Source organism: Puma concolor, chromosome B2 (genome assembly GCF_028749965.1).
Source record: "Puma concolor isolate L17-30 chromosome B2, mPumCon1.1.hap2, whole genome shotgun sequence".
In the NCBI taxonomy this organism is placed as follows: domain Eukaryota; kingdom Metazoa; phylum Chordata; class Mammalia; order Carnivora; family Felidae; genus Puma; species Puma concolor.
The window spans coordinates 145,966,407-146,219,264 of record NC_141671.1 but is presented as its reverse complement, the minus strand read 5'-3'; the positions used below and the strand labels follow the sequence as shown (position 1 = coordinate 146,219,264).

General features: G+C 49.4%; 3 protein-coding genes across 4 annotated transcripts; all 3 read right to left on the bottom strand.

Annotated features, from left to right (window-relative positions):
* Positions 1–30,132: 30,132 nt before the first annotated feature.
* Positions 30,133–60,345, bottom strand: SLC22A1 (solute carrier family 22 member 1). Of its 2 annotated transcripts, XM_086708268.1 has the most exons (11): positions 59,770–60,338; positions 54,810–54,913; positions 52,867–53,021; positions 50,338–50,506; positions 48,968–49,082; positions 48,629–48,735; positions 45,202–45,416; positions 42,226–42,334; positions 34,456–34,568; positions 33,035–33,134; positions 30,133–30,695 (listed from the first exon to the last, which is right to left on the bottom strand). In XM_086708268.1, the coding sequence occupies exons 1-11, from the start codon at positions 60,178–60,180 to the stop codon at positions 30,629–30,631; spliced, it is 1,665 nt and encodes a 554-aa protein (XP_086564394.1). In that variant the 5' UTR covers positions 60,181–60,338; the 3' UTR covers positions 30,133–30,628. The 2 variants fall into 2 exon arrangements, with proteins under 2 accessions (XP_086564394.1, XP_086564395.1); XM_086708269.1 differs by lacking the exons at positions 42,226–42,334; positions 45,202–45,416 and having other exon boundaries at positions 59,770–60,345.
* Positions 60,346–68,133: 7,788 nt separating this feature from the next.
* On the bottom strand, positions 68,134–172,385 carry IGF2R (insulin like growth factor 2 receptor). The gene is made up of 48 exons (XM_086708267.1): positions 172,024–172,385; positions 151,459–151,598; positions 141,141–141,262; positions 139,369–139,467; positions 134,991–135,123; positions 131,685–131,814; positions 129,900–130,005; positions 127,164–127,326; positions 126,815–126,989; positions 125,879–125,982; positions 120,254–120,418; positions 117,441–117,581; positions 116,056–116,196; positions 114,565–114,702; positions 113,286–113,433; positions 112,596–112,773; positions 111,587–111,702; positions 110,933–111,101; positions 109,528–109,707; positions 106,698–106,799; positions 105,297–105,398; positions 103,023–103,218; positions 101,534–101,704; positions 100,849–100,992; positions 100,590–100,765; positions 100,219–100,306; positions 99,525–99,740; positions 98,545–98,675; positions 98,196–98,293; positions 95,395–95,531; positions 94,382–94,572; positions 92,769–92,895; positions 91,117–91,236; positions 90,539–90,795; positions 89,963–90,181; positions 87,804–87,953; positions 85,292–85,453; positions 83,885–84,092; positions 83,398–83,544; positions 82,181–82,415; positions 81,305–81,441; positions 78,180–78,294; positions 77,073–77,219; positions 76,234–76,421; positions 74,412–74,598; positions 71,809–71,961; positions 70,662–70,731; positions 68,134–69,986 (listed from the first exon to the last, which is right to left on the bottom strand). Exons 1-48 carry the CDS (start codon positions 172,167–172,169, stop codon positions 69,570–69,572), a joined length of 7,485 nt encoding a protein of 2,494 aa, XP_086564393.1. The 5' UTR covers positions 172,170–172,385; the 3' UTR covers positions 68,134–69,569.
* Positions 172,386–228,105: 55,720 nt separating this feature from the next.
* On the bottom strand, positions 228,106–250,292 carry MAS1 (MAS1 proto-oncogene, G protein-coupled receptor). Its single transcript, XM_086708266.1, has 2 exons — positions 249,974–250,292; positions 228,106–234,212 (listed from the first exon to the last, which is right to left on the bottom strand). Exon 2 carries the CDS (start codon positions 234,173–234,175, stop codon positions 233,198–233,200), a length of 978 nt encoding a protein of 325 aa, XP_086564392.1. The 5' UTR covers positions 234,176–234,212; positions 249,974–250,292; the 3' UTR covers positions 228,106–233,197.
* Between the last annotated feature and the right edge of the window lie 2,566 nt (positions 250,293–252,858).

The following is a 252,858-nucleotide window of genomic DNA, read 5'->3' as shown; positions in this document are numbered from 1 at the left end:
TCATCTCTGTCCTCAATCCAACACACAATTTTTCTCTTCAAACTCTGTGTTATCACATTTTTATTCAATAAATAGTTAACATCTGCCTAATTTGGGCTGTGTAACTATTACTAACAGCTGAGCCACATAGGGTGCTATGATCACTCTTCCACTCTTTTCACAGCATTTTGTTCCTGTTGAGCCTTGGTTTTTGTTGCTGTTTTCTATATATTCACCATTAATTTCCTCCCCCCCCCCAACTCCTTGATAAAACTATAAATATCTCAGTGCTTTCAAACACAGCTCCTTTTTCCAGAGAGCCTTCCCACCTGGAGCCTGGAGTTCTCCTGGTCCAGTGAGCCTGGCTGCCATTGAGCCCTACTGCACAGCTGTTGCCCTGAGCTCTCCTGTCCCCACCTCCTGAGTATGTCCAGTGCCTCTGTTTTGTGTACCTCTGTCTGCTAGATCCGAAGTCTTCCTCATCCTTGGTTTTCTCCCTCGTTTTGAAGAAGCACATCTCCCAGTATTGTCCTGAGAAAGAGCACACACGTGTCCTTCTAAATTCTCCTCTGTCACATCAGGAGTTGACACTAACACATGACATGTTCCTGGCCCTGTGCCACCTGGCTTCTTATAAGCCTCTCCCAATGGGTAGCATTGGCCAGATAGGAAGATAAGAGCAAGAGAGAAGCCATTTTCCCCTGTACCATGAAGGAATCTTGGGCAGCTGCAGTAAGAGCTGCTGGCGACCTCAACCAAAGGAATGAGGCTCCTGGTCACTTCTCAATGGCACAGGTGCAGTTTTAACAGCAACAGCAGCAGCAGCAGCAGCAGCAGCAGCAGCAGCAGAAGTGCCTCACTGACTTCCAGCAAGAACAGGATCTCAGGCCCCAGCCAGAAGCAATCACTGTTTGCTGGTCTTACGTCAACACCCTTTTCTCTCTCTAGCATACCTTTCTCCCGTTTGTTCAACAATTTTGTAAACGAGTGCCTGTATTAAATTCCTTCTCTTTGAAATACCTGCAGCGGTTTCTGTTTTGCTGATTAAACACAAATTAATATTCTACTTGGGACCATGAGTAGACCACACCCAGGACATAGATGCCCAGATAGGAAAATCTGCAATTTGTTAAATGATATGTTTGGGATTAAATGCATTGGTGGCACTGTTGTCAGAAAAAAGTGGGATACTGATAGTATCTACTTATGACAGTTGCAAAACAGTTCCTTAAACTTAAGCTGCAACTACCTGAAATGAAGTACCTATTTAAAACAAGACTTTGGGGGGTCAAGGGACTGTTGAATTTGATCACTGCAGTGGAAGCTATAACCACAGAGTTTCTGGAGTAGAGTTGATTGATTCTGACTCCACTGGAGAAATTACAAAAAGAAAATAAGAACCTTAGGCTTTCAAATATCAAGTTGAGGCATTGTCAGAGAAATTGGGAGCTCCTTATAATGGCCCTAAAAGACATTCTTGAGTTTTGTAGAGGCAAGGCTGATACCACGGACAAGCAAACTCAAAATTTGAGCCTGTGGGTTAAGAGTTACATCCTAGATTGAATTCACAGCCTAGCCATGCCTCTTAAATATAAATTACAGGATGGGTGGGAAAGAGTTGACTCCTGAGAAATAAGATGGAAACTATAACCACTTATAGTTATAGATTCAAATGAATCTGAATATCTGTAACCCCCAAAACCTCTGAACCTTCTTGGCCAAAAGAAGCATCCCCTTTCTCCCTTTTTGGAAAACAAAAACAAAAACAACATACTTTCCCTTGCTTGAAGACTTTTCACGACCTCATCTTACCTTAAAAGGGGATGATAGGACTCCTAAGGCAACACCCCCTACTTCCTCATGTTGTACCCAGATAAGCCTAGAGTATATTACAGTATGTCTCAAGGGAAAAGTAAGAAATTTGTCTGGGAACGAGCTTACACATGAAAAGAATTTCAAGATTTTGTAACATATCAGCAGAAATCTAGGGATTAATTTAGGAATGAATTGTAGTGATGCTAGGCCCAAGAAGATGAAACAGTGTTGGATCAGGTCCAATTTGTGGAGACGGGTGCTCTAATCCAAAATTCCAGATATAATGTGCCAGCTGAAAAACTTGGTATTCTTTCCAGTAGTTTGCAGACCAGAAACATTAGAGAAGATATAAAGGAGTTTTTCCATAATTTGAAATAAGGAGGGCTACTTAGGCAAGAATAAAATCTAAGAGACATAAAATGAAAGATTAATCAATGTGACTATGCAAAACAAGGCTAAACTAGTTGAGGCTAGCTGTGTAATACACATACACACACATGCACATGCACATGTGTACACACACACACACACACACACACACACCAAAAAAATTTCACTACATGAGTGACAGATCCAGGGAAATATTTGCAATGTATATAAAATTTCCAAAGGGCTAATACCGAAAAGAAATAAAAAGCTACTAAAAATTGATAAGAGGGGGACCTGAGTGGCTTAGTCAGTTAAACGTCTGAGTCTTGATCTCAACTCAGGTCTTGATCTCAGGGTTGTGAGTTCAAGCCCCACGTTGGGCTCCACACTGGATGTGAAGCCTACTTTTTAAAAGTCCAATATGGAAAAGACAGTAAAAGAGAAAAAATAATGGTCTAAGAATACAAATAGTTATTCACAGAAGTAACATTAAAATGGTTAATTATGGCACAAAAGCAGACACTCAGATCAACAGAACAGAATAGAGAACCCAGAAATGGACAAACGTATGGCCAACGAATCTTTGACAAAGCAGGAAAGAATATCCAATGGAATAAAGACAGTCTCTTCAGAAAATGGTGCTGGGAAAACTGGACAGCGACATGCAGAAGAATGAACCTGAACCACTTCCTTACACCATACACAAAAATAGACTCAAAATGGACGAAAGACCTAGATGTAAGACAGGAAGCCATCAAAATCCTCGAGGAGAAATCAGGCAAAAACCTCTTTGATCTTGGCCGCAGCAACTTCTTATTCAACATGTCTCGAGGCAAAGGAAACAAAAATAAAAGTGAACTATTGGGACCTCATCAAAATAAAAATCTTCTGCACAGAGAAGGAAACAATCAGCAAAACTAAAAGGCAACTGATGGAATGGGAGAAGATATTTGCAAACGACATATCAGATAAAGGGGTAGTATCCAAAATGTATAAAGAACTTATCAAACTCAACATCCAAAAAAAAATAATCCAGTGAAGAAGTGGGCAAAAACCATGAATAGACACTTCTCCAAAGAAGACATCCAGATCGCCAACTGACACATGAAAAAATGCTCTATATCACTCATCATCAGGGAAATACAAATCGAAACCACAATAAGATACCACCTCATACCTGTCAGAATGGTAACATTAACAACTCAGGCAACAACAGATGTTGGCGAGGATGCGGAGAAAGAGGATCTCTTTTGCATTGTTGGTGGGAATGCAAATGGGTGCAGCCACTCTGGAAAACAGTATGGAGGTTCCTCAAAAACTAAAAATAGAACTACCCTATGACCCAGCAATTGCACTACTAGGTATTTATCCACGGGATACAGGTGCGCTGTTTCAAAGGGGCACATGCACGCCAATGTTTATAGCAGAACTATCAACAATAGCCAAAGTATGGAAAGAGCCCAAATGTCCATCGATGGATGAATGGATAAAGAAGATGTGGTATACACACACACACACACACACACACACACACACACACACAATGGAGTATTACTCAGCAATCAAAAAGAATGAAATCTTGCCATTTGCAACTACATGGATGGAGCTAGAGGATATTATGCTAAGTGAAATTAGTCAGAGAAAGACAAATGTCATATGACTTCACTCATATGAGGACTTTAAGACACAGAACAGATGAACACAAGGGAAGGGAAGCAAAAATAATATAAAAACAGGGAGGGTGACAAAACATAAGAGACTCAAATATGGAGGACAAACAGAGGGTTACTGGAGGGGTTGTGGGAGCAGCACGGGCTATTGGGTAAATTATTGTTGCACTATATGCTAACTAACTTGGATATAAATTTAAAAATATATAAATAAATATTAAAAATAAAAATAACTAAATAAAATGGTTAAATCATGAAGAGGAAATGTGCAACCTCATTGTTTTGTTTTGTTTTGCTGAGAGAGAGAGTGAGCAGAGGAGGAACAGAGAGAGTGGGAGAGAGAATATCTCAAGCGGGCTCCGCACTGTCAGAGCAGAGCCTGATGTGGGGCTTGAACTCATGAATCATGAGATCATGACCTGAGCTGAAATGAAGAGTTGGATGCTTATCCAGCTGAGCCACCCAGGCGCCCCAGCCTCATTGTTAATCAGGGAAATACAAGTAACAATAAAATATTATGCACTCTGAGAAATCAATAAAATTAATAAAAATTAATAAAGTTGATATCCAGTGTGGATGTGGGTGTGAAGAAACATACATTGTTGGCAGGAGTATTGATTGGTATATTCTGTAGGAAGGCAATTTGGAAGTGTCCATAAATATCAGAAATGTGTCACAGTTTCACCCCTAGCTGTCTTTGAGACACACAAATGTAAACACAGAAGCATCTCAGAGAGACTTGTTTCATCATTTCTCAATGCTGGTGAAAACTGGAAATAACCAGTCTTTAAATATGAGGAATGCTTACATAAACTACGGTATATCTACTCATCAGTTAAAAAGGAGTGACAAAAATTTATAGCTGCTCCATAGGAAGATGCCCACAACAAAGGACAAAGGTGAGTTTTGGAATAATAATGTAGGAATAATGGGATGTACACCTGACTAAGGATCTAGGAGGAGGAAGTCTGGGACTGGGCAGTGCACAAGGAGATTCTAGATTTTTCAGTAATTCTTGCATTTTTATGTTTTCCTATGCATGTGCATGGCATATATTCATGCTATTTTTTAAAATAAATGATTAACTCTGGCAAACGGTTTGGCACTTTCTTAAAAAGTTAAGTATATGGGGCGCCTGGGTGGCGCAGTCGGTTGGGCGTCCGACTTCAGCCAGGTCACCATCTCGCGGTCCATGAGTTCGAGCCCCGCGTCAGGCTCTGGGCTGATGGCTCGGAGCCTGGAGCCCGTTTCCGATGCTGTGTCTCCCTCTCTCTCTCTGCCCCTCCCCCGTTCATGCTCTGTCTCTCTCTGTCCCAAAAATAAATAAACGTTGAAAAAAAAAAAAGTTAAGTGTGCAATTAGCATATGACTCAGCATTGTACTCCTGGCATTTATCCCAGAGGGAGGAAAATATATGTCCATGCAAAATCTTACACACGATTGTTCATGGCAGCTTTAGATGTAACAGCCAAAAATCTGGAAGTAACCAAAATGTTCCTCAAGGAGTGAATGGTTAAATAAGCAGTGGTATATCCACGCCAAGGAATACTACTCAGCAAGAAAAAGGAACAAATTAATGCTACACGACTTGAATGGATCTCAAGGGTATCATGCAGAGTTATAAAAGTCAAATCTCACAAGGCCGTTCATGAAAGGAAAAATATCTGTACAGGTGGAAGATAGACTAGTGGTTGATTACAGTAGTGGTTACATAAATCTACATGTTGTAAAATGTCGGAGAACTATACTCACATATCGTACCAATGCCATGGTTTTAATATCATACTATAATTATGTAAAATGTAACAATGGGGAGAAACTAGTGAAGGGGACCCAGGGCTTTTCTGTACTACGTTTTGTGACTCTATAGCTATTTCAACATAAAGTTTTAAAAATAAATCTTTAAAATCACAGTATTTTTTTATCTTATAATTTGCAATTTATTTATTTTTTTATTTTTACATATTTATTTTTTGGTTTCAGGAGTAGAATTTAATGATTCACCACTCACCTATAATACCCAGTGCTCATCACAGCAGGTGCCCTCCTTAATCCCCATCACTCATTTAGCCCACCCCCACCCTCCTCCCTCCATCAGCCCTCAGTTTGTTCTCAATAGTTAAGATTCTTTTATGGTGTGCCTCCCTCTCTGTTTTAACCTTATTTGATTTTTTCTTCCCTTCCCCTATGTTCATCTGGTTTGTATCTTAAATTCCACATATGAGTGAAATCCTATGGTAGTTGTCTTTCTCTGACTGCCTTATTTCGCTTAACACAATACCTTCCAGCTCCATCCATGTCTTTGCAAATGGCAAGATTTAATTCTTTTTGATGGCTGAGTAATATTCCTGTGTGTGTGTGTGTGTGTGTGTGTGTGTGTGTGTGTGTGCCACATCTTCTTTATCCATTCATCAGTCCATGAACATTTAGGCTCTTTCCATAATTTGGCTATTATTGATAGTGCTGCTATAAACATTGGGGTGTGTGTGCTCCCTTGAATCAGTATTTTTGTATCCTTTGGATAAAAACCTAGCAGTGCAATTGCTGGGTCATAAGGTAGCTCTATGTTTAACGTTTTGAGTTTTCCTGTTTTCCAGAGTGGCTGTACTAGTTTGACTTCCCACCAACAGTGTAAGATGGTTCCCCTTTCTCCACATCCTCACCAACATCTGTTGTTTCCTCAGTTGTTAATTTTAGCCGCTCTGACAGGAGGCAAGGAAAACAAAAGCAAACATGAACTATTGGGACCTCATCAAGATAAAAAGCTTCTGCACAGTGAAGGAAACAACCAACAAAACTAAAGGGCAACCAATGAAGTGGGAGAAGATATTTGCAAATGACATTTCAGATAAAGGCTTAGTATCCAAAATCTATAAAGAACTTATCAAAGTCAACACCCCAAAAATAAATAATCCAGTGAAGAAATGGGCAGAAGACATGAACATACATACCTCCAAAAAAATTACAATATTAAAAAAAATGAAATGCCATGGGAGCTCAGAAGAGGCCGTTTCTTTAAAGCAATGTTTCTTAAAGTTATTAATCAAGGTGCTTTTGAAATCTGAAGAAAATCATGACTCCTCTGTCCAGAAAAACACATACCCCAGATCTGCATACACTTCTCCAGGTTTACTGATCTCTCATTCAGTTAAAAACTCTTGTGATAGACACAAGGCTCAGCAAACTATGGCCCATAGGCCAAATCCAACCTGCTGCCTGGTTTTTAAGCAGAGTTTTATTGACACAAAAGCACGTCCACCCATTTCTATACTGTCTATGACTGCTTCATAACCACTGCAGCAGAGTGAATAGTCGCTATATTCTCTGGCCCGTGAATCTTAACACATTTACTACCTGGCCCTTTATGCAGAAAGTTTGCCAACCTCTGGGTACAATTCCACCTCTGGGAGCCGGAAAGAACACTGAAATAAAAAATTAATAATAAGAGCACAGAGAAGGCAAGACTATTAACACTCCAAACTTTGCACGTCTTTTTCTGTGTGCCTGGAATTAAACACCATTTTCTGTAGGCAGGTAAGCATTCAGATAGTCAGATAAAAAGGCGGCAATTAAAAAAGAAGAACAGGGGTGCCTGGGTGGCTCAGTCAGTTAAGCGTCCGACTTGGGCTCAGGTCATGATGCCCCATGGGTTCGAGCCCCATGTCGGGCTCTGTGCTGACAGCTCACACCCTGGAGCTTGCTTCGGGTTCTGTGACTCCCTCTCTCTCTCTCTCTCTCTGCCCTCCCCCCACTCTGTTTCTCTCTCTCTCAAAAATAAATAAACATTAAAATTTTGTTTTACAAAAGGAAAGAACAGCTAACATTTATGGAGCTCCTTTGTGTGTGGGCTGTGCTCAGCGCTCTTGGGGATGAGGCCTCTTGCGTGGATTCCTCCCAGGACCCTGAAGTGGGCAGGGCTGCCCCCCCCAGGATCAGTGACCTCAGGGTGTGTTGACAGCGAGGTGACCCCAGCAGGCCCCCATACTCAAGAAAAGAAATGGGGCGTCCATGCAGGCTGAGAGGCTTGTGAATGGAGGTCTGGCAGACCACTCTATCCATATTGTTTAAGACATGCTTAGTAGAATCTCCATCACTTAATATCCCATTTATTTAAAAAAAATTAACCTAAAACAAAAAGAATGCACTTATATCTTTTCATGAAGAGTGAAGATCTTTTCTTTAAACAGACGTCTCCTGATAGGACTTCTCCATGCTCTTTGTTGCACAGACCACATTTGTAATGCATTGTTTATAATTTGCAATTCTGATTTCTTTAAAGTTGAGCCTGTACTCAAAACACTTGGAAACAATCTGAATCCAAAGTCCCAGGTTCTTACCATACTCTTTCTTTTATATTTGACTCACCCACATTTAGACGTTTTTGGTGACTCATTTTTATCGAATATCAAGAAGACATTGGTTTACTTTAATCATATTATAATAAAAACATAATTCATTTCTTATACCCCTATTTCATCAGGTTACATAATGTCATCAAGTTAGGTCATTGCAACACCAAGTTCAATGAGAAAAAAGAGATGTAGAGAGGAACGTAACTGACTCTTGGTCAGCTTGTAACTCAACTGGTAGATGCAGACGGGTGAACATTCTAGAATGTGCCACCTGGCCAGAGCTGAGGGTTCGTCAGCTGGTTGTACAGAGGGAAACGTGTCAGTCAGGGTTCTGCAGAGAAACAGAACTAATAGGATGTGTGTATGCAGGATAAACCAAAGAGATCATGTATTTTATATACGTACATAAAAGGAAATATGGGCTCACAGCATTATGGAGTCTGAGAAGTCCCACATCTGCTGTCTGCAAACAAGAGGCCCAGAAAAGCCAGTGTCATTCATTCAGTCCAAGTCTGCAGGCCCGAGAACCAGGGGAGCTGAGGATGTCACTCCCAGTGCAAGGATGGCAGGAATGGAATGGACCTCCCTTCCTCCACTTTTTGTTCCATTCGGGGCCTTGACAGATTGGGGAGGGGGCAGTCTACCGAGTTCACTGCTCCACATGCTAATGTCACCCACAAACACCCTCGAGGACACACTCAGAAATCACGTTGAATCTGGACCGCCCAGGGCCCAATCAGTGCGACACAAAATTAACCATCATCATGGAGGGGAGGTCCTGTGAGCTGGTTCAGTAGAGGCTGGTTTCAAGCTTCTCCTAAGCCCAATGCTGACATTTCAAACAAAACATAGAATTTTCTTTATTTTTCTCATGCAAGCCTCCATGAGTAGGACAACATGTATAATAACCAGCCCGAGCAAACGTCAAGAATAAAACTCTTTTCCCTTTTCCTTGTTTGGTCAATCTTAGCATACCATCTATGATTAACAGGGACTCTGAAAATGTGAGCCTCAGTGACCCCCATTAAGTCCTGGAATCAAAAGTGACTTGGCAAAGACTTCTTCCTGGCAACTGCTCTACTCTGTGTCATCAGACAAATGAGTCTTGGGCTCAAGTTCACATTCAGACGTCGCTAGCAACAATTCCTTCAAGGCAGGAAGATGTGGAACAGGGCATCAACATAGGATGTGAGTGTGAGATGTGGTTGTGTGACACCCACGTGCCCTCACTCCGTGTCCGCCCTGCCTGGCCTAGAATATAACAAATCCTACACCACGAACGCTTCTCCTCAAGTGTGGAGCACACGGGATGAGGCTTCTGTCAGGACGAGTCCTGGCAAAACTGAGGTCCCACCTTCCAGGTCCTCTGGTGCCCTCGCCTCTCCTTCTCCCCTCGCCCAGCCCCACTGCCTCATCCAGGGTCCCTTGAAGCCAGACAGTCTCCCCTCCAGCCCCTCATCTGAAGAAACAGGCTCTATGACCCAGAATCTTAGGACTCTGGCACTGAATCATGTGTGAGGGCAGAGGACCTTGGTCCTGGAAACCAGTCCGGCTACACTCTGGTCACTACTGGTCTCCATCCCTGTCCCTGGGCCTTCAATCCCGTAAGTGCTTGTGTTCCCAGAGGCTCCAAAAGAGCACGGCTCCCACCACCAGGCACCAGCTAGGGCTCCCACGTCAGCGGCTCTAGCCCAGAGCTCTCTTCCAGCTCCAGACATCGCCACTTACCCATCCAGAGGGTTTCTTGTAGATAGCGAGTCTCCCTGAGATTTTACTGCCAGTACTGAAATGGTATTATCTTTAGATCTTGAAAAGAAGAATTCTGGAAAAGCCCATATTTGTATCTTGCATGTACATTTCCTAAGCCCTCTCTCACCCCCGGGACTACTTGGGGAATGTCACCACGTATCTACCCAAAAAGAAGATGTTCAGCGACTATTTCCATGTCAGGCAGAACTACTAAGGTCAGGCCACCAGGAAGAGGAAAGCCCAGTCCCTGAGCCCCTGGAGCTCACGACCTAGCGGGGGCCACAGATGGGTCACAACAAGCCACCATGAAGTGCTGTCACTAGGCCTGGGCTGTGTGTGCAAAGACTCCCAGACCACTAACCACAGAGCCAAGCGGGGGGACCTGCTCCACTCAGTCAGTGCTGGCTCTGGAGTAAATAATGCCAGCATCTCGCTAGGCATCGGGACAAGGTGAACAAGACGGATGTGGGTTTTGTTGTCAGGGGGCGACAGAGGAGGCAAGGGCAGCCCAGTGTGGAAAGTGAGCCTGGGAACAAACAGGAAGGAAGCAGCTGGCCTCGCAGTCACTACTTCCTGCTCACTAGGTGGGGACAAGTTTCCCTGACGCTTAGCCACAGTTCTAGCTAATTGTAGAATCCGTTGTAGTTAATTAATGGCCTGGCTCCCCGGATTTGCCAGACAGAGGACGGAGGGTGTTCTCTGCGGAGATAGTAGCAGGTTTGGAAGGTACTGTGTGGTTGAGGTAGTGCACATACAGGAGGAGAAAGTCCGGAAGAGCAGGAGGGTGTACAGACCCTTGACCTTGTCGGAGGAGGGCTGGGAAGAGAGGGACAGGCAGCAGGAGGTCAGGCGCAGCCCAGGGCTGAGCCTCAAAGGGCATGAGAAGGGGGTGGCTGACAGGGGGTTCAGGGAGGGAACCAACAAAGAGGTTGATGCAGCGTGGGGCCAGAGGTTAAGCGAGGAATCTGAGTGAGTATAGCAAGAAAAACTGTCCCGTAACAGTCTAACAGAAAACAAGCAAACTGGAAGCTCATTAAATCCTCAGCAGTGACATTTCACACAGGGACAAACACCCGGGGACAGCTCTGTCAGTCCCGAGACCACCGGTGACTTCGAGCACGATACAGTAAGTTTTGTACACAAAATAACCCAAATTCATACAAACAGCTTTGAGTACATTCGGAGTACTTTCAGAAGGGGAAAAAAAAAAAAAGATTTCAGAAATGGTTTCACCCAAAATGGTTAAGAGAAATAGATGGTTAATATTATATTTTGTAATATTTATTTTCAAGAGAAGCTTGAAACCTGGGTGGCTCCATCGGTTAAGCGTCTGACTTCGGCTCAGGTCATGATCTCACAGTTCACAGTTCACAGATCATGATCTCACGGTTCACAGGTCTGAGCCCCTCATCAGGTTCCGTGCTGACAGCTCGGAGCCTGGAGCCTGCTTCTGATTCTGTTGTCTCCCCCTCTCTCTCTGCCCCTCCCCCCCTCGTGCTGTGTCTCTGTCTCTCTCTCTCAAAAAGGCAGAGCACGAGCGGGGGAGGGGCAGAGAGAGAAAGAGAGGGACAGAGGATCTGAAGCAGGCTCTGTGCTGACAGCAGAGAGCCCAACACGGGGCTCGAACTCATGAACCGTTGAGATCATGACCTGAACTGAAATCAACAGTCGGACGCTTACCTGACTGAGCCACCCGGGTGCCCCTGTGATGACTGTATTTTATAAAATATATTTGTTAGGCGATATGTGATGCACACGAGAGCACAGATGCATTGTGTGAGTTGTCTCTGAGCCTTCCTTCCTTAATTATTCCCTGGTCCACCTCTATCCCACCAAAAGTAACAACTCTTCCAGGTTTGTTTTGTGTGTGAGATGATTTTTCTTGTTTTCAAATTGAAGTATAAGTGACAAACAATATCCAATTCGTTTCAGGAGCACATCACAATGTTTCAATATTTTTATACATTATCAAATAAGTTTGTGTACTACACAAAGTTATTTCAGTATTACGGACTGTGTTTCCTATGCTGTACATTATAGCCCATGACATTTATTTTATATCCGGACGTTTGTACCTTTTAATCTCCTTCACCAATTCTGCCCTCCGGCAGCCCTTCCCCACTCTGGTAACCAACATTTTGCTTTCTGTGTCTGTGAGTCTGTTTCTATTTTGTTTCGTTCGTTTGTTTTGGTTTTCAGATTCCACATTGAAGTGTAATCATTTGTCTTTCTGATTGATTTCACTTCCCATAATGCCCCCCAAGTCCACTCATGTGGTCACAAATGGCAGGGTTTCCTTGTTTTTTTGTGTGTGTGGCTGAGTAATATTCCAGTGTGTGTGTGTGTGTGTGTGTGTGTGTGTGTGTGTGTGTACCACAGCTTCTGTGTCCACTCATCCAGCAATAGATACAGGGAACACAGTGGTGCACATATCTCTTTGAATCGGTGTTTTCATTTTCTTCAAGTAAATATCCACAAGTGGAATCACTGGATGGTATGGTAGGTCTAGTTTTAATTGTGAAAGGAAACCTCCACATTATTTTGCACAGTGGCTGCACCAGTTTACGCCCCCACCAACAGTGCATGAAGGTTCCCTTTTGTCCACAACTATTCTGGATTTTGTCTATCTCATTTCCTGGCTTTTACGTTTAACACACACACACACACACACACACACACACACACACACACACAGAGTCACGTATGTCTGTGCGCACCTCTACCTTGTTTTCATTTCTGTTTTATATTTATAGTTTCTGTTCTTAGGTTTATCTCCATTTTTCTCACTTGGGTTTGTTCTGTGATTCCCTTTCTAATTCTCTATTCCAAATGGCTCAAAGCCAAAGTCTTCCCCGTGTATCAAGTATTTGTGCTCAGAAAAATAGAACACACAAAAGAATACGATTTCATTTGTAGTTCAGTGTCTCTATCATTTACAAAGTTTATCTTTCCATCACAATTCATCACTTGGAGTCTTAACCCCCTAAAGCACTATTTCTCAGGTTACACGCTTTATGGCGTTTCATAATTGCACTTATACATAATTGTGAGTCTTTCTTGACCATGTTTGATCCAGTAACTGTGTGTGGCAAGTAGTTACCATTCCATGTGTTAAAGAAAAAATGTACTTTTCTAACCAGGATAAAATATGATTTAATTACCAATCCAGCCAGGTAGTAGCCAAGGAAAGATGTTGCAAGTTCCTGTTCTAAAAAACAAATAAACAGTGGTAACTTAGTGTTTATCTGGAAAAAAGAAACACATGGGTATATTTGAGGTTTCTTTGGTTATTGAAGATTCAAGCTCTTTTGATGTGCTAGGAAACAATGTTAACTAATTTGACCCAATACTCTTTAAAAATTCAAAAGCAATCAGATTAAATGGACGATTTGTTTTTTTATTCTTTCACACTGGATGATGACAGTAAAAAATCTGGTAATAATTACTTGAAGATGTGACTTAGAATAATATCTTATTTCTCTGACACCCTTCGAAAACCCAAACGTTCTAGTATTTAGAATGGAAAGGAAGTATGGGGCACATATGTTGCAATCTCAGCAGCCAGTGAGATTAAACAAGAGGGTAAGAATGCTTCTCCCCAACCTCAGACACTGTTAAAAAAAAAAAGCAAGTGTTAGCCAACGAAGTTTTAAAGGGCCAGCTTTGATGAACGAAACTAATAAATATTGTGACAGCTGACTGTGGGGGTGAAAGCCCCACGAAGATAAACATCCCTTAACTATTCGATGTCTTGCAGGGTTCCCTGTGGGTGGAGACTTAGCTGTCATCCAGATGGGATCTCTGGTACAGCAGCTGCAAGAGGGAAGTAAAAGAAATGCACTGGGAGAAACATCAGTGCTGCCTAACTCTGGGGAACAGAGACTTCGTGGCCCCCCTCTAGAGATCAGTCTAAATGAACACAACCTACCTTAGGCTATCATGCAGTCCAAGGTTTGAGCCTTCACTCTCCTTGGAGAAGGATATCGTAACAAAACATCTGGAAGGACATCAGTGGTCATTTGCTATTTATTTAGCTCCTGGGAAGCCTAGAAGAAACACAGCAGGGCCTGCTAAGGATGTGTAGTTGGGGATTCTGGTAATACCAAGAGTGGCTCATTGGGATTTGCTGTGAATAATTTAAGAGCTTCTGGGTTGGGGCCTGCTATTTTCGATGTTGTCTGTAGGAATTTTTGAAGAGCATCTGCCAATCACAATGCACGAGAAAAAAAAAATTAAAATCTACAGGCTAAAAGCAGTAATAGACGTTGTATGGACATTCACAGTGGTGTTTATTCGGCCAGCACTTATTAAGTGTCTACTGTGTGCATGCTCTACACTGGGCATGGAGATTCCACATGGAATGGGAGATGTTACTCTTAGGTCATGGGTTCTTGTAGGAGAAGAGACAACATTAAACAGGGAGTTACGGTTCCAGGTTGACATGGTGACTGAACACACTCATCCAGCTCAGTGACTTGTAGAGAGAATGTGCTTGGCCAACGGCAGCCCAGAAGGAGGAGCAAGCGTCACAGGGAGGCCTGATCCAGTCTGGGAACCAAGAGGGGCTTCCGTGGTGATCTGAGGGTGACCGAGAAATGCCCTGATGGGAGTCAAAGGTGTGGGAGGCAACCTAACTCCATCCCTCACTTGGGACTGTTTTGCCATATGTGGGGAAAAGTCGCTGAGTGCGGTGTATTTCCCAAACACATTTTTGTTTTAAATTGTGGTAAGACACACAAAACGCCTACCGTCTTCGCCATTTGTAAATTCAAACTCATCGAGTACGTTCCCAGTGCTGTGTCACCACCACGGCCCTCCGTCTCCAGAACACTTTACATCTTCCCAAACTCAAACTCGGTACCCACCAAACTCTAACTCCCTGTTTTCCTCCCCCTCCCCCCCCCCCCCGTCATCCCCGGCGCCCACTCTTCGACTTTCCATCTCTGTGAAGTTGACCACCCTAGCACCTCGTGTAAGTGGAATCAAAGCGTATTTGTCTTTTTGTGCCTGGTTTATTTTACTTAGCATAATGTCCTCAGGTTCATCCATATTGTAGCAGGCGTCAGAATGTCTTTGCTTTTTAAGGCTGAATAATATTCCGTGGCATGTCTATACCACATTTTGTTCATCCATTCATCCATCAATGGACACTTGAGTCGCCCCACTTTGGGCTAGTGTAAACAATGCTGCTCTGGACGTGAGGGTGCAAGTGTCTCTTCGAGACACTGCTTTCAGCTCTTTGGGGTGTATACCCAGAAGCTCATTGCTAGATCTTACAGTAATTCTATGTTTGGGGTGCCTGGGTGGCTCAGTCAGTTAAGCATCGACTTCAGCTCAGCTCATGATCTCACCGCTTGTGGGTTCGAGCCCCGCGTTGGGCTCTGTGTTGATAGCTCGGACCCCAGAGCCTGCTTCAGATTCTGTCTCCCTCTCTCTCTACCCCTCCCCCGCTGGCGCTCTGTCTCTCTCTCCCTCTCTTAAAAATAAATAAACGCTAGGGGCGCCTGGGTGGCTCAGTAGGTTAAACGTCTGACTTCAGCTCAGGTCATGATCTCGCGGTTCGTGGGTTTGAGCCCCCATCGGGGCTTCAGATCCTGTGTTTCCCCTCCTCTCTGCTCCTCCCCTGCTCATGCTCTGCCTCTCCCCATCTCTCAAAAATAAAATAAAGCATCAAAAACAATAATTCTATGTTTAATCTTTTGAGGACCCACATATTTTTTTTTCCACAGTGGCTGTGCTATTTGACATTCCCACCAACGGTCCACGAGATTTCTGCTTTCTTAGATGGGCGCGTTTTCATGTGTGTGACTGAGGCGATAGCCTCTTTATTTGATAGCTCACCTACCTCATAATCACTTTGTGTCATCAAGAAACATACTCCAGAAAAGGCAGAGGCTTTTGCTTAAAATTTGTTTTCAATAAATCATATTTTTCTTTGGTTTTCTGTTCATACTCATAGAAGCCACAAACATGCTCATTATTTTATTTTATAGTATTTGTCTATATGTGTTTTGCAACGATCTTTGGGCAAAAACCATTTTGACTCTAAGCACCATGATGTTGGCTGACTCTTGTCTGGGAGGCTGCTCCCACCTTGGGAAACGTGCCCCATGTCCCCCTGTCCCTGTTCCCCGTGTCCCCATGTCCCCGTGTCCCCATGTCCTTGTGTCCCTGTGTCCCCATGCCCCTGTGTCCTTGTGTCCCCATGTCCCTGTGTCCCCACATCCCCGTGTCCCTGTGTCCCATGCCCCTGTGTCCCCATGTCCCCACATCCCCGTGTCCCTGTGTCCCCATGTCCTTGTGTCCCTGTGTCCCCATGCCCCCGTGTCCTCATGTCCTTGTGTCCCTGTGTCCCCATGTCCCTGTGTCCCCACATCCCTGTGTCCCTGTGTCCCCATGCCCATGTCCCCATGTCCCCACGTCCCCGTGTCCCCACATCCCCATGTCTCCATGTCCTCATGTCCCCATGTCCCCATGTCCTTGTGTCCCTGTGTCCCCATGCCCGTGTCCTTGTGTCCCCATGTCCCTGTGTCCCCATGTCCCCACATCCCCACGTCCCCATGTCTCCGTGTCCCCGTGTCCCCATGTCCTTGTGTCCCTGTGTCCTTGTGTACCTGTGTCCCCACATCCCCGTATCGCTGTGTCCCCATGCCCCCGTGTCCCCATGTCCCCTAGCTGCTCCTCATACTCAGGGCTTAATGAGAGACAGTCCTAATGCTCCATCCAGCCCCACGGGCCCTCTGTTTAGGGCCCTAATCAACATGGGGTGGCATAAAATGCACAAAAATGTATTCTCGCAGCTGACAACACAGGTCATTTTTTTCTTTTAGCCATAGCGGGTTGGGAGGCCAGGAACACGTCCGTGCCGGGTCTTCCGGGGAAATCAGCCACCGCTGCTTTCAGGGGACTCCTCCAAGAGCAAGCCCGGCCGCCTCTAATTTCCCTAAGCAGGAAATGACTGCTCAAGGTCAGACCCTGACACATCATTATCCCAACTCAAACACATTTTCAAATAAAGGTGTTCTCTGCTCTAGGGACAGGAGGATGCTGTTCAATGTGAAGAGCCGCAGGGATTAGTAATTAACTTAATGAAACTCTTACTGAAACTTCTTAATGAAACTTGGAGGGAAACTCTTAAGAGATTCCCCCTCCCTTCCTTAAAATTTGGCTCTGGCAGCGATTCTTCCTAAAGCATCCCGGAGAAGGAGGGATTAATAAAGGCCAAGTGTCCCTAATGAAGTGAAGGCCCATTAAGCCAATTAAACGGGTTCTTCAACGGAACGAAGTAGCTAAATCACTGTGCAGTGGTGAACGAGAGAGTAGGCGAAGAGGTAAGAGAGGGCCAGAGAGGGGGGCCCGGGCGGCTCAGTCTGTTGAGGGTCTACCTCTTGACTTCCACTCAGGTCACGACGTCACGGTTCGGGGGTTCGAGTCCTGCACGGGCCCTGTGCTGATGGCACAAAGCCTGCTTCGAATTCTCTCTCCCTGCCCAACCCCCACTCTCTCCCTCTCTCCCAAAATAAATAAATAAAAACTTTTAAAAATTATACGTATAGGGGCGCCTGGGTGGCGCAGTCGGTTAAGCGTCCGACTTCAGCCAGGTCACGATCTCGCGGTCCGTGAGTTCGAGCCCCGCATCGGGCTCTGGGCTGATGGCTCAGAGCCTGGAGCCTGTTTCCGATTCTGTGTCTACCTCTCTCTCTGCCCCTCCCCCGTTCATGCTCTGTCTCTGTCCCAAAAATAAATAAACGTTGGAAAAAAAATTTTTTTTTTAATTATACGTATAAAAAAAGTGCCAGAGGGATGCCAGGAAGGCCTGAGAGAGACGAACCGTCTTTAATGCTGTTACCTTGTGTCTGCAGGTGCGGTCAGCTTCTGAGGTGGCAGAGAGAAGGGGTTAAGAGCAGGCACAGCGAGGAGATTCGAGTTTTTTCTGTAACTGGCACCTTTTAAGACTTCTGCTATATACTTCAAATGGTCCTTCGGAATGTGTTACAAATTAATTCCACAACCCACTGCTAGAGTGTCGTTTTCTGTGTCCTTGTCACACCCAGACCCCCCTCACAGCCCCCCCCCACACACACACACGTGTTCTGCCCACACGCACAGCTTCGCAAAACCAGTCAGCACAAGATAGCATCTCATGGCTGTTTTATCGGCATTTCTGTGAGGAGAGCGGTTGAACGTGCTTCTTGTTTGCTGGCAATTTTCTTTTTATTATCAAAGGACTGCTTTTGTCTTTTGCCCACTTCCCTTTTGGGATGTTCCGCTTTCCCTTATTCATGGGTAAGAGCCTTTGATGCATTGAGAATATTAACCGTTTGACTGACACGTAATCCTCAAATTGTTTTCCTGTGGGTCATTGGCCTTTTAGTTTTTTATCGGGTCTTTCTCCCATAGAGAATTTTTTTTGTTTAAACCTAAACGAACAAATCTGTATGTGTTCCCTTTACGGTTTCTTAACTGCTATTGTGTTCGGAAGGTCCAAATGCTGACCTATTTATTATCAGCTTCTCGTAGGTCAAACGGTTCTATTTTCCACATTGAAATAATTCAACCAGAAGGTACTTGATGTAAACTGGGTTCTCCCGCCTCCATGAGCGCTCACAGCTGTCTCCAGGCGCCAGGGGTAAGTTGCCATGATTAGATTACAAGATCTTGGGTCTTCATGGTCTGTCTGGGCCGATGGGTGAAATGGTGCTTCTTCAGCGGCTCCGCTCCTCCCCGGCCTCACTCCCTCCTCCAGTGCTGCGACTTTCCGGTTCTGTTCCCAGACACCGCGCTCTGCACTGCCCTGTGGACTTGGACGCAGCCTGAAGCCTGGGGTGACGCAAGAGGAAGTCGAGTATCATCCGCTGCACCCTTTCCTATGCACGGTGCGCCCACTGCGTCTACGTTCCGTGTCTTGCGGCTTTTTGCTCAGCACATCCACGTTGCCCTCTCCTCCGTGTTCTCGCACAATTCCTCAAGCTCCTCCTCTGGCTCACTAATGCGATTTCCTGTCAATTCCAGCCTGTTCTTTGACGCCCCTGTTGCTTCTCCAGATGTGTTCTTCCTCTAAGTAATATATCCACTAATGGGGCACCTGGGTGGTTCAGTCAGTCAACCAACCGACTCTTGATTTCGGCTCAGGTCATGATCTCACGTGTTCATGGGATCGAGCCCCGCATCAGGCTCTGTGCTGACAGCTCAGAGCCTTCTTGGGATTCTCTCTCTCTCTCTCTGCCACTCCCCCACCTGCACGTGTGCTTGCTCTCTCTCAAAATAAATAAAATAAACTTTAAAATAAATAAATAAATAAATGACAATATTACAAGTAACATATCCATTAACAAATGTTTTCCCTTTCCATGACCTCATCATCTTCTACAAACTTGGAGAGAACATGAATTGGAGATTTTCCTTATGTTTTCTCCTTTTTGGTGGTGGGGGGCAAGCTCTTCTAAAAGGAAATATTTGCCAGGATATCTCAAGTTTGTCAGTTTGTCCTGAATTCCCGAATCTTCTTAATGTTTGGCTCTGCTTTCTCTGCTCATTCCTTTTTCTCAGGTGAAATCTACATTCGCTCCCCACCCCCCACCAGAATTGGTAGATGAGATACTTTCCTGGAACGTGTTTCTTGATGAATCATGAGGCTTCTGTACAAGGCCTAGGGCCTATAACACGGAAGGGTAATTATCACAGTCACCCATGAACACACACACACATGCACACACACACACACACACAGAATGTGTGGGTCACACTTCAAAGCTTTTGGATTCGGACAAGCGGGTATTAGCATAGTTTAGACTCGCTGCAGTTTTCTTTTGCCATCTAGTTTGAGACTTGCTGCAGACTGGATTTGTACCCCCATCTCTGGCCAGATTTCTCTTTGATTCTTTTGCTTATAATGGGATGTCCTGGCATCGAGAGTCCGAGGTTGGGTAAAGGATTCCACCCACTCACTTTTCCTGATTACACACAATGCCCAAACAATATCTCAGTACTACTCACGACTATTGCTCCCAGCCTTCTGTGTGGGGATTGGAAAACCACAAGACTCTGAGCAGGCATGGACCCTGAGCGGTTGTTCTCATCAGAGGCAGACAAATGGGAAACTGTGCCTGGGGTTGAAATTTGGGACTTCAAGGGCCATTCTCCTCCCACAATTGAAAGTTAAGAAGGTAGAAATTGAAGTTGGATAAAGAGGGGCGCCTGGGTGGTGCAGTCGGTTAAGCGTCCGACTTCAGCCAGGTCACGATCTCGCGGTCCGGGAGTTCGAGCCCTGCGTCAGACTCTGGGCTGATGGCTCAGAGCCTGGAGCCTGTTTCCAATTCTGTGTCTCCCTCTCTCTCTGCCCCTCCCCTGTTCATGCTCTGTCTCTCTCTGTCCCAAAAATAAATAAACGTTGAAAAAAAAAATTAAAAAAAAAAAAAAAAGTTGGATAAAGAAATTCACTCGTAGCATCCCTGCGGTTTAACGTCCATAAATCTTACTGATCAAGAACACAGCCTTAAAGTAAGACACACACCTCTCCCTAAATGGTTTGATGTTGTAACCAAAAGCCAGAAAGACCTCTAAGAAAAGAGCATCCCAGAAAAGAATTTCCATATGTTATTAATTCTTCCTCAATAGGAAAAGGGGAGTATACACTCATTCAGGAACCATGTATAAATGTATTTGTATTCTCTATTTGAGAAGAAAGGAAATATTAGTACACAATTACTTAAACTAAATTAGCCCTGAGGGTAGGATCCATTCAAGTCTTTTTGTATCCCATCATCCTGTGTGAATGTATTTCCTACTGAAATTACTTCAATCGTCTGTTTGGTTTTCGCCTGTCTCCCCCAACTAGAATGTTAGCTCTGTAAGAGCAAGAGATCTTGCCTATCTTCCTCTCTCTAACTGAGTCCCCAGTACCTAAGCCTGTGCTGGCACGTCATAGATGGTCAATTAATACTCGCTAAATGAGTTGATGGTGGGGAGCTGGGTTAATGGATCTATCGGTGGGTGGAGGCAGAGTATTCCTCGATTTTGGCTTCTACCCAAGGATAAAATAAAAGTACAGGAGGTGGGAGGGAGAGGTGTCTGGTTGTGTAACCCAACAATGATGATGAATCCTGTAATAATTCGACAACAATATCCGGACAAGAGTATTTTTACTGTCTCCATCAGGATGCCACCATCCATTAGTCATTAATGCATTCACTGTATTGCCTTGGTGTTGATTTTTTGTCATTATCAAGTACGGCATTTTCCTGTAATTTGCCATCAATTAGGGTCTCTGCATCTTTCTGTCCAGTGGCTCCCACAGAGGCACTGGCAGAAAATATGCTACTTTAACTAAATTAACCAGGATTCTTGCATCAAATATTCAAAATACCCACCCTTTTCCCATGAATAGGAGTGGTCCGATATTGCACAACTGTTCTTTAGAACAAAGCCAGCATAGAGCAAGATTGCAAGGGCCCTTTGTATGTTTCATATGAGTCTTTGGGGTGGGATAGTCTCATTTTTCCTGGAAATCTATTTTCCTTGTCTCAAGAGAGCAAGCAGCCTTTGGTATGGGCCCTGGAAGACCAGCGGCTAGACACTGTGGGCTATGTCTCCAACTCCGAACAGCAACAATCATGTTAGGAGCAGCTGGTCCATAGGAACCGCACTGAACACGGAAGAATATTCTGGAAGTTCCCAACTGCAAATAACGGTGGATCGTAAGTTTTATCTCCCAAATCCCAGACAATATTTCTCTGTGTCCTTAGTTCGGTTCGTGGGTATTTCACCTTATTTTGCCCTTTCCCCCACCAGCAACCAACGGTTAGAGGGTTTTTATCTTTTCACTAGGCTTCTGGCTCACTGTAATCAGTAGATGATCATCACTTGATTCCCTCAAATTAGAAAAAAAGGGCCCGTGGAGCCCTTTAGAATAGAAAAAAGAATATAGTGTTAAGTGCATACATCTGACTGTGACCTTCTAATTCAATAATCAAGGCAAGTGTTTTGCCTTCTTTTTTTTTTTTTTTCAACATTTATTTATTTTTGGGACAGAGAGAGACAGAGCATGAACGGGGGAGGGGCAGAGAGAGAGGGAGACACAGAATCGGAAACAGGCTCCAGGCTCTGAGCCATCAGCCCAGAGCCCGACGCGGGGCTCGAACTCACGGACTGCGAGATCGTGACCTGGCTGAAGTCGGACTCTTAACCGACTGCGCCACCCAGGCGCCCCAAGTGTTTTGCCTTCTTAGTGGCGTGCCATGTGGTCCCTTCATGGAGGGCTTCTCTCTTCTCCATGGAGGTCTCTCTGGGCCTTGGCCCCTTCGCTGTCTGACCATCACCCATCCTCACCCCCCAGAGCCTGTCCGAAACAGCAGGAGGAAGGGGGGAGCACCTGCGCTTGCACAAAATCCCTCCATTTTTGATGGTTCTGGCCTGGGTTCATCGTGCCATTTGAAGGTTTGCATATAATTACTGTGGAGCATGGAATAGATAAGGTAGGAAGGAACTCTCCTAATTTCTGATTCTTCAGTTTAAATTAAGAAAGTGTATCATTTTGAAATATCATTCTGAAAAACGTTTCAAGGCAATAAACAGTTCTGTGATGATTTCTGCCCAGGGCACGATGTGGCGGCATGGCGGGCAGCCGGGCCCAGAGCCACAGCTCCTCGCCAGTGTGGGTCACGGTGGGGGCAGCACCCCATGGGCCCCACGGCCCCCCTGCCTGCCCTCCACGCCACACAAGTCGTCGTCCCCCGCGTGCACCAAGCAGGTCAATGTTTCCTATCCCTAACCTTCTAGTCTTCAGCCTGGCACCTAAAAGATGTGACCTTGCTTTCCAGGTCCCGTAATTCTGCACGACCAACATATTTTAACGTAAAATGATCAAACCATGGACATTAGATACTTTAAGCATGTTTCATCTCTTGTCTCCATCTGCCTCTTTTCTAGGACTGTTAACCTTGGTGTTCATCTAACCTCGAGCAGGGAACTCCCATTAGTTGTTTCCAGCAATTAACAGAGGGTCTTGTAAACTCTATTAGAAACTCACGTGTGCTTTTTCTTGGCACAATTCCTATTATTTGTTTCATTCGATTATTATTATGGACTTCTGACTCTTCATAGGCTCAAACTGTTCCATTCAACCATAATTACTGTTCGCACGATGTTAAAATTGTCCCTGTTTGGCCATTGTGAATCCTCTGTGTTTAGTCGTGTTTTCTTTTTAAAGTTTATTTATTTATTTGGGGGGGCGGGGGGAGAAAGAGAATCCCAAGTAGGCTCTGCACTGTCAGCTGGGAGCCCGACACGAGGCTCAAACCCACGAGCTGTGAGATCATGACCTGAGCTGAAGTCGAGAACCAGACGCTTAAACTGATGGGGCCACCCAGGCGCTCCCAGCCATCTGTCTTTTTAACACTTACCTTAGCCATTCTGAGGGCCTTTCGCCAAAAAAAATGTCCTTTCTTTTTTTGAATTTTGAATTTTTCTTGTTCCTAAGCCTCGCATGGCAACCCTTGGCAGAATCCGGATTTTGAAAGCTAAATTTAATGAAATTAACTTATTTAAGCAAATTACAAGGGAGGGACTAAAATCTGGACTTCTGCAGCAGGACGACACGGCTCCACGGGCCCTTGCAGCAGGCAGAGCGGTACCAGAGGGAGCCTCAGCCACGGAGCGAAATTACGAGCAGTTTCGAGACACTTGACTGAAAATATGAATTGGAAGTGACACGAAAATCAGACCACAAAAGCCTTACTTTCCACAGGTCGACTACCAACCGTTTAAAGAAGACTGATCCACGTTGTCTTAACGATATTAATGGCTGGGATACCAGAGCAGATGGAAACCAACCAACCTGGAGCTTTGAGCCGGACGGTAAGTCACAGAGGGTGTCTGTGAGCACCGGCGTTCGGAATCAGAAGAAGTGACGTCAGCGCCGGGGAAGGAAGTCACGGCGCTGGGAGACGGGGAGACACAGAGCTGACTGATATCTGGACCAGGCAGAGGTAACCTTTTCATCATGACTGGACGGTGCCCGAGGCATAGGCGCAAGCTGACAGGCTTTCTCAAAACTAGGGTAACGGGGTGACCGAGCATGGTCCTCTAAATAGTCCCGACCCTCCCTCCGGGCCTCACGACTAGAAACACAACTAGAGTCTGACGTGAAGGGTGGGGGACAGGACCGTGCCTTACTAACTTCTCTTCCCAGCTGCCCTCTGGCTCTTCAAAGACCCCGTCATGACCCTCCTGCGCCCAGCAAAGACTCCATCTGATGTCACCAGCCAGGGTCTGTGTGAGAGCGAGCCACCCACACAACGCAGTAAATTTCTTTGGGGCCGCGTGGCTCTTGTGATCCCTTTTGTTTTCAGGTGTGGGGAGCACACACAGTGAAGGACTTTGTCGGTGCCTTGAGAGGATGTTCTAGACCCCACCCAACCGCACCCACCATTGCCACAGGTGAGCTGTGCCAGCTGCAGGACACCTGTCCATCTTCCACGTCCTCACTTCTTTCTTGGCGACTGAAGGACACGGCGGCTCAGGCGTGGGAACCTGACCTGTGAGGGCTCACCTGACCAAACGGGCGCCTTATTCCCACATCCTCCTTCTAACTCCCGTTGTCTCCCCATCTTCATCTAGAAAGAAGCTTCGAGCTTTACATAAATCGGGGCAGCCAACTGGCTCTTTGTTTCCTTGTCCCCTTCCCACCTCTGCCTTCCCGAAAGGTCCTAGTGGGGCGCATTAGCTAAACAAAAGGCCATCCGCTCCCTGGAATCAATTATGTCACTCCCCAGGGGGACAGCAGCGTTGGAGACACAGACCATTCCCCTCCACTCAAGCTTCCGAAGGGGCGGAAGGTAAGAACGCTTTCTCTTGCATTTGAGGGTTAAGTACAGTCCCTAGTGGAGAGGGGAGTTCTTGAATTAAAATGGAGCACAATTTTTAACTCCTATGCTTGGCAAATGTACCTATTGAGAGATTTCAAATGCAGTCATGCACGTTTGGGATGATTTTGTATGTAAGTAGTGTCTAATGTGAAATGTTATATATATGTGTAGTGCGTGTGTGTGTGTGTGTGTGTGTGTGTAGAGAAAGAGAATGAAATAAATTCATAAGACAAGTAGGATTTGGTTTGGCGAGTAGAATATACGTCTTCTACACAAAATGCTTGGAGGCACAGCAGTGGGTCCTGCACGGTCTCGACACTGTGACAAACACGAGACAGAAGGCCCCAAGGTGGTGTTTGGTCCTTGAATAACGTGTGTGGCTCAGCTCATTACCATGAAGTCATTAACGAAAAGTCAGATCCGTGTTCCCAGAAATGGACGAAATGTTAACTCAATAAAGCGAGTTGCCGACCGAAGGGGATGGCCTGTCCCCATGAGTTCCCGGGGGCCGCAAAATGTAAATGTGTGAGACGCTGGGCCTTGTTTTTCTGTGACTGAGTCTTCCCCAGCCCCCACTCGGGCAGACAGTGGAAAACTCCATCTTGCCAAGTCGAGGGAGACTTGAGCCCTTCCGGTTTCTCTCAGAGAATTCAGGTAAAGCGGGGGATTTAAGCTTTCCCCTTGCCCAGTCTCCCTAGAGGGCGGCACATTGGGCTCCGGAGGCCTCCTTCGTGTCGTGACGCGGAGGGGGCCGGTCACCGGTCAGCCTGTGTCCCTGCTGGCGTTCCCAGGGTCTCTGTCCCCTCGCGGGGCCGGCTGACGGTGCACACCCAGCCCCGCGACACGATGGCCGTACGTGAGTCCCATTTCACCAAATGGGAAGCCGTCGGGGGCTCCTCACACGGCCGCACGAGGAGTCTCTGCGGCTGCCGCCTCGTCGGCCACCGACGCCCAGCCCTCCACGCCACGGTGGTGTGGACAGTGCCCTATGGGTGTTGTGGCCCCTGGGGCACTGGGGCAGGGCCCTCCTCCCAGACCCTCAGATCTTTGTGTTGAAGGGTCGGGCCGCCCGCCAGCTATAGCACGGACAGCTGGTTGTCCTCCAATATCCAGTCCCATCGCTGCCTCAGTGATGGAACCCCAGTGTTATGTGAGGGCCACAGCCCCCCGTGTCCCGTTCTCTCTCGATGTGCTGGCCAGTGGGACACAGAGCTGCGTGCCACGTCCAGAAAGTGCCCCTAAAGGAAGACCGTCCTTCTCATCTGTGCCCTGTCTCCCGTGGTGCGGGCGCGTGCGGTGGGGACGGATGCGACCAGGGGGTCCCGGCCGCAGAGGGAAGTCCTGCCCAGCACAGCCGTGGGGGGGCACCTGGGCCCCGCCCTGTGCCACCCCCCCAGCTCTGGGGCAGGGTGCCCTTGAAATTCTTGAAGATGAGACAAAAAGAAACTTTTGTCTTATCCGAGCCCCTGATATTTGGGAGACTCTGGTAACTCACAGGCCAACTTCGCCCAGACTTCACCCCCTCGGGAGCCAGGGCAGAGGAGGGCGGTCGGGGCCCAGGACGTGTTCTCAAAGACTGGCACCTGAGTCCTCGGCTTTTCTCGTGGTCCCTGCCCGGCCCAGGGCACGTGTGTCTCTCCCGTCGGCGGGTGGAAGACGGCCTTTCTCCTGTCCTGAATCTCCGCCCTCGCCAGTGGGCCGCCCGGTGCCAAGCGTCGTCCTCTTTCTGGCTTTACTGTGACCGCTCAGCGTGGGACAACAGCTGCTGTTCGTGTGGCGGCCAGAGTTGGGGTTCGGAAGGAGAGCGGGGGGACGTGCACGTTCTCGGTGCTCCAGAACCCAGCCTGCCCCATATTCACCGCGGCCCCGGGTTCAGAGGAAGGACGGAGACGCGCCCCCGGGGGCAAGACCCGGTGGGGGGTGACCAGCTGACACTCCCTCTACGGGATTCCGTCATGCGGTGGGTTTTGACGTGATTTTCATTTTGTGTGTTTCTTGGTGGTTTTATTTTAATTTTTTTTTTTAAATTTTTTTTTCAACGTTTATTTATTTTTGGGACAGAGAGCATGAACGGGGGAGGGGCAGAGAGAAAGGGAGACACAGAATCGGAAACAGGCTCCAGGCTCTGAGCCATCAGCCCAGAGCCTGACGCGGGGCTCGAACTCACGGACCGCGAGATCGTGACCTGGCTGAAGCCAGACGCTTAACCGACTGCGCCACCCAGGCGCCCCATCTTGGTGGTTTTAAATTTCAAACATCAAGAGGCCGGAGTCAGGAAGGTACAGTCTGAGAACCACGGAGAACCCACTCCCCAGCTGCAGAGAGGTGCCCAATGTTGCCGTTCTAAGGACAGTGCCCCTCTCGGGGTGGCCCCAGAGCAGCGCCTGAGAACTTCCAGCTCAGACCAACCAGGAGAGGCCTCAGTCTTCCCCACAGAAGAATGGCTTTACTGTTTCTGGGTTTTCTGTAAATAATGAATGAGCCTACTATTGCCTGGACCTCAGGAGGAAGTACAGCATCTGGTTAAAAATGTGGATTTGGGAGGGGCGCCTGGGTGGCTCAGTCGGTTAAGCGGTTAAGCGTCCGACTTCGGCTCGGGTCATGATGTCACAGTTCGTGGGTTCGAGCCCCGCGTCCGGCTCTGTGCTGACAGCTCGGGGCCTGGAGCCTGCCTCGGATTCTGTGTCTCCCTCTCTCTCTGCCCCTCCCCTGCTTGCACTCTCTCTCTCAAAAATAAATAAACATTAAAAAAAAGTTTTTTTAAATGTGGATTTGGGGGAGAGACCTGAGGTCCTCCGCTTACTACCTACTGACCTTGGACATGCTGGTTAACCTCTCTTTGTCTCCATTTCCCCTTCTCTGCACTTAGGGAATATTACCCAGTGTCATGGAGGTGCTGTGAGGGTTTCATGAGATAACATAAAATGCTTGGGATGGGAGGCGCCCGGGTGGCTCAGTCGTTTAAGCATCTGACTATTGATCTTGGCTCAGCTCATAATCTCATGGTTTGTGTGTTCAAGACCCGCACCGCGCTCTGTGCTGACAGCATGGAGCCTGTTTGGGATTCTCTCTCTCTCTGCCCCTCCCCTACTCATGCACTTCTCTCTCTCTCTCTCTCTCTCTCCAAATAAATAAAAATTTTTAAAATGCTTGGGATGGGGGGCGCCTGGGTGGCGCAGTCGGTTAAGCGTCCGACTTCAGCCAGGTCACGATCTCGCGGTCCGTGAGTTCGAGCCCCGCGTCGGGCTCTGGGCTGATGGCTCGGAGCCTGGAGCCTGTTTCCGACTCTGTGCCTCCCTCTCTCTCTGCCCCTCCCTCGTTCATGCTCTGTCTCTCTCTGTCCCAAAAATAAATAAATAAATAAATAAATAAATAAATAAATAAATAAATTAAAAACAAAACGTTGAAAAAAATAAAATGCTTGGGATGGTACCTGGTACAGAGCAAGTTCTGGATAAATCTGAACTATAGTTTTTAATAGTCTTGTTGTTTCTCCGAACTCCCAAGCAACCAGATTTTCATAGTTCTTTCACCCCCAAATCAGATTTGCCCAAGAAAGCAGCAGGTGCTGCAGGGAGAGATTTGGGATTAGTCCGACCCAACAGCTCCAAAAACCAACCGTGACACGCATGCAGTTTAAATGTGCACATCCTTCTCACAAGTGGGGGAAAAAGGTAACACACTTCACTCGGACAGGAACCCAGAACAAGGTTAATGCCACCCACAAGGCTGAAGAAGTCAGTGAGCGAGCGGGGACTGCGAAGATGTGCCACGGCCCTGGGAACGGGATCTTAAGACCACTGCCCAGAGCACATTCAGGACTTCCCTCTGTCCTTCCATTCAACCCATAGGCCTGTGGCAGGGGACAAATGGATAATCAGAAAAGCCAGGAATGGAAGTCTCTAAGACCAAGAAACTCATTCGTAAGAGACCACGCCTCTCAGAATAGTCCCCCCTCTTCTTCATTTTTTATGTTTAGAATGGAAGCTCGTAACCTCTCCTGCGATCTGGTCCAGAAGATCTAAATACAAGGCCCAGTTCCTTGCTTCGGCAGCACGAGCCACTTACCATCTCTGAATTTAGCTTTCTCGAAGCTTTGAAATGGAGATGATAATATCGGCTTTAAGATGTCGCCGTGACTGAGGGAGTTCCTATCTACGAATGTGTCTCGAAATGGCCTTTGAAAAGTGTCTTTGTTTAGTAAGCCTAATAGGTCTCTGACTTGCTCCAGTGACATCTTGAAACATCAGTCATTCAACCTTTAGCTGCACAGAGGAGGCAGAGGTAGGACAGACAATAGGACACGTTGCCCTTCACAAGCAGATGCAGGGAGTGAGCTGGTGGAGTGGAGATGGTTGACACGCACGTGCACTACAGATGTGGGGACCACGTGGCATGGAGGCTGGTGTGACATTCCTGGGTGATCTGCAGCTTTCTGTATCCCCAGAACCCACCTAGAGGTGGGTGCCAGGAGGTCACAGATGCTCGGATGGTTAAGGAGCCATAAAACCAATAGATGGAGATGTGGGAACTACTTCCGGGTCAGAGCAGAGTCCAGGCTCTTCCCGTGACTTCATGCTGCCTCTCTAAGAACGCACCGTGTTCTAGGCACAAGGCTGACAGGGAGTGCTTCCTGCCCTGCTGTCACCACCCCCTACCCCCCGTGTGAAGTGGGTTCCAGGCCCTGAACTGTCAGCACAGAGCCCGACACGGGGCTCAAACCCATGAACCATGAGGTCAAGACTTGAGCCAAAGTCAGATGCTCAACTGGCTGAGCCACCCAGGCACCTACCCCCAACTTTTAAATTCTTTAAAATAGAATTTGGCAGACGAGAACATTCTTTTGTTTGCTTGTTCCAAGTTGCCAATATCCATTCTCAAAGGAAGATCAAAGACTGCTCAGGCCCAAACCCATGGCCTCACGTCCCTGAGACCATCACTTAGCCGAGCAGGCCAGAAGTGCTGACAACATAGCCCCATGCCTTTCCCCAGGCCTCCGATTCACATTAGAAATATTTTTTCCCCAAGGTGCTCCAAAGCAAGGGTATTACGTTGTCTTTGGTTTCTTTCACAGGGAAAGAAATTTTAAAACAAAGGTTTTTGTGTATTCTAGGAACGAAATCACCTCTTCCACCAGAACTTAAACCAGTTACTACATAACTGGTGGTAAACTGAACTCTTTGATATATTTACTACAATAGTTTATAGTTGGCATAGGAGTCTACCTTCTAGAATCACCAACAAGAATGAAAACCAAGAGTGAAACTCAATACAACATTCCTCAAGCAAAGGTGGCAGAAACCGCTTCCTAAAAAAGTTACAGTACTTCTGGCCTGCGGATGAGGATCATGTTTTATTCTGTGAGTCGTATGTAAACGTGATTCGGGTATGGTCTGCCGGGAGAGTCGCCATGTTTGAAAAACAAGTGCCCTTCAAGAAAGCTACACCTTGAAATATTTTTGCCGAGATAAATACTCCCAATACAAAGACATTTTCTTTTGGAGGGAATGAAACAACACAGATTCTAGGAAACCAGTTACAGAGGCCTCTTTTATAGCCATATTTAAACTCGACTGGATCTTCGAAATACTTTAGATAATTAAGTAACTGGTAACCACCAACAGCTCCTGCTAGGAAAGTAGATAACAGAGGCCAGGGCTTTGGGAGATTTTTTTAAAAGAAAGAAAATAAAGTAAAACGAGGCACATTTGGTATTTGTTCAGAATATTGGTTTAGGGGCAGGTAAGTGAGGAAGAGCACAGAAAAGTAAGGGTTTCTAAGCGTTTCTTCAGGTGCAAACCCCATCTTCGATCTCAGCGAAGCATCTCTCTCACGTGCCTGCACGTTCTGTTGTTTGGATCTGAAGGTAAATCGTGTTTTCTTTGGGCTTTGCTATCCTGTAGCCACCAAAAACAAAAATGAGCGTTAAAATAAACAATGTTTTGACCAAGAAACTATTGCAAAAGAGAGAAGAGAAAAGAAACTATTGCAAAATTGTCCACAGGAATACGTCTCAAAACAAAAGGAGAAAAGGAGGGTAGCAAGGAACACAAAAAGGACCAGCAAAGGGATATCTCAAGAGATGACCCGGTGCTTATCAATGAATTGTAATGACATAGTTTAAAATCTGATAATCAGGGGGGCCTGGGTGGCTCAGTCGGTTAAGTGTTCGACTTCGGCTCAGGTCATGATCTCATAGTTTCGTGAGTTCGAGCCCTGCATCGGGCTCTGTGCTGACAGCTCAGAGCCTGGAGCCTGCTTCAGGTTCTATGTCTCCCTCTCTCTCTGCTCCTCCCCGGCTCATGCTCTGTCTCTGTCTCCTTCAAAAATAAATGAAAACATTAAAAAAAAAATTTTTTTTTAATCTGATAATCAATATTAGCTACCTATTTGGGACCCAAAAAGGCATATTGTCATCAACTAGAAAATGCATTTACAGGGGCGCCTGGGTGGCGCAGTCGGTTGAGCGTCCGACTTCAGCCAGGTCACGATCTTGCAGTCTGTGAGTTCGAGCCCCGCGTCAGGCTCTGGGCTGATGGCTCAGAGCCTGGAGCCTGTTTCCGATTCTGTGTCTCCCTCTCTCTCTGCCCCTCCCCCGTTCATGCTCTGTCTCTCTCTGTCCCAAAAATAAATAAACGTTGAAAAAAAAAAATAAAAATAAAAAATAAAAGAAAATGCATTTACAGTTAAAATAGAGTGTCCCAGGGCACCTGGCTGGTGCAGTCGGTTAAATGTCCGATCTTTAATTTCAGCTCAGGTCATGATCTCACGGTCATGAGACTGAACCCAAATCGGGCTCTAAGCTGACCACAAGGAATGTGCTTGGGATTCTCTCTCTCCTTCTTTTTCTGCACCTACCCCCCACCACTTGTGTTCTCTCTCAATCTCTCTCAAAATAAATACGCTTTAAAAAAAAATAGTTTTGTCCCTTATCAGTACGGAGACATCCAGAATTTGTCAAAGTGAGGTTTATGAAGCACTTATGAGCTTCATTGGCAGAGCTTATTAACAGCACAGATCCCTGGGTCCCACCCTTCATTTACTAAATCAACAAACCTAGAAGGCTCGGGAATCTGCATTTCAGTAAGCTTCTTCTTTTGTGATCCTTCTGCATATTAAGTTTTGAGAATCACTGAGGAGTTTACACAATATGCAAGAAGAATGGAGAAAATCTAAGGTTTATCGAACACCTACTATGTGTAAGGCACATGATCAGTCACTGTCCCCCCACCTTATCTCATTGAATGTTCCCAGCAATCCTCCAAGGTGAGTATTAGTGTGGCTATTTGTCAGGCAAGGAGGTAAACTTCCTGTAAGGTTCAACGACATCCCCAAAGTCATGTGGCCGAGTAGATGACTGGATTTGAGCCCAGATCTCTTTGACTCCCTAGATCATTCTCTCTATGTCACAGGGACTCATGCTCTTTCCTATGGAATCCATAGAGCGAGCCTGGAGGGGGACCCGAGAGGCTACCTCCTCAAGCATTGCTTATTCCTTTCCTTTTTTATTGCTGTAAGAGAAGAATCTGAGACTCCATTAAAGTCCTCGTCCCTGTCACAAGAATGAAAGTTTTAAGTCCCTCTTCCTTTGTAAAGAAAGTCATTAAAGAGTCGGAATCAACGGGGGCGCCTTGGTGGCTCAGCTGAGTGTCCAACTCTTGATTTTGGCTCAGGTCATGATCTCACAGTTTCTTGAGTTCAAGCCCCGCATCAGGCTCTGTGCTCACAGCACAGAGCCTGCTTGAGATTCTCCCTCTCTCTCTGCCCCTCCCCTGCTCTCACTCTATCTCTCAAAATAAATAAATAAACATAAAAAAAAATTTTTTTTAAAATAATCAGAACCAACAATTGCTAAAAGGACAGAAGACTGATTTAAAAATAGCTCCCAACTCAGGGCAGTTAGCTCCTGGTGAGCTAGGAACTCGGCCCTTGTTCTGTCAGCATCTCAGACACATGTTCTCAGTCCCACAGTTTAGAACAGCTAAAGGCCAACCAAAACCACATATTCGTGCTCTCCAATCTTTCCTCACCCAAAGCCAGTGGCTATTTGTGTCGTGTTTCTCTCTACAGCAGCTCTGGTTTAAATAAATAAATAAATAAATAAATAAATAAATAAATAAAAAGTTGCACAGATATCTGTGAAGCTCTCCTAAACCACTAAGATAGAGGAAATGGAGATACCAGGGGGCAGGTGTCACTCACGTGAACCCCGAGTCCCCAAGCACCACAGGCTCACCTCCCAAGGTTCTCTGCATCCTCGATGGTCTCTGGCAAAGTGACCCCTTTGGTCTCAGGAAGAAGCAGCGTCACCCCCCCGGCAACCAGGCCCAATATCGCTTCAAATGAAACAGAGTTCACACGGAGCCGTTAGAGCACAGCCAACACCATGTAGGGATGCCGACCGCTAGCTAAAGGGATGGCTAGATAATGCACCTGTGAGACACACTGGGTGTTTAGAAGTCAGGAACATCTAGGAAACAAAAGTTAAAGCAATAGGATCACTGGGGAAATGTCAGAGTGAGAAAGGGGAATAGTGGGGTGCCTGGGTGGCTCAGTCCGTTAAGTGTCTGACTCTTGGTTTTGGCTCAGGTCATGATCTCACGGTCCACGAGTTCCAGCCCTGAGTTGGACTCTGCACTGACAGCATGGACCCTACTTGAAATTCCCTCTCTGCCTCTCTCTCTACCCCTCCCACCCTCTCAAAATAAATAAACATTTAAGAAAATGGGAATAGTGCCTTCATTTTACTTCTACATAAGAATAACTTGGACAGTAACTGATGTTTAAGTGTTAGCAGATTGATTATATATAATGTATATTCTATATATTATAGTTATATATAAAACTATACACATTAGATAATTGCATTATAATGTATTGTTTTATATAGAATATATATAATAATTACCATATATAAGCTATAATATATACTATAGTTACCATATATTAATATTATATTACTACATATTTGATATGAAGCATAGATAATATATTTGTGGGCAGCGTGGGCCTCTCTCGTTTCTCCTTCCCCATCCCTCCTCCCCTCTCCTAATTTCTCCCTTCCTCTGTCCCCCGCCCTCTCCCTCGTGCTATGCCTGGGCCCCGGCACAGCACCTCTCTGCACGTAGATGGCCGTTCTGCCTTCCACCAAGTGGGTTAGCAGGGTCTCGGAGGTCCCGAGGTCTCAGTTTGGGGAGAGATATTAGAGTCCCCTCCTCCTTCTCTAATCCAACTTCATCACTATCACAGCTGATACTAAACTTCGATTCTCATTTGTCTCTATTTCCGCTGTTAAGCAGCAGAGTGATAATTCAGCATCTTTAAGCCTCCAGCAATTACATGTTAAATGCACAAAAATTAGGAGTCAAATTCGTAAGAAAGGAGGAGGCTATGTCAACAGAGGCCCCTCAAATTCTGTCCTATAAGACAATTATTGGACTCCGGAGCCATAGAATGTAAACCTCTGGCCTGCCTTCCAGGAATGGCCTCCTATCTTCCCATGCAGCAAGACAGAGCGAGCCAGGAGACAGCGACAGGGAAGGCGCCATTCTTGTCATCTGTAAACTCACTGGAGGACATCATCCGCTCATCAAATAGTTGTTGAGTAATCGTGCTGGGCTGGGAAGAAGGAATAATAAACATCCCAGGAAGTCTTACCAAACAAAATGAGGGGCGAGCCTCGCCAAACCTCCATCAGCCTGAAGACCAGGAAGGGGGTGATGATCCCGCCCAGATCACACAGGGAGGAGCACACCATCACTCCAAGGTTCCTGACAAAATAGAGAACAAAAAAGATGCTACTTTCCAAAGGTTAACCTTATCCTAGAGCAAGCACAGGGAGGGGAGAGAGGCTGGCAGAGAGTTAATCACCAATGGCCAATGATTTTCAGTCAATCATGCTACATAACAGAGCCTCCATGGAAACCCTGACCTGTGGGGTGCAGAGCTTCCAGGTTGGTGAACATATCCATGCAATGGTGGCCCACCCCAACTCCATGGGGACAAAAGCTCCCGTGCTTGGGACCCTTCCAGGCCTCACCCTAGGTACCTCTTCATGTGGCTGTTCATTTATATCCTTTATTATGTCCTTTATCATCAACCGGTAACTGCAAATAAGTGTTTCTCTGAGTTCCATGAGATAGAGCAAATTATTGAACTTGAGGAAGGGGATATGGGAGTCCTGATTTAGACCCAGTGAGTCAGAAGTCCAGGTGACAACCTGGGGCTCGTGCCTGGCATCTGAGGTGGGGCCAGTCTTGTGGCACTGAGCCCTCACCCCATGGGATCTGCACTAACTCCATGAGGTTACCATCAGAATGGAACAGGATACCCAGGGGGTATCTGGAAAGTTGGAGAACTGGTTGGTGCAAGCTGAGCTCTTCCATTCTTCCTTCCTTCCTTCCTTCCTTCCTTCCTTCCTTCCTTCCTTCCTTCCTTCCTTCCCTCCCTCCCTCCCTCTCTCTCTCTTTTCTTTTCTTTTTTCTTTTCTTTCTTCTTTCCATGAAGACATAGGGAAGGGCAGAAAGAAGGTATTAAGGATGGGAGGATGAAGAAGCCTAGAAGAGAATCAGAGAAATGATCCTACCTGAAAGGATTCTCTTCATCCCTGGTGATAGTCTTTGCTCTGACATCTACTTTGTCTTACATGAATACGACCACTTTTGACTAGAGTTTGTATGGAATATCTTTTTCCATCCTTTTACTCTTTTTTTTTTTTAATTTTTTTTTTCAACGTTTATTTATTTTTGGGACAGAGAGAGACAGAGCATGAACGGGGGAGGGGCAGAGAGAGAGGGAGACACAGAATCGGAAACAGGCTCCAGGCTCCGAGCCATCAGCCCAGAGCCCGACGTGGGGCTCGAACTCACAGACTGCGAGATCGTGACCTGGCTGAAGTCGGACGCTTAACCGACTGCACCACCCAGGCGCCCCTACTCTTTTTTTTTAAGTTTATGTATTTGTTTTGAGAGAGAGACCGCGTGCGAGCGGCAGAAAGAGAGAGAGGGACAGAGAATCGAAACAGGCACCGTGCTGACGGCAGCCAGCCCAGTGCAGGGCTCAAACCCATAAACCATGAGATCATGACCTGACCCCAAGTCAGATGCTGAACCGACTGAGCCACCCAGGCGCCCCATCATCAGTCTACTCTTAAACTATCTCTGCCCCTATATTTAAAGTGAGTTTCTTGTAGCCAGTATACAGTTGGGTATCACTTTTTTGTCCAATCTGATGATCTTTGACTTTTAATTGGGGTGTTTAGAACATTCATACTTCTTTTGACTGTTGATAAATCTTGCTTGTTCAGTGCTGGGTATTTTTGTATTCCTATAAATAGTCTTGAACTTTGTTTTAAAAACATGGTTAAGCTAGGAACAATAAACTGGGAAACGTTTTATCCTCTAGGATATGACCTTTAAGCTTCTTCGGTGATACCTATTTGCATCTTGGTTGGTTATATCATCTCTCAGTGTTTGCCACTATACCTTTAAACATATTTATGATTTATTTGATCAGTTTTCAACAGGATATTTCTTCTTAGCTGTAAAAAGTATATTGAGGGAATTATATGTAAAAATTATCTATCCATGTTTTATGGAAAGATTCTAATAGCAAGAGTAGATGTTGAATTTATTAAATGCCTTTCACTGCCAATGGAAATAATACAGAACAGTTTTAATTTGTCAGCTTTAATTTATTAGCTCTATAAAACTCTTTCAATTTATTAGCATGATTTATACTATTAGATTTTCTAATACTGGATTTTGTGTTCCTGAGTAGCTCATCTTAGACATGATATATTATTACTTTAATGTCTCCACCATTCTGTTTAATAATATACGGTTTAGGGCTTTAATCAAAATTCTACAAATAATATTTACCTATAGTTTCCTTGTTTTCTTTATCTTTGTTGTTCTTTGATACCAGTATTATGCTGGCTTTATTAAAATTTTTAAAAAATCTTTCTCCTTTTTCTATCGTCTAGAAGAGTTTGAGTATCGTTGGAGTTTTCTATTAATTACATGTTTTGTAAAATCTCCCTGTGAGACCATTGTGGATTTCCTCTTTATCATTGTTTAGGGACTTCCTTATCTCATTAAATACATTTTTGGCATACATTCAATTTTGTCTGATAAGATTATGGCTCTTGCTATATTTTTGTCTGCATTTACTGATATGTTTTCATGCATTCTTTTCCTTTCAACCTTTCCAAGAAGTTGCGCTTCAACTATGAGCATATTGTTCAGTTTTGCTTTGTAATCAACTCAAGGGGTCTCTTTTTTTAAATAGAGGACTTGAGTCTCTTTGTGTTTATTTAAATGTCACAAACGCTTGGTCTTGATTCCGTCATTAGCTTTTATGTCATGGTTTTTACAACTTCTAGTGTCTTATTTTCAATACGTGTTAGTTATCAGTATTTTTTTCTGATAATTTGGAAGGTTTGTATTTTTTTAAGTTTATGTGTTTTTTAGTAATCTCTGCACTCAGTGTGGGACTTGAACTCACGGCCCCCAGATCAAGAATCCCATACTCTTCCCACTGAGCTAGCCAGGTGCCCTGGAAGGTTTGTATTTTTATTCCAAATGTTACCTTTATCATTTTATTTAATACATGTAATACTGTATTTCTTTAGACAGTATTCATTCACTTCCTATTATAAACAATTATAAAATTCGTATATTTCCACTTCCTCCTCAAACCATCCCTGCCTGCACTGACTTTAGTTAATAGTATCATTGTTTTCGTGTTTCTCCTCACATCTTAAAATATACCTAAAACACTATGCAATTTATCAGCTTTTAATAATACATTTTTCCCCCAGCTGGAGAAAGTACACAAAGGAAATCAGCTTATCACACCACGTCTGACATTCCCTCTCCTTTCCTGTCCCTGTCTCCGTTAGTTCTAGCGTTTCTTTATTGTCAGATTTCTGACATTTTCTGCTGTTTGTACTCAAAACCACATACCCTTTAATCCCCCATTTAATGATTATCAATCTGATATCAAGTAGATACTCCCCCTAGATCTGTGACTCAAACCTTCAGCCCAGGAACTTAATAGAATATTCCTTATTGCTTCCTTCTGAGTCTGTTTTTCCTGTGACACCGTGTGCCACTTCAAATCATAGAGTCAACCATTCTTTTATTTCTAGAGGTTTCCTTGAAGGTTTTTTTTTTTTTAATTTCTTGGAGGTTTTTTTTGTTTGTTTCACTCTTTCTGTTATCTTTTCTGGGATGTGTGTACGTGCACGTGTGCGTGTGCATGCGTGTGTGTGTGTGATCTCCAAGACTTTTAAACTCTTTGCTTATTTCCGTTTTATTTTGCAATTCTCAGATCTACCTTGCCTTTCCCTCACTGTCTCGGTTCTCCTTTGCACCGCTTTCAAACAGGTTTCCATTTCTATCATCTGGTCCATATTCTGACCCAAGACCTTTTATCTTGGCCTTAGGCTTTCGTTTGATAGAGATGACTGAGGCAGAGTTTGCATTTGGTTGTGGTATTTTGGGTCACCGTTTTCATCTGCTTTGTGACACTATTTTGCTAGTGAGTGTTCTTCATTTGTCCTCTGCCCTTTGTTCCCTTTCTCCTTTTCTCTCATGGTCTATTTGTGTAACTGGGTGGATTGCTTTTTTATCACCCTTCTTTGCTACTGGGATCTCTTCCTGTATCAGCCATGTCGAAGAATTTGTGGAGAGGAGCCAGGCCACGTGCCGGGTCAGGACAGATTCTCTTTTTGACCCGGGTCGAATGCGATCAGGTGCTTAACGTCTCTCACTCCCAATCGGCAGGGGTCGACAGGACAGAATTGCTCACCGTGTTGGGTCTTTCTCCTCCACCCCGCCTCGCGCACACCGCCATCTCCAAGGTCCCTGAATGTTCTCTCGTGGTCTCGCTCTCCCTGCACCACCTTCAGCCTCACAAGGTCGGGGGGATGGAGCTTATGGGTCCAGCCCCTGAAGCCATCTGTTACTGCAAACAAGGGACTGTGGGTTGTACCCTCCCCGGTATGCTTCCTGCTTTGGAAAACTGTTGGCCTTGTCCAAGGGTCACTGTCACCATGTGCATCCCTGGAATCTTCCAGACCCTCTGAAACCTCACTGCACTCAGCAGCCCTTCTTCTCACGCTTGTCTTTCAGGGTCATCCTAGGTTTGTTTATGTTTATTTATTTTTGAGAGAGAAAGAGAGAGAGCATGAGCAGGGGAAGGGGCAGAGAGAGGGGGAGACACAGAACCTGAAGCAGGCCTGACTCGGGGCTCGAACTCACGAACCGCGAGATCGTGACCTGAGCCGAAGTTGGACGCTCAACCAGCTGAGCCACCCCGGCGCCCCCAGGGTCATCCTAGTTTTAAAGTTGGCATTTGCAGCTTTGTTTATTCTCATTTTTCGAATAGCTTCAGTGCCACTTCCAAGAGAAGAAAGGAAAGACGCCGTTATTTTAAGCGGTTACGTTTTAGAGAAGTAAAAAAAATGTAATAAGCACACAGAAGCTAGAAGCAGTAGGGACAGGGAGCTAAGTTCCTGATGGGAGAGTCACATGGTGTGGTGTTTTCTGCACTCGGCCATTCTACGGGCCCTGGGGGACCGCTCAGGACAGCTCTATTATAGGTACAGAGAAGTACGATATGTCACTCCCGTTTTCAGGCAGCCCATGCCGTAGTGGGGACACAAAAAGGAGAGACGATTTCCAACACAAGGCAGAGCCCACTGAAGCCAAAAGAATGTTCTTGACAATATGTGCTGCAGTCAGAAGGTGGCTGTTCATTTCTAAAGCCTCCTGTGAGTAAGAAGCAGGGTCAAGATGGCTTCAATAGTAATTTCTAAATTTGGAGCTCTTGTACAGTAATAAAGTAACTGGAATAACCCGTTTTTAAAAAAAAAAAACAGTTTCGGGGCGCCTGGGTGGCTCAGTTGGTTGAGCGGCCGACTTCGGCTCAGGTCATGATCTCACAGTCCATGAGTTCGAGCCCCGCGTCGGGCTCTGTGCTGACAGCTCAGAGCCTGGAGCCTGTTTCAAATTCTGTGTCTCCCTCTCTCTGACCCTCCCCTGTTCATGCTCTGTCTCTCTCTGTCTCAAAAATAAATAAACATTAAAAAAAATTAAAAAAAAAACAGTTTCGATTGGATTCTATCCATTGAAAATATCAGAACTTTCATGACTCTTATTCTTGTGTGTGTATGGATCACATTTAAAGTTTTTTTTAATAAAGTTTATTTATTTATTTTGAGAGAGTGTGTGTGTGTGTGTGAGCAGGGGAAGGACAGAGAGAGAGGGGCGAGAGAGGATCCCAAGCAGGCTCCGCGCTCTCTGCTCAGAGCCAACGTGGGGCTTGAAATCACAAACCGTGAGATCACGACCTGAGCCGAAACCAAGATTCAGATAGATGCTTAACCGACTGAGCCACCCGGGCGCCCCTAAAGTTATTTCTGAACTTCTGGCTTCCATTTCTAGTTATTGAGAATCCTTATCAACAGGCTCTCTGCACAAATGGCTCCTTGAGATGGGTTGCTTGGCTTTCTTCCCCGTAGGAGCAGGGACTCAGGCCCTTTGACAGTTAACATTTTCAGCCAGTCCCCTGGGTCCGGTGGCCATGACAATGGAATTGTTTGGCCCGGCTATTTTAGACTCCGGGCTCAGGACTGCCAAATGTGGAAGATTTTCTCTTTAATGTGCCTTCATCCCTTTGTACTCAGTCCAAGCAACCTTTTATAGATGAGAGTATGAGACAGAGCCTTTTAGTGAAGGGCAGGTGGGGAAGAGGACAGTAAATCAGGGCCACTGTTGCACCTTCCGGCTGACTGACGGGCTCAGATTGCTGTGCAGCTGAGCGATCGGGGAGCTGGAATATTTCTTAGAAACTACTGGCATGATGGCATGAGGAATAGCACACGAGAAAGAGTTACACAGACCGAAGAGACAGTTTGAGAAAATAGACCAAATTCTAACGAGGGTCCGAATTCAACCTCGAAGTAGAGTGGTTAGTTTCTTTTACCCTAAAAATAATCTTCATTTAAAACTAAGCCTCCTAAAACACAGATGGCAGTAAGTCCATACAAAGATGCTCAACATTTTTAGTAATTAGGAAAATGTAATTTAAAGTCACAATAATACCACTACTTCTCAGAATGACTTCGAAAAATAAAAAAAAAAAAAAGAAAGAAAGAATAAAGAAAAAACAAGTCACAATACCAAGTGCTGATGAGGATGTGGAACGATAGGATGTCTCACGTGGTTGGCGGAACACAAAATGGCGCAGCTCTTTGGCAAACGTTCTGACCGTTTCTTATAAATTTAAACACACACTTACCATATGAGCCATTCCTAAGTTTGTGGCCATGAGATACGACAACATGTATCCACTCCAAGACCCTTACCTGAATGTTTATGAGCAGCTACACTGTACTCACTCCAACCTGGAGACAGTCAATGCCAATACACTGGGAAATGGATAAACAAATCGTGGCACATCATTCACACGCCGGGAAAGCACTCAGCGCGCACTCAGAAGGGGCAGAGCACGGACGCAGGCGGGCAACTACGTGATGTCCCCCGTCCTGCTAAGTGAAAGGAGACAAACACCGAGTCTGCCTGCCTTGTGACTTCATTTACATGACATTCTGGAAAAGGTAGAACCAAAGGGACAGAAATCAGATGAGTGGTTGCCAGGTGCTGGAGGTGGGGAAGGGACACGAGGAAGCATTTGGAGATGATGGAGACGTCTCCATACTGATCGTCGCGGCAGGGAAATGAACACACATATAATGAAAATTCAGCAAACTGTGCGCGTTAGAGTGAACTCTGGTCTGAACCTGACTTGGAACGATAAGTCCTCCAGGCCTGTTGCTACGTTTACGGACAAGCATTGTGTCATCACGGGAAAGGCACGGGCTTCTGGTGGCATCAGGGCAGACGCCCTGCCACTTTCCAGCTGTGTGCCTCTTGAGAGTTCTGTGTCCCTCTCTGAACCTCAACTTCCTCATCTGTAAAATGGAAATAATGACATTGGGGGCGAAATGGCACAGCTCTAGAAATGCTTCCTGTGTCACTGGGCCAGTCGGAACTCTGTCTACGCAACGTGTGTCTACAGGCACGGATGGAGCTACGGGAGTTCGCGCCACTAGCCGTGGGCTGGGCTGAAACTCAGTCTCCCACTCTCTCCCGTCTCTGTGCAGATGCCTTTTCTCTCATGCCTGCCCTCTGCACGGTCTCCTCCAACCTTTCCATCTCACATTCTCTCCTACAATCGGGTGTCGACGCGCTCTTTGATGCCCAACCCCTGCCTCAATGTCCAAACGGACCTTGGGGGAGCCTTGAGGAATCATCTTAGAAGTGCCGGTCCTCGTTGAGCCTGGCTGGTGCACAACTATTTCAGGGGCTACCCGACCTCCGCCCCACCCCCACCCCACCCCACCCCGCTTTGTGCGCCCACCTGACGAACGTGGGATACAGCTCGGCGTTCACCAGGCACACGGTTTGGAACACGATGGTGATTCCCATTCGGCCGATGCAAGCTACTGTGATGTTTAGCCAGTGCAGATCTGGACAGGAAACACAGAGGTGGGGATCTCACGTGAGGACTGTGGTCACAGAGTTCCCTCCCTCGAGGAGTCAGGTTAAGAAGCTTGGCCTTTAGAGCTGGAAGGGCCTGAAGGACTGTCTTGTCTAACTCTTTCCTTCTGGGATAAGACCTGAGAGGTCTCAGAACTGGACAGTGACACATGAAGGGGGGCTCCTCTGTGCAGGGGAAAGAACATGCATTTGGAGTCTCAGCTCTGCCTCCTGTCAGCCACGTGACTTCCTTCTTTGTCTCTTGGTTTCCGGAAACACAGTAGGTCCACGAAAAATGCAGCCCTTTAGGTACTATCCTGGAGCCGACAGACCAGATTTCTAATCTTCCATCGAGGGTTCGTTTCCAAACACATTTTTAAAACCAAAACCCTTCTCCAGATAGTACCAAATGTGAGCATTAGGGAAGCAAACCTTGTCTCCGCTTAGCCGACTGCTGTGGGCTCTTGATTACACGACGGTCCAGGACTGATCCAAGAATTGGGCACCTTCACCTGCTCCACCTGGATCGTCCCAAACACTGACACACACAAGTGGCTCCTGTGACATGCCAGGTCACTTGGAAAGCCTCTTGGCTCACAGCCACTATGCCATCTCAACCCCTGGCCCCAGATATTGGCTGCTCACGGAAGCCTGCTCTGTTTCACTCCACCAGCGTGAGGCTCCCAGGAGAGAGGACACGGTGGCCTTAGGAACGAGCTGGCCACAAGGTCCAGCCCAGTCTCCCAGCCTCTGGCAGCTCCCCACCTTGTGCTAATCAAGGACGCGCCCCACCTTCCTAAAGAGAAAAGGTGAAGTTTACTCCGTACATAGAGGGAGGGCCTTGCACACAAACTCTGGGGTCTTTAATCTGTTGAGCTGTTCAACTGCCCCGGCTCCCCTTGGCACTGTGGGGCCATCCCTGCCCAAAGCCCCCAGTGCCTCTCTTCCACACTGGGGTACAGTCCAAGGCCACCTCCTGCTAACTGGGCCTCTGTCCATCGCTCCTGCCCCTGCTCTCCTGATTCTGGGTGCAAGGATTCCAGCTGTTCCTTGAATGCTCAGCTCTGCCCTCCGCGGGGAGACTCCCACTCCTGTCCCCCGCCTGGGAAGCACATTCCCTAGACGGCAACACGGCTCGCTCCCCTCATTCAGGTCTCCCGAGGCCACCCCTGACCACCACACCAAGGACTAAGCCCGCCACGCTTTGCTTTCTCTTTTTCCCTCTAGCATGCAAATTCTGCAAAGCAAGAACTTTCTCTGCTTTGCTCGCTAGATCCCAGGACCTAGATGCACACTGGCCACAGAGAAGGTACTCGAAATACTTCCTGGACGAGAGAGTGAGTGTTTACCATCTAATGTGACAAGGACTAAATCGAGGCCAAGTGGAGAGGGTGGGGCTGTGAGGGGGCCTGGGAGGATGGGACCAGAGAACATGATGCCTGGGCTCTGCCTGCCTGATAATTGAACAGTCTCAGACCTCAAGCTCCCTCTCTGTACCCAGTGCTGTTACTTAAACAACAACAACAACAACAACAACAACAACAACAAAACTTCTCATTTATCTTTCCAGGATCCTAGAAACAAGAAAATGCAGAAGAAGGAGGGTAAAATCTATTTCAGATGGCCTCTGCCCCTTTCCCTGTCTTCTTTGTCCTCTTGCCATGCAAGGAGGGGGGAGAAAACTGAGCTGCCTTTTTCCACCTCTTTTTATTTATTTTTTGTATTTATTATTTTTTATTTTCAGCCTGATCTATATCCAGCCTGTTCCTTGAGAAGACAGAGTTCAGGAAACGCTTCCCACAATACCCTCCATAAAAGCTTACCAAAACAACTCATTTAACCAACAAGGCCAGAGCGCAAGCAATGGAACCAGAGAGAATAGCAAGTCTGGTTTAACAATCTTCCCAAAGGAACAAAGAGGAAAGGCAATTTGTGCATTGGAAATTAAAACTGACGAAAATGATTCTGTTTTGGATTATCCTGGATTGTAAGAATTAAGGACGAAAGCACCCACCCACCGAAATGGCTGGTGTGAAAAAGACTAGCCACACCCCGTGTTGGTGATGATGTGTCACAATTAGACACGCGGGCCTCATCGGGGGGAGTGTAAATTGGTCCAAGCATTTTGGAAACCTGTTTGCATCTACTTAGAGGTGCGTATATGCCGCCCCGACCCAGAAAACGCACTCACAGATCTGTACCCAAGGGAAATCGGTGCCCGCACCATGACAAGACGATGTGCTAGAATGTTCACTGCAGCTTAGATCCCAAGAGGCAGATGCCGGAAACCACACAGGGGTCGGTCAGCAGTGGGACAGGTAAGTGGCATGGGATTCATACGGTGGAATGCTGCACAACGATGAAAAAGCACATAAACTACGCTCCGGTGTGACGGCATGGACAAATCTCACAGATGGAATGAGTGAACGAAGCAAGACAAATACACAGGGCACATCTCGTATGTTCCTTTCATGTGAAGTTCAAGAACCGTTGGAATTAATACTCAGGGACAGAGGTCAGAGCAGCGGTGATCTGAACGGGGGGGCTGAGTATGGATTGTCAGGGACCATGGGGGAACCTCCTAAGGTGCTGGAAGTGTGCCACGTAATCTGGGTCATGTACCCAGATACATACCTATGGACAAACTCATCAGCTTTTACACTTACAATTTGCTCATTGAGTGTACGTTATACCTCAATTTAAAAAACAAAAACAAAAAACGAAAAAAAACCCTTGTAGATGAAGGTGACACCCATCTTTGTCTTTGTTCTTATCCCAGGGGCTCATCGAGCAGCGAAAACACTGTTCCCACAGTTGGATAATTCAGTTCCCTAGAAGATGATGACGGACAGCTCACCGTGTGAGATAAAAACCATGGCGAAGCAGGCTGCCCCCGCCACCAGGTTTGACAGGGCCATCGGGCGGATGAGGCCGCAGCGGTCAATGGTGACGAGGATGATGAAGGCCGCCGGGAATTCAACCAGAGCCGAGTACAAGAAATCCAGGTAGAGGTTCGCACCCGTGGCGCCCACGTGCATGATGAGGCCCTGGTAGAGCACAGAGCTGGTGAACCTGGGCACGGAGGGGAGGCGGAGTGTAAGGCAGAGCGTCTGTGGGACAGTAGGGAGGGAGGATTCTGGCAGCGAAGACAAAGGTCCCTACGAGCTGGAGAGGAGCGTGGGTCCCTTGATTTAGAATGTCTGAGAGCAATCCGAGAAGAGGGGATAATCGTCAGGAAGGACGTCCCAGAGGGGCCCTTGGGGAGCAGCTCCTCTCAGATTTACGTGAGACGATGACTTCCAGGACATAAGCACGTGTCCCAGAGACCCTGACTGTTTCCTGCGACCTAGCGGCCTGGCCCCGCGCGGAGCCCTGCACGGGCCTTACTTCGTCTAATCCTCCGGCAGCTACAAGGAGGCGGGTGGGAGAAGGTGGGTGAGAAGGTTCAGTAATCAGGCCTGCTGTATGAGCCGTGTGACCCGAAGTAACTTAGCTAAGCCCTCTGTGCCTCAATTCCCTCATCAGCAAATGGAATAAGGTCTTCCGGGAACACTCAGGCAAGTCCCATCCCGCCCAAACATGGAGACTCGGGCAAAGCGACCTCTCCCTTGTTCCACCCTGACGAGGGGACAGCCGTCCTGACCACGGACGTACAGGCGTAGAGGCCAGCCTTCGTTTAGGGAGACTGGGTGTACTTCAGTGCCACCCACAGGTAAGGTTTGCCCTCAGCAGGACGGTGACCAAAGGGGCAGGGATGAGATACCTCTCTCCACAGCCCTCTCTGCACCCCTTCCCTGCCCCACAGGAAGTACCTGGTGGGCTTCCTGGCACCGGAAGAGCACTCGGCAAAGATGAGCAGTAATTGGCATCGGCGTCTCCCCAAGGTCAAGTACGCAGAGAGAGCAGGGCAGATACTGGCCAAGTCTCTCCAGCTGCACAGTGGCGTTGTCCCCCTGTCTTCCACCCTGTAGCCCACCCCACGACCCATCCATGCGTCATCCAGGGGAGAATAGCAGTGTCACAGAACAAGGCACCTAGACCGATGGGGACCAGCTAAGTGGCTCAGAGAGACTTCAGAGAGTTCCACGTGTCCTTTTAGGTGACATTGTATGATTTCAGAGGCTGGACACATTTTATGACACTGTGAGAAGAGACCTCGGTTGACGATAAACTGCTCTTATCCCAGCATCTGGATTGCCCATCAGCTCCAAAACCGAGATCACGACTGATGTGTCCCATTAACATACCCCCTCGTTTTCTAAAGCTGCACGCAGAGAACCACTGGGACGTTCTTATTTCCAGCCCTGCCTCACTCCTGATTGGAGAAAAGGGTGAAGGCAACGTGAAGGAAGGCGCTCGCCCGTAGCTTGGTGAGTCCAGATAAGCCCAGGGGCCCCCTCCGTGCCAGCTAGCCAGTTAAACGGGAACAGTCACATATTACTGACAAAGATGTTAAGAGAAAGGAACGGAGAGCCTGGACTTTCCGGTCCCCAAACGGTTCACAAATGTGCAGGGCTGCCATCTTTTGGCAGAACCCATGAACTGCATGTGCGTGTTAGAATGGCACGTCCTGGTACTGAGGGGGTCCCGCGTCTACATCGGACACCGTTCTAAGCTGTTCACACATGTCATCTCGTGAATCTGCCAACGCACCTGTGAGGTGAGTCCTATCCTGGCCCCACGTGCTGATGAGGAGCCTGAGTCACGGATAGTGAGGCCTTCTGGAGTCACACAGCCGGAGTTGCTGCACTGAAGGAGCAGGTGGAGGGAAGGTGTCCGGGGTCAGTGCCTTGGAGGCCACGGGAAGGGATCTGGTTTTATCCTCAGTGGACTAGGGAGGCGTGGAAAGGGGAGCGACCTGGTCTTTGCCTGCTTTGTGAGCAGCGCCTGGCGGGGGACGGCGGTGGGAGCAGACAGGACAGCTAGGCGGTGCCACAACAGCACAGGCAAGAGATCACGACCGTCGGGAGGGGAACTGAGAGGGCAGGTGATGCGAAACGGCAGATTCTGAACACATTTTCAAAATAGAGCAGAATTTGCTGAGGGCTGGGGTGCAGGGGTGTGAGAGCAGAGGAGCCGAAGCGCCCCCCCTTAAGAGGAGTGCGCTAGGGGATGGAAACGGGGGTGGCGAGTGGTAAGGGGAAGAAGGAAGAAGGGAGACAGGAGGGCACAGGCAGCAGGGGTGTTTGCAAAGGCTCCCGGGACCCATCGTGGGGCTGGCTGCCGAACTCGGGGACCAACACGGAGGTGTGGCAGGTGACTGATGGAGCAACGGGAATGAGCCTGGCTGGTGTCTAATGCATAGGAGGGATTCCGTGGAACAGTGGTTATTCATTCAACCTTCAGCAAATATTTGTGGGGTTACCATGTGCCAGGCACCACCCTATTAGTTTGAACCCTTAGTTCTAGTAAAACCTTATGTGGAAGCGGAAATGAGTTAACCAGCAGCAGGGGAAGCCCACAGTCCAGCTGTTCAGCCCCAGGTGTTAGAGAAGCATGTCAACGACAAAGGCCCGGTAGTGGGGAGCCGACCCGATGTCCTTTGAGGGAAGGGGGTAGAGAACTGCAAGATGGCAACCTGGAGAGGGGTACAGACCCTGGGGGTGGGCAGGGGCTACATGGGTGAGTCCATCGGTGTCCAAGCGTTCCGTAATCAGTGGATCATAAAGACACAGAAACGCTCAGGGCAGGGTCTCTGAAGTTCTAAGGTGTGAGGAAGGGATCGTCCCCTTTGGAAGCACCAGGAGCCACTGAAATCACCTTCCAAAGTGAAATCAAGATTCTTCTGTTCCCAGAAGATGGACACGTGGGGTTTGAGGCAACCTTGGGAACCCTTCGTCATGTGTCACTCATCTTACTGTTAACCTCGCCGACGCAACATGCTCTTCTTACTAAAAGGATGTCTTTCCCCATTAATCAGTCCTCAAGGGAGGAAAAAAAGACGTCTCGCTACGAGCTCTTTGCTTGAAATTCATCTAAAAATTCCTTTTCATGCTTCTCTTTTTCCACCGGCATTGCTCCACTGTCTTTTTTGTAATGTTTATTCATTTATTTGGGGGGGGGGGAGGGGCAGAGAGAGAGGGAGACAGAGAATCCCAAGCAGGCTCCATGCTCGGTGCGATCTCATGACTCACCGTGAGACCACGACCTGCGCCGAGGTCAAGAGCTAGACGCTCAACCCACCGAGCCACCCAGGCGCCCTGCTCCGCTATCTTTAACTTGTACCCCGGCGTCCGGGCAGGCTCACCGAGTCTGGCAGGGAAGGCACAGGGAGGGCTCCTTACCACAGGTACATCAGAATAAAGGTGTGTTTCCTCAGCTGTGGCGTGCGGAACAGGTCTGCAAAGGAGGGGCTCAGCTTCTCGGTGACGTCCTCTTCGAGCGAGAGCATCTAGGAGGGAGACGGAGAGCGTCGGCCACATCCTAACTGCGGGGGGAGCCGAAGAAGCCCTCAGAGCCACCCCGCCCGGCCGTCAGCCACTGCCCTTCCTGTGCTCGGCACTCATCACCCCCATTGCCTCCCGTGCCTTCCGGCTTCTCAAGGCAGCCCCAGAAGCACTTTCTAAATCATAAACCCGACCCCCAAATTCAGGGATGTGAGGAAGCCCCTGCTAGCACATCACCTTCAGATCAACAAGTGGCAGCTTCCCATTCTTGCGGGCGATGTGGCCCATTATCTTCATCACTTGCGCGTTTCTCTTCTGCGACAGCAGCCAGCGGGGAGACTCGGGCACACACCTGCAGACACAGATCGTCACTCCGTGGCACCTTCCCCAGAGCGCGTCCCATTTTAAGCCCTGGTCAGAGCGATGTTGCTCTGAGCAACCCACCCGCCTCACGTGGGGACTGTCAGTCCTCAAGCAGCTAGCGGACGAGGATCTGGGCTCACCCTGTGTTGGCTCAGGGGGCGCACGAAGGAGCTCTGCGGGCCCCTCACACTCTCAGTGCCACCTGCTAAGATTTAGGGGCAAAAAGGGAACCACCGCTTTCCTATGTGGCCTGCATTTCATGGAGCAGGGGCCCCATTCTTTGCTGGAAGCTGGGAGCCCTGTTCCTCACCCAGAATGGACGTTCCGTGTGCCCCCCCACCCCTTGGGCTACAGCAGGTGTCTCCGTGTAATTCGAGGGCGGTCGAACAAGGCTCGAAATACCTCCCAAACGAAATAAACCATACTCACTTTCCTCTAACACCGGGGAGATAGCAGGCTGTCCATTTCAAACCAGGTAAGGATGTTACAACTCGAAGACTGAGCATCTCTGGCTGAAGGTCTTCTGAACACACTCTGGTGTGGCCCCACCCCTCCTGACCCTCCTTCCCCACCCCCCCCCGGAGAGCCCCTGGTTGCAGCCTGGCGAGGAGAGAGCAGCAGGCTGGTCCTGAGCACAAGTGTGCGGCTCCTAGTCAGCCCTTGTTGAGAGAGGCTGGGTCTACTGCGGTGCCGCCCACAGATGAGGTTTGCCCTCAGCAGAACGGTGACCACAGGGGCAGGGCTGAGGTACTTCTGTCCGCAGCCCTCTCTGCACCCCTTCCCTGCCCCACCATCAGAACTCATCTGTCCGGATGCTTCTCCCTGGGGACCCTGCCAAGCGCTGACAGCTAGTGAGATCGACAGCTCATTTGGGCCGGTTTGTTTCACAATGGCCTAACGTGCACATTCCCCATTCGCTCGTTCGTTTATTCATTCATTCATTCAACCAACAGCAAATGCCTACCAAGTGGCTAGGTGGGGTTTTGTGGGACTTGAAGCATTGCCTCTCTATCTAAGGGGCTGCGAATTTAAAGAGGCCCCGTTTGAGGCTAGCTCCCCGTGGAATGAGGGCCGCTGTCAGAACACGGACCACCCCGAGTGGCACAGAGAGTGGTAGCAGCCCTATGCCCGTGCCCGTGGCCACCGCGGCCATGTGGAGGACGGCCCGTGTGGCAGCCGGGGTCACCGCGCAGGGGTCTGGGGCTGGACAGAGGAGCCGGGGCCGCCTCGGGGGACCCACGTACCAGTAGTAGAACAGGAAGAGGAAGATGGGCAGAGAGATGGCCAGCTGCAGCCACCGCCAGTGAGGGATGGCGTAGGCCACTCCCGAGAGCAGCACGAGCCCCACCGTGAAGGCCGCCTGGTAGAGGATCGCCACGGTTCGCCTGTGGCCCAAGCCCATGAATTCTGTGACTGAGACACGAGATGAGTCACTATTCGGGCTCCTTCCCTCCCCGGTGAGCCCCTGCGCCCGCCCCCCACCCCGTACCCCCCCCTCCCCCCCCCCCCCCGCCTGCCTGACCCCAGGCTCCTTCCCAAGTCCTGCTGATCGAGGCTCCCGGAGACACCCCGCCCTTCGTCCCAGCCTCTCTCCAGCTGGTCCTTTTTCAAACTCCCCCATTTGCCATCCGTACCGCCCGTCATGCACTCAGGATCCAGTCTGCCTGACACCTTCCGCCTCTCCTCCCCAGAGCTTGGCCCCACGAGCTCTGGGCTGAGCTATGACATTTCCCTCGGCCCCAGGAGTGCTCACGGACTTAGTGAGGGACCCGGCACCAGTCTGCGTGCCTGGGGTCTGTGGCAGCCACATGGGCAGTGGCGGCCCACACACCCCTCCTCCTCGAGGGAGAGGGCCGAGGGCACACGCGGCAAATGAGTAAACCGTATGCCACTGGGGAGCGAAACGTTAACTGGTGGGAGGGGATCGGGACAGTCGAGGGTCAGGGGACGCAGCTTGCCAGAGGGCGGTGCCGTGGGGTGGACCTCAAGGGTGAAGTTCCAGGCAGAGGAGCTAAGGATGGGGATCTCCAGGGCAGGGGGCCGGGCGAGGCCATGGGGGGGCTCAGAGAAGGCTGGCTTGCATGGCATGAAACGCAGAGCCGGTCCCTTCAGGGGCAAACGCACTCCCATGTCTGCTGCTGAGACTTGAGACCGACGCGGAGGCGAAGGGACAGTGTTGGCCCGGGCCCAGTGGCAGTGGCGGAGGAAGAGACGGTGGGTCCGGGTGTGCTGTGACAGTAACAGCAGGACCCCAAGGAGGCAGACACAGGAGTGGGGAAGCGGAGGCCGTGACCGACCGCAAGAGGGCAGGTCTGAGCGGCTGGACAGACGGCACTTTACAGACTGGGGGCTGGGGTGGGGGTCGGCAGGTGTAACAGGTGTGGGGTTGGGGAGGACAACATCCTGGGTCCCGCCCTGTTGAGGGATGGGAGGATCAGGAAGAAGAAGAGGAGCCAACAAAGGAGGCCAATGAGCCATGGGTGGAGGACGGGGTGGCGAAGGGGGGGGACGGGGGTGGGGGGTGTGACCCATAAGAGAGTGGGGAAAGCCTTTGGAGGAGGCAGGGCCCTCACCCCACCCAGATACCCGCTCGGGCATCTGTCGTTCTCTCCAGCGTGTGAGCTCCTTGCAGGAAGGAAGGATGCCTCCTCTACCCTAGTGCCCCAGCCCCGCCCTAGTGACCACCCTGCAGCAACAGAACCAGGCAGGGCCGGGCACGGGGCAGGCATCGCTCCGAGCGCCACCTGTGTGGCTCATCCACTCAGGGCACCGCCAAACCCCCCCCCCCATGAGGGCATCGAGGCCGGAGGTTATGGAACTCGCCCAAGATTACACGACTGGTCAGCGTTGGGCAGCCGACATGTGACCCCAAGTTCATCTTCTTAACCATGTGCCAAATAGCACATATTGAACATACACGTGGCCAATACATATGACCCGAACCGATTAAACAAAACCATCTGCACACAGTTTCTAGGGGGAGAAACATGCTTTCTCTTGGTTAATGAACCATTTCCCAGAATGCCAAGACACAGGATAGCGTCTTCAGAGGCGGAAGGGCATCACTGTTTCTTTTCTGTTCTCTACAAATGAGCACAACTGTGGATTATCCTCACTGCTGTCTGAAGTGCCCACCTATGGGCTGAGGAAAGCATAGATGGCTCTTTTATACTACCTCCTTCCAAGAAAGTAATTTTCATTCTCTCTTCTCACCCTTCCGAGAAAAACTTGAAAGAAAAAAATGTAGAATTACAGTGGTTTACAGCTCAATTAAAAAAAAAAATGTTTCTTCTCTTATCTCCTCTTTGTTTTCTCTCCTAATTTTCAAGTGGTTCAAACCAGTTGAGTTGTATTTCTTTTCAGGAGGTGCTGGTTCTTTCTTATTTAAAATGTTAAAAATACTCTCTTACCTGCGACCCCTCCCTGCCCCTCCCCCTGCTGTAAACACGTCAACTGTGATCTTTTTCCAAATAGATGAGTTGATATGGAAAGATTAATCTATTTAAGTGGTTATTTAAGTGTCTCTCAGACAAAGGAAGGGAGGAAGGAAGGAAGGAAGGAAGGAAGGAAGGAAGGAAGGAAGGAAGGCAGGCAGGCCATCCCCACGTAATGCCCCTGCCCCAGTCACACAATCACATACAACTAGAGTGACCACAATGTCTCCAGACCCTGCAAACCTGCCTTCTCCCCCCAGACCCACCTCCATGTTTGGCCCCACCCCCTTCCTCTCGCCCACCCGACCTCTGTGGAAAGTCAGCCCCGCGGATACTTACTCAGGATGTAACCGGACGTCCAGCTGCCCTTGCTGACCAGCCCCTGTAGCAGGCGGAACAGCAGCAGGGACGTGTAGTCTGGCGCCACGGCCGTGAGGACGCCCAAGATGGCGCTGGTGAGGGTGGTGGCCAGGAGACATAACTTGCGGCCAAACCTTCAGAGGCAGGGAGACAGGGACCTGAGGTGGGGCTGTTGAGTATTTGGGGTCAGGTGGGCACCACGGGGCAGCGAGGGTCCCAGTCGGGAGGCACACGTCACTGCTCTCCGGAGGGGCTGTCCCCCTCAGGGCCCGACCTTGTCATCCTCAGGGAACAGCGGCCCCTCCGAGGTTCGTTAAGTCACACTGTAGCGAGGAATCCAGAATCCTGACGCTCTCAGCCATCTGGCATCTCAGCCTAAAGGGGGGCTCCCCCAGCGGCTCTGCGGGTCCCACACGGGTCCCCTCTCATTGCCTTTGTATCTGGCAGACTGTGTTATACAGGGTTTAGTGGGGCGCACCCCCACGCAAGTCTTATCAGCTGTGTCAACATTTCGGGAAAACATTCAGTTCTCGTGGTGTAACTATTGAGGATTATTTCCCTTTCCTTTTTTCACGAACGAAATGGGCAAATTATTTGCTAACACTTCATCCCGGTAGGGGGCTTTACTGACTCGTCTCTCAGACCTCGTCCCACATGCAAGGAAGTAAGGGACCAACCTCGGTGCGGTCACAGCCACCTGGTCCCCACCCCCAGAGGGCCCCACCCTGCTCCCTGCGTCCTAGACACCCACACGGCCCTTCATCCTGCTTCTCCTTGCCTCCTGGCCTCAAATTCCTGCCCCCAAACTCCTGCCCCCGCCCAGCACACCTCCACACCAGCCCATAAATGCCCTTGTCCTTTACTGAGATAGAATCTTCCCGTCCAACACTCACCCCTTCTCACCTCAGAACAACCAGACTTAATGGCATCCGTGTCCACCTCCCCATCTTTTCTCCTGTGCCTCTGACCGAAGGCTGCATCCCTGTCACTGGAGCCCAGCGCCCCCCACTACCCCTCCAGTCCCCCCACCCCCCACCCCTGCACTCTGCGATGCGGTCGTCCCCATCCTGGACCCCTCATTTTCCCCCTGTCCTTCGCAGCCCACTGGCCTCAAAGAGCTGCCCCCACACACAGACTCCGCCTTCTCCTCTCTCGCCCTTCTTTAGCCTTCCCGACACCGTCCCTGTCGCTGGCACTCGTGGGGCCACGTGCACAGGTGTTGAGTGCTCTTCCTCGTTGAGCAAGCCTTGCCTTGCGTTCTCCGGCTTTGCACCAGCCCCCGCCGCCTGTCATTTCTTCCAAATCTCCTTTGCCACCACTCAACCTGTTCACCTCTCTACACACTCTGCTAGCTGATCTCAAACACAGTTTACGGCGTTAAATACCAGTTCCTGCTGACAAAGCCCAAAGATTTATCTCGAGCGCGAAACTCTCTTCTGAGCGCAACTCGTGTATCCACTTGCCTCCTTGACATCTCTTCGGTGCCTCCCGGGCCACTGTTAGCACAGCTGTGATGTTAGCGCTGTGGGGACACAACTCGGGACGGCTTCCCACCCCCTCCCCCCACAGAGAGCTACAGTGAAGTCGGCCTCTACCCGACTCAGGCCCGCCTCAAAAAACAGCCCCGCCCTCACCTCATCCACCTGCCTGACACCTAAACCTTGGCTTGGTCCCCACCTTCTCTCGGGCCACCACCCCAACTACACAATCTGCGTGGAGCGTCGACCCCTGAAATCTATCCTAAATCCCCAACCTTACTCCAGCTTTCTGCCCCCCCTCGTCCAAAGCACTAGCTACCACGTCTTTTCCCCATCAAGTTCTGTGGTAGATTTCAACTGGCCAGATTCTCCCATCACTGACCCCTCTGATCCACCCTCCACACAGCCTTGCCGCTCCGTACAGGCGGGTTGGCCTTCACGTACCTGTCTGCAATGTAGCCGACACCCAGAGAGCCCAGGAAGAAGCCCACGTTCACGCAGGACTGAAAGAGGTCCACCTTCCAAGAGTCATCACACACCAGGTTGAACTGCAGCAGGTCCACACCGCAGTCGGAGGGGCCGAAAACACAAGACCGCTTGTGAGTCGAACCACACCTTCCGCCTTCCCTCCGGACAGAGTAAACGTTTAACACAACGTGTGACATCCGAAGGCGTCTCATGTCATCTTCTCTTACCGCGTGTTTGTGAGACAAATTCAAGGTTTCTGGCAAATCTCGGTTAATATCATTATGGACCTCATATCTTTGCTTTACCCTCACTGTATATTAGTTAAAGAAGCTACCGTCCAGTGCTTTGACACTGATAGTCGATTATCAAAAGACAACATGGCCAACAGGTAAGTTTTCTAGAAAGAAGTACAGCAAAGTAATTTCCTCAAGACGGAAGTGTAGCAAAATAAACAGAACGTGTTTTCCAAAATTGGTCAAAAGCCCTCAATTAAGTGCCTGTTAATTATACATTTCGTTATGTCAAGTCCACCAATAATTCTATAGATTCCGTTGTGACTGATGTTGCGTGTGAACAGGAAGGGCTGAGCGAGGACACGATCGCAGGAAAGCGGGCTTAGTGGGAGCAGCCTGGGCATTAGTGTCCTGGGGGCGGGGGGGCAGGGTAGCTGGAGACTCGGAGGGACCGGAGGGACTGACATGCCAAGAACCAGAGAGGGGAGGGACTGAGCAGGAGGGAGGCAGAGGCAAAGGCGGGACAGAACTGTCTGATGAAGGGCCTTATTGTGTTATAGGGGACGTCCCACCGTAGAGAGCACACGCCTGGGCACTGGACGGGCGTGATGAGGAGACATCGCCACTCCCTCTTTGGGGCTCAGAGAAGGTAGATGTGAGTACGGAGCTCCGCAGCCGGGCCCTGGCGCCCTCCCCGGTCCTGGTACAGCCCTAACTAGGCGGCGTCTAGGGGCACCTCCCTCCTTTCTCCCAATCTCTGTGCCGCTCTAGCTACTTTGGATTCACGGCCCCACCCTACCAGACAACATTGTGGGATGTGACAGCAGGAAAGGCACTTAGCCACTTTGGGCCTCAGTTTCCCAGTCTGAAACGGATGCGTTGAGCTGATCCTGTCCCACTCACAGAGCTGCGCAAGCACTGAGGGGGAAACGTGAAAATGGTTTTGGTAAATAACAAACCCTTTAACTCTTAGAAGGTTTTCTTCCATGTTTTTCATTTTGAGATTGAGAGAGACAGTGTGCAAGCAGGGAGAGGGGCAGAGAGAGAGAGAGACAGAGAAAGAGAATCCCAAGCAGGCTCCGTGCCAACAGCACGGAGCCCGATGTGGGGCTTGAACTGACAAACCGTGAGATCACGGCCTGAGCCGAAACCGAGAGTCGGACGCTTAACCGACTGAGCCACCCCGGCGTCCCAACGTACCACCTGACTTTCAGAAACTCATAATGAGCCTGTCCTGTCACCTGCTATTTATGCCCAGACCCGTCGGTCCGCTCCCGTGGTGGCTCAGCCCTGGGAGTACAAGATACCTCCCGGCACCTCTGAAGTTCCCCGTCCCGACCGGGGTGTTCGTTCCCCTCAGCTGCACACCCTCCTCACCCAGCTCCCCCCTGCGGTTCTTTGGTTTTCCCTGGCTGCCCCAGGCCCCGCCGTCAGAAGGCAGAGGGACGGACGGCTCTGGAGTGTTATCTGGCTGCCCCAGGCTCTGTATCTCCAATTGTCCAACTGTCTTTTTGTAGCCTCCCCCCCACGCTGTCCAAGACCACATTCGGTGTCTACGAGACCGCACCGAAGCCGCAGGGCCCTGTTTTTTGTCTTTTGCTCTCATCTTCGCCATGAGCGAGTCTGTAAGATGTCCCTGCCATGCTTCCTGAAATGCCCTGGATGACATCTTGCCCTTGGACTGTGCACAAGCTGGGGGCTCACAGGGCCAGTGGGAGGGACCCCCGCTTTACCTGCTACCACTGCCTCCTGCTGAGATCTCTGCCCCGCCACCACCCCTCCCACTATGCTAGAGTCACCTGCCATGCCCCGTGCCCCCCGAACTCACACCCAACCACTGTCCTCTAGTACATGTGTGCACACCAGGAGGGCGGGCCCAGCCCTCGGAAAAGCCCAGGGCTGTGTTGAGCCCCAGGGGGTGCCAGATGCGCCTCTGAGTCCAGTCACGGTTCCTGCTGGGCCTGGTGTGTTGGGCGGCCTTGAAAGCAGTGGGCAGTGCTGTCCAAGCTCGTCTGATCACAGGAATCCCCCAGGGTCCTTGTCCGAGTACAGATTGCTGTGGGTCCTGCCTCGGCAGATCACAGACCAGAAGCCAGGAGATCTCGGGGACCAGGCGAGTTTGGAAACTATGATGTAACTTTAGGTCCCATGACCTCGGGCTGAGGTCTTTCTCTCGCTCCTGCCCATAGGCAGGGGAGGACAGGGCTTCCCAGCCTGGAGTGGGGCCCCCCAGCCCAGTATGGGGCTGCAGCCGACAGGGCCAGCCACCCCCCACCCCCCAACACACACACAGGGGAGGCAAAAAAAAGTCAGGAAACAGCACATTCCTTCCCCAGGCGGAGCCCAGCCGCTGTCCCTGGCTTGGAGGGGAAGTGAGGCTGGGTGTTCAAACAAGCTGGCTCAGCACCTCCCTCGAGCAAGTTCCAATGTCCAAGGCAAGGCTGAGTTAAAGATTATTTTTGCAGAAATAAATCCCCGAGGTGAATCCCCCAAGAACAAGCTTCAGTTTAGGATGAGGAGTGGAGGCAAAGGGCTTTGAAGCAATCATGGGGGGGAGGGTGAGAGGAGAGGGCATCGCTTCCAGGGGCCGGATCCTCCCCAAATGCACTCTGTACCCGACAGCCACCTCCTCCCCACTCCCCCTGAGCACAAGGGTTCCAGGAGCCCCTCAATTCCCCCCAGGGCTTAGATCTAGGGTCCTGTGGAAGCGGACCCCTACTGCCACGCACAGGGAGCCCCCCCCCCCCCCGGCTCTGGAGCGTTCTGAGTCCTCCTGCGTTGGAGTCCTCCCTTATCCGCTCCTCCCCTCTGTGTCCGCCACCCCCACCTCCCAAACCGCTCCTTCTCCCGTGGTCCAGGCTCAGATTCAGTAGCCCCCCTCGCCCACCCCCCAGGAACCCTCAGGCGAGCTGGGGTCCCTCCCCCACAGCCCAGGCCAGGCCTGTGTCTCTTCAGGGCCACTCTAACTTTTGTTCCTGCAACAACCACGTTGGCTGACCCTTCCACCGGGGCTCATTTCTGGGCCACCTGAGCCCTCCTGACCTCTGGGGACGCTTCCAGGCCATTCCCAAGGTCCAGCTAGAACTAAACCGCCTTGCTCCTCTGCCTAAACAAGACCAAATTTCCTCATTTGCTGCCACGTTTAGGAAGAAAACAACAACGACGACAACACAGGGTGCCCGGTCGAATTCGGATTTCAGATAAACAACACACATATATGTCTATTTTTTAATATGGGCACTGCCCACGCAATATTTGTATTCCCTGCTTCAGTATCAAATATTGCACAACATCTGAGACATGATTATCTTTTAAAAAGCGTTGGTCATTTATCTGAAATTCACATTTAATTCGGTGTCCTGTGTTTTATCTGGCAACCTTTCCTTTCGGGAGGACAGTGTAACGGTTCATCGTCCCCAGCGTGGCACGAGCTCCCTCTCCCCTGAGCCTGGGCCCGCGCTCCCCCTCCCTGTCCTGTTTCCTCTCCTTGCCGCTCAGGATACACCCGAGGCTCCAATCAAATGCCACCTCCCTCCAGAAGGCACCCGTGATAAGTTCGGTGGCTCGGGGACGCCTCCTTGGAGCCCGCTGCCCGCTGTGTGCCTGCCCACACGTGGGCCCGGGCACAGGCCTTGTTCTCCCCGCCTCCCTCACTGCCCTGGAGATGCCAGGCTCCTGGAGAGAAGCGCCCAGCTTTCTCCCTGTCTCCATCCCAGCACCGCGGCAGTGCTGGAGCAGAGCAAAGGCTCAGCCACGTTTACTGAGTGAACAGATGGGGGAGTAAATAGATGGAGGACCGACTGCTTCTGCCCGTTTACTAGTGGAGTGGCTCTCAGTCACGGAGAACAAATACTTCTCTGTCTTGGTATGCTTCTAGACTCCCAGCCAGAGCGCTGGGCAGTTCAGTGTCCCTGGGAGGGGAGGTGCCTCGCTGGTCGTCTGTCATTGAAGGGTGCCTTGGAACCCTTGGAAACCCATCGCTTTCAAAAGGATGCATGAAGGGAAAAAACCTGGTAGCTTTTTACTAAAATATCCTCAAAGCACAACACAGAAAGAACCCCCCGAACTAGGCGAGCAGGGCGCTCCGACACCACCACCGCATCCTGTGAGGCCGCCTCGTGCAGCTCAGCTCAGGTCTGTCAGCGGTTAGGCCAGCCTCAGCTGAACTTCCGGCCCCTGTGGGTCACGGCCGTCCCGGGTTTACTGATGAGGAAGCTGAGGCTCAGAGATGCCGAGTAACCCACGCAGTGACGCCCAGCTCATCTGGAACATGGCCGGGATTGCAACAGTCTGACTCCAAAGCCAGGGAGGCCTCCCCAGCTCCCCAGCCACGTTCAGCCCCCACAGGCGCGTGCCTCCTGAGTGGAGGAAGGGGGAGCCCACTGATTCTAACGGTAGGGAAGCCGCACCCCAAGCGAATTCGGCAGGCTCTTGGAGGAAGAGGCCGGTGGGGCGGAAAGAAGAGAAACCCGTCTCTCCCCGTAGACCCGTGTTCAAACGATCTGGCTCAGCCCGGCTTGCTCTGACCTTCAGCCTCCTTCACCATCACCCAGGGTCTGCGGAGGGCTACGCAAGGGAAGCGTGCAAAGTGCCCAGGATGGAACTGGACACGTTCTAAGTGCTCAGTGAATCGAACTCTCCTCCCTGCTTCCCCCGTGTCCCTAAAACCCAGCTGCCCCCCAAAACACAGGGCCAGCTCTCACCTCGGTCACGATGGACGAGCCGGGCGTTTCGTACACCCAGCCGTGCCGACAGGGGCCCAGTGGCAGGTGGCTCCTGTTGGCCGCCAGGCCGGCCAGGGGGTCCGCGCAGCTGAGGGCACTCTGGTTCCAGTCCACCTCGTAGCGGCGGCACTGGTGAGGGGACGCCTCGCCCGCGGCTCCCGGGCCCGGCGCTGTGTAGTTCAGCTCCTCTGCCAGGCTCCAGCCGCATCTCCGGCTCAGCTCGGCCACCCCGGGGCTCAGGCAGCGGTGATCCGGGGTGAAGGCCAGGAAGACAATGCCCACGTAGAGGGGGGCAAAGGCAGCTGACAGCAGGCATAGGGTCAGGAAGACTTGCTTCTGGAACCAGCCGAACTCCCCAACCTGCTCCAGAATGTCATCCACAGTGGGCATGACTGGACCGGCAACCTCATCTCTTTGGCCAAACTGCCTCGGCCGAGGTGGCCGAGGTCAATGTTTCGTGTGGGCTTCTCTGCAATGGGCTGGTTTGAAATCAAGTTGCTGTCCAAGCATGCTCTCCCTGGAAGCCAACCAACTGGAAATAATCTTTCACCCCGTGGTGTGGGTGTCCGGCAAGGGTGAAAGGCAGGAGGGTGAGTGTCCAAATGGCTTGGCCAGGAAGCAAGGCCACGAGGCTGGGGTTCTAATTCTCTTGGCATTAGAGGGAACAACTAGAGCCTGCCAGGTAGCCCCCCTCCCCACCCCGGAGTGGTGTCTTTAGGGCTCTTCCAGAGAGATTACTTTAAAACTTCTTTTTGTAATTCAGATAAATCAAAGGCATCACAGCTTCAGGTGCTGTGTGATCCAGCACTCACACTCCTTTCACCTCGCTGGCCTGGCCCCAAGCGTGGCTCGGCTGAGCACTGCGTCCTATTTGTCCCCAGGGGCCCTGCGGGCCGGCATCTCGTGGAAAAGGGAGCCACGAACGAGCTTCAGACTCAGCAATGACAAAAGCACCAGCCTTCAATTCAGGGCTCTGAATTGTTACCAGGTCGTGACAGCCTTCAGGGTCAACGCTACGACTCTGCTCACGGCACAGCTAGGAAAACAGAGGTTTGGGGAGCCAACGGCAACCTCCCGAGTTCCCACTGTCCTTGAACTTGAGTCTTGTTCCGCTCCAGAGCAACGTCCCGAATTTATTAGCCTGCCCTTAGTTCACCAACTCCTGTCGGTTTGCTTCTTGCATTCAAGAAATATTCACCAAGCCCTTATACGTCTCAGTAGGTGCCAGGCTCTGGGACACAGAGATGGGGCAGCTTCTAACTCCAAACAGCATACCGTTCGGGGGGATAGACTCACAAAGGGTCAGCTCAAGCAGAGGGCACTAGGGGAGCCCCCAAAACTGGCTTCTCAGCCAGCCGTGAACCTTATGGCCAGTAGGTTGATACGATGGTGGGGGGGGGGGGTGGAGCAGGAAGTGATGAAAGGCAGAAAGGGTGTGGCAGGCAGGGATGGGAAGGTGACCCCCGAAGACCCTGCCTCCTGGCACATGCACCCTGGAGTAGGCACAGGACCTGAGACTGGCCTGTCCCCACGGAACACAGCAAATGTGGCGATGCCACTCCCGGGACTCCATCGAGCGCAGTTGCACAGCTGCCTGGCCCGGCGTCCCTCATCCCACTGCTGGCTTTGATGAAGCAGGTGGCCCTGCGGGGGAGTCCACAAGGCAAGGAGAGGAGACGCCACCGGCTGACGGGGACCCTCAGGCCCGCAGCTGCAGGAACCACGTGGGCTGAGGCCCATCTTGCCCCAGACCCGCAGAGGGTCCCCCCAGAAGCCGGGAGACGAGTGTGCGGCCTTATCCAGCTAGGGTTGTGGTCGTGTGGCTCCACAGGAACAGACAAGGAGAAATGGCTCCTGGGAGACAAGGAGGGAATGTTCCTGGGAGCAGCAGGGCCTCGAAAGGCCTGCGAGCCCACGTGCAGTGCTGCTCACGCGGCCTGGGGCTGGCTAACCGCGCTCCACACTCGCCCCTCTGGGGCCCTGCGTGCCAGGCTGACCTCTGAGGCCAGGCTCAAGCAGCAGCTCCCTCAGCCCGTCCACCTGGCCTGCGTGCCAGCCCCAGGGCTGCTCTGGGGGCAGGGGCGGGGAGGGGGGCAGCCTGTGGTGGCCAGGCCCCCCCAGGCCCTCATCCTGGCCCCCTCGCCCTCCTCGGGGGAACAGGCCAACCAGACATTTAAAAGCCTGGGGCACACGGACCGACCAGGGTGGTGGGAGAGCCAAGCTCCCCAAACCCACTTCCCCATCTCCCCGCCCCAACACAGGCAGTTTCCCAGCACCCCATGGGACTCCACCCGGCACCATCACCTGCCCAGGGCGGGCTCCCAGCTGCTCGGTTGTAAAACAACCTGACATGCAGGGAATGGGGTCAAGGGGGCTGTCTGGGCGCAGGGTGGGACCCCGGGAGTCCTGGCCAGAACTGCTGAGGGAGGACAGCGAAATGCTACCAGACAGGAAACGCCTCCCCCACCCCCCCCCCCCCATGTCAGCCTTGGGAGGGCACAGACATCCAGGGCGGGTCCCTGCATTTGCACACGGGAGAGGCCCTTTTGTTTCTGGGACTCTCCTCTCTCTGCTCCACGGGCACTGGGCGCTGGCTGGTTTGGTAAAATACGGCCCCCCTCCCAGGGGTTGTAGCTCTTGAACCCCCGGCCCCCCGCCCCGTCCTGGGCTGCTGCCAGAGGGCTGAGCGCTCACTGGAAGGGCAGGAAGGAAGAAGGCCAAAGGCAAACATCCCCCAAAGGCAGGACAGTCACACACTCCAAGCTGAAAGCAGTCTTTTCTGGCGGCGTGAGATCGTAGGACATGTGTCCGGGGCTCTGCCCCCGGTTCCTGGCACGGAGCTCCTGAAACCCTTGTAATTTCCTGGCCCCTCTCTGCCCCCAATTCCCCCAGGGCAGTGCAGGGGCTGGGGGTGGGAAGGCAGCCAGCCAGGCCTCACGCCCCCTGCTCTTTTCTTGCTGGAGAAAGCAATCTCCCTGGCTCTGGGCAAAGGCTTCCCTCCCCACTCCCCAGCGGGCTGGCGCTCACTCTTTCTTTTGCTCAGACAGGCCACTCTGTTCCCATCGCCCAATCCCTGCTTCAGGTGCAAGGACCGGACACCTCGGGTCATCAGAACTGCAAAGGGGAGAAGCGACAGAGTATTGTGGCCAACTGCCCCCCGCCCATCCCCGCCACCATGGGCGCCCCTCCTCCAGCTGCACTCAGGCCTCCTCACCAGCCCTGGGGTTGCTGTCTCCCTCTGTGTGCCGTCAGGAGACAGACGTGGTGGAGGCAGACCTCTCCTCACAGACCTCAACCCCCAGCACCGCCTCCAAAACGGCACCTTCTTTTAAGGTCCTTAAGGAGCGGTTTTAAATTGCACTGGGGAGCGTGGAAACTACCAGAAATGAGGACCCAGCGTGGGAGCCACAGCGAGGCTCCACTCGGTCATCAAAGGTGCTGCCTTCCTTGAGGACCCAGGCTGTTCTCCACACCACGGTCCCCTCCCCGATGTCGGGGCCTCTCTGATGACTCCGTTTGCCCTACACCAAAGCCCCTGACAAGGAAGGCCGCTGGGCAGGCCTCTTCCCCCAGAGCCCGGCCAGAGGACAAGACAGGGGCCTTCTGTCTCCAACCCCCCCGGCACTGGGACCAACCGGACCCAGTGACCTTGTCTGCCCAGCTTGCCCAGGACAATCTTCTTGTCCCCATCCGTTCCAGCAGACACATGACATGGAAGCTACGCATTAAATTCCTCCCTACCCTCCCGGCCTCCAGAGCTCAGAAGGCCGAGCGCGCACAGACGTCACCACCGGGGCTAGAGGTCCCCGGGAGCAGGGGCTGGTCAGGCACACGGGACAGTGGCCAGGAGCCGAGGGCATCACCTGGCCCCTATTCTCAGTTCTGGATGCCAGAGCCAAGTCTCAGGCAGCCTGCTTCCACGTCCTCGAGGTATCATTGTCAAAGCCGGCTCAGCTCTCAATGACCCACCCACCCCGTCCCCACAAAGGAACCCACGAAACCACCTGTGGTTCATTCAAAACCATCGGCCACTCAGTCATGCCTCGAAGGGCATGGAGGCAACGACAGGTCACAGTGGGGCAGCCTAGACGAGGCTCCTCAGCCTCCGCACACAGCCATGGGTCACTCTCGCTGTGCCTGATGACCGCCTGGCCCCTCTAGGAGAGCGACTGGGCCTCTGCTCCCTGGACTCGTGTCTCAGGGCTGCCGGAACAAAGTAGCACGGACGGTCTGGGAGGCTGAAGTCGCAGACATTTATTGTCTCGTGGTTCTGGAAGCTGGAACTCCAAAACCAAGGGGTGGGCAGGGAGGAAAGGCCTCTCTCCTCAGCTTGCAGACGTCCGTCTCCTCCCTGTGTCTTCACATCATGAATTTCCCCTGTTCATAAGGACACCAGTCACAGTGGACTAGGGCCCACCCCCCGACCTCGCTTGAACTTGATCACGTCTATAAAGATCCAGTCTCTGAATAAGGTCACATTCTGGAGTGCTAGGGGTGAGCGCTCCAACACAGGGGTTTTGGGGGACACAATTCGACCCCTGATCATCTCAACACGCCAGCGCTCACGCGTGGAGAGTAACAGGCAACGGGTCAGAAGCGCCACGCCAATGACCGCAGAACCTGGTCACTGTCAGCTTCCTGGGGAATTGGACCCGATGTGGGGAGCAGTGTTGGGGGGCGCAAATGGCTGGGGCGGGGCCATGGGGAGGGCGCGGGGGGCTTCCCTGGGGAGAGCAGGTTCTGAAGTAGTGTGCACCCGTCTCTTGGGCCCTCACCATTCTTGTACAGAGAACACCATACCCGTTCCGTGCGACCCTCAGGACAACCGTGCGCCATGGTGACAGCATTTCCCAGGGGACGGGCCACCGGCCACCAGGCTCCCCAAGGGGACACAGGCCAACATGTGGAAAGCACTTCATACTGTACCTTCTTGGGAGACCCACCAGCCACATTTTTTTATTGTGATCTGAGCCGGATCTCAGAGGTGTCTCACGGCAAGGAAGCCTGTCTTCTCGGCATCCTCCTGACCTACTTGGGCACAGACCCTTTCCAGTTTCCGTAGCACATCGACCAAATCAGACGGGACAAGTGTTCCACGGGGCATCCTTTGGGAAACGCCACTCTACGGCAAGACTTTCTAGTTTAAGTATGATTCTGTTCAACCTGAGGTCCGTCCCCCATGCTTTCCCGAAAAGGAGTCCTAAAACCGCGACACGGGGCAGAGCAGAACAGGGATCCTCCAGTGGGTGGGGGGTGGCCGAGGGGCCTCAGGGCGTCAGACCCCGAGGCGAGGAGGGCAACCTCACGTGTCAAGGCCACGAAACCGCAAAGATTGAGGAACTTTCTGGGCTGAAGTGAAACTGAAAGACAGTGAGGTACAACACAGGATTCAGAATGGGGTCCTTTTCCTAAAAAGGGCATTGCCGTGACCAGCGGGGACACCCGAGCAGGATCTGAGGCTTAGCTGGTAGGAATGGGCCCACCACCGTGTTCTCGGTGGATGCATCGTGCTCCCGCGGGATGACAACCTGAAGTGTCCAGAGAAGGTGAGGCGTCAGGGAGGCAGCTCACTCTCAAGTGGTTCAAGAAAGTTCCTCGTCCTGTTGGTTCAAAATCTCCGTATGTTCTGATTATCTCAAAATTAAAAAAAAAGAAACAGAAGCCTGAAGCCGAAGGTCACAAGGTTGGTGTGGGACCTGGCCCTCTGCTCCTTCCAGGGTGCCTTCTGGGGCGCTGCACCCCGTCGTGTGGGTCTCCAGCTCCCCACTCTGTCTTCCAGGACAGTGCCGAGAGCGGCCGTCAGGTCTCCCCAACTTGGCCGCGAGCCCATCCGTGGGCTCCGTGGTCTCGCCCCGTCCAGGGGGAATGACGGACGGGCCATTTGTGCAATCTCGTTTTCCTCTGACGCTGTATCAAAACAACGTTAGAGGTAATCTTTCACCGAATTTGATTTGCAACCTGGTCAAAACACAAAGCGGAACAAGAGGTGAAGAAATGGGAGTGGCCGTTCACAAGCCTAACTTTGGTCCGTCCCCCTCTCTTTAAGAACACAGGGTGTTTCCCCCAGGACCCCCTCCTTCCGGGCTGGCAGCCTGAGGCCTTCCAGGGTCTGCACACCCGCCTCCGGAGCCTCAGCGCGTCTTCTTCCTTTCTTCCACCGACGCGGGCCCTTCCACAGCACACGGCTCCTTACTGTGTCGTCCACTTGACACCTTGAGTCACAGGCCTGCTTCAGCCTTGCCTCTGCCATCCGCCCGATCGCCGTCCCTCGGCCTGCGTGACCTGGACACGGCGGCCAGCCCGGCACCCACAGTGGCCCCCCCGACGCTTCCTGTGGGGAGGGGATCATGCGCTCAGCCCGCTCTCCCAGGCCGTACGGCAGGGCTAGCCCGAGGGCGAGGCTCACCCCAACTCAGTGACGCGCACTTGGAGAAATAAGGTGTGTGAAGGCAGCTGAGTCGTGGGGGAAGGGGATTTATTTAAATCGAACCTCATCCATAACACGCGCCCCCAACACGCTCCCTCCCCCCTTGTGACTGTAGGACCTGCACGACCATCGGTTCTGTGACTCCCACAAAGGATCAGGTTCCCCAAAGTACAGTTTTGTTATTTTCTTATTCTGTTTCACTTTATTTTATTTCAGTATTTTTACCAACAGCAAAAACAGTCTTACCTTTAGGTGGAGTTTTTCATTTATATTAAAAATCTTGTGTGCCGGGGACCTGGGCGGCTCAGTCAGTTAAGCGTCCGACTACGGCTCAGGTCATGATCTCTCGGTTCGTGGGTCCGAGCCCCACATCAGGCTCTGCGCTGACAGCTCGGAGCCTGGAGCCTGCTTCAGATTCCAGGTCTCCCTCTCTCTCTACCCCTCCCCTGCTCGTGCTCTATCTCTCAAAAATAAATGTTAAAAAAAACAATTCTTATGTGCCAATTAGGAATTTGAAACATTTTTTTTAAGTTTATTTATTTTGAGAGAGAGAGAGAGACAGACAGACAGACAGACAGACAGAGGGAGAATCCCAAGCAGACCCCAAGCTGTCGGCACTGAGCCCGACACGGGGCTTGAACTCAGAACTGTGAGATCTCGACCTGAGCCGAAATTCAGAGTCTGACACTCAACTGAACGAGTCACCCAGGTGCCCCCCTGCCCGCCCCCCACCAGAGTACTGTTTTAAACGCCCAGGTGGAGTCAGCCTTCCTGCAGGGTCGTCGTGTGTGCTGTGTGATCTCAGTGGTTGGCGGAGAGCTGGTTTCAACTGTTTTTAAACGTTCCAAGTAAGAACAGACTTCTAGACCACGGATTTTCCTCGACACAAGGTTTGCCTACATCGTGCTCATCCCCCACTTACTCCACTTCTCTGCCATCCTTGGACAGTCTCCAAAGGGCACAGAAAAGTTGGCTGAAAGGAGACTATCAGGGCTGTACTCTTATCAATAAAGTCACTTCTGAAGACATCACAGTTCCTATCTGCCATCAGGGCGCGTTTTCCCGCAACTACGTACCACGGCAAGGACGGGGACTGTCTTCCGAGCCCAGGGCTAGCTCTAGTCCAGGTTCCTAAGGGTCAGAGCGAATGCCCTCACACACACGGGGCCACCTGTAACCCTCCACCTGCCGGCCACAAGCTGCGTACTCGGCAGGCAGCCAGGGGTACAAAGACCCCTGCGGTCAACTTCACCAACAGGGCCAGCGCATGACTGCAAGTGGCCTTCCTGACCTCCTGCCCCCTGCCCGAAGTGGGCTTCCTGTGTCTTAGAGGGAGGGGGTGCTGGGAGAACAGCCCTCCGGACACAGTGCCCGAGCACCCGTGACTCCTGGGTGGTAACGCACACTTTTGTAAGACCCAAGTGTCGGTGGCAGAAGAAACGACGTCGATGAACAAATGAGGGGAAGGGAGGGAGGGACAGACGTTGACTCCGAGACGTCTGCTTGCCGCTGCAACTTTCTGCTTTGTCCGCTTTCCCACTAGCGTCTAGGAAGCTCTCGTCACTAGTCGGGGTGACGACTGACCAAAGAGAAGCCACCCCCCCCTCCACGACACACAGGGCGCCCCCCCCCGCCCCCCGCCTGCCTGCAGTGCCGGAACCTGCACTCCCACGTGCTCGCTCCGGGAACCTGGGACCAGCCGGAGGTGCGCTTTCTCGCAAGGAAGGATGAAATGAGACCTGCCCACCGGAAGGACGCCAGCGAGCGCACGGTGGTGCTGCACACGAAGGGCCAGGGGGGCCCCGCGGCAGGAGCCCAAACATGGGCATCTTCCCCAACGGCACAGAAGAACAGACGGGCGGCCAGGCTCAGCAACACGCTGGGCAACTTGTAAGGAGAAAGCAGTAACACCCGACTAATAATTTATCTTTTATTGAAATTGTTGAATACTTTATATTACAGTAAATTTGATTGAAAAAAAATGAGGAAAGAAATCAATTTTAAAAAATACACTCATGTTGAAATCAAATTAGCCAGCCAAACGGAGTACAAACCAAGGAACCACCATAGGGTGGTTTTCTCAGTACATGAATACCACTGAGTCTATGTACAATTCTAGAATTCGAGAAAAGTCATTCATTAAACACTTCGAGAAAGGTGCCAACAGCGAGGGAAGGACAGCGGCCCCACCCTCCAGTCCCGCAGCACCGAGAGGCCGACCCAGCACCCCCAGAGCGGGATCCCCAAGTGCAACGCTAGGGCGAGATGCTGGCCCATCGGCTTTCATGCAATTTCCGTAAGTCACGCACTGTGCAAATTAAGGCTTCTTATAGGTCGGATGGTTGATAAACACTTTTTTTTTTTTCTTAAAAAAATAAGCACAGTAAAGGTGGTATCATGAGAACCTGAAGAGGTGAGACCTATCCCCCAAATCTGGAGGAAAGTTATTTTCTCTGACATCTCAACTCCATCCTCACACACACACAAAAATAATCTTTGGGTGGGTTGTTTGAATTCACCAGCCGGCGAAAGAAATACTGATAAGTGTGCTCTGTGTACCTAGGATTGAAGATGTCATGCAAAACGCTGCAGCCGTTACTGACTAAGGGCAGAGAGCAGGCGAACCCTCCAAAGCCTAGGCACTCGGGGACCCTGCACATGCGTGTGCGCGTGCACGTGTGTGTGTGCGCGCACGTGCGTGTTCCCTTAAGAAACAGGAAGCAAAAAGGAAGGGACAGATTGGAGCATTCTAACTTACAGGCTACATTATTGACCAGTTCAAAATCTCATATGGACTTTCCTAGCACACCGACAGCTTCCCCTTCCGACCGGGGATGAACCACGGTCACCCCCGCTGTCACGAAGAAACTGTTGGGTTGTTTTTTTTTGTTTTGTTTTTTGTTTTTTGTGGTTTTTTTTTTTCGTTTTTCCTTTTTTGCAAACCTGAGTAATTGTCAAAGTCAATAAATAGGAGGAGAGAATTAAATGCTAAAATATAATGGTCAAATACCCCACAGGGCCTAAAGCAGCAAGGGTTTTTCTCAAATACACAGCCCTCTGTTCCAAGATGCGTCTGGCCCGGGCGCACGTTACGAAGCGCACGGCAGCCATGCTTCTGAGGACTGGGGACAAAACCCGGGGCCCTGCACCGCCCCCACAACAGGGGCAGAGCCACGTTCCGAGGACCGTAAACCTGACCTCTTCACCCTCTCCCCCATCACAAAAACTCTTCCCTTTTGAGACAGTTCTTGTTAAAGGCAAAAATGATAGAAGCATCATCGAACTGAAGTCTTATTTGGTTGGAGGTGCTCGGCGACGCCACGGACCCGCGTCCCCTGTAGGCGCCAGGAGACTAGATGTGTAAGAGGTCCTCGTCGCTGTCGTCGTGGAAGGACGCCAGGCTGCCGGGCTGTGCGGGCTTCTGCTGTGCGGGCCTGGGCTTCCCTCTGCGGGCCCTGTCCCCTCTCACCAGCACCCCCGCGCCATCCGCGCTCTCCCGAAGCCCCTTCCTCTGCACGTTCCTCCCGTGCTGCACGCCCGCTGCCCCGGTCCCCCTGCCCGCCTGCACTTTCACCTCTGGGATGGTCAGGACCTCGTCCTCGCTGTCCTGGTCGTCCCCACGCAGGGAGGTGAGGGCTTCGGCCTTCACGGACTTCGTGGCAATGTGGCCGTTTTGCTGCCCTTCCTTCCCGGGCCTTGGGGTCGGCACCTGGATCTCTTCCATCAACCACTCGGTTTCGTTCTCATCCGCCTCCTCCTCCTTGTTCACCTGCCAGGGACGAGGCCGGACCCTGGAGCCCCTCTGAGGCCCCAGGCCACGCCGCTCCTCTGTGACCCTCCCTTCCGTGACCTGCCTGAGTCGGGGAACCCCTTCCCTGCTTCCCAGGTCCCCCACCCGGAGAGGAAGGGAAGGCTGGCGACCGTCGGCTCCCGCGTGGACCCCACGAGGCGGCTGGTGTCAGGCTGGCAGGTCAGCAGCACCTGGGGGACGGGAGGGGCCGTGCGGTACGAGAAGCCGCAGGGGCTGGACGTGACTGTGTCTGAGCGAAACCTTTGAGGACGCACTCTGGCTGGAGGACCGAGAGCCACGAGCACGCGTGTGCCCATTACCCGAACAACGCCTGTCCGGGGGAAGTTTATCTGAAGGGACTCATCCAGGTGCCAGATGCACAGACACGTTCGTTATTTATTTAGTTTCTAGAACAGCCCCCAAAGTAGAAGCCACTGAAATATTAAACATTCTGAGAAAACCAGCCGCAGCCGCGACGATAAAACCTGAAGGCAGAAAGGACACGGAGTGCGCTCGGGTTCAGAGCGACGGCTGACCTTTCCTTTCTCTCCTTCAAAAGGCCTGTGGTGGCGTCTTCCTTGTCACAGGCTGACACCATCAGGGCACAGACAGCTCAACAGTGGGGCGGGGGCGACGGGGGTGATGGGACGTTACCTTCGAGTATTTGTAGGACACGCTGGCACTCCTCCTGCAGCAGCTGCTCAGCCTGCTAACCACCGTCTCCCTGCGGGGCGAGCGGTCACTGCAGGCGGGACCAGCCGGGCAGGAGAACCGCCCGGCCGGCCTTCCCCGCCCCCTCCACAGCCCCGGCATCTCGCATGCCAGTCCTCCCGGCCCTCCCTGGCCCCAGCCCCTCTCCCACCCGCCCCTCCACAGCCCTGGCATCTCGCGTGCCAGTCCTCCCGGCCCCAGCCCCTCGCAAACCCGCCCCTCCACAGTCCTGGCACCTTGCGCATCTGCTCACAGAGAAGCCTGCAGCCCCCACAGGCACATCCCTCCATGGCACGGGCACACTAAACCCACAGCAGCTGGGTTATACACGAGTTCAGTGAAAAGAACACTTTGGAACCAGATGGAAGTGGATTCGAAACCTGCTTCCTCTCTCAGTGGTCTAGCAAAGCCAAGTGCAAGTTACCCACCGTGGGCTTCTGCTTTGTCCCATGTGACTATGACAAGAGCACATATTCCTCCCACCCCAGGACCGCACGGAGACGTGCGCCAAAACTCATGCCCAGACCCTCGGCCCGGATTCTTCGTTCCAGTACCTGCCTCTCCGGGCCGGGACGGCCGCACTCAGGACTTCTGGATGCTCTCTCCCACCTGCCAGGGAGGACCACGCACAGGGCTCATGGGCCCTGTGCCTCATTCACACACCACACGGAAATGTGGTGACAAGCCCTTTTACCCAGAAACCGTGAGCCAAGAAGACGGCATCATGCCTGGCACATGGTAGGCATCTAGTAAACGGGAGGAAGGGGCGAGAGGAGGACCGTGTAGAGGGGTCAGCTGATCAGAAGGAAGCCTGCTCATAAATGGTGCTCATCTGCTGTCTCTCTGGACACATTCAGAGACCAACATCCTAGAAACAGGCCAGGCTTAGTGCCTGCGCGGCATCTCCTACACGACACGACCACCAGGGCCTGACTCGCACGCCTGGGAGTCAGACGGTCACCTCGTCCCAGAAACGCGGACGTTTACGCGACTTCGGAGACGGTTTCCGTGGTTGCAACACACACACACAGATCCCAGGACTCGACCTTGAAGCACTGGCCTCGGGGCATACCTGCTCCCCTCTCCTTACCTCCTTTCCTTCTTGTAAAGCAGCAGGGTCAGCAGACAGCCAGTGAGCGCCACGAGCAGCAGGCTCAGCACAGCCCCGACCGCCTGGCTTCTCTCCGACAGCCCTTTGTGCTCCTGCGTGTCCTCGCCCGCACCGTCACCATCAAGGCCCACCCTGAAAGGAAGCCACGTCCTTTGGTGGCGTGCCATGGCAGCCACAGCTGGAGCAGTTCCCAGCCCGGGGTGTGGAGAATAGCAGAACGGGGTCCCTCAACGACACAGCGGTGGGACCGGAGAACAGGTGGAAGGCACCGCCCGGAGCCACGCGGGCAGCTCTTATGGAGGAGCATGGCCTACTCCGTGGCGGCCAGCCCCCCCCGGATGGCTGCAGGGCACAGAGGCACCTGGGAGGCCACAGCAGGGATAAGCCGGCAACATTCATCTTCCCAGGACCACAGCTCCCCTCCCTGGGGACAAGCAGTCACCGCCGGGGGCAGGCTTCTGTCCCCTCCACCTCGTCTCAGGACACACCGTCGGTGCCTCATGAGGGCTGAGGGAACACGCACGGGACACGGCTGGACACGGCACAGACGCTCCATCCGGGCTGCTGCGTCCGGGAGGCACATCCCCGGACCAACACGACCGCCCCTCGAGCAGCTAGGATGGCAGGAGTCCCGCCCACGTGTGGGAAAGAGCAACGTATTTCTATGACCTTAAACGCTCAAGGAAAGTAGTACAAATTAACGAACACAAAGCTAGAAAAACCACGACGGACCTTCTGCTCAGAGAACCAGATGTCCGTGTAGTGACTGGACACTTCCGACCCTTCGTGCCTGCACTCAGGGCACCTACAGTAACAGAATCCGCTAACAAAGTTCCTCCCGCCCTGGGAAGGCAGAGAGGCAGGCTACAGGGACTGTATGGGCTGCTCGGGAGGAGAGAGGGCAACTGATGGGCCACAGCCGTGATGAACTGGAGGCTACAGGTGCAGATACTGGTTCAGAAAACTTCTTGATTCAGACTGGGTCGGAGGGCAACCGATGGCTCAACTACGTGAGGATAACTGCACCCATCAGCATTCAGCCTGAGCCAAATAATACGGTTCCAAACTGGACGACAACCTCAGTGTTCTATTCCAGCGTGGAGGCACTGGTCGCTGTGTGCTCAAGCGGGGACGCCCCCACACGTGCTCTGTGGACCCCGAGGGACAGGAGTTCGTTCAGGAGGACCTGGGACGCACCTCCGCGTCCCAATGGGAGAGGCGCATCGTCACTCACTTCTAGGCCTGTCCTCACTGCTACTTTTGGGTTCTCCTGGGAGCCAGGAATCATTTTCAAGTGTGTTTTAGTTTGCAAACGTATGTCTATTTTTCAGTTAATTTCTCATTACTGGTTCTTAACTTCACTGTGTGTTTTGCGTTTTAATTTTTTAATGTTTATTTCTGAGAGAGAGAGAGAGAGAGAGAGGGAGAGAGAGAGAGACAGAGCATGAGTGGGGGAGGGGCAGAGACAGAGAGGGAGGCACAGAATCCGAAGCAGGCTCTAGGCTCTGAGCTGTCAGCACAGAGTCAGATGCAGGGCTTGAACTCGAGAATCTCAAGATCACGACCCGAGCCGAAGTCAGATGCTTAACAACACAACCCTGTGTGTGTTGTTTATATGGCACCAACGTCTAGAAATTTAAGACTTGCCTTGCGTTCATGTTCCTGGAAAACTTCAGACAAAGCTGACTCTTTTTAAAAATGAAAACTCATTTAAGATCTAATAGATGTGATCTGGGACTCCTCCCACTGTTCCTACCACGGTTTCTAGGGACTGCAGAGAAACATTCCTTCAGGACACAAAGGAAACCAGTGCATGGCAAGAACTCCTTTTTCTCTTGATTGTAGTCTCAGACAGAGACTGAAAAAGCTTCTGTAAGAGAAGGACCTGGATGAAATGGGAAGAAAGCAAGTCCAAAGAGGAAAGCAAGCTATAGCACTTTGTTCCAGATGAAGGTCTCTAAACCTGACAGTGAACTGGGCAGAGGAGCAAAGGCCCTGGGGCACAAGAAGAGAGAGTTCCCTGAGGCCACACAGAGGCCAAGATCACCCTTCCTTTGGCACGGAAATGCACGTTCCCATATGCGCACGCAAAACCTGGCCTATGCCTGATCTTCAAACTCTGTCGAACAAGTTTTCCTTCGTCCAAACATAAACACTACCTCGCTCAAGGTAAATCGACCTTTACCGTATAATAATCTGCACTGGAACCCAAGAAAAATGCGCTAGGAACACAAAGACGAGGCTCAGCATCGGCCTGCCGTGAGGCAGCATGGGGGAGGCCGGAAAGAAAGCGGGCGCACTCAGGCCTCGTGCGTGCCTGCCGGCAGATGGGGGTGCCCTGGGAATGGTGGGCGGTGGCGGAAGGGGAGCAAACGAGGGGCGACGCTTGGACAGCCAGTGAGGCCGCGTGCTGGCCGCGTGGGGCTTGCCTCTCCGGTGTTTGTGCACGCTTGAATATCCCCACACTAGGTGGGGCAGAACACACACAAATACGTGCTCGAGCTGAGTCAGGGGAGAGCGCGTCGGCGTGCGGCTGGTGAGCGTGCGCAGAAAGGGGAAAGTGGCCCGGCCCGCGCACTCACCCTAGGGGACACACGGCAGAGGTGTACCAAGAGAAGAGATACTGGCAGTCGGCGGTCTCGTGGCTGAACTCAGGGATCCCGTCCTTCACCAGAGGGTCGCAGTGGAAGAAGATGGTGGAAGACACAGACTTCGTCTTGTCTTTTCCGCACTTAGAGGACGAGGCAAACACCACATCTAGATCCCCGTCTGTCAAAAAGGAAGTATGACACAACCACACAACGTTACCATCGACGTTTCAATAATGTCCTCGTGGTCTGTAAAACGCACAGACTTAAGATCTCACGTAAAGGGCCTTCTTCAAAGGTCTCACATGTGCGCGTTCTCACAGGCCACCTCACACTCCTTACAGGGCCCCCCGCCTGAAGTCCGGGAGCAGAAAAGACTTGAACCTTGACCCCAGGAGAGGTCCGGCCTTTGTCCTCAGTTCACAGTCGGATTCAGAATGGGGACTGGCCACGTGGTACCTGCTCATCCGGAGACCGAAATGGACCAGACGGGGAACCAAGCAACCGGCGGGCCAACCAAACAAGCCTCTGTGACGGAACCGCAATAAAACCCCTGGACACGGAGACGCGAGCTTCCCCGGTTGGCGACACTCCGTGCATACGGTCAAGCCCGATTCCACAGGGAGAGGGTGACGGAAGCATCTGGCTCCCTCCTGGATGTCACCCTGCGTGCTTCTCCCCTCCGCCAATTGTCATCCTTAACGGTGGCAGTAACAGCTCTCAGTGAGTTCTGAGTCCCAGCGAAGGACCAGACCTGAGGGTGGCGGGGGAAGCCCCCCAAAACTCCCACTTGGTGTCAGAGGTGAGGGAGCCTTGTGCGGACGCTGCCCTCCCCAAACTTTGCAGGTGGCTCAAACTTCACAGCGAGCCACCGCTGGAGAGCCACCGAGTTCCGTGTGCGAGGCGGTCACGTCCACACACAGGGAGCCCTGAGTCCCGGCCCGTGCGGGCTGGGCTCGGGAGGCCCCACATGTTCTCACACATAACTGGCTGAGGCAAGGCCTGAACGGACCATCCCATGAGGCCGGCACGCGGGCCCATGTCCACGAGCTGATGGGGGGGCCCGTCGCAGCTTCCTACTCTTGCCGTCTCGAATGAAGACTCGGGAAGAGATTCAATCTGCACTTCTTCATGCAACGCAACAAGTGGTCTTAAAACTAAACTTACTTTCTAGGGCTGGTGAATGCAGAAAGCGACAAGGTCTAAAAGGGGTTTAATTAACCCCGAATAAGTAAATGCGCACGACGCGCACAGGTACGAGTAAATCCAACCCAGAATTGCTAGAAAAGAGAACCGCGGGGGTTACTGCTCCTTGGTGTGGAATCACAAAAGCAAATCAGGCTGACGTGACGGGTACCTCTGCCTTGCCCGTCGGGCACGGCCAAGTGCAGTGACGCGTGCACTCAGCGTCCGAGCGCGGAAACATGCACTTGACCTTTTAAAGAGTGTTTATCCTTTCTTTTCATCCTTCTGACAAATGTAAAATTTCTCACCCTTGTGTAATAGCATCTGCAATTGTGAAGTAAAGAACACGACTAAAACCACATCAAAGGCAGTTCTGGATGCGCACACTTCACCTTCTACACCCCCACCTCACACCCCCTGGTGCAGACCAAGTCTAAGGTGAATTTTACCTACAGTGAAACGTTCATCTTACACCTGTTCGATCCGTCTTGATGAACACGTATCAAGACACAGGATCAGACCAGGGCTTCTGCTTTAAAATGTGGCATTTCAACGGAAGGGTGTTAGTTCAGGGAAAGCGTAAGGCCCTTCCAAGGAAGCGGGACACGAAACGTTAATGGAAAGCAATTACCTTGAACATAGTATTTGGTTTTATCAGAAGTTCCAACTTTCCTGCTGAAGTGTTGGTCATTTGGTTTAACCTGGCAGATGTTGGCCCCAGAGCACGCCGGGTTTTTGGAGCTCGTGATGGAGGAAAGCTGGATTTCATACAGGTACTTGTCCCCATTTGTCCTCATGTCCCCAGAAGCACTGAACAGCCTGAAGAAATGGAAAAGACAGCAATGGCTCCAGTCCTTCAGGAAACCCATTTACTAGAGACCCAGACACCTGTGAACAAGCACAGGGCCGCAGGACACTGCCCTTCTCCACTTTGGCCAGCCTGGGAGCCCACGAAGACCCCGGAGGGCACCAACTTGCCTCCCGCCCCGTGCTCTGAGCACCCGTGCGCCCTCCTCAAAATGCGCTGTTCCCACAGCACACCTGCTTCGCTTGCCGCGGGTACAGCCAGTACATACGGCCACCTGACCTCAGGAACGGCTCCAGGGACACTGCTGGGACACTCTATTTTCACAAACCAGTAAGCCCAGGGATTCCTGATCAAAAACTCTTTCAGGTTTCAGCTTTGCCCCCTGGGCTTATCATGAAGTGAAGGAGAAGGGGTGACTTTATTTTTACACTCAACAGAATTCACCATCTTTGGTGTTAAAACTTCATAGTTGAGTAATGCTGTCCCCCAGTTTTAAGCAAAATAGGACATCTACCTAGAAACAGTAACTAACACACACAGGCCCATTTATCTTGCGGCTCCCCTCCTCCACTCCCCCCCCCCACCCCCCCGCACCGGGAAAGATCTAAATTGGTTTAATTTTGAATACAGTTCAGTGCTCAAAAGGAAAATGTTTCACTTACTTAAAATAAATATCTCCGAGGCTGAAGCTCTTGCCATTTCTAGGGTTGGTGATGGTCCCGTTCACCATCCGCACCTCCTGGGGCTTCACAGCACAGGCAGCCCGAGAGTCCCAGCTGAAGTAGTAAGTGCAACTGTCCAAGTCAAACCTGGAAGGAGGGAACACGGCTGCAGTCACGCCCAGCCACACGCGAGGGGGGGGGGGGGGCTGCGACACCAGGCCTCTCGTGCCGGGAAGAGGCTCACTGGCTTTCAGGGCTCCGGTCAGTCCTGAGCCCTGGGTCCCTGCAGAAGCACCCCGCCACCGAGCCCTCGCCGCCCCCACGATGGGTGCAGGCAGCTCTGGGCTAGCGAGGCTCGCAGGACTTTTCTCAGCAGCCTCACAGGAAAGATCCGGGAACACCAGCCTAGTGAGGAAGATGTTGTGTGGCCCTTTGGCAATGTGATAATGTTGGGCACCGTTCAGCACGTTTTTTTGGTGGTGTTAAATTCAGAAACTGTGCAACATCCAAAAACTGGAAAAATTTGCTCGTAAATTTCTGAACTTTGCAAGCTTTTTCAACTCATACGTTGATTCAATCCTCGTACGATTCCTAGGTCCTGCCTTTTTCAAGCCCAGCTTCCGGAAGAATCATTTGTTCACAAACAGCAGCTCATACGCTCCCTCTGTTGGCCAACTCCTCCTAATGCTAGTTGCAGAGTTGCCTGGAAAATTCTAGTGTCATCCAAGAGCATCCCCTGTGCCAGCCCCACCTGCCTGGGGATCTCAGACAGGCCACCCGGACAGCTGGACTTAAGGTGGCGCCAATCGCTGCCCCTCTGGTCCTGTGACGATGCTCAGGGTGGAGGCCGGATGCCACCTTACCTTGTGGCTTTAGTCAAGCGACCGTGTGCCCCAGCCCCCTTTCCGGGAAATCCCTCCTGGTGCAGAACAGCCCTGCAGGCTACAGGACATCGAACAGCCCCCTCCCCACCGTGGCCACCCGAACACCCTCTCCCTGCACGCACGTTTGCACGCCTGCAAGTGAAAACCATGGGGAAAGATGCTGATGGGCCCCCAGGGCACTCTCTGCACAGCTCCCCCGTGAGGCCCCAACCCTCTCTCTCACCTCTTGAATGAAGGTCTGCCCACTGTCTTTGCACAGGTCAACTCGATGACGGCAGAGGCGGTCTTATTCTCCCCACACTGATAACCTTTTGAATAAGTTACGATGACTTTGTCACCTGAAACACACAAATAATGGAAGTGACGTCGTTCCTGGTTATAAAGAACGAACGTCCGGCTTTCTGAAGACTCTTGAGTCCTCCACCCCGGGTTCCCAGCTCAAGCTCGGTGACCGCCTCCCGGCTCACAACACACCTTGTGTGGCTAGAGAAGACCTGGGTCCAAACCCTAGCCTTCCTGCTCACTGGCTGCCTGACTCCGGGCTGCTGAGCCTCTGAGCCTGTCTCCTCACCTGCGCCACGGGAACACCTTCCAACGAGCAGCCGAGTGCCCGGCGCCACGTGCTCACAGAGCAGGACCCCAGGGGCAGCATTCGCCACTGCTCCAGTTCTGTACCACTGCAGGGTTGTTCTAGGTGCCTTCCTGACACATCCCCCCGTCTCAGCACCCCAGTGGTAACGGGGCAGGTGCCGGACCGACAAGCACCACGAGGAAAACCAGACCCAGAACAACTCTGTTCTTCTCGGGTCTTCCGGCTCTGTGTCCAATCTTTCGACTGCTGAAAGGATCGCGGATAAAGAAAGTGACGAGACCTTGAGGAGCAGGGTCTAAGAGGAAAGCGAGCGCTTGCATTCAGCTGCCAGTCGCACGGAAGGCAGCGTGGCTGCCAGTTCGAGTCCCATGCTGCTGCCAGCTACCACGTGTGGCTGCCCAGTGCCGTCCTGGTGGCACCTGAGCCCAGCCTGGCTCGGCAGGCAGACTGTGGCTCAGGGGCACAGGGCGGGGCCCTCACAGGGGCACCACACACGCTGTAGCCCCGGACCCTCACCCACGCGAGGCAGGGGACACGGAGGAAACGTGGGCCTCGGCACCAGCTTCCCCTCCACTCTTCCACACTCAGCGGCCCAACCGCTCGGCCGAAAGCCCAGGGCCCTCAGCCCTGCCCCGATTCAGAGCTGTTACTGGATGGACTTGTATTAAACACTGAGCTTCTGTGCTAAATAGTGGGCTCCTGTGTAAAATTTTGGAAGAAAGAGTACTGCTTTAAAGAGAAATTCTTTTTTTCTTTCTTAATTTTTTTATTTGAGAGAGAGAGGAAAAAAAATAACGCGAGAGTGCACACTCACGCAAGCGGGGCGGGGGGGGGGGGGGGTGCGGTGGAGAGAGCGAGCGAGCGAGCCCTAAGCAGGTTCCACGCTCAGCACAGAACCCAACACAGGGATCGATCCTACAACCCTGGGATCTTGACCTGAGCTGAAATCAAGAGTAAGATGTTTAGCCGACTGAGCTGCCCAGGCGCCCCTTGAAGAGACATTCTTAAACTGCTGGAGCATGAGGCCAAACAAATGCACATCTTACTGTAGACACCCTACACTACTGGGCAGTACACTTGACCTCCCACACCTCATTGCCCAACCGGTGACACGAACTCTAACCCCAACCCCACGAAGCTGCTGAGAACTACACCTGCAGACAGCACAGTTGTAGGTAACTGTTAGCTCCTGGGACAGACGGCCCATCTCCCCACCCCAGATGGGTGCAGCCCCTAAATGAGGGTGGCAATCACTGTGTCTGCCCTTGGACAGCTATCCTGTTGGGACCAAAACGGAAGGTCTTACCTGGCGGGCTGGGGACCAGGACACATCTACTAGCTGAACCTTCAGTGAGGGCTTAACTATTCAAACCTGTCAGCCAGCTGCGGGAAACTCAGGCGAAGGCTGCTCCGATATCCGCGTACAACCGCGAGACCACAGAGCAATGAGCCACCCTCGGCCCCCTTAGGGAGCCGTGGGGAAACAGCAGTGAGTCATGGGACGGCTGGCCACTCCGGGGGACTCCACCAACCTGCAGAATCTGGTTTGCTTCTAAGACTCACAGTGGCTCCCACAGAATTCCCTGCCTCTTTTTCGACAGCTCACACAAACTCGAGTCATCCTGTGATTTACTCAGGACAACCCGGGGACCCCTCTCTAGTCCAACAAGATAAAGGTATTTTTCTTTACTGGTCCCCCTAATACACCCCAACTGACCCCAACTGTATCTACCTAAGAAAAATCTACCTTCTCCTTTTATTTTTATTTAAATGTTGATTTATTTAGAGAACACACACGTGCACCCGTGGGGGAGGGGCAGAGAGAGAGAGAGAGAGAGAGAGAGAGAGTCCCAAGGAGACTCTGCATTTTCAGCACAGGGCCCCCCATGTGGGGCCCAATCCCCACAAACCCACAACTGTGAGGTCATACCTGAGCTGAAATCAAGAGTCGGATGCTTGACCAACTGAGCCACCCAGATGGCCCTACCTTCCTCTTTTAAATTTTTTTTTTTTAATGTTTATTTATTATTGAAAGTCAATGAGAGAGTCAGAGCGTGAGCAGGGGAGGGACAGAGGGAGAGGGAGAAACAGAATCCGAAGCAGTCTCCAGGCTCTGAGCTGTCAGCACAGAGCCTGATGCGGGGCTCGAACTCACGAACCGTGAGATCATGACCTGAGCCGAAGTCGGACGCTTAACCCACTGAGCAACCAGGCACCCCAGCTACCTTCCTCTTTTAAATAACGAAAGAATCTTTCACTAAACAACCAGTTGCAAGATGAATTTTCTAAAAACGCTATTAAAAAAAAGCTTCATTATTATTATTTGTTACTATTTTTCTAAACTGTTAAGATATTACAAAAACATACCCCTGAATTATCTTTGCCAAGTTCTTGTATAACCGTTCAGCTCTCCCGAATAAATGCTTGCACGTGTTTATGCAGATTCTGTGCTCAGCCCAGAGCTGGAGCAGGGATTCAGCAGAACCTTAACCACTGTGACTCTCTTGGGTGGGGAAGGATGTTTGCAAGAGAGCCGAACCCTCTTGAACACACCTGCCAGGACGTGCCACCTCAGAGAATGCAAAGCGGTGCTTACTCATGTTCCAGGAGTTACTGGAACGCTGGACAACCATTGGGAATTCTATCTGGCAGTTTCAACTGAAGCCCATGCTGAGCCTCCTGGCCTATGAGGACGCCTTTTCCTTCCCAATTCTGATGAGACACTTATAACCATGCACAAGGACCCAGGGCCTTACCTATGACATCCAGCTTCTGCGTGTGAACGAGCCCCAAGACCTGGACGACACCAGACGCACTCTTTTTGCAGATGCTGGCTCGGTCCGAGCAGTCGAGGGGCCCTTTATATATTTTCTGGCACAGATTTATATAGTACCTGTAGAACAACACAAAGGGATGGGGGAGGGGCACAAGGTTAGTCTGCCCTGGCACACTGGGGTGCAGCTCCGTCCGTCACTTTCAGAAACAGTAATCGTTGTGACCACCAGGTATGCCAGAGCACCTCTGAAGACGGCACTGAGACAGAGACTATCCGGTTACTGAAAACGGGAGCGCGTCAACCAGGCCAGTGGGGGTGGACCCTGAGACGGTGCGGTTTAGAAGGGCTTTCGGGTCGGGACCAGCTGCGGCCCAAGTCCACGCCCCCGCCCCAGGCTGAGGACTTCCTGATCTGGGGGTGCTGGGCAGAGTGGGGGCCGTGCACAGAGCAGCCACCATGGCTCACGAACCCCGAACCACACAGCCCAAGGGGTTCGTGCCAAAGAGTTGAGAAAATCAATTCACCCCCACCCCGCACACACACACCCTCAGCAGCAGACAGAAGCCCCTTCCAAACATGATGCCAATCGAGACTCTGTGTCTGGCCAACTGCTGATCGCCAGCTTCTGGTTCCAAAGGCTCCCTTTCTGTCTTCCTCTGCCTTCCAAAGCAGCCACGCCCGCTAGGCCAGACACCAACGGGCTGCTCCCTAGAGCCCAGGGGCATTCAAGCCACCACAAGCACCGGATTTCCATGACAGCCCCAGCTCTGGGGGGACACAAAGGTGGACTGCCATGTGCCCATCGCCATCAGGCCCGAGAGAAGGTCATGGCTGACAAGAGGTGGCAGGTACTCACGAGACTCCTTCGTGGACAAAGAACCAGGAGCCGGTGAGCGAGGACAGCAGCCTTAAGTCATAGGTTTTGTGCTTCTGGATGAACTTGCACTCCATCTTCTTTGGGGGGCACACAACTTTCGTCTTCCACTCAAATGTCACCTCACAGCCACGAACTTCACTGAAGACCTGTGGCCTCCCGATATCAGCGTCCTCGTCACACTTGAAGATGATCGCGGACGTCCGGTGGCTGTTTGCTGGGGGCGCAGCATGCGGGAAAAGTCAGACCATGGCCTGGTCCTGCATCAGCTCCTCCCCTCCTCCCCCACATGGCAGGGGCAGAGCCCGTCCTGTTCCGTTCACCCAGATCCTAACCCGAAACAGACCAAGACCCCTCAGGGCACAGGGTCCCTTCCTGGGCTTCGTGACCCCGCGGCCCGAGCTCAATTCCCCGTGGACAGACACTCCACATTCGATCACACGTGGGTGAGAACAACGAATTAAAACAGCAACAAGATACTTCTAATCACCTAAAAACGTGTCATCCAACAGACCAGGAGAAAGATCCTGTCGCAACAAGCCTCCAAACAAAACTGTATCAGTCCCCTTGTGAATTTGACACTTAGCACTCTCTTTGTAGCATCTTGTCCCTGATCACTCACGACAACTGATTTTTTATGCATTTTCTCATCACTTCCTTTGAGAGCTCACATCTGTGCCACACACGTGAGCAGGGTTCCCACATCCCTTGTCTCCAAGCATCGCCAGAGCAAGGCTGTGATGTCCGGCTCATGCTGAACCCCCCGCCCCTGTCCTGAGCCTGCCCCCACCCCCAGCAGACAGCCAGTGGAGGATCCCCCCCCCGCCCCCACCCTTTCTGATTACTGCCACCCTGCAGACTTGTGACAAGTGGGAGTCTAATAAGCACGAATGTGCGTCATCAGTGCTGAGACCCGGTCCACGGACACAGATCCCTGAAGCGAGAGGGCCTCGCTGGCCCCCTGACACCTGCACGTCAACTGTGCTCTACTGAGGTCCACATGCATGGTCATGTAACACGCCCCTGGAGCAATGAGACACGTCCTTTCTCTATGGGAAATAGGCCCGATGTGGAAAAACTACACGCAACAAAATTTCTGCATTAACTTGGACACCCACAAAGGCGCAGGCACGACGCGAGCCTGGGAAGGGCACTGGCTACAGGGCAGCCTGGGCCCAGACGCGTGCTCCGCCACGTACAATGTCTGCAGAAGCCCCACTCGTGGTCTCTGTCGTAGTCCGCGGTGGTGGAGCACCAGAGCCTCGCCCTGCCCTCCAGAACGCACTCGTCGTAGCTCTTCCCGTTGAATATGAAGGGGAACACACAGGGGTCACCTTCCTCGGTTTCTGGAACAAAGAATACCTGTGAGACCCTGATGACCGGCACGACCTCGGCTCCGCTCTCCTCGCTGGGCACGATCACCTGGGGATGCTCAAAAGGATCTCTGACGGGAGCAGTCACCCTAAACCAACACGAGGACCACAAGGTGACAAGCGGCTCGCAGGCCAGAGTGTGTTCAGAGCCCAAGCGCTCACACCCGGGGCTGCCCGGGTGGAACACTGCGTGGTCCGGGCCAGGGGTCAGCATTCACAGCATCTGGAGCTTCATGCCTCAGTTTCCTCCTGCTGCCAGGTCTAACACCGCATCTCCCAGGACCGTCAAATGCATCCCGCTATGAAGATTTACCTGGAGGACAATTATCTCCATTGGCGTAACTTAAAATGACAGCTTCGTCCTGGTGCCTATAATCCAGTCTCATCGACGCCAGCCGTCCAAAAGATGCCCCCTTGGTCCCAGAAAGCAGGCAGACACCTCCGTCCTTACAGCCTCCTTGCTCCGGGCCCGCCGCCGCGGTGCATACCCCCACGCTGTAGGTGCGTGAGTCCCGAGTCACCTGGACAGACAACACCACGCGTGGCTATCAGTGGCTCTCAAGACAGAGAGGAGCCATCGCTGCGGGGAGGTGCACTCGTGCAAGAAAGCAGGGGCTGCCTGTGGGCTCGGCATGGGTGCCTCAGTGCTAACCTTCCTTCTCTCCAATCCTGACCTCCCCGCACAGGGCAATGCCTTACCCGCTGTCTGGACGTTTCCCTCCAGCCACCGGAAGGACCCACATCTCCCTCCACTCCCAGGCCCAGCCTTCCTCCTCCTCCCGCACACGGCTGGCTGTGCTCCGCAGCCGGGCCTCTGGCAGGGAGCCATCCAGAAGACCGCGGGGCTGCTCATCCCCTTCCCGAAGCCCCAGCTCCCTGCCCGCAACGTGGGAAAGGTGAGGACTGACTTGATGGTCACTAAGTGGACACGGCGTAATTAAATATGTATCTTGCCTTCCCCGCCTGGCCCCCACCTGCACACCTGTCACACCTGCGCAAGGTCTCCATCACAGGAGCCAGGGCCCTGGGCTCACTGCTCACCAGCGACCATCCACCGCCTGGGAGGTGCTGGGATTTGGTCGGCATGGTCGTCAGTGTATGACTCGGTAACATCTAGATCACAGGCCTAGAGATGCACGGTCCTCAAAACACCAGTGATCCAAGATGCCCATGGCCTCGTCAACATCAGGCCCACGACATACAGGCCAAGAGTAAGATAAGCCACCCCCTCCCCCACCCATGCAAATGCATCTAAATCAGGGGGACATCCTAGCTCCCTCCACCCATTACCTCTGCCTCTTTATCTTGAAGCCAGGTTGCAGGGAGACACGAGGGAAATTCCACGTGGCCTCTGCCAGGTACGCTACACCTGGCCCCGGCCCTGGCCCTTATGGGGCACGTGGTCACACGCCCATCCCCAAGCAGCCTCCTGATCTCCGTTGTGTCCTTTCATCTTGACAAAGCCGTAAGGAATGAAACTCTGAACCATGGAGCACAACTCAAGCGTTAGCCGTGACTGGTTCACTACACGATCCGGAATCCCCGACAGGCTAATCCTGTGCATCCACGAGCGGCGCTGAGCCCACTACCCACCCCCGCCCCCCAACACACTGTGCCTCGGGGGTCACAGGTGTCCTATTACTTAAAACACAAGTGGCTGTCAGAAAGAACCCGGCCGCCGTGTCCCCAGGGCCGCCGGGCTCTGGCTGAGCCACCTCACCTTGAAGGGGACCTTGGAAAGGCTGGACAGGTTGAAGCTGTAATGCAGCTGCTCGTCCGTCAGGGAGCAGCCATCCACCCGCACTTCGTCGGGACAGACCAGTGGGGTCTCCCACCCAAACACAAAGTCACAGTCACTGGTCCTCAGCAGCATGGGAACTCCCTATTCAAAAGGAAAGCCACGAGAGTTAAGTACAGCATCCCCCACACGGCTCTGTGCCCCAGCCAGCGCCAGAGAGAGACTCCTGCTTCCGGGGGCTGCAGGCGCCACCCCTGCCCCCCACCCCAGCCGCAGACGCGGCTGTGAGGCCACTGGGTGCTCTCGGTGACCCACAGGGGCTTCGCTCCGGGGGGAGGGACAGTCGCCACCACCAGCTGCAAGGGACCACGACTCTGCCCTCACAGCACCACCGGGCAGCCGTGCCCACACACCCAGGCCCCCTCGCGACCTCCAGTCGCCCCGCACTTGGAGACAGTCTCCGTGTCCCCACTAGCAGTTCTTCCGATGTCACGGCAGAGGAGGGTGTGAAACAGACCCTGCCTGCGCAGAGGAGGCCGGGAGGCGCTCCAGTTCGCTCACGAGCAGGGTCTCTGCTCCGTGTGTAGCAACTGACAGTTTTCATCATGAGGGCCACACGCAACTCGGCCCGACTTTCCACAGGCCAAGTGTCCTGAACTGACGTGTCTATGCCCTCCCTCGCTCAGCAACAGCCACAAAAACACAGATGGGGCAGCTGGTCAGGAATCTCGGTTTTAGTTGCTGCCGAGCATCTGTTTTTCTATGAACATAAGTGGAGAAAATATTCCCGTGAAAGATAATAAACCACGGGGGAAGAAAATCTCTTAAAGATCTTTCCAAAATCGAATGCACATTTCGTGTGAGATGCCTTGTTTCTGAAACCCAGTAAACACTGCTCACTTTCAACCCGCTGCTGCTCTGAGAATCGGAGAGACCCCCGTGTGTGCACTGGACCACGTGCATTCAGCTTCAGCACTTAGCCGTCACACATTCTCTTCGTGGCGTGTGAGATAACCAGGGCTCCTCAGGAGAGGTGGATCTTCAAAAGACCAATCCCCTCTGAAGAATGAAATACCCAAACTGGAAGCCTTTCTACAGAGTAAGCCACACTGCCTTCACGGCGGGTGCCTGTTGAGACACGCCCACACGCCCTCGTAAACGCACACAGTATGGAGAGATAAGAAGACTTTGTTGATCAGAGCTCCGCCCTGCCTTGAGAACTCAGGATTACCCTGACAGTCGCGGGACAATCTGTGAACAGTGACGTGTCCCAGGGCCCGGCGGTGCTTTGCGGCACCACATGGAGACGGCCCAGGCGGCAAGGTTTGCTTCTTCCCTCTCAGTTACCACACTGTCCCTCCTCATCAGGCATCAGGCCCCGGCCACGTCACTTCCTACCGCTGTCAAAATACCTATGCGGCAGCCAGAGCTCTCTTTCCCTTACAAACCTGCGACAGGCTGAGAAATCAGAAAGGTATCCTACTGAATTTACAAGACACATTCCAGAACCATAATCCATTACCTGAGCTCCTCGGGGCAGATGAGCTTTATAATTCATCGGCTTCAAGATGTTAAAAAGTGATTTGAGACCTTTGTTTCTATTACCCACCCCCCACACATACACACAGAGTACTAGAATCAAGCACATGAATATTTCTGCAGCAAAATGTATGAATATTCTCCTTATGTGGACAAATACCACAAGTAGCCTCCCCCCTTCACGTGAGAGGGTTGGGAGCTTTCTGAGCTCTACAGACTTCAGAAGCACAGATAAGGGGCTGTGAGGCCGGGCTGCCTACAGCAAAGAGCTCTCCACCTGAGCAGAAGGCGGGGGTCCCAGCGGCCACTGCAGGGCTGCGGGAGTCAGGCAGCTCTGAGTCACTATGATGGAGCCGTGATCCATCCATCTATCTCCTATTCGCAGGTGGAAGTCAAGGGTAAATGTATGCAAAAACCCTGTGCAACAAAATGGTACTCGGGGTGGAAGCCAGTCTCATTTTTAAATGCGTGTAAAACAAATCAATAACCTCCTTAGAAGTAACACCTACAACTCTGTTACAGCTGTTCTGATTCCGGAGATCTTATGTTTGCTAACTTCTAAATTTGGGGTCGCATCCTGAATGATTACAGCCACTAAAAGTCTGTCTGACTTCCCAATGAGAACAAAATCACTGTTACAGTTTTTAAGAAGGAAAAAGAAGCTGACACTTTTACACGCTGGTGGGCCAAGTTGAACGCCACACCTCGGCTCACATGCGCTTCATGTTTTTACATCACAGTGAGCTCGCTGGGCAGTCTGCCCCGTTCATTCAGGATGGGCTTACTCACTGTTAAATTAACGGTTTTAAATTATTCAAGGCACCACTGACTAACCTATGACAGCACCCATTTTCAGTAGGGACGTCCTTAGCTCTGCAGCACGCTTTTGGGACTCGCAGCTCTGGTTCACTGGTCCAAGCTTCAGCCCCCAAATTGTGAACAGGTGCACACTTACCATGCTCACGCCTCTCTTACAGTGAAATGCGATCAGGGAGGTGTAGTTGAAATGCTTGTCTGCTAGGCAGGGAGTACTACTTTCAAAATTCAAGTAAACTTCATTAGCTATGGGGTTGAGTATCGGAGGTCCTGTGACTCGACCAATATCCTAAGCAAAGAAAAAAAAGCAAACAACATTTCAGGAAATTGTTCCCCGTGTTAGCGGAATAAGAGCTAATACAGAACTGCAAATATACAAGCTCATCTGTTTTGAAACCGAGTAGCATCTAAAGAAACTCGGTTAATGGCAACTCTCTTGACAAGTCTTGATAATAAGCTGCTTGGCTGAAACTTCAGTTGGCCAGCGGTTATCAGTTTCCATCCTATAGTTTATAACGTGATTCTATTTCGTCTTTTTTTTTTTTTTTTAATGTTTTATTTTTGAGAGAGAAAGAGAAAGACAGTGCCAGCAGGGGAGGGACAGAGAGAGAGGGAGACACAGACTTCGAAGCAGGCTCCAAGTTCCGAGCTGTCCGCACACAGCCCGATGTGGGGCTCGAACCCACGAATCACGACATGACCTGAGCTGAAGTCAGACACCCAAGCAAAGGAGCCACCCAGGTACCCCACAACGATTCTACTTCTAATCACGGTCAATTTTCAAAGACTCCAGGCAACAAGAATTTCTCTCTCCAGTCAAATCAAGAATGCTGCACTGTCTTCTATCACCTGATGGTGTAAGGCAGAAACCCACATCTCTGCCCCCAGCTGGCTCATCTCATGCCCACCACTGCACTGGGATTGCCCGTCTCCTCGGCAGTGCCCCTCAGTACGTCCTTGGGGAGGGCAAAGGCGTGTGCCTCATGACACGATACTGCTTAGCACAGCATCTGACACACACTGGCTGCTCAATAAATAGTTCTGAGCAAATAAACACATGAACGAAGGAAAGCTGAACAGCCAGGAACGGTGTGTGTGTGCATGATGAGCGTGTGTGTGAGCGAGCCGCGACGCTCTCGTTCACCACCATGGAGCACATTCAGGCCACAATTCCTGCTCCACGTAGAGAACTTACTACAATTTTTAATATCTGAAAAAGGGTAGCCAAGCAGGAAAACACAGCAGATCCGACCTCTCAGAAAGGGATTCACACAAGGGTACCGATCTGTACCGATCTAAGATTTGGTTCACCCAGGCCCAACGTTTCTCACAGAGCTACGGACTTTGTGTTAAATTCGTATCACGGCCAATTTCCCCCACCCGCTCCCGACATTTCTTCCCAAATGCTGCAGATACCATCCATTTTTAAAAGGACATTTATGTATCTTACAACAGGACTATGTAAAGCATAGAGATAAAAGTATAGAAATGGACCCTTTTGAGATGCATCTCAAATAAAAAAAAAAAAAAATGTAACAATAAGGGCTCCTGTGTGGCTCAGTCAGTTGAGTGTTCGACTCTTGATTTTGACTCAGGTCATGATCTCACAGTTGGGTGAGTTTGAGCCCCGTGTCGGGCTCTGTGCTGACAGCACGGAGCCTGCTTGGGATTCTCCGTCTCCCTGTCTCTCTGCCCATCTCCCACTTGCTCTCTCTCAAAAATAAACAAGCACCAAAAAAGGTAGCAAGGATCTGATAAAACCCGAAGATAATTCATGCAAGTAATTTTTAAAAACCCAAAGCAATACTAAAAAGGGCTAGTTTGAGACCAAAACTTTCAAGGCAGGGTGGTATCCAGCAATTAGCAGATCTGCTCTTGCCCTGAATAATTCATTTTCCAAAAAAATCACTCACAGGTCATAAGCATGTTCTTCACACAAGACGTGCACTTCAAAGAAAGAAGCCACGCCTTCTCCATGTTCTTTCTTGCCACTTTACATAAAAGTTTCTGGACCAGGGTCAACCCGGAGACTCCCAACACGATACGAGCAGCCCGTGTATCCCCGTGTTCATGCTCTCTTCCACAGCTCAGAGACTCTCTGGCCGCGGTCAGCAGCCGCCAGCTCAGTGCCCAAATCCTGACATCACTCTTCCCCTGTTGGTCCCAGAACACACACAGCCCCAGCTCATCTCTCCATTCTTTGTGCGTAACCCTCCACTGAACGCAAGAAACACGACGCGGCAGTTATGGTTAAAACTCTCGCAAAGCTTGTCTCCACCTTGAGTTTCCCATACTCACTATGGGGGCACCGTCAACGGGAACCTTGCACACAGCTGCCCCGGCAGGACAAGGCACCCCGTGCATGGGGTTCAGAGGCTGGCAGATGTTGATGTAGAAATCGGGGCCGGTGTCAGAGGTGTCGTCCTCGCTCTCGTCATAGGCCTCGTAGCCCCCCGTACGGTGGATGAGTGGGGACAGGTCAATAATGGAGCTTCCGTTCCTCACGGAGCATTCCGTCTGTCACACAGGGAAGACCTCGCTGGAGTCTACAGTGACATTCTCCTAATCTCCACTCAGTTACCCACGGGAATTTAAAAACTGAACAGAAAAAGCATGGAAGATGGATCGATGTCCCCGAATTCTCGGTTATAGAACACTGGGCACCTTCAACCGTTCACTGTCACGACAACCACGGCTGGATAAAAGATGCTGGGTACCCACGGGGGGGGGGGGGGGGGGGGGGTGCCGGGGGTCAGTGAGCTGCAGTGCAACTCGTGACAGAACTGGGTCCCCCTGGGTCCCCCGGGCTGCGGGCAGCCCCAGGCGTCAGGCAGGCACTTCTCAGAGGCCACATGTGCCCAGCCCCAGACTCACCACCTGCTCGCAGGCCAGAGGCGTGTGCCAGGAAAAGAAGAGTGTGCACGTCTGCTTGTCGAGAGAGATAAGCATGGGCCGGTTGGTGGGCCCGGCCTCAGGCCTGCACACGAAGCTGATGACGCTCTTGTAGGTGAGGCCGGATTTGGACGGACAGGGCGACCCGTCCTCGTACACCAGCTGTAAGACCTGGTCCACGTACGTCAGCCTCTTGTTCGCCTTGCCCACGCTGATCCTGGTCTGCCCAAAGCAGGCCCCTGCACCGGACGCAGAGGGGGAGGAAAAACACACCATTAGGGATTCAGATGACCGGCCTTCCGAGGACCGCTTTCTGCAAATGCAGATGGTTAAATCGGAGCTAAAGCTCAGAATCCTGAGCGTCCAATGTGGTTTCGACAGGTGTCACGTCTCTAACATGTTGTCACGTGGCCACGCGTTTCCCCCACGTGAGCGGACTGTTATGGCAGAGAAGGTGATCGACCTTCGGATCTACTCCTCTCTTCCGGCACAGGAGTGCAGAGGTCGGGACACCTCCGGGCAGGGACAGCCGGGCCACAGCGGGAGGCCGCGGCACTTACCCACGCCAGGAGAGCAGTTCTCGTTCTCCCCGCACACGCTGATGTACACGAGCCCCTTCTCACTGTATGCGGCCGTGTACCCGGATTTGCCACTTAAAGAGCTCAGGTCAAACAGATGTCCTACGAGGGAGAGAGGGGACGGACGCAGTGACGCCAGGTCGCATGGACTCAGGAGGCCTGCTGCCAGCATCCTCACACACACATCACGGTGGCCATCAGGGCTTCTGACGTCTCTCCAGGAGTCCCCTCCGCCCCCCTCCTCAATCACAGACATGGCCCTAAAAGTGCCCCTGGCCAGCTAGGCTAGATCATGAGGCTGCAGTCCCCAAGTTTATGGGATGGCTCCTCTTGACCCAGAAGCCAGCGGCTCCACAGCCTCCCCCTCCTCCCCCCGGGCTGGGCCACAGAAGCCAGTAGGGTTGTGGTGGGATGCGGGGGGACCTGATGGCACCCCTCCCGCTGCCAATGAACCCACACCTCTCTGGGGCCCAGGCACGGACATTCAGTCGAGGTCTCCTAGCTGTCCCCACGTTACCACTGGAAGGTTAACAAGGAGACTGACTCTGACAAATACACAAGCCTACAGCTGGTGTGACTGGCACCCTGGGAAACAGGAGTCACGGACCGCAGCATGACTCTCAGGGAGAGGGGCTGATCTCCTCACCGAAGGAGAGCTCCGAGTAGACCCGGGGGGGGGGGGGGGCCCAGACGCCAACGGGTACGCACACGACAGAATGCGGCTGCCCAAGGCTGTCTGGCTCCCCGGCTTCATGTTGGGTCCCCCACTATGGGGCACTGGTGACTGGCAGTGTCCCTCATTGTGGGGGTGGGTGACTGTCAGCATCCCTCCCTGTGGGGTAGGTGACTGACGGGTGGTGTCCCTCCCTGTGGGGGTAGGTGACTGATGGGTGGTGTCCCTCCCGATGGGGGTAGGTGACAAGCGGCATCCCTCCCTGTGGGGGTAGGTGACTGATGGCTGGTGTCCCTCCTGATGGGGGTAGGTGACAAGCGGCATCCCTCCCTGTGGGGGTAGGTGACTGACAGGTGGCGTCCCTCCCTGTGGGGGGGTTGGTGACTGGCGGTGTCCCTCCCTGTGGGGGTAGGTGACTGACGGGCGGTGTCCCTCCCTGTGGGGTAGGTGACTGATGGGCGGCATCCCTCCCTGTGTGGGTAGGTGACTGACGGGTGGCGTCCCTCCCTGTGTGGGTAGGTGACCAAAGGGTGGCGTCCCTCCGTGTGGGGGTAGGTGACTGACAGGCAGTGTCCCTCCCTGTGTGGGTAGGTGACCGAAGGGTGGCGTCCCTCCCTGTGTGGGTAGGTGACTGACGGCGTCCCTGTGGGGGTAGGTGACCCACTGGCAGCGTCCCTCCCTGTGGGGGTAGGTGACCCACTGGCAGCGTCCCTCCGTGTGGGGGTAGGTGACCAACGGGCGGCGTCCCTCCCTGTGGGGGTAGGTGACAAGCAGCATCCCTCCCTGTGGGGGGGTTGGTGACTGGCGGCGTCCCTCCCTGTGGGGGTAGGTAACTGACGGGGGGCGTCCCTCCCTGTGGGGTGGGTGACCGACGGGCGGCGTCCCTCCCTGTGGGGGCGGGTGACCGACGGGCGGCGTCCCTCCCTGTGGGGGCGGGTGGCCGACGGGTGGCGTCCCTCACCTGTGGCAGGGTTGGTGACCTGGCAGTTGTCGTGCACATTGCTCCTCACAGGACAGGCGGCGGCTGTGGGCCAGGAGAAGGTGTACTCACAGTCCTCCACCGCGCTGATGAACATGGGCCTGGAGTTCTGCGAGCAAAGGACAGAGCGTTGCCAACAGGGCAGGTTTTCCACAGGACGTCAACCTATGCCAAGCAGCAGCTTCTCCACAGCACCACACAGGACGCGCGGCAGCGTCTGCGTGGGGTGAGGGCACATTTCGGAAAGCCAAGGGTGGAGACCCGTTCCTGGGGTTTCACTGGGGGCTTAACACGTGCAGAGCAGGTGAGACGGACCCAGGGCTGGAAATCTGCTAGGGCGCCCATGGACACTTCCCCACAGCTCGGGCTGGGAAGGAGGGGCGGAGGCCTCGGCGGGCGAGGAGCCCTGCAGGGCTCCGGTGCGTCAGGAAAGAGTAAATAGCTGATAACATTGTGAAAAACAAAGGACCTCAAAATCTGCTACTGGAGGCAAAAAAGCCCGCCAAAGAACGAGCCATTTATTCTACCGACCCTCCGCGCATCCCAACGCTTCTGCCGCCTGGCCACAGCCCACGTGCAGCACAGGGCACGGCCTGGGCCACCGCGTGCACAGCCCCTCGCGGGCCACCCCCGCGTCCCCACCCCGCGTCCATCGGCTTTCTTCTCTGCCCTGAGCCTCTGCCCGGTTACGGAGCTGAGAGTATCTATCGGGGCCCGGGGGTCCAGCCCCAGTGGCTCACGTGCCTAGTTTCCTGAGGAGGAAGCCTCGGCTGCTGCTCCCTTAAGAGGGCCGACCTCTGGCTCCTGGGGCTCCCTGGGCTCCTATCGCTGCCGGCCAAACAGCTGAGAGAGCGGGCGCCCTGTCCTAACACGAAGTGTGCTGGTCCCGCCTGTCCTTATTCCTAAACTGACTACAACCCTAGTCTCACACAACAGCACACGGGGCTTCATCTTGAGCTCACGAGTGGAGACGTTCCCGTGGCGAGAAACAGTCCCAAGAAACCGTTCATTCAGCCCACACCTGCTTACCTACACACAGCAGCCCATTGGAGACGGGCACGGTCGGCAGAAACGAGGCCGGCCCCCCTCTGCCGTGCCCCTACCGCACCCCGGCAACGACGCGTGGCACCCTCTTACCTCCTCCAGCTCACTTCGGTTTGGCAAGATGGGAATAGCTCACATTATTAATGGGTAAACAGCTTAGGATGGTTAAGTAATCGAGCAAGTTGCACAGGCAGGAAGCGGGCGAGCTGCCCTGAACAGAGTTTGTCCAACCTTCTGCTTCTCCCGAGCCACGTCCGTGAAGACACAGGGCGGGCTCTCAAATACTAGTTTTCTCCACAGCCTTTGGGGGACCTTTGGGGAACCACACTTTAAACAGAACCAACCAACTCTGAAACTAGAAATGCCAGGTCAGGCATGCCAGAAGCCAGAGAAAAGAGGTGCCCCACAAGCCGCAGGGCTGGGGCAGGGCTGTTGTGCGGGGGCAGCCTGGGCCCTCTGCTCACATCCCAAGGGCAACAAGACAGTCTCAGTGGCCCTTGGATTCACGCTGCCCGCAGAGCACCAGGGACTGAGAAAGCCGTGTCACTTACGACTTGGCTCTCACTGCAGGTGAATCGGATGGTGGTCGACTTTTTCCGAATCTGGTCTGGACACAAGTCCCCATCAACGTACTTCAGGATGGTGCTGCCGTCTTTCCACTGTGGCCCGTCCCTCACCCGGCCGAGGTTCACGGGCTTGGAGCTACCCAGGAGACACGCGGCCGCTTCCGGAGGGCATGGCTCTGTGAGACAAGACACAGGCAAGAGTTACCTCCCGTGATTCTCCCGTCTAGAATTTATCAGGCAGGTAACGTCAGACACGCCACATATTTGATGCTAACGGTGACTCCAGAATAGCTCTTTCTCTTTCAAGTAAGTGACACGACAGTGATATCACAGGACTTCTCAGTTAAATGCTGTTTTACCATAGATGGAATGGGGGAGGCATGGGGTGCAGGGAGATTCCAAGGTTCAACAGCCTAAGTTATTTCTGAACCCCAAATACGATGCAGCTGAACTACCTACATGAAGCCAACAGAACATTTTTGACAGCCGGCACTCATATACCATCTTTAAGAGTTACCAAGAACTCTGCCAATTTCCCGGTCCCCAAAATGTCTGTGCCATCTGCCCAGGTAAAGAACTAGTCCCACTTCCTGGACTGGGAGCCACACAAAGTGAGAAGGGGACCCATGGCCTTAGATGTAAGGACCACCCACCCACATTCCTCTCAAGAAACACAGAAAGCACACACCCGATCTCTGTTTCACACCCTGTGTCTCCTACCCTGCTAGGAAATATCCGCCACCATGACCATCTCCACCTACCTCTAACCCTTCACGATCAAACAAAATTACAGTGTTCCCAGCAGAGTCTCCAATGCTGATTTATCCTGGACCACCCCAGGGATCAGTCATTAGCCCTTAAACAATTCCTCCTGCCACCCCATGGCCAAAGCACTCGCGTGATGTCAAGGGGGGATGCACTTTCAAAGATTCCTGCTCCCACTTGATCTTCCCCCAAACTGACCACAGGCCAACAGCCCACCAAGAGTCCTCTCTCACCCGAGCCAGCCTGGGGAGACAGAGACTTGCAAACGTTGATGAGGTAGTGCTCAGTGGCCCCTGTCCTCGTGACGGCTTCCCAGTTGTCACTGTACCTTGCCAGCGACGAGAGGTCGAAGGTGTTGCCAGCCCCGTCTCTGGAGGGAAGAGAACACTGCCATTAGGCTCACGTGTATTCAGGGTGCGCACTGAGCACTCGGTCTGGAAAGGACCAAGGATCCAAGGTGCAGTCTATGGCTGACGTCCCAGGACTCCGATCTCACCCCGGGACAGAACTTCACCCTGGACCTCTCCCACCACCTCGTTCAGCAAAAGTCTGTATTCACCCAGAAAAGAGCAGAGACCAAGCCTGAGAAGTGCTCCCCACACTCAAGCCAGTGAGAGGACAAGAGCAAAGAGCAGGCCACTCAGAGCTCCCTCGGGGCCAGCTACCTGCTGTTGGACCCCGAGGAGACCAACGGCCACTGAAATAAAAATGAACTGGTGTCGACGCTTCTCGGGCTGAACGTTTACTTACTACACAAATCCCAAATAGAACGGTTACTGAGGGCCAGCCCCACACCGGTGAGGTGTTAATGGTGAGCAAGACACACGCTCTGTCCCTGGGACACACCAGGTCTGGGTGAAGACAGAGACGCGGTCACAGATGGCACTTGACGAGGACTCAGGAGATAAGAGAATGGAAGCATTCATTCATTCGTTCACAAGACAGGTGCTAAAACTGAGGGTACCGTACTGAGCAAAATGGATGAAAACCACCTGTCTTATGACACAGAAATTACCAGTAGAAGGAAAACACGATAAATAGAATTAAAAAAAAAATTTTTTTTAAGTACACAATATATCAAATGGCAATTAAAGCCGAAGAGAAAAATGAGGCAGGGAAGGGCGATGTGAGGTTTGGGGTCGGTGGCAGAGAAAGACTGAGGTGTTAGATAGCACGGTCAGAGAAAACCTTATTGACAAGGTGACCTCCTTTTCCACACGTTTGCGCTCCTATAAATTCATTACAACATGCACATATAAACTTCCATTTTAACCGGCGATTCCATTTTCCTTTGATTTCATTAATTCTCTTAAAAATTGTGCATTGGGGCAGCTGGGTGGCTCAGCTGGTTGAGCGTCTAGCTCTTGGTTTCAGCTCAGGCCACGATCTCACGGTGCGTGGGACCAAGCCCCGCGTTGGGCTCTGCACTAACAACACAGAGCCTGCCTGGGATTCTCTCTCTCTGCTCCTCCCACGCTCATGCACTCTCGCTCTTTCGAGATAAACAAAAAAATAATAAAAATAAAAACTGAGCATAAATATATTTGGTGGGAAAGGTTTCATGCACAAAAATAAGACTCTTTGTACACAAATCTCAGAAAGCAGAAAACAGTCTCCAGTGGCACAAAGAGAATAGCTGAATGAATTAGGCCTATCAGAAGGATAGTTCACGCCCAATAGAAATGAGAAACGCAGGGGCGCCTGGGTGGCTCAGTCGGTTGAGCGTCCGACTTCAGCTCAGGTCACGATCTCGCGGTCCGTGAGTTCAAGACCCGCGTCGGGCTCTGGGCTGATGGCTCAGAGCCTGGAGCCTGCTTCCGATTCTGTGTCTCCCTCTCTCTCTGTCCCTCCCCCGTTCATGCTCTGTCTCTCTCTGTCTCAAAAATAAATAAACGTTAAAAAAAAAAATTTGGGGGGGCGCCTGGGTGGCGCAGTTGGTTGAGCGTCCGACTTCAGCTCAGGTCACGATCTCGCGGTCCGTGAGTTCAAGACCCGCGTCGGGCTCTGGGCTAATGGCTCGGAGCCTGGAGCCTGCTTCCGATTCTGTGTCTTCCTCTCTCTCTGTCCCTCCCCCGTTCATGCTCTGTCTCTCTCTGTCTCAAAAATAAATAAACATTAAAAAAAAAAAAATTAAAAAAAAAAAGAAATGAGAAATGCATTTGTTTCATGTGAAAATGCTTAAGAAACATTAGCTGGAAAAGGTAACATTACAAAACAAATTCTGATTCAAAGTTGCTAAACACATATTACTGAATGTATGCTTTCCCATATTACTAAAACTTAAAAAGTTGTCACTTTACCCAGATAAAAGGAGAGAACACAACAAAACAGGGAAGGAAAACATGGAAATGACTACACTTTCCCCTAGGGCTGGATGCTGTAAGTCTGTCACCCTTTTCAGGTGGATCATCACAGAGCAGAAGTGACAGCACGTCCCCCAACCGTTGAGAACCACAGATGAAACCTCCAGGGACGGGACACAAGATGCCTATTTTGCAATAGTTCCAAGGGCAACCGCTGAAATGCACACACAGTAGAGGCCTCTACTTCACCTCAGGAGCTGCCAGTCACCCAGTCCCAGGAGCCACAGGCGACAGAGATCAAAAGAGCCACTGACAGCCCCTGAGAACCTGCTGTCTGGGCACCCCCGACTGTCTCCGACGCCCCGGCCTCTGCACCTCCGCCCTTGTCCTCTCCACGCCTTCTCCCCGCCACACAAGCAGCGTGCCAGGGTGGAGCACAGGCCAGGTGACGTCCCGCTCACTCTATTCCACTCACACCGTGAATCATGCAAGGTTTTTCTTCTGTTCCAATCGCAATCACTTCCCTGTACGCATCTTAGCACAAAATGATCACTGAAACCCAAAGCTGTGAAGGGTTCAGGAGTTAACCTGATCCAAGTACTTGTTTGAATATGAAGAAATGAAGGCTTGGAGAAACCACCTAAGCCAACACCCTGTCCCGACCATGAACTGTTAAAACTGCACGCAGTTCACCAGCCTGTCCAAAGGAGTCAAGAGACGCACGGACTTACTTGAATGAACACTCGGTCACGTCAAAAGGTGCGCAGGCATATTGCGTTCGCCACTCGAACACGTAGGAGCAATCCGAGGTCTCCCTGAGAAATACCGGCTGGAAGAGGGAAGAGCGACATATATGTCACGTGGGACACTTCACGTAGTTTATCACACTTTGAATCTTCAGAATGGAAATAGTAAAGGAGGTGATGTCCGTTAAAATCCATACACGCTGATCAAGGTTTCGACCCATCTTCCGTAACTACTGCATTTGCGGTCAGCTGACCAGGGGCCTCTGAAACGCCGGAGCGGAGGCATCTCTCGAAGAGCGGGGCAGCCACGCCCGTGGGCCGTGACCACACTCACCCTCTGCGTGCTACGGTCGCAGTAGAAGAAGATGGTTGTGGAGCGCTGGTACACCTTGTGGCAAGTGTCCCCCCCGGTGTAGTTCATTTTCAACAAGCCATTCTCGTAAGTCAGCTTCTGAGTGAGGAGGCCTGTTCGGAAATGACCAGATTAAAACAAGGTTCGGGGCCCAAAGTCTCCCAGCCACGTCACGTCCCCCAAATAAATCGCCACAAGAGCACGTGTGTCTGGCCTCCCAGCACCGGAGCCTACTCCCTGCCCCACTGCCCCGCAGGAGGAATAAAACCCGGCCTCCTCTTGTCCACGGTTACAGTGTTCTGGTCTCATGGTGGGCACAAGCAGCACAGGCTCTCATCACTAAGAGGATGGCCCTAGGGGCTGCCCATGCACTCACCACCACATCGCATACTTCTTCTTCTTCTTTTTTTTATGATTTGAGAGAGAGCGAGCGTGTAAGCAGAGGAGAGGCAGAGAGGGGGTGACAGAGGATATGAAGAGGCTGACAGAACAGAGCCCTATGTGGGGCTTGAACTCACAAGTGACACCATGATCTGAAGTCGGACATTCAACCGACTGAGCCACCCAGGCGCCCCAGCTACTCCTATTTAAAAGTTCTCAAACTAGTATTACTTGCCCAGCTGCTGAGACGGCATCATGACCAACGGCCTACCCTGTAAGTTATAGCCACATCCTATACTAAATGCATCTCCGCTAACTTGATTCTAGAAAGTACTGGCTACTTCAGCGTGCCCCTGGGTTGCAACAAAGAATCGATAGCTGGAATTGCTAAGTAAGAACAAAATAAGCTCTAGCGACATCTGTCACGATGCATTCTGCTTAAGAAAATCAAGTGAAATCAGAAACGTGAATATGTCACCCAAAGGCAGCTTTCTTCCTACTCTGGAAAGAAGAAACCTTCAGCATGAACCTTAATATGCGATTCCATTCTTGCACAAAAGCATAAGAAAAACCCACGGTACCTGCCACTTTGTGAAATCCCAGGGCTCCCCGCTTTTCCTGACACGATGAGATCACCTTGGACTTGTCATCCGTGGAGCAGACGTCTGAGGACAGCTTTCCACAGACCCGGAAATAATAGGTGTACTCCCCAGCACTCACGACCGTGTCATTGACGGCCAGAGGCTTCAGGTCGTACAAGTTGCCATGTCTCGGGTCCTTCACCTCACAGTTGTCTCCTTCAAGAACACACGGGAAGCGAAGGACCATTGCAGTTCCACACGCACTCACTCTCTCGGGCAAAAAGTCTTACAATTTTTAATCACGTGAATACGGTCTTAAAATAAGCATTAAATGCCATTTCCACATCATCCCATCATGCTTGTAACATTACACAAACTGCCTGTCAAACAGCGTTCTAGAAAAGCCTGGGTCACAGGGTGAAGGTCCACTTAACCACACAAAACCTCAAGTTACGGTTCTCACAGGTGAGAAGCCAATAAGCCGTCACTCCGAGTAGGTGAGGGAAGATGTCCCTGGTAAAGGTGGCAAGGCAGTGGAGTAAAAAACTCTAGGATAAGAAATTATCCATCTACTAACAAGCATCTCACGACTGTGCGTGTGGCCATCACTACGGAGTTTTGTACCCAGATGCTGGTTGGAATGTCTGCCCCTTCATCCCTTTGCAGCATCAGTGAGCCGGGCCCCAGGTCTTACCTTCCACTCTGACGACAGGACAGGCTTCCACCGTTCTCCAGACGAACACGTACTCACAATCATCCAGAAGCTGAAATGTTGGTGATCCCTATAACAGAAACCAACAACTTCTGTTTTTATCTTTTTTTTAAGCCAAAGATAGCCACAATTAATATCCAACCTTCAATCTCCGTGAGAAAAATACATGAGCCTTATTAAACATGTTAAGACCCAGAGAAAAACAGTACGTTCTAGTCAAATGCTACTGAAGGCCTACAACCCATGAAAACACAGCCAAGGGTGAAATCAGAGAGAAGGTTCAGAGGGTGAAGGGAAACAGGAAATGGAGCCACTGACAAGCAGGCCCAGTCCTCACTGACGAGCTCACGCACCGAAGTCTGAGCACACTCGAACATTATCCTGGTCGAGAAGCGCTGGTTCCCACACCTGTCGCCGTTGACGTAGACGATACTCAGAGACCCGTTGGCTGCGGCCTGAGGGCTGATCTGTACCACGCCCAGGTTCTGGCTGTTGTCTTCTGATACCAGGCAAGACCCCACTGCGCTGCCTGCAAGAGCCGGGAGTTCATCCCTCTGGGGCGGGGGACAGCAGGAAGGCAGATGCGACTCGAGTCAAACGCTCACTACTCACCATGACATTCAGGAATATAAGGGAGGGGAGTGCAAACGCTCAAATAGAAAGTTCTCTTTCTCCCATCCGCGGAGGTGTCTACAGCCGCCCAGGGCTTCCTGACTTGGCTTAGGCCGCTCAGATCGTACTCGTTTCCAGCGAGGTCTGAAATACACGGAAACACACGAGCTACCCCTGCTCTCTTGCCAGCGTTAGCACACCGGCACACTGAAGACCGATGATGCACGAACTTGACGTCGTTACTAAGGAATCAGAAGGGCCCAGGAAGCTACAAGGCTCTTCCTACAGACACATACACTGGCTCTGGCCCTCAGAACTGCCCTTCACAACAAAGTACCACCGACGTGGAGGTGCAGGGACCCCGCAAAGCACGAGGCGTCCTGGGGACACTGCTCAGCTCACAGAGCTTTAATGCCTTTTCGGTCCTCAAGTAAGAAGCTCTGAATGTATTTTACTTTCTTCCCCTGCGTTTTCTTCTGTTCTTGAGCAGCTTCTGATTACAAAACGTAGCTTAAAACTCTTAATTATATATACCCAGATTCTCTTTCAGAGAAACACCGCAAGTGTGGGTTTCAAAGAAGCACAGAACACAAACATGCTGCCTATAAAACACACCACACACGCACATGTGATTACACTTACGCACACATACACACACCCTTGATCCTGGTCCTCTCGGCCTTACCCGTGACCTGGCAATCCACTGGAGAAGGGACACAGGCCAGTGCGGTCTCAAACTCAAAGAAAGTATCTCGGATTCCCCGGCCAGAGTCAATGTCCTGATGCAGGAACTTGGGGATTCCTGGGTAGGCATCATCGTTGCAAACAAAGCGGATGATAAAAGCATCAGCAGTCCCTGGGGAACAAGGGAGGCCAGGTTTTAAGAAACAGAGCAACAGGACAATGCCCCCACTGGGAACAAACCTCACAGCCACCCTCTAAAATGATGACATCACAGCACTGGGTCTGTCTCAAGGGGGCTGATGTCAACTACAGAGTGGCCGTGTTCACTGCCACAGTGACCCACACGACAAAGGGTTTACAGGGTGAGCCTGACAGTCCTGCGGTCTCATATTCTAGAAAATATGCACATGCAACATCCTTTCCTCAACCCCAACGCTAGCTAACATCACCGGCTTATTCAACACCACTCGCTAAGTTCCTTCCACACGCAGGAGTGAAAGAACCAGAAACGATCCCTGCCCTCCTAGGAGCTTACACTCCAGCCCGGCGGCCCCAACACGAAGCACGTGGAATGCAGTCTAGGGCTCGCCAGACGGCGGGAAGTTGATGGAAGGAAAATGCAGCAGGCCCAGACATGAGAGACCCCCAGGTGGTGGGGGTTTTAAGGAGGGGGCTGGCCTCACTGGGAAAGGGACACCTGAGCTGATACCCGAAGAAGGTGAAGAAAGGGACCCCAGGGCCATCTTAAGGGGGGAGCACCTTGGGCAGGGGCGAGAGCAGAGACAGAAGCTCAGGAGGGGAGGGTGGGCGAGAGGGAGTCTCAATGGTTTCAGAAGCAGGAGGTCGGCAGGACTGAGCAAGAAGGGGGGATCCCGTCCCGCAGCCTCTGTGACAGCACTGGCCTCTAGTCCGGGCGCAAGTGGCTGGGAATGGCACGATCTAAACACTTGAACCATCACTCTGTTGAACACAGAGCGCTCGGGGGTGGAGGGCGGGCGAGGGAAAAAACAGGACGACCACCAAAGGGCTCCTGCAGCGAGGGGGACCGAGGAAGCGTGGAGGCTCAGCGGCCGCAACGGGTGAAGACCCCACAGCCACCAGCACGTCATCTCCTGCAGCCATCCACAGAGGTGGCAGGTAATGTCATCATCCCCATCTGTGACAGGAGGAGACCGAAGCAAAGAGGCTACACGACAAGCCTGAGGTCACACGGCTTTACATCCCAGAACCGCCAAGGGGCCTAACGTTAGGAGCCTGGGGGAAGGACAGGCACAGGGACCGTCAACAGTGTGGTCCCGACACTTAACAGGATCACACGCGAGGGGCCTGGCAGAGCACAGAGAACTCGAGTGTGCGATGCCATGGCCCAGAGGCTGGAGGGCAGGGGAGTGCTGCATGGTCACGTACCCTACACGCTCAGGAGGTTCACAGACACGCACAGAGCCACCAGGACATGCGTTAGTGGCAAAATAACCTGGTTCTGAGCTCACCTGTGGAAGGGTAAAGAGGCCCCTTGTAGGTCAGCGTTATAAAGCCCTCGGTGGACAGCTGGAGGGTTTTCTCGAGTCCAACCTGCTTTTCTGGCTTCAGATACTTCAGGTCTTTTGTCTCGGTTTCCGCCTCACAGCCAGAGGCTGGTTTTCCATCGAAGGTGCCACAGGCTGGCATTGTGCCACACACGTTGAACTGCAGGCCGGACAGCAAGAGCCACACGCGTTAACACAGGCCATGTAACTCAGCACAAACAAGAGCCCTGGCAACTCAAACCCTGAGAGGCTAACTAGTTAGTATTCAAGTTACCAATTTACACGTTTGGGCACTTAAATCCAGAAGTTAGTACACAATGCAAAATTCAAAATCCAAATGGCAACACGCATAAACTGCTTCTAGGGAATAATAAACACATATTTATTTACACAGCCCCGTATCTCTAAATGCCGAAGATGCATTACATAGAACAATGCCCCATCTACAAGAGGGAACATATACGTAGAGCAGACTATGACACCATTTTCAATATTAGAGAAACTGTGTAGAGTTGAAATGTCAGTTACAAGGAACCAGGAGCAAACATCCCCTGTACTTCCTAAAGACACCGGTATCATTCTATCATGCAAATGAAGTTAAATATGTTCTGTGGTACGAAGACGCAGAAAGGAAAGACTTCTCTACATCTGTTAAGTGTTCACGGACAACGTGCACAAAATCAAGGTCAGCTTTTCTTAAAAGACCAAAGCTTCCTACTCGGGAAACGGCCCATCGGGACTACAGCCAACGCAGGTGCTCAGCAGCCGTGCGGGCCGTGCGCGGGAGGCCATGGTTAACGAAATTTGGATGTAGGTTCCCTTTCCTTTCCATGGACTTGCCTGCAAGTGAACCACAGAGCTGAGAGAAGCTTGGGCTTGCTCTGCCAGGCTGTGGGCACCGGCTGTCCTGTGGGCCTGCATCTGTAGGCCCCTCTGATCGGGGGTGTTCAGGCACCCTCGGAGATGTCGGCAGCTTCAGCAGCGTGGGGAGGCCGCTGGGCATATCCGGGGGTCACCGAGCCCGGGAGGACCGGGTGGCAAGGGGACAAAGCCGGGTAGGCGGCTGGTGGGTGGCGCTGGCCTAAGCAGATGGTTCTCCTGGTGGCACCCAGGAGCCCAGACACAGCTGGCACCACCCAATGCCCCTGCTAGCGCACACAAGGCAGAGGCTCTCTGGGCTGCTTCTAGTGTGTTCTTTATAAGGGTTACTATCTTCCAGCATGTCCTCTATGTGAGTCGACAACGTTCTTGTCTGCTTCTCACACTTACAGGTGGCCATATACACTCGCACCTATTATAAACCTATTAGTAACCGAACCCTGTAGCAGCAGTTTGGGGACTGGGGGTGGGTAGATGACCAGCCAAAGTGCTGCTGAGGGACAAACCCTGTTCGGGTATCCCCCCCCAGCCTGTGGGACAAGCTGTATGCTCTTCTACACCGACAAATTCCCCTCTGTGTCAAATTCACGTAAGACATTCTTATCCCAACTTCCTGTTCTCAAAGGGTATTCTCTCCTTCCCATGTGGCTGTGCTGCAAAAATTTAAACAAATATATCTATGTACATACATACATATACACAAGCTAACATATATATACATGTATATACACACATACACGTACATATATGCGTGTATATATATACACATACGCGTGTGTTCTTTCTTTCCAGCAATGCTTAGTTCATAACAGAACAGCATTACGTGGGGGTTTTCCACCTTGCTGCTCCAGACAGAATATCAGGGCTATCACTGAAGGAAGTGCTCTCAGAAGAATCGAGAACACAGCCACCCCAAGTTGTTTCCCTTTTATAGGGTAACGTAAGTACCATTTCCTCCTGACTGGTGGTTCTGACTCCAATGGGCATCAGAATCACCTGGCAGCTGGTCAAAAGAAACTGATGAACCCACCCCACAAGAATTTATATTTCTAACAAATTCCGGGGTGACGCCAATGCTGCTGGCCCAGGACCACTGCTCTAGACACACAGCAACAGATCAAGAATTTCTTTTCTGAAAAATGTCACCCTCATGTCTGTACTACAGCAGTGAGTAGAAGTTTTACCTCCCTCTCCCCTCAAATCTGGATTCTTTCACCTCTTCCTGGGTAACAGCTGCCATCACACTGCCCTGGACCATTCCTAAAGACACCTGCCACCAGCATGCACCAGCGGCAGATGACTTACACGCACGTTCTCCTTGTTTCAAAGCAAACTAGAAATTCATCATGTAACTCTTACCACAAAAGTCTTTCCAATGCCTAAGAGCACGTATCCTTGGGTATTGTTCAATGGGTTAAGATCAAACACAAACCCACTGTTCGGGTCCCTTATAGAACAGGCCTGCAGAAACAACAGGGGAAGAGATACATTCAAACCAATCCCACAAGAACACGGCCAATATGGAGCGCCCTCGCAAACCTGTGTGTATGGACCTCACAAAACATGTGCTTCTCCACTGACCTGAAACCCCTGTCAGAAAAGCGGCCCCATGCATCCGTCCACACCAGCCTCTTCAGATACGGCCCCTGTGGTCTGCCCAGGTGTGATACCAGGCTGACAAATATTAAACTTACCTGAAAGCTCTCAAGGCTATGATATTTACCTAAATAAAGAGACCACCGCTGACCCTCAAGGGAAAAGTTAGTTAGAAACCATACATAACCCATAAATAATTTAAAAAAAGAAAAAGAAAAACTTTAGAAAGTTGGTTTAAGTGTTCCTTTTTCTATTTCAGGCATTCACTTAAACACCATGATAACGGGAGGCATGATGAGGTACCTCACCATCCCTTCTCCTCTAGGAGATGTCATCAACCTTACTCTCCCCCCACATCTTTCTTCTGCACAGTCCGGCAGTTCAGGGGAAGCATCAGGGGTCCCAACCCCAGAGAGCATGACCGAGGACGCAGGGCGGCATCCCGCCATCCCTACCCTTCCCCGGCACCACAGGCCCAGGACCCTGTGGGAACCTTCGTTTAGGTGGGCCTGGGCTCTACTGTGAAAGCAGAGCTTTTAGAAGGAGAGGGAAAGGAGGAAGACTGAGCACAAGGAACACAGCCAGCACCGTGAAAACAACATCACCAGCTCACGGCTCTGCGGGGAGGGGGGGGGGGGGGGGGCACCCAAGGACGAGAACACAGGCCAAGGCCAAAGAGCAGGATAAGCCAGGACGGCAAAAGGCACGTAGAAGCAACGGCAGTAACAGGGCCAAGATCGGAGCTTGAAAACCGTGAGCATCACATTGAAACAGACAGGCCAGATCCCGCAGATGACAGGGCACTGGAACGTTTTAGGTGCTGCAGTGACAACCCCCCACATCTCTACAGTGATGGAGAACCCCCAGAGCCCGCTAGGGTGCCACCACAACACAGAAGGGACAGGGCAATGGAGAAAAAGGAAGGAATCTATAGTAATAGGGGAGTAAAGCCCAGGGTCTGGTTCTCAGCCCAGCATCTGCGAGCCGGGGTCTCCGGGAGAGCAATGCGGGGGGACGCCCAGATGCGTGATGCCAAGGCGCGGGAAATGGAGAAGCCAGGAACAGGTTTGGAAGCACGAGGGAAGGGGTGGGCGCAGAGCGGGGGCACCGGGGTGGGCATATCCAGGAGCAGGGCAGCGAGACAACCCGGGACAGCACGCATACCTGTTTTGTGTCTGTCATGATTTGGATGGGACAGGCGGCCTCTGTGTTCCACAGGAAACTAACCACACACTCCCAACTGAGAGAAAATATGGGGTGGGTATTCTGAAAGGTTAAATGCAGAGTAACAGTCAGTATAAGGAGATGGAACTCGATCTCACCAAGGGACTACTAGCCTAGCACATACAAAGCGCTAAAGTCTACTGAACTTAGTTTAATTATGCGTCAGCGACAGACTAGGTGCTCAGTGCGCACTCCCTAATTACAATTTCATGTCCTATTATTCCCACTAAGGACATACTACCTCTCGTGCTCAGATGTCAAGAAGTTTACCCGAGGTCACGTGGCAGTGAATGGCAGAATTGGGGTCCAGATCTGGGTTTAAGTCCACGCTGTTGAAAAACACTCCACACCAAGAGTATGGAACGTAAGAAAGACACAAAAGACCCCGGCATGGGAGATTTTACTGACAGAAGCTCAGAACTGGGGACCGAGGGTACAGAGGAGCCTGGAAGGGTCACAGGGAGCCTCGCGGGCGCTGTGAGCACTGCCACCGTGTGGGGTCTGGCTGCAAAGTCCTGCTCAATGCGTGAGGGTTCACCGGCTGCCGGTAACTTACAATGTGGGCACTGTCCTGGGTGTGTTTCAGTGAAATGTTGCCCAAACATGCGCCGCACCGCCTCCTGTGGGAGCTCTGCCTCGTTACAGGGAACAGCAGCTTGTGCTGAGAGAGCATTTACCACTGTGCTGTTTTATTAGCATTTCTCAACCGAGCGTCATAATGACCTGGGAACCAGGTTCTGTAATCACCTACCATCTATACACAGGTGAGCAAACAGAGGCACAGAGAGTCAGGACACCTGCCCAGGCTCACAGGAGGACACATTGGGCACCTGATGGTGGGCGCACACCTTACCCACCAAGCACCCTCTGGCCTGGAAGTGCCCTCCCTCCCCGCCCCCCTCAGCCTCAGCAACTCTAACAGTAAGATAAAAACACATCTGTCCTGGGGCACCTGGGTGGCTCAGGCGTTAAGCGTCTGACTCTCGATCTCACAGTTGGTGGGTTCGAGCCCTGCCTCAGGCTCTGTGCTGACAGTGTGGAGCTTGCTTGGGATTCTCTCCCTGCCCCACCCCCTCTCTCAAAATAAATGAAGTTTTAAAAATCCTTAAAAAAAAAAAAAAAAAAAAACTGTGCCTTCTGCCCTACACTGTGGTTGTGAAAAGGTGCTGATTTAACGGTGAAAGTTCTGAAAGTTCTGTGGCTTGCAGAACTCTGCGACACGACCTCTGTTCATGGTGTCTGGGGCCCACCGTGTGTACCAAGCCCCACACAAGTACTCAGACATACAGTGACGACGCGAAGCTGCTCTGAAGACTGCAGAACGCTGCCCGCATGAGGTGTCACAGGGAAGCTGAAAAACTAAGGATCCCAGAGAACCTTCTGGAACAGTCCAGTATCTCCGTGGGAACAAGAAACCGCAGTGAGAAGGGGAGGTGGGCAAGGCTCCAAGGAGGGAAAACAGACATGCCCAGGAGGTGGCGAGGGCTGGGCTGGGCAGCCAGGAGTTCTTCCTGAGACTGAGGAAGGAAACAGCCAACCCATCCCCGGGCTACTCAAGGAGCACGCTTACAGTTCAGTCATGGAACACCTTGCACGACGTGGGCCCATGCTCGTCCAGCTAGGGATTTCATCCCCTTATCAAAGACCCCTCCTTGACCTCTGAAGAAATCGTCTCTCGGAAAAAAATCACATGTTGGCAAATGACACTGAGAACTTGGGGTCTGCGAGGCAACTGGAATGTATGTGACAAAGTTCAACAGACTGCTGAGGACTGAACACATTTTGCCGTTCGTTCCAAAGAAACTACAGGAAGCTGGAACAGACCCTTAAAATGTGTACCTGACCCTTTAAGTTATTTGATAACAAACGTGAATTCTATTACCTCCACTGTGCATTCACCTAAGACTTTGAATAATTACTCAAAAAACATGTGACCTAGATATAAATGTAAAACTCCAGATAAAAAAGCAATTGGATTTGGGATAGCCACGTTCTGGAAATGAGTGCCAGGGATGGCGCATAACATCGTGCATGTATCTAATGCCACTGAACTGTATACCTAAAGGTGGTTTAAATGGTACCTTTTATGTTATACGCTTTAAATTTTTTTTTAATGTTTATCTTTATTTTTGAGACAGAGAGAGAGCATGAGTGGGGGAGAGGCAGAGAGAGAGGGAGACACAGAATCCAAAGCAGGCTGCAGGCTCCAAGCTGTGAGCATGGAGCCTGATGCAGGGCTTGAACTCTTAAACCTGAGCCGAAGTCGGACGCTCCACCGACTGAGCCACCCAGGCGCCCCAATTATGTTATACATTTTTTACCAACTTTTTTTTTTTAGAAAAGCAATTGGGACGGTACATAAGCATCTTTATTTGGGGTTTCTCTTCTATTCTACCCTGGCTAAGGAACTCAGGGCCAAAAGCAATCTCTATCACTTTCTCTACTTCCTAGCCTTAATTTTTTATCCTTGATTGCCCACGTTTCACACATATAATCTTCATCATTTATCCGTGAATCAGAGCGGCATCGTGCCCCAGCTTCCTCATCTATGAATGCTGGGGTTTGGGTGAAATTGTCTCAAAGACGCTTTCTGCCGCCAGGATTCTCAGATCACCAGCTGACAAGAAGTAAGAGACAGAATGGAGTCCACACAAGCCAGAGAGAAAACTCCACTCGAGACTCGCTCATCTCCACAAGAGACACGTCAGCTGGTTCTCAGTCACAAAAGACCCAAAGGAACCAAGGTCGTGGGCAACACACAGCGCCTTACCAGGCTGCCCTTGGAACAGACGAGATGGATCCTGGTGGTGTAGGTGGTGAGCCTCCCGTCGCTGGTGGTGCACGCTGAGCCGTTCACGTACTCTAAAAGGAGGCTGCCGCTGTCCTCCACCATGGGACCCGTCTTTGCGACCCCCAAGTTGCTGATGGAGACAGTCTCAGAAAAGGAACCCTGCAAACAAACGTGTCTATTGGGCTTTCCCCTCCAAAGAGGACTTCACTACTGGTACATGTGATTCTCGTGTCTGTAAAGTCACCACAGACGCTGAACCATCATCCCAAAGGGATCACGTACCTTTACATACACATATCCCACAGAGATGATGATCTCAAATCCTGAAAACAACTCATGCTGGCAGGTTCTATTTTCCTCATTTTACAAAAAGGGAAAGGAGGTTCAGATGTGCTAAGTGACTTGTCTGAGGCTGCCCGGCTAACAGGCATCCAAGGCAGGACTCAACCCTCGTCCACCTGGCCCAGAACCAGGAGCTTCTGGCGCTGCCCTTCCCACCAGCCCCCGCCCCTCGTGTCTCCACTCCACTGTGGTCTCAGCAGGAGAGCCAACAGGAGACGGTGGACATGTCCATGGATGACCAGAAGCACGGCCAGATTTGAGTGTGGGCCACAAGTCCGTGCAGGCAAGTGAGTGAATCTCAAACACAGAACCCGCGAACGAAGAGGACCGACTATCCCCTGAAGTCACTGCTCCAACAAAGCGCGCACACACATATGCACACGTGTGAACACAGCAGGGAACTTCACTCTCGACCACCAGAGTGCGCTCACCAGCTTCCTGGAAAACCCCTCCAAGCGGCCATGTAACATGTGCCAGGAAAAGCCCATTCCCGACGTGCTATTTTTGAGGAAGCACACGTACATCTTTATTTCAAGATTCGCCATGTCCAAGGAGCACAGGAAAACGTACTGAAACTCTGGCAGTAACTGCATTCAATCGATGATGCAGCACAGCCTGGCGCCCCAAGTGAGAGCTCACGCGTGGATCTGTTCGGCCACGGCAGCTCTCCCAAGCCGGCTTCCCCCTCGTGAGCTTTTGGAAGCAAAACTATTCTTTACAGACATCTACTGGCCTCAAAGACACTTTTGAACTCAGGCTGGACATACCATTAGGAGCGTCCTCTGCCCTGTATGGAGATCAGAGGTCACCAGCACTGGGCATTTCGTGCAGTTCTAAATCTGAACAATGACTCAAGCACGACCACATCGGTGGGGGGGGAGGGCGGATGAGTTTACGCTGGGGCCCCACTCCTACTCACAGGGCTTCACTTCAGCAGCCAGGCCTACTTTGACCTGGAAGTCCCAAAATAACCACCTCCGCCCACTGAGTCATGTGCTGGGGGCGGCAGGGAAAACGAGACTACTGGGGAGGGCAGGCTCACCTGATCGTTCTTGTATTTCATCTGGCAAGCCGACGCATATCGATCACAGCCCGGCACCGGGTTCAGGGGTCGACACACATTGATGTAGTATTTCCGCCACGTGCTGCGCTCGCCCGCATTGTCCATGGCGTACCAGTTTCCTCCACGACCACCTTCAGATTTTGCCAGGCTAAAATTTCAAAGCAAAATGCACGCTTTTAATGCTAACGGATTTCAGCCTGACAATTCATTTCTAAGTGGTTGAGGACACACAGAATGAAACATGCCCTGCCATTCAAACTATGGAATTTAGCTCACCGTGACTCATAACACCCCCGAGTATCTCGACTTTCACTGAAGTCAGTATTCAGCAGACCGTGTACTGCCCCCCTCCCCCGCACCTCTGTACTGACAATCCTTGTTTCAAACCACGCAGCTGAAGACTGAGGCTTTGCTGTGGCAAGGAGCAGTGGATGTCACAAAGCCTACCACACCACTGTTAGAATTCTTTCTGTTTAAAACTCTCCATCTTGGTCCTGCACCGCCACGACCTACTTGACTCCCCGTTACCAACCAGCTACGTGCTCACCAGCAAAGCCTAAGCCAGCTTAGCACTACGTTGGACCCGGGCCAGGGCCAAGGCCAAGGCCAAGGCCAGGCTGACCCTGGCCTCACCTGGAGAGATCATACTGCTCCAGCGTAGAGGGGTCGGTCACCACACACTCCAGGGGCTCCTCCGGGCAGGCGTAACTGGTGTACCACCGGAAGTTGTAGGTAGAGTTGTCTTCCTCCTGGTCACATGACAGGGAGAGACATGGGATGGCAAAGAAAAAAGGGAATGTTATTAAAGCCAGCATCGGGGCGCCTGGGTGGCGCAGTCGGTTAAGCGTCCGACTTCAGCCAGGTCACGATCTTGCGGTCCGGGAGTTCGAGCCCCGCGTCAGGCTCTGGGCTGATGGCTCAGAGCCTGGAGCCTGTTTCCGATTCTGTGTCTCCCTCTCTCTCTCTGCCCCTCCCCCGTTCATGCTCTGTCTCTCTCTGTCCCAAAAATAAATAAACGTTGAAAAAAAAAATTTAAAAAAAAAAATAAATAAAGCCAGCATTTACAAAATGATGGGCATTTTCCGTCGGTAAGAACTATAGGAAAGACGGTCTACTTTTGTCCATCTACGTCTGTCTTACTGACATGAAGATCTCCCAGGAATAAATTAAGATGGAAATCTACCCTCTGCTAAGTGGCACTGAGGGCTGATTTTTGATACGAGTTTTGTCCCCAAAGCCAACTGGGTGGTGGGTTACCATTGAGGTACACAGCCCACTGAACGAATAAACAGCTCAGAAAATGAATACTGCCTACGTACCCTGGCAAATCTAAAAGGATTAATTAAAATCACAGGAGATGATGATTTGGCCAGGACACCAGACTAATAATAGCTCTGCGTCTAAATAAAGGGCCCACGATAGGCTCCTGTATAGGCATCAGGGAGCCAGACGACGTGATGGTTTATCCCCAGGAAAGCCCAGAGCTCACACCTCACCTGTGGTTAGAGCCTCATCCCACTCCAGGAAAGTCAGCAGCCCTGTCCCACCCACCGTCTTCCTTTCCCCCACCTCGACGGGACTGCCACTCTCTCCCTCTCGGCTCTCCTCAGCGATGGACGCCCACACACCGCACAGTTCCTACCTGATACTCAGGGAGACCGACTCCCGCGTCCCGGTCACAAAGGAAGGTGATCAACGTGGCTCTCGGTGTATGCTTTTCGTTGTTATAGGGTGTGCCGTCTCTGTAGTTCAACTGGATCATCCCGTTGTAATAGGAAAGTTTAGCATTACTCAGTCCCAAGTTCCAAGCCTTGTTATCACTAAAACAAGCAAACAAACGTCTCTCAGAAAGGATACCAAGGCCAGAAGCACTGCAGTGCTGGAACACGGGCGAAACGGCCACCGAGCAGTGTGGTGGGGGCAATGTCCATGCTCCAGGGCTGCAGATCACCAGGGTCTGCGGTGGGGCAGAGGGCAGCCCCACCCCCACGCCAGGACCCAGGGCCACGCTCAGCACGCTTGGTTTAACGTACGACGCCTCACCTGAACCGATACCACGCCCAACAGAGAACCCTGTGCTAACTATCTCACAACCCAGAAATGCAAGCGACTCAGAAGGAATTATGTAAATTCCAAGGGTGTGGCCTGCTCCTCCTTATCCAGGATCTCAACCTCCTAGCATCCTCTGGTGTTTAGGTTTTTAGGCCAGGGCTTCTCAGTGTTTACTGTTCCTTGCAAAGCAATGATGTCAGTAGAGAACAAACCTGTCCCTGAATATTTGTTAGCGCAAGATACCTAAGGAAAACCCGTAACTAAAAATAGTTACACTTGCCTTTTTGAAACTTGACAGGCTCCGGAGTCCGGCTGGCAGAAACTCACAGACACCGCACCACAAACATTTATGTAAAAGTCGTACTTCTCGGTCTCAACTTTATAGGCACCATTTTTCTTCGTGAGAGGTGATAAATCAAAAGAAAACCCTAAGGAAGAGTAAAAACAATGCCAATATGTAAGGTCAGTTGGACCACAGTCAAGAAGGTCAGCTGCGGGGCGCCTGGGTGGCTCAGTCGGTTAAGCGTCCGACGTCGGCTCAGGTCATGATCTCACGGTTCATGGGTTTTGAGCCCCTCTGTGCTGACAGCTCAGAGCCTGGAGCCTGTTTCAGATTCTGTGGCTCCCTCTGTCTCTGCCCCTCCCCTGCTCGCACTCTCCCTCTGTCTCAAAAATAAATAAACATTAAAAAAAAAATTAAAAAAAAAAAAGAAGGTCAGTTGGACCACAGGGGCCCCAAGTTGGGCCCCAAGCCTGCAACTTCAAAGAAAGTCTCCCCAGGAACCATCTGATGAGGGCAGGAAGATGCAAAATGGCAGAAAAGGTGCTTTCCCCTCCAGGCCACCAGAGCTGCACCTACGGACATTTCCCCTGCACATGGATTCACCACCACCAAGCCCCTTTTACTGCATTAACCTAAAAACCCAATTTGAAGCCCCTGGCTGGCTTCAAATGCTGACTGAATAAACCACCAGTGTGTTCAAAGCTGTATGACCACAACACAGTGTGACCTTCTTGAAAAGTCTAAGGTAGGTTTCTGGGTCACTAAACTTCTGCAAAAAGCCTTCACAACATGGTTCTTTTCTTGGGATCCTCAAGTTTTGCATTCGGCAAACCTACCTGCACCATGATTTAAGAGGTAGGTTTTTCACGATCTCAACCTCAAATGTCCAATTTTCAAAATTTTCAGCATTAATGTAATCCTGAAGCAGGTTATCTCTAAAACTTTCCTAGGAAATGTTTAAGGAAGGGGCGCGTGGGTGGCTCAGGCGGTTGAGTGTCTGACTTTGGCTCAGGTCATGATCTCACGGTCTGTGAGTTCGAGCCCCGCGTCGGCTCTGTGCTGACAGCTCAGAGCCCGGAGCCTGCTTCAGATTCTGCATCTTCCTCTCTCTCTGCCCCTCCTCCACTCTCTCTCTCTCTCTCTCTCTCTCTCTCTCTCTCAAAAATAAACTTTAAAAAAAAGAAAAGAAAATATTTAAGTTAAAAAACAAACAAACAAAACCTAAGCGGTTCCAGGTGACACCAAACCACCAAAGGTATTACGTGGGCACACGCACCTGCCTGGGAATCAAAGACCGTGCAGTTCTCGCCCTCTGTCTTGGACAGTACACAGGCAGCAGCTGTGTGCCACTCAAACTCATAGAAGCAGCCGCCATCCCCAGAGGTTGTCAACACCGGAGCGCTTTCTAGATCACCTGTCAACGAGGAAGAAGAATGATATCGCTAATCATTCCTAGTCTAAAAACAGTCCCACAAACACCGTGATTCTGCTTCCTTGAAGTCTTGAGAGCGGTCAAACCTACAGAGGCAGAAAGAAGGGGGGTTACCAAGGGCTGGGGCAGGAGGGGGGGCATTAGTGTCCAGTGGGAGCAGAGTTCACTCAAGAAGATGAGAACGTTCTGGAGATGGACAATGGTGATGGCTGCGCAACACTGAATGTCCTCCATGCCACTGAACTATATACACTTTAATAAATGTTAACAGGTGCCTGGGCGGCTCCATTGGTTCAGCGTCCGACTTCAGCTCAGGTCATGCTCTCACAGCTCATGAGTTCGAGCCCCACGTCAGGCTCTGTGCTGACAGCTTAGAGCCTGGAGCCTGCTTCAGATTCTGTGTGTCTCTCTCTCTGCCCCTCCCCCACTCACACGTGCTCACGCACTGTCTCTCTCTCTCTCTCTCTCTCTCAAAAAATAAATAAACGTTAAAAAAATTTTTTTTAACTTTAAAAAAGTTGAATTTCACATCATGTATTTTACTATAGTTTCTTAAAAATGCTAAATTTCACATTATGTGTATTCTACCACAATTTAAAAAACACTCAAAACCAAAAATAGTCCTAGCCCTTGACCTTATCCCACAGCTGGGCATTTATCCAAAGAAAATATTGCAGCAGGAGGTAGACAGGGATACGCAACAGCACCATCACCCACACTGGAAACATGCAATTAACCCAACAATAGGGGAAATGCCTAAAAATAGTAAGACCAAACCATTATCAACGAGGGAGTCCCTAAAAATTAGTAATATAAACTGTGAGACACAGAAGAGCATTCACAAAATACATGTTTTGAGGAACATTTTCCAAAAACGCATGACTACATATAGATTTGACCCCATAAAAACAATGTAAACCTATAAATACAGGCGGGCGAAGGAGAGCATTGTGTTTAGATGTGAGATCCTGGACAACACTTTTAAACCGCGTACAGTCCCCCGCCTGTGGAAGAAGGTCAACAGCCAGCATGGCAACTCTCGGTATCAGTCCTCAGGAAGAGGAAGCTGAGCCGAGACCCATAACTCATTTGGAACACTGCAACACAACTCTCTCGACACCATATGGTTTCTCCATTTCTGGACTGGTTTGGGGTGGGGGTGGGGGATCAAATCCAAGAGACCACCACTAGAGGTTCTAGAACCTGAAACACTCAGCACAACCCCTTTCTACCTCCCCTCTTGGCAGCGGCCCAAGAGAAACAAAGAACGCAGGCACACCTGTGGCAAAAGCCACTAAAACATCCCGCCTTTTCCCATTTTTTAAAATGTTTTACCTGGCTTGCACACAAGTGTTATGTTGGTTGTTATTTTCTTATGGCCACAATCATCACCGTCTGAATACGAGAGTTGAATGTTTCCTTTCTCTTTTGTGGGAGAAGAAATAAATTTGCCTAGATTTTTAAATCCACTCTTATCTGGAAAAGAGAAACAGGAAAAAAAACAAAACAAAACAGGACACGTGATTAAAAATGATAATGATGCCGATGAAGAGGTATATAAAAATCAGCCAGGAACCACCAGCAGGTGCGCCGTGGTCCATTCCCCAACCGCATAACCTGGCCCCATGGTCGGTGGGTTTTTCTTGAGTGACAGGTTTGGCCAGGCAATGGCAGCCACATGGGGGATGCCAAGGCCACCTCCGGGCTGAGTAGGAAAAGTGCAGCAACGATAAACAACGTCCTCCAGGGGCAGGCAAGGAGGACAGCAAGCTCTCGTGTCACACCATCCAATGAAGCAACACCGTTCCCCTATTTTCAGGGCCTCGGCTCCCCCCGAGACACAAGGCCTTTTGGAAGCACAGCCAAGAGACTAGAGTCTGTCCCATTACCAAAGCGGAAACTAACTGAACCCGTTCAGCAAGCCAGGCAGGGGCCTATTTCATTCCTGGTTCAGTTGACTTTGACTAGGAAGCATTGAAATTGTCCCCCGTCCTTCTTAAACAGTGGCAGGGGCACACCCAGACCTGCTCCCAAGGACACATCACCAATTCTGGAAACTGGGGCAATCCCGAACACCCGACCTGAGTTCACAATTCCTTGTCTAAGGTTAGTAACAGATTTTGATCCCTCTCCCTGCCTCTCATCTTCAGGGCGAGTCTTAAGGGACAACGAACATGCTGAAGATCTGCATCACACTGAGAGGTCTCCTCGGGAAAGCCGGAGGACCAACAAAACTACTGCAAAAAGAACCCTCGGGGATACAAGTACTCATATGAAGAGAACAATGAGAGCTCACTTGCCTTAAGGCCTAACTTATTAACAATTACAGGGAGTCAAGCTGTTAAATGAAAAAAAAAAAAAAGCCTCAAAATCAGTTTTACACAAGTACTGGCAAGGTTACTCTTCAAGCTGCAAAGTGAAGAGATAATCCAGTAACTCCCAGCGTGGTTCCTTCTGTTCCCGGCTATGGTGTTAGCCGACATCAGGAGGCTCTGGCCGACGTCAGGACACGGAAGTGCTGTAGCCGCCAGAGCACAACAAGCAGTTACCTACATTTGAATCATCACCTCTTTTTATCACCCTGTGGACGCTGAACTGAGACAGAGGAGATCTGCATAAACCACAGGAAGATTTCCTAACTGGCTCCGAACTGGATGCCGCCGAGCTCCACACGCCTGCAGGGAAACCGCCACCGCGACCCCTGCTCTGGGCACACTCACCCACAGAGCACACGGCCGCGTCCTCGGGACAGCCTCTGGCCTGGCCTTCCTGCAGCACTTTGTGGCAGATGTTGATGAAGAAATGCTTCTTGTCTGTTTCTCTCTGGCTGCCATCCACGGCTTCCCAATTCCGTTCCAGTTCTGTAATTTAAAAAGAAAAAAAAGAATCTGCTTTTAGCCAAAGGCTAAAAGTCACACTGTAAATGGTGATTAAGCCAAAGGAAAAGGCCCAAAGCTCACCGGACATGAAACTCACATTTCTGGACGTGGGCAGACGGAGACACAGAGACTCACCGAGATTCTCAGGCTTCTCACTTAATGTGACGGAAACAAACCTCCTCGGAAGAGCAGGTTCAACAGAAGTAGGCAGAGAGTGTGAAATCAGAAACGGAAGAGCAGGGGCGCCTGGGTGGCTCAGTCGGTTGGGCGTCCGACTTTGGCTCAGGTCGTGATCTCAGGGTTTGTGGGTTCAAGCCCTGCATCAAGCTCTGTGGTGATAGCTCAGAGCCTGGAGCCTGTTTCGGATTCTGTGTCTCCTTCTCACTCTGTCCCTCCCCAACTCACATTCTGGTCTGTCTCCCTCTCTCTCTCTCTCTCAAAAATAAACAAACACACACACACACAAAAAAAAGCAAATCAGGACGGCAGACCGTGCCTTGGAAGGCAGAACGCCATGCCACTGGTAACGTGCCCTCCTCCGACCCCCAGGAAGGCTCAAGAAAGCTGCCACGTCTCCCACACCAGTGGACCGAGCGTGGGGCATGCTTGCCTTCTGGGAGATCACAGGACACCGAGGTCCCTGAGCTCAAACGGCTCGTGATGTGCTCCTTTATGAGCAGGATCAGGACTCCACAGAAGGTCGAGGGAGCACACATGAGTGCTGAGAGCAAGACCACAAGCCGACGGTGTTCCCAGAACAGCCGCCAAAGGGGTGAAGGAGAGCTGCGTGTGAAGGGCGTACAGACACCGGGGTTCAGAGGGGGAAGCCCGCCGCCCGTCGGAAGTAACACAGTTATTCTGAAGCTCTATGTGCTGCTGTCGACAACCCAGAAGAACCCACAGATGCTTGCACAAACACAAATGAGGACAAGGACACAGGGAGGGAAGTGGGCTGACAAGCCAGAAGACGGGAGGACAGTTTGAAGCCGGCAAGGAAGGAGCTCGGCTCTTGCTCGAGGCAATCCTTAGCGGTCTGCACGAGCCCCCCCCCCCCCCTCCAGAAATACCCGTGTCCCAGGAGAGCCCGCGTGGCGGCCCACGCTGGGAGACAGAGTGCACGTATCTCTGCGTCCCGCACAGGCCCCTGGCCCCATGTGCATCCCGCACACAACAACAAGGCTGAACAGAGGGATCTAACAGCACCGCTCAGTTTACCGCAACACAAGTGAGGCCCGAGGAGGCAGGCAAATCGCTCACGTACACACAGCTGGATGCTCTCCTTCCACCGCACAAAGCCTGTCTCTTCCCGAACACATACGCACCAGAACTTCCCCATGGCACCCTTCCCAGCTTAACGGGTGCCGAGCTACTAACGCACAAAGGACATTTGCTTCCGAGGCAAACGCGCCGACACTGAACATTTATAGACATCTCGTGTTCAAAAAGAAGCTCTCCAGCACTCCACAAGAGAGGAATCCCTTTTTCTAATATTATACTGCCCAAACCAGATGGGGACTCAGAACACATGAGTCATCGCTCCTACTGCATGGGCGATTCTGGGACTTGAGGCAAGCCGTTCTCTCTCCGTTAGGTATTCTCTCTATGCTGTTCGCTTCTACAGATACTGAATTCCAGGGCTGCTAAAAGGGTAAAACTAAAAATGTCCCCACTGGATTCCATCTCCCTGATGGGAACCCCCATTCTTAGTCCTCAATCTCCCGGCCCTCTGGGAAGTTATGGGAAGTTAGAAGGCCTGGGGCAGGCCTGGGGCATGCTCACCAGGTTTGCTCCTGTGACCCCAGGACCCTGTCTGGCACCTGCCACGTAACCAACGCTCAACAACACCTGCTGTGCAGACTCGTAACACCCATCTTGGCCGGTGTTTACGGTGAAGCCAGGCCTCGGTGACAAAGCTCATCACACTGATGGAGGAAGAGACATGGCATCCACAGGCTCCCGCACCCTTTCTCCCTTCAGCCTTACAAGAGCATCTGAGGGTGGATGGGGATTGCTGACCCCACTTTAGAGACAGGAAAGCATGGTCAAAGTACAGCTGACCCCGGCCCCACCGGCCCTCACACGCGGTGTTCAAGCCCGCAAGCCCGACAGTCCAGGTGCGAGGCGGAAACACTACCTACTTGAAGGCTGCCTTAAGACTCTAAATTCTGCTTTTATTTTTTTTCCAGAGACATAATCGACACACAACCTCGTACTTGCTCTGCGTGAACACAGTGTGCATCTGCTATGAGAGCATCACTGTGTTGCATTAACGTCCAGCACCACACGCAGACACAGACGCGTGCACGTGAGATGGCAACTTTCAACATCTACTTCCTTAGCAACAAGAATAGAAATCTAAAATAAAAGACGTTCTAATCACAAAGCACAAGGCCTGGCCCTTGGCGGTTCTGCCTCAACTCTCCCAACTGGAGGAGCAATGCCAACCTCGAGCTGAGACCGTCTGCCTCCTCATTCATTCAGCGTCACGTCTAACAATTCGTGCCGCTGCGCGAGAAGGGGAGAAAGACCAGGATACGATTAGTTGACCGTTGAAGAAAACAGTAGGAGCCTCTCGGAATGCGTTCACGGTTAAGAGACGAGAGAACGCCCCCGCCAGCGCGCGGACTGGCCTCCAGGGCGCACGGGAGCCCTACCTGAGTGCCGAGCCAGCGCAGACAGGTCATAGCGCTTCTTGTCCTCGGTCACACTGCAGAGGAGGTCCTCCTTCTCCTTGATGCAGGCGTACTTGGTGTCCCACGTGAAGAAGTAGGTGCAGTCTACCTCCCCAGTGAAGATGGGCGCTCCTTTCCCGTCATTACCTGTGCCATTGGAGAAGGAAGAAAAGCCACCCGATTACGTGACCAAAACCTAGGGATGTCAGCCGACAAGGACACCAGCACCAGCTGGGCAGTTAAACTCCAGTCCCCAAGCCCAGACATCAGAGGCGCCGGAGATTCGAGAGGCTTCTCTGGAGTTTCCATCATCAATCCCTCAACGGGCCAGTAGGCTGTTGACAGCACATTCACCAAGGACATGAAAGGGGTGCTGATGAGGACCATGTAAGCCACCAGGCAGGGCTTGCTGCGCATGGGCTGTGGTCAGCCCCCAACGGGCTCATGAACATCCTGCGGGCTCTACGAGCACCACTGGCTTTCTGATGTGGTTTCGGGCAGGGGGAGTTCCCTGCGATCCAGCCCTAGACCGAAAGGAAAGAGTCACAACGGACAGCCGCCCCACGGAAGCGTGCGAGGCCTACGCAGCCTCACAGCTCAGAGGCACGCGTCCAGACGCCCCAGTATCCTCGGCCCTCAGGCCCCCATCACATGTGTATGCCTCCAACACCCTACCCTAACCGGTGCTCTGGTCCCCACAGCTCCAGGGAGCTCCGACAGGTCAGCTCCGGTCTGAAAGCCAGCTCTCCGTGGGCCACTTCTCTGATCCACGTAGCCTGGGATTCGGTGAACTTTGGTAATTTTTCCCTCACTAGAAATACTATCCCCTCGCCTTTCCAGGCTGGTCAACCGCTGGCATAGAGCTCTGTTTTCCACCCCTTGATGGTTTAATAATCTTCCTCTGGACCTCCTACATGATGTGCCTTTCTTGAGGTTTGGGGTGCCCTGAAGTGCACAATGTTCTAAAGGAAAGGGAAATAATATTTTGTACCAAGGGCAAATGATGTTTTGATTGCAATTTCTCTTAAATCTTCACTATTATAAACATTATAATTATAATACCAGCAGGAGCAGCTAACCTGTACTGAGCACAATCTGAGCCAGGCACTGAGCATTTAAGTGCTACGGGGGGGATGGCTGCAGAAAACAAGTTCCGGGTTAAGTACTTTATATACGTCGGCATGTTTAATCCTGAAACCCTGTGGCACAGGTACAGTTGTAGCCCCGTTTCTACAGGCTAAGGGGGGCTAAATAATTTGCCTATGGTTTCATAGCTAGAAAGCAGAGGAGCCAGGATTCAAACCCAGACAGTCTGGCCCCAGAGCCAGGCTCATAACCATAACCACAAGGCAATACTTCCCCACACTCCTGTGGGGTTTTTTTTTCCTTCTCTTTGAAACGTACACACTTTAAGCCGTTCTTTTTAAGCAGCAGCGCTCCCAGCTTCCCTTTCGACGAGGAGCCCACCCCCTCTAGTCGGCACCACGGTGCCCTCCCTCCCTCCATTGTGCGGCCCACCCAGCAGTGAAACTCCTTTGTCTCTTCACCCCACCCACAAGACTGCCGCACAGCTTACTCCTACGGGATTTGTATTTCACTGTCTGGAAAAGATTCGTGTTTCCCACATTTCTCTTTTACCAGGTAGGTTTACAAATCGTTAAATAATACTAGGAATGGTTCCGGTATCCATCCCTACCCTGGAGCTGGTTCTGCCTCTGAAACTTACTAATAACGAGGGAGAGTCAGTTTTACACGACCACCGGCCTGCACCGTACCTGTATTCTTATTAATTACTCAGCGAATTTCAGAAGAACAGGAAGCTGCGACTCCCCAGCTCAAGGGAAAGTGGATTTCTCCAGCGGTGCCGAGTTGTGCCCTGCCTGCAGCACCATGTCACATCACACTGTCGCAAAGACAAAGCTACCTGCTCACCAAACTGGCTTAGTTTTCCTCCCAGGTGCACAACTGAGCTACATTTCCCAGCCCCCCCTTGCTTCTGAGGTCGGGCCATGACACTTAGTTCTGGCCCATAACAAATGCTGCTCCCGTTCTGCAGAGTCCTTCGAGGCCAAGTGTACAGACAGCAACAACCGGATGGGAGACACAAGACGACCGTGTGGAGCAGAGTCCCACATCCAGCCCCTCCGATGACCCGCTCTGAACGGAAGAAAATACACCTTTACTGTAATGAGTCCATTAAATTCGTGAGTAGCTATTCCAAGATACTGCCCTTAGAAAAAAAAAGATTTAATGTCCTTACCTGACAAGATCACTGATAATAAGGAGCACACTGCAGCAAACGAGATGTAAGTTACTAAAACAAATAGTTGTGCGTATGCGTGTGTATGAGCATACACACATAGAGGGTAAAAGAATAAATTTATGCACCCATGTGTCATGAGCATAAACGATTCTTGGAGATCCCAGTTAAACCATAAACCACATTGTAAGACGTAACCAATTAACACCGATTCGCATGCAAAAATGTGACATTTATCCAAATAAAATCCACACTGGAATTTTTCTCTGAAAATTCTACATTTAAATTTGAATGAAGCAATAACGAAGTAACCATACAGTCCACAGTTTGCTCTGAAGTTTGAAGTACCGAATCACAGAGCTGAAAGGAATCGGAAATACTTTATAATCCAACTCCAGCACGAGAACAGACTCAAAACCCCTCACAAAACATCTGGCATCTCCCCCTCTGGTCTTTCCACCACCAGCCTAACCAACACAGGCTCGTAAGACACTGGGTTTTGGGCATCAGGGCATCTCCGTCGACCCTGTCGGCTCTGATAAAGGCTGTGAGGTCACGCGAAGGGAGGGCAGTGGGTGGTATGCTAGGACCCATCAGCAACGCACAAAGCAAATTTGGCAAAATATTAGCAACTGTTCAATAAAAAGTGGCGACTGTATGAGTTCTCACTGCAATATTCTTTCTACTTTCACATTTGGAAGTGAAGAAAATAGAAGAAGAAGACAGAAGAGGAGAAAATGGCCACTAGTATTCTTTTCGAGCCGACTCGTTGGGGCACTGGCGCTCGGGCGCGAGTCCCTCCCCAGCAGCTCCAGACTACGTGCCCTTCTCAATATCCTCCTCACCTGCTGGGATCTTTTCAGATCACGACTCTCCTCCCAGCACACCCAAGTGACATCAGTGCGTGCATAAAGATCTCAGCCAAGTCGTTTATAAAAAGCCCAGAACAGAACAAGGTCGGAGGGAGGCTGGGACTACTGGAGTCGGCCAGCAGGGGAGGGCGGGCGCCCTGGAGGCCTGCGGGCCTGGGGACACGGAGGAAGAAACAGGATGTGTTTCCAGGCCCTGGGACACAGAGTAAGGAGGGCTGGACTTCAGAGACAGGTCCTAAGAGCTTGGAAGAGGTAAAGACGATGGAAGAAAGACCGGAATCTGGGGAGAGGTGAGGACGATGGAAGGAAGTCGGGAATCCGGGGAGAGCAGCGGGGCATTCAAACCACACGGGAGACGCACCCACAGGCCACACCCAAACCAGGCTCGTCCACCCCGCACCTCCAGTCCTTGGGACTCCATGCTGACTTCCGGAGAAAACCCAACTCCTCTGCAGGACATATGAGCTTCTCACTCTCCTCTCTGGGGTCATCTGTAGCGGTGTTTTGAGGCGGCAGCTCTGACCTGATTACACCTGCCCACATCCAGCCCTCAGCAGAGCTGCTCCCTCTCTCTCTGGTCCACCCTACTGCTGCGCCCGGCTGGCTCCTCCTGCGCACCCTGTGGGGCTCACCAAGCAGTGCCTCCTCTTTCCCTAGCCGCGCTGATCCTCACAGCTGCCCACACCCCAGGCCGCTCTGACGAGGTCTCGGGCACAGTGCGTGCACGCGGCCCAGGTCCAGCCTACACGACCTGTACCATGGGCACTGTGCTCGCTCCCGCTGCATTTCCAGCCTCAACGCCAGGCAAATGTGTGGCCATCACGGCACCGCAGGCCTCGCGGGGTCTAGACATATGATAAGGACGAAACGTGTGTTGAACAAATCCACTTGAATATGGAAGTTCTCAAAAGGGACAGCAAAGAGATTCCTGGGCGAGACCGAGGGGCACGGGAAGACAAGAGAGTTCGCAGCGAGGGGACAGGGTGGCACTTTGATTTGAAGCCTTCCCATCTGCTCTACCCCAGGCTCCCTCTCCGCTGCGCCCGCGGCGGCCTGCGAGAGCCTGGTGCCGATCACAGTCTCCCAGCCGACCTCCATCACCATTGCGGACACAAGCTTCTGGAGCACAATTTATGTCGGGCACAGCTGCCTCTCCCAGAGCCCTTGCTGAATCACACAGGAGCCTGCCTCGTGACCAACGGTCACAACTCTGCCATAGAAACACACAAAACAAACAGAACAAAGAGCCAGAAAGACCCTTGGGGGTGGAACGGCCTCGAGAGCTTCTGCGGCTGTAAGCCGACTGGAACCAGGCCAAGTCCAGAATGAGAGCTCTGTGCGGGGGCTCAGTCTGCCTGCGTGCACCTGGGTCACAGCCCGGAGGTCAATGGATAGGATGGCTCTTCGATGGTGATGGCATCCCATCAACTCCCTACAGATGCAAACCATGTCCAAGATCTCCAAGATATAGGCAGCAGAGGGGCGCCTCAGTGGCTCAGTCAGTTGAGCATCTGACGTCAGCTCGTGTCATATCTCACAGTTTGTGAGTTCGAGCCCCACATCAGGCTCTCTGCTGTCAGTGCAGAGCCCATTTTGGATCCCCTGTTCCCTTCTCTCTCTGCCCCTCCCTTGTGCGCACCCTCTCTCTCAAAAATAGGCACATTTTGGGGGGCGCCTGGGTGGTTCGGTCGGTTGAGCATCTGACTTCAGCTCAAGTCATGATCTCGCAGTTCATGAGTTCGAGCCCCACATCGGGCTTGCCGCTGTCAGCACGGAGTCCGTTTCAGATCCTCTGTCCCCTGTCTGTCCCTCACCCATTTGCGTGGGCGCGCTCTCTTGGCTCTCACTCGCTCTCTCCAAAATAAACATTTTTAAAAAATGGAAAATAACATTTTTTTAATAAAAAAAAAAAAAACGATAGTAGCACAATTTTTTGAAATGCCAGTGCCATTGTGACTTCAAGAAAGCTCATCTTAACCTCTCAGGAAAACCAGACATTCTGTTTAAACTCGCCCTGGGACCTTTCGCCACCCCCACATCCAGCCTCTACCGCAGAGCCACTATTTGCAGAAAGGGTCGTCTTGAATCTTTCTTCCCAAGAGAAGAGCTCTTTGTGACAACCCCCCGAGGGTGGTGAGCAGACCCACCCCTGCCAGACCTGCACACGCTTCGGTGCGAGCCAGAAGTCAGGACAGAAACGCCTTCCTGGCAAGCCCCGTGCTGGGCCCATTCCCAAAACAAACAGAGAGCAGAGGAAGATGGAAACAGGATGTGTGTGTCACTGGCGGCATGGGACGGAAGGGGTACTCCTGCCCGCTACAACAGAAAACCCAGTCTGGGGACCAGCGGTGGCCACGTCCGAAGGAGAACGCCTGGCTGGTCCGTTCGGCATTCGGCTCCCAAGAACTCATATGTCCCAGGCACTACGACGAGCAAGGACGACCCCCCGCCCCCGCCCCCGCCCCCAGCACTTACCTGCAGTTTTATTGCACTCAAAGTTTATGACAGTCATCCGCTGGAAGCCTGAGCTGCATTCGTCACCTCCAAAATATATCAAGGTGAGGTCTCCATCGGAGTATCTAGAGGTTTGCGAGAAACACACACAGGTTTGGTACAACCAAGAAAGAAACCTGAATTGTTACACGTTTCCACGTTAAGCCTTCTGCATACCATCAACAAATCAGTCCTGACAGAACAGCCAGCTCTCCGGGCAGCTGGGAAAAAAAACATCTAAAGGAAATGAGTTCCAAATGTATGGGCCTGTCCTCTTACTTCAAAGTAATAGCTGGCTGGAAGAAAGCACTGAAGCTTTTGCTGTGAGCATGAAAACTCTTCCACTCTTGTTTCGGATTTTGTACAAAGTAAATAAGGCCCAAGGAGCACGCGGTTTGTCTAGAGACTGCCACGGCACAGTCTTACCTGAGGGATCCTTGACCATACTTCTTTGCAGAGAGCTACGTTTTCGTAATGCTTTTGTGAAGGTAACTACCAAGTTAAGGGCCACGGGAATCATACAGAATGCATTTTCTTAGTGGTTTCAAACTTTTACTAATGCTAATGGCATTACAGATTCTCGAGCTGCCAGAGAAAAATCAGAACTCCTCAGAAACACGCGTTGTAAAATGCAAAGGCCAGAGGAACGGTAACCGAATTCAATGCCTCTCCGACAGGGTGGTCCCTTACAAACAACAGACGACAAATCGAACAGCGTTAACAGAAACGGCCTTATTGGAAAGCCAGGATCGCTGACAAATGGCAGCTCTCCTAAGTCAAACGGGAAGGAACGCTGGCTTAACGGGCCTGTGTGTACTTTACAGAAAATGGAAGGAGGAAGAAGATAAGGCGAGTCAGCTCAGTCTCACAAGAATAGACACCATGCACTCAAAAATGACGTGAAGGCTGTTTACACACCGGAGGGTCTGATTCTGGTATTTTCCTGCTACTTTGACTTGAGTGGATTCGGACTTTTTCACTTGGCAAACGGCAGCTTCTTTCTTACTACAGAAAGACAATTCAACTTCTCCACAGACGTTCAAGTAAAACATATATTCCTTTCCGTCGGAAGTGTAGTAAGAGGAGGATGAAGCTAAGGAAAGGGGACGAGAGGAGGAGAGACGCTGTTACTGAGCAGGTGCCAGAAAGCGGGGGCGCTACCCGAGGCAGGCCTCACCCCTTCCTCACACACCCACCCCAACGGCGGAGGCTACCCCGGCCGCTCGGCTCACGGTCCCCCTCCGGCTTCTCTTCAGAGCACCCTCACCTCTGTCCTGTCTGAGTGGCTGGAGGTCGACGGTGACCTCGTGCTGCTCGCTGCTCAGAGAACACGTTCTGCTTTCCAGATAATCTCTGTGGCATGCATACTCAGTGACCCACTCGACTTCGTAGCGGCAATTGGATTTTGCTGTGAGCTTGGGAATGGTGCCCTATCAGGAACGGTTTGAAAAGAGCAAAATTAACGTTTTTACATGTCGACTTTCTATGCTTCTCAAAAACCCAAATGTATATTATGGTGTTGGGTTTCTACATTCTTCTGTTACTGTTTCTGAACAGTTCGATCACTTGGCGAGTAATAACTGTCTACCTGCGACCGTTCTTGTCCCGCTCAGAGCCACGCTCAAGGTTCAGCCACTGCGACCGCCCCGAACTCAAGGTCGCCCGACAGCCACAACCTCCACAGGCGGCCGTGACTTGCGAAGGCACGCGGTCTGTTCGCTCCTCTCGATCGGAGCTGAAAGGAGCAGGCCAGAGGAACCCCCGAGCTGAGCGGAAACCGCCGTGTATGCGCGTGTCTGGGCAGACGATCCGTGACCCCTGCCCTCAGGTTGTCAAAGTGGTCTTGGGCACACCTCACCTGCACACGAGTCGGCTCCCGTCCCCGGGGGGAAGCCAGGGCATCACCCCCACAAGCCTGAAGTCTGCCACTTTGCAGCCCAAGAGCTGCTTTCACAAGCGCAACCTCAGCCGCTCTCCTTGGAGTGACGCGGAAGGCTGCCACGCTCCTTCCAGGCAACACCACCCCACGAACGTTTCCCGAGCGCCTGTCACGTGCCAGGCACTGCGCGAAGGGCTGGGGCTACACACGCGGGTCGCAACTCCATCAGACACGGAGAGCTGTGAGTCCAGCTCTGTCCGTCTGACTCAAAATTGAGGCTCCCACCACCTGGCCTGGGGAAGCCAGACACTCGTGATGGGGTGCCGAGGGCTAAGTGAACGAAGACGGACGCAAAAGCCCCAGCGTGCAAGGTTCACGCATCGGACAGGCACAGAAAGGGCCAATCACAGAGGCAGAAAGTCGACTAGCAGCTGCCAGGGCTGGGGGAGGAATGGGGACTGAACACCCGCCAGGCCCAGGCTTTCTTCTGGGATGACGGAGATGTCCTCACGTCCCACTGTGCCAGAGACTGCACAATTCTGTTAATGTGCTAATAGCCGTTACGCTGTCCTTGGAACAGGTTAATTTTATGCTAAGCAAACTCAGTAAAGCTTTTTTTTTTTTTAAAGATCCATATGACAGGGTGAACATTTACTAAAAGTCCAGCTCCCAGGTACATTCCGTGAGCCTGCGTAAACACTTAAGGAGACCTTCAAGAGCAAAGGTGTCAAATGTCACCCGGTTCTGTGCGGTGAACGGTGCAGCCGGGAACAGACTCTCCCTCCACTAATAACAAATTGGCCTCCTTTCCGAAGGCCACGGAGTGCCTCGTATCCATGGAGGCACGTATCCATATCCACGGAGAAGAAAGGAGGGACACTCCCGCTTCCCTTCGCTATGGTGGAGGGAACCGTTTCTCACTGAAAGCCCCAGCAGGAAGGGGAAACACAAAGACCCCTGCCAGCTTAGACTCCACTTCACACCCGCAGGCGCCAGTGGAAAGCGCACACACTATTCCCCAGCGTTCGCCTCCAGCACCAAGGTCCGCTGCCGGCCAGGCAGGGCTCTCCCAAGCTGACACCACGCGGCCCTGGAGGTCTGGGGACACAAAATGGAAAGCTGGCCCAGACTCCACTTTTGTCTCCAAATCCCACACACACAAAACGGGCCGGCTGCCAGCCCGAAACCAGACCAAATTCCACGTTCGTTTGTGGGGAGGGGGGAGCACGGTTCCCTCGCGAAAGAATTCAGCTCCTCCCCCTTCATTCTATTATGAGGAGACAGAAATAAATGAGAGGAAAGCCCTACCCTTCCTCCCCGGGGGCTATCTCCCTCCATCAGCACCCCGCACCTGCTAGGACACTTGAACGGCAACGGACGCGTGCAACGGCACCGGGCACGGGCCCAAGGACAAGTAGACGCGGGCCCTACCCTCAAGGAGTTTACGAGTGTGCCAGAATTGAGGACCAGATGACGGGGTCATCGGCCGCGCGAGAGTGGGGGAGGAGGGGACGGAAGGCTTCGCTGCGAGGCCCTAGGAATAAGAACCTTCCTTCTGGCCACGAGTCTCCTACCTCCTTAGCCCCGCAACTCCAGCCTCTGGCCTGCACGGCCTCCGCCACGTCTGCAGAGCATCTGTTCTCATGCCTTGACTGTTTCTACAAACCAATTAGCTACTTTCACCTTGTCTCAGCCTAACAAATAATAGCCAGGGAGTCACAGGTTTGAGACTATACATATGGCCTTTCAAATACTCGTTCCAATCAGCGCGGCTATATAAACTTAAGAAATCTCTCCACGAACCGCTTAAAATCATCTCACACAAACTAGAACAAGCCGCCTCCCTTCATCAACACGCCATCCTACATCGACATATGCACAGGCCCCTCCAGGCTGTCGAGAAAAAGCGAACACCAAGCCGCTGTCCCCCTGAGACCCTCGCACATGCAGACGAGAGTCTGTCCCCACAGGCGCGTCTTCCCGGATATTCCACTGATGCATCTTTTCCCGGCCGGCCGTCTCCTGCCCCCGGACCCGCCGCCCTGGCCCGCCCCGAGATGTGCTCGCTCTGCCGGTCCCCGCTGACGCGCGCTGCCAGGAAGCCCTCCGAGGCAAGCCACTCACCTCTCTGCGCTCTGACGGGCAGACAAACGTGATCGTCACCGCCGGGCTGTGACCATCACAGAAGTCTAGCTCCCCGGCCTCTTCTTTCATGTAACTCAGGACAAGCCTGGACGACACACGTTTGGAAAAGAGGGTTGTGAAAGTATGAATTAGATTCACATTAATCTGCTTCCCTGAGTATTCGGCACGCTCCTTTGGGGGAGGGGGGAACAGAAGAAACACTTAAAGGAAACCGCAGCGCAAAATAACTCCAATCTCCATTCTAAAAAACCGTTTTACTTAAGTAAACTTCAGTGAATACTGTTCTCTTTTTAAAAATAAATAAAACGACTGACGTGTAAATTTAAATACTAAGAAAAGCCACTTGAGTAAGACAAACAAGACGAGACTATAAACGATCTGAGAAAACAAAACAAACACAGCCGAGCGGCCGAGTGCATCTCTGTCCACGAGGCTACACGACCACTTCTCTACACGGCGGCTTGTCAGTGCAGGCCAAGGTCTCTTCTCCTCTAACCTGAAGACGGCCACGTGCCGCAGCCGTCCTGCCCTCCCGTGGCCAGGCGAGCCTGGGCCACCGGTCTGTGTGCTGGCCTCCCCGCGGGATGTGCCCGCGGCTCCAGGGCTGACGGTCACAGAACACCCGAAAACAGATGACCGTCCCCTTCTCTGAAAAGCTCCAGCTTTCATTCAATGCCCACATTTTACAAAGTCCCCTCTCCTGCATGAGGAGTCACCCACCTGTCACTTAGGACAACGGGACGGGCTGAACTGTGTCCCTCTAAAATTCATATGCTGAAGCCCTAATCCCCCAGTGCCTTGGCATGTGACTGTATTTGAAGACAGGGTGAGTAAGTGACAACGAGGCCACAGGGGGGATGTGAGGAGCTAATCAGCCACGACTGGTGTCAGTATCAGAAGGAGAGACCGGAACACGGACACAAAGAGGAAACGACCAGGTGAGGACACAGGGAGAAGGCGGCCGTCTAACGAGTCAAGGAGAAAGGTCTCAGAAGAAACCCGGCCTCCCTGCACCTTGGACCTCCCAGCCTCCAGAACTGAAAGGAAACCGGTTTCTGTGGTTGAAGCCAGCCTACGGCACGCTGTCATGGCAGCCCTGGCAAACTAACACAGACACACGTACAGAAACCTCCCAAATGTTCTTAAACTTAGGTGATGCTCTGACATTTTCTGTGGACAGAAGCGCCCGCCCTGACGCACCATCAGTTCCATGCTAGAACAGCCACGATGAGCCATCTACCAAAGGCCCCTGGAAGCCAAGACGTGATCTAAGCCATGGTCATGTGGGACACACTGGAGAAAAGCCTCTCTCTGCTAATTCAAGGCTACGAGGGCAGTAGAAGCCCACGTGCAGAAAGCACGGCTTCTTACGAGAAACAAACCACCCCCCACGGGAACTAGGGTGCTCGCCGCACCCCGGTCAGGAAGCAAGCTCCGCACCCTACAAGGACACCAGCAAACCTCCCCTCTGGGGAACAGAGGACTGTGGGCGCAAAAGCAACGTCACGAGTGATGTGACATGGAGAATACCGGAACATCAGAACATGCGTTAAGGTAGGGGTTATTTCGTGAACTGAATACACGTATGGATGTGTGCCGCATCGTGACACACGTTTTGAACGACCACAGAGACAAATGACCAGAAAATCGGCAAGCAGACCAGCCTGCGTGATGCACAGCCATGACCAACGGCTCTACGAGCACACACGAAGTAGCAATCTCACAGGGACCTGCGGGGGTTACGAGCACCGAGAGCACACTCACCTGTCCTTGCTCACGAGCTTCAGGCCCTCCTTGGGCTGGCCGACATCAAACGCCCGGTCCCCCCTCACCAGGCAGGCAGCAGTGCCACGGGGACAGCCACGCAACTGTGGACTCGAGTCCCGTAGGGAGTCTGTAAAACATCACACGTGACGCTGAATCAGGCTGTGCGTCAGGACTGATGATCACGCTTAACCTTAGGCACAGGGTCCCTTTAAAAAAAAAATTATCCAATTTTTGAAAATCCCCAAAGTAACATAAAGTAGTAGAGGCCTGGAAACAAAAAAGAGCTAGGACCGAACCCCGTCCGGAGACCGTGGGCGTGCCAGTGACCACTCTGGACACGTGGAGTGAGAACAGCATCGCCTGCCCGGCATGGCTGCCAGGACGTGCAGGGAAGGCGCTCACGCTGCACCTGGCAGGGAAGAGGTGCCCGAGGAACAGGGACTATTGTGTAATCTGTACTTAAGGAACACCCCCCCACCCCCACCCTTTCCTAAAGACACACCGACTGCAGCGTCATCCCCTCCTCCAAGCTATAAACAATGCAGAAAATGCAGACACCCCAAGGATCAGTGGGAAGATGAGGACACTGGTGGAAAGAACCTACAGACAGTTCTGGTTCAACTCTTAGATCCACCACTTGCTGTCTCTAACTTTGCTCTCATCACACAACTGTCCAACTGCTGGGGCATCTCCCACAGGTCTGGGGAGGATTAAAAAATGCCCCGATGTACCTAGAACACCGCCCAGACTTCAGCGGCTACTGCCACCACCCTTTCCCATCCTACAGCTTTTCCTTCACCGCCACGGGCATCTTACACGGCATCGGGTTTACACGCTTACCTCACACGTGCCCCTGACTATAAGCTCCATCCAAGGCTGGGACTCAGTGCCCAGCACAGGACAGGGGTTCAAATTTCCCCCGTGAAGGAGTAAATAAGGCCCAGCCTGGTCTTTAAGTAAAGCCTGATCAACCAGAGGGGGGCCCTTGCCCCTTCTTCTCCAGCGTGACGGGAGGTGGCGGCGGCTGAGGAAAAGGTAAGCGCATCGTCAGGCTGTACCGTGAAACCTCGCGAGGGGGACGGTTTTAGTCCACGTCAAGTCCCCGTGGTGTGGCGGGCTCCCTGCCCACCCCGCATCAGCAGACCCGCTGGTCTACTGAAGGCAAGACGGGACGCAGGTACCCTGAGTGTGCACAGGCAGGCACACAGGAGCAAAGCTACAGCTGCTCATGAGCTTTTCAGGGTCACTGTCAAACAAGGCTTGGGGCCCAGGGCAACTTCCTGGGGATGGAGGGCATCTGGACAATAACTGGCAAATCAATTTTTTTTTTCATTTTTAAATTCTAAATTCAAAAAACTACTGTGAGTCAAAGTCACTGAAGGCCAATTCAAACTGCCAGTAATCAAAAAGAAAAACAAACTTTTGGGGCACCTGGGTGGCTCAGCCAGTAAGTGTCCGACTCTTGATCTCAGCTCAGATCTTGATCTCAGGGTCATGAGTTCAAGACCCACGCTGGGCTCCACGGCCAGTGGGGAGCCAACTTTAAAAAAAAAAAAAAAAAAAAAAAAAAACCCTTTCATAAGAATATCTCTACCGAATTCAGAGAATCCTCAAAATGATAAAAAGACCAGGAATCTAAATGTTTTCTAAACTAAGATGGCATATTATTTCAGAATTCAATAATCTGCAAGGCTCGTCAGCTTTATAATCAAATTTGAGTTACAGATCCATTTAAGACAAAGACTCTGCCTATCTGGCTTTTTCCAAAAGAACATTAAAAGCTGTCTTCAGAGAACAAAAGAATGATGTAAAGAGCCTGACATAAAAAAATCTAAAATTATCACTAGTCACTTCTAGTGAACCACGTATGTGGTATACTCACTTTTTAAAACTGTTTGAAAATAATCAAAATGGGGGGGCACCTGGGAGGATCAGCCGGTTAAGCGTCCAACTCTTTAATTTCGGCTCCGGTCATGATCTCGTGGTTTGTGAGTTCGATCCCTCGCATCGGCTCTGTGCTGACAGTGCTGAATTCTCTCTCTCTCCCACTCTCTCTGCTCCTCCTCCCCCTCCCTCTCTCTCTTTCAAAATAAACTTAAAAAAAAATCAAAATGGTATATAACGTATTTGTACAATTCAAAGAATAACTGTAAACTCATGTACCGACCACCCAGCCACACCCTCATGTTCGGAGTTTATTTTTAAATTTTTTTCCGAACGTAGGGGCACCTGAGTGGTGGCTCAGTCAAGTTAAGCAGAAGACTCTTGGTTTCAACTCAAGTCAGGATCTCAGTTTGTGGGATCGGGTCCCACACCGGGCTCCGTGCTGACAGTGCGGAGCCTGCCTGGGGTTCTCTCTCTCCTCCTCTCTCTGCCCCTCCACCATACACGCACGTGCTCTCTCTCTCTCTCTCTCTCTCTCAAACTTAACACATTTTTCGAAAATTCAAAACAACTAAAAATTTTGTCCCGAGCTTTCCTAAGGCCAAAGTCCCACATACTATGTGAGAAACAGGAACTTCAAACACTAAAAACGATCTTAATTTTATTAGCTAATTACCAGCAAGATTTACGGGGGCACGACTACTGCTGGCACAACAGGAAGACAAGTCTCGGCCTTCGGGACTAACACCTCCTCGCCCCTGAAGAACGCACAGAGCTGGAGTTTAGAAATTGCTGACAGAACAAAGGTTTATTAGTAACAGTTCTCAGGGCCCCATTTAGATAAAGGCCATTTACAGCCTTCAGTTAACTGAGCAAAGACACCCACGCTTCTCACACTGCTTCTGGCACCTGTAGAGAAAGCCGGGCAAGAAGCTGGCTTGGGCTAAGATACGCGTCACGAGCAAGTTCCCCAGGTCACTTGGCTGTCCGTCTGTCCCTTTTGCCCAGCCTGCAACACAAAGCCGACAGACTGGGGTGCACACAGCTGGCTAGAGACCCTCCTCCCCACAGCCCTCCCAGGAGGGCTGACTCATCCTGCTCCAGCAGGTCTCGGGGCGCCCGGCACACCCACCCTATCCGCCCTCCCCACCATCTCCCTGGAAGTCAGCTATGGGGGAATCCTGGAACCAACACGTCTGGCAGAGAGAACACACTGGGATGGACCAACGGTCTGGACAAGATCTGCAACGGAATCAGAACTGACTGGGAGCCCCGGGGGTGAGGTTATGCACATCTTTCCGGTAGGTTCCTCAGGGGGCCTACTCAGTGACACGGATATTCCAACTAGGAAGAACGGCAGAAGCGCAAAGATACCGAAGCCTTCTGAGAAATCCTTCACCACCACCCCCCCAAACCTACCTATGTCTCTACAAACGTTGATGAACAGAGAAGTGTCCGGGTCAGAGTCATCCACCAAGTAACCTCCGCTAATCTTGATCAGTGGATTTAAATCGTGCTTCTTGAACTCTCCATCAAAAACGTAGCACGGCACCTAGAAGAGAGGAAGAGAAGCGGTCTTGGACACACAGCTTCTTCCGCTACCGGCCAGGTGGGGCCTGTGGCCAACGTCTCCACTGTCGGGGTCCCCGGCGACAAGAGGAACAGAGCAAAGGTCGACAAGAGCTTCAGCGGCTGTACATTTAGCACCACCCACTTTCCCTCACTACTGCCCAATCCCAGCAGCACGCTGCCAGGAGCCTCCCGCTTCCTTTTTCTTCCTAACGCTAACGTGTATTTCCGGGCACTGCCATCTGCTGACTCGCCAGCTTTCTCCCACGAGAGAGGAAGCTCCCTGAAGACAGGGACTCTGTCACTGCTGTGGTCCTAAGCGGGAGGCTTAGGATGACGCCTGGAACCTAACGGGGCCTCCCGAAACACCTGTTCAGGAACATATGAAGACACGTTCCTCCTCTGCACATCTAATCCAACGCTTCCTGGATTCTAACCTAGGCCCTCTCGCTCATCTCAAGGAACTAATGTCCTCTTATTTTTAAAATTTCAAGGAACCCACTAGAAGACCCTGCGCTTTACAAGGTCTACCTATTTCTGAAGGCAGAGCATTCAAGCCCAGAGATGCGCCCAAGAATAAAACAGGCCCTGGTCATCTAACTGACATCATGTACCGCCACGTCGTCTTTACGGAAATACCCCTTTAATCGCCCTGCCAAAGAATGCCCAAAAATTCACATTCTTGGCAATCGTTTTTTTAACGTTTATTTTTGGGAGGGGGCGGGGAGGGAGAGGAGCAGAGGGAGAGGGTGACACAGAATCTGAAGCAGGCTCCAAGCTGAAAGCAGTGAGCCCAGTGCAGGCCTAGAACTCAATGAACCACAAGATTATGACCTAAGCCAAAGTTGGATGCTCAACCAACTGAGCCACCTAGGTGCCCCTCAGTGATCATTTCAAAGTCATCTGCTACATCACTCTCAAAGGATGGTTTTCCTAAAATTGACTGAAAAAAAGACTGAAGCTATTCACAGGCAGATCTATATAACAAAAACTAACTGCTTACTATTTAGCTAAAAAATTATTCTTAGAAAGATGCTATCAAACCCGCAGGAATACTCTAACCTACTAACCCTTTTTCCCAGTCCTGTTCTCAGAGATTCAGGGAGATCTAATGGATCAAATCAAACAACCTCGGGGGACACAAGAATTCCCTTCAGCCAGACCCCCAAAGCGAACTCCCCCAACGCCCACAGCATTGATCGGGGGTCTCTCTGATGACTGAGGGGGCCGGCGCCTCCGCTCCGGGGACACAGGCACACCAAGCCAGCAGCAGGGTCGGCAGGCCAGATGCCAAGCCTAACGCTGCATCCTGCACAAAAGCGGCCAAAACGAAAGGTACTGCTGCAGACAGTGACTAGGTTCCCGCGAGAGCGACCACGGTGTCCAGAATCCTACAAACCGACAGCCCGTCATCCTCCGGCAGGTTAACACAGAAACAGAACTCGAGCAGGGAGCGAGCCGGCCGGTGAGTGGGTGGGAACGGGAGACAGGGAGCACCTCTCTAGTGACCAAAGGAAGGCCTGGGAATGAAGGGAGCAGCCTGGAACACGGCGGGAAGGAAAGCCGGGGCCATGTGTGAAAGAACTCGTAGTTCCAAACTAGCTCAGTTTCACCGACAGACTCGAGAGATTCCAGGAAGTGAGGTCCACAGACACCCAGCTCAAGGCAGTTTTAGCAACTTCTGGCCGGCTCGCTACTCCAGGAAGGAACAGAAGACACGCCTAACACAGCGCCCCACAGAATTGGAGCGTGCGTCGGAAAAACAGTGAAGGCTCCTGGGGAAAGTCCTCCCCACTTCCTGCTCCACTGAGCAGAGCAATGGAGACATTCATAAGAGCAGGAATGTAGCCGCCGGGAAGGAGGTCGCTTGCCAGCTTCAAACACCACACAGTGAATCAACCTTGTTAGCACCATACGTACATTAGCTGTATTTATGTAACTCTGGTAAGAACACTGGCATGCCAGTTCTGAATTTCCTGTGTTCCCAAGAGTGCCATGGTAAGGGGACGTCCGTCCGCGATATTTTAAAGAAATTATCTTAAAAAAAAAAAAAAAAACCAACCAGGATCCACTAGACAAGCATTATTCCGCCAGCCTGTAGAGCCAGTGTCTGGAACTCCATGATATTTGCCCACCAAATTCTTCTAAACCTGACAAAGCAAAACTGACAGCAGAAATGAAATGTGAAAACCAAATCTGGTTGGTTTGTTTACATGAAACATCTACTAGTTTTTGAAGTGATACCACAGCCCGTAAGGTGTAATCAAATCTTACCAAAAACAGAGAAGAGGAAATCTACTTGATTATGATTCACTAACAGCAATGGCACTGCTTTTTGGCGGCCACCGTCCTCTTCCATGCTTCCTGCCTCAGTTTACCTGTACCTGAGGCAGGATGAACCCGGGTCGTGAATGAAGACACGCCCTCCGCACCATAGGTCTATGGGTTCTCTGAAAGCAAGAACCCTTTCAAAATTTAATGAAATTCCTACTTCTTGGCCCATGACAGGGCGTCGATAAATGAAAACTGAATGAATAAAGCCCCAGCTACCAACCAGACCTAAAGAGAGTATCACTGAGGACAAACTGTATGGTGCTCATGATCTTTACGTCAGCTTCCAAGAGAAATGAAATGTCACCGTTTTGAGAAAAAACGAGGGCTATACCTCTCCCTTAACATACCAAAATCTAATTTAGAACGGGGGCCCACTCAATTTCCCATAAAGGGCGACAGAGCACGTTATTTTAAGCTCCGTAAGTCACATAGGTCTCTGTTGTTGTTCTTTGCTTTTTTTTTTTTTTTTTTAATCCTATAAAAATGTAAAACCTGTTCTTAGTTCTGGGGCTGCACAAACACAGGCCAGGGGGCAAGAGTTGGTCCAGGGTCTGCAGCCTGTGACTTCTGACCTGCCCCATGAAGAAACCAAAATCGGCTGCTATTTATGAGTTTATTTTGAGAAGCGATTTTTCCCCAGGTGGTGGGAGACACAACTGTCAGCTCAGCGAGGCAAGGTAACAGGACGCACGGGTAACACCGGAAAAACAGGCGGCACTCTCAGGCTGGAAACCAGAGCCCCAGAGGACGTGTGTGGGGCCCAGAGAGGTCTGAGGCCCCAAAGAGAGCAGGAGGCATGTGTCTCTGGGTCCCGGACATGTTTTTCCTGCCATTCACCAATACATATTGGCAAAGAGCTTAACCCAAGTGTTAAAATTCGAGGTTTAAGTGTGACCCGGTCTCCTCAATGTCAGTGTCATTTTCTTAGGCATTCATTCTTTCCACAATGGAACTTTCTCGTTGAGTATTCCTTACGCTCCTCTCCGGGAGGCAACATTTTCCCTCTGCCACTTTCCTATCAGACTGTCTTTTCTTTTAAAGACTGCCATATTTGAAAGACCACTGATAACTTATTCTCTTTAACTTAATTTGGCTTTATTTTCAAAAAACAAACATCTCTCTTTTCACCCTCCTTCAACGGCACTATCTTAGGCCATCACGGAAAATAACAGATGGCCCCCCATCTGTCACTTCCTAGAACCTGAGAGAGTCTGTGAACCGAATCCTTTGGAACACACAACTAACGGAGACACGTGAGAGTAACAACCCACGAAGGCTGTCGTCTAGGTGAGCACAGGACACCACCTTTCAGACGCGGGATGGTGAGAGGGGAGGAGCAGCAGGGGAGTGCTGTCTGCTCTCAGCGGAGCCAGCTCCAGAGTCTCTGGGCTCAGCGAGAGGATGCTTCATTAATCACCAAAAATGACTTGAGCAAACACCAGGAAAAGAGTGGAGGGAGCGACAGGAGCCATCTAAGTCTCTGAGGTGAACTGGCAGAGAACTGAGGGGCTAGGAATGCCTGGCCTGGACTCGGAAAGCGTCCAGAAGCCGCCCCACGGTGGGGGAGAGATGGGGCCAGTAGGAAGAGGGAATCCGCTGAACACAAGCTCAACCACGTTAGTCACCAAGTTGCGCAGCACCAGAAACCAAGAACTAACTAACCGAGTAGATGCTGAGCCAGTCCATTTCTAATCATATCCTGTGATGTTTTAAATGCCCTGTTCTAAAAATAAGAACCACCCAGCCTCATTTTAACAATTAAATCATACGGTTATCTTTGCTCAAATGGAATCTGAAAACTAAAAAAGATTTTGACCCCAAAAGGTTTGCGTCAATATTTCAACTCTTAAAGGTCCCAGAATGTCAAGCACGTGACCTTGAGCCCCCTCGTTACCTCTTTATTAGCTTTAAATATGTCTTTCTTGCATGCTGCAGTGGTCCTCCACTCGAAGTAATGCACACAGTCTGTCGCAGTTACAAATTCAGGAGTTCCCTATTTTTAAAAAAATTAAAAATAAGTTACGATACTGCATGATGTAAGGGTTTTTTTTTTTCCTCCCTTAAAGTTAGAAACAGTAAAGGCTAATGAAAATTTGAAAGCAGAAAGAAGAGGGGGAGGAGGGAGGACACAACTGTTTTAGTTAATCAAGGTCATCAAGAAGTTCCCAAACGCAAAAATTATGAGACAAAAGCTTCATGAAATCATGCTGGAATTTTGGTATAATCGGTCCAAAACTGTTCTACTGCCCCAACTATGCAAAGCACAGTAAACTCATGGGATGCAATCCTCAGAGCCCTTCCACTCTCAAACTCCAAATGTTCTCTTAACCAAATGCCAACAAAATCAAAGCCAGAAAATGTGACCTCATACTTCCTGTAAGCTGAGGACGGACGCCCATCTGGACCCGACTGAGTTCACACACCAGCCTCGCTTCAGACACCCCACACTCAAGGGCAGCCCCTCCTAACAGACTGCAACCAAGGTGGACTCCAAAATGGTCAACCACAGCGCTGCTGGGTGATACGCGACACAGAATTTACCTCCATACGCCCACATGCAAATCTAGGGAGTTCTTCGCAATTCTGGTTCTTGTACGGTGAACTCAGAATTCTTGAGGGAAGTTAGTTAAAATTAAAGCAGCAGCTAGCTTATTCTGTAGCACAGACCTCCATATTTCATATCTCTGCAAACAGATCTTTTTCCAAGGTTTCAACATAGACAACAGTGCAACTGGCAGGCTGGTCCAAAATTAACAACGTAAGTTCTATTTTTAAAGTTCTTCAGAGGAGACATTATAGGTCTGAAGATGCAGGAAGTCACAGCACCAAATTCTAAAATGATACTTTAAAGCAAACTGATACCCACATTGAGTTTCACTCAACCTTATTTTTCTAAATACTTGCATTCTTACTCTGATTAGAGAACATTCATAAGACTTGTATACAAATTGCTTCTCCTAGGATGAGTACTGGGTGTTGTATAGAAACCAATTTGACAATAAATTTCATTTAAAAAAATAAATAAATAATAAAAATAAAAAATAAATTGCTTCTCCTAAAAGCTAGCAATTATTCACTGACAGTCCCTTTCTGAACACTAGAGATTAACAGCAAAAACTCGCATGCAATATACAGAGGATAAGAACAAACATCATGCTTTAAATAATTATTTATGTCCCCTTTCGATACTAGCAATACTTGAAAAAGTGATATTAGTGGCCATTGTCTGCTGGCCAAGGCTTCTCCTAGATAGATGTTGGCCTCTCCAATTTAATGTAAATGAGAAAACAAAATCCTTTTTTAAACAAATAAGTGCATTGCCCTAAAAACTACCATAATAAAATGCTATGAAAATAAGTTTTAGAAAAAAAATTATGCCTGCAATGTAAATGTTCAGCAGTGTTTCGAGTTTAAACATGCTAATCACCTTGAATTGTAGTTTTATACAGGATGTAGGTCAAGTTTCACTTAAAAGTTGTAACTACAGGCTAGGGTTTGTTTATGTATTGGTTCTTAATGGCGATGGCGTTTTGGTTGGGGTTTTCAGTTTGTGTTTTTAATTTTGCTCACTTATTCTTCCCGGAATGACACTGTAGTAAGAATGTCCAACAGACAAACGTTTTTAACAAAAGGAAAGAACGTTATAAAGGGACTGTGCAGACTCACCAAAGTTTTCCCACATAAGAAGGTGATGCTAGTCTGGATTTTGTGATTTGTGTTTTGCTTACAGGTCTCTGTTGTATTGAATTCCAGAAGAGATCTGGTTGCAGTTTTCAAAGAAGAATCACCTATTTGGAAAGGAAAGAGCATGAACAAGCTATAAAACATTCATGACCATAAAGCCATTTCCGAGCATAAGCAAATTAAAAGTGGTACCATAATTCATCTGAAAATTCATAAACTTACAGGCTGTCCCTTCCCCAGAATTCTCCAGCTGAGGAATGGCATCTCCATCCACCCAGCTGTTCAAGACCCAAACACATTACATGAGTCCCAACTTTCTCTCATCTATCACATTGAGTAAGTTGGAAAACTCTAATGGTTTTCCCTCCATTTCAAATCCATCCGCTACTCTCCACCTCTACTACTGCTGCGACTAAAATCACTACCATCCCTCACCTACGCTCTGGCAGCAGCATAGAATTGGTCCCCTTGCTCCACTCCTGACCCTCACCATCCTCCCTCCCCATCCACCTCGACAGATACAATCTCCAAAAACATAAGTCAGAATATACGTATAACTCAACTGCTCAAGTTCTTCAATAAATTCCCATCGTATATACTATCAAAACAAAATTTTTTTCTTTCAAATTTTTATTTAAATTCTAGCTAGTTAATGTATAGTGTAACATTGGGTTCAGGAGTAGAATTTAGTGGTTCATTACTTACACAGAACACCCAGTGCTCAACACAAGTGCCAGCCTCAAAAATCAAAATTCTTTAGAATGGCCAACAAGTGGAGTGATTACATTTCAGTTTTCCTGGTATATTACTGTAATAATCCAGAATAAAATGTCTATTCCATACCAAATACTGATAATTGGTATAAGCAGATTAGGACAAAGAGCACAGACAGATATGTGTGAATCAAACCTTGATATGTGACAGAGTAATAGATCAGTGGGCCAAGAAGAGACTTTCAATAAATGGAACTGAAAACAAAATGGAAAAAAGATAAAAACTGGATCCCTACCTACCACTGTACATGAAAATCAACTCTAAAGGAATTAAATAACATCAAACACCAAACTTTAGCTAGAACTCTTGGTAGAAAACATAATTACCTTTTAGATCTTAATGTAGGAAAAATATTTAAGACTCAAAAGCATTAACTCTAAAATGTCAATATATTTGACTCAGTAAATTTAAAATTTTTTTTTTCAAACGTTTATTTATTTTTGGGACAGAGAGAGACAGAGCATGAACGGGGGAGGGGCAGAGAGAGAGGGAGATACAGAATCGGAAACAGGCTCCAGGCTCTGAGCCATCAGCCCAGAGCCTGACGCGGGGCTCGAACTCCCGGACCGCGAGATCATGACCTGGCTGAAGTCGGACGCTTAACCGACTGCGCCACCCAGGCGCCCCGACTCAGTAAATTTAAAAGTTTACATTCACCAAAAAAAAATAGCTTAAGGAAAACAGAAACAAGTTTTAAACTGGGAGATACACAGAACTGGCAAACTGGCAAAGAATTGGCATCAAAAATATATACATTCACACACCCAAAAAAAAAAAAAAAAAGGAAAGGAAAAAAATTTTATAGTCCTAGAAAATGAAACAAAATAACCTCTAACTGAAAGAACATACAAAAAGAAGACAATGAGGAAAGACCCACACCTAGTCATGTCGTGGTAAATTTTAATATCAAACGTAAAAATTCTAAAGCTTCTAGAAAGGTAGAATAGGTCACATGCAATAAATAACCCAATATAAAATGAACCAGATATGACCAAAGGGAAGAAAACCATGTCAATAAATACACGAAGAGATGTACAACACCCCTACTGATCAAGGAATTACATATTGAGAACACATGGCATACTGATTACAACCATCCCATTGACAAAAGTTGAATATCAAGTGTTGGAAAAGAGATGGCCTAGCATGCCTTTGTTGCCTCCGCATGGCATTATGTCCTAATATCCGTGTATCCTGTGACCTACATATTCAACTCTTATGTATATACACAGAAAAAACCATACACATATACGTATAACAAGAAACAAATGAAAGAATATCTCATGTTCCTCACACTAGCAAAACCGTGGAAACAACCCAAATGCCCATCAATAGAACCATGGATAACTTACCTTTGGGAGAGCCACATAATATCACAAAAGTGTTAGTAGGAACAAACCATGGTGAAAGATAACAATACGCTCCATCTTTAGAAACATAATATTGTTGTTACCACTTTAAGGCCCCCAAAATTACATATAGCATGATCTATGCTTTGTATAGAGTTAAAAATATCGGGCACGTACACACACACACACACACACACACACACACACACACACACACACTTTTGAGAGGCAGAGACACAGAGACAAAGAAAAGGAAGAAAAATTTAAATATAGGCTAATTATTACCCCCAGGGAAGGGAAACGGTGGCAGGGGGGAGGGGTGGTGAGGAAAACACAGAGACAGTGGTTATTCTCAGGTTCCTAGATTCTGTTAGAGATGGGGTTCATTACATTATCCAAAACAGAAATAAATAAATTAATTAATTAAAAAACAGAAAAAGGTTAGCCCACGGATTAGTTATGACTGCGTATCATAAACTCAGGATTATAAGTGGTCCATTTCGATACAAATACCTGATATCTTTTTGTGAAAAGAAATAAAGGAGGAAGAAGAGGGGGAGGGGTCAAAATTAAGATGCCAGTGGAGAGAGGATAATGGATTTCAGAGCTGCCCCCAGAGCACCAGGCTCACAGTACACTGGTTCTTTCTCCTGACTGCCTGCCCGCCTGTCTCTGTGCAAAGGTCCACCTGAATCGCTCTCTCCCCTAAAATTCCCGGGATCCGTCCGAAAATCTTTTTCCTCGACCAAAAGAGCACACAAGCCCAGAGGAGTCTCCGGGACCGAGGACAGCGCCCCGTGGACAGCGCCCGTAAGCCCCGCCTACGGCAGGCGGGCCTAGGGCCGGGAGACGGGGCGGGGCTTCGACGCGCCCCTGCAGCGCTGCGCTCCAGGAGACACGGAGGGCGGGCAAAGACCACAGGAAGCGGCAAGCGCTGTGGCCAGAAGGGGGCGCTCACAGGCCGCAGCCCCCCCACCTTGAAGACCCTCCCCCGCGCCTCCTGTCCCCCCACACACAGCGGCCCCTTCCGGCCCTGTGCCCAGAGCTCCCGGGGGCTCCTCATAACAGCTGGGTCCGCCCTGAAAAGGAAACGCGGAGGGCCCTGGCCTCGGGCTGGGAGGGATCCAGCCAACCTCTGCCGCCGCGGCACTGGGCACCAGCATCCCTAAGCGCCAGGCCCCCATCAGCATCGCACCCGCCTGTCCACCTCGCCTTCTTCCTCTGCCCACTCCACCCGGTGGCCGGGACCGGCTGCCAACCGGGGCACTCGGGGAGAGGCCGCAGCGAACCGCGGCAGACAACCGCGGCAACCGGCCAGCCTGGCCGTCCTCCCCGGACGAGAGCCGGGTGAGGACTGCGGGGCCGCGGCCAGCACGCCAGGCCCACGGCCAGCTCCCGAGGACGGCGCCAAATGGGCTGGGCCGCGCTCGCCGGGCCCGCCAGACCGCGCCGGGTCCTCCAGACCGCGCGCCGGGCCCGCCAGACCACGCTCTCCAGGCCGGGTCCGCCAGACCAGACCGCACTGGCGGGGCCCCACCAGACCAGACCGCGCCGGGTCCTCCAGGCCGCGCTCTCCAGGCCGGGTCCTCCAGACCAGGCTGCGCGCGCCAGGCCCGCCAGACCGCGGTCTCCAGGCCGGGCCCGCCAGACCAGGCCGCGCTCGCCCGGGCCCGCCAGGCCGCGCCGGGTCCTCCAGACCGCGCTCTCCAGGCCGGGTCCGCCAGACCGCGCTGGGTCCGCCAGACCGCGCGCTGGGCCCGCCAGACCGCGCGCTGGGTCCTCCAGACCGCGCGCTGGGCCCGCCGGACCGCGCCAGGCCCGCCAGACCGCGCGCGCCAGGTCCTCCAGACCGTGCTCTCCAAGCCGGGTCCGCCAGACCAGGCCGCGCTCGCTGGGCCCGCCAGACCAGGCCGCGCTCGCCGGGCCCGCCAGATCGCGCCGGGTCCTCCGGACCGCGCCGGGCCGCGCGCGCCAGGTCCTCCAGACCACGGTCTCCAGGCCGGGTCCTCCAAACCAGGCCACGCGCGCCAGGCCCACCAGACGGCGCTCTCCAAGCCGGGTCCGCCAGACCAGGCCGCGCTCTCCAGGCCAGGCCGCGCCGGGTCCTACAGACCCTGCGTACCAGGCCCGCCAGGCCACGCTCACCAGGGCCCGCCAGACCGCGCCGGGTCCTCCAGACCGCGCTCTCCAGGCCAGGTCCGCCAGACCAGGCCGAGCTCGCCCGGGCCCACCAGACCAGACCGCGCTGGCGAGGCCCCACCAGACTAGACCGCGCCGGGTCCTCCAGGCCGCGCTCTCCAGGCCGGGTCCTCCAGACCAGGCTGCGTGCGCCAGGCCCGCCAGACCGCGGTCCCCAGGCCGGGCCCGCCAGACCAGGCCGCGCTCGCCTGGGCCCGCCAGACCAAACCGTGCTTGCCGGGCCCGCCAGGCCATGGCGAGTCTGCCAGACCTCGGTCTCCAGGCCAGGTCCCCCAGACCGCGCCGGGTCCGCCAGACCACGCGCTGGGTCCGCCAGACAGCGCTCTCCAGGCCGGGCCCTCCAGGCCGCGCTCGCCCGGGCCCGCCAGACCAGGCCGCACTCACCCGGACCCGCCAGACCAGGCCACGCTCTACCGGCCAGGCCGCGTCCGGTCCTCCCGACCCTGCGCACCAGGGGGCCCGCCAGGCCACGCTCGCCCGTACCCGCCAGACCAGGCCACGCTCTACAGGCCAGGCCGCGCCGGGTCCTGCAGACCCTGCGCGCCAGGCCCGCCAGGCCACGCTCGCCCGTACCCGCCAGACCAGGCCACGCTCTACAGGCCAGGCCGCGCCGGGTCCTGCAGACCCTGCGCGCCAGGCCGCGCTCACCAGAGCCTGCCAGACCAGGCCGCGCTCCAGGCCTACCAGGCCTCGCCTGCAACCCTCGGCGCCCCCGGCCGAGCCCAGCCGAGCTCGCAACTCGGCCTCGCTGAGGCCGCAAGCCCCAGCGGTCCCAACTTCGCAGGCGGCCTCAGGGCCCACCGCACGGCCACCGGGCCTCCCCAACACCTCGATCAGGGCCTGTCAGACAGGCAGACAGCCCTCCCCGTGCTAGTCACCAATGTGCTCCAGCAAGGCTTCCCCCGTTACCCACTTTCCCTTCTTTATCGTGTCGTGTCCTTCAACGTGTACTATTCACGTGTCCTTTTCACCAAACGAAGAATCCTCCTCGCTGCCCGATTTTTCCCTCCAGCTGCTGCCTCATTTTTCTGCCCCTCTTTGTATTAACACTCTTCAAAAGAGATTTCTATTCTTGCTACCACCAATTACCCTCCCCTCTCTGATACTCCCCCCTCCGTCCCTTGCACTGGCTGCTCCCCCAGAGCCACCTGACTCCCTCAGCTCCAAGTCTTTGCTTAAATGTCACTTTCTCAGCGACACTTACCCCGTTTAATATTCTTGAACACACACACTCCTGAGACCTCCAGCACTCCCGACTGTCCCTCCTTTTCTCTTTTACATCCATCATACTCTAATACGCTACCTAGCCAGTGTTTGTGTTTGTCTCCCACTCAACTACTAGTATGTAAGCTCCACAAGAAAAGGGATTTTTGTCTGTTTTAGTGACTGAGTCATTCAAGTATTTGTTACAAATAAATAAATGAATATTAAGTGTTGGCTGTTTCAAAATATAATTTATACATATATCTTTTCAGATGTGACTTAACCAAGTAAATCAGAATAAAATATACAACTTGTTCAACTATCCCCATATAGTTAGGGTGGGCCAGCACATTTGCCACAGTTAACAATGCTACCAAAAAAAAAACACAAAAAAAAAAAACTTGTACAAAAAATCTGTATACAGTACTAATTCCTCTACTGGTTAAGATTTACAAAAGTAGGTTATGGGAATCTGGGTTTTAAAGTCTAACAGATATTATTGCCAGACTCTCAGGAGAGGCTGTAAGACAGAAACAGGAGTTCTATCTAAAATTCTCCCAGATATCATCTTAAATATCCAATAGAATTATATGTTTTTTTTAAAAAGGAAAGAATACAGGGCTTAAGAGGAAAAGAGATTTTCACATCTTAGGAGTCAATGATGCAAAATTCAGTGCAGCGATCAACCTGAATGACTGTCATAGATTTCCCCCAGTGCGCACAAGAATCAAACCATCCAACTAGCATCTGAAGTCAGGGGCCAGCCTCCTGAGAGTAAAGGAAGTCACTTGATGCAGCAACTACAACCGGATTCACTGTGTCCTACCCAGGTCACCAGCAAGAAGCCGGTCAGAATCCGAGGCTTTGACGGTAAGTAACCGCAATTACCACCCTTCCCTGGTGGGTATGTTACTTCAGCTACATGTGCTAACAGGTTTCCTGAAGTAGATATACATAGTTTTTTAGCCCTCAGAAAGATTAACTCAATTAAGGCCAAAGAATTAACATTTGGGATGTCAGGAGGAATGTGAGCATAGTATTTCTACCTACTTGCAATGTTCAATGTTATGACTCCAACCCACAGGTTACAACTGAGTTGCAACTGATTGAGACGGGTGACACAGTACTAGAACTTAGAAATTCTAAGAGAATTTCAGGCTTATGAGAAGTTTCAACTATTAAATTTATAATTATTGTTAGTGCCTAAGTTCTAACTTTCAGATCAGACATCTGAAGTACTTTAAAAGGAAATCAAATAGGTGAAACGTATATGTCGTTTTAAATTGCGGTGAAGGTGGTTCAACTAGGTCGTAAACAGAACCAAATGTTGTTCACGGGTGCCCTAAAAATGGCTGCTGAACTTTGCTAGATTTATATACGTAGCAGTACCGTTTGCCTAAGAAAGAACTAACTCAAGACTTTTTAAATCAAAACTGATGTAGTGTTGTTTAAACCAAAGTTGAGGTCTTACTATCCGTTTCTAAGAACAGAAACGGCCTTTGTGGGCACTAACGCACATCGATGATTACCTTCCCAAAGGGTTACAGAACCACCATCTTCCCGTTTAAACTTCTGCACATTTTGATAGAAGAAAAATGAGATTTCATTATTGCTTTAATTTGCATTTATACCTGGCTTACGAATGAAGTTGTACTGAGCATCTTGGATTTCTTCTACTGTAAACCGCCAGTCTTCAGACTGCCATTTTTCCTTGGGTTCTTGGTCCTTCGCCTGCACCCCGCCCCTGCCCCCACCCCTGACCTTTTTTTAAGTTTATTTACTTATTTTGAGGCAGGGAGGGGCAGAGAGAGGGAGAGAGAGAATCCCAAGCGGGCTCTGCACTATCAGTGCAGAGCCTGACACGGGGCTTGATCTCACAAACTGAAATCATGACCTGAGCCAATACCAAGAGTTGGACAGGACACCAAGAGTCACCTCGGTGACTGAGCCACCCAGGTGTCCCAGGCTGTGTGTTTTTCTAATCATTTATTAAGAGAAGCTCCTACCACCCCTAGATCATATATCTATTTTGCTACATTTCTTCCCGATGTTCTAATCATTTTATTTTAATTTTAACTGATCTGTAATTTCTGTTATAGGGTACGAAGGAGAGGTCTAAAGCTGTTTCCTAACAGATAAATTGCTAAATTACACCCAAACTTTTGGTTATACATTAACTTCTCATACATATTTTGATCTATTGCTTTCCGAGCTTTTCTGTTCTCCTACCTATTGGGAGCTCCAGTTTTTGTAGCTGTTTTCAGAAGTCACATTTTTTTTTCCTTTCTAACAAGTTCACAGGGAGTTAGTTTCTCAGCTGCCCTCTCAGAGCCGGGAGTTCAGACTTCCCACCGTGGTTCCGCATATTACCTCTCGAACCGTCCGATGTGACCCTATAACTCACAAAGCAACACGGCCTCAAATAAGGACACAGGCCCTGGAGCTTGCCTGTCAGCATTCACGTCCATAATCATGCAACCTCTGACAAGCTCCTGTATCTATTCTGTGCTTCAGTTTCTTCATTTATAAAGTCAGGGAAATGGAGTCACCTACTTCAAAAAGTTGCTGAGTAAGCTAAAGAAGATATTTTACTTAAAAACATAATGCCTGGCACATAAGCGCATAACAAATTTAGTTATTATTTAGTTATGAAACCAAATTTTTTAAAAAATTTTTTTCATATTTATTTTCGAGACAGACAGAGTGTGAGTGGGGGAGGGCCAGAGAGAAACAAGGCGACAGAGGATCGGAAGCAGGCTCCAGGCTCTGAGCTGTCAGCAAAGAGTGCAACGTGGGGTTGAACCCATGAACCATGAGATCATGACTTGAGAAGTCGGACACTCAACTGACTGAGCCACCCAGGTGCCCCAAAACCAAATTTATAATAACACAGTCGGTTATTTCTATTATATAATACAAATTAGCAGAACTAGATCTGACTCAAGATTATCTCCGTGCTAGTGTGAAAGTCATTTGCACCCGCTTTTACTACTTTGCTTTCTTGAGCTGAAGGACAGGGCAATGCTGAAAGTCTCCATTATCCAGCATATGTCCTCTCCCTCTGGGAGCGTGAAGTTCAGGGGAAAGTATCTGTCGTGTGTGTCTGGGAGTAAAATGAGACCAGAAACTGCTAGTTTGTATCTTAATCAACCTGTAACTTGGCTTTCAATTCATCTAGTTACCTCTGGCTTCTCCCCTTTAACCAACCTCTCCTATTCCATTGGGCCCAGCTTCCTAAAAATGCATTGTATCAGATCACCTCCCCCATTACTGTCACACAGAATCTATGATGGATCCACTACCAACATCTCAGAAAAGATCGACTCTCCCGCCTGGTTTTCAAAGCCAACTCAGCTTGGTCATTGTCAAATTCTGTCCAGCCAACCTAACTTCACAAATCATACCTCTAGCGATTTACTTGTCTGTATCCAATATCCATTTGCTGCACTGTATTTCATCAGTCGGAAACACTGTAGTCAAATATTATAGTGAAGTCAAGAGGAAAACTACCTTTCCTTTTTCTGGAAACCTGAGTAACACTGACCAACAGGCCCACTAGTGCCCTCCTTCATGAAGCATCAAAACAGAACAGCAGGAAGTTGGCCATATCATTTGCAAGTTTTTAAATCTATGAGAAAATACAATTTGTCCAACCCATGACTTCAGAATAACATGGCGCTTTCTCAGACCTCTGTCCTGAGCCTCAACCCCCTCTTACCAGTGCTTTCAATCTAGACAGTGTCCCTGTCGGAAGAGAAGGAAACTAAGAGAAGCTGCCTCCACCAGCAGACCTCACAGACCTTACTCTTATCACTCTAACCATTACTTTCTAAAAAGCCCTTTTAACTGTGTTTAGGCGTTTTCATTAAAAATGACAGACAGAGCTACCACGGCAAGCTGACCCTCCCAACTGCAAACACCTGAGTGCCCTCTCCCAGCTACCACCCTGTCCCCAGTCACATGCAGGCCTTCGTTTCATGACGGTCCTTCACGGTCACATTGCACTGTTCAAACTGTGTTGGTCGGAGGTCACTACGGACATCCGTGGACCAACCAAGAGAAAGGGCTGCCATGTTTAGCTCTGCGCTGCGTTTCTTCCTTTAAGCCCACCCCCCACCCCCCCCCCACCCCCCCACCCCCCGCCCTTTGCTGTTCCATGTAACTTGGTAGGGCGGCTGCCGTTGGCCACCTTGGGCCCCTCATCCTCACCAGTAAGAAAGGGATCCTAACCCCAGAGGAGGGCATTTGGGGAAATGAAATGAGTCCTGGGAAAGAAAAGTCCGCACTCCTTTCTCTTGGATTGGTGGTTCTCGGGACTATTTAATTTTTAACATAAGCTGAAAACTGGTGACCACCTCTTGTCCCATGTGAATACGGACAACCGGAAGGGTAGAAGCGGGTCAGGGGCTGGGCACCAGCTGGAAGAAGTAAGTGTGAAGCAGGGAGAAAGTAAAGATGGGGTTTAAGAAAAACGTAAGAAGGCAGAGCCATATAAGAAACATCCTTCTGTATCAATAGATACAAATGTGCACAATTCTTCATGACAATAGATACAAATGTGCACAACTCTCCGTGATTGGCCAACAGTATCCACTAGATGGAAGTAAGCTAATCTGATCTCACACTGGACATCTAAAATTGTTACTTTATTATAAAAGATAAAAAATGTGTATAAGCACATATAAGCATACGTGTAGACAGCTCTATGTACATAGTCATTTTTGCAAAACGGGGATCCCACACAACCAGCAAAGTAAGGAGAACTTTCTACTTACCCACAGAGTGATAGCTGCTTGTCTTGGAGTCGTACATACAAACAGCACTTGCTTGCCCACACTGGGCAATATCCAGATTTCCACAGATGCTGATCTTATAAAGCATGTTATTTTTGGTATCAACAGCTTCCCATGTATAACTAGAAAGGAAGAAAAACAATTTGTCACTGTCACTGATCTGCCAATAATTAAGCTTCTCCCTGGCTTCACATGCAAGCCACATTTACTTAAGACTGCCACAACCTAAAAGACACACTTTCGTTAGCCAAAAAATACTAAAGTCAAACTATGTTAAGTTGAACAGAAGCCAGGGCAGAAACCACTAAATACCACCTCGCGCTGGTTCAGTCCGCCCTGAAGCTGCACAAGACTGACCATCATCAAAACACTTAAAACTCTACCATTAAACAGTATCAACTCACATAACTGCCCCAGAATCATGTTGAATATAAGATCGCAACCTTTCCAATCAGCACTGGAATGCTTAAGAGCCAAAGAATTGGTTTAAACTTTGGTTATTCTATATAAACACTAGCGATGGCATGAAAGACAGTCTCCGGTTTTACCTTTTACGGCTACAGTTCACATCCAAAGGGACAAGACAAAGTGGTGCAATGAATCAACTATTGGCTTCAAAATCAGACAAACTTTACTTAAGCTGGACCCACTACATCAAGCATTTTACAGGCATTAAAACACTCTCCGTTCAAACCTCTGCCAAGTAAACACCGAGTACTTGTTAAGGAGTCAATCTGCATACGTGGGACAAAATGATGGCTTGTCCGTTCTGTCAAAGCAATTATTCTCCATTCTCTACTCTTCCTGGGGAGAATGTTTTGTCGTTTTTGTAAAACAGGGGTCATTTCCTCAGCAAGGCTAAAGACAGGAAATGAGGAAAGCAACGAAAAAGTTCCTTGCAAAATGCAAAGATACTGTATTAATTCAACAGTTGCTGGAGAGAAGGCTTAGGAGTTGTTGGGGTGGGGGTGGGGGGGGGGGACACCTGGAGGTCGCTGAACCCTGAGACCACTGAGGTGTAGCCAGAGCTGATCTCCCCAAAGCAGCACCTTGATGACAGAAGGCACTCGCTCACAGAAGTGGCGATGCACTTCCCAGAGCCCCCTTCCGCCGGGCCTCAGGACAAAGACTCCACAACCCAGCAGGCAACATGGCCCTCCCCTGCAGGGATGTGGGCCCCCTCTCCCCCCCCCCCCCCCACCTCCAGCAGCCCTGTCCAGTAACAGACGAGCCCCAAGAGCGGGGTGGTGGCAGGCAAGGAACCAAGCATTCTCCCAAACCTAGGTGTGGGGACCGACCAAAATTTCCGGGCCAAGAAGCAAAGGGACAGGAACACCCCAGAGTGCTCCCCTAGAGGTTCTGACTGCCAGCTACTGGAAACCTGAAAAACAGGCCGGGCGGGCGGGAGGTAAGGCCAGGCTCAGAAGCAGTTACCATTGAACTAAGCTTCTTGTTTTTATTTTGTATTTTTATGTTTTCAAGCTTAGTTGACACACAATGTTAATTAGTTTCAAGTGTGCAACATGGTAATTCATTCTCTCTCTTCCTCAGGCTGTGCTCACAAGTGAAGTTACCATCGGCCACCATACAACCTGTTACAATACCGTGGACTTTATTCCCTGTGCTGTGCCTTTTATCCCCGTGCCTTGTTCATTCCGTAACTGGAAACCTTTTCCTCCCTCTCTCCTCCACCCAAGTTATCTACGCCCCCAGGCACCCCCTTCCCTCTGGCATCCACCAATTTTGAACTCAGCGTCTTTATCAGTAACCCCTTAGAGTTATCTCCTAAAGTCATGAGGGCTAAAGACAAGAGAAAATAACCCAAGTATGACCAGGCATGAGAACGTCATCAATAAAGGCCTGTTTCCTTTGACCTTCACTAGCCTTTCTTTATTCATTTGCTTCACAAATATTTCTTAAGTACTCACTGCAGAGGCACTGAGGGGTGCAGCGATGATCAGAGACCAAAAGCCCCCTGCCCTCCAGGGGAGGACAGAACATAAACGGGTAAACAAATACACAGTAAACAAAAATAAAATGAACAGGTAAGCCATTTCACAGGCTGGCACGCCAAGTGCAATGACAAAACAAACCAGCGTGGGATAGGAAATGACCAAGGGCGTACTTGAGCCTGGAAAGTCTTGAGATAGTGTTTTCCCTGGGACCCGAACAACAAAAAGGAGCAACTCGGGAAGATATGGTGGGAAGAATATTCTGGCAGATGGACCACTGCTAGGCCCCGAGGAGGGAAGGAATTTAGCACCGCGACAGAAAAGGGAAGAGGGCAATGAGGCTGGAGGGAGACGGGTAAGCAGAGCAAGCAGCAGGTAAGGTCAAGGACATGGGGAGGCTGGCTACACGGGGGCTTTGCTTTGCAGACTAAACAATGTCGTTTTGATCTAGTACTTGAAACAAAGGAAGGCCACTCAAAGACACTATGGATCTTTCCTTAAAATTTTAAGCTAGTGTTTTTATTTTGCAGAGTACTAGCAAAACTTTTTTATTAATTACAGTTAATTTTTAAAAAATGCTAATCTCTTATTCAAGAGCAACGGCCATGTTTTTCTGGGATACTAACACATCAAATCTAAAACCTTAATAGTGGTATCATGAAAGTGTTTCACAATCCTGAGTATACGAGCGAGGTACATAAAGGTATCATTTTAGAATGAATCAACTAGTAGGAATCAACTCTAAAGCAATCCACACAGCGCCTAAAATGCTACGCTTTTCTTAAAAACAGAATTCTGCTGCTGGTTTCGCAGAGGTGATATTTAAATAAGGTAGTTGTAAAAAGTGTGTGTTTAGGGAGCAGAAAAGAGATGGGGGGGAAAAAAGCAAAATGGGGAAGATTGTCTCGATTATCTGGAAATCAGTGTCCCTAGCAAGAAAATTGTTGCTCTGTCCAATTTTATTTCTTTTCTCCATTTGCATTTCCTATATGCTTTGTCAAGATTTATCAAAATGGTAAGTGGCTATGGGAGTGAGGGGCAATGAGGACCCTATGAAAGTTCTTGGGCGCTGGCTTCTTTCTGGGGTTGCCAGAGCCACCTACCACAGGGCAGCCCCTCCAGGCTGGCACCTTCAGTGACACTCACAAACCCAACCTGAAACACCCAGGTTCGAAGACTCCTTGGCCACGCCACTAAAAATGACGGAATGGCCACGGCATGTTTCTAATCTACACTACCAAGCGTCTGGAAGAAAATATTTGCAAGCTGAGCAGAAATGCAGTCTACACACACACATACACTTGCACACACATCTTGAATACGTCTGCTGTACAAACATCTCCCACAACGAGACAGGTCTGAAAGCCTGTGGGCGTCTCCTTGAATCTCTAACACCCCAATCTGCATCAAGTCTTCCAGGTCACTGTGGCTTCTACCCTATACACCACTCCCACCCCCACCCCGAGGGAAAGGACGGGGCACAAGGAGGTGTAACAAGGGAGAACCACAAAGGCCCAAGGAAGCAGTTGGTCAATGGGAAACAGCACCAGCAGCCCTGCCCGCTGTCCCAGCCTTGCGACATTCGGCCAACATCCTCAGAGGAGAGGACGCAGCCGATTCCCAGTGAGAACTGCTCTTCTGGACACGTCTTCTGTGCGAGAACCTTGGCTTTGAAACGTTAGCAAAAGCAAGACCCTTGCCGTTCTACCTCACTTTCCAGAGCGTGAAACGTAGTCAGCCGACGTCCCCCTCCCACTCTCCAAAAATCCAAATTCATTTCCATGCAAACCTGACGACTCTAGATACGCACGTAGGCACAGTAAGTCCTCTCGATCCACAGCTGTGACGCCAGCACGACTGGCAGTGCCCAACATGCAACGCTGGCTCTTGGTAGGTGTCCCCAGACGCATGGCTCCTCAGGGTGGTCACGGCCTCCCCTCCCAGAACGATGATGAGCAGGCCCAGGGCCGCCGGGAACAAAGCCGTGGGGGACCAGGACGGTGGCTCTGTACACCTCTCCCAGCAAAGCCACCGTCCTCCCACGGTCCCGAGCACCCTGGCCTGGGAGCCAAAGATCCCAAGGCTCAGAAGACCAAGTCCCCCGCCCAGAGCCACAGAGCCATGAAATGTGCCTGGTCTACCTGAGCTCCGAGGGCAAGTGCTTAACCACTCCAGCGAACTGCTTCATTTCGTTTCAATTTTCTTTTTTTTTTTTTTTTTAATTTTTTTTTTCAACATTTATTTATTTTTGCGACAGAGAGAGACAGAGCATGAACGGGGGAGGGGCAGAGAGAGAGGGAGACACAGAATCGGAAACAGGCTCCAGGCTCTGAGCCATCAGCCCAGAGCCTGACGCGGGGCTCAAACTCCCGGACCGCGAGATCGTGACCTGGCTGAAGTCGGACGCTTAACCGACTGCGCCACCCAGGCGCCCCTCGTTTCAATTTTCAAAAGCGTTTTTAACTTCGCAGAAAATAGTTTCAATTACAACACTGAAACTGACAAAATATTCCACAAAACTTTAGTTGAAGTCCTGTCGTAATAAATGCCTCCAAAACGACACACTCCGTCCTTACTGCGTGGGCTCCCAGACTGAGCGAAGCCACAGTGAGCCCATGGAAGACCCAGGCTGCCCCAGCCACAGTGGCCCACAGACCGTGCACTTGCCGAACTCGAGCTCCCCCCAGGGTTTGCACTTCTGCTCTCGACCCCTGTCTGCTTCCGCTGCTCTTCTGCACGGTCTGAACTGCCGAACCCCAAAGGTGCCTTCTGCAACCTCTTTCCTCACTCACCCGGTGGTTCCTGAGAAAGGGCATCGATCCCTGAGCCCCCTACCCACAGCTGCCCTCGCCCCCCTGCATATCCAAGCTGGGTGAGGACTCCACTGAGAAGGAGACGCATCTCACACTCACTCTCCTTTAAAACATGTACTTGGCTCAGCGGAGAGCTGCCCTTTGAAACCCCAACCAAGAGTCTCACAGTGTCACCAGGAACTCGGAAATATCCTACAATCACTCCTTCGTATCCAGCAGGGAATGGTGGAGGGGGCAGAAGTCACACACAAGGCAAATGACTTTGGACAGCTCTGATTTTAAAGTGGATCCTGCTCCTGAAATGTGCCACGAACATGGACAATTTCACCATAAAAACCGAGCACACAGGCCAAGCCCTTCCCTTAAAGAAAGCTCAAAACTGTCTGCCCCTGACTGCAATCCCACCGCCCCTGCTGAAAGTGTCCTGGACGACCACAGTCAGGCCATGTGTCTGTTCGGTGGACAGAGGCTCCATTTTAATCTCATTTGGTTTGAATTTCATAATATCCTGAAAGGTGTTGGCAGATTACCAGTGAGAAGGAGGCACACAAGTAGCATACTGTCAACCAAGCCAGAAGCAGGAAGGCATTTCCACTTTCCCAATAACACTCCAGCAAATGCCACACGCAGGGCCCGTCCTGGTCAAGAATAAACCAATCTAGGGGCAGCGACGAAGAAGCAAATCCAGCTGGCCAAACACAATCGCCTGGAGCTCAGAAAGCTTCATGAAGAAACGCAGAACCATCCCCACTGACTGAGGTCTGTCCAGAAGAAAGAAAATTCAAAAGGAAAAGCCACAGAGGTACACCTGGACAGTAGGCTTAAACTATTTGAACTTGGCATCTTACTGGGACAAGTAAGTTTTCACATCTGTCATCACTGAATACCTGCAAAACCGTGGTATCTTGCAAAACGGAATTTGGGGTCCTTACGTTTTTTTTAAAACAACTAACATTTTAAAATCAAGTACATAAAATTCAGTTACGAAATGTAGGATATGTGGCGCCTGGGTGGCTCAGTCGGTAAACCGTCCGAATTTGGCTCGGGTCATAATCTCTCACGGTCCGTGAGTTCGAGCCCCGCGTCAGGCTCTGTGCTGACAGCTCGGAGCCTGGAGCCTGTTTCGGATTCTGTGTCTTCCTCTCTCTCTGCCCCTCCCCTGTTCACACTCTGTCTCCCTCTCTTTCAAAAATAAATAAACATTAAAAAAAAATGTTAATAAATAAATAAAATGTAGGCTATGCCCAATGTCTTAAAGAAAACAAAAAATCTCAGGAAACTGAGTTCCTTCCCTCCAACACAAAACAGGTCCATGAACCCTCACCAACTCTTCACATGTAGTGCCACACAGCCACACTCCTGAAATATACCTTCGTTCCCTCACGCTCTATGAGTCAGGGTTATGGTAAGGGTCATGTAGCCATTAAACTTTTTATTACTGGCCTACAATTAATTATTGGTATAAAAAGCAGTATACAAGTATGATGGAATCAGTAATAAAATTAATAAGCATGTGCAAATCTATAATTTGGTTTCTTTTTTAAAAAAGAACAACAAAGCTCAGTAATATACGTTCTAAATTCACAGCACACAATAACTGGCTTGAGGAATGTTTCTCTGAATCTAGAGTGAGCAGCAGATCTAAAATTTGGGGGACGAGGGGGAAAGTCTTTCCAACCTGAACATCAAAAAAAGATTTTCCTACTTTTGGCCTGCATCCAAGTCCTCTTGCAGAATATTCCGGAAATCGTTTGGCTCACTTCTGCCCCTTATCATTACCAGATAGTTTCTCAGCTCGTATATCCAGCTCGCTAACCTTCAAAAATCTGGAACGGTCTCCTAAATTTAAGAAGGGGGAGGGGAGGATGCAGGGGAAAAGGAGGGCGCGAAAAGAGGCAGGGTTTCCAAAACGGACATTTGCAGGAGAAGGACAAGAGCTTGCTGTAACCACTGCTGTCGACAGCTCTCTGCGGCTGACACCAAGGGAGAAGAATCTGATTTGGCACAATAAATCTGCACCCCGGTCTGAAGGCCAGGGGACACATGAGTTTGACACAGCATGGCAAAAGCTTATATAGGAAGTACTTCACTTCCTATTCTAACAAACCCACAAAGCTGTGGATAAAGATATGAGGCCTGCACCAAAAAAAAAAAAAAAGGCAAGAAAGTGCCAGACGTCAGCTTTTGGTTTTCCCAGGTAGTTCCGCAGGGTCTGGGAGCGAGAAGCCAGCTGGCTAGAGAGGCACCCGGCTGGAGGCAAGGCTCTGAGACGGCACCAGAGCCTAAGGCGCCACGGGATGGGCTGGGGGGGGGGGGGGGGGCAGAGCTTTAAAACAGCGCCACGAGTGACTAACAGAGGTCATGTGAAATAGGGAGGGAGGTGAGCTGCACTTGGTAAGGTGCCAGGGCGAGTGGAGAGAGCCCACAGACCTGGCTCCGACTCCCGCCCCACCCTGCCCAGCTGTGTGGGACATGCTTGATCTCTGAAGCCCCAACTTCCTCATCTGCAAAACTCAGCTGCCACACAAAGTCACCGTGAGGAAAATCATGACTAGGAACGTACAACTTTTGAGAGACTAAGATTTAAGGCTTTCATCTGGTCAATAGAAGGCTTCGAGCAGCTTTAAAAATGGAGTTTACAAAAAAAAGTACTTTGGCTTGGAGCCCTCCTAAAGGAATGTCACGCAACACTGGCCAGGAAGTGAGAGGGGCAGGCCCTGGTCTTGGGCCATCTCCACAGAGCTGGCAGAGCTGAAGACAGAGACTGGGGGGTGGGGGTGGGGGCCTTAAGGCGCGCGCGCGCGCACACACACACACACACACACACACACACACACACACACACACACACCCTCTGCTGCCTCCCAGGATCTCTCAGGACAGGACAGCCACTTTGGGCCTACTCACGCTAAGGCCACGGAGCCACCAGCTGCCACCAGAACAGAAGCCTGATGCATCTGAAACTCTGGCAGAACAGCAGGGGCAAAGGACAGGACGGGACACAGTCTTCCTAAGGAGGTTCCTGGGCAGTGCAAGGTGTGGGATTCTCAATAAACTGGCAGGGGCCCCTTCGCAACACGAAGCTACCAGAAAGGACGGCCGGTCTTTCCTCTGCTGCGCCTGTGGCCTTTTTGCTCAGGTCCACTCCATATGGTAGCCGGATGCGGGCCTGTATTTCAACCCTCAACCCTGCTCTGTGAGGACTTCTTTAAAAATCAGAGTAATTACCCGGATGCTCGAATACTTTGTTGCTCCTATGCATAAAGGAGGCTTGGATTATGGGCTAAACCTCCCTCATTATACAGATATCCGAATTTGACTGCTTTTAAAGTCAACCCACCAGCGCATGGCATAGAATTCAAACCCGAATGTTCCGCCCCCTGGTAAGCTGTCACCGGTGTCCCAGAAAACCCTCCCAGACCCCGTGCCATTCCTTCCGAGCCCCAACCACAGGGACGGTCTGCCCTCCTGGGTGCCGGGCAGTCAACTCAGCTGCGGGACGGCAGTGAGGCCACTGTCGGGCGCTCATTCTTCACTAGGCCGGCGAGGTTCACACGGGAGAAAAGGCTCTGCTTTGAAGATGTCGGGCTCCAACGTCAGACTGGCACACACAGCTCAGCAGGACCTAACACCCGACCGGGAAAAGGAACCACACACACACAGGGCGCTCAGTCAGTGCCGGGGTGGGCATCGCCTCCGTGAGATCACTTAAGTAGGTCAATGCTAGCTCATCTCGGCCTTACGAGCTCTTAGAAGAACAAGGGCAAGTCTGTGGCCCACACTTCTGCTGACCGGTCTGCAAACACCATCACTCAACTTCACCCAATCCATCCAGGCCCCCTGTCCGTGCTGAGCCCCCTGCAGACACAGCATGATGGCCCTTTGAGGTCCATGACCTTGCCTCCTGTCACCAGCTCAGGAAGTGGCTGAGCCAGCCCTCCAAAGAGGCCTTTCCGGCCTCGAAGCACAGGCCACCTCTGCCACAGGGCCACAGTAAAAGCGTCACCAACGTAAATGTGACCTGAAGAGAAAAGGCCGCTGTTTGCTTAACTGCTACCCTCGGCAGAGATCGTGCTTCTTAGTTCGCTGTGGAAGTTAAGATAGAAACTCCCATGTTTCCATCAAGTCTACCTTCATGGCTTACCTGCATGGTCCTCACACATTGTGCCTTCCCTCACCTCACTAAGGCCCATGCTTCACGGCACCCTGGCCACCAGACTCGTCCCCTACTTGGGGACAGCACCCCGAGTTTTGCTTCCTCTGTCTTCTCCTTCCTTCTCTCCCTTCACCCTGGGTCACCAACCTTCCTCTCCGTGCTGGACCACTCCCTTCAGCGTACAAACCTACTGTGCTACACCCCACTTTTTTAGAAAAATTTTTTATGTTTATTTATTTTGAGAGACAGAGAGAGAGCATGAGTCAGGGAGGGGCAGAGAGAGAGAAAGAGAGACACAGAATCCGAAGCAGGCTCCAGGCTCTGAGCTGACAGCAGGGAGCCCGATGCGGGGCTCAAACCCACACACCGTGACATCACGACCTGAGCAGAAGTCAGACACTTGACCGACTGAGCCACCCAGGCACCACTACACCCCGCTTTTTACAACACTCTCCCTTGATCCCACAAGCCAGAGCAGCCACCAGCCACTGCTCTGATCCCTTTACAGCAAACTCCAGACCTACTGTCCCCGTGTCCTGTGCTCTCGCATTCCCTCAAAGCCAACCGGGCTTCCACCAACACCTCCATCGTCACCACCAAAGACCTCTCTCTGTGCTGCCAAAGCCAACGGCCACTTTTCCGCCTTTGTGGTAGTCGGTGCTCCCACCTGACACGGCTGACCACTTCCTTCCTCCAGCCCGGTCTTCCCTGGCCTTCCGGGACATCGCGCTCTCTTGGTTCCCGTCCCAGGCCCCTGGCATCTCGTCGTCAGCCTCCCCAGCAGGTCCCCCAGCATCTGTACCTCAGACTCTGCCTCCACCACTGCCTGAGTACTCGCTCCGGTGCTCCCGATACAGTGCTCCTGATACGCAGCGGCCCCCAAACAGACAGCCCCAGCCCGAGGGACTGCCCTCACCCCGAAGGCACAGCTCGGGGGTCCACTTGAGCTCCACCCTGGATGCCAGGGGGCATCCCCACAGCGACACGGCCAAGCCGAACACCCCGTCTTCCCCGCAACACAACTCCACAACTCCACCGCAACACAACTTCCAACTGCACAGACCGAACCTCTCTGTCTCTCTCTCCTCGCATCCCAAAGCCATCATCAGCCCCCCACCTTCAAAATATCCAACTCCCACCACTTCTCACTACAGCCTTTGCTACAACCCCCATCCGACCTGCTATAACTTCTAACCTGGTCTATCAAAAATCCCAGCTTCCCCCTTTTGGCTATCCCCTACATCACTCCCGGGCTCAAAATCCTCCCAGGGCCCCCCCCCCCCCCAAGGGCCTATGGGACCCGGTCCCCAGCTACTTCTTCCTTCCAGTCCTCTCCTGCTCCCTCCGGCACTCATGCTGCTCCGGCCCCAACGGCCCCTCTGCCACGCCCTAGCCACGTCAGCCGTGCTCCCCTCCAGAGCACCCGACACGGGGTCCCCCGCTCAAGGCACTTCCTCCGTGCTCTCCGCTTGCACAGCCTCTTGGAAACGGCCCCACCCGCGGCTCGTCCCTCCCCCAGTGTCAACCAAAGTGACAACCAAAGGGCCAACTCTAGAAGACAGAAAAGAGAAGCCACGCTGGCTTCCCACTGTGCCTGCGGTGAGTAAACATCTGCGGCAGGGCAGGCGGCAGGTGGAGGAGGGTCAGAGGAACCGCGAGGGTGACTCAGTGGAGACGCACCCTTGTCACTCGTAGGAACTCACTTCTTCAGGACTTCCATTCTGGTGGTTTGGTTTTCTGTTTTCAGACAGGGGGCGAAGAGCAGGAAGTCTCGGGGGCAGACTGTTTCCAGGACAAGGCATCGGTGTACAAGGCGGAGCTGGTTTCAGAGCGAAGCTGACGTCTGACGCCAACAAATGAAATTTACACCCGGTCCAAATCCGCCGGGCCCGTCTACGCCTCAGTGGGCTCTCCACACGCACAGGTTAGTACCACACACGCACGTGTGTGCGGAGAATATTTACGGCACCCAAGCACGAAGGCTCCGATTGAAAAGACACCTCCTCAACCTTCCTCCCAGGCCGCCCACCGGCAACCACATCTCAAAGGCCACTTGTCACCGCTCCCACATTTCTTAATCTCTCCGTCCATACCCTGCACCAAAACTAAGGTTGATAAGGTCACAGCCTCTCTAATTTCCACAGGTCCCCTCGCTCGCCGTGAGCCGAAATACTCAGAAGAATCTGCTCCCTCCGCCCAAGCAGGCCGCCCTCCCTCCCGCTGTCTACTCGAGGGCACAGCTGCCCCAGGGGATCTAAAAGCACACAAAAGTGAACAGGAAAATCCCACCAAAGATCTCTGGCTGATCTGAAGGGCAGGTTCTGTGCTCGCAGGAAGGAGAGCGACTGGCATTTCCGCCACCGTGGCCCCCCGCACCCGCTAACACAAGGACGAAAATAGGCAGATGACACACGGCTCGGGGCACCTCAAGGACCCAGCCAGCAGCAGCCGTTTTTCCAGCTGTACAGCACAGTGGACTTCAGGAAGTGCTCTCACCTCCCCCACCCCGGCCCGCCGTCTGGCTCCCCGCCCCCACCTACAGCACACAGCCTGGGACCCAGGGCCCACTCCCCCTGCAGGGGGAGCCGGGGGAGGGGTGAGGACCAGCCGCTCCTGACCGCTGACACCCCCCCCCCCCCCCCCCCCCCCCCCGCCCCGGGAGTCAGCTGGGCCTCTCACCCCTCCAGGAGATGGCCAGGGAGGCCGGTTCTGCACGGCTGCGGCCGCCCCCGGGGAAGGCAGACCAGCCAAGGAAGCGGCAGGGGAGGACCCGGGCCCGCAGGCCATATGGCATCTGCGTAGGCCCAAAGCCCACACCTCCTAACATCAAGCTTCTCCTTGTCCGAGGGAATCTGAGTTGGGCTTTTCCCCAACTCACAACTGAAGGAATCCTGAAGGATGCATACTTCACAACCACAGAATTCTGGATGCAAAATGGACCCCGAGAATCACACAGTCTGATGATTTTTCAACTTCTTCAAAGGATGGAAACATTTCTTTCTCAAAAGGACTCTTCAGTGGAGCGCCACTGTAGAAATCGGCTACAGAAGAGATGCCCTCTGGTTGAGGCAGAAACCCCACGGCACTAACGGAGAACCCGGGGCGGGTGGGGGGGTGGGGGGGGGGTGCAGAGTAAGAGACTAAAAACATCATGGAGACAATGCAACGTTAAACAGACAAAACGTAATCACCGCCGCCACCATTTCTGAACACTGAGGAGGGGGCAGGCACTGAAATTCTCTAATTTTCAAACCAGCCCTGAAAACTTGTCCAGCACCCTGATTTGGCACAAAAGGAAATCAAGGTCTGTAAGGATCAGTGACTGGCCTGAGACCTTATAACTAGTAAAGAGAGGAGTCCAATTTCCAAACCGGGATGGCCACTTCCAGAACGAAAGGCGCTCTCTTGCAAAGGAAACTGAGATCCAGAGAAAAGAGATCTGCCACAGCCAACTCCGTAATCCAGCTCCTAGGAGAACACACTGCACTTGGCCAACTGCAGCGAACACAGGGTTTATCAGCTATCTCCTGGCAGGCTCAGGCGGCGGGGGGGGGGGATATACCTGGGAAGGCAGAAATTCCCGAGATTTGAAGAGCAGACAGGGAGATACAGCAGCCAGAGGCCCGCCCTGCCCATCCCCCAAGCTCCCCCCAAACCACTCAGAGCCAAGATCCAACAACTGCTGCCAGCCCTACCCTGCACAGCTGCACTAGGACAAGCAACAAATGTCCCAAAGGAGACGTACTGCAAAGACCACAGTCAAGAATCACCAGTCATCAGAAGGGCACCGCCATGAAAACGAGAGGGCAAACTCCAGCAGAAGACCCAGGGCCCAAGGAAGGAGAAGTGACAGAGCAAGGAGAGCACAACTTTCCAACCCATCTTCCCAGAAATGATGAAAGCTGCAGGGCCGTGAAGACAGGTGGGGTCACAGGCAGCTCTGGATACATATCAACTGGAGACCTTGTTAAAATGAAGAATTAAAAAATTAAAAAGTTTAAGAACCTATGAGCAACAGATTGGCTAAACTGGGAGACAGGAAGCAAGACATTCTTCTGGAACTCTGTTCATAGCAGTAGCCAGATACAAAGTATAAAAGACCAGTGGAGCAAGACAAAGAATAAGTTACAATAAAGAAAAGCTGAACAGCACAATAAAAGACACTTTGACCCAAAGGGAGAAGAGTTGTTCCAAACACACAGAACACTCCCAACTTGACTAGGTGCTAGGCCACAGGGGAAATGTCACTAAATTCCACCACGTTTACTAGCCACAGTGGGAAAGGGAGGGGGGGACAGGGAGGGGAAGGGGGAGGCAGGGCGGGAAGGGGGAGGGAGCCATTTACCTAGGGGAAAAAAGATTCTAAAAAATTAGTGGGTCCAGGAAGTTGAAATAGTTAAACTTTTGAGTCCTGAAAGAAAATATTTAAAATTTAAGGATAAAAAAAACTATGTAACAAACCTCTGAGTGGTACAGTCCTCAGAACAAAGAAACATATAGCTTTAAATTCATCTCATGTTACGTAAAATGATTTAAAATAAAAGATCTAAGCTTTTCAATGAAATTACCAATAGAGAGCAGAAATTAATAAAATTGAAAATAAATGGTGAGAGAGACGGTGAATGTAAAACGGTAGTTCTTTTAAAGACTGAAAAGGGTAAACAAATCTTTAGTAAGTATGAAGAAAAAAGTGCACAATTAAAATCAGAATATTTTTTAACTTACCTAGAGATACAAAGGGTTATTGTCAAAACTAGGAGGTAGCATGCTACGTTTTTATATACGAATGTGAAATTAACATGACAACTTCCTAGAAAATATGGAGTTTCGGTCAACTGGCTCAAGAAAAAGTTGCAAATCTAACTAGCTAAATAAAGAGGATAAAACTGAAACCATAATCAAAACTCCTCCCCCACTGTACTCTACCTCCTCAAAGACACCAGACCCAGAGAGCTTTACTGGTGAGTTCTACCAAAATTTAAGTAAGAGAACATGCCCATCTTACACAAAACTGCTCCACAACATATAAAATACTAAAAGCTTCCTAGCTCTTTCCACAAAGCAAACATGATCTCTATGCTAAACTCAGCCAAGAACAGCATGGCAAAGAAAATTACAGTCCAATCTCACTAAAACACAGCTATAAGCATCCTATATAAAATACTAGCAGACAGAACTAGATGTATTCATGGAAGAAATAAACGTTCACCTTCTCCTCACATCATACATAAAAATTAACCCCCCCCCAAAAAAACTGATCCTAGGGCTAAACATAGAAGTTAAAACTATAAAACTTCCAGACAACCATAAGAGAAAATCTGTTTGACCTTTGAGTAGACCAATGGTTCTCAACTGGAAGTAATTTTGGCCACCAGCAGCCATTTAAAATGTCTGAAGACATGTTGTCTGTCATAACTGGGAGGGCGGGGGAAGGAGGGGGGTCCCTCCTGGCATCTAGCGAGTAGAGGTCAGGGATGCTATGTAACATCCTATAATGTACAAGAACCCCCATGACAGAGAATTACCCAGCCTAAACATCAATACAGTTAAGGTTGCGAAACTTTAGGGCAAGTAAAGATTTCTTAAGCCGCAAAAAAAACAAAAAACACAAACCATAAAAAAAAAAAAAAAAAAAAAGATAATGGGAATGCAAGCTGGTGCAGCCGCTCTGGAAACGAGTCTGGAGGTGCCTCAAAAAACTAAAAATAGAACTACCCTACCACCCAGCAACTGCACTACTAGGCATTTATCCAAGGGATACAGGTGTGCTGTTTCGAAGGGGCACATGCACCCCCATGCTTATAGCAGCACTATCAACAATAGCCAAAGTATGGAAAGAGCCCAAAGGTCCATCGATGGAGGAATGGATAAAGAAGATGTGGTATATATATACATACACACACACACACACACACACACACACACACACACACACACACAATGGAGTATTACTCAGCAATCAAAAAGAATGAAATCTTGCCATTTGCAACTACATGGATGGAACTGGAGGGTATTATGCTAAGTGAAATTAGTCAGTCAGAGAAAGACAAATATCATATGACTTCACTCATATGAGGACTTTAAGAGACAAAACAGATGAACATAAGGGAAGGGAAACAAAAATAATATAAAAACAGGGAGGGGAACAAAACAGAAAAGACTCATAAATACGGAGAACAAACTGAGGGTTACGGGAGGCGTTGTGAGAGGGGGGATGGGCTAAATGGGTAAGGGGCACTAAGGAATCTACTCCTGAAATCATTGTTGCACTATATGCTAACTAATTTGGATGTAAATTTAAAAAAATAAAAAATAGAATTAAAAAATAAAAATAAATTAGCAAACAAAAAAGATAAATAGAAGTTCATCAAAATGAAAAAATATCTGTTGACAAAGTATACATTAAGAAAATGAAAAGGTAAGCCAAAGACTGGAAAAAATATTCATAGTACACAGTACACATACCTAAGGACTTGTACTCAGAATACATAAAGAGCTCTTAAAACTCATTAAGATGACCACTGCCCCCCCTCCACACACACACACAAAACTTTGTCAGGGGGGAGGGTGGTGACAAAAGACTGGTTTTAATAAAGAGACATTGATGAAGACCGTCCAAATGGTCAATAAACACATGGAAGATGTTCAACATCATTAGACATTCCAATAAATACGAGGAAAGATATCCGACACCATGAATCGGGGACACGGAAATTAAAACCACACTGAGATACACTACAAACCCACTAGAATGACTAAAACTAAAACTGGTAAGATCAAGTGTTGACCAGGACACTGAATTGGAACTCTCACACGTGGCTTGTGGGAATGCAAAATGGACACTCACTTCTGAATACAGCTTGACAGCTCTCAGAGTGAAACACCATACGTTGAACAATTCCATGCCTGTGTATCTACTCAAGAGAAAAATGAATGCACAAGTCCACAAGGACTCGTTTGCAAATACTCAACAGCTGTATTCATACTAGCCAAAAACTGGTTAACACCTAGATTTTTCCTAAACCAAAGAGAAAAATCAAAACTAAGATTACACTATTTAAAATTAACAAGAATAAGGAGAGAAGGGTGTGCATGGTTGCTGCCTCCCTAGGGAGAGCAGTCGCGGCCAGCACAAACTTCTAGGATTCCGATGCGCCGCTCCATTTGTGGTGTCTCCATTCCGGCTCTGGCTCCTCCTAATTTTCCCTCTGCTTAAGAAATTACTGGAAAATAACTGAATCCTGCGTCACCTTGCAAGGATCAAACATGAGGAGACACAATCAGCATAAGTTCAGGCCTCTGTCCCTCACTGGTCATGAGTCAGCTATGAGGAAGGCACAAAGGGGCCACAGGTATTCCACCTTCGCACACACCATCACTGGCCAGTGGGGGCATTACCAAGAGATAGACCTCTGTGGCTAGGACAACAAAAAGGAAGAAAACAAAAAAAGAAGTAACCAGCAAAGTAATGAGGTACTTTCTGCCGCAAAGTCCCAGTTCTGATACCCTACTGAATCATCTGCCCAGCTCAATACAGTTTTACATGCCAAGATCAAAATACAGATGAGAACATCTGAATCATTTTTCTCAGCCCCATCTTTTAAAACTCTTTCTATGAAACACTGATAAAAGGTGGGAAATCCAATCAGGAATTCATTTCCTGGGAATCTGTCAGGACGCTGCTCTAAGAATCAATGCATGAGGTCTAATGTACCCATAATTTAACCATCTTGGGCTTCTCCCCACACTTATTGTTGCAAGAAATCTACACACACAAATGCATGTGGTCCAGGTTTAACATGTGGCCCAAATTAAGCATATAAGCATTGTTCCTTCAGAAAAATCGCAGGAAAAAAAAAATCTCCTTAGAGACAGCAACTTAACCAACCCCAACTCCCGGCTGGCCTCGTTATTCTCTTGTTCTTGATATAATAAAAACTTTCCAGCATTTGTACCCAAACAACTGGGAGGAAACTTGTTCTGAATAAATTATAAAGTATTTTACTTAAATCATGCAACCCAATGCATTATTTTATAACTAGTACAAACTATTAAGACCTCACTTACTAAGGATGTTAACACCTAAACAAACAGGAAACTCACCTACTACATACGATGCAAGACGGCATTTTACAAAGTGTAAATCCCACAGCGATGAGTAAAGCTACTGACGAGCAGAGAGCATTTTGGTCACTTTGGGTGACTTCTGGCGACTCTGCAAGGCCTGGCTTCTGCCCTACCCCCCCTTGTTCTCACTGTTCCAGCCCTACTGACCTCCAAACATTCCTCACCGGCATTAACACTCCTCCTTCCTCAGGACCTCTGTACATGGCCAGACCCACAGCCACTCACACCAGCCTCGGGAAATGCCTTCTTTCTGCTAGCACACTGCCTCCCAAAAAAACAGCTGAGTGACTAAAAATCACCAACTTCTTCCACAGCACAGGACTCACCCGGCACGGCAATGCTCTCGAGTCTTAGAAAACACACGACTGACTTGCTCTAACGAGAAGCACATTAAGCACTGCGTAGAGCCAGACACACTTCGGGAACATCGCCTTTTTCGTCCCTGCTTTCCAGTGCACAACTCACAGAGACCAGTTCTGTCCCCCAGGTGCACAGATGCAGTTAAAGATCCTGCTGAAATAGCTCTCTGTGTTGCCGGCATCCCTCCCGGTAACTAACTGCACCAGGGTCGGGACCCCTGCCACCGCCTTACCCCAGGAGAGAGCAGGGCCGTGGCTGGCCCCAAGCTCTGCCCTCACCCCGGGGGCCTCACCAGGTGACCTGCAGGCAGCCCTGAAGCAGACTCGACCTCCCTCGTGTTGGTTCTAAGGGACTGCAGATGAAAAGTGCCTTCTCTGGTTCTAGAGAGCTGGGCTTCACAGAAGTTGCTTCCCAGGACCCAACTCTATTATTTCGAGATGATGAGAATTTACTGCAGGGCTCTAGTTAAAGCTGTACAGTGTCTGGGCACTCCCCACCTGTGGCGTGGATGGCGGGTGTCTGGGGACTGCCCTAGGCACCAAGCCACCGCGAACAAGACAATTTCCAATGGAAAACTGTGTTCTGTGTTGCGAACAAGCAATTTACAAATACTTGGAATGTAATCCTTGAGTCTACTGGGGATGTCTACCTAGGGTCTGCTATCACTTGACCAAGCTACGCAAAGAGTAATACTTGGAGCGGTCTAGTTTTCATACTCCCTACTGGAGATCTGGGTGGGTTATTCACATTTCAGTCAATGGACACCCAGAGATGGAATAAAAAGGCAGTTGAACACACTCTGCTTTGGTGATACTTAGCAGAACTTTTCATACTGGATTAAAAAAATCATCAGCTCTGGGGCACCCGGTGGCTCAGTCGGTTAAGCGTCCGACTTCAGCTCAGGTCATGATCTCAAAGCTTGTGGATTGGAGCCCCGCGTTGGGCTCTCTGCTGCCAGCACAGAGCCCGCTTCAGATCCTCTGTCCTCTCTCTGCCCCTCCCCTGCTAGCACTCTCCCTCTCAAAAATAAAGACATTAAAAACAAATTATCAGCTCCCATTCGTACTCTTCAAATATACGCTAGAGTCAAGGAACTTTTAGCCAGTGTTATCTCATAAAAATACACAGATTTTTTACACACACACACACACACACACACACACACCCAAAAGTTGTAACAAGCATTTAAGCCAAGATATTCATTTAAAACAGGAACAAATAGGAACGTTTTCATTTGGCAGAATATGGAGTTTAAAGCTGAGATTATGCAGGGCTCTGGAGAAGTCTCAACGCAAAACCACAGAGCAGTAACAGGGAAAAGAAATGTGTGCAAGCACACCCCTGAATTAACGGGGAGATTTGCTGTCCTACAGAACTCTGGCAGAAAAAGTAAACACGCCAACTTTAAAGGCATTCTGAGACTGCAGAGGACACATTTATCACACTAACAGCACACATCACCCAAGAGCACTCTCTAGCATTTGCTAAGTTAAAGATACAAAGGCCATTGCCTACTGGACCCAGAGGCCATGTTCCACTCGCAGATGAGGCTATGAGGACTAACGTAATGCGAAACTAAGGGCCCCTTGCCTCAGCCACTATGTATGGGTCTGCGCTTGAAGCCAACTTTAACCTTAGCTCTTAAAAGATAAATTCCAATTTGCTAACAAGTCCAAGACTTCAATACCACTAGCTCAGCTGAGTTAATTTCCTATGGAGAGGGCTGCTCACAGCAGCCATTATTCCAAAACCTTCTTTAAACACAAGCTGTAGCCTGACCTTGCAGAAGCTGCCCCCCTTTTGTGTGTACCATGCACCATGCTCATTACGGTGTAATATGTATGTGAGGAGGCAGCCTGCCTAAAAATGAATGTGCAGTGAACCCTCCATCCGACTGTCCCCCCACCCCACAAAAAAAAGGGAAGAGAAATAAAGAACATGGCCCTTGCACAGAATTCCTGTTGTGAGCTCAGCCTCACTCTCTAGAACAAGCTCTAACCTCAGAGGTACGAATGAGACCATCTCTGACATAGGGGAAAAACCAGAATCCCATAAACCACACCACAAACTCAAAGTTCAGTTCAAAAAGCAGGTTCAACTCATTCTGAGAAAGAACCTCCTAGTGCCACTGGGAGCTCTTTGACTGTTTGCTGGTCTTTCTGAGCTCTTCATCCTGCTCCCTTTTTACCAAATTTTAAAAAATCAATAAAAGCTGGATTTTCTGTCATCCTAAACAGCTCAGAAAAGGTTGGTCAGAAAATCCTCCTAACGGGCAGCTCCCCACCCCCAGGACTCCTGTCCTAACCAGCTCAGGGCACTAACAGCCCTTGACGGGTCTAGCGATTATACAATCATGATTCCCAGAGCAAAAGACTCCACTAGAATAATCCACCCTAGAGACAATGACATCATGTGAGCAACTAGACAGGAAGTTAGGCTCGGAGAAGTGAAGGGTAAAGTCTTGAAAGCCAATACAGGATGACCACCCTCCATTCCCTCGATCAAAAAAAAAAAAAAAAAGTCACCTTCTGCAGAAAAGCTACTTTAAAGAGAACATGGAAAACCTACAAGCAGGAAATCAATCAGCAAATGAAACCAACCCCTCCCACCCCAGTAAGGCCATTCGTGTGGGTGTCCTTCCACACTAAGGGGCCTCTCCAAAGTCCCGCTGGTGGAACTTTGAGAAAAACGTGCAGCGGGAACAAAGCAAAGCTGTAGTTCCTGCGTCCTCCAACTTTCGCAGGCGCACCGCTGTGAGAGGGCAGGCGCTGGGCGGAGGGCGCCCGCAGCGTGTCACCCGGTTGAGTCGGGGCGGCCGGCTGCTCGCACACAAAGCCGCCCGGACTTAGTGACAGCCACAAGTGGCGAGACAGCGGCCCCCCCCCCCCACCCTGGGCCAGTGCCAGGACGGCGAGTACCCCGCGCCCCCCGCCCGCGCGACCCCTCGGTCTCTCATCCTTCGCCACTATGCGGGCAACTTTCCCTCGGGGACGAGGGAACCCAAACCCGGGCTAAAGGAGACTCGGGGAGCCCAGCCCGTCCGCAGAGCGCCCCAGCCCTCCCCCCCACACACACACACCAGCCCCGCTGCGCGCCCCGGGCACCTCGAGCGAAGCCTGCGCCCGGGCGGGCCACCCACCTGCACAGCTCGGGGAACTCGGCGCCCTGGGCCCGCGCGGCTCCCGGGGCCAAGACGAGCAGCAGCTGCAGCAGAAGCAGCGAGAGCAGCGGGCAGCCGGCGGGCGCGGGCCCCAGGTGGGCGCTCCAGCCGGCGGCGGCCCCCATCGCGCCCGGCCCTGGCTGCGCGGCGAGCTCGGGGCTAGCGGCGCGCGGCTGCCGGGGGCCGCGCCCGGGACATGGTCGCGCCGCCAGGGCGGAGACTGAGGTGGAGACGGAGAGAGGCGCGAGACGAGCGGGAGCGGAGCGGGAGCCCGAGGGGCGCACGGCTCGGCTCGGCTGGGCTCGGCGGCGGCGGCGGCGGCGGCCCCGGAACCGCGTCACGTGACCGCGCCCGGCACCGCCCCCTCCCCCGCCCCGCTCACATGACTCCCTTGTTCAGGTGATCCCCGCCCGCCCCGACTCCGCCCAGGCCCGGTCACGTGAGCGCGGCACGCGCGGGGCAGGAAGCGGCGCGGCGGGGCGCGGGGCGCAGGTGCGTGGCTTGGGCCTGCGTCCCGGTGGCGGCGGGGACCGGTGACCCGGGCCTCGCTTAACTCCTTGCGCACACTCTGGGTCGCGTTGTGCGGGCTCCCCAACTTGGAGTTACCGCACCCCAACCTCCACCGACGGCCGGGGAGGGGAAAGTAAGAGGGCTCAGACTTTTCGTGCCCAGCCGTAAATGCCATCGCTCGGCAGCGTTGCTTCGGATCCTTGAGTGGAAACGCACTTTTCCGCTCTGCGGAGCCAGATCGCGGAGCCCTGCGTGGGGTTCCAGCGTTTGTCCGGCAGAGCGAGTTACACGACCTTCCCCGGCAGTGTTTTTCCCCAGCATGGGCTTCCTACATTAAGGAAGGCAGCACAAATATGGGCCCGAAGAATATGAAGGACGCAAAAGTGTAACTGAAGCGAGTGCCACTTAACAAGACTTTATTAATTCCTCTATTCAAGTAATCTGTTGAACCCATACTGTGAATGGCTCTGAGCTGTGCACAGTGAAAATAAGAAATCTGAAGATTTGAACTTAAAAAAACTGACCTTCTCTTAGAGCTTTAAAATAAAAGCTACAGACTAACCACAGTGGTGACGTTCGTCTTTCCTTTAATGCTTACTCCATGCCAAACACTGTTAGCTAGCACTTAAGCATGAATCTGGAAATTGTGACATTGGCACCTTGTTGTACATGAGGAATAGACGCATAAAGATGTTAAGTAACTTATCCAAAAACACTTTTGGGTAAGTGGCAACGCTGGGATTCAAACACATACAAATAATCATGACCCAATAACAGCTAACATTTATTAAGCGTGTAACTATGTGTGAAGTAGCATTTTGGTGTTTTGACTTAGTTCATTAATCCCAACGAAATCCTATTTTTAAGGTACTTTTATTGCACCCATTTTACAGATGAGGAGACTGAGGCAGAGAGAGATTAAATAACTGCCAGTCATGCAGCTAGTAAGAAAAGGCCTGGGTTTGAGCCAGGTCTGAGAGTGCCAGAATCTTGATTTAGTCACCATACTATTGGAAGAGTAATATAAGCCAAGAAAGGAAAGTGTTGCAGTGGCTCAACACTCCAGTGGATATCTGGGAGAGCTCAGATATCCAACTGTGGGCATCTAGAAAGGGCTCATATTTTGCAACTCCAGTGTTATAATCAATATAGGCAAAGATCTTCAGGGGATACTAAAACCATCAGGTGAAAAATTATTACAACTGGAATATTCACTTTGTCTCAAAATATCACCCTCAAAGTGTATTTCCCTAATAAAAGGAAAGCTTATCTTTACAGTGGAAAGGTCTGATAGAACCACTTTTTTTTTTTAATTTTTTTTTTTCTTCAACGTTTTTATTTATTTTTGGGACAGAGAGAGATAGAGCATGAACGGGGGAGGGGCAGAGAGAGAGGGAGACACAGCATCGGAAACAGGCTCCAGGCTCCGAGCCATCAGCCCAGAGCCTGACGCGGGGCTCGAACTCACAGACCGCGAGATCGTGACCTGGCTGAAGTCGGACGCTTAACCGACTGCGCCACCCAGGCGCCCCAATAGAACCACTTTAATGGAGTGGTTGAAATGACTGTCACCAACATTTGGAGAAACTAACATTTTCTGTGTCCTAAAGTGATGCGATGAAAAATACTGCTAAAGGGTGATATTTAAAAGACAGTATAATTATCACTCAGATGCAGATATAAAATGAACATGTGTCAAAGATATTATTTAAATCATTAATTAACATGAGAACTAATAGCGTGTTACAACTGGCTCAAAGGAGAATCCAAAGAGAGTCCAATGCATAGATAGGCTGTCAGAAATGCTGAAGTTAAGTTGCCCAATGGGTGGAGGATTGTTCAATGTCCATAAGGCAAAAACCAGTTGCACATTCAATGGACACAATGTGCATTTCTAAAGACAAGAATCATAGATATTACCATCGGTATTCTACAATCTTCCAAGTTGTGAAATAGCTCAATGACAATGAAAGGCACAAAACCCCTTATAGAATCAGATAAGTCCAGCAGGGTGCTTTAGATGATGCCTAGCCTTCCATTGAAGTTGCTCAATATTATTTTTGGTCCATTTCAAGGTCTTCCATAATTTTCCCTGATAGTAAACAATATCACTTATTTGATATTCTTATCAAGGTGTTTAATTTGTTTTAAGTTTATTTATCTATTTATTTTGAGAGAGAGAGAGAGACAGTGCGAGTAGGGGAGGGGCAGAGAGAGAGAATCCCAAGCAGGCTCCGTGCTGCCAGCACAGAGCCTGACACAGGGCTCAAACTCACAAAACCGCAAGATCATGACCTGAGCCGAAACCAAGAATTGGACCCTTAACCGACTGAGCCACCCAGGCGCCCCTTAAGATGTTTAATTTAAATCTAATCACAATACAACAATTGACTCCAGATTGTGGAACATTCTGTAAGAAAATTGAACTAGACAATTAAAAAATGTCAAAGCTCTGAAAGACAACCCCCTCTAAAAAAGTCATACTACTATTCCAGATCAGGATTATGAATGACAGCCGAGGGCCAAATCTGTCCAGAGATCACTTCCGTAAACAAAGTTTTATTGGAATATAGCCATACCCATTTGTTTATATACTGTTTATGGCTGCTCTTGCCTACAATAGCATCGAGCAGTTGCAACAGAGCCCACAAAGCCTATTCTACCAACTGGCCCCCCATGGAAAAGTTTTCCAATATCCATTCTACATCAATGGTTCACAAAAGTGTGGTCCTTGGACCAGCAGTTTGGACATCACCTTCCCGCTTGTTAGAAATGCCAATTCATGGGCCCCACTCTGACCTACTGACTCAAAATCTTTTCTGATGGGCCCCCATATAATTGCTCTCCAGGAGATTCTCATACACATGGAGGTTTGAGAACCACTGTGCTGAATTAAAGGAGAATAAAGAGGCAAGACAACAAAATGCAATACATGACCCTTAATTGGAGACTGGACCCCAAAAAAGGAAAGCATAAGGGACACTTGAGGATAATTGGCAAAGCTTGAACGTAAATTTTATATTAGAAACTCTAAAGTCAAATGGATAGAGCATAATTCTCCTGTATTTCATTTAAGCAGCAAACCTTTGAGAAAATGGAAACTCCAAGGTGTTAGCTCAAGACCCCATGTTATGAGTTGAATTATGTCCCCTGAAAAAATATGTTGAAGTCCTAAGCCCCATTACTCCAGAATGTGACCTTATTTAAAAGTAGAGTCCTTGCAGATGTAGTTAGTTGACCTTAGATCAGAACGGAGTAGGGTGGGCTCAATCCATTAAGACTGGCATCCTTATAAGAAGTGGAGTAGAGGAGCACCAGGGTGACTCAGTCAGTTGAGGGTCCAACTTCAGCTCAGGTCATGATACCACAGTTCCTGAGTTCAAGCCCCGCATCGGGCTCGCTGCTGCCAGCCTGTCAGCAGAGCCTGGTTCGCTACCTCTGTCCCCCTCTCTCTGCTCCTCCCCCACTTGCACTCTCCCAAAAATCTAAGAATAAGAAAGAAAGAAAGAAAGAAAGAAAGAAAGAAAGAAAGAAAGAAAGAAAGAAAGAAAAGAAAGGGAGAGCGAAAGAAAGAAGGAAAGAAAGAAAGAAAGAAAGAAAGAAAGAAAGAAAGAAAGAAAAGAAAAGAAAAGAAAAGAAAAGAAAAGAAAAGAAAAGAAAAAAGAAAAAGAAGCAGAGTAGAGACATGGAGACACGCAGAGGGGAAGAAGGCCACATAAAAATGGAGGAGTGAAGCATCTACAAGAAACGACACCAGGAATTGGTGGCACCACCAGAAGCTGGGAGAAAGACAGGGAACACATTCTCCCCTAGAACCTTCAGAGAGAGGACGGCCCTGCTGACGCCTTGATTTTGGGCTTCTAGCCTGCAGAACTATAAGACAACGCATTTCTGTTGTTTCATTTTGCGGTACTTTGTGTTAAAAACAAGACAGCAGGCCCAAAATGGAATCACTTGGGCTGAGCTCCATGCCACCAAACTGAGACTTAATTACAATCTGAGCCTCTCCCAGAAATGGAATCTTAAACCAGTCAGTCAGGAATCACCAGGTCAACACGAGTGAGGCACTCTGCTTGAGAGACCCCTGCCATCTCCCGTCTCCCGAAGGAAAGTGACCTTGACTGACACCACCAACCTACTTGTTGCCAGTATGACTTCCCTCTAGGTAACTCCCTCTTTGCTAGTATAACTCCCCCTCCTCCCTTCTGTCTATAAAAGTCTTCCATCTTGTACTCAGAACTCCATTCTGTCTGCTAGAAGAGATGCTACGCAATTCCTGAATCATTGACTAAAGCCAATGACATCTTTAAAAATATACTCCATTGAGGTTTTGTTTGTCACAGCAGTCTTAGAACACACATACACCTTGCAACTAACAGGACAGAGTCAGGCTTGGAATCCAGGTGTTCCAAACACGACACCATCATGAAGCCTCAATCTTCTTGCACCTGACACTTGGCCTGGCTTTGGAAACACAAGTTCAGATGACAGACCATGGGAAAACATATGCTACTGCTGTGGGTTTCCCTGCTTGGTGTCTGAAAGAATAGTAGCTGCAGGTCAAGCCAGTGGGGGCCCCTTTGGAACATAAACCACAAGTTATCAAACTGATGGTGCTCAGAGGTCTCTCTGAAACTCAGGCAGAAGCATGCAACAAAATTCCAGAAACTTTTCTGAATACCCAGGAAAGGGCAAAATTGTTCTACAAGATCCTCAAGTTACGTTGTCATTTCTATTGGGTGTTTCCTGATGCCTACAACAATAAACAAAGTAATCTGTTTTCCCAGAAAAAAAATTGTATGGTAAATAGTATTAAGGAATCAATGCTAAATTTTGGGGGGTGAGATAATGATATTGTCATTTTGTAGAAGAATGTCCTTGTTCTTACGTGACACATGCTGAACATATCATGCATGCTAAACTACATGCTAGAGTCTCATGATGACAGCAACTTTCACATGGCTCCAAAAGGAAAAGATATATGTATATAGATAGAGACGAGATGTCCAACATATTAACAGTTGCTGCACGTAGATGAAGGGGGTATCAGTGCTCTGTACTATTTTTTCAGTTTTTCTGGAAGCTTGACATTTTTCAAGCATAAGTTGGGAAAGAGGTCCCATCAGGGAAGCGATTGCTTCTGAGGTGAGCCTGGAAGGAAGTTGGTGGCGGCGGGTGGTAGGGGCGGCCCGGAGAGTGGACATAGAGAAAGGGCATTGCAGACGGAGGAGAGCAAGAACAAGGCACAGGTGGAAAAAGACAGAAGCTGTATAATGAGCAAGACCTTTTGCTTGAGCGAAAACCACATGGGAATAGAGAGAAACTACTTTGGCCAAGGATTGTGCTAGACCCTGGCCTTATAAAATATAATTCTGGGGCGCCTGGGTGGCGCAGTCAGTTAAGCGTCCGACTTCAGCTCAGGTCACGATCTTGCGGTCCGTGAGTTCGAGCCCCGCGTCAGGCTCTGGGCTGATGGCGCAGAGCCTGGAGCCTGCTTCCAATTCTGTGTCTCCTTCTCTCTCTGCCCCTCCCCCCTTCATGCTCTGTCTCTCTCTGTCTCAAAAATAAATAAACGTTAAAAAAAATTAAAAAAAATATATAATCCTTCCCAATGGGGTGCCTGGGTGCCTCAATCAGTTGAGCATCCGACTTCGGCTCAGGTCATGATCTCGTGGTTGGTGAGTTCGAGCCCCGCGTCGGGCTCTGTGCTGACAGCTTGGAGCCTGGAGCCTGCTTCAAATTCTCTCTCTCTCTCTCTCTGCCTCAAAAATAAACATCAAAAAAAAAAACTAACAAAAAAAAATATGAGGAATTCAGGCATAAAAAATTAAATACCTTGCCCAAGGTCATGCAATTAGTAAGAGACAGAACTTCAATGTGAGTTGTATGATCTGGTACAAAAGTCCACGATTTTAACTCAGAAACTGCCTCCTCAGTGAGATATTTGGAGCCTGAGAGAGAGAGGTTCACATTTAACTCTTCAAGAAATCCATCTGGTTTTACTGACTTCAATAAAAGCATCAAAATTAAGGTGACGAAAGGGACAGCAGGAACCCTTTTGTCCTTTGGCAAGAACTGGTTAACACCTGGCCAAAAGTAGAACTCAGGACTTGTCACTAATCAGGGCACGTAGGTTCCTTAAGACTATCTAGGGGAAGGGAGAGTGGGGGAGGAGGTGTGAGGCAGGTAAAGTTGCTGTCTTCCTGTAGGCATTCCCTTCCCTGCTGGCAAAGCCCACCTTCCACTGAAGCTAAATACCATGCATCCCAGCCATTCTTACCACCAGAGGGAGAGCCTAAGATCCAATCCTGACAATGGAGATTGGTGAGAAGTCTCCTAGAACCTTCTGCAAGATGTTTTCCTCCCCAATAAAAAATGAAGCAAAGGGGGAAATTCACCACCCCCTTTTTTTGGTGGATGGAGTACTTTCTGTATAAGGCACCTGTAGCTTTACCTGGAGGGAATATATGGCCAACACAGCGGGAGAAAGATGGAAAACATCAGGGGCTTTATGACATTATTGACCACTTCAAGGAAACCCTGGAACTGGCCAGTATCTCATCATTTACTTTGTGACACAATAAATAAATTTGCTCAAGCCATGTGTGTTAGTTAATAATTTATTGCCTCTCAGCTCCAAATGCACTCTCTAATATATGTTCTGTGATAAAAGAATTTTTTTAAAGAAGTTCCTTTTAAAGTGAGCATGTGGAAATGCAAGCTGGTGCAGCCACTCTGGAAAACAGTCCAGAGTTTCCTCAAAAAACTAAAAATAGAACTACCCTACGACCCAGCAATTGCACTACTAGGCATTTATCCAAGGGATACAGGTGTGCTGTTTCTAAGGGGCACATGCACCCCCATGTTTATAGCAGCTCTATGGACAACAGCCAAAGTATGGAAAGAGCCCAAAGGTCCATTGATGGACGAATGGATAAAGAAGGTGTGGTATATATATCCAATGGAGTATTATTCAGCAATCAAAAAGAATGAAATCTTGCCATTTGTAACTACGTGGATGGAACTGGAGGGTATAATGCTAAGTGAAATTAGAGAAAGACAAAAATCATATGACTTCATTCATATGAGGACTTTAAGAGACAAAACAGGTGAACATGAGGGAAGGGAAACAAAAATAATATAAAAACAGGGAGGGGGACAAAACAGAAGAGACTCATAAATATGGAGAACAAACTGAGGGTTGCTGGAGGGGTTGTGGGAGGGGGATGGGCTAAATGGGTAGGGGCACTAAGGAATCTACTCCTGAAATCATTGTTGCACTAGATGCTAACTAATTTGGATGTAAATTTTAAAAATTAAAAAAGGAAATTAAAAAAGGAGAAAGAAAGAAAGAAAGAAAGAAAGAAAGAAAGAAAGAAAGAAAGAAAGAAAGGAAAGAAAGAAAGAAAGAAAGAAAGAAAGAAAGAAAGAAAGAAAGAAAGCGAGCACAATGTTAAGGTTTCTGAGTAGAATGAACTCTGGAGCGGCACTGGGCGAGGGGACAAGCTTCTCCCATCCTTTCCAGAACATCCATGCCACTGGTTGCTGATCGTGTGCTACCCTCCCCACCACATTTCAAAGGGGGACCTATTGCAGCTGCAGATCAGCACCAGCCTGGCCAACCCAGAGAACTTCTCTACTCTTCAGTGACCTGAATCCTACCCTCTCTGATGAGATCTGAACCCCTCTCAAGGCTGCCCTTCCTTGGGTCCTCTCCCTCAGTCCTAGTGTACTCTATAGACTTTCTTCATACCTTGTAGTTGCTCTCTTGTCATAGCTAATAATTTTCTATATTAAACATCCCTGTTTCTGTCTTCTGGTTGGGCCCAGATTGCTATACCATGTTCAGTTGGCTTTTGTATTACTTGTAGCCAAAACATCCCAACAGACCCAATGCAACACTTAGCAACTGGTTGGGTAGGACAGACAAGGAAGAAGACATCACTGATGATTAAAGTTTCTAGATGGGAAGGCTGGTGCTTCCAAGAACAGAAAGAGGGAACAGAAGAGACATGAACTTGAGGAGAAAGATGCAAAGTGTCTTTCTGTGCAAGAGCGAGTCTGAGGAATACCCAGAGAGAGAAAGGTGCCCAGCAGGCAGCTGAAAGTACAACACTGAACATGGAGAAGAAGCTGGAACTGGAAGAAATCATGGGGGGGAGACACTTACAAAGACATGAAAATTGGTGGTAGGAGAGGTAACTGGACATCAGCCAAGTGAATGAAATCACCCATGGAAAGAACAAAAAAGAAAAGAGACTCTTGGCATATTAGAGATCTATTGAAATGTGATAAATTACCCTCCAATGTAGTGACTTAAAATAACAATCATTATTAATTCTCACAACTTTCTGTGGGTCAGGAATTCAGACCAAGCCCAGTAGGGATGGCTCCTTTCTGCTCCAGGACTTCTGGCCCTCAACTGGAAGCTTCAAGGGTTCAGGCTGAAGTCATCTGAACACTCATTCATCCCCATGTCTGAGGGGTGGTGCTGGCTGTCAACGGAGACTTTAGCTGGAATGCCTGTGTGTGGCCTCCACATGTAGCCTGAGCGCTTTCAAATATGGTGGCTTGGCTCCAAGTCAAGCAGAGAGAAAGAAAGGGAGAGAAGAGGGAGAGAGGTGGACTCCACTTGGGAGTCATTTAAAAGTGGTTTGGGCATGCACCATTGATCAGGGCAGTCACCAGCCCCTGTGCAGTTTCAAGGGGAGGGATCCTAGACCCCAGTTCTCAGTGGGAGAGCATCAATCACACCACAAGAAGGGGAAATGGAATGAGATAAATATCAAGCAGTGGGCATCTTTGGAAAGAGCTACTTGCCATCCTTGGGGAGCACCATATTTATGGGGAAGAGAGAACATGCCAGAAAAGGAACGGAGGTGCAGAAAGAGAACAGAGGGGATTCACAGGAACCAAGAGGGAAGAAAATTTCCTGTGAAATTCCAGTTGAGAGCGGTGTGGAGTTCAGTTACAAGAAGCTCAGATGAAAATGAATGGTGGTGGCTGTGTTCTGGGAAACTCCCGCAAAGATGGCACTTTTAGGTTGGTGGCTGAAGAGTCAAGCCCTTAGATTAGAGATATCTATTCCTTAGGTTCCCCTGCTAGGAAGCAAGACAGCCTCATGGAAGTGAAAAGATGGGAAAATAGTGCCCTTTTAAACAAACCATTATCTGGCTGTCATTCCTTTAGTTTGTAATGTTCCCCTACTAGGAGAGTTAGGAGCTTATGAATATAAGATCCATATTAGCAAGACTCCATATGAGTGCATTCTCTCACAAAACTATAAGCAGGAATGGGGGACTCTTTGGACTACCATCATTGTCTTCTCACTCTCTACAAGAGGCATAATTGTAAGAAAAGACAGTAAAGCGAATTCAACAAACACATACTTAATACTTGTGTTTCAAGTATTTTTGTATTGAATACTTATTTTTGTATTGACTACTTATAATTGATACGATACTCAGCACTAGAGGACCAAAGGAGGCACAGTTCCTGCATCAAGGGACTCACAGGTTTAAGAAACAGAACAAGTGAACAATTTTCCTACTCAGGGGAATAAGTAGGTAGGTACTTGCCTGAAGGAAACAAAAGGAGACAGAGTTTCCTCTAAGTCCAACTCAACCTGGAAGAATCAAAGGGAGGCAGACCTGCACACAGGGAGAATGCCATGTGAAGATTGGAGTTATGCTGTCATGGGCCAAGGGACCGCCAGAGGATGGAAGAGAGGCCTAGAGCCTTCAGAGGGAGCACACCCCTGCCACTACCTTGATCTGGGACTTCTAACCCCCAGAACTGGGAGACAAAAAACTTCATTTGCTCTAAGCCACCCAAGTCCTTGTGGTAGTCTGCTGTGGAGGCCTAGGAAACTGACCCACCAGGAGACAATAATGACCATTCGGGTGAGGCAGCCACTGTGGGGACAGAGGGCAGCAGGAAGTACTCATCAGATTTGGGGGCTCCTTGTGGAGGTTGGAAGAGAGGGTTAGGACAACTCCCCAGTTTCTGTAGGATGACGGGGTATTTGGTGGTGCCATCTGCTGAAAAAGAGGAAATCCTCCCAGAATACAAGCTCCGCAGCTGTGTTTTATGCAGTGTGACTCCCAGTGCCCAGAACAGTGACAGCTCAGTACCCAGAACAGGTAATTACTGAATGGGTGGGGAGCCTAATGAAATAGGCGAAAGGGGAAGGGTATCTGTTTTATATCTATAACACACACATAGATGTTTTTGACATTTCCCCACCAAGTTTTTCAAGTTCCATATAAATATAATTTTTGTGCAGCCTTGTTTTCAGTGTTCTCTATTGTCCAGATTTTTTATCCCTCCTGTGTACCATTCCACCCCTTTTCCTCTTCCCTTATGTTAAGGTGCAAATTTTCTAACTCAAGGAATCAGAACCCATGGTCCCCTAGAGAAAGCGTACTTACTGATTCCACCACAGTGCTTGACACAACTAAATGCTCCATAAAATACCTAGTGTGGTTATCCGAATAGTGAACTTGTACCTGTCTGATAAATCTGGACATATCTTCTCCTGGGGGCACCTGGCTGGCTCAGTCGGTAGAGCACGCAACTCTTGATCTCAGGATTGTGAGTTTGAGCCCCATGATGGGTGTAGAGATTACGAAAGAAAGAAGAAAGAAAGAAAGAAAGAAAGAAAGAAAGAAAGAAAGAAAGAAAGAAAGGAAGGAAGGAAGGAAGGAAGGAAGGAAGGAAGGAAGGAAGGAAGGAAGAAAGAAAGAAAGAAAGAAAGAAAGAAAGAAAGAGAAAAGAAAAAAGAAAGTCACGCGATAAATCTGGACATACTTCTTTTCATTTCATTTGATTTCTTACTTGCCTCCTTCTTTGTCCTTTGTTTCATGATTAATCCTTCATTCTGACCTGTGTACCCAATCCACCACCACTCTTTTGACCTAATATGGAAGAAATGTATATTAGTTACCTTCTGCATCTTTGTGAATTATCCCCAAACTTCACAACTTAAAATAGCAACATGCGTTTATGATCTCCCATGCTTTCTGTGGGTGGGCAGGGAGGTTCTGGCTGAGCATCTCCTAAGGTTGCCATCATCTGAAGGTCTGACCGAGGTGGGTCTGCTTCCAAGGTGTTCGCTCACATGGCTGGCTAGTCAGTGTGACTATTGGTGGGGGGCTCCAGCTCCCCTCCATGGGGGCCTCCCCACCGGGCTGCTTGAGCATCCTCCCGGCACAGTGACAGAGTCCTCCCCCAGAACAAGCAATGCAGGAAACCAAGGTAGATGTTGCAGTGCCCTCTGTGACAAAGCTTTAGAGCTGCACACTGCCACTCTGGCCATATTCTCTTGGTCACAGTGCCCAGACCTTATATACTATAGATGGAAACTACACAAAAAGCACAAATGCCCGAAGGTGAAGTTGACTGGGAGCCATCTTGGAGATTGGTTACTATGGAAAATCAGAGAGGAAGGTGAAGAGGGGACATTGAAGGCGTAATAAAGGAAAAATAGCCATCATAGGTGTGTCTTAGGAATACTCTATTCAGTCATTTCACTGTTTTTCCTTCATTTTAAAACTTTCTCTGAATAAAACTCATCAAAAAACACACAGCAACATCTCATCCATGTGAAGTTATTTTTTGAAAATCGATCATTTTAACCCATGGTCACTGAAAATTTTGCATCCTATTTCGGTTGCTGTTTCTGTATTTTTAAGTGGGGTGTCAAGATGAGTATGATGGGATTATGAAATATCCCTTCAATTTTCTTGTGCTCCAAACTATTCCTCTATCTAGTAGCCTGTGAACTCATTCATTGTCTCTGAGAATTGCATTAGTCATCATAAACACACTTATTTCATTGGGCCTATGTCGTCAGTGTTGCTGTGTATAAAAGGCCACATAGCACACATCACAAAAAATGCAAGTCTATCCCAAGAAATTCTCTCCGAGGAGCTGGTGGTGGTGAGAGATTGGGCATATGGGTTAGAAGCTAGCCAGAGGGCTCTTGTTAGCTCTGCCTCTTGTTAGCTCTTTGACCTCAGACAGGTCTTCTAACTTTAACTCCACTTTCTTCTTCTAGAGCAAGGATCAACAAAGGTCCTATTAAGGGCATGATAGTAAATATTTTAGGTTTCATAGACCACACAGTCTCTGTCCTAACTATTCAACACTACTTTTGCAGCATGAAAGCAGCTGTAAATACAAGCAAAGAAGCATGGCTGTGTTCCAATAAAACTTTATTTACAAAAACAGGCACTCAGCCAGATTTGTTCCAAGGACTATTGTCTGCCAACCCCCAATGTAGAAAATGATCCATACAAAACCATTATAGTTGAGGGCTCAATGTCTGTTATAACCCAGCTGATTGTTTTCTATGTTAATCTAAGGTGTTGACCCCCTGGGCCGTGTTAGTTCAGACAGATGCATGCTGAAGCCATTCTGTGCCAGCGAGATATGAGGAGAAGATTACTGGAAGCTTCAGAGAAATCACCATCCTTGCACATAGAAAAATTCTGCTGCACAAAGCTAGCCTCTCTGTACCCTAGTCAGAGACAAGATGCTGACTGGCGGCCACTAGCCGCTATTGGCCATCCTACCAGCCTTAGGAACAATTTTACAACGTGGATGGCAGAGAGAAGCCTTTCTCTAGATTCCTTTTCACGCGTGCTAAAGAAATTTCCAACTTCTCTTTATTAACTCTGAATTGGATCATCTGTTATGTCAGCTAAAGTCACCCCAAGTGAAAACTTAATCAAAGGTACTTATGGAATCTAAATGGGACAAGGTATGTGACTGTGACATGTAAGTTTAAAGCTCTGCCGATATGAATATTGGTAATCTTGAAATAATCACAGGGCACCTGGGTGGCTCAGTCAGTTAAACGTCTGACTCTTGATTTGGGTTCAGGTCACGATCTCACGGTTGTGAGATTGAGCCCTGCATCGGGCTCCATGCTGAGTGTGGAGCCTGCTTGGGATTCTCTCTCCCTGTCCCTTTGCCCCTCTCCCCCTCTCAATAAAATAAAATAAAATAAAATAAAATAAAATAAAATAAATAAAATAAAATAAAATAAAATAAAATAAAATAAAATAAAATAAAATAAAATAAAATAAAATGAAATAATTGCCAAGAACCTCTCCCCCAAATCATCATTGAGTCTTGGTCACGTTGACTATATACACATGCCTTTGGCACCCATATTCCATTGGAAAGTCCTTCCTCTCTCTTCAATAATAATAATTTAAAAACCCTGCAAACTATCACTTCTCTTAGCTTGAGATTCCCGACCCACATAAGAAAAAACTTGGTGGAAAGAAACCAACACTAATTATTAGCTTGTCAAAGTGATGAAGTTGGTGGCATCTTGACAGCAGCCACAAGGGCTGGTGAAGGTGCTTACGAAGCAGTCTTTCTTTTTTCCTCTTTCTTCCTCTCCCTCTCCCTCACCCAATCCCTCTCCCTCTCTTTGTCTCTGTCCCCATCTCCCTCCTTTTCTTCATTTTCGGGAAAGTAGCGATGCAGAAATGTGAGTCTGAGGGGTGTGGGACTGGAGTCAATAATTGGTCTTCTTTGACGAGCCACCTTCTGTGCCTGAGTAGACAGACCACTACATTCAAGCTGTTACTCATCCTCAAAGATTATATTCTCTATCAGAAAGGTATAGATAGGGATTTGTAGTTATTTCTTTCAGTCAAAAAAATGCTGAGTAACTTACAAAGTGAAAACACGGCCTTATTCCCTCTCCTTCTCTCTCTCCACTCCCTCTGGGGCGACTTAGCACAACCAGCCGTATTTTTTTTCTATTTCTTTGTTTAATCTTTCCATGATGACCCAGTTCTGTGAGGATTTGAAAACTTGAAACAAAGAAATAAATCTAATATAACATTTCGGAACCTATGTTGCTTGCAACTATGTTGCAGGTACAGAATACCGGAGGATATCTATGTCCGAAGTACTATACTGAGTGATTGACAGTTTGTGACAACCCTGTAAAGCATTATTATCCGCATTTACACGTGAGGGGACCGAGGTTCCCAAGAGGTTAAAACAACTTGCCTAAGACTGTAGAACACGGAAGGGGGGGTGGGCTGGAGGTAGATCCATCTCTGGGGGATTACAAAGGAGGTTCAAGAACAACTCAGCTCAGAAAGCATGAAAATTGTGAGTCTGCCAGAATCTCCTGTTACACCACGCTGCTGGCTGAGAGCCCCCGTCCAATAAGGGTGGCAGGACTCTAGAGACACGAAATTTGGACACGAGTGAGGAAAGAGCCAAGCTGCCCAGTGGAGAGACTGGTGGGCTAGAGCTGTCCCTGCTCGGCCACTGCCCTCAAACCCAAGCAGCTCTGTCCCAAGATCAAGTTCACACATGACAGAACCGGGACACCAAGCTCCAGTCTAGTTTCTGACTTTAATCCCATTCCTCTTTCTTGTTTAAGTTCTTTTTTAATGTTTATTTATTTTTGAGAGAGAGAGCGAGAGAGAGGGAGAGAGGGCACGAGGGGGGAGGGGCAGCGAGAGAGGGAGACACAGAACTTGAAGCAAGCTCCAGGCTCCACGCTGTCGGCACAGAGCCCAACACAGGGCCCGAACTCGCAAACCATGAGATCATGACCTAAGCCAAAGTCGTCTGGATGCTCAACCGACTGAGCCACACGGGCATCCCTCCTTTTTCCTGTTTAAAAAACAAAGCTGAAAAAGCCCCAAAACAAAGCAACAACAACAACAACAAAAACCTTCCCTTTAAGTTCAGTACAAAACCCGTCTTCTCCACACCCCGTGGTCAACCCCTCTGGCCCTACCGCATCCCCACTCTGAATGCCAAGGAGGCCTCCTCTCCTAACTTTCCACTTTTGTGAATTAATTCTGGTAAACTCAAAGGCAGGGGCTATATCTTAGGATTGGTGTGTGTGTGTTTCCACTGCAACTGAGTAAATTTGAAAATCTAATTGGCTTTACTCAACATTCATAAATCAGGAGCATCTCATCAAGGGAGTACAAAGGAGCTCTGAGGAGCCGTTTAAGCAAGATGGAAGGATTTTTATAGGCAGGAAGGGGGGGGGCGAGACAACAAGGTTATTAGCAGAAGAAAAGAAAGGATTATTTTAGGCAAGGTCACCTTCCCTTTAGGGGGAAGGACAGGGGGTCTTATCAGGCAGGTTACCTCCCTGGTGCTGACCAGGAAATTTCCGGTGGTTGGTTTAAAATTCCACTCCTGGGAGGGGTTGCAACTGCAAGTGAGTCTTGATTTTCTGTCCTGAGACAAGTGATTGTACCTTGGGCCTGTTGTTGTTGTTTTTTTCTTAACACTACATAATATCTTTTGTGCCCTTCACGGGACCCAGTACAACACCAAGCACATAACAACACTCCCTGGATGTTGAGTCGATGTGTCAGTAGAGATGGACTGGGGACAGGGGTCTAGAAGTCACAGCCTTTTCCCATTGGCCCTTGCATGCATAGAGCTGTTTACGGGATACAATATGGTTTTGCGGGTAAAGCACCTGGACTTCCAAGCAGGCAGCCTGGGTTTGAAACCTTGCTCTCCTAGCAATCTAGCTGGGCCATCTGGATGATTCACTTCTTCAGCTTCAACTCCTTGATCTGTACAATATGAATAATAATTAATGGCTGTGAAGTGCCCAGTGCTGTCCTCAACACACAGAGAGCACTTGGGAAAGGACTTCCAGAAGCTCCATACACGTCAGATGCTCGATAAATGGAATACGTTGTTGATGCAAATTGAATACGCTTTTTAGAATCTCTAAAAGTAAGAGAGAGAGTTTTATTTGAGCCCAAGGTAGGACAGCTGCCCAGGAAACGTGCTCTTCACAGGGCAGAAGGTGCTGTGGAAAGCGAACAGTTTTTAAAAGATTATGTACTTTTTTACATCTTGTAGAAGCTCAAGAGATAACAGGTTAGCATATAGGCAGGAACTACAGGTTTTACTGTAAAGGGATGCAGGGCATAGGAAGTGGACCCATAGGTCAAGGACAAGATGGTTTTCTTTCAGGCTACTTGTTCACAAAGCAAACATACCATGCGTGCCTGGTGGCCATAAATCAGGCTTTGGGTTTGAACAAAGTTTATACACAGTCGTGCTGACTTTGAAAGAGATCTAAACTGGCCTCCCTCGTCCATCAGGCTTTCAGAGAGTCTTTCTCTCGTCAATGTGTAGCAACAGTTTTTAAATATGGGTAACCAAGCCATCTGTTGAATGCACATGAAAGAGTAGACTAAGGGGACGCCTGGGTGGCTCAGCTGGTTAAGTGTCTGACTTCAACTCAGATCACGATCTTAAGACTCTTGAGTTCGAGCCCCGCGTCGGGCTCTCTGCTGACAGCTCAGAACCTGGAGCCTGCTTTGGATTCTGTGTCTCCCTCCCTCTGCCCCTCCTCCACTCATGCTCTGTCTCTCCTTCAAAAATAAATGAACATTAAGAAAATTATTTTTTTTTAATTTTTTTTCAACGTTTTTTATTTATTTTTGGGACAGAGAGAGACAGAGCATGAACGGGGGAGGGGCAGAGAGAGAGGGAGACACAGAATCGGAAACAGGCTCCAGGCTCTGAGCCATCAGCCCAGAGCCTGAAGCGGGGCTCGAACTCACGGACCGCGAGATCGTGACCTGGCTGAAGTCGGACACTTAACCGACTGCGCCACCCAGGCGCCCCAAGAAAATTATTTTTAAAAGTAGACTAAGAATTAGTAGAAGTAAACTTGGCGTTCAGCTTCGCTCCTATCTTGCAGGAAGCTGCTCTGGGGAATATATTTAGAATCCCTGTAAAATGGGGATCTTCTTTTCTACATTGTGCTGCACACTCTTCTTGGGCTCTAGATTTAAGACTAAACAGCACTGGGGCACCTGGGTGGCTCAGTTGGTTAAGCATCTGACTTCGGCTCAGGTCGTGATCTTGAGATTCTTGAGTTCAAGCCCTGCGTCCGGCTCTGTGCTGACAACTCAGAGCCTGGAGCCTCCTTCAGATTTTCTCTCTCTCCCTCTCTCTCTCTCTCTCTCTCTGTCCCTCCCCTGCTCATGCTGTCACTCTCTCTGTCTCTCTCTCAAAAAGGAAATAAACATTAAAAAAAATTTTTTTTAATTAAAAAAAAAATAATAAACAGCGCTGGTTCAGTGCCCCCCGCATGCAGAATTCAGTTCTTCAGTGGTGTCCATCAGGGTCTCAGGAGTCACCTACACTTCTCTATGTTAGTGCTTCTCAAAGTGTGGTCCGGGGACCCCTGAGGGGCCCTGAACCCCTTTCAGGGAGTCCACGAGGTCAAAGCTGTCTTTATAATTATAAGATGTGGTTTGCCTTTTCCACTTGCACACACGCATAGAGCGCTGCTTTCCAGAGGTTACCTGAGGTGTGACGACATCCTATGTTCAGCTGATAGCAGGACGGTTTGGTATTCTGTTTTTAAAAATTCTCAGTTTTAATTTTGAATATGGTAAATATCAATAGATATAACCCACATTTAAAAACAAAACAATTTGGGGGCTCTCGGTAATTGTTTACGAGTGCAAAGGAATCTCACCTGATACCAAAAGGTTTAAGAACCCTGGATCTAGATGTTTCTGCACTCCTTTCAGAGTGCACCTGGTGACATCCCCTCACACACGTTCATTCCCAGGTCGTTCTCTGTCTTCGCCATCTTTCTTATAAAGCCATGTGAGCTGTGGCGAGGATGCCCTTTGATTTTAGGATACATTTTTCTGCTGGGTCTTTTTAAATAAGTCCTGCCAGCATTTCTGTTGAAAATCACAGGCCACAGACACGCATGGAAGAGTCGATCTTCCTCTTAGGTTCAGAAAAATGTCCACAGTTTACAGGCTGCTGCTCCAGAAAATGGTCCCTGCAAACCAGCTGTTTCTAACTGTCCCTTGGTGTCTCATTTGATTTTTCACCTCGAATGCTGTGCTTTGCTTTAAACAGTTCTGTTCTGGAGTTTGCGAAATGGCTTTACTGAGCAGTTCTTACGATGATTTTCTGTTTCCCAAGAGTATGCTACAAGGGTCGCGGTTACAGAAGTTAGAAGAGGCTGGGTGGGGTGAGCTAATTATATATGGATTATTGCTTCACATTTTCCTGTCCCACAGACTCCATGCAGATGGTGTGATTGTCCACACAGCAGGGGCAGATCTGCCACCAAAGAGACAGAAAATCTTGGCAGGAGGCATACAACCTCCTCGGGCGTGTCTCATTGACCTTGGCATCCCTCCAGCAAATCTTTCCTTTTTGGTAAACGAGGAAGACAGCTTGCATGGGCTCTGCCAGGGCGAATCGGACACTGAGTTTCCCGAGCTCTGGAACTTGCTGGCTTTATGGTTCAGGGAGAAATTAGACACCTTTCGAGAACGAACAGCAAATGGACATTTCCCTTGAATCACACAGGCTTCGTTACCCGTCTAATCCCTTTACAAACAGGACCTTCCTGGAGGTATCCCCTCAGGAGATGACTATTCAGGAGACAAAATAGATCCTGAATGTGTTTACAAAAGACATCTGCTTTCTTTGGCTGGTTGTTACCATTAAATCAAAATTTATATGGAATTTGTAGTCCTTGGCGGAATAAGAATACAATCAAGGCTGAAAGGTTGAAGAGGTTAATAGACAGAAATGGAATTTATAAATTCCACGAATGTGTAGAACTCGTCTCCAGGGGTCCCTGAAATAATGAAATAAGGTCCCTGACTTAGAAGCACACACAATATGGCGGGTCTACAAATACCAAACAAATCGTCGTAGTTAGCTTCTTTCTCACCTCCAGAGACACCCCAGGCCTGGTTACCATCAGCTTTGGCCTCCTGACTGGCCTCTCTCTGTCCTCTGCTGTTAGGCTACAGCCCCTGGGAAATTTGAGAATGTTTAGAACACCCTAGAATCAGATTTCAAAGCACTCGCCAGTGAATTTCCCTTTCAGCTCTCCCACCCAGTCCCTACCTGAAATTCCTCTGCTTGTGACTCAGGGCCTCTCCTCTCTACCCTTGGGCCTGAGTCATCTACTTCAGACCAGGAACGGTTGGTAAATACTTGGCTACTAGGCCCCAGAGTTGCTGGCCTCTGAAGCAGACATGAAGATTCAGACACAGATTTCCAGAGCTGGTTTTTTGGCTCCCAGAGCTCAGATAACATATGCCAGGAGCTGCAGAAGCAGAGAGGGGGAGGGGAGGGTCCCTTGGACAAAGCCTGGAGTGGGCCTTAGGCAGCAAAGAGTTCGAAAGAGAGGGAGACACCAGCCTCTGGTTGTGCTTTGCTGGAGTTTGCTGGAGATCTCCAGCCTTCTGCCCACCAAGTAGCTAGTTTTAGTTGACTCACGCCTGTACCTCAAGACTTCTCCAACTATTGTTGGAGGGTCCAGGACACTCCATCATCTTCTAGAACTTCTAGAATGGAGGAGAGAGGTATTGGTGGGGGGGGGGGGGCATCTTGAGGGCAGAGACTGGGCTAGGGGAAGGGAAATCTCACTCTTGAACAAGATCGCTCACAGGGAACCAGTTTTTAAGCCCCCACATGGACTATAGTGACCTGTCACACTTCCCAGAACTGGGGTAACTGCCTTCACAGTGGAAAACATGCAGAAGCACACGAGAGCCATTTCCTACCCAAAAGGCAGAGCTTAGCCTGAAGGTGACAAGAAGGAAGTTGACAGCCATTAATAGTTTAGGTGCTAGGGGTCTCTGGGAAGGGCCCAACATCCTACTCCTGGGCCAGTGCTGGAGTGGAAGAGAAGAAAGTAAGAGAAACTCCAGGTAAACTAAGGAATGCCTGGCTCTGAGGGCAAAGCCCTTGAGGCTGCAAACCCCAAAGACAATTTGTGTGCCCACAGAGCACCTGAGTGGTTGGGTAACAATGCCAATGGGCTCAAGAGAAGCTTCTGAAGGAGAGCAGAAGGCGTGACCCTCAAATATGTCATTTGGGCATGTGGGCTATTTTGAGGGGAAGGTAGTCAAAGCCCAGCAGACTCAAGGAAAACTTTTATTGCTCCCTTAACCACCTCAAGGAATTTAGTTAGGCGGCCTGGCTCAGAGAGAGAGCTATCATGAGAGATAACTGTTACCTGAGTGACTGATCTGTATGCCGGGGCAAACATCTAATCACCAATATCTGCTCTTCTTACGTCCTGCGAATTACCTTCCTCCTGTTTGAAACCCAGGCCCCTGCCCCATTCCGTAGCTCGGGATGGCGGATAAGCCTCGACTGCCCGACTTGCCTTTGGGGCTCATATTTTTATGGGGCTGCTATACATACAAAATTAAGTTAGCTTTTCTCCTGTTAAGCTGTTTTAAGTCACTTTAACAATTAGATCAGCCAAAGAACTGAAAAGGGTAGAAGGAAAAATTTTCCTCTCCTGTACTTCACAAGGGGGGAGAGCAGCAAGGAAATGGAGCCTTGAAAGGACTCCCCTGATCGGGACAGAGACCAACAAAGTTGGCCCAATGTATGTGGCCTTGCAAAATAATGTACCAGAGCACCTCGGTGCTTCAGGTGGTGAAGTGCCTGACTCCTGATCTCCACTCAGGTCATGATCTCACGACTCCTGAGTTCAAGCCCTGAGTCAGGCTCTGCACACACAGCACCGAGCCTGCTTGGGATTCTCTCTCTTTCTCTCCCTCTCTCTCTATCCCTCCTCAGCTCTCATGCTCCCTCTCTTTCTCTCTCTCCCATTCAAAATAAAGAAATAAAACATTGAAAAAATTGTAAAGCAAAGTTAATGAAAGAAAGAAAGAAAGAAAGAAAGAAAGAAAGAAAGAAAGAAAGAAAGAAAAATAGTGTACCTTCTTGGAAACCAGTAAGAACAAGAAGACCAAAGACCATAAAGCACCTCCCCACAACAGGACAGTATGGGAGCCTCCCCTGAACCCCAGACAATACCTGGGGAGAAAGAAGAATACGGAGAGGCTGGAAAGAATCCCCGGTTAACCTAGCAGTCTCCTGAAGGAGATTATTGTAAGCTAGAGGCAACTGAGTCATGGCAGGATAAAATTCTCCCTCGGAAGAAATGGAAAGTTGTCAGCAAAGTTGAATTCAGTTTTACGGAAATCACATTTCTGCACACCCGTGTTTGTGGATGGAGAAATGTATGCCTTTTATGGGGTCGTGGCCATCTCCTGCTAAAATACTATAATAGTTTCCCACCGCACTTGTAAATGAATCCGGACTCTGGCCTCTGGCCTACAAGAATATGAATCTGTTCTCCTTCCTCTAGTTCTGCCCCCCACCCCTCCCCAAATAAGCTTTTGTCCCACCGGTCCCCTTTGTGAACGCCACACTCGCCAAGTTCTTTCCTGACTCAAGGCTTATGTGTGTACAGTTTCTTCTGCCAGGAACACTCTTTCTCACGCCAGCAGAGGAAACTGGCACCTTCTCAAATTTGGTGAGGCCAGCTGCAACTGTTCTAAATAGTTGTTCTCTCTGCATCTCATTCTCTATCTCAGCATGCTTCTCTTTTCTTCTTCACTTCCTAACCCTTCACACTTTAGGGCCATTTGCTTATTTATGATCTGTCGCCCCCACTAGACTCTAAGCTCCGTGAAGGCAGGAATTTTATATATTGTGCTCACAGGGATGCCTCTAGTCCTAGCACAGCACCTGCGTATAGTAGGCACCTGTCAAATATTTGTTGACTAAGTGGATAAATAAGCAGCCAAATTAACCAAGCAGCATAACAAAGGACTCCAGAGAATGCACTGGAAGTCCAAGGCTAGAAATGACTCATTCTTCTCAGTGGATTTAGAGAGGGCTTTACAGAAGGAACATATTGCAACAGCATGGGAGAGAAAACCAACACTGTGGTCAAGAGATGGGAATGGGAAAGGCACAGGTATACCAGAAAAAAAAAAAATCAGAGAAGACAACCTTACTACAGCTTTAATGTTCTTCCATATTAGAAAAGGAAGTAGCTTCTAGGGTTTGGAGGAGGGCGAGGGGTCGGGTATAAGCAGGATGCTAGAGTGTAGCAATAGGAATAGGGTATAAGGACTATGATTAGGCATGTCACTTTACACTCATCTGAGGCTGAGTGCATGCTGGATATGCCCAGTTCAGGGACTGTGGCTGCCTGAGACGTGGTTCTGTCCACTGCTGGGGCCATCAATCTCACTGAAAAACTCCCTGTTGTCAACTTCAGACGAGCACGACATAACTCATGTGACCACTCTGGGTTGTCATAGTTCTTGAGTGAAGGAAAGGAATCTAAAAGAAATTCCCAACGAGACCTCACATTTGGCATACATACACTTTTTTTGTAAATACTTAAAAACAACGTGATACGTATGTGAAAAAAGCACATGATGTGGTGCTCTATGTCATTAGCCATTAGGGAAATGCAAATCAAAACCACAACAAGATATCACTTCACACTTACTGAGATAGCTAAAACCAAAAAGTGTCGGCAAGGATGTTGGAGATTGGAACTCTTATACACTTCCTGGTGGAAATGTAAAATGGTGCAGCCACTTTGGAAAACACTCTGGCAGTTCCTCAAATGATTACCATATGACCCAGCAATTTCACTGATGGTATATACCCAAGAGAAATGAAAACATGTGTCTACACAAAACTTGTGTTTATAGCAGTATTTACTCATAATATCCAAACGGTGGAAACACCCCAAATGTCCAACAACTAACAAATGGGTAAATACAGTGTGGTATATCCATACAATAGGATATTATTGAGCCATGAAAACAAATGAAGTGTCGTATATGCTACAATATGGATGAACCTTGAAAACATCATGCTAAGCAAAAGAAACCGGTCACAAAAGACCACATATTGTATAAGTCCATTTATATGAAATGTTCAGAGAAGAGAAATGTATACAGAAAGGAGATCAGTGGTTGCTTAGGGATGGGGAGGGATGAGGTGGGGTGATAGGGAAATGGTGACTAAAGGGTACGTGGGCTCTTTTTGAGGTGATGAAAATGTTCTAAAATTGACTGTGGTGATGGTGGCATGTACCTGTAAACATATTAAAGTAAACATTGAATTATAGACTTTAAATAGGCAAATTATATAGTATGTAAATTATATCTCAATAAACCTGTTTAAGTAATATAATAAAAAACACCATGGGGTGCCTGGGTGGCTCAGTCGGTTAAGCAACCAACTTCGACTCAGGTCATGATCTCACGGTTCTTGAGTTTGAGCCCCACATCAGGCTCTGCACTAACAGCTTGGAGCCTGGAGCCTGCTTTGGATTCTGTGTCTCCCTCTCTCTCTGCCCCTCGCCCACTCATGCTCTGTCTCTGTCTCTGTCTCTCTCTGTCTCTTTCTCTCTCAAAAATAAAAAAAAAAAAAAAAACATTAAAAAAACTAAAAAAAAAAAAAAAAAAGAAAACAAACAGGAACCTACAGAATAGAGTTAGAAAGGTTTTTTAACATACCTGTTCTGGATAAAGCATGATACCCTTGTACTATATCAACGGGAGTCGTAGCCCTTTAAGCCCAGAACACATTCATCACTGCGGCATCTAGGTGACTAATGCAATGCTGTGCACATAAGAAGAATTCAATAAAACAGTTGATTAATAAATGAACAGGAAAGTAACATTCCAGTGAGTATTATTTTTTCCAGGGCACAGAGTGAGCAAAGAGGGATGCATGCCAGGAGGAGGCTTGTAGACTAGGTGTTTGGTAAAATGGCCTAACGCAAAGGTTTGGGTCAAACAGTAGAATAAACTGTTATGGCCTGTTCATTACAAACTTGAAGTCAAAGCAGTGAGGGATTAGTGAACTTTTCTCTGGCACAAATTGGGAGACTCAATCCACCATTTACTATCTCCAGCCCTCTATCTGTCCTCAGCTCTGGTAAACACCATTTAAAGTCCAAAGCATCGGGGCGCCTGGGTGGCGCAGTCGGTTAAGCGTCCGACTTCAGCCAGGTCACGATCTCGCGGTCCGGGAGTTCGAGCCCCGCGTCAGGCTCTGGGCTGATGGCTCAGAGCCTGGAGCCTGTTTCCGATTCTGTGTCTCCCTCTCTCTCTGCCCCTCCCCCGTTCATGCTCTGTCTCTCTCTGTCCAAAAATAAATAAATGTTGAAAAAAAAAAATTTTAAAGTCCAAAGCATCAAAGAAGCAATAGCCTCGCAGCCAAAAACAACACCCCCTGAGCAATTAAACACAGCCAGCATATCGTTATCATTCCCCAAATATTGCAAATGATGGCATCTTTCTCCTGTTTGATCAAATAATCTTCCTCTTTCCTCTCTACACTTTTCCACCCCTATGAATCGAGTGGTGTGGCATTTTAAGTGAATTGAAATTAATTTCATTTTGAGAATTTCATGCCCCTGGGGCAGAGACACCTAAAATTTGGGGCTGGAAACTCTAAAACTGAGTGGGGGGGGGGTATATGACGAACAGGTAAGGTCCGTGATGAAAATGCCATGTTATCTATGACATAGTTAACTTTTACTTACCAATGGAAAAGGAAGTATTACACAAAGACAAGCTAAAAAGCTCATCCCTAATGTTGACAAGCGTATGATGTTGGTCCTGGAGTTGACCCAATTACTCCCTACTGGGCCTGTCAGGGCAGAAACATGGCATTTCTTCCTGCCTCTCTTCTTGTTAGCAAGCGATGAGGATCTCCGCTCCCCTCAGGCAGCACTTAAACGGGGTACACTTGAAAGGGACAACAGCTGTGCCCTGTTCCGAGTCCAAGCCACAGGTTAATTGTTCACCTCTCACCAAACAGGAAACCAGACTCGTGTTCTGGTAGCCCGAAGAATATCACCCATGCAACACTTGGTAAAAGCTGGATAAATAGACCCCCAAAAGAATCCTGGATCTGTGGGGTGAGAATCCCCGGTTCCCAGGGAAAGAACACCTCCACCAGGCTGTCTCTCGGCATTCCCCTGCCCAATGCTGATGGCAACGAGGCATCCTGTAACAGCAACATTCCTGAGCCGGGCGTGATGACCAGGATGGACATCTGGGTCAAGCTACCCAGACCAGGAGAGGCGCTGGTTGAGGGCGGGGGGAATCTAGAAGGGATAGAAAAGGAGGGAACTGATGAATAGCACGTGGTGTCAAGGCTCCCTGCAGCAAAGGAGACCAACCCTGCTCTTGTAAGTTTCCCCAGGAGAAGAGACGAACCAGAGTCCTGAGCAGCTGTTTCCAGGAGAAGGAAGGCTACTAAATGGACCAGTTGCACGGAATGTGGGCTGCAGCGGATGGCGGTATGTTCTCCATGCTCCCTCTTCACGTCCAAGGCATTCACGCATCTCCAGACGCAGGCGGTGTTTTCTGCTGAAGGCTCACCACCACGTGTGGTCCTCTGCCGAACCGAGCTATCCCACCCGAGGTCGCATCGCCTCCCCAGAGACACCGACATCCAATGGTTACTTGATGCACAGATACAAAGCTTCTATCCCCTTACCTCATCAGGAACACACATGTGTATCTTAGTAACTATTTAACAACCAGGTCTCTAGGAAAAAAAGCCCGGCTTGTAATGTTGAGTAGTTTCCATGGTGTGAATACTCCCATTGTGGCCAATTTCAAGATCAAGTTGACATCACTGAGTGAGGAGCGGGAGGGGGTGAGCACAGTCACCCCCACAAGCCGGCAGGAACCGGCCGGGCACACCTTTCGGGGAGCCATCGGGGTTTCAGAGCTGCCGCTGGATGGGCTGAGACCTGGTGAAAGCACAGCACAGTTCGGCTTGTCCCTCCACCCAATCCTGTGTCCTCGTTCCCGCAACGGGTGTTGGTCCTGAGACACTCCTCAGCCACACCTGCTGGTGACTCTCCATCACAGAAGCTGTTTCCAGGGGAACCTGAGCTATAATCGTCCCTAAGAGTTGGCCTCTTTGGGGGTCTCTGTCTGTAGTCCTTCCCTGGGCAACTTCTTACTGTCCCACACTTGGCCATCACCTCTGGACCCAATGACACTACCCCCCTCTGTACTTGGGAAAATAACTTTCTGGATCCCTGTGGGAGCCGGACAGGTTTCACGGGTACTCACAACTCGACATACACAAAACAAGCTCGTTACCTTCCCCGCCGACCTGCCTTTCTTCTGTACCCTCTCTTTCAGGAATGATTCACCATCTTCCCCACAGCATACGATTTCAAAACAAAACCAAACACAATCCACACAGAATTGCCTTTAACAGCTCGTTCTTCCTAAACTCCTGCCTAAACTCTCCTAAACGCTCTTGTTCCATCTCTGAATGTCTGTCTCTGTGCTCACATCTGGTCTCCACCTTACACGGTCCTATCACCTCTTGCTGCACTGTCCTGATGCCTCCGAGAGTCTCCCTCATTCTGTTTGCTCACCTCCCTGCCCACGCGGTCTACACCAGCAACCCCCAAAGTGGGTGGGCCTGCCAATCCAATGGAAAGCCAGGAGTACTAGGGTTTCTCGCTTTTTTATTTTCATCTGTTTTAACATATGGCCTTAATGTACATGCAATGCCCATAAGTGCTTATAATTTATAAATAAAAGACTTTTAGTGGAATGCCTACTCACTGTTGTTGTTTGATTTTTAGTGGTGCGTGATCAAAAAAGTTTTCAGATCATGGTTCTTCTCTCGGTATCCAGTGACCTTCTTACCACACCAGTGCTGTCACGTCCCTCCCTTACTCAGAGATGTTTGGTGACTCCCTGGGCTCAAATGATGTCCCTCATAAGATCTTCCTCAATTTCCTATGCTGTCAACCACTTCTTTCCCGATTTATGCAGACCTCCTGACATAATTTTTTTTTGCCTTACAATACAGAAATTGATGTAAAATGTCCTTATTCTCTGTCATAATTTAAGTTCATTGAAGATAGAGGCTATATCTATATTTCCCCCCCAGAGCTTAGCACGGCTTCTTGCATACGGAGAATGAATGCTTGTTGAATGAATGTTTTAAGTATCATACACCTCATAGATTGATCCCGATAATGTATTTTACATTTCAGTAGTGGAGTTTTGTGGGTTTTTTGTTTTTGTTTTTGTTTTTGGAGAGAGCATAATGGTAGTTAATAAGACATCGTGCAGGTTTTTTTTTTTTTAATGTTTATTTATTTTGAGAGAGAGAGAGGCAGAGCATGAGTGGGGAAGGGGCAGAAAGAGGGAGACAGAGAATCCGAAGCAGGCTCTGGGCTTGAGCTGTCAGCACAGAGCCCTATTCGGGACTCGAACTCACGGACCGTGAGATCATGACCTGAGCCGAAGTCGGACGCTTAACCTTAACCGACTGAGCTACCCAGGCGCCCCAAGGCATGGTGCAGGCTTAAACAGTCACCCTCTTCAGGAAAAGTCAGTGCTCCCAAGCAGTCTCTGGGTTACAGGCCACAGCAACAAAGAGAATTCACAGGAAAATGCTACCACAAGGTGGCAGGACGACATCAGTCTTCGATATGTGCTTTTCCGGCTTGAATTCTCTTTGACGAGGTTATTAGCTTACCCGTCAAGCTACCTCAGAACATGTCACATGTCCCCAGAAGAGAGTGCAATAGGAGCTGAGGGGTCGTCCTCGCTCCTTCCCTCTGAGCCCTGACCTTTGCCAAGGGCACCAGATAACAGGAATGCCCGTTTCCCAAGCCCATGCTGTGCTATGAGAGCCGCTGACTCAGCAGGTCTGGTCCCCCACGCACACACGTCCATGCAGCCACCCGGCCTCCATACTTGTGGGGGGCACGGTGCCGGGGGCTCCTACTGGCAACTTTCCATCTGCGCCAGTCACCTCCATAGACCCCAGAGGGCCAAGCAGAAGCTGACGTTTGTATGAACAAAGGGTATCCCCTGTGTGCCCCTGTGTGTCTGCAAGCACCCCATATTCAGTCATCCGGGGGGCCCACATGTGTGGCTCACCACTAATGCTCTGTACCAACAGAATGCAGCCAGCAAAGGAGCAAAGACAGCAAAGTCTTTGGATTTGACATCTGAGAGGCTGGTGGAGGTGTTTGGGCCTTTTTTTTTTTTTTTTTTTTTTCCTGGAAGAATGTCTGATGAGTAGCAAGGCGTCCTCCCCTGACCCTCTCTCCCCAGGACGAGGGCTCTCCAGGACCTCTCGGAGAGGGGAGCCTCGAGTAGATCCTAGTGCAGGCCTGGGCCCTGCCCTCTCCGTCCCTCAGAATCCCCAGTCGTTTCCTGGCGGGGAGGGACCGAGGGCACTCCCCCCCTCCCCCTCCCCTGCATGGCAAACCAAATGTCACCAACCTTGAGACACCGCTTGAAGTTCTGACCTCTTGCATTTAATCCCCATTTTTTTCAGGTGTGGGAACCAAGCTTCTGCCCTAGCTAGGAAATGGCGCGGCCGGGCTTGGTGGCCAAGCAGTCTCCAGGCTCCTGTCTCCAACTTCCGGGCCCCCTGCCTCCCTGCACTGGGCGTGAGGAAGCAAAGGAGGGCTGGGTCTGCAGGCGGCAGAGGTCGCATGACCTGTGACTCCACTGAGAGTCATAGGGATCGTCCCCCCAAAGGCCAGTCAAGACATCTGAGCGACCCCGGCCAGGGTGAGACCCACACCCTTCACCACTCTGCGCCCAACGTAAAGTTCGGTCTCTCTGAGGAGACACGCCAACCGAATGCATTGCTTTCTACTCCCCAGTGAATCCATGGCTCAAAGTAGACGTTAAATTCAGCGCCAGAAAAGTGAAGAAAGAAATCCGATTTCTTACATCTCTCACACGGTAGACTGAGGAAAAGCACACCTTGAACGCCTGCTCCAGCAGATTCTCTGACACCGATACACTAATCCCCCCGCAGCAGCGAGGGGTAAATAATCCCCCCTCCATGTGAACAGAGCACAGCCAGGGGCAGAGGTCAAGGGCCACGAAAGCAAAGGCCAGTGCATGTGGACAAACCTAGATTTGTCCAATGGCAACATCACAGGGTATTTTCACCAGGCCACGAAGCATTGGCTATCAGAGACCAAGCTGCCCACGGCCACCACCTCACAGATGAAGACACTCCGCTCCGAGATGAAGTGTGGCTGCTTGGCAGTTGCTCATCCCCTCTCCCAGTGCCTCCGACCGATGGCCCCACAGAAGACTCCGGGCTCCAGAATCTCCTCTCCTTCCGTACAAGTGACTCCTCTCAGTTTGCAGCTTCTGGCACCGCCTTATCTCAGATTTGGATAAAGAGAGCTTTGCTGAAAGCCTCTTGGCAGTTGTTCAGCGGAGGAATTTTTAAAATCGAAATAGCTTTATTGGGATACCATTGGCATGCAATAAATTACATATTGACATAGAATGAACTGTCCCTTTAAAATTTTCTTTTCAGGGGCGCCTGCGTGGCTCAGTCGGTTGAGTGTCTGTGGCTCCGGTCACGATCTCCCAGTTTGTGAGTTTGAGCCCCACGCTGGGCTCTGTGCTGACAGCTCAGAGCCTGGAGCCTGCTTTGTGTTGTGTCTCCTCTCTCTGCCACTCCCCTGCTCACACTCTCTCTAGCTCTCTCAAAAATACAATAAACATTAAATTTTTTTAATGTTTATTGTATTTTTGAGAGAGACAGCACAAGCGGGGGAGGGGTAGAAAGAGAGGAAGACACAGAACCCAAAGCAGGCTCCAGGCTCAGAGCTGTCAGCACAGAGCCCGACGTGGGGGTCGAACTCACAAACTGGGAGATCGTGACCGGAGCCACAGACATTCAACTGACTGCGCCACCCAGGAGCCCCTAAACTGCTCATTTAAGGCAGATAGCTTGGTAAGTTTCTGTATATGTATACACCTGTGAAACCACTGGCACAGAGGAGATAGTGAAAATACCCATCCCTACCAAAAGCCTTGTGTCTCTCCTTTGCAGTCCCCATCTCCCCATCCTCTCCCCCCCCCCCCCCACCCCAAGCAACTGATGATCTTCTTTTGGTCACTATAGGTTACTTTGCATTTTGTAGACTTCCAGTTAAATGGAATCATATAGCAGTACTCTTTTTTGTCTGGATTCTTTCAGAATAATTATTTTGATATTCATCAATGTTTATCAGTGTGTCCATAACTCATTCCTGTTTACTGCTGAGTAATATTGTGGTGTGACCATTGCTTGTTTATCCATTTATCTGTTGATGGACATTTGGGCTATCTGCTATGAACATGTGTGTACATGTCTTTGGACATATGTCTTCTATTTTCCTAGGTAAATACCTAGGAATGGAGTGGATGGCTCATATTGTAAGTATATGTCTAACTTTTAAAAATATTACTAAATGGTTTTCAAAAACAGTTGCACCGTTTTACACTTCCACCAGCAAGCAGGGTCTAAGAGTTCCACTTTTTCCACATCCTCACCAGCACGTCATATGGTTAGTCTTTTTAATTTTAGTCATACTAACAGGTGTGTATCTCATTGTGCTTTTAATTTGCATTTCCTTAGTGTCTATATCTTTTATGTGTTTATTCGCCATCCTTATATCTTTGGCAAAGTTCTTTATATATCCTGGATTCAAGTTTATTTCAGATACATGCTTTGTAAAGATTTCCTCACTGCTTGTGCATATCTTTTCATTCTCTTAACAGAATCTTTTGAACAGCAGAGTTTTTAATTTTGATGAAATATAATTTATCAATTTGTTGTTTTATGGATCACGAATTTGGTGTTATATGCAAGAAATCTTTGCTTAACCCAAGGTAACAGATCTTCTATGCTTTTGACTAGAAATTGTGTACATTTAGATCTGCAATCTGGTTTGAGCTAATTTTTGCATATGGTTCAAGTTACGGATCTAAGTTCATTTTTTTATGTGGCTATATAACTGTTTCAGTGCCTCTTGTTGAAAAGACAATTCTCGCACCGCATTGCCTTCGCAGCTTTATCAAAAATCAGTTGTCCATAAATGCGTGGGTTTGTTTCCGGACTCTGTTCTCCTGATCTATTTGTCTACGTTTATGCCAATGCTACACATTTTTTATTGCAGTAGTGGAAGTTAAGGTCTGGTAAGAAACTTAAAAAATGGCCCCAAGGTCCACCCCATCCTAGAGAGTCTGCATTTCCCTCTTGCCTTCCCAGGACAAAGTGAAAGCCTTCATTCTTCTCCCAGAGTTCAGTGTGGCCCACCTTTTGCTGAAATGGTCTTAGAACAGCCACCACACAGGTTGCAGCAGAGAATATTCTGGGCTAATGTGGAGAATATAAATGATGTGATCTCTGCAGAGAATTTATCTCCAAGACAGGGAGAAGTGTTCTCCTGTAGGAACTGTGACTGTTAGTGTTCCGAGCACTGGGTCACCCAGCTGGACCCTTGCTAGCCATTTCTGTAAAGATTTGCAGATAGAGAGACTGAAGTTAACCATTAAAATAAAATTCAAGAATGTTAAAGAATTTACTGCACCTGCTCCCTTCCTTCTCCTTTCTTCTTCCAGCATCGTTCCCAATCTCTCTGCTTTGAAAATTATGAGCCAGTTACGTGCTAAAAAGGAGGTAGAAAAAAAGTATCTCTCTCTTCTTACACACTAGGGGCATGGTATTGATGAATGTGTGAGCCTGACAATGGGGCAGTTTGAACAAAACTGGAGAGTTTGAACAAAAAGTTAGGGAAATAGCGTGTTTGGAATCTCTCTGTACTATCTTCACAAATTGTAAATATAAAACTATTCTAAAATTAAAATGTTATTTTTATAAAGCCAGAATAGCCATTTGAAAGAAACGTTAGGGAAAGGGAAGGTTTACTAAAACTGCTTAAAAATAACACTGCAGCTCTAAAAAGTAATCATCCTCTTTGTTTATTATCTTCCCAACTGAAAAATGACCATTAACCTTCAACCTTCCAGATGCTCCTACTCGATTGGGTATTTCTTTATTTCTTTAAGCGGTAAGAGGGTCTTTAGATGCCCCCATGAAACAGTGTGAGTGTGTTTTGGTTTCTCCCCAACCCTTCTGGGTGCAAACAACCTCCCATCTGTTCCTTTTTCTCCCCAACCCAGATTGTGTCATATTTCCTGGTTTAATCAGAGATAAGAAGAATAGATATTGAAAGTCTCCTCAAAGGAAAGTCCAGAGATGCTCTGTGATGTAGAAGGTATGAAAGCATGGGAATTCAAAGATGAGAACTTCAGGCTGGCATCATGTGTCACCACTGTTCTGGCATAATAAAAATGGAGGACCTAAGAACATCCATTCTGTGACCTGGGTCTCCTGTTGACAAAGGCATTTCACTGGAAAGTATCCACTGATGGGATAATCCCACACATGGGCAAAGACAAAAACGGAGGGGTCTGTCACCCACTAACATCCACCACTTCCTTATCTCCTGGGTACAGCTCTGCCCAGGAAGGAGGCCATCTAGGAAATAACAGGTGTCAAAATGAAAGCAAAGGCCCTGGAAACTGAGCACAACAATGCTTACTGCTGAGTGGAGTTCCATTCATGTCAGATCCATCTTAGACTTCATCATAGAGGCTCATTACTAATAAAAATCACAAGAAGCTCAAGAGGAGACACGGTGTGTACAAGGCACAGTGTGTACAAGGGCAGTGTTAGCCCAAGACTTTGAGGTACTTACCAATGGGATGGGGAAGGCATTCAATATTCATTCACAGGTCAGGTCAATCCTGGTCCTTGGTGAGTCCCAAGGAAACTCGCCTTCTGGGGTTCACACCTATATGGGAGCAAGACGTATGATTTGCTTGTAACCAAGAGAATATGGCAGAGGTGATGGGATATCACTCCATGATTAGGTTACCATATGTATGCATAAGACTCTGTCTTGCTAGCAGACCTGTTGGGCTCTCCCTCACTGGTCTTGAAGAAGCCACCATGATGTAAATGGCCATGGTGGACAAGCCCATGTGGCAAAGGACTCTATGTGACCTCTATTTGCTGAGAGCAGCCTCCAGCAAGAAACTGAAGGCTTAGATCTGTGACTAGAAATGAATCAATTCTGACAACAACTAAGGGAGTTTGAAGGCTGACTGTTCTCCAACAGAACCTCCGATGATCCTACAGCCTTGTCCAACACCTTGACTCTAGCCTGGTGAGATGCTGCAACCAAGAACCCAGCTAAGCCATGACCAGACTCCTAACCTCCAGAAACTCTGAGAAAATGCATGTTTTTACAAGCTGCTTTGTGTGGTAATTTGTCATGTACCAATAGCTAACTAATAGAGAGTAAGATATACTTTTGTGTGTTAGCTACTTTTACTTTAAAATATAAAAATTCTGTTTCTCTTCATGCTTTGAGAAGAATCTTTCCCCACTCTTATTGCCATAAAGGAGACCCCGAAATCCAAGCTTGTGATAGACCCTGTCTGAAACACGTGATGGCAGAAAAGGGCAAACAAAACAAAAAAATAAAACACAAAAGAACTAAACTAACTACAACAACAACAAAAACCAGGGTCCCATAACTAGAAGAAAAAGAAGGCATCATAAAAATAATACTCTCCCAACTGAGAGTCCAACCCATTTAATTGGACAGAGGAAGAAATAGGCCCAGAGGGGTGAATGGCTTACAAAGTCACCACTCTACACAAGGTCAGAAGCAAAACCCTTTCCCCATCCTTAATCCATGACTCTTATCACTAGAGCACGTTGTATGACTAATGTTTTTGGATGATCTTATTCCTCTGTTCTTTTAACCTATTTAGGAATATTTATTCAGAAAGAAAGCATTAAAATTAAAGTGAAGTAATTAGTGAAGATAAATACAAGTTTAAAAAAACTCAACAGTGGAATCAAACTTGTTACTTGGAAGAGAAACGCCCATTTGGCTGCCCTTTTAAAATATTTCCAACTGGTTTGTGCATACTTGGGATGTTGAATTACTCCCACAATCAAGAGCAGCAGAGTAGAAAATATGAACCTGTTAAAGAAAGACAAAAAGTATTTCAGTATTTGGCTTCCACTCTCTACCTCATCCCTCTCTCCTTATGAGTATAAACCCTTGGGGGTCTTTTCATATAAAAAGATGACAGTGTAGACTCTCTCACTGGAAGATGTTGAGCTTTGAGCTTCTAGAATCAAATGTCCTCTTTTCCACATCAATAAACGAGTAGGTGGAGGGATCCACAGGTGGAGGGACCTGGGCCCAGGGGCTGTAACTAGGGCAGGGCCTCTGATGTGCCTCCTTCCCTCATGTGATTTCTGTCAGGCCCAACTCTGTCCCAGGAGATCCAGGAGAGTCCAAGAACAGTGGTAGGTGTGTAAGCAGCTTCCTGGGGTCGGAACACAGCTGCTCATTGACCCCACAGTGGCTCTGGTGCCCTTGGAGAAGCCGCTTCATGGAATGAGGCCCGTACAAGCACTAGAGAGCCTGTCGTGGTCAGGCCCTCGGAGAACAGCTTCTGGCATTTGCTTCCTGCATTGCTTTCCCCTTTTTATTTCAGCAGGCATGCTCTTAGGGATGGCCCCAGGTCCACAAAGGCCAGCGGGGCAGAGAAAGACGGAGGTTGCAGATAGAGGAGAGAAAGTCAGTGCAAGGCCAAGTCTTGCTGTCTGACTCAGAGCTAGGTAGCCTCCCTGACTCCGCTTCTCGGGTCTAGAATTAAATAGAGGTTGCTTCCAGCAACCTCACCTTGGGGAGCAAGAGAAATGGCATGGGTGAGAGCGTGCCTCAGGTGTTTGTAAATGCACTGGTGCTGGTCTGAGCCAAACCTGCATCCATAATCACTTCTCACCCACGACCGAGGCCCCGAGGGTTTAGAAGTAACAATGACTGACAGGTGCTGGATTGTGTGCTGCAGTATCTGTGTTTTCCAAGTCGTAGGTAGCATTTAATCCTCGTGACTGCGCTTATGGGCTGAACACTATTATAATCATCCCCGTTCTATAGATAAGGACACTGAGTCTTGGAAGGCGAGACACTTGTTTAAAGTAGCTTGTGTGCTAGTATAGCCAGAAGGCAGACTCAGGCAAAGGGTCCAAGGTCATTTTGCCTCATGGCCTTGTTTTCTCAGATAATTAAAATGTCCCCAAAGAAAGGGACCAAACAACCCAGGGAGCCACCCTCCCTCTCCGCCTTCCTCCCATTCTTCACTCCAAACCCCCAACTTCCTCAGCTCTGAGACTCCTCTGTCTTACTCCCAGATGCCTGCATTCCAATCCTCCCTGGGCCCCTTCCACCACCGCCTCTATCGGGTCACCTGCTTCCATGGTGTCCACTGAACACCTGTAGCCTTCTCCCAGCCAGTCCAGCTCCGCCCTGCAGCCCAGGGGTGTTTCCGCCTGGCCCAGGGCTTGTCTAGATGGAGAGGTAGGAAGATTACGATTGTTGATCATTCGGCAAAGAAAGCTCCTCGGTGGCCCGGTGAAACCAAGACAGCATGATCAGACATAAAACACCTGCCTGTGTCAATGTCAGGGTGATGCCAGCCTGTCATTGCATGGAACTTAGCAGTGGATCAGAAACCCTGGTGGTGGGTTGCCTTTCAGGTAAGCCCCAGGAGGAAAAAGATACACAACACCAAAAAAAGAGATCGCACTTGAGTTCTGATGAGCTGCCACAGATTTTGTAAAATGTTCTGACGAGACCACGGGAACGAAGCAGCTCCTCGCCCGCATCTGTGAACCCGGGATCTTTGGCATTAGGTCAAGCCGCGCCAAGTCATTATGTGAATCTTTTTTTTTTTTCCTTTTGTCAAAACAGTCTTTTAAGTTCCTGACGATTTTTTTCCCCCCGGTTTTCAACCTCAAAGCTTTTGTGCATTTCTTATGGCTGTCCAATACATTTTCCAAGTGGAGACCTCTGTTCCTCATAGTGATGCTTGGAAAACCACACCTGATGTTCCAGTGGCGGTAGCTTTGATGTTGTTCCATCTGGAGACACTGGTCAGGACGCATCCTCCTGGACTGGCCACGGGGCCTCCTGTCATTTCTACCCGATTAGCCACCAAGATGCTGTGGGTACTGTTAAGTGTGGTTGTATCTGATGAAGCAGGACTGGAAGCAGATGTGTGTGATCTACAAGAGCAAGTAAAGCAGCCACTCACCCCCTTCCCAAGTGATGGGGTCCTTGAACCCCAGACTTAGCTGTCTCCGGCCATCTGGCTGAGGAGCCCCCACTGCATGGCAAAGTCACCAGCTGGCTTTCAGTATGGCTGAAAGGGACCCAGGGACCCAGGGGTGTCCCTTTACCCTCCATGTCCACATGCTTACCTGCGAAGGTCTTCACTTGACTGAAGGGCATGACTATCTCAGAGAAGACCCCGTCTTGGATCAAGAGTAACCTGCAGAGGGGCACCTGGGTGGCTCAGTTCCTTAAACGTCCAGCTCTTGATTTCAGCTCGGGTCATGACCTCATGGCTCATGGGATCGAGCCCCACGTTGGGTTCTGTGCTGACAGTGCAGAGCCTGCTTGGGCTTCTCTCTCTCCCTCTCTTTCAAAATAAGTAAATAAACTTAAAAAAAAAAAGAATGACCTTCAGAGATTCATATTGAAGAATTGATGGGGGGCACAGTATTGGGATCTGCTTTAACATACTTGAGTGGCAATGAGTACCCACAACCCTGCAACGGAGCGGGGTGCAGAGACCCGAGCTGCGGCGTGCGGACAACTGTTGAAGCTAAGAGTTGACTTCACGGGAATCCCTGATGTGCTGTTTTCTCAATGTTTGTCTGTATTTGAAATTTCCCGTAAGGGAACGTTTTTCTCTTTTTAAGTGGATGTCAAGTTCCCGCGTTGGTGTAGAAAGATGGAGACGCTCCTGACAGTCTAGGAGCCGATCGTTTCCTGCTGACGCGAATAGAAGACTGACCTACTCAGGCAAAAATGAGTCACCATGCTCCACGGTATTCTCACACTGTGGAGCATGGTGACTCATTTTTGCCTGAGTAGGTCAGTTGTTTGAGAGAAGGATTCATGTTCCTGGCTTGATGTGGCCACATAGTGGAGACAGACCACAGAAGGCCCTCTAATCTGGTGCTTTTTCAACCTGTGCTCTGTGGAAACCCAGGAGGTACTCCAGAGGCTCTGAGCCAACCTGTCCTGAGCACCTGTTGTGTAGCAGGCACTGTTCTAGTGCAGTGAAGGAGACACACCGATCCCTGCCCTCGGGGAGTCCACACTGGGGGAGGAGGCGGGGACAGACAGGACAGTTACGTGCATCCGTGGTGACATGGAGAAAACAACGCAGGGAAGGGCAATGCATTACACTGAGGGGAACGGTTATAATCTCCGCAGCCTCCCTCTAGACTCCCCAGCCAGCAGAACCTCAGCGGAAGCCACTAGCAAAGCATCATGGGTGTGCAGACCCCCAGCATCACACAGCTGCGTGCAAGAGGGAGTTGTTGGCGGACAACAACTTAGAGATGCGCCCAGAGGGCTCCCTGTGACCCCTGTGCCGGGGCTCCCCTGCCAAACACAGCCCATTTGTTGAACAAACCTTGAACACCTCCTAGATGTCAGCCCCGTGCCACATGCGAGAGAGGTGACACTAGCAAGGCAGACACGGCACCCGTTGGGTGCACCTCATGGTAAGCCTGTGCTTGTATGCCAGTTTTTCACTCTCCTCCCAGGTTCCTGCCTCAGGCTCCACCCCTGCTGTGTGTACCCATCGTGCATGCGTGTGCCTGTGCGCCCCTGTGTGCGCGCACGTGTGCGTGTTGTGGTAAAGTGATGCGTAACACAAAATTTACTGTTTAGCTGTTTTTAAGTGTACAGTTCAGGGGCATTAGCACATTCACAGTGTTGTATGACCGTCACCACCATCCGTCTCCAGAACCTCTTCATCTTGGCAAACTGAAAGTGGACCCACTGAATGATGATTCCCCATGTGTCCCCTGCCCAGCCCCTGGCACCCACATTCTACTTTCAACCTGTATGGCTTTGCCCATTCTAGGGACCTCGTGTAAGTGGAATCATACAGTCCTTTTGTGTTTGGCTTATTTCACTTAGCAAAATGTTTCATGTTCATCCAGATTGTAGCATGTGTCAGAATTGCATTTCTTTTTAAAGCTGAATAATATTCCACTGTATGGATATACCACATTTTGTTTATCCATTCACCTCTTTTTTAAAAAATGTTTACTTGGGGCACCTGCGGGGCTCAGTTGGTTGGGCGTCTGACTTCGGCTCAGGTCATGATCTCATGGTTCATGAGTTTGAGCCCCGTGTCGGGCCCTGTGCTGACAGCTCAGAGCCTGGAGCCTGCTTCGGATCCTGTGTCTCCCTCTCTCTGCCCCTTCCCTGCTCGTGCTCTGTCTTTCTCTCTCTCAGAAATAAATAAATATTTAAAAAATTAAATATAAAAAAGTTTATTTATTTTGAGAAAGAGAGCAGATACAAGCAGGGGAGGTGCAGAGAGAGAGGAAGAGAGAGAAAATCTCAAGCAGGCTCTGCACTGTCAGCACAGAGCCCAACATGAGGCTCAATCTCATGACCACGAGATGGTGACCTGAGCCAAAACCAAGAGTCAGACACTTAACTAACTGAGCCACCCAGGCGCCCCTCTCCATTCATCTCTTGATGGACATTTGGGTCATTTCCACTTTTTGACTCTTGTGAATAATACTATTATGAACTAAGTGTACAGATTCCTGTCTGAGTTCCCGATTTCTTCTATACTCAAATCCAATTTGGGTGTATACTTAGGAGTGGAGTTGCAGGACCATATGCTAGCTCTAGGTTAACTTTTTGAGGAAGTACCATACTGTTTTCTGCAGTGGCTGGACCATTTTGTCTTCTGTGCAAAATCTGTGCAGCAGAGTTCTGAAGCCACGGTCCATCTTGTGACTCCAGATGAAAGAAGAAACACTATTGGTCATACCGTCCTGGGCGTGGCTGGACCTGGCAGGGAATGTGTAGACCCAGGCCTGGGAGATAAGAATGTTTGCTTATTGTTCAAAGGAACATGAAAGAATGCAACCCCACGAGCTTATGCCCATACAAGTTTGGGGGCACCCGGATGGCTCAATCAGTTGAGTGTCTGACTCTTGATTTTAGCTCAGGTCATGATCTCATGGTTCATGAGATTGAGCCCTGCATCAGGCTCTGCACTGACCTTGCAGCCTGTTTGGGATACTCTCTCTCTCCCTTTCACACTGCCCCTCCCTTGCTCATGCTCTCTGTCTATCTCTCTCTCTCTCTCAAAATAAATAAATAAACTTTCAAAAAATGTGGTTAGTTTAGGTGCATACAAGCAGCCAATAAGCACTATCCTAACCACATTATCATCAGGTGTACCTAATGAAATCTCTAACATAAGAAATAGAGGTATTTTTCATATTCCAAGTGTCTTGACATAGAACAGAACTCCATGGGACTAGACAAAGTGGTACCATAAGTAAAATCTGTTGACATGACTTCGTGGGCCTCCCACTGATGGCATCCACCTTCTCTGGAGACCCCTCTCCTAAATTTTGCCCTTAAAACCCTCACGTGTAAGCCATGGGGGAGTTCGAGACTTTGAGCACCAGCTCCCATTCTCCTGGGTGGCACCACTCCGATGAAGAGCCTTTCCTCACTGGAGAAGCTTAGTGCCAGACTTTTACTGCCCTGCTGCACATTGGGCAGGCAAACTCTTTTCTGGTTCATTCCAGTTCCAATTCCCCCACATCCTTGCCAACACCGTTGGCATGTGTTTGACAACAGCCATCCTCACGGGCGTGAAATGACCCATCGTCGATTTTGGCGTAAGTTCAATGCGAGACATTGTAGAGTTCTTGTTGAGATGGTGCCTCGGCGGCACCACCCCCCCCCCCAAACTTCCAATCAACCCAGCTCTTCTCTCCCTCCCCAAGCAGTTTGGCTCATTGGCTTTGGCAGCTTCAGTATTTCTCAGAAGATGTTTGTTCCTTCTTGGTAGGATGAGATTAACAAAATGTTGTAACATGAGAGATGCAAAAAGAAACTGAGAGAACACTTTTCATCATCTTCGTTGTCTACAGATAATGAACATTGATGGGGGAAAGAAGCCTTTCCAACTTCATCTGGAGCAACACGACTGGGGCAGCCAGGGCCCCGTAGTGATTGAACCTTGTCCACAGGCAAATAGGGAACCAAAATGAATGGCCAACCATCAGACAAATTTTGCTACAACCACAGAGTATAATTTTATGCTGCCTTTAAAAATTATGCTTCTTGGGCGCCTGGGTGGCTCAGACGGTTGAGCCTCTGACTCTTGATTTTGGCTCAGGTCTTGATCCCAGGGTCATGGGATTGAGCCCTGCATCAGTCTCTGTGCTAAGCGTGGAGCCTGCTTTAGACTCTCTCTCTCTCTCTCTGCCTGTCCCCTTTGTGCATGCACACTCTGTCTCTCTCAAAAAATATTTAAAAGTTAAAAAAATAAAAATAAAAATTATTCTTCCAAGACATATTTAATAATACAGGGGAATCATATGATTTAATTTAAGGTGCAGGAAGCTGAGTAGAAAACAAGAATGATGTCAAATACTTATAAATATGCCTTAAAAGAGACTAAGAGGAAGAATATAAAAATGTTAGTAGTGATTTCCGGTATGGGTCTCTTTTAATTCTCTCTTTATATTTTTCTACTTCTTAGATCCTCTATAATAAGCATTTAATATCTTAATTATAAAAAAAATACATTATTAAGCAAATACACCAGTGGCTGCAATAGATACACTGAAGTGGCTGCCAGCCAAGGGGAGACATGGAACTGCCTGGGACTCAGCCAGGGAAAAGTAAGGACGTAGACAGAGTCTGAGAAGATGCAACTATTTTTGTTACTGTTGCCATGGTTACCTGAGCCCTTGGTTCACGCTCTGGGCTGGTGCGGTATGGACAGGCAAGGTGAAGAGAGTTCACATGAAACTTGAGACCCCCAGCTCATCGCCATCCTTAACAGAGAAGACTCCAGAATTAGGGAAAGCACCATTTGTTACTAAGACATTTACTCCTTAGGGACCCTCCTCTTTAAAAAAAATATATATATATATATTTATTTTGAGAGAGAGAGAATGTGTGAGCTAGGGAGGGGCAGAAAGAGAGGGAGAAGGAGAATCCCAAGCTGGCTCCACACTGTCAGTGCTCAGAGCCTGATTTGAGCTCAAACTCACAAACTGTGAAATCATGACCTGAGCTGAAGTCAGACATTTAACCGACTGAGCCACCCAGGCGTTCCTTAGGGACCCTTCTCTTTACTCTCCACAGTTGTCATATAAGTGCGCCTAAAACGGTCCCCATGTTGTTCTCTTCTTCACAGAAGCCAGGACTGTTAGCTCAAAACCCAAGATAAAATCCTTACGTTCAGTTGCTTTGCATATAGTCCCAATAAACGTTTTTCAACATTTAGAGCCTCCTCCCTTTATGTACTCTGTGAAACTGCACATAGCATCCGCTAGCCATGGATAAGAAAACCCTGAAGCTATATTTAAGACCCTGTGTCAGTCAAGGTTCCCCAGAAAATCAGAACCAATAACAGATTTTTAAAATTAATTTTATTTATTTATTTATTTAGTCATTTAGTCAGTCAGTCAGTCAGTCATTTAAAGGAATTGACTCATGCAGTTATAGGGGCTGAGAAGTTCCAGGCCTACAGTCAGAAAGCTGGAGACCCAGGTCAGCCAGTAGTGTAACTTCCAGGTCAAGAGCAAGTCCAAAGGCAGGAGAAGACAATATCCCAAGTTGAAGACAATCAGGCAGAGAGCAAATTCTCCTCCAATAGATTGGCTGAGGCCCACCCACATTGGGGAGGGCAATCTGCTTCAGGTCTATCAATTCAAATGTTAATCTCATCCAGAAACATCCTCACAGAAACATCCAGAACCACGTGTAGCCAAAAAAAATCTGAATATCTCGTGATCCAGTCAAGTTGACACATACAATTAACCATCACGGACCCCAAAATGCTATTGCCCTTGGAAGCTCTCCAACCCAGACTGTCCCCCACCCCTGCTGCTGAGTGACATCACCTGGACACATAATCCTTCTCTCTGATTCCCTTCTGCCCTGAGAGTTCCCATGCCCTCTTGCCATTCTGGGTTGTGGCCCAGTGTCTGCTGTGTCTGGAGGGTCTCCTGCCAACGGGGACCTCCATGAAAGCAACATGACCAAGAGCTGCCCAGTAAAGCTAGTTGTGCAACACTACCACCTTATGGTCCTGTCTCTTTGATCAGCCTGGAATCCCTCAAAATGACCACAGTAATCATTATATCATGGAAGAGCTTTTGTGTGACCCTTCCTGCACCTGTCCAAATTCTTGGGAAGAGAGCAATCACTTCAAAATCACCATGTTCTCTGCATCAAATCTGTCCCCATGCTTCTTGAATTTCTTATTGCTGGCCCAAGGAATTCTAGAGGGTGTGTTGGGGAGAGGCAGGAAGGGTGAATGAAGTATTCTGTCTTCATCTTCTTAGCTTCTCAATCAAATTTGTAAAGTCAAAGCTTAAACTCAAGCTATGCTGAGACCTTTAGCGGCCCCCAGCACTGAGCAGGTTAAGATGACTACCACCCACCCTTTATGAACCTCGAAATGAAAACAACACTAAACCATAAAACTCAAAACTTACGTGGGTGTTGAAATTGAAAATAATTTCTAAGCTTTTCAGAATTTTCTGCAAAATGATCCATAATTTTATGGAAAATAAATGTTTTATTCAAAAAAAATTTTTTTTTGCTCTGTGTTTGATTCCTGACTTATTGATACACTTAGCCTATGGAGAAATCCTGTACTACTTACACTCAAGCATGATACAAAAATATTTGAGGCAGGACCCTATTATTTGTGCTTACCACAGTGCATGGTATGTAAAAGGTTCTCAGTAAATGTTTGAGTAGATTTGAATAGATAGGTAGAGAATTATAATTTTAAAGCTACATACTATGGAGGACTATATTTTTCTTCCAGATGACCTCAAGAAAGCGAAATAAAATAATGTGGAGATTATTGTACTATATTGATTGTTGCATCCTTTTTTTTTTTTTTTTTTGAGAGAGAGAGAGAGAGAGAGAGCGAGAGAAGGAATGGGCAAGCAGGGGAGAGGAGCAGAGGGAGAAAGGGAACGAATCCCAAGCAGGCTCTCCACACTCAGCACAGAGCCCTGTGGGGCTTGATACCATGACCCCAGGACCATGACCTGAGCTGAAATCAAGAGTTGGATGCTCAACCAACTGAGCCACCCAGGTGCCCCATTATCTTTTTTTTTTTTTAATTTTTTAATGTTTATTTTTGAGAGACAGAGAGAGCAAGCAGGCGAGGGGCAGAGAGAGAGGGAGACACAAAATCCAAAGCAGGCACCAGGCTCCACACTGTCAGCACAGAGCCCAATGTGGGGCTTGAACCCATGAACCATGAGATCATGACCTGAGCCGAAGTTGGACACTTAACCATTTGAACCACCCAGGTGCCCCCCATTATCTCTTTTTAACAAGTAAAAAAATATTAAAAATATCAGAAGGGAAAAATTCTTCTTGCATGATCCATGAAATAAATAATTGGTAAACTGGACTTCATTAAAGTGAAAAACGTGCTTTATAAAAGACAATGTCAAGAAAATGAGAAGACAAGCCATAGAGTTGTGGAGAAAATATTTGCAAAAGAGAACTCAGATAAAGGGTTTTTATCTGAAATATAAAAAAAAAAAAAAACTCCTAAAACTCAACAATAAGAAAACAGACAATCTGATTTTAAAATGGGCCAAAGACCTTAGAGAACAGACATCTCTCTAAAAAAGATATGCAGATGGCAAATAAGTATATAAAAAGATGCTCCACATCATATGTCATTAAGGAAATGCAAACTAAAGCAACAATGAGATGCCACTACACCTACTAGAATGGCCAAAATCCAGAATACTGACAACATCAAATGCTGGTGAGGATATAGAGCAACAGGAACTCTCATTCATTGCTGGTGGGAATGCAAAATGGTACAGCCACTTTTGAAGACAATTTAGGAGTCTCTTACAGAACCAAACATACTCTTAGCATACATACAATCCAGCAATTGCACACCATGGTATTTAGCCAAAGGAGTTAAAAACTTATGTCCACACAAAAATCTGCACATGAATATAACTTTAGTCATAATTTCCAAATCTTGGAAGCGACCAAGACTCCTTTGGTAGGTGAATGGATAAATACACTGTGGGACATCCAGACAATAGAATACTATTCAATACTAAAAAGAAATGAGCTGTCAAGCCTTGAAAAAAACATGGGTAACCTTGAATACAAATTACTAAGTAGAAGAATCCGATCTAAAAAGACTATATATTGTGTGATTTCAATGATATGATATTCTGGTAAAGGCAAAACTATAGAGGCAGAAAACAAAACAAAAACAAATTAAAAAAAAACAGCAACAACCAGTGGCTGTCTGGGGTTTGGAGGAGGCAGGAATAGGCAACACGCAGAGGATTTTTAGGACCGTGAAAATACTCTGTATGATTCTATAATGGTGACTACATGTCATTATGCCTTTGCCTAAACCCATGGAATGTATAACACCAAAGCTGAACTCTAATGTAAACTGTGGACTGTGAGTGATTATGATGTGTCAATCTAGGTTCATCAGGGGGTAATAAATGCACCCTCTGGTAGGGGATGCTGGTAATGGAGAAGTCTGTGCATGTGTGAGGCAGGAGGCATATAGGAAATCTCTCTACCTTCCCCTCAATTTTGTTGTGAACCTAAAATTACTCTAAAAAAATAAAGTGTTTAAAAAACTCCTTCTTAAGCAAACATTCAATATTTCTAAATTTAAATAGGGGGACCTTTTTTAAAAACTCAGATCTTTATTTGGTAAAAGGAGGCTGCACTATTACATAACGCTTTCTGTTGCCAAAACCCAATGTAAATGAACTATCAGGTCAGAATTGTACCTTTAAAATATCTCAAACTATTTTTGGATCACTGAGAGGACAGAAGATAACTGATCTCTAATCTTTGATTTGTCTTGTTATTTGGTAATTAACAAATATATTTAGAAATTCTCTTCCTTCATAAAAATATTATGCTAAAGGAAGAGTTAATGTTCCTCATAAAAAGATGACAGACGGAACTTGTAAAATGCTATTTACAGCATTTTCGGCAGAAAATGAAAGAATAATTTATTTAGCTTATTAAGCCTGGCATATCTCTGAAAGCCAACAAACTCCAAACTCCTGAGTTCTTAAATGTCAGAACCCTGTGATGAAATGTCTTGATATCTGCAATCTGTCTGAGGTTATTATCTGCGGAAATGTACTTGCTTCTGCCAAATACATTATTCCCTAAAACACTAGGTGGTTGTGATTTTCTCTTTGTTGGAAGGGACACTAAAATAAGTTCCGATCTTGAGCCCCCCGGAAGGGTGCACCCTGGCAGGGGAGAGCAAACCACAGACGGATGAAGCTTTCCAAAACTGCAATTTAGTCTCAACTCAGCCCAATTCATGGTTGGATAAAGGCGATCAGATTTAACTCTATGTCACCAAAGTTTGCAGTGAATCCCTTCTGGAGGAAAATGACATCATCTAGAATACTGTTCTTAACCTGGAGTCCATGGACCCCCAGAGATTCTTTGGATTGCAATTAATTATAATTGATTTCTTTGTAATTCCATACATGTCATTTTCTGCATTTAAAAATATTCTTCTAAGGGACACCTGAGTGCCTCCAACAGTTAAGTGTCTGACTCTTGATTTTGGTTCAGGTCATGATCTTACAGTTCATGAGTTTGAGCCCTGTGTTGGGCTCTGTGCTGACAGTGAGAAGCTTGCTTGGGATTCTCTCTCTCTCCCTATCTCTCTGCCCCTCCCCTGCTCATGCTCTCTCTCAAAACAAATAATAAATGAACAAAAAAAAATTCTTCTAAGGAGGAGTCTGTAGGCTTCAATAAACTAAGAAGTGGTCCTGAAACACATTTCTCATTCACAATGTCCAGAACTCAGCCAAAAATTACCAGGCATACAAAAATAATAATGATAACAATAAGACCAGGAGTAAAAATCTATTGCATTTTTATACACTAGCAACAGTTAGGAAGCAAAATTAAAATAAAACAAAAGAAAACCCTACCAATCATAATAGCAATGAAAGCTCTAGGGTACCTAGAAATAAATCTAATAAGATATGTTTAAGATCATTACTCAAGAAAGAATAATACCTTTGTTGAAAGTTATTAAAGAAGACCCATAAGTAAATATTTCTTAGTCATATGTAAAAAAATATAATATCACAAGGGCATAATTCTCCCCCAAACTTAGCCACATGTTCTGTACAATTCCGGACAAAATCACAACAGGATTTTCATGCAACCTGAAAAGATATTCTAAAACGTATGTGGAATATCAAAGTGTTAAAATAGTTCTCCACAAGACTCTGAGACAGGGATACACAGGGATACAGGTAAAAGTGACATATTAGGAAGTGTTCCCAGGAAAAACTGGTAGTGAACTGGAGAATGTAAAGGAATCCAAAGGGATAAGGGCAGCACACTGGCATCATTTGCTATGTATTACACACACCCAAATAAAATGAATACGGTGAGGCAATTTTCCTAGTAGATATCAAGACTTCTATATGGCTATAGTAATTAAAGAAATTTATGTAATTAGGACAAGTTAAGACTTGCCAGAGAGATTTTTAAAAATTTGACCCATGGAAAAAATTCAAGATGCCAGTAGCATCATGTTCCTCTGTAAGCTCTTGAGAAGAAACCTTCCTTTCTCTCCCTAGCTTCTGGGTTTTGCTGGCAATCCCTTTACTTGTAGACATATCTCCAATTTCTGCTTCTGCCTTCACATGGCCACCTTCCCTTTGTATATGTCTATTTTCGCATGGCTCTCTTATAAGGACACGTCATTGCATTTGGGATTTATCCTAATCCACTATGACCTCATCATAACTACTTCTACAAAGACCTTATTTTCAAATTAGGTCACATTCCGAAGTTCTGAGTGGATGTGAATTTGTGGTGAGGAGAGATGCTGCATAAAGGGCCAAGAACCATAAAAAGATACTCATCCTCTTTCACAACCCAGCAAGCACAAATCAGGTCTATACAACCACGTACCATCCAGACTGGTGAACACTGAGAAGTACAAAGGGGATCAGCTGCATCCGTGTATTTGGGGGGAGTGTGAATTGGGTCTGCCCCACCCCACTTCAGAAAATACCATTCTATTGTTTTGTAAATCTGACCCAGCAATCCTACTTCTAGGCATGGGCCCAAGGGAAATTCTCGCATAAGCATATAAGGAGACATGGATAGAAAATCTTCTAAACAGCAATGTTTTCAGTTTAAGAAAAGAAACTAACACACTAGAAACCGTCCATTGATAAAAAGAATAAGTAAAATGTGGCATATTTGTCCAGACCACTATATTTCAGCAGTCAAAAATAAATGAACTACACTACACACAACAGCATACGTGAATCCCCTCAACATAATGCTGAGTGGAAAAAATTTTGCAGAGAACTACATAGAATATGATACAACTTTTATACAAAAACACCAAATAAACTACATATGCTATAGTATACATATATTATGTAGCATGCATGACAAAATATTAATTGCAAGAGAGTGATAAAGTGACACAGAGGATAGTGGCCGGGACGGACGTCAATAGATTAAAGATGGATGTCATGATTGCATTAAAGGAATTTTCTAAAGCAGAGAATCTGAGTACAGCACAAAGAAGGGGAAAGAGCTTATTTGTTCTTCTTATGAAAGCTTTCTTTGTTCATTCATTCAATAGTTATTGAGAGACAAAAGCTGTTGAAGATGAGGCCTCTCTAGAGGCTTGAAGATAAAACAGTGGATGTGCCTGATCTGGATCATTCTGGAAAAGGAAGGCATTCCAAAAACGGGGAAGAGGAGTGGGGTGCATAAAGATTTTTTTAAATTTTATTTTAAATCATTTAAGCTTTTTGATGAAAGATGTTAGATTCCTGCTTTGTTTTACATAATTCATTTTTTCATAACTTTTTGTACTCTCAATTCTTATCTTTCTGAAACCAATGTCGTTCTTCTTAGTTCATTGTATGAGTATTTTGTCACATCTTTTAGCTTTATGTTTTACGGTCAAATTTCTCCCATATTCTTCTCAAGATGCTTGTGAACTATCCTTCATGTTTACAGCCCCATCTATCTTATATTTTCATGCTGTACCCTCTAACTTGCCAGGTTCTGCTCTGGAACATTTATGTCATTTGCTTCCTTGAAGAGACTTGCTTTGGGAAGAAACAACTACCAGGTGAAAATGACCCCCAAGCAGGAATTTCCAGGTGCTCCCTAGAAGCAGTAGCCAGGCCCCAGAGCTAAGTTTTCCACTACCTGGGATCTTCTTGTTGTTTGTAGGCAGATGCAGCTCAGCTTGATGCAGAACATTCCTTTGAAACCTGAAATGAGAACACTGGAGTGAACCCAACTCCACTTCTTCCATGGAGTTTAACAGCAGCAGCTGGACTGGAGGAGAAAGACAGGGATGACGAAGGAGCCAGAGCACCAAGGCTTAGTTTTCTTTCTTATTATCATTTTATTTTATTTTATTTTAGTTTAGTTTAGTTTAGTTTATTATTGTATTATTATTTTATGAGACAACGTGCACAAGCAAGGGAGAGGGAGAGAGAGAGAGTATCTTAAGCAGGCTCCATACTCAGCACAGAGCCCAACTCGGGGCTCGATCTCAAGACTGTGAGATCATGACCTGAGCTGAAATCAAGAGTCGGACACTCAACCAACTGAGCCACCAGCATCTCCAAGATTTAGTCCTCGTAACGCTAAATTCTGCACTGCTTCTCTCTGGGGAAGATGCTTGAAGGAACATCTTAATCTTTCCCCAGTGATTCCTCATGTCATTGACACAATATATAAATTTTCAATTTCCTCTTCAGGATTAACAGTGATAGCAGATCTTTGGTCAATATGAGAAAGAATTGAACATTTGAGTAACATGAAGAGTAGAGACCCTAGGGTCACACTGTCAGAGTTTGAGTTCTGATTCTACCATTCTTTCAGGAGATTAGTTATAAAACAGGGATAAAAGTATGTACTCACGAGGTTGTATTACATGAGATACTCACGTGAAGCCCTAAGAAAAGTATCTGGCAAACAGCAAATAGCTAGTTGAATTAGCAGTATTAATGTCTACTTCTCATGAAGTAGGTATTATAGTTTACGCAAATAAAGTCTCCAAGCTCTGGCCAGTTGGTCTTACTTCTCAACTCACGTGCATTCCAGAAAAGAATATTGCTGGAAGAGACTGCACAAAACTGACTCTTCCCCTTCTGTTTAAAACACAAGGAGTCCATGGGGCGCCTGGGTGGCGCAGTCGGTTAAGCGTCCGACTTCAGCCAGGTCACGATCTCGCGGTCCGTGAGTTCGAGCCCCGCGTCAGGCTCTGGGCTGATGGCTCAGAGCCTGGAGCCTGTTTCCAATTCTGTGTCTCCCTCTCTCTCTGCCCCTCCCCCGTTCATGCTCTGTCTCTCTCTATCCCAAAAATAAATAAACGTTGAAAAAAAAAAAATTTTAAAAAAACACAAGGAGTCCAGCATGTATCTAAACATAAAGCTGCTCAAGATTCTAGAAACAATAAGGTAATTTGTTGCCTTGTGAAAAACCATGGAATCGGAAAAAAAAAATTCAGACAGGCTGTCATTATGTAATTTTTTATTATCAACTCATGCACAGGTAGGTTATACAAAAAACTATACCACAGAACTCATCATCTCAGGTGTGCAGATTGATGTTCAACAGAGTGTAAATTAAATGAAAAATACCTTAATTTTTTAGAGGCTAATTAGTCAGATGATGAGTATTTGCAGATGATGGGTATTCTTTTCAGTGTCTTCTGTTTCATTGCTTCTCTCTAAACCCAGGGGAAGGATCCCAGGGCAAGAAAAGGGGAGAGCAAAGGGTGTCACCCTGATGTCTTGGACTCGGAGCTGGATGTGTTAACTGGAAATGCTCCAAGTTGGGGGCGGGGGGAAGCAGGGCATGCATGGAGGGCATGGGGGGCTTACAAATGGGGAAAGGATGTGTGGAATGTTAGGCAGCCAAAGGCATAGATGATAGCAGACACTTGTCATTCCTGAGTGTCCCATTATGTGTAGCATTTGTGGAATGTAGAGACCCACAAGGGAAGGGAGGGGGGCAGATGCTGGACGTGAGTGTGTAAATGGTGTTTCCAGCTGTGCTCTCGCGTTGGACTTTGCACAGATAAATCAGAGACTGGAACCTCACTGTGGTGGCATGTGGAGACATCAGGTAGCAATAGGTCAGCCTGTGGGTAGTGTCCAGGTGTTGGTGGTCCCAGGCAGTGTCAACAGAAGCAACCTGGCTAAACTTTACCTGATGTGGCAACTTAGCCTCTTCCATAAGAACCCCAGAACTTTCCATTCTTTAGGCCCTTGGTGACTGCTTTTCTTTAGACTTAGCATCACATAACACAACACAATAGCATAACTCTACAGTTAAGCACCAGCCCCCAGAAAGAGAAAGGGAAAGGAATAGGAATAGAATCTAAGTCACAGACCTCCTGCAGGACTTCCTAACAATCCATGGCAAGAGACGTTTCCCTCTGTTTTTATTGCGAACCCACTGCAGACAATTTTTTTTTTTTTTGCAAAATATAATAAAAATGAGGGGGAAAATGAAATGAAAAAGAAAGTCATACAAAACACATCCAATATTTTAATTATTACATTCAACAGACACAGAAATTATTCTGTCAAAATTTTCTCAACACTTCCACTCAGTCTGGTCTCACTGTGGATAGAATCCAGTCAGGGAACCACCGGCTTAGAGCAGGGAACATTCTCTGAGTCAACAATATCAGCTCTTGTCCAGGCTGTGAATGGTAGGGGCTGGGGGCTCTCCGGGACGCTCCAGAGAAACCTTACCTTATGGAGATCTCACTCATGCAACAGACATTGCTGAGTTCTTAAGACATCAATGTCCTGCCTCATCTTCCCCAACAGTCATTTCACTGAATTCCAGTGAACTTTGATGAGCACCTCCAGTCACTTGGGGGGGGGGGGTTATCTCTTGTCATCTGGGAGACAGGGCACAGGTCCATCAGGTGTCCCAGGCCACTTACCTAGCACTGTCATTTCATTCCACTCCCAGCAGTGCTATTGCCCATGTGGGGGGGGGGGGGGAGGTGCGAGGACCCAGACTCTAGTACGTCTGTGGTTCTCAACAATGCTTTGCCCTCACCATCATGCTCTTCTCCCACCTCAGCTCACCTAACTTTAAGATGAATAAGGAGAATGATTGGGATTGGGGTCTGTAGGGAAAAATCAAAGCAAGCAGGAAACATGAATGATGGTACTTGAAGGGTCATAATGGAGAGCATGATGCACGTTGCCCTCCCTTTCTCCCAGGACAGGTCTGGACAAAATGGCTGTACATGGAGGATCGAGCTGGCCAATGGACAAGCTCTATCCATGTAAAACCAACATTGATGTTCCTACTTCACGTGTCTAAGAGTAGGCTCCTCACACCTGACATTCACCTGGGAAATATGCTTGTTCTTGGTCTGTAGAAATAAAAGGCAAGATTTGGGGTGCTAAGCCCTCCAAAAACACAATCAATACTGTCACACACTCACTGTGTTAGTGAGTCCCTAGCTCAGTCAGATTCGGAAAGGAAAATGGTCACTCTGCCTCTCAGGCCTCATCGATTTTCTCTCTCCCAGGAAGAAGAAAGGTAGGAAGACCTCAGGGCCCCATTTTCATTCCCCATAAACATTCAACTATGCTCAACCAGGGCTAATGAGGCTGAAGGACTTTTAATGGTGTTTCACTGTGCCGTTATGTTTTAAGGAATGTTTTTAGCTTTCTACATTTGCCTACGAGCAAATCATTTTAGGGGTACACTTTGATCAAAAGCATACATCAATAAATCAGGGTGATAATGACCTTTGCATTAATAACATCCTGAAATATTTTCCCACAACTCTAGACAAGGCTTATGTCCCTTGTTTAAGATGGTGTTGGTACAAAGCTTGCAAGTGCTAATCAACCCAGTATTAGGAATGTTCTGATTTTCAGATTTGTCAGCAATTAGAGTTTATTCATGCTGTACCCAAAAGCCATATGTGAAAGCTTTATCTTTCTGAAAACCCAACATGAATTCTTACACATGAACATTTCATTCCTAGTCTCTGAAGAACTCCAATAGTTCCCTCTGAATCCAGAGAATATAGTTTGGTATGACTGAAGAAAATGGTCCTTGAGTATAGAAATTGAATTATATTTATAGCCAAGTTAGCTACCACAGAAAGTCTCTCTCTCTCTTGTTTTCTCATATCACCTATGGTCCACCAAAATTGGAATTTCTTAACTTTATACCAATTTCATCCATCAGTTTGAGTCAAGGTGTCTGCCAGACCTTTTGCAAAGTCAAATCCTCAAGGGACAATGAAGATTTGCCACCACCAAGGTCAGGGTTGTAAACGGATGTGCTGTGGCCACATTAAAAGCAATTCCAGAAGAGGGAGTCCCAAAATACTCTAGATCATGGGTGGCAAAGTATGGCAGCCACCAAAGCCGGCTTTGGTGGCCGCCACTTGTTTCTGTACAACCTACAAACTAAGAATAGGTTTTTTTTCGCATTTTTAAATGGTTGAAGAAAAAAATAAAGGAGAATTTTTATGGCATATGAAAGAAAATTACACGAGATTTAATTTTTAGTATCTGTAAATAAAGTTTTATTGGAACATAGCCATGCTCACTCATTTATGCATTATCTGTGGCCTCTTTCACACAAAAAGTGACCGAGCTGTGTCATCGCAACACAAAAAGTGACCGAGTTGAGTCATTGCAACACAAACTGTATGGCCATCAAAGCCCGAAACGGTTGCTCTCTGGCCCCTCTGTGATGGCTTCACTGAGATCCTGTAGGGCTGCTGTAGAAAAGACTACACTCATTTGAAAACACAGATCGTGAGAGGTATTGTTTAATCAGCCTCATGTCTGCACTCTCACTGGAGATAGTGCCAGTGCAACACCTCCTGGAGCGACAGAGGAAGTTTGTCCTCATTCACTGTCATCACCACTACTGGCTTGGGGCCCATCGGTGGGCCAGACACTGTCAAGCATACAGAGAAGCACACCTAATGCTTGAAAGCACAAGAACTAATTGTTTCTATTGTGGCAAAAATATACATAACATGAAAGTCACCATTTTAGCCATTCCTAAGTGTCTATTTCAGTACAATTCAGTACATTTACAGTACTGTGCACCCATCACCACCATCCATCTCCAGAGCTTTCTCCTCCGCCCAGACTGAAACTCTGTCCACACTGACCACTAACTCCCCATCCTCTTTCCCAGCTCCTGGCAGCTGCCCTTCTACAATCTGTCCTTAAGAACTGGACTGCACCAGGCACCTGATGTAAGTGGAATCACACTTTTGTGTCCAGCTTATTTCACTTAGCATAATATCTTCAAAGAAGATCTCACTTTTTTTAAAAAAGTTTTTTTTTTTATTTTTAAGTAATCTCTACACCCAGTGTGGGTTTCTAACCCACAACCCTGAGATCAAGAGTCACACACTTCAGCAGAGCCAGCGAGGTGCCCTAGGAATGACTTTTATTGATGTTTCCCGGTTTAGGCAGAGTTTCACAAACATTATCTCACTTGTATTTGGCACAACTGTTTTATGAGGCAGGTTATTTTGATCTCATTAGACCAAAGACTGTTGGTTAGCCCTGAAACCCCCCTGAGGTCACCCACAGGCGGATCCTGCACCTGCCCCATGGCTCCCTGGGCCTCTCTGCTTCAAGGTGTTCTCAACACAGGCTGTGCTCTACCTGGGCACAGGGCATGCCCAGAGTTGCTGAGAGTTGTCACTCCAAGAGTGACCCTCGCTTACAAGAGGCAGGACGCAGTGGCTCTGCACCACCTTCAGCCCTCCAGGTCTGAGGTGGATGACACATGTCTCTCAGGGGTGTCCACTGTTCTGGGCCCCTGTACTCACTAATCACTCTGAATTGGCTTCCTCTCTTTCCTGTCTGCGTATCTCAATCCCTCCCTCGCTCCTCAGGGTGACCTCCTAAATAAATTGCTTGCACCAAATCCTTGCCTCAGGATCTGCTTTGCAGGGAACTTGCTGACTCTCACACAACTGGTAGGTAGAAAGTCAGATGTTAAGTTCTAGTTTTCTCACTCCAAGGGCAGGGCCCTTCTCTCTGCCTGCCTTACAGTAAAAGCAAAAGCGGTCTCTGCCTCAGGCATTCGGTTCTGGTGTTGGCTGAGGCCTTAGAAAGGGAGTGTTAACTCTCAGTTAATTCCTTCCTTGAATGACCTAAACCAGAGCTCCTTATAAAGATACTAATCTTGATCAGACTGCTTTGTAAAAGTGTTATACTTGGGGAACTGGTCCTATCTTCAGCAGGATGGAGCTGATGTGTCAAGACTGGTTATCGTTAAGTAAATTTGGAATTTATAGATTTACGGGGCACAGAAGACTGGAGAAGACAGAATAGTGACACACACATTTTCTGTATGATAAACAGAATACCCCAAACCTAACTGCCTTCCTTTGAAAACAATGTGTTTATCTACGTTGCTTAAAACTCACCAGCCTAGAGCTAAACTACATTTTCGTATAGAAGGGGATGTTTTGGGATCTGATTCTCAGTTTGGGGCTCCTCCAAAAAAGAGTTTCATCTGTGTCTGTACTTGCCTGTATCATTTGAATCATCAGCTTTCTGTTGGGTAAGATCTGTACTTCACACTGAGTCTCTTTGACATCTCAACTCTTTGTGTTAACACTCATATGTACACATTTAAAAATAATAATTAGCATAGGAAGATCTCCTTATCCAAGGATGACTAGTTTTGGTAAATGTTTGTTAAAAGGGAATCTTATTAAAATGAGACCAAAATTTCATAGTAAATCCTGGGGAAGTGGGGGGTGGGAAGCTTAATACATTACCTCAAAAAGTAAAATTCAAATTATGAAAAAGTTTTTCATTTCGCCTTTATCAAAATTTATTATAATGTTGTGCACCTAAAACTAATGCAATGCTATCTGTCAATTATACGTCAATGAAACAGGAGGGAAAAAACTTGTAGTTTCAACCACATGCTAATTGGTTTAAGTAAGTGGGAAAACAGCAGTTGATTTTTGGCCTCTTGGAAAAGTTCATTCTCAAGAAGGTTCCTGTCAGAAGACAGTTGCCATGTTGTAAGAAACTCTAGCCACACCAAGAGGTCAAGTGTAAGAACTCTGGACAATCTCTCCAACTGAGCCCACAGCCATCTATCAACGCTAAGAGTGTGCCATCTTGGATGCCCCACCCTGTACAGCCTTCAGACCCCTGCTGCCTCCACCAACATCTGGCCGCAGCTACAAGAGACCCCAATTGGACAGCACACAGCTAAGCTCAGTCAACCCATAGATCCTTGAGAAGTGACAAATTTTCATTTTCAGTCACAGGAAAAAGGTAATAATTTTTGGAATAATTTTTCTGTGAAAATTGTACCTACCAAAATTGTACCTCACACAGGGGTGGGGGCTCCCCTTAGCCAAGGGCACGTTGAGTTCCCTCAGAGTAAAAAGGGAGCCTACGTGCAAAGAAATGCAGCTAGATCTATAGATGTGATATGGGTAAGATGTGGAAGATTTCTTCTAGTTGCTTCTATACTTGTGAAAAAGAAAGCAAACCATCAGCTGAGAGTAAGGGCAAGAAAGAGACAGTGAGAGACTGAGAAAGAGAAGGTGGGAAATGGCCACCCAGGAACTTGGGTCCCAGGAAAGTGCTCCTGAGTGGCTGACATATGAACAGGATGTAGATGGATAAATGAAGAGGGAAGAGCAATCTATGCAAAGGGAAGAGCATCGCTGGGGTGACAGGGTGACTATTGGTGTCATTCACTGAGAAAGGAATATAAAAAGAATGGTGCGCCTGGCATCGAGTCCAAATGTCCTTTAGGTGGTTGGATACACAGGACTGGAGCCCAGCAGAGTCTGGTCAATCAGAGGGATGAGAGCGTCGTGGACAGGTGAGCCATTATGGATCAAGAAAGCAAGGGAGAGTGTGCAGAATGAGAGAGCAGAGGTCCAGCCTCTGAACCATGGAAAACACGATCATTTAAGGAAGGAGCAGGGAAGGGCAAGGGAAGAGGTGGAAAGCCTCCAAATCGGTAGGCTGGGATTAAAAATGAGGGCTAGAGGGAAAGTGGCCAACTAGAACTCAAGAAAAGAGATATTTTCAAAAAAATTATGAGCAGTGTGTCCGGTGCCACAGAAGGGGTAGGTAGAAAAGAGCCTGTCAGACACGGCAATATGGAGGTCACTCGTATTCCAAGCTGGGCTGGATTCTGTGTGGAGGGATGAACCATAGCTGAGAAAGTCCATACTGCAAGTGTGGAGGAGCCTTTCCAGAAGGTTGTCTGTGAAGAAAGGGAGATGAGACAGAAGCTGAATAGGACTAGAGGGATTGGCTTTTGCTTTTTGACGGTTGGTTTGTGTTAAGATGGGAGTGACCCGAGCTTGGGAGGGAGCATTGATCCCACCACCACAGCAAGTAAGGAGTGCCTGCTCCTCCAGGGGCTGGAGCCACAGCCACGAGCAAAAGGAAGTCCTGCCCTCCAGCAGCGTATCCTCCAGAATGCACAAACCTACAGAGGGACGAGCAACAGGACAATGCGATGAGCTCTGAGGAGAAACGGAGCCAGGTGGGGAGAGATGGGAGGCTGGTGGCCATGGGGGGGTGAGGGGGGTGGGGGGCACCTCCCTGCTGAGGTGACATCTGACCAGAAGCCTGAGGGAAGAGGGGAGGTGAGCAGGAACCTGGCGTGGGGGGAGGACAATCCAAGTAGAATGAACATCAAAGCTCATCAAAGTGAAAACCCATAGGTGGGAGTGCACTTGGCATCTTCACAGGATTCCTAGGAAGCAGGTGTGGCTGGAAGAGGATCCCCACTAACCCCAGGGAGAGTTAGGGGAGCTGGGTCATGTAGAAGCCTAGAGACCACTATCAGGACTTGGCTTTTTACAGAAAATAAAATAAATAAAAATAAAATAAAATAAAATAAAATAAAATAAAATAAAACAAAACAAAATTTAAAAAGTAACATTGGTTGCTAATACAGGAGTAAGACTACTATCTGAGAGAGCAATGGACAGGAAAATGTGGAAGGGGAGAGAAATCTTCAGGCAAGAGAGAAAGAAGGGACAATGTTGACGAGGTTACCCTGGACAGAGGAGAGCCTTGGAGAGTTGTTGCCTAATGGCCTTGATTGGCTTTCAGTAATCTATGAAGCAAGGTGGTGAGGAAAGAGTGGCAGTGGGGAGAAAGGTGTCAGATGGAGAGATGAGGAGGGAGAGGGTGTGGAAGAGCTGCCCAGGGACGATTCATGAAGAGGGACCAAGCTGTTAAGACCTTGACTGTGCAGAAGCCCTCCTCCACAAGTGACCTCCACAATGCCGTGTCCGATGGGCTCTTTTCTACCTACACCTTCTGTGGCACCGGACACACTGCTCACACTTTTCTTGAAAATATCTCTTTTCCTGAGTTCTAGTTGGCCACCTTCCCTCCAGCTCTCGTTTTTAATCCTAGCCTACAGATTTAGAGGCTTCCCACCTCTTCCCTTGCCCTTCCCTGCTCCTTCCTTAAATGGCCAGGGTTCTTTGTGCTGCTCGGCAGCCTGGTTTGGGTCAGGGACAACCAGACGAAGGGCAAATGGGAGAGCAAGGGGGCAAGGGCAAGGGAATCAAGGGGGACAGTGAGAGTGACTGTGTCAGGGACACCAGAGGTCTCATTGCACAGAGACAGGGATGACACAGAGGGTACACGTAGATGTGGCAGACACAGAGGTCAGGGACAGGTGGTCTCAGTGGGTAGAAGTTCAAGGCAGTGGGGGTCAGAAAGTGAATGATGTGAAGGACAGGAGATCACGGTCAGAAGGCAGACCTGTGGGATTTTTGTTTGTGGGAGTAGATTGGTGAGTTGTTGTAAGGCTCAAGTGTAGCCCAGAAAGGAGAATAGCTGAGGTCACCGGGTCACCTCGCCACCTGATGGAGGCCAGTGGGGGACTTGTGGCGATACGAAATTGGACCACCACCCACGGCCAGGCTGGATGTCAGTGAGAATGGGTGTGGAGAGGAGGCCCAGGGACTCTGTTCCAAGAATCTTGAAGAATGTGATGACAGAAGACCAAAGACAATGGCATCAAAGAGAGAGGAGTGGGATGGAAAGCAGGACCATGTGGATCTCCAAGGTCTGCTGCTCCAGCCAGCCCGTACAAGTGACAGCGACTGGCCCTGCTTCTCCCTCGCTGCCGCCTGCCTTTGCTCATGCCACACTCTTTTGGGGATCCCCTCCTCCCCGACCCACTGAAATCCTACCTGCCCTCAAGCAACAAAAGGACACCTCCATGAAACACTCCTTTTTTACTACACAAGGTGGGGTTTCACCTTCCTCTTGATGGCAACACCACTTTGTTTAGAACACTCCCCCAACATTGATCTGTGCCCATCTTGGAGCTGTAGATACACGTGTGCGTCTTCCTCTCTGATTCTAGAACACAGGGGCTTGTTCACATCATGGAGTTTGGCAGAGCAGACCGTCCAGGCATATTTGTTCCCTTCATCAAGGACAGTCATTATATCTGAACATGCTCCTCCCAGGCTCAGGGAATTCTCAGAAACGGCACCCCCTGGCCTACAATGACTCAGGCCAAGTGTCTAAATGCACAAGGGGTACAAATTAGCTAGTCAACTCTCCATATATGCATATTGACTTAAATCTTCTTGCTTGAGTTTTAATCTTATAGTTCACTTTAGGGAATGGGTTTAGGTAAGAGAGAGGAATTCATCCTTACAACACTGACAAACTGAATCCTACCTGTTTGCCAGGCCTTGCTCTTTAAAAGGTCAGAAGAATTTTTATATTTATGGTCACAATTTCCCCACCTTATCTGCAGGAAGGCAATTGATGAAGGCTTCTTATGAGTTCATCATATTTTCCGTGGGCGAAAACTCCTTGTTTCCCACGGGTCTTCAGGTTCCTCTTTGAGACCAAATATCCCTTTGAGATGAGATGAGGCAGATCCCTTTCTATTGCCCCAGAGGCCAGCACAGCACTGGGGGGATGGTGGCAAACAGAGGAGAGAGCTCTGACCTCCGTATTCTGTTCTGTCCCAGGGAAGATGCTCTGTTTTCCATCAAAAACAAGATCATTCTAAATGTCAGTGCTCCACACCCATCTGGGGTCCTGAAAGCAAGCTGCCTGGTTTCTGAATCAGATGTCATCCCCCACAGAAGAGCCGCTTGCCTCCAAAGTCGGCTGGGCGGGAGGGACTCAATCATCTCCCCCAGTGAAGTTGCCCCCATGATCAGCTCACACGCAGTCATTTCTTTCAAAGTCAGAAAATGGAGATGAAGCAGACAGCAACAGAGAACCCTTTCATCACAGCGTCTCTGACCCTTCGGAGACAAACGGTTAAGACAAATCCTAATGGGCTCATTTATGGGAGTGAATAGTTTACTCCCCTAGACCCACACAAAGCATGGCCACTTTCATGGGGCACCTAGAAGGGGCAGAATGAGATGAAACGTAGTAACGTAGTCTATGGGCCACAGTGGGTTTCACGGGTGAAACCCAGGACACACTGTCTAAAGACTCAGACACAAGTCATGGCAAGCAAGCAGAGCACTAAGGTACTGACAAAGCCCTGCAAAGATTTTCTTGGGAAAAATGCCCAGGGCCCCTCCGAGATGTGGCCACTCACATCAGCCCCTGATGTGGTGCCTTCTCCCAAGACTAGAGCAAAGAAGTGCTCAGGAGGAGAGGAAGTCCGAAGCACAGAAACCTGCATCTGGCTGCAGGTGAGAACCTTGTGGCCATAAATAACCCATCACTTCATCATTTCATTTCATGGGGGTGGGATGGGAGGCTCCAAAAGCACAATCACCCTCACAAAGTCATGAATTGAGTTCCATTCATGAAAACTTATATCAAGCAAAGGATTTCCCAACAGACTTTCATTACATCAGGCATTCCCACAGAGGGAAGGAAAAGTCATGTGAAACTCCTCTACTGGTGGCCAAATGTGTTTCTTCACAACCTCAGGTGATGCTCTAACACATGGCTAGTTGGATGTTATAACATCTGCAGATGTTTTCAGTAGAGGTGCCGTGCTGTGAAAGGTTTTCACGCTTCAAGCAGACAGAAGACCTTCATAAATTTACATTTAACATTTGAAAACACACAGCAATATTTGTATATAATAGAGCTGTGTGTGTGTGTCTGCACGCATGCGTGCATGTATGTGTATGTGTTACAAATCAGAAGAGTGTATTTCTTCTTCCACTTCAAGGAGTGAGGAAAAGACTAACATTTATTGAACGTTGACAATGTGTCAAGCGCTATTCACACTGTATCTCCCCATTTTATCCTCACTACAAGCCTGGGGACTATTACTATTAAACATTTTATAAGAGAGGAAATGGGGTTCTGAGAGGTCAAACCACTTGCCTGAGGTCACACAGGCAGCAAATGACAGGGTCAATCTGACTCCAAAGCCCATGTTCTTCCTGCCATATCGCTCCACCTTCTCAAGTTCCAGCAAGTGCTTTCATTAACTTTTCCTGTACTCATCTGTAAACCTTCCTGCTAGAGTAGTTTCTACAGTTCATGGGGAAATGTTGCTGGAAGAGCTGAGGAGGGACAAAATGTTTTTTTATAGGTACAGAAATGATAGAGGTCCGACACATTTTTAGGCTTTTTCAGAAGATACAGTGCAAGAATACAGTCTAGCCTCCTCATTAGTCTCTCATGCACATGGGATGGGGTGTCCTTCTGTGTCTTATTTAGGACATATGGAAGTGGTATTCCAAGCACAAGGTACAAATGATCTGTGTCCCACCATTTTGTCCACTGTTCCCTGCCACGGTGCTCAGACCACAGTCTCAATCGTGGTGGTGTTGCCATTGTCTTCCTGGCGCCTGGGTTGCATTTCATCTTTGAAAGCCCTGGTCAGAACCACTTTTAAGGACTCCTTGAACCGCTTCTTCCTACTACTGCCCACAAAGAAGTAAATAAAAGGGTTGGCGCTGCTGTTGATGGTGGAGAAGAGAAGAGAAATGTCGTGCAAGTTCCCGAAGGCTGACCAATACTCATAATACAGCAGGTAGAGGAGCCTCATGGGCATGGCGAAAATGAGGAATATGATGATGGTGACCATGATGACTATGTACAGCTTTGAGGAATGGGCCGTCCACGTGTTCTTGCGGATCTTAATCACCAGGATGGTGCTGGACACCACCATGAGAGGAGTAAAGACCAGGAAGCTCAGGGTGGCTATAAAGATGATCACCGCCCTGCAGTCACTTCGAGAGTGACCCTGTCTTTCACTGTCAATGCACATGACATATTCCATGGTGGTCACTAAGCATGACAGTGCCCACAGGAGGGCACAGACAAACGCCGACTGGTGCTTGGGGCGATGGCATCGGTACCAGATGGGGTACAGGACAGACAGGCACCTCTCCACGCTAATGGCCGTCAACAGATAGAGGCCCGTGTTGTAGCCAAACAGAAACGTCACCGATAATGTGACAATCGTGTAGTAATAGCCAGAAGAGAGCTCATAATCTAAAGCATAGTCGACCGACAGAATAAAAATACAAAAGAGCAGTGAGATGTCTGCTATAGACAAGTGGGTGATGTAGACGGTGAAGGGGTTTCTTTTCATCCGGAAGCAGAGGAACCAGAGGAGGAGCCCATTTTCAACAAAGCCCAGAGGGGAAATGCTCATAATCACCCAGTGCACGACCGGGATTTCCCGATGCAGGTCCCCGACCGAGGTGTTCCTGGCAATCGAGGTGTTCGTGGACTTCTCATCGACAGACGATGTCATGTTCGACACCTCCATGAGGAGGCCGGGGGGCAGGGGCTCTTCAGGTAATTTTCTGTAAACAAGTAAAACAAAAACACACCATGAAAAGTGATGCATTGGGGTAGCAGGGAGAATCTCAGCTATGGGTCATAAACTTCATGTTGCTAACAAATATGTTTAGACTGTACAACTGTCTCTCTGACAATGGTAAAACTAGACATTTCTGCAGAAAAGAGAACTGACTTAATGACTTGTTGATCCTCCAATAGCCCTTAATCCTGTATTATTGTTTGCTTGTGGCTCAGGGCCAACAGGGATCCAACAAAGCAGAGAGGGGCAGAACTCTTGGGGTCCATTTCCCCTCTGGCCCAACTTTCTGAATGGCATTTTGAAAATCAATCATCTCCCATCACTCTGTCTCCCATCCTGAGGAACCAGATTAATCGCGTTCACATGCAAAGACAAAATATATGTGTGGTCCATGTTGTCATTGTTATTATTTTTTTGATGCAGAAAGTGCCACAAGCAATGCGTAAATGATCGGGAAGAGGTACCCAAATTATGTTCAACAGTGTTCCAATATTTTTGAAAGTGTGAACAATTAGAAGGCATTTTTGTCTTATGCGGTTTCAATACCTGTGGCAAAACCAGACACATATCCAGCCTGGGTGTGTGGTGCAAGCCAACGTGCCCTGAGGGACAGATAGTGAGCCTTTGTGAGGTGTGGTCGTCTCCCCACAAGGCACAGGCCAGACCATGCAGGAAAACACTACTGATGTTCAACAAAGCACTCACTTGAAACCAATAAAAATGCTAAATATTTGAGACTGCAAAGCAAAGATTCTCAGAAACTTTCTATCACACTTTTATGAATTGTGAACTAAATGTATGCACAGGCCCCGCCCTCATCCTGTTACGTAACACACAGATGCCACTTCCTCCCCCTCGACAAAGGACAAGGTAGGCAGCCACAGATACCCTCGCCCTGGTGCCAACTTTAACTTGTCCTTGACCTTCTGTTGTGGTCATCAAATCGTTGTCATTTTGACGGTAGTCGTGAAACACTGTTCCTTCTTTGCTTTTTGAACTTTGACCTTGTAGGCCAGGGTCCCTACAAGTGCAAAATAATTAACCTTAAGGAAGTTGATCAAACCAATATTTTAAATTAATAGAAATCTGCCCTTTTCTCACTAGCTTCCCTGAGGCAGAACAGTACAGGATGTGATATTTTATGAAGTTTGCACATCTCAATGACATGATATTTTGGGACTGAGTCAGCACAACTCCAGCATCAGCACGGCCTCGTGTTTTGAGCACAGTGCAGCTGTGCCTGAAACCCAGATGAGCAGGCAGCCTGCTGAGAAGTACAGTTACCTCCCCAGAGCTGTGATCCAGGAACCCAGGGGCCCTCTGCCTCCACTGTCCCCATCCCCCATCTCCTAACACTTCCCTTAGCTGCTCTGATAAGGGATGAGAAATTATTTTTACTAGGGCAAGCTCTCCTTTCATTGCCTAATTAAACAGAAGATATAGACCCAATACCCCCAGGAGCCCAACACAAGGACCAGAATTCAGAATACCATGGCACGGTTGGCCGGAGATCTGCTATAGAGACCAGCCTTTGCTAGAAGTTTGTAAATAACTTCCCCAAATTCATTCACCAAATTCATTCACCAAATATTTATTCAGTGCCAGCTTCCTGCCGGGCACTGTTCTACATGCTGGGACACAGCAGTGAATGAAACGAAGCACTACCCTCTTGGAGTTTATTTTCCACCAGGAAGGTGGTCAATAGCCAAACAGCAACAACAAATACAAAGATGCCAGGTCCTAATAAGTGCCACACAGAAAAGTAAAGCATGGACCATGCACGAACCGGAATGTGGTTGTGAGGCAGCATGACATGGTTGGATTCTGGATGCAATTTAGTTTGTTGATGGCTGAGATGTGTTAGTAGAGAGAGAAGGAGTTTTAAGCCATTTGATGACTGGACAGGGTGCAGGTGGAATAGGTTAGGAAAGGCATATTAAGTGTGAAATGCCTATGGAATAGCCAAATAGGATGTCTAGTAGCATCAGGAGTTGGGGAGACAGGCAGAGGCTGGGGATAAAAATGCGGGTATTGTATGCAACCAGGTGAGATTTAAAATCATGAGGCTGAGAGTATCTAGGAAATTTAGGTAATTAAAAGGGAGAAAAGGTCCAAAGACCAGTCCTTGGGGCATTTCAAAGTTTACAGGCTGGGGAGATGAGAACGAAGCAAAAGAAACAAGAAGGATCTGGCAGAGAGGGAAGGGACAGCCGAGGGAGAGTGGTGTCCAGGGAGCAAAGGTGGCTCAAGGTGTTTCAACTGTGCTAACTTCTGGTCCAAGTTCAGATTACATGAGAATTGGGAGTGGACCACTAGAGCAGAGTCATTGTTGACCTTGAGGAGAGCAGTTTCGGCAGAGTAGAGAAAACGAAAGCCTGGTTAACCAACATGGCTTCCAGAGAGGAGGGGAGAGAGTGCAGACGGTGAGTATAGACAACCCTCTTGAGGAACCTGAATGTAAATTCAAGCAGAAATGGAGCGGTAACTGGAGAGGGCTGCGGGAGTTCTGGGAGAGTTGATAAGCTAATAAGAATTTTCCAGGAGGAAAGAAACCATTGATGATTCATGGCTTTGGGGTCTAGAGCTTGGTGGAGCTGCGGGCTTTCAATGGTAGCATGATTGATTCATCAGAACAGAAGAAAAGGCAGGGTTTGCAGCTAGGCGGGCAGGCTGACGGCGGGAGTGTTAGAAGTGGAAGAAGTTCTCTATTGAATGTACAGTGTCTCTTTTTTTCAGCAAAGATAGAAGCCGGATCATCAGCTAAGAGTGAGGAGAAGCGGACAGTTTAAGGAGAGAGGGCAGCACACAAAATAATTCAGGGAAAAGGGGAAAGGAATAAGGAAATGCACAAAGAGTGAGATTTCAGGCAAAACTTAGAGCCCACCTAGGCTGGTGCTCATGAATTTAAAACTTCAGCATGACACATGCCTTTCTCCAGCTACAGTTCAGCTGTCCAGGTGGGCGCGTGGTGAAGGACGGAAGTCGGATTTAGCCAGGGCTAGGGTTTTACTAGGCTGGTGCAGTGTGGGAAGGAGAGGCATCAATGGGATTACACCACACGGAAGGGAATGGCTACAATGACGGACTATGGAACCTTAACGGGGTTGGGAGAAAGGTGATGTCATGAGAGAGAGGACAGTGACCAGGACATAGGAGCCATCTGATAGATCCCAGTGCTATCAGAGGATTTTAAAGCCCAAGTACTAAAGGTAGGCAACTGGAAAATAGCCTATGGGGGTGGGAGAAAGGGAGGCTTGAGACCAAGGCAGTGCAGTGTGGGGGCTTTCGCTATTGACAAGTGTAGAGCATGACGGTGGGAAGGAACGGCTGAGGGAGAGTGGGGGACAAGGTCACATGAGATGAGGTCAGGACCTGGAGCCAGGGCTTTGGAAGAAATACCTGCCCGAACATTGAAATGACTAGGAAATAGTGGAATATGGTTAGGGGAAAAAAGAAAAGAAAAGAAAGGAAAAGAAAAGAAAAGAAAAGAAAAGAAAAGAAAAGAAAAGAAAAGAAAAGAAAAGAAAAGAAAAGACAAGACAAGACAAGACTGAGCCAAGGTGCTAAAATCTTCCTGGAATTTGGGAGCACAACCCAGGGGTGTGCAAATGGTCACCACGAGGAGGGTCACAGGTAACATAGTTGAATGGCAGGTGCTTCAGAGCTGGGGATTTTGTTGTTAGGGGTGGTGTTTTAGAGGCAGAGAAGAGGAAACAGAATAGTCCTGAATAGAAAAAGGTAGAGGGTAAGAAGGGTCTAGATTGGCACCATCCAGTAGACCTATAATGTAAGCCACATGTCTAATTTAAATTTTTCTAGTAGCCACATACAAAAAACTAACAAGAAACAGGTGAAATGAATGTGAATAACCATTTTGTCTGACCCAGTGTGTCCAAAATACTATTTCAACATGTAATCAATATAAAAAATATTAATGAATATTTTATGATCTGGTTTTCACAGTGAGTCTTTAAACCCTCATGTGTGTTTTACCCTTACCCATACTGGCCATGTTTCACAGGCTCAACAGCCACGTGTGGCCAGTGGCCACTATACTGGACAGCCCAGGTTGTGAACCATCACAAAACCAAAATACCTTGTACAAGGAAGCCAAATGTGTTCATCTGTTAACAACAAACGTAAACCAAAGACTAGAAAGGTGAAATCAGAACTTTTCTAATTTCTAATTGAATTCTCATCAGCATTCCTAAGAAAATTGATAAGAACATTTTGCTCACTCGGGCTCACATCGTGGAACATGTCACAGACCACAGCATCATTCAGCTTTCTTTCAGCTACTCATTATGTGCAGGATTGCTGTCATATACTGCGCATACAAGCCAGTTAGGAAAGGCATTTCAACACATGAGATCGAATTGCATTTTTCTTCCACAGTCAAACCAAAGTAACCAAATTCACTCTCTGGAGACAGATCACCCTCTCTCCATTTTTCAACATTTAGGTTTTGGTCACTTTACAAAGTGTTAAGGATGAAGAAATAAGACATGGCCCTCGGTACCGTACTGTAGGGGAGACAGGCAGAACGAAACCTAATTTAATACAGGAAAGGGAATGAAGGAGAACTTGACCACATGCCAGGCAGACGTGCAGCAGGAGGCAGCGTCTCGGGCTTTCCAGGAAGGCTTTCCAGGGCTGGGCTTTGAAGGGTCTGTAAGAGTTTGGTAGCTGAGGGAGGGAAGAAAGGCATTTTAAGAAAAAGGAACAGGGGCGCCTGGGTGGCTCAGTCAGTTGAGTGTCCGACTCTGATTTCGGCTCAGGTCATGATCTCACAGTTTGTGAGTTTGAGCCCTGCATCGGGCTCCACGCTGACAGTGTGGAGCCTGCTTGGGATTCTCTTTCTCCTTCTCTCTGGGTGCCCCACCCTCAAAAAAATAAATTAATTAAAAAAAAAAAAAAGAAAGAAAGAAAGAAAAGAAAAAGGAACCGATGGACAGAGCCTGGAGGCAGGAGGGCCTAGGATGTTGGGGTGGGGTTCGAGAAGTCTGGAGGACGATGGGCAGAGAGGCATGACCTTGCAAGGATATGAATGAATGGACAGCCAGGTTATGATGCTTCTCTAAACATCAGGTTTCTTCTACAGGCTCTGCTTATCCAGCTTGATGCTTAAAATTTTCCTGGGATTGCTTATTAAAAATGCAAGTTCCAAGACCCCACTGTTTCAGAAAGTCTGGGGTGGGGCCCTAGAATCTGCAATTTCATAGCCTAGGGGATTCTGATGTGGGTGGGCCATAGGCCATGGTTTGACACCCTCTGCCATTGGCACTAGGGAGTCATGAAAGGTTTCAGCACAGGGCTGGGATATGTCCTGAGCAGTGTTTTAGAAAGGTTACCCTGGTCCTAGTCTAAAGGCTGGATAGAGGGGGAAGATGGATGGGGCAAAGAAGCCAGCAGGGGCTGTTGCGAAGTCCTACAGAGAAATAAGGAGGGGACAGATTCCAGAGACATTTCAGAAAAAAAGCAGTCAGGCCTCAGGGACCATGAAGGGGACAAGAGAAAGAAGGGTCAGTGAACTAAGCGTTCCATCTGATGGGGCTGCGTCTGTGTCTGAGAGCAGGACCGGGGCGTGGGGTGGGGGTGGGGAGGGACAGCGGCCTGAACAGTGTGGGGAACAGAGAGCTCGGGGTGCAGAGCACTACGAACGAAGTGTGGGAAGGGCGTGTCAGGGCAGGTTCCGGGTGTCCGCGTCACCGCGTGCCCTGCTCCCGAGGGCCTGCATTTTTCAATAAGCAGAACTTCATTAAACAAAAGGTAATAGACACACATGGGAGATCTTTAGAACATTATTTATCACTGTGCTTTTGCCTGACTGTGAATTTCAAATGCAGGAACAACCAGAGGCCTGCCCGTCTTCCATTCCCATGACCCTGGCCTGGACCCTCGGGAGGCATCTCCTCGCCTCCTGGCCCCCTTGTTCCCTGCGCCAGCCACCCAGAGCTCCCCTCGCCCACTCTGGAGCCACTTGCTCATAGCCTCCGTGGCCAAACACTGCTCCTTAGAGCAGAGTTAAAATCCTATCTCCTCCACTAACCTGCGAACTCATGGAAAACAGGGTTTTATTGTATTCACGTCTGAATCCCTAGCACTTGCACGCGGGAGGCATCCAATGGAAACTTCCTGAATTATTCCAAGAAATAAACCCCATCGCAGTGGTCCTGAAGAAATCACCCAAGAGAGAAAGCCACAACCTCCAGCCCAGGACATGCCAGTTAATAGAAAGTTCTGCAGTGGTCAAAGGTGTAACGTGTTGAATCGCAAAAATCCCGAGGCAGTTATTTATTGTGATGTGATTAGAAAGCTAATAAAAATCCCATAAAAACAAATTCTCAGTAAAAATTAATGGTAGCTCTCCACATGATTTTGTTAGGGTGGGGTTTATTTTATTTTATTTTTTATTTTTGTTAATGTTTATGTATTTTTGAGAGAGAAAGAGACAGAGACAGAGCACGAGCAGGGGAGGGGCAGAGAGAGAGGAAGACACAGAATTCGAAGTAGGCTGCAAGCTCTGAAGGGTCAGCACAGAGCCCGACGCAGGGCTTGAACCCAGGAACCATGAGATCGTGACCTGAGCTGAAGTTGGACGCTTAACTGACTGAGCCACCCAAGCGTCCTGAGTGGGGTTTATTTTATTTTTTTTTTAATTTTTTTTTCAACGTTTATTTATTTTTGGGACAGAGAGAGACAGAGCATGAACGGGGGAGGGGCAGAGAGAGAGGGAGACACAGAATCGGAAACAGGCTCCAGGCTCTGAGCCATCAGCCCAGAGCCCGACGCGGGGCTCGAACTCACGGACCGCGAGATCGTGACCTGGCTGAAGTCGGATGCTTAACCGACTGTGCCACCCAGGCGCCCCTAGAGTGGGGTTTATTTTAAAGGACACATTGCTGGGGTGCATAGGTGGCTTAGTCAGTTAAACGTCCGAGTTTAGCTCGGGTCATGATCTCACTGCTCGTGGGTTCAAGCCCCGCGTCGGGCTCTGTGGTGACAGCTTGGAGCCTGGAACCCACTTTGGAACCCTCTCTCTCTGCCCCTCCCCTGCTTGTGTGCGCACTCGTTCTCGCTCTCTCTGTCTCTCTCTCTCTGTCTCTCTCTGTCTGTCTCTGTCTCTCTCTCAAAATAAATAAACATGAAAAATATTTTTAAACAATAATAAAGGACACATTGCTATCATCGCACTCCTGGTCTTACCAGACCAAACTGAATTTCAGCCCCTCCAGGGCTGACGGCAGGTGGCAAGACGGGCCTTGGATGCAGCTGGTCCAACCTGCTCTCTGCCTACCCCCGCTTCCCCGGGGTTCCTCGGTAATTTGTACCTCGTCCCTCTCTCTTGCTGGCTGGCTAGGACATCGCAGTAGGGCTGGATGAGGAGCGTGGAAGGGTCGTCGCTGACCGACAGAACGAACGGCCTCGCTCAGAGTAACACACAGGTGAGTTCTCGGAAAGCAGCGAAGACAAAGGATCTGCAGCGCAGGATGCACCCCGAGAGTAACTTGTCTCCGTGTCAACCCAGTGCTAGAGCTGTGCGCTCTGTCCAGACACGCAAATCACTTTTTTGTGTGTACGGCTCGTTTTCAGAGAGAGAGATCGTGTTTGCAGTGGTGCCTGTTACGTGGCAGCGACAGGACGGGGAGGAAGGCGAGCTCATCCCTATAGCCCCCTGTGCCCGGACGCGGTCAGTAACCAGCACCACGTAGGATGGGGGTCAGATGGGACCTCGAGGTGACTGGGTGATGGCACCCGTAAGGGTAAACACCACTGGAGGCATCGAGAAGCACCTTCCTACCCTCTCCTTCTCGCAGAAGATCCCCTACGGAAAAAGCGGTACATTAGAGGGCGTCATTGCCCCCTTTTCACAGGGGAAAAATTAAGGATTAATGAGTAGGCCAAGTTCAGAACCACTGTGTCACACAACTCCACGGGCCCCTACCACTCACCCCTCCCCATGTCTGTGCCCCTGGGACCCTGCAGGGCATCAGGGCTGAAAGCTCCTGGGATCCTGATCCCAGAGCTGGCCAGGCCTGGAGCCCAGGGTCCGATCAAGCTGAGCCGGTCTCCCACTTAAAGAAGTCTGGGGGGGGGGGGGAGCGCCTGGTGGCTCAGTCAGTTAAGCGTCTGACTTCGGCTGAGGTCATGATCTCATGGTTCATGAGTTGGAGCCCCGCATTGGGCTCTGTGCTGACAGTGTGGAGCCTGCTAGGAATTCTCTCTTTCTCTCTCTGCCTCTCTCTCTCTCTCTCTCTCTCTCTCTCTCAAAATAAACTTAAAAAAAGAAGAAGAAGAAGTCTGAAACCCCTGGTCTGACCAAACCCCCTTGTTTTACACAGCCGGAAATGGAAGCCCACCATGGAGACTGTGAGAAGCCATCTAACACCCAGTTGGAGGGAACCCTGTAGCTGGGAGCTCCTGATTCTGACTCTCTACCGCCTCCCCCTCTGCCCTGGGGCTGGACCCTATTTTTAAGACTTTACCTTTTATAGCCCGATCTTGTCTGCCTCCACTCTTCCTACTCAAGGAATTGAAAGCATCAGATTCTCCAATGTGATAGGGGATTGTTTTTCCCCAATGACTTGATTACTTTCCGATTGTGACTTGGCCAGGGTAGGACCTGGTGGCTGTGTGCTCTCTGAGTTCAAATTCCCCTGGGAGCAAAGTAGCCCCACACTCTGGTTGAACTGCCCTGCTGTAGACAAGGGCTTGGCCGCTAATTCATGGTTCATCTCGACACAAAATGGGGGTATTCTTTTTTAAGTTTACTTATTTTGAGACAGAGAGAGAGAGAGAGAGAGAGAGAGAACCAGGGGGCAGGGGCAGAGAAAGAGGGACAGAGGATCTGAAGCGGGTTCTGCGCTGACAGCAGAGGGCCCAATTCAGGGCTTGAACCCATAAGCCCTGAACTCATGACCTGAGCCCAAGTCAGACAAATAACTGATTGAGCCACCCAGACACCCCTCCCCGCAAAATGGGGGTATTTTTAAAAATGTGATTGCCCTTTTCTCTAATTATAAAACAATTTGTTCATTAAATGTATGTGCTCATTGAAGAACATTTGGAAAATTCAGTGGGGGAAAACCACATATAAAACTACTCATCAAAATTAATCTGATTTAACATGTTGGGATATTTTCTTTTAGTCTTGCTTCTGTGCCTCACACACGGTCCTTTTTAAAATTGAAATGATGAGGTGTCTGACTTCAGCTCAGCGCATGATCTCACGGTTTGTGGGTTCGAGCCCTGCGTGGGGCTCTGTGCTGACAGCTCAGAGCCCGGAGCCTGCTTTGGATTCACTGTCTCCTCTCTCTCGGTCCCTCCCCTGCTTGTGCTCTTTCTCTCTCTCTCAAAAATAAAGAAACTTTAAAAAATAAAAATAAAAATGAAATGGCATTTTTTATCTGTTTTGGTATCCTGCCTTTTTTTTTTCACTCAATACCATATTGTCACCATGAACCCTAAAAAAATGACTGACTAGTCACTATTTGGATGAACCATCATTTATTTGTAAGAATCCTCTAATCCTGGATATACTAGTTGCTTCTTACTTTTCATCATTATTTCTAAAAACAAAGCTCTCTAATGAACTCCCTCAGATGCAAATTTTGCACATATCTTTAATTATTTCCCTAGGACATATTTCTAAAAGCAGAATTGCTGGATGAAAGGGTATAAATATTTTTGAAGACTTTAAAAGCATATTAACAAACTGTCTTTCCAAAAACACCTGAACCAATTACGTGGACGTGAAAAGTATAAAACGCTTTCTTTTTTTCACTGCGTATCTATATACACAAACTTGCTCTCCCCCATCCAACAACATCTCCATTTTTTTTTTTGATTTGTAAATTTGGTAGGTGATAAAAAAGTAGCTCGTTTTCATTTGCATTTATTTGATTGCTAATGAGTTTGGATATTCTCTCATGGTTAACATTCCCTATGTCTTCTTTGGCGAAGTATTTTTTCGTGGTTACACGTCTCTTATTGAGTTGTGAGAATTCTTCATAAAGATAACACTTCATCATATTTGTTGTGACAGGTTCTTTTCCCCCAGAAACTGGGGTAGTTTATGAAAGATGGAAGGGACGCAGCTTGGAGCCTTATAACACCACTTCCTTGCCGTTACAAGTCTGCTCATACTCTGTTGGCGGCGGGGGGTTGGAGCTTGAAGGCACCAGGGAGATCCTGCCCACTGTCCTTTATTTTACAGGTGACAAAGCTCCTTCGCAAGCATCCTGAGAACCAGAACCAGAGCCTAGATTGCCCAGGCCCACCGGGCACGATTTCTAGTCCCCACACCTGTTCTTTGTTAACAGTTCACGTATGTGTGAAGTTCACTCACCCGTACATGCACCCAGTAAAACTTTTGGGACCTTTTTAAAAAATATTTATTTACTTTTGAGGGAGAGAGAGAGACAGCATAAGAGAGAGCAGGGGAGGGGCAGAAAAAGAGAGGGAGAGAGAGAATCCCAAGCAGGGTCTGTACTGTCGGCACAGAGCCCGATGCGGGGCTCGAACTCATGAGCTATTAGATCACGACCTGAGCCCAAATCAAGATGCTTAACCCACTGAGCCACCTAGGCACCTTTGGGACATTTAATAACAGCTTCAATGACACCAGAAGCCATCACCACCATCAACTTGATTGTCAGTGATGGTTTTTATTAACAGACTCAGAGGATTAACTTTTATTAAAGGTTATTTGGCGGGGGGGGACGCCTGGGTGGCTCAGTCGGTTAAGCGTCCGACTTCGGCTCAGGTCATGATCTCACGGTTCGTGGGTTCGAGCCCCGTGTCAGGCTCTGTGCTGACAGCTCAGAGCCTGGAGCCTGCTTCAGATTCTATGTCTCCCTTGCCCTCTGCCCGCCCCCCCCACTCACTCTCTGTCCCCCTCTGTCTCAAAAATAAATAAACATTAAAAAAAATTAAAAACAGGGGTGCCTGGGTGGCGCAGTCGGTTAAGCGTCCGACTTCAGCCAGGTCATGATCTTGCGGTCCGTGAGTTCGAGCCCCGCGTCAGGCTCTGGGCTGATGGCTCGGAGACTGGAGCCTGTTTCTGATTCTGTGTCTCCCTCTCTCTCTGCCCCTCCGCCGTTCATGCTCTGTCTCTCTCTGTTCCAAAAATAAATAAACGTTGAAAAAATAAAAAAATAAAAAAAAAATTAAAAAAAAAATTAAAAACAAAAAAAGTTATTTAGGGGCACCTGGGTGGCTCAGTCGGTGAAGCATCAGACCTCAGCTTCTCTCTCTCTCTGTCCCTCTCTCTCTGCCCTGCCTCCATTTGTGTGTGCTCTCTCCCTGCCTCTCAAAACAAACAAGTAAACAGTTTTTAAAAGGTTATTTAATAAAAGAACGGATTATTTCTTGTTATTGAAGGCTAATAATTGTTACCAAAAGATGAATATTATTTATTAGAGGACAGATTTTTTTATTTACCAAAAATCATAAGTGCTTATTTGTGCCATCTACCCAGGGCCAAACTCAGAGCCATAACAACGCAACAGGGATGCACTGTTTTCAGTTTCCTCTGATTCCAGATTTTTCTGTGAAATGGAGTGACCCCGAGTCGTCACCACTATCAGCAAACACTTCTGTTGATGAGGGGCACCACCCTTCACCCTTGTAGGTATTGATACTTGAAGTCAGAAGGGAACGTTCAGGTTATGTCCTTTCATGAGGACAAATAATAAGAATCAGCTGCAGCCGCTCGCCACGTTGTGCTTTGAGACAAGTCCTCCCCAAGGGAGTCAGATGTGATCGCGCTCACCCTGCCCGCGGCACACACACAGTGTGCTGAGGGCTCTTACCCCATGTCTCTCGCTGTGGTTCCCAAGATGACACCATTGCCTAAACAGACATACTTTCTTCCCTCCGGCTCCCCTCCTGCCTGCCTGCAGCCTCTTCTCTGTGTCCTTTCCTGGATCCCTCCTTACCTGGCCCTTCGGGCTGCTGGGCTCACTTGCTGAGCCTCTCCCGTCATGCCCTATAGACTCTCCCTGGGTGGGCTTGTCCAACCCCCTCATTCAGTATGACCACATGGTAGTGGCACCAAACCTCTGGCTCTGACTCGGACAGCTCCCTGGGACATCGGACCCTGCCGCCCACAGCTCGAATGGCTCCCCAAGACATCGGACCCTGTCACCCACAGCTCAGATGGCTCCCCGGATATCAGACTCTGTTGCCCACAGTTCAGACAGCTCCCCAGGACATCGGACCCTGTCGCCCACAACTTGGATGGCTCCCCGGATATCGGACTCTGTTGCCCACAGCTCAGACAGCTCCCCAGGACATCGGGCCCTGCCGCCCACAGCTCGGACAGCTCCCCAGGACATCAGACCCTGTCGCCCACAGCTTGGATGGCTCCCCGGATATCAGACTCTGTTGCCCACAGCTCAGACAGCTCCCCAGGACATAGACCCTGTCACCCACAGCTCAGACGGCTCCCCGGGACATCATCTTGTCACCCACAGCTCGGATGGCGCCCCAGGACATTGGACCCCGTCGCCCACAGCTCGGATGGCTCCCCAAGACATCGGACCCTGTCGCCCACAGCTCTGTATGTCTGCAGCCAGGCCTCTCATGGAGGCACACCCACCCCAGCCCCCCTGAAGCAGCGATCAGACCCTGCTGTGGTATTCCTAGTCCTTTAAGCCAAAACACTGGATGGTTTACCCCGCGCTGCTCATCTTGTATGTTCCCTGCACCGGTCCCTTTTACATGTTATACGTACTATACTCTGTGTTCTTATAATTAAGTAATCTGGGGAAAAGAAAATGGTATTAAGAAAATCATAAGCAAGAGGGGCGCCTGGGTGGCTTGGTCAGTTAAGCGTCCCACTCTTGATCTCGGCTCACGTCGGGGTCTCGCGGTTTGTGAGATGGAGAACTGAGTCGGGCTCTGCGCTGGCAGTGTGGAGCCCGCTTGGGATTCTCTCTCTCCCTCTCTTTCTGCCCCTCCCCTACTCGTGTTCATGCTCTCTCTCAAAATAAATAAACTTTAAAAAAAAGGAAGAGAAAACACAGTTACAGTACTGTACGGTGTTTATCGACAAAATCTGCGTGTACGTGAACTCCTGCAGTTCAAACCCATGTTGTTCAAAGGTCCGCATATATACGTATCCAAAGGATGCACATCAGCATCTCCGATTTCAATCCGATGCCACTGACTTAGTTTCGTCTTCTTCCTCGCCATATTTCTAACTCCCTTCTCTGACGGTGAGAAACTTGGCCCCCGTTATGCCCCATGTATTTATTTATTTGATCCACCCACCTGTAGGTAAATCACCTCTGTGTCTGCCACTGCCCAGCCCCCATCCCCACACGGCCGCTCTCCCCACTTTGTCGGCTCTTTCACCTCCCGTCAGGCCACCGCTGCCGCTGCCCTCTGCCCTGGACACACCCCTCCCCCAGCAGAAGCCCTGACCCTGGTGCCAGTCCCCGCCACCCCCATGCAGAGGGGTGCACCTCCTTGCACCCCCCCCATGTCGCCACCCCCCTCACCCTGGCTGGGCTGTCCCGCTAAGCTCATAGCTCTCCCTCTCAGGCCCCAACGCCTCGCACAAGCCACAGCGAGCCAGGCTGATCACAGTAGAGGGCACCACCTCCCCCTTGCAAAAATCAAAAGAACTACAGGCAATTTGGCGTCTGAGTGCAAAAGAGATGTTTGAAAAGAGAAGTTTGATGGTGTTCAGGTTACCCTGCAGAGACGACTGTCTATTCCCCCTCTGCTGAGGCTGCACTGCCTCAGAGCCCCATTTTCCAAGTGACCGCTAGATTCAGGTCCTACAGAAAGCAGTCTGGCCCCTCTGAGCTTCGGTCGCTTCGCATAATTGGCATTTTCATGTATCTCTGGAAGGCTAGGGTGTAAGGAAACCTAGATATTGAAAAGCACTTTGCCGATAATGAGTCTCGTGGAAATGCCAAATTGAGATAGAGAATCCACAAGCAGCGAAAACAAGCATGGTGGTTTCCATAGCCGTTTAAGGATGTGGGCTTTGCAGAGCCCGTGTCCCGGTGGGTCTCCTGGAAATTGCTACCGGTGTTTCCCTCCCAACGAAAGTGAGAGGAAGAGATGGGCAGTGGGGTGATAGACGAGCAAGGAGAATCAAAGAAGGCAGAGAGTTGTGGACTTTCTTCAGCTTCATTGGGGCATAAGGCAAAGAGTTTTAAATGCTATACAATTTGCTCGCCAAAGTTTTCTCTAGAGTCCTAAGAAGCAAACATGCCCTTCCACGTTCCCATTCAATGGCCACAGTCCTCCTGTGGTCCTGCATTCCCAGCCTGCCCCATCGCTCTTCGAGGAAGGAAGAAAGGGAGGGAGGGAAGGGGGAAGGAGGGAGGGAGGGAGGAAGGAAGGAAGGAAAAAAAGGACAGAGGAAGGAAGGGAGGGAGGGAGGGAGGAAAGGGAGGGAGGGATTAAGGGAGGAAGGGAGGGAGGAAGGAAAAGGAAAAAGAGAAAAACCAACAAAACCAGGGCTCCACAGGAGGTCATCTGAAACCTTTTTTTGTTCCTCCGCAACCAAAAAGAGAGGCCTGACCCTAGGCTGGCCCTCCCGGGTACGCAGCTCCGGAGGAAAGGGCAAATTCTTCCTTCTGTGTGTGTGCAGTGAACTGGACAAACAGAAACCTATTTGTGAGATGGAATTTCCATGGCAGGTACGGGATCTGATGGGAATGTGCAGGGCAGGGACATCTGTCCTGGTATTAAACGCCTCGTTTCCAGCTTCCTACCACCTGAGCCATCTGCACAGAGAAGCAAAAACTTTTTGCTCCCTTCCCATTATACGTACAGCAGGAGCCCCTTACAACACCGGTCTCAGGGGAGGGGGTGTGGGGCGGGGCAGGGGGAGGGGGTTGGGGGGTCTCGTCCCCTAGAAGACTTTTGGCAGGTCTGCAGTATTGATCTCCAGTGGTTGAGACCAAGGATGCCTCTCAACACCCCACAACGCCCAGAACGGCTCCCGCAACAAAGAATGATCTGGTCCAGATGTCGTGGTGCCAGGTTGAGAAAGCTCTGGAGGCAGGCTCGTTAACCACCTTCTCGCTGCTGCTTACGAAGCAACTGAACAACATCCTATACATAGTTTCCCCAAATGCCCCCCACCCCTGCCTGGGAAATAGTGCCAAGATACATAGAAGATGAGACGGAACAGGAGATGGCTTTCAGGGCCGCCTTGCCACCCCTGGATGGCACGTGTGAGTTTCACAAGGAGCAGAAGCAGGTACTAATTCTGGTGACCGCTAAGGAAAGGCAAAAAAAAGAAAAAAAAAAAAAAAAATCCAGCTTTGCCTCTGGCCATGTCCAACTGCTTCCAGCCCGGTGACTTCCCCAGAGGAATCAAATATAGTAACAGCCCTTTCAGACCCCGACCCTTCTAGCATTCAGAGCAACACACGAAACGACCTCGAACCCTTCCAAGCCCGCACCGGATTCGCGAATCGACCCCGAGAGCCTCGCCCCCACCACGAGTCCGAAAGAAAACGCCAACACGGAAGTTTCAACCCAGGAGTTGCAAACCAATGTCTGTGGACAGTTCGCCCAGCGAAGAAGCAAGTTTTCGAAAACAAAGGCAGGAAGGGGGATACAGAGGTGTCTGTCACCACCCACCGAATATCCAACCCCCTGTAAAAACGACCAGCACGCAAAGAGTCCCCGGGGAGGTCGCTTTTCAAAGAGGGAACATCTTAACTCTGGTCGCCGAGGGCAGCTGAGCAGTTAAAACCCGGGGTGCAGACTCACTAGTTCCATTTGCTCAGGGAGGGTCAGAGGTGGCAGCGGGGACGCTGTCCGTTCGCATCCTGGGGCCCTGGGGTCCAGCCTGCGGGGTCTCCGGTCCCCACAGCTCCAAGGATGGCTTCAGCCTCCCTTCTCTGGAGAAATCAGAGCCGCTCTCCCACTGCTGAAAATATTTGAGATGTGCCAAGCAGATGGTCCCACGCTTATCAGCAGAAGCCGCACTTCAAATGGCATCGTTCAGTGAAGCACTCGAGTGAAAATCTTCACGCTGCTCCAGAGTGGGAACGAGCTGGTGGTGATGTGGGGTGGCTGACCCCCTGGGACCGTGAGGGCCAGCCAGGGCCGAGGGGAAAGGGGACCCGGAGAAACGTCCCGTGGAAGGGCACAATCACGCATGTCGCCGGAACACAGGACCACTTAAGTCCCTGACGGCCGGTCTCTGCAAAGCCCTTTGAGACTCCATTCGCTCGCCTGGGAAATGGAGCCAATTGTATTACCACAAAGAGTTGCAATGAGTAAGTAAGATGTGGATATAGACCTGCACGGTGGGAGACACCCCGTTCAATAAGTAAACATCCGCTCCCTGCCTGCAGCGCATTTCCAGGGTCATAAGCCCGTGCCAGGGTGTGAGCACGACGCAGTGGAGACAGGGAGCCCAGGAGCCCAGCCGTGGAGTCCCTGGAGGAACATGGGAGCCCAGACAGCTTCTCCGCCCGGTTCGGAGACTAACCCGTTATGTGCGTTCTCACCCCTGCGATCAAGTTCCGTTCCCCCTGACCCCTGTTCCCTTCCCAACGGCCCCGGTGTAAAGGCCCAGAGGCCAAGCGGGAAAATTCTGGATAGTTTGACTCGCCAAGCCCTCCCGCGAAGACCCACCCTCCACTCGTGGCAGTGTCTCTTCCTTGTCAAAAGCATCCCTCCGTGGTTACTGTGTCAGAGTAGTAATGGACCCGCGGGACCCATGAGATCAAAACAGGGCGAGAAGGCGATTTCAGATCCTGCGGGGAAGCAGACTCAGGAGCCCAGATACGAAGCTTTCCTCCAACTGCTTTCAGAAGCAGCAGGACCCGAGTGAGCCGCACGGCTGGGGCTGGCGGGGGACGGCCGGATCTGCCGTCTGGCCTCCCGGCGGGAAGAAGAAAGGAGACCGGGAGCCTTCCCTCGGGACCTCAAGCCCCAGGCAAAATAAGGTGAGGTTCAGGGCACCCGTCGGGCGGCAGAGCAAGACCTCAGGTGAGCTGGGTGCCGGGGGAGGCGGACGTGCACTCGCGTTACCTGGTTCCGATGTCCCAAAGGAGGAGAGGGTCGGGGTCCTGGAGGACTTTACATTTCCCAGAGGCTAATCAGAAACCGGGGTTTCCTAACGCGAACTGCGAGGCAGAGAAGAAGGAGCAGTGGGTGGGAAGGGGCCGGGCACACGCCAGCAAAGACAGGTAGGAGAGCAATACCGGGCCGCTGCGAGGGCTGCAAAGTCACGGTCAGGGAGGAAAGAGACAGCCGAAGGACAGGAGGGATGAAGGAGAGCGGGGCAGGGGTGGAGGGGGGGGCAGAGTGATCCACTCTGCTCCTCTGTCCCACATTCGCTGCTTCTCAGCAGCTCAGGGACTGTCTAGATTTTATGCACGTTTCACCCTGTCCCTTTGGGGGCTGTGAAAACCCTGAGCTGAGTGACCAACTGGAAGGAGACTCCAACGTCATTATTATTTAAGTCAACAGAACAGAGGGCCTCACCGGTTTGCTTTTCCCAGCTCCTAGCAGGACACAGGAGTCTACCCATCCTGACAGAGAACAAGTCGCCCAATTTGTAAATTGGTGAGAGTCACCAGGCGAATGAGGAACAAGCCACCGGGACGGTGGAGAGGCCAGGTGGTGCCCAGGTGAGGGCAGAGGGTCCAGAGAAGCGGCCGGCGAGGCAGGGGGAGCCCGGCGGAGATGGGGCTCTCTTCCCCCCACCCCCCCAGACCAAGTGGGCGGGAGGAGGCACGGATTGTTTTGTGACTAATCGGCACCACTAACAAAAGCAGAAACTACCACAGGTGGAGGCTGGGTTTCATTTGGGGTAGATAATGATTTCTACTTAGAGAAAATACGGCAACTCTCTGTAAAAATAAAACTGCTTGCATTTAAGCCACAAATAGGTTGGCTATTTCTGTGCCTGGCTTGTCTTTGTGAGTAATCATCCTCCTCTTGAGAGGTAGGGAGAGTTTGGAGGAGGGAGGTGTAGAGAGAACGGGTAACAGAGCCAGAGGAGCCTGGGGAAATGAAGTCTGAGGTCCCCAATGTCCAGCGTGGAAGGAAGTTCTAGCTTTCGCCTCCATAAGGTGAAACCACGTCCCTCTTTCTCCCAAGAAACAACAGGGAAACGTGCTGGAGGAGGCCTGGGGATGAGAATTATAGGAGCAAGGATGGTGGAATTTAGCAACCCAGAAGGCCATAGAGTGGGCCCATAAGAGGGAAAGCCCATAAGTGGTATAACCCATGAGCGGTAGAATCCATAAATAGACCCAAAGTGCATTTGCTCGAGCTCCAAAACCTCTCAATGCCGCGAAGACCCTACCCAGTGCCAAACCCAGGGATACCCGGTGAATTCCACTCACATCCAAGAATGTGTTCCTCTTCTGGAAGGGACTCTGCCTCGCCCTGGATGTTGAGCTCATGATGATGGGGAGATAGCCACCAAGTGCTTCCCCAAAGCCCAGCGCTCCCCTTGGTGTTAGCAAGATGCAAGAGGGAGTCCGGGTAGCTCAGTCAGTAAGCATGTGACTCCAGGTCAGATCTTACAGTTCGTGAGTTCGAGTCCCGTGTCAGGTGAGCTAGGGCCCTGGATGAGCCCCGCTTCTCTCTCTCTCTCTATTTCTCTGCCCCTGGCTCACTTGTGCCTTCTCAAA

Excerpts from the sequence above, each read along its gene's own strand:
- MAS1 (XM_086708266.1), bottom strand. The coding sequence starts at position 234,175 with ATGGAGGTGTCGAACATGACATCGTCTGTCGATGAGAAGTCCACGAAC.
- IGF2R (XM_086708267.1), bottom strand. The coding sequence starts at position 172,169 with ATGGGGGCCGCCGCCGGCTGGAGCGCCCACCTGGGGCCCGCGCCCGCC. Across the intron at positions 103,219-105,296 it reads GCATTGGAAAGACTTTTGTG|TTCAACGTGTGTGGCACAAT; the intron begins GTAAGAGTTACA and ends TCCGGCCTGCAG. Across the intron at positions 85,454-87,803 it reads GTAAGAGAGGCGTGAGCATG|GGAGTTCCCATGCTGCTGAG; the intron begins GTAAGTGTGCAC and ends CCTTTTGAATAG.
- SLC22A1 (XM_086708268.1), bottom strand. The coding sequence starts at position 60,180 with ATGCCCACTGTGGATGACATTCTGGAGCAGGTTGGGGAGTTCGGCTGG. Across the intron at positions 42,335-45,201 it reads CATGGTTTTTATCTCACACG|ATCTGCACTGGCTAAACATC; the intron begins GTGAGCTGTCCG and ends TTTCCTGTCCAG. Across the intron at positions 30,696-33,034 it reads GATGCAGAGAACCTTGGGAG|GATAGCAAAGCCCAAAGAAA; the intron begins GTGAGCCTGTGG and ends TGGTGGCTACAG.